The 288,358-nt window shown below is 39.7% G+C and overlaps 2 protein-coding genes and 1 long non-coding RNA gene across 6 annotated transcripts; 1 reads left to right on the forward strand and 2 right to left on the reverse strand.

Annotated features, from left to right (window-relative positions):
• Nucleotides 1-37,843: 37,843 nt before the first annotated feature.
• On the reverse strand, nucleotides 37,844-213,441 carry SHISA9 (shisa family member 9). 4 transcript variants are annotated; one of them, XM_033074415.2, is made up of 5 exons: nucleotides 213,366-213,441; nucleotides 211,638-212,237; nucleotides 204,423-204,550; nucleotides 58,769-58,924; nucleotides 37,844-40,506 (listed from the first exon to the last, which is right to left on the reverse strand). In XM_033074415.2, the coding sequence occupies exons 2-5, from the start codon at nucleotides 212,159-212,161 to the stop codon at nucleotides 40,139-40,141; spliced, it is 1,176 nt and encodes a 391-aa protein (XP_032930306.1). In that variant the 5' UTR covers nucleotides 212,162-212,237; nucleotides 213,366-213,441; the 3' UTR covers nucleotides 37,844-40,138. The 4 variants fall into 4 exon arrangements, with proteins under 4 accessions (XP_032930306.1, XP_032930305.1, XP_032930303.1 ...); XM_033074414.1 differs by lacking the exon at nucleotides 213,366-213,441 and adding an exon at nucleotides 213,132-213,231; XM_033074412.1 differs by lacking the exon at nucleotides 213,366-213,441 and adding an exon at nucleotides 212,679-212,815.
• An 18,603-nt stretch (nucleotides 213,442-232,044) lies between these two features.
• CPPED1 (calcineurin like phosphoesterase domain containing 1) lies at nucleotides 232,045-271,978 on the forward strand. Its single transcript, XM_033074330.1, has 4 exons — nucleotides 232,045-232,141; nucleotides 242,082-242,300; nucleotides 257,043-257,465; nucleotides 270,692-271,978. Exons 1-4 carry the CDS (start codon nucleotides 232,078-232,080, stop codon nucleotides 270,922-270,924), a joined length of 939 nt encoding a protein of 312 aa, XP_032930221.1. The 5' UTR covers nucleotides 232,045-232,077; the 3' UTR covers nucleotides 270,925-271,978.
• A 6,927-nt stretch (nucleotides 271,979-278,905) lies between these two features.
• Nucleotides 278,906-284,215, reverse strand: LOC117004030. Its single transcript, XR_004419575.1, has 3 exons — nucleotides 284,043-284,215; nucleotides 281,500-281,591; nucleotides 278,906-279,011 (listed from the first exon to the last, which is right to left on the reverse strand). It is a non-coding gene; the product is annotated as an uncharacterized LOC117004030 (long non-coding RNA).
• Nucleotides 284,216-288,358: the final 4,143 nt, after the last annotated feature.

Consider the following 288,358-nt stretch of genomic DNA (forward strand, 5'->3'; position numbering starts at 1 on the left):
AATTAATTTTCTTCCAGCTACAGGGAAGACTGCTTAAAAAGTGCTTTGCACAGTCCCAGGTGGGAAATGAGGAATCAGAAACTGGATGGAAATCAGTTCTTTGATGCAGCAGTGCTTACTCAGAGTTTTAGACATGGGGGGCTCAGTGCATTTCATTTATAGCTATTTGTGCTACAGAAGGTGATCTGAAACCTGTGTTTAGAAATCTGCTGTGAATCACAATTCCCAGCATCAACTTTCTCCTGAAATTTAAATTAATATATAATAAATTAATTTACTTGGGAATAAAAATGTCAAATGTTGGCATTTCTAATTAACAAGGTGTTTCAGTTTTTTAAAATTTAATTGTCCTATGTCTCTACCAAATAGCCTCTTAAAGCTGTAATGCTGTTCACTTGACACCTCACAAATAATAATTTTCACATGAAGACTTCTGTGTGGAAGACTTTTTAGATTATTTGAATGAATTAATGCATAAAATTTTATGCATTGCAGAGAAATAGGTGAAATTAATGTAGAGTACTAGAAGTCATCAACAAGGACTATGTAACTTTGGTTGTAACTCAAAGTTGATGTTGTTAGGCAATAACCTCCCTTCTGTTAATATTTTATGTAATTGGGTCAGCAAAAAAAGACTATCCTGTTTTATAGGAGCTCCCTATGTGAAAGCAATTTCCTGATTCCCTTTAGGGTAGAGAGGAGAAAGTAAGGCTCAATAGTAATAGAGTGACTTTCTGGCAGTTTGAACTTGCATGCAAGTTTAAAAAACAAACACAACCCCAAAGAACTCCATCAGGTGCATTCAAAAATCCTGTTTCCAAAATGAGGCATCATATTTTGCCAGAAGTTACATGCTAGGAAGGTTCAGTGTGTTTCTGAAGTTGAAAACAAATTCACATTCAGCCAGATGAACTTGGAGCAATTAAAAAAATAAAAAACTACCTAAACTAAAACCCCAAACCAAACCCACTTGTTTTCCTTTATAAATGTTTTTCTCTAAGTTCAGTGAACAGGACTTTGCTATAAGGAGGGCTCCTGTCTAATCACTGTTGCAGGCCCTCAAGGAGAACAGGAAAGTCTGGATGAAAATCAGATCTCACCTGTTTGGATGCCTGGAGTTTAGCCCTGGTTAGAGTGAGAGAAAAGAATTCCCCTTCTCAGGAAGGGGGTTCCTGGCTGAGAGTGTCCTCTGACAGACCCCCATCTCCAGCAGTTCAGTGAAGGGCACCTTTGCTTGGGGGCAAAAAGGATGTGAAACTGGGATTGTACATCGGTTATTAAGGTGTTCTGCATTGCATAAGCAGTGATACAACTGCTATTGTATTTCCTGTGTTTTTTTTAATCACTGAGAGAGGAGTTATGTCACAGATAACACAGATACTTGATGTGGGCTTGGCAGGAGGGAAGGGGTGGGGCAGTGGTGCTTGGTGTGCTTGGGTGGTGGTTGGTTGGTTTTTATAACCCTGATGTCCTGCTATTGTATTTTCTCCATTTTAAGGAGGTTGGCTAAGCTCAGTCTTAAATTCCTGAGCCAGAGATGCTCTGAGTTTCCCTGGGGATGTCTGACTTGCTCAGACTCTACCCTGTAAGCTTCAAGTATGTTGCACTTTTTCTTCTGTAACTACCTCCCTCATTCACATGCTTATCTAGTTCTGTTCCTAGGTTTTGGTTTATTTGAAATTAGGTTTAGCAGTAACTAAACCTCCATTTATCCCAGGAAATTGACTGCTAGCTTTAGGTTGCATATTGCAATGGACACACCAGCTAATTTTTTGCAGATTTTCCTTATTCTCAGGACCAAAGCTTGAGGTACCAGGCATTCTTCTGTTTACTTGGCATATGTGATGTGGGTACGTTTTTATTGCCCACATTCCACCTCTTCATTAGTCTCATTCTCTGTTTTCAACTAATTTAAAATGTCAGGATCTGCCACTTCTCTGCCAATTTAATGATGGCCTACACTGGCAAACACCCTGAATTGCACTAGAGTAGTTTCTGCAGGTGAAGAGGGCAGTGTCTCCTGAGGTTTCTTTTGGATGATGTCAGTTTTGGTGTTTGAATGCTGTGTATTAAAACTTTAGTTTCTAGCTGTCTTAACCCCTAAATCATTAATTGGGAAGGAAAGAGAAACCTGCCTGAATAATTTTTATTATTTTTATGATTGAGTTCACTCAGTAAACGTGATTTTTGTTAATTTTATAGAGCATACAGTTGTTTTGTCTGTTCCTGTTTCCTGGTGGAAGCTCATTTTGAGTTGTAACCCTGAGTGACAAACCAAACTGGGTTTTGCATGGACCTATAAACTGCTCCAAAACTTCTAGTGACCTGCCATGCTCAGAAGGAGAAATCAGTACATCTAAATTAGAAACTCCTTCAGCTTGGCATGTGATGTTTGCCATTTCTGCTTTCCAACTAGGCTATTTTCTTTTTTAGTGTATCATGATTGGAAAGTATTTTTATTGAATTGACTAAAAATACTTTCAACGTGTCTTATCAGACCTTTCTTTTCACTGCCTCTTATGTAGCCATGCACAACAGCACAAGGAATTGTACCTTGCTGGTAATGGGAGCCCCCATTATACTGCAGTGAAACCACTCCAGGTGTGCAGTAGTGGGAATTGAAGCACATTACAGACACACAGGGATTCTCACACTTGGGGAATCTGGGGTTTTTCCTGCTGAAAACCCATTGTTGTTGAGGCATTGCAGTACAAGGAGGGAAGCAAAGTCTCCTGTAACCTGCTGAATCTTGGTGTTAATGAATTGTGTACTCTTATTTTATAAGATTATGTTCAGATTTGCAGTTAGCCAGCTCTCAGCCAAAATCAAATTTTATCCTGGTCTCGTGTGGCAGCTTTGCAGCAGAGATCAGCTGTGGAACCTTGCTACCAACGCTGCATGCTGAGATCCTCCTTTCATGCAAATTATGACTTTTCTGTGAGCAAGTGATAAGCTTTTTCAAACATGGTAACCTAGCAAATAGAAAGCCTCTGTACCCACTTGAAGGAGTGGCTCCTTTTGTATGCTTCTTGCTGACCTTAATTTCCATGTGATTAAATTTTGATCTGTTAATGATTTTGCTCCGATGGGTGACAGAGAAATGAGGGACAAGCAGGATAAACTAGCACCTCATTGCTTGCAAATGAGCTAATTTGAAAAGTACATGAAATAGATTTCAAAATTCAGTTGAAGTGTCTTTCTCTTCCAGTTAAATTATGTTGTATTCTCCTTGTTATTATTTTGTATTAGGAAACAGATTCTCAAATGCAGCTTGACTGAAGTATGTAGCAAAAAATGACTGAAGAAACCCTAGAAAACTTGAGCCAACCTAATGTTTCCTCTGATGCATATTATATATTAAGTATCTAGAGAGCACTCTTAGTACTTCTTAAAGAACTAGTATTGGCAGAGATGTCAAAATCTCAAATTTCTGATCATCCTTTTATCCTCAGGTGTGTTCTCCCATAAAATAAAAATTCTAATGAAAAGGCGAACACTTATCTGAAAAATGCGAACTCTGGACATGTATGTGACAATGCTTCTAAAAAAAAACCCCAAAAAACCCCAGCCCCCAGAAGAAACAAACAAACCCCCAAGAAACCTCACAAAAAAATATTGAACACCTCCCAAAGATGTAATGAGCCTATGTGTCTATATCTAAACTCAGGGTAGACAATCTTACTCGGTTTTTGTGTTACAGCCTGGGTGTAGTTCTTGTGTATCCATCTTCACATACTTGCTGAGAGATAAATCCACCTGAGGAAGGGGCTTGGTTAAAAATTCCTTTTCCATGAGCAGAGTGTCAAAGTAGGGTGTCAGATTTAATAACCACTTTGTTGTAAATGCTGTAAGTAAAGGAATCATGGTGACTTTGATACAGAACATACCAAGGATTCTTTTTATTGTCATGCTGTTCTTTATACACTGTTTGACCCTTTGATGTTAGGAATGCACAAGGAGAAACATAAACAGTAACACTGGATGTTTTTCTCTTTGTGCTTGTAAATGCTTGTATGTCTGCAGTCTGTACCTGCCTCCTTTGCATGGTGGGACAAACAGCTCCTGCATCACGGGACCATCCCCGGTGTCACAGTGAGTGTGGCAGAATCCATCAGGGGGAAATGGCACAAGTAGTTACAGGTGAAGAGTCAGTGGTGGTGTTTTACCTGAAGTTTTGAACTAACATTAACAGAATTATCATGAGCTCAGAGCAGTTGCTCTTAGATGTAATTTCTGATTTCCAATCCATTGCCATCCATTATGGCTATGTGTAAAATTGCAGAGCAGTATAGGCTGTGAAGGGTCTCTGGCCTTAAAGCAGGACCCCTCACATGCAGCCTATAAACAGCTTCTGTGCCTCTGCATGGCACAGGCAGAGTTTGGCACTTACTTAAACCTAAAGAAAACACTTGGCCTCTGCAAATTTGCAGCTTCCCATAAACTACTTTTATGCCTGGTCTGGTCTAAAACTGTGTGGGATGAACATTCAGGCATTCGTGTGTATATTACTAGAATTACTCTGTATATTACTAGAATTACTTTTACCTCCAAGTTTGTATACAAACATCTTTTCAATTTAGGTGTGAATGCATCTCCAGCAAAATATAAATCCCTAAAGTTCATCCAACATGGACCAGAAGTATCAGGATAATCTCACTGCTCCTAATCAGATTTCAAATATGAAAACACGATGAGGCAGAATATGGAATCTTCCTGCATAGTAGAATATATTGTGTGATGAAACCGAAGAGGCTACTATGAATGTAGATTAGTTCCTGTACTTGCTCCAACAGAAATCAAAGCTTAGTATTTTGTATTTCCCATCTGCTTTTGAGCTGACTCTTTTAGCTCTAGTCAGGAGTCCATAATCTGGCAAGCATTATGTATTTTCATATATTTTTTCCTCCATGTGAAGCTGTGAGCTAAAATCAGAGATAACTTCAGTGAAATTTGCATGTACTTTAGCAGGCTCCCCAGTTCAAAGAAAAATGTGTTTGAACAGACCTTTGAAGCATCTTTGGCAGTTGCAGGTTATAATGTCGGAAGTATTTTGTATGTAAAAGGGTCGTCAACTGTGTGGATTTGAAAGCACACAAGAATTGTAATACTAACAGCAACCACAGCTAATTTTGTTCAGACAATCCTATATGTTTCAGGTGCATCATACCCTGGATGTTTTTCTCAGTGATCCCATGCACTAAAAGTGGCTCAAATCATCAGCCCAGCAGCGTGTGGTTGTAGCTGTGGTCAAACATAGGTGAGCCCAACAGGGTAGCATTTCCTCTGTTTCCCAATACATCTCAGAGGTGTGCTGAGTGAAATGAGAAAGCTGCCAGCAGGGAGGAGGATAACATAAGCCAGAAAAAGCCAGTCAGTACAGGGAAGGAAATGCAATGGATGGTCAGCTGAGCTTGTCTGGCTGTGCTGTGTGACTGCCAGCTCTGAGGTTTGTTTTACATCTTGCTCTTGGCAGCAACTTTGCTTCAGAAAGTTATTTTCACTTTGAATCACTTCAACTGTGTGACAAACTGCATCGTGGGGGACAAGAACAGTGGCTGGGGCAAAAGATGTCAGAGGGACGTGGCTGTTTCTTAGTGCTTTTGCCACTGGGGAGCATCTTGTGTCAGCACATCCTGTAAGAATGGCAATGCAAGCACTGAGTTCTTTGCAGCAGTTTAAACAATGCTTAATCTCTGTATAGACAACCTTACTCATTATTAAAGCAGTCTCAATTTGGTTTGATCTAAATTACAGTCAAGGTGAACCAAGACACATAAATTGAGTTATTTAAATTCTGAATTAAACCAACTAGATCATTTTATGCAATTTAATCAATGTCCTTCATATTCAGACACAAAGTAGTTAGCTTTTCTAAGATCTTCAAGTGATCTGCTGGAAATTTGAGTCTGAAAACTCCTGTGGGTTGCAGTATTTGAGGACTAGAAAGGCAATATCTATCTAAAATCATATTGGCTAAATTTAAATCGTTCAAATATTATCTTTACAGGTAAATCTCATCTTGAACAAGACATGCATGGATGTGTTGTGAGCTGACAGAAAGTGTTTTTATGCACCCAGAGAAAATGACCAGTAGAAGCTTTTGTGTCCACACCAAGTGCAAAGCTTTCTGATGAATTTTATCATAGTTTCGAGTGAATAGAATTCTGTTACCAAGGCTGAATATTTTTTGGCAATGCTTCAGGGCAAGGCTAAGAGATCAAGATAATGAAGTATAAAAATTAAAAATGTTTTGATTCTTTCATTTGAACTGAACTGAATTATACACTTCAGTTTTAGATTTAAAAGAAAGATCTGTCATTTAATTATATCCTCAAGAAATGGAGAGATCTCTTGGTTTTCAGAAGCAGGAGGGTTGCTATATTAAAAAATTGTTTTAAATGTATACCATTATATAGTTTCCCTTTGATATAGGGCTTTGATTTACCCAGATAGGCCTTCTGATTTTTTATAATGTAGCAAATTTTAAATTACTTCCAATATTGTCTGCTTGACCCTCGCCTCCTTCCCTTGCCTATTATATGTGGTAATCAGAAACTAATTGCCTCTGCATTGTCATAATTTCTTCTTTCTTTCCCCTTCTCCCCCTGAATGTATTCTAGCACTTGTAGGGCATGTACTTAACAAGGTGAAGGGGGAAAAATGGAATTAAGTCTATGATGCAAGGTTCCACAGGGGCTCTGCAGGAATTTGCCCATGCACTAAATTGATTTCTCTCCTCATGTTCCTCTTGCTTGAGAGAATCTTGCTAAGGTCTCAACAATGTCACTACAATGTCTGTCTTTGTTAGAAAACACCAAGGGAAGATAATTTATGTGAGACCATGGTAAATTATGGTAAAAACAACTTAAATGCTTTGACAAGTATTATTTTGAAGGATTCAAACCCAAGTTATTACTTGATTCTTTTACTGTGGCACCTTGTTTCCTGCTGGAGCGTTGGAGTAGGGCACGTGTGGGTAGTCAGTTACTATTGAAATCACTCCCAGTGCAGAGAAATCTCACTTAAATTGAACTACAAACTAGAAATATGTTTTTGAGTATCAGTCCCGAAGTGTCCTCACAATGTCCCTGTGAGTAATGAAATGTGTGGAGACACTGGGTTTTTTAAGCAAGGATTTGCTCAAACCAGTGACTAATAACTGAATCTTTGCAGACTGTTATCTCACAGCAGTCCTACTTCGCTTTATTTGGTGAAAATGTTTGCACTTTTCCCAAGTGAGAAATTTCTTTTGAAAAAGTATTTTCCAAAGCCCTTTGTTTTGAGAGGTTATCTGAACTGTAAGCTCAAATGGAAACCTTTCAGAAGCTTTTACACCTGCAGAATGTTTACATTACTGTATGGCAGGCTAGAGTTCATACCAGTTTTTCACACTAGAGTTCAGTCATTACAAGACCAAGAACAGAACAGATTTCTTCAGTGCTTACATGTTTTTTCATAGAAGGAATTACTTCATAAATTAAACAGCAAACCCACTATGTTCTGTGTAATCTTTTTTCTCTTTTTGGCTTGCTTCATCCATCTGATGTTGGAAATAAATTCAAAACGATTTTGAACTCTCCATATCGTAGCTCACTAAGCATCATTATACAGTCTTAATGGGCCCACACTGTGCAGCTGCCTGGCTGGTTTACAAAAGCCACCAGATCTCTTGCAAGGGCATCTCCTACCACAAGGTATGACCTGCTAACTGCTCAGACAGGGGTTTATTGGTTCTGGTTTCCTTACTTAGCAAACACTCTACAGTGAAGGTGTTAAACCATTGGTTTGTGTGGTTTTTCCAGCTCCATCCACAAGTGGAAATAAACAAAAGATAAATTAAACCATAAAGAGGGATATCAGGGTTTTTTTTTCCTAGACAAGAGAAAGCATTGAAAAGAGTGATTCATTTCGCAAGTCTTTGCAGAGTTCTGATTCCCAATAGTTGAGTTAAGATTTCCCACTGTGAGTGTTGCCTCCAAGTAATGCTGTTCATATGCTGCCTATGGTGTTCCTACCAGTGATATTTTCTTTTGACATGTGCAGTGTTCCCAAACACCCAGTGACTAAGACAACCAAGCACGACTTTGAGGGACATAAACACCTAAATCAGAGGATGCTGCAATTACAGTCCTTTTACAGCAGACAAATCTCCCTTCCTCTAACCTGGCAGTGGCTGATGAAGAGCCAGGAGTTAGATTTCAGTCCTTTCTTTTACACTTCCAGTAAATCTCAGTTCCTAATACCAAGTGGGTTTTTGTCTATATCAGCAAGTTTGGGTTTTTATCAAATATGGACACAGCTGACTTGAACAACCTCAAAACATTGAAAAGTGTTTCACTTTTTGATCATTATATTAGAATACTTGAATGTGCTGATCATTTTTCTATTGGGAACCATTTTCTTCCCACAGTAACGAAGCCTAGGAAGTTTTTTTCAATTCTCTTTATACCATCCTAACAGCTGAGAGAAAAGGAAGCTGTCACTAGGTGATAGACTTCTGCCAGACTCGACTGCCAGTTGAGTCTGTGATGTGCTTCTATCCATATTTTTTTCTGTGTGTTTTTACCTAACATTTCACAAGCGTTGTTGGAGTAAACGTTAGTGTCTGTGTTGAATCTGCAGTTACAATGCCAGATTACACCTGTGAGCTTTGAGGCAGTACAAATTAAATAAATACAGTCCTCCCTGCAGTCCAGTGTCTTGGATTATTTGCAAGTGTCCTCAGAACTGTTCAAGGATCATTCATTCCAGTGACAACCTGAGTTGCACCCCTCCATCCCCTCCAGATTTTATTTTTTTTACTGAAATAATTCAGTAGATAGGAACATGGACGCTCCCCACAGGACTTTGGTATTTTTCATTCTTTCAAATGATCATTGAAGTGAGTCTAAAAATTATTTTAACAGAGCAACCCTGGCATAAACCGGCAAATTTCTGTTTCTGCCATATGGCAATTAAAAATTGTTTGGCCAACCAGCTGCAGATCACCCAAGCCTATCGGATATTGATGGAGACATTCACAGAAAATATGGGTTAGCCATGTTATTCTGAGAACTTTAAGTGAAAATGCAGCAGAGGATTGGAAAAGGTGTCCCCATTAAACATTCGGGACCCATGAAATTATATGATGAATATCAGAGAATTTTTCTGAATTGGAGCTTAAAATGTCTTTTTTGAATGGTTTTATGATAATAATGAGAGTCTGTGCTGACATCTATAGTTAGATAATTGTTTTGAAGCCATAGTCTATCACTCCTACAATTTTCTCATTGATAGTCTGCTTTTCAAGTTGAGAGAGGAGAATTAGTGGATAATTTCTAAAACTATAACATATTACTATAAGAGTATTTTTTCTTATCTCATTTTCACTGTATGCAATAACCTTTTAATTAATTCTGTTCTAGTATTTTCAAAATACATCTTATAGATGATTCACAGCAGTACCATTTCTTTTTAACATGTAAATATCTTAAATGATATCACATAAACTTTTGAGCAACTTTCTGGTAGCTTTCTTGAGTGTTAATGCAGTGTTTGCGTGTAGGATGCGTGAGACATGCTGTGTTTCTCCTTTGAAATAGTTCACAAACGAAGTTCTGTGTGTATGTGATCTGTACTGCTGAAAAATATTTTAGAAGTTAATTTCCATTTTGTTACGCAGAAATAGAGGAAAGGCATTCCACCTGAATTTTGAAAGACTCATCATATTATTCTGGTATTTGTGAAATTTAGCCTTGTCCTTTTAACTCCTGTTTGCTGACCTTGGTAATGAATAGGTGAAAGAATTCAGAAACCATCCTCTAATACATGTAATGAAATAAAAAAAAGTTCAAGTTGGTGATGGTTCCTGAGAATCCTATGGGAAGTTCCAATGAACACAAAACTCAGAAGAAATGAGCAAACCTTCCAAATCCAGATATTTAAAATAAAATATTTGCTCATATCTGAAAATACTCAGAAAATGAAGAAAATCTTTTACAATAGGGATGTACATGTACAAAAAGGTATAAACAACTCACAGGGTGCTCTTGTCAAATGAGCAGGTCAAGGGAAGGAATGTGGTGCTCCATTAAATCCCATTGAACTGTCAGACATGCTGAAGTCAAAAAAGAAGAAAAATTAGTGGATTTAAGTCCTAAAAGCATCATGCAGGGGAAGTGTGAGGAAAAAGAAGGGTAATGCAATTTTAACCACTGTAATATATAACAATAATTAAGAACATAAAATAATGTCTATACTACGTAAAATTGAAGTAATTTTTTTTTATCTGGACCATCATTGTTACTTGCTGGTGTCAAAATAGATCTTTGAACATAAAATAAAGTTAAACCTTAATAAGAAAACGTATTTTAATATTTAAATAATTTCCATGTGCAGCTCAGATGTAGAGGAGAGCATTTTTTCTAGCACTGTCAGCATATTTGAAATAATTTGAGTAATCTTTCCTTGGGTGTATTTTGTCAGAAAAATTTGTTTGGTGTTCTGAAAACACCACTGATTTACAAAATTCCCTGAAGAAGCTGAGCTGAAGTACAGCATAATGATTAGGAGCTTATAGGCATTTCCAATATTAACTTGAAAAGACTGTGAGTAAAGCAGTGGAGGGTCACGTTTCCAAGAAGTGAGAATAGGGCTGATGAATGAAATCACCAATTCCAGGTAATATTCAGAGCTGGTGTAAGAAACTTCTAAATAGCAATTTTGTAGTGCCTCTGACTTCCTCATCCTCCTGCCACCAAAGAGCTTTCAATAGCCTTGGAATATGCTACAGGCACAGCAATTTCAATACTCTATACTTTAGCATACTTCCATATTTTAATACTGTATTTTCATATAAAAGTCCTTAAATAATAAGTAAATGTGATATCATGATGGATTATTACACTTTGCCATGACCTAAAATCTTCCATTTTCTGCTGGGCAAATAAAGCAAATTCTCCAACTTCCATCAGAACATGTGCATGAGTGCTGGCATATCTAATGTTTGACACATTTGTTATAAACAAAGTAGCAGATGTTACCTTACCCACGTATATTAGTTCATTAGAGAGCATATTTATTTCATTTTAATTTTTAATGTTAACTCTTATGTGTACTTGTATTGCTAGCAGAAAAGCCAGCATGGCTTTAAAGTTAATGCTTTTTGCTCCATGTTATTTTGCCTCAGAGATTTGTTTTTTTATTCTTTTATATAAGACAGCAGATTTTGCTTTTTCCTTAACTCGGAGCAAAATAGTGTCCTTAAATGTAATCTCCTTTTTGACTTGGTTTTGCTTAAACATATGGTTATGAAATGTGTTTGTATGTTACATATATATATTTCTATAAGGTGTGGAAGGAGGAGGAACAGGAAGTTTGGCCCAGGAAGCTGCACTAGATCCTCTCAAGGTCCCAGCCTGAATTATCCTGTGGTGTATTTGAGGTGCCTTACAGATCCTGGTGCCACAGGGAGGCTGAGTTAATGAGTCCCTTCTGCATCAAAGTTTGACTCAAGTCATCCATGAAATGGGTTCATGGGTCCTGGCCCGAAGGCACAGCTTTGATCCTGCAGCTCCTGTGCTGAGGCCTCATCCCCTGAGTTGTGTAAATGGCTCCAGCCCCCCATCCCCAGGGCAGTCCCACAGCCAGGTGGGAGCCGCTCCCTCCCCTTGCCCCGAGCTCTCTCTGAGCCTCAGGCTGCTCTGGAGCGCTGCACTGGGAGTGGGTGATGTCAGGACACCTCACCCTCAACTGCCTCGCACCTCAGAACAATTGCTTGGGTTTTAGGCTCACAAATTGTGGTTTCCACAATCTGCTGGAAGCAGTTGTACCTAGGAAATTGCTGCTTAAACAATGTGCCATTGAGAGCAGTGAACATTCAGTGATAGAAACTTCAATTCTAGTTGATGAGATCTAGTTATGACTTCTAAATTATGAGGTATCAGCTGTATTTTATCTTTGAAATATCTCTGTGGATCATCCATGTAAACTGTTATTGCTAGAAGAATCTATTAGGAACAAAGTAGTAAACAATAAAAAATTTACCAGAAGTTATTCCTTCAGTGGGTTAAAAAAAAAATAAACCAAACACTATTTTTAATTTGTACAATAAAACAGTCATTTTTTCTCCATAAAGTAAATAGTTATCAAACCATAATGGGTTCTGTTTCCTGAGCATTGCAGGTGAATATGGTTTGGCTGCAGTGATTGAAATCACAGCTTGTTTCCCATCTCTCTCCTGTGTGCTGTGGGTTGGGTTTGAAGGCACATGTGCATTTCTGATGGGTTTGTATTTTCTGATGATTCCCGAAAGTGATTCCAAAACTGAGATTGCAGACATGTTGTGAATATACCTGTCTATGTGAGCAGGGTGATCTTTTAGCTGGAGTTAAATGGAGTTAACTAGATAATGATCAGAACCTGTTTTCTTTGCTCAGGAGCAAGAAAACCGACCTGACACACAGAAGGAATTTTATTGTACTGCAGAGGGTTCAATTACTGTGGGAATCACTTGAATACATGTCTGTGTTTAGTTAAAAATGAAATCTTGATTAAAAGCAATCAGCAGAGAAACAAAACTGGAGTAAGCAGGGAATTGCAAAGTCGAGAGGGGATATAAATCTTCTCATAGCTCTTGCACCTGTAAATACACAAAATAGAACTCTTGCAACTCGTGTAGACAGGGACTTCAGAGGCTGATTATCATTATATATTGGGTACAACTGAGAAATTCAGGGGCTAGAGCTTTGTGGAATGGCAAACAAAGTTACCATGGAAATGAGTTTATACATCAGTTTAAAACAAAAAGATTTCATTATTTTAGGAGTGTAGCTGATTCTGCTCCAGGAGGTGCCCTTCTACATCAGCATCAGGAATGCAAAAGCCTTTGGTGTTTATTTATTCACTATTGATTGATTTGGACAGCTCTTAACCAAACTAGTCTATAACATGACAATATTTTATCATACTCTAAACTGAAATTGAAATTCAGCCAAAAAGTACTGCATGAAGAAACAGAGGAATGTCTGTACTTCTAACTTGAAATTGAAAACTGTTTTCTTTTATAGTTAGAGATGGAAATTCTGAGAAGCTTTGACTAAAATGAATAATATAAAGCTGCAGTTTTAATCTGTAGCCAGGGAACTACAAAAACCATAATTTTCAATCTATTCAATAGAATTTGTAGCAAAAAAAACTTACTCCCTTTCATTCTTCTTGTAAAACACAGAATGAAAAACCACCTTCTGCATACCTCTGAATAATAAAGACATCTAACAAGTTTTAGAACCTATCAGCAGTTCTTGTATGATAACTCTTAACTGCTTATTACCAATTTTTTCCCAGGAACAGACTGTGTTTTTTTCCCTCACTTCCTAATTTTGAAAACAGGCCTACAATTTTACATACCATTTTGCACTAGAGTGTATAATTCATCCTATTAATGTTCTCTCTTCATTCTTTTAATTACAGTTTTAAATTTTTATCTATATTCTAATTTCCATGGAATTAGACATGCTAATCCATCCTTTAATAATATGTTTACATTTTACTTCTTTCAGGATGGGAGTAAATTTAGGTGCACTTTAATTTATCTTTCAGTTCTGCATTTTCTGAAATCTGCATTGCAGATTGATATCTTTTTGAATAAATGCATAGATATGTACCTATATAGATATGTATCATAACACGCATACTGAGGATCAGTGAAACCTCAGCGTAGTTTTACAGCTCCTCAAGCATTATTTCTTTCAGAATTAATTATTGCTGCTGTCACTGCAGGGTAATAAAAAATCTAAATGGATGTCTTAAAAGCTATTGGTATTGTAGCTACTCCTGGAAATGCCAGAATGTACAGTAATTTCACGAATACAAGCCGCACCAATTTGACCAAAATTTTGGTGGAAACCCGGAAGTGCGGCTAATATTCCGGGGCGGCTAATCTATTAACAAAATTCTAAAAGCTGCCAACACGGAAGTGAGAGCCCGCGGCAGCCCCAAGCCAAGCTGGAGCCCGGCCGGCCCCGGCTGAGGTGGGAAAGCCTGGCAGAGGCGGGGCCAGCAGTGTGAGGGGCGGGCGGCTGAGCCTGAGCCAGCAGGGCGGGGCAGGGAGGGCGGCAGAGCCTGAGCCAGCAGGGCGGGGGAGCCCGGGAGAACTGGGGCTAGCAGTGCAGGGGAGCATGGCAGAAGCAGGAAGGCCGACGGGTGGGGCTGCCTGGCAGCGGGGGAAGCCCAGCAGAATTGGGGCCAGCAGCGTGGAGGAGCCTGGCGGTGCGGGGGCCTGCAGTGCCGGCCAGGGCGAGGAAACCCGGCGGCGGTGCAGATGGGAGGGGGCGGCCGGCGAGCCCGCCGGCGGGGCTAGGGAAGGCGGCGCGCCGCGGCCGGCGAGCCCGCCGGCGGGGCTAGGGAACGCGCCGCGGCCGGCGAACCCGGCGGCGGGGCTAGGGAACGCGGCGCGCCGCGGCCGGCGAGCCCGCCGGCGGGGCTAGGGAAGGCGGCGCGCCGCGGCTGGCGAGCCCGCCGGCGGGGCTAGGGAACGCGCCGCGGCCGGCGAGCCCGCCGGCGGAGCTAGGGAACGCGCCGCGGCCGGCGAACCCGGCGGCGGGGCTAGGGAAGGCGGCGCGCCGCGGCCGGCGAGCCCGCCGGCGGGGCTAGGGAAGGCGGCGCGCCGCGGCCGGCGAGCCCGCCGGCGGGGCTAGGGAAGGCGGCGCGCCGCGGCCGGCGAGCCCGGCGGCGGGGCTAGGGAAGGCGGCGCGCCGCGGCCGGCGAGCCCGCCGGCGGGGCTAGGGAAGGCGCCGTGGCCGGCGAACCCGGCGGCGGGGCTAGGGAACGCGGCGCGCCGCGGCCGGCGAGCCCGCCGGCAGGGCTAGGGAACGCGCCGCGGCCGGCGAACCCGGCGGCGGGGCTAGGGAAGGCGGCGCGCCGCGGCCGGCGAGCCCGCCGGCGGGGCTAGGGAAGGCGGCGCGCCGCGGCCGGCGAGCCCGCCGGCGGGGCTAGGGAAGGCGGCGCGCCGCGGCCGGCGAGCCCGCCGGCGGGGCTAGGGAAGGCGGCAGCGGGGCGGTGCTGACGGGAGAGGGGGGCCAGCGAGCCCGGCGGCAGCACCACCCGGCCAGCCCCGCCGAGCCGTGGCGCTGAGCTGGGCCACCCGGCCCCGTCGGCAACCATGAGCGGGCCGAGCCTGCCTGGCCCCGCCCCGAGCCAGTAAAGCCCACTATGCCGCGATCCTGTTACTAATTGGCCAATTTGTGAAAGCTGCGCACGGATTCTCGCGACGAACGAAAGTGCGGCTAATATTCGGGGTGCGGCTTATCTATTGACAAAGACAGCAACATTGTCGAGGCACCGGGGGTGCGGCTTATAATCCGTGCGGCTTGTATTCGTGAAACTACTGTATTCCCTTGCAGCAGGGAATTGAGTCTGGGATAGCTCCCTGTGCCAGTGGCATGGTCACCTGCCCAGAGTTTACCCATCCTGCAGGAATGTCTCTGACCAGCTCCTGAGCCCTGTTTTCGTGTACATTAATGCCCTGGGAGTGTTGCACCATGTTAACAAAGGGTAATTACTAATAGCTGCACCTAGAGAAACCTTCTGTTTTCCAGCAGTCTGAACTCCCCCCAGCATTAATCACTTTAATAGGAATTATGAAGCCATTATTAAACACATCCCTTAAAGAAACAGGACACAGGAGCTGCTGTAGAGGGTCAGACCTGATGTACGTGTGTCCCCTGTGGCCACAGCTGTCACCAATACTAGACACCTCTTGAGAGCCAATGGGTGTTCAGCTCTCAGGGTAATACTGCTTTCAGTCCTGAGAATGATTATTTTATATCTGGAAGTGTCAGGGTTTGTATCCAATTATTCTCTATTTAGTTGGCATGTCTCAGAAACAGAGACCGTATGTCAACTCCATGATTGTTTCAGTTAATGCTGGCTCCCAGGGGAGCTGTGCTGGTATGTTCTAGCTTTTTTTCATTGTTTGCTGCAGAAATACCACTATTGGAAGGTTTTAAAACCCCAATTCAGTGAAGTACTTAATCAAGTATCTTCTATATATGTGCAGTCACTCTCATTTGAGCCACGTTGCTCATAAGTATAACTTGCTGTACTGAAGCTAAAATGCTTTAAATCCCCTTTTGTGACAAGGCTGCTGTTTAGGATGCAGAGATCCTCTGAGCAATGTAGCTGCAGCAGTTTCTGGCACTGTGCCCCCTCTCCTGTGCCATGGGTTAACACGGCTGTGCCAGTGCTGACAGGGCAGGGCGTGTGTGCACATCTCGCCTCTCTCTGGTGACAGGCTGGCATCTCCTGTTAAGCTGTGCTTGTGAGTGACCTCTGTGGGAAGTCGAGGTTGACAGCTTGGGGCAGTAATGTCTTAGGCTGCAAAATTCCTCCAAGGATATGTCAGTACTTAGAGAACAGGGAAAGATGAGACTGATCAAAGAGCTGCAGACAGAGGGCTGTTGTGTAAGGAAGGCCTTTCTGTATTTTTCAGACCCTGCTTTTTGACACCCAGCACAGCAACAAGCATTTGCAGTTAGAATGTGCCTTGTACCTTTTGTTTGAGCTCAAGGAATTCTGCTAAATCTGGGCTCCAGGATCTAGCCCAACAAAGTGTGCCAGGACATCAGGTTGCTAGTTAATATGACTGAAGTGTGGGATTCAATTACTCCCTAAGAACTGCATTTTTAATTTCTTTTTTTAAGTTGCACTGGTGATCTGCAGTACCACTTTTAATTTGGACCTCTGGTTTCATACATTAATTTTCTACAGTTTGCATGCTTGTGCAGTAAGGAGCTTCTCCATGTTTTTCTTAATTTTGTTTGTAAAGAAAAAAATGTGGTAAGCATCGATAGAAGCCATCATTCTCTTCTTCAAAGGAGCAGGCAGCAAGATAATTCTCCACATTAAAGCAAAAGATGTAGTATTGCAGGTTATGAAAGATAATGAGTCATTATAAAATGCTGCAGGAGTTGAAGACTGCCCCTTTTCCTTGAAGTCTCACTAATTGTACTGGATCAGACCCTGGAGGCTGAAGTAAATAGATTGTCTTCATGATGGACAGATTCCTGTTGGACCCTGACACAAAGATCTGCTGAGCCACTGGTTTGGCAAAGTTCATTAATGAGGAGGTAAAATCTGAAGTATCTTTCAAAAAAATGAGTAAATAATAGAGAAATGCCACGACTGCTTATTCATAGAACAGTTGGGTAGGAAGGGACCTTAAAAATAATCTTGTTCCAACCCCTTCCAGCATTTCCTTCTGACACCTTCCCCTGGGGGTGAACTGTCCAGTGTTTCATTAGAGGTGTTATCCAGCCCCAACCCTGATCCCTGAGAAATGCTGCCTGTCCCTGCCCAGCACTTGGACAGTGAGCTGCTGTCCTCACTCTGAGTGAGGCCATCCAGCCACTTCCTCATCTAAGTGACCCCCACACCAAATCCATGTCTGCCCACTCCAGAGACAAAGCTGTCTTGGGGAACAGTGGCAAGTGCTTGGCACAATCCAGGTAGATGGCATCAGGTGCTGTTCCCTACCCACCAGTGCTGTAACCCCATTGTAGAAAACATGAGCATACCCATGAGCTGTCCCCATTCGTGTGGAAAGCACACAGGTGTGCTCTGTGTTTTTCCAGCAGTTTAGGAGTTGTGAGAGGCACAAGATTTTGATTACAGCATTATGGTCATACACACATCACCTCACACACTGTTGCACCTGCTTCCTGCCAGAAGCATGCTGTTTTCCAGGGGGACTGAGTAATATCTCAGACGATCTCATTTTGCTTTTAAAATTATTACCTAAATCTAGTTTCCTGTTCCTTCCTTATATTGTTCTGTCTTTGGTCGCATCTATATCTGGGGAAAAATGGAATAGGAAAGATAGGGATTTAATTAGTGATGATGGCCAGAGGGTATAGCTGTCATCCCCAGAATGAATGGCTGCTTCTCACTGGTAGCAGCAGAATAGCAAAATAGCATCACACAATTTATCTACCTGTTGTTATTATTATTGCACTGGGAATTCCCATGTGTGTTGATCACGTACTTACCAGGTGATTGATAGTCTGCTGCAGGAGTACTGAGCCTTTTCACAAATCTTTTCAGTTTTTTCCTTTGCAGCCCTTCCATTTTGTCACATCTTGTTTTCTCTGACTAGGGCTCTGGAGAGATCTGTCCGAGCCTCTGCAGATTAGTTTTGCCACTAATGCACAAGTCCCCTGTAAGTGATCTGTCCTTCCATTCTGACTAAACTGCTCCATTGTTTTCAGTGAACTAAAAATGAGCTCTGCTGCTATTTTCTCTTCAGTAGAGACGTACATTTCTAATTTCCTGTTAGAGAAGTTGTTTATTAAAAAATCTCTGTTCATTATTTGTGCTTATGAAGGTGGAGCACCTTCATATACAGAACATAATTAGCACTTGGAATTGTTTTGATCTAGTTCTCTCTAGGTAAACTCTTTACTAATAGAAGGTTTCTACTGGTGAGAAAGCTCTTTAAAGACTCCTGGAATCAAAGCCTAACTAAGTGTATGTCATTATTCAGCTGGGTTTTCAGTGCAGTGCAAATAATTTGAAATACCTTTCCCAAACACCAGTTTTTTTGCTGGTTTTGCTTGGGTTAATTTGGAGGAGGGGTAATTATGAAGTGCAAACTATTTCATAAAGAAATTAAATAACTGTGCTGGTTTTGCACATATGACGTTTACTGAGGGAGGAAGCACAGAACTTCTCCCTCAGTTTGAGGGCTTTATAGAAAAGTGACACGCTGAAAGGAATCCTCTTTTGGCTGCACATTAAGATAAGGAGAAGCAAATGGAAAATATCTGTCATTTGAGCAGCTGCAAACATCTTAGAAAATGTTCCTTGTGGAAATCTGTCATCTGTTTCTGCTATCTTGAGGTGGTTGTAGTAGCCACTCAGAGGCAGCTCTTTCCTTTGCTGCTCTGCCATTGTATCCTATTCCAGCTCTTCAGAAACCCCAGGGAACAGAACTCCATTCTCCATTATGGATCTGGACTGGCTTAGTGTCACCAAGAATGCAGATTAGGATGTGGTCACCTCCTGACAACGTCAGACAGTGTTTTGAAAACTGGTTACATATTTCATCTATTATTGGTAATTAAACAAATCTGATATAATGACCCCTTGAAAACCAGACTAGATTTTCATCTGCTGTGTTAGAAATCTTTACTTTTTCTCTAATGTTACATTTGTTTGTGGATTTTAAATATTTCCGCAGGTAAAACAAGTAGTTTCCACACAAAGTGCATAAATGTTATTTTTATATATATCCATATATACACGTTTATATACGTATAGACATATATATACACTTCATACTCCTGAGGTCATCTTCAAATTTCTTTTTACTAAAAATTTAATAAAATATACAACTATCAAATTTCTTTGAGTCTAGGCTGTTATTCTCCCATGTGTATTGCATTTTCCTCCAAGAGGAAGGCAAAACCAGGTATCTCTAGGGATAAACGTGTACCTCTGCCAATGGAACTTTCAAGCCCTTGAATTTGGAATTAAAAAGATCACCACCTGATATGGTTTCAATAAACAGTTTGCTGAACTATCTCTCTTTTCCTCATAACACAGAAAGTCTCCTGTAACATGCAAATTAGCAAATGCAATTGAAACAATAAAATGGTCTTTGAAATTAAAAGAGAGGAAGAATTATAATCCTTAACTGATCCATTATCACTCTCCCCCTTCTGTTTAAGCTTCTTTGCTGCAATAATCAAATCTACAGTTAGTTACTGATAAACACACATCATAGATTAATTCCATTATTTTCCTGCAGGCTTTAGAAGTACCTTTTCACCATGACAGACCTTGGCCAGTGATTGACAAGGGTTCTGATAGCTGTTTCACAGCTTTTGTGCATCTTAAGGGCTGAATTGCTGGAGGCAAAAGCTATGCAGAGAGAAAATCAAGTCTTATCAGTGCTTCCCAAATTCTTGTTTAGGTTTTTCCTCTTGAGCTTCTGCCTGCCTTTACTGATTTAGTTAAAGCCTCTCTGTCCTCAGGTTACATACCTGCTGACTTTAAATCTGTTGCCATTTATCCTTTATTAAAGCAACATTTGATGCCTGACGATTTGGCTAACAGCAATAGAACTACTGCCAAACTCCCATTCCATCAGAGATCCTCGGAAACAAGGATATTAGATTTTTATTTTTAATGAAAAATGATGAAATTTATCTTAATGGTTTAACTGTCCTGAAGCTCTTTAGAAGGTAATTAACTTAGATTGACTTGGATATTCTTATTTCTTCTTTCATTCATGTCAGTGTTGCTTTGCAAAAGAAACTGCTAGAAGAGCCACTTGACTCTCTTGTAATGGTGAAGTTAAGGAAGGTATGCAGTGGAACTGGCAATACCTTTAACCTTTAACTTGTTTCTCTTGCTCTGCATACCTTGCTTGGAAACTTAAATTCACATTGGTTTTCAAATACTGTCCAGGGGCTGACCATCTGTTAGAGTAGAAGGGGACCTGCAGCAAAATGAAGGAAATCATTACCAACCCTTGAGTTTCCTGACATTGGGGAAGATCCATTGTGCAGCCCGATTTGGGAAAGTTTGTCTCCTTCTGAATAAAAAAAAAGGTCTTTTAGCTATTATTATTTTAAAACAATGATGTGCAATACTTTTCATTAGTGCCCTCTAGCTAAACAGATTGTCTGTTTCCTTTACACAGTTGTCTGCTCTGCTTTGACTGAAATAGGATTTTTAGTCTTTTTTTAAGTCATAGGTTAGATTTTTCTAAGAGAAATGGACCTCTGCATAATAGATTTAAAGCTATTGATGAGACTTGCTTCTCTAAATTAACTCTTTCCAGGGCTGTAGAAGCACCCTACAGGCCCTTAGATGTCTGCAAGCCACGAGAGGAAAAGTTCTGGCCTAGGATCCTACAGGAGAATTTTAGGAACCAGCATGTCTCTGTCTCCATTTCTCTATGGCTTTCTTCAGCAGTTCTGTATAAGTGTTTCTTTTTCCTCTTTCTGTAACCTGCAACTTTAATTAAATTACCCTACAAAATGCACAAATTTTCATTTATTGACTGTGAAATGTTAGGATAACACATGAATAAATGGATGTAAAAGTCCCATAAAGAACAGTTAATCTTGTGTTCACTGCTTCATTTTAGCCTGATCCAACTGATCTTTTAAAAATACTCAGAGGACATCAAATGAAAGTAGCAGGAACTAGATGCAAAGGAGCTTATTCTTCATACAATACAAAATGGTAGAGAATGTCTGTCTGAGGGTATTGAGGGTTCTAAAACTTCACATGTTTAAAAGTGATTGGGAAATGTAAGGAGGGAAAAATAATCCAGTGGGGATCTTTTAATAGGAAGATGCCATAGCTGGCTCAGAAGAGCCTGAACTGCAAGCTGCTGGGAGCCAGGGGAGTACAAGTTCATGTTACCTGTTTTGTTTCTGTTCTCAGACATGGTCCTACTTCTGAGATTTGTACCCTTTATACAGACAAAATTCAGGGTGATCCTGTATTATGCTTATTTTCCTATTTAAGTGTTTTTTCCCCTTGACCCTGGCTTTCTGTTGGACTGCTTCTGGATTATCTCCTTGGTTAAACATTTGCCATCTATAATGCTTTAATAGGTTTTACTCTGGATGCATTCATTCAAACGTTAGTACTCTAGATGGCACAGGTGTTTCTGTTGAAATTTTTATGCCTGATTTGATTTAATCTTTTTAACAATGTTTGTCCAAGATTTAGCATTTGAGTGAATAAAATTAAAATTAACTTCAGCATTTGAAAACTAAGTTTGGGAATCCCATCTGCCATAAATTTTTTTTCAAGCACAGCAAGTTTTAAAAGCATTGAAATGCCAAAATTATGACTTTGCGCCATAAGATTGGTGTCAATTCCTTTTCTTTTATTGATCTCAGATGTTTCTAAGCTCCAATTGTAGCTGTATTTATACTTTTGGAAGATGACTTTATGCAACTAATCTGGTGTGATCAAAATTTTAAGATACAGAGTCTGAAGTACACTGAATAATTCCTGCAAATATTGATGTAAAAAGTCTTTGGCTTCCTTTTCCTCCACTATATTTGAGCATGTTGTGAAATAGGTATTCAGAATCTTCTAAATAAGCATTTTTGTCATTGCAGAAGGAGTTTTAAATAATAAAAAATATCACCTCAGCTGACATCTGTGTGAAGCAGATTGCCATACAAATTAACAGGGAAACAACTACAGCTGGAGTTAAAAAATTGGCAAAACACCATTTTAAGTTGAGCCCTTTATGTATTGTAGTGTAAATGAAAGCTTTTAGAATTCTTTGATTCTTCTGAAAGGTTTTCTTGTATTTCAGAAGGGTTGAAAGAAGGCTAGATGGCTATGAGCTGCTTTACTCTTTTTGAAATGAGTTCTCTGCTCAGGTACTAAGTGTGCCCATGGAAACAGGTCCAGATATTAATACTGTTGTGTCAGGAGCTGGAGTTAATTGTACATTTGTCAAGAAAAATCTATAGCCAAATGTTGCCTGGATATCAAAACAGAACATTCATGGGGAAATGCTGTTTAAGAATAATAGTTCAACTAAAGTTTTTTTTTAAATTTCAGATTCATCAGTCTCATTTAAGCAGAGACAGGAACATCTAATTTTATCATATGATAAACTTTCATTTTTAAATTTAGAAAATTAAAATACTTTAAAAAGTTTAAATGCCTGGATCAGAAATATTTCAAAATTATTTAAAAAGTTTTCTAACATATTGAATCATAAGCAAATATTTCATAAGCAAATGTTAAAGTTGTTTCTTAAAATTTGGATCCTACTCTGTCTGGTGGAGGTGGGAGAGTAGAGGGAAAGCTGTGTCCAGCTCAGCTAATCTCTAGAAATGTGGCTGCGAGGACTGACAAGGTTGCCCATATATCCATCAACTGCTGTGGGCCTGCCACTGCACATTCCTGTATGGTTTTCTGGGGATGGAGCAAGATCCTTCTGGCTCCTGCACCTTAGACTTTGCTGTTGTCTTTTGTTATTAACATTGTCCTAATGGCCATGTTGGACAGGCTGGATCAATCCAGGAATCCCAGCTCTGTCTGCTCCATGCAGAGATGCCTGTTTGGAAGCAGACAGTCCTTTTGTGGTTTGTTTTGGTTGGTGTTTGCTCCACCTGTTCTGCTGCTCTGTTGTCATGTTGAGGCTCCCATCACCCTTGGGTGCTGGAGCACAGGCTCTCCCCTCGTTCCAGGCTGCCTCAGGCTGTGTTTTCTGTGTCAGGGTCCCCCAAAAGTTCTGTCCTGGTTCCTGCCTGCCAGGCCAGTGGTGGATCAGTCCCAGTCTGACACGGGGCTGGAGTTCAGGTTGTTCACACCACATTTTGGTATTTTGCGTTTTCAGCAGCTGATATCTCCCAGGGTTTAGGCTGATCCTCTGGCTCTGGTTTTGGCACCATGGAATTGCACATTGAATGCTGTTGCTCACTTGGGTTTGCTCCAAGTCACGGCAGCACACTGACAATGGCAGATTAAATTGCCTTCTGTTCCTTGTTACAATTTTCAGTTAATAATCAACATGCTGAAGATGTGGCAGGCCTGGTTGATGCCTCTTAGCACCAGTGACCTCGGTATTAGATTTCCCTTGGCACAAAGGGATGTGGATTTGTGAGGGTTCTGCAATCGTTTATCATCCTAAAAATCACTATTTTTTTCTGATACAGTTTGATGCAATTTCAAGCCTCTATTTAAGAGAGGCTTAGGGTTCCACTGGCAATAACACTGGGTGTCAAGGCTGAGCCATGCTGGCAGAATGGAATTGGGAACCTCTTTCTTCCCTGCATTGTGCTCCGCTCTGGCTACTGTTATAAATATGCCGGTTTAATAATCATCCGTATTCATACACACAATAAAAGGAAGTGCATCTGACTTCATCATTTTAATTTTAGGGTTTTTTGTTTCTAGCTTCAGATGCTTCCTTTATCTTCACTTAGTCTCTTCATTTATATTCAGAGAAACCTCATTCAAATCCAGCAAGCAATTACACTGTGGTGTAACCATGAATAATATTGCTGTTTACACACACTTAAGATTGCCTATTCCTTGACAGGGAATGATATTATGTAGATTGATACTGCCTATTTTTTTAAAAAATTCTGTCTGACTTGCTATCCATCTTTTTTAGACATTTATGAAATATCTGTCTTCATTGCAACTTTCCATTAACTGGAGATCATGTTTTATCCGCTCATGTATTCTGCCACTGCTAACAAAGCTGGAGGTGCACGCAAGGTGCACAAAGTCACTTACAGAAAACTAAAGTATGGAGAGAAAATCATGAAGAGCTCATCTATAGATGAAGTGTGGAAGTGAAAATAGGTTTTTAAAGGCAACCGTTCATCCTTTTAAAAAGTAGAACCAATACTGAAATCAAGAGGAGTCTCATATCCAAAAGCTCACAAGATTCAGATGGCTCTAAGTCATTCTTAGGGGACTGTTAAAACAAGCTGTTTACCTTTATTATTAGTTACAGATGAAAAGCAAACATTTTTTTTTTTTTAATGACCTGAGTGAACATGATTTGATGACTTTCACTTGAGGGAGCTTCCTCCAGCAGTAGACTACAGGTTTTCTTTCAGTTCAGTAGCCATAAAACAATTTTAGAAAAATCTCATGCTGAAATGAAACTCCTTTCCTTACATATTTTTTAGTAATAAACTCCTTGCTATGCAGCAGTTTAACAGAGAATGAAGAGAATAATTAATGCTATAGTGACAATTTTCTCCATTAAAGAAGTAAAGTTTGCACTTCTAATATGAAAATGAATTTGTTTAGATTGAATTGCTACTACCAAAATTAAAAATTCATAAAAATTGAAAATTCTATAAAAACAGGAACAAAATGTTAACACATTATGAAAATCTGTCAAGATCCACTAAGGGATCCCAAGTCACTTTAAGTTGCTCAGACCTTTCAGTTGCTTGCTACCACTTGCTGCCAGTCACTGGTTTTGTTCCAAAAACTGGCACTAGCTATTGCTAGAGCTTGAAATAAAGTTCTTCACTTTGCTCTCTACTTTTGCAGTCAGAGACTTGCTTTCCCTTTTCTTGTTCAGTTAATTTTGTTTGGGGTTTTTTGTTGTTGTTTTGTTTTATCTTTTCAGACTGTTTAAGGAATGGCATTTTATTTTAAAAAAGGGAAAATACTTTTAAAATATTTTATAATAAATCTGCATCTGTCCTACAACTTGGTAACTTCATTTGCTTGGGAGATAGAGTGCATTGGAAAAGAGAAATGGCACATTACAAATGAAGAACTTAATCTGCCTGCTAGGATTTTCTACTATATGCTACTTTAGAAAATAAATATATACATTTATGTAAATTTATGTAAATAACTGATAGAACTAAAACAGCAACAGGTAATGTTTTGTTGTTAGGCTACAGAATAAAAGATCTTAGGTAATTCCTCCTTTTGTTGAGGTGGGAACTGTCACTGCAAGAGAAGAACCTTGCTGCAGAATTCAGTATTGGGCAGAACAGCTGGAGCAGAAGGAGCTCAGCAGTTGTGGTGTTGGGCTGGGTAGTGCAGCAGGTTCAGGTGTTTCCTTTGGACTTAGATGTCCCCACGGGTTCCATGGGGTGTTTGGGCCCTGTGCCATAAGATGCTCAGAGCAAGCTCAGCTGCCAGCCCTGGGCCCCCCAGGTGTGAGATCAGGTCAGACATGGCCAGAGCATCTCCAGTGCCCTGCTGGGCAGGGGCTGCCTGGGCAGGGCAGGGAGGCAGTGCCTGGCAGGATTGCATTCCTTAATGCTGCCTTGTTTGGAATTTAATCCCTCTGAAGGGATCCTACTCCTACCTGTGCTGAAGCTTTTGACTAGTTCCTTCTAGAATTCACAATGATTTTTAGACTATTGATCCAATTTATACTTCTAGCAGTTTGTTTCTCTTCAAGATTCAAACTTTTGTATACAAACTTTTCAAATTATGATTGCAAGTAATATTCAGCAAATATCACCAATTTCCCTGTGAAATAGCTGAATAATTGATTTACATTTACATTTATAAATACCAAATGACCTATAGTTTAATGAGATCAGTAAGCTATCTCTACATTGCAGACTGAATTGTAGGGGTGCTATTTATATTTTATATATAATTTTATTCAACCAGGTCCAGAATGTTTACAGAGTATGGCTGTCTGTGGAAGGTGATACTAGCACAAAATAAAAAGATATGTGGCATTTCTTTGGCACTGTCTGTCAAGGGAGAGGGATCCTTGCCAGGAAAAGTGAAAATAAAAATCCAGTTTAATGTTCTTTCAACACCTCACACTTTATTACTAAAGGCCATAATATGAGTTTACAAAAGACAATAATTCTCATACAAACAGAACTAGCAGGGTAACACAGTAGCAAAGCAAGTACTGCAAGCAGGTAGAAAATTAGTGCCACAAACTTATACAAAGTTCTGTACTAGATAATTACTTCTTGTTAGATGCACATTTGCAGTCACATTTGTGGTTTCTGTTATTTAGGCCAAAGTATTTTACATTCTAATAATAAAATACCTTGGAGGAAGCAATTCAGCCTAAGAGTAGATAACATTAAAATAATCACTGCTGCTGCTACTTTGAGTTTCCTAACGTGGTCTTCATTTCCTAATGGTGAACTCACTGAGGAAAGAATTAACATGCTTGGGGTTTTTCTGTTGCAAATGTGAGATCCTTGTAATTAAAATTTTAAACAGTTTTTCTACTTGATCAATAGCAGTGTGTAAGTATGGCTTTGGGCTATGCTCTTCACATGCACATCTGTATCGTTGATATAAATTCAACTTGCATTTGTTTTATAGTGCTTTTTCCATGTAGTGGGTTAATACCAATAACCTGGATTGCTGAGTTTTCTGACAGTGGAGAGAAGACTCTTTTGTGAGTGTCACTGACTTTCAGAAATGCCTCTGTGCAGCTGAGAGTCTGATATTGACAGCAGCCCACAGCTCCAAATCAGGTCAAAAAATTGAATTTTTACAGAATTAATCCCCAGGGGATTCCCCGCAGAGCACACGGACAACTAACAAATGCCATAGCAGGAGTTTTAAACATATTATTGACATGCACTCTTGTAGCAGTGCTTACAGAGGTAATTTTAAAGAATTTATTCATATGCCTTATAATCTTCTCATAGGAAAATAGAAATACTTTTTCATTCTGTCCTTTGTAGGGTGATGGCAACATTTCCTCAACTATAGTTTAGAGCTGTTTCCAAGTTACAGGCATAGCAGGGCATTACATTTCCTATTTTTTTCCTTATACTTTTTTCTTACCCCTGGAATCTTTCTCAGTGGAGTTTTGTAGATGAGTCCATCCTCTGTGCTGACTAAAAAATGAGTGATTATACTTAAAGTTATTCAGTTATGCTTAGAATCTACCTTTTGTTAGTGGGACTTGGGTTTGTGTAATTTCTGCATGCCAGAGCTATAGATTTTCATGTTTTTGACATTATTGCAGTCTGACTAATTTATTCTCAAATCCTCCTCTTTCCATAGTTTTCTTTTCTTTTTATTTTTTTTTCTCTAGGAAAGCCCACTGATTTAACTAATGAATCCAGCACTGATTTCTGAACAGCTGCTAATAATAAGAAAATTGTCTTGATGGTTATTCTCGACTATGGAGAATGAGCATGCAGGCAAGTTGTTGGGGGTTTTTTGTTGGGTTTTTTTCTACTTTCCAGGATGTTTGGCTTGTTTGGAGAGCTCTCATGTCAAATCCCTTTTATCTGTAATTACAAAGCATTATGATTTCATCTTGGTGCCAAGGGACAGCAAATGCCTGAAGGGAACAGTGAAAGCCCATTTATTTATCTTAAGGCCAACTTGTGGTCATGGTGATATCATTGCCTAAATTCTCAGTGAATTTATCTGTTTGGAGCTTTAACCCTGTGGGTGCATTGTAGGACTGCATAGAGTTTGTCTATTAGCTCTTCTGGGAATGTATTCCTTTCCTTACCTTTTCCCCATACATAGATGGGCTGGATTATTTGTTCCAGGAGACTGACAGTAAGATGACAGGTTATTTTATACAAATAACTGGTCTTTTAATCAGCACTCGTTTCCTTTTTAACTGAACTGATAGCACAGAAAATGAACTAATCATCCTAAATGAAAAGGAGGAAGGCCATTTTAGTCCAGGAAATGGAACCTGTGGTTTTTGGAAGCCCTGGCTTGCTTCTTGATTCAAAGCCTGTCCTACCTCCCTTTTCTATTCTTCTGCCCTTTCAAATGCTTTCATGGAATTCAGAGTCATGATTTATTCAGATTGTAGCTCTAAGCTGACTTGCAGAGGCAGGTTCTTTCCTTACCTCTGAGATCACGTCATCTGTGTGGGATGTTATATTGAAGATCAGGATTTTGACCTTTTAAAAACTGTGGCTGGCTGCCAGGGAAGGACATGCAATGAAAGAGCTACTGTTAAAGGTAAAAATGAAGTTGATATTGGTAATGTATAATAAGACAGTTGGAGTAGTTTGTGCTTCAGGATTCTTTGTTCCCAGACAGTCTGCAGCATGTCTGAATATATGTGCTTTTAGCTGCTGTGTAAATCTGTCTAGGCAACATTCTGCACTGATTTGCAATTGCAGTATAACAACACTGAATTTGGGGGAAACAGCAGATACCTTTATGCTTCTAATTACGGCTTTCATCTGCTGCTAACAGATAAAAGGATGTGAGAAAAAACTTTTTTTCCTAGGGAAAAAGACTTTCTGCCCCATCTTTGCTTTAGGCCTTGAAGAGAAAATAATAGGAGAGCTGTAGTGGCCTTTGACTGGTCCATCTTTCTTCAAGAAGGGTTCAAAAATAGCTAATCATTCTTGACAGAATCAGTTCAATGTTTCTTTAAAATCATTTAGCAATGGAAACCCCACAGCCTCTGTATATAATGCATTTCATTGCTTGTCATTCCACACCATTCAAAAGGGTTTTCTTTAATACTTGATTAAATTGTGCTACACCAACAAGAGGGTTTTTCCTTTCTCTGGTGGTGTACATTATTTTTTTCTTTTTGACAGCTCTTTGCATAGATATAATAATGTCATCTAAAACATGATTTATTGTCGCTTGCTGACTATAATTTTTCTTCTTAAAAAAGAATCCTCTGTGTTTTTTAAATATCAAGGGATCAGTGTCAGCCTCAATGTTTATATATGTCACTCCTTACCTGCACTGCCAGTGGTATAAGCAGAGAAGCTGAAAACTCTCAGAAAAACTCAGGCTGGAAGGGATCTTGAGTGGACATCTGGTCCAGCCATTAATGGGAAAGGGAGCCTAGATGATATGATCCAGCACCCTGTTCATCAAGGTCTTGAAAATCCAGTCATGGGAACTCTGCCACATCCCTGGCAAGGTTACTGCAGTGTTTAATTGTTCTCACTGTAAAAAAAAAAAAAAAAAAAAATTGTTTTTTACTGAGATGAAATCTCTCCCAATGCAACTTGCACCCAGCTGCACCTTGTCTTCTCCATGTGACTCCATGAAGTTCTTTATGAACCTTTCCTTCTCAGGGAAGGTTAGGATGAGACTAACTCTTTCCAAATTCTAGACATGAACAGTTTCATCTTCTTTTCAGTGACTCTGTTGCAAAATACATAATCTGTACATAATACCTCTCTTCAGTGATCTGTTCTGCAGGATAAACAACTGCAGTTTTTTCCATTGTTTTCCTCACAGTTTGTTTTGTTTGTTTTGCTTATTCATACTGATTATTTAAGTAATAACTGATTGTAATAAGCTTACTGATTTTTTTCTTCCCTGGTACTTTCCAGCTGACCCTTGTATCTCTGGAATAATGATGGCCAAGGCTTGGCACAATATTCTAGCTGAGGCTTTATTACATCTGAGCAGGGTGGGAAGATTGTGTGATTTTGCTATTTGACCTGTCTGGATTTCTTGACTCATAGGCAGCTTTTACAATGTTAGAATACCAAGCCATGTGTTTTGCAGTTCTACTGCCTGAACTGTTGTTCTGAAACTTGTTTGTCTGTGCTCTCATTCCTACCCATCATACAGAATTACAGTGTGTGTCTGTGATACTGTGCGATATCCTCAGTGCTCCATCTTGTTTAGTTCAAGCCCCCATGCTATGTGGTGAACACTTTTTGATTCCTGTATTGGTTTCCTTTTTTTTTAAACTGGCAGGAGTTACATGTAAATTTAATACTTCTCCTCACTGACTTAGACAATGAAACCCAAATGCGTTTTGATAGTCTGAAACAAATTTTTGAAGAATGTTGCCTGACTCCTTTGTGTGGTTTATTAGAAAGTTACTGATCATTATGTTCTTCCATTAGGGTCATATTTTACAGTAGGCTAATTTAACCCATACTTCCCTAATTTATTATGAGAATGCCACAAGCCAGAATAAGAAAACTTGATAAAGTATATGATATCTACTGCTACTTGCCATTTTTTGGATTGGAGACCTTACCATTAGAAATGAGACATCCACTTTTAAGATGTCACTGGGTGAACTCAGGGCAGAAATCTGCACCTCTATCAGGATGCTAAACAGAGAAATTTTCTCTGCTTACCAGCAAAGCCCCAGAATTGCCTTCCCTGCTAACATTCCAGTTAGTGTGAAGTTTTGGATGAGAGCCTTATGAAAAAGCTTTCTGGCAAATCTCCTGTTGCTGAAAGAAGACAAAAAGAGGTGAGAGCATACAGCTCCTCTCTATTACAACTTCAAGCATTACATACAGGGATGTGCACAGAGGAATTGGGATTCTGGGTGTATATGAGATAGTCTCCCAAGGGAAACAGGCATGTCATGCAGCTTGGGAGATTGTACAGCTTGAAAATGGTAGAAAACATGATATGGAATCATATGCTAGGAGATAAGATGCTTTTTATTCCCATCTGTGCTTCAGGGGTTGAATTGGCAGCAAATTCGAGAACCTTTACTAGGCAACAGAAAAGATCAAGAAATATAGTATATGTATGGCAAGGCTTTTGGCTGCACCAAGTGTATGTCCTAACTGGATAATAGAAGTAGGGGCTTAATGTAAAGTAGGCACTTACCAGATGTCTGGAGTTTTGAGGGTTTTTTAAGATTTCATGCTATATCTGTTTTTGCAGAGTCTTTATGGTCAGTAGTTTTTTGACCTCTAGTTAAAAGCCTTTCTCCAAGAAAAGCCCCAGCCACTATTATTTTTCTGGCATCTACTCTTGTGTAACATATGGATATGTCCCTCTGTGGAGGTTGTGTTGTCTGTCTCAGCTGCTATTCCACATTGATAAAAATACTGGTTCTCTTCCCACTTGTATATATTAACAGCTTGGGTGTAAGTGAACATATATGCCACAGGTTCTGGAGACTTATGATCTCCAAGGGAGAAAAAATACCTCTGTTTATTATGGTGTCTCTCATGTGTGCAGCTGACAAAGGGGAAATCAGCAGATGGTGTAAAACTTCTCTGGTTATTAGCAGGCAGTACTATCAGGTCTGTGTGTTGCTCCTTACTGCAGCCGAGTCACTTCTGAAGTTTTGTAACCTTTCTCTTGATCTAGTGGATTTTTTTTTTTTTTTTTTTTTTGCTAATCTGTTTTTCCCTCTACTTTGTTTGATGGCAAGAATATGCCCATTCTGACATTAACAAACCCAAAATTTACCAGCCAAACAGAATCAACCAGCCAATCCCCAGAGGCAGTACAGAGGAGAAAGGAAAAACATTACATCTTTTTGAAGTAATGTCCTCTGGCTGCTTAACTGTATCAGTGCAAGCTTACTTCTGCTGGTGTTGTAAGCTGCTCCCTGAGGAGTGTTCTGTGATGCTGACAGTGTTAACAGGAGGAGTTGCACACCAGGATGTCTTTTCATGTTTTTCCCTTTTTTTGTTTGTTCATTCCTTGTGTGTGTGTATATATATATATGGGATACAATACATATTCCTCCCATTGTCAGATTAAACAATTGAAAAGAGTTTTTAAGGCTGTTGATTACTGTAATATTTTACACAGAATAGCTATGCAATTTTGTAGCTCTCTTTTTCAGAAGTGACCCCATCCTCAAGGGTCACAGTTGAAGAGCGAACAAAGATAATAGAACATACTGGAAATCATTATTAGAAAGTTGACTTTCTCTTTCCCTGAAGTTGTTTAAATGCATTGGCTACACTTCAACCTCTGTAGTACTCTTGTATGAGAAAGTATTACTCCACAGTGGTGTGGCTGGAATATTCTAGATATGGGGAATGGGATTTGAGTTAGTGAAAAATTCGATATTTTCTCTTTACTGAAGTGTAGCATCTCCACTCTTCTGTTTACTCACAGTCTATAAAGACACAATCTCTTTTTAAAATATGTGTGTATTGTCTTCCTATTTTGAAAGGAAACATTTAAAATGGGAGAATAGATTTTATAGTGTAGGTAGGAACTTTTAAGAAAGTAAATTTTTATATTACCTGTCAACAAAGTACAGCCCTGAAGAATAACTGAACAGTGATCATCAGTAGATTTGGGGGTGATAGGGAAATTTCCTGCTAATACTCCTCCAATACTGCTGGCATTGGAGAATATTTCACCTAATAAAATCATCATTTAATAATAAAATGTATTGTACACAGTGAAGTAAGATCCTGTAGAGTACCAGTATTTATAGTGATGCTCTTTTTGTGTAGAAACATGAAAAACATCTTAGTAGATAAGCAGCTAAATATTAACCTAAAGTCAAAGAAGCTAAAGAGTGTAATGTGTGAAGAAGCTAGGCAGAAATTTATAAGGGAATTGTATTTGGGACTCAAAATTCAATGTATTTTTCTGCTTCTTGTAGAAAGTGATAAGATTTCTACCTGGGTTTAAACTCCATGCACACTTCAGTATCCCAGTGGCTGAACTAGCTGTCTTTCACAAGGGCTTTGAATGTGCACATTGAAGCCAAGCAACAGCCTGAGAGTGGAGTCTTCCCTACTCATTATGAGCTGTGTCAAAGGTACAAGACATCCAGGGAGATGAGATGGGATGAGATGCTGGCAGGGTAACTGTGGTTTGCTACAAGCAATGCTGCAGCCATTATTTTGTTGAACTGCAGTCTCAGCTGTAGCTCAGTCTAGATCTGTGCAATCCTGTGGTGTATCTGCAACATTTCCTTTTCTATACCATTTAGTTGATGTCAGCTTTAGAAAAATCACTTGTAGTGGAGTCTAAAGTTCTGCATATCAAAGAGTGAATGTGTGTTGTCTGTGGGTTTTGGTTTTCCATACACTGACAATCCTGCCACTAACTCAGCAGTGCGGGCTCGGGGCTTTGCTGTCACAGTCATGCTGTACAAAGTTGTGCCACTCGCTGTGTTCAACAGGGCACCTTTGTTATGAGCACTCTCAGCATTGTGCTTTTTAGATTCATCTTTTAGAACAGAAAAAAAAAAAAAGATAAAACCACAAAAACAAACCCATAAATCACTGTTAATAAAAACCAGAGCAGTTTGCTGTGCATAGGGAGACTTGTGCAGAGTCCTGTGCATCACAGCATACACATGCTGTCTCTGCCTTAATGAATCCTGTCAAGTTGCTCTCTATCATCCTTAGTATTATTCCCCAAGCAGTAATGGCAAAATACATTACAGCTCTAAAGGACACTTTTCATCCCTAAACTTTAGACTGTCTCTTCTTTAGAATGTCACATTCTTTACTATTTAATTTTCAAAAGCAGTAAAGTAAATTAGGACTATAGACCCCATCTTCAAAACTGAAATAAGGCCCCTAAAATGTAGCGAGGCAGTTAGATGGATTTTCCAAATCAGTGTTACCTTTTGATGGCATTGCAAACACAAATGGTTTAGGGAGTCAAGCTCCAAAGCTCAAGTGGTGTAAAATGTGTCTGTGCATGCAGGTGTGCTCAGGGCGGGGTTGTTCCCCAAGACTGCTACTTTGGCATGGAAGGTGAGAGCCCAGGTGAGGTGCTGTGTGTGAGGAGGGGCTCAAAAAGGCTGCAGGAGCTCCCTGGAGAGCATCAGTTGTGAAAATGCCACACAATTCTCCTGACCTCTTCAAAGGGGTGGTGGAAAGTAGCTGCCAACTTGCAAAGCCAGTACTGATCCACAGTAGTCCAGTCTACCTTTATGTTTTTTAACTGCGTGATTTTTTTTACTCCTAGTATATAAAGGAGTCAAAAGGCTGCCTCTGTGCTCAGTAGCCAGTGCAGTCTCCTGCAGGATGTGTATGAAAAACTCCTGCTGAATTGTAACTCTGCCTTGAAAAGAGGAAGAAAAGCAGCCATCCTTGAGCTCTCTTACCCCTATAAGGACAAAGCAAAGCCTAGCTTCTCTTCACCTGTGGCAGAGAAGGAAAAAAAAAAAGCACAGAATCATAGAATCATAAAATGGTTTGGGTTGGAAGGGACCTGAAGGATCGTCTAGTTCCAACTCCCTAAGTTTTTTGCAATGTTTCTGTTGCTTAAAGTAATAAAAAGTAGCAGGTAAAGCACCCTTTCCTCTGGGGATCAATTACTTCCAAGAATATATTCACTGAAATTGGACAAAGTCTCTCTAACAACTCCTGTGATCAAAATGTCAGTGTAAGCCCAAATCCCAGAGGGTGAACTTGAGGCCAACAGCTGCATGCAGCAAAAATGAAGTACTCTGCTCAGGGAGAGTCAGTGGTTTCACTGACACACCTTCTGCTGGGGAGGACTTATCAAATAATGCTGCCAGTGGCCACTGAAAGGCTTGTGATTGTTACTGGTTTTCAGTTCTTGTTTGTAGCTCAACCTCAGATTAAACAGCAGCAACACTACCTGACATTCTCTCTTGATTTGAAATTATCACTTTTGATAACATATTGTTCTCTCGGCCTTATTTAGTGTGAGGGATGCACACAAGACTTGGTGTGCAGGTTCAGAAGATGAGCTCTGCCAGCACATCAACCCCTACTAATGAGCAACAATGCCTCTTACCATGTAAATGCAGGAAAAGTTGCCAAGTGAAGGCAGCAAGATATGACTTAAATAGACAGGATGCAACTGTGTGTAGCAGTGTATTACAAAATGCATAGACAAAAACTGAATTCTAACTTTGAATTCTAGCTTTGCTAATAAAAAATAAAACTTTTCACTGAACCATAGCCTGGGGATGAAAAATTAGCTTCAAGTTCCCTGCAGAGAAAGAGATGTACAGAGCCTCTTCATGCATCCATGAAGGACCTGACTTAGTACAGCAGTGCTTCATGAACTTAGGTACAAATTGCATCTTTTCTGTTATGTGAAATGGGAGCAGCAGTAATAGGTGGGGGCTCTGAACTTATCCTCAGGTTAGTCTGAATCCAAAACTTCCCCTTCCTTGAATGGGTCCCTTAGATCTGAAGGCGAACACTGAAATTTAAGGGAGAACACCTTGCTGTTGAATAACACCATTGTCTTGTTAGGAGAGTGGCTGTTGGATGAAAATGGCTTTTCAGGGAGCATGGCCTGTTCAGGATTGTTTATTCGGCAGATTCTGACATAGGAAGAAATGCCTAGAACTAGGATCAGGCTGTCACAAAAGGCTGTCACTGGGGACAACCACATCTCTCTCATGCTTTACTAGCATGACAGGGCCTGCACAGCTGAATGAGGTGTGTCAAACTCTTCATAGTGTACCTTCTGCAGGAATGTTTGCTTCTTCCATAGTTGCATTTGTATGACAGCTGCTTTTGTGCAGATGTGGGGTATAACCAGTACCCTAATTCGGTCCTGGCTTTCATTAGTGCACCTGCATGGGGAGGAAAGGCCTGGTTTCATGCTAAAGTTACTGATTCAGTTGGCAGGTATGAGGACTCACCTAGCTTGCAGGCTTAGCAAAATTTGAGTCTGGAAATGTCTAAAGCATGGAGTATGAATTCCAAGATTGTTTCTACAGACACTTTTCAAAACAGAGCTGTATGACTTTCCCACTGATAAAAATAACAATGTTCACTTTTTGCTACTGTGGTACTCATCCTATGATCACATCTTCAGCAGCAGATGATATGAGATTATGTAGTTTAATACAATAATATTGCCTGTCACAACTGTTTTTAGCAAAATAAAATTATCTATGCCAAATAGAAAGATGATATAATTACAGTGAAGACTATATTTATCACTGGAAGTCCTTCATGTATTCAAGTATAGAGACCAGTATTAAATAAAGTGCTTAGGATTGTGTGCAAAAGGGATTTGTGGACTAGGGTTATTTATTTAGTACCCAAAATTCAATAACCATTCTATAAGAACAGAGCAAAGCATGAATCTTTTCCCAGATCCATTAAAATCTAAAGTTGTGAGTCATGAAGACACCTTGTAGTGTGAAATCTCATGAGACCTGATCCTCTATTTATATAAGCCATCACATCTTCAGTTTGTGTAAGCTAAGGATCATGCTCTAAAGATTTAGTCATGAGAGCATATGTTGCCAGGGTAAAGGGCTCTAAACCAGAAGCCTTTGGTCTTTCATACTCCTTAACTCTGTACAGGATCATCATCCTTTCTTGACAGTGCACTTTTCTGTTTGCAGTCAGTGCATCTGTGCTAAGATCAATAAACCTTATGGAAGAAACGCTGATGGGAGTCCAGTGCAGTTCTTGCTAGTGGTGTCAAAAGGGTCAGGCTGTCCTAAGAGGAGAAAAACGTGGAAACACAAAAACATGTTCCAGTGGTGTTTTTTTGGAGGTTTTCATGTACCTGGAAGAACACAAGCTATACTGAGACACTTCTACTAGCAAAGCAGTTGGCCCTTTTGCCTTCTGTGATTCCAGTCAGGAATTTACTGCTAGGAACATGTGCATAGATGGGCTGGTGTAGCAGAAATCTGTGTCTACTGCAGGTTAGGCCAGTGCTCCACTTGGCTGCTGGGCTTCCCAGATTGTAAGGCTGCTCAGAATTTTCCTGGTACTGACCAAACCCTGTATGTCTCTCCTAAGCCCTCTGGCAGAAAGGGATTGTTTCTGTAGTTATACCTGAGGCAGGGAAATGCTCCTCTAACAGAAAATGGACTTTTATGAGTTATTTCCTGGCACCCATAAAGGTGTAAATTGAAAATTAGATTTTTCTACTCTATAAAAAGGCTAACTCTGAATACTTTTGAATTGATGTTTTCCCTCTGATAATATGTCATGGCTTCCAAAGGCTCATAAACTGTCTAAAGAATTTGCACCAGGTCATGCAGTAAGTGGATTCTGAAGCTGGGTTTCCTGACTCCCTGTTTCTTCTTCTGAAATTTATTCATTATCATTTCAGCAAAGAAAGGAGAAGAAGCTACCCAAACTCTCTACCAAGGTTCTCTGAGCTTTACAAGCCATTAGCACTACTAAGGACTGTAAGGACTTTCTTTTCCAGCAGATTTGGTACACAGGTGTTGTGTACAGGATCTTCTCTAATGAATATATAAAATTTTTGAAGCAGAATACATCAGTGTTTCCCTTGCTCTCACTGGATAGCTGCAATCCTTGGATGTGTCTGAGGCTCATTGCAAAATTCCCAGGCATTCATGAAGAACAGCCTGTGTCCTTGGGCATGCTTATCTTTTTGTTGTTGTCCCTCAAAACATTAATTGACTGATCAAGTAGCACAAGGTGTGTGTGATGCCTGGAGGCTTACAGGACACGTGAAGCTTTGCAAGGCTGGCAATGCCTCTGTATCTTGTGTTGTATTGCATGTAACAGGGAGTCATAAAATCTCAAAATGGTTAGGCCTGGAAGGAGCCTCAAACATCACCCAGCTTCTCCGTAATGCAGATAACATGCAGTTGATTTCCAAAGAACCCCCTGCTCACACTGGCAGGGGCAAACCATCCTTTGTGCTGGTATGAACCCCACTGGCTGCTCCAAAAGCTCACTTCAGAAATTGGCCCAGTTATACAAGTTTAGGAATGAGCCACCAAGTTGGATTCACTTAGAATCAGTTTTATTGCCAGGTAAGAAATTCATAGTAATATAGTGAATACATATGTTTACAAATAAACATTCTTAAAAAACAAACAAACATTTTATTGTAGGAAGTATTATTGGTATCATAAACTCTGTAGTTAACAAGTATTAACACGGGTTTACTTTACAGAACATACAGTTACTAAAATATTTCCACATAAAATATGCTCAAGTTACACGAAACCTGTGTGAATTAGAGTGCAGCTGTAATGTGTATCTAAAGCATATGGATTAACAGCAACATTCCATAAAGGGTCAAATTAAGTCAGCCAGTTGTGAAGGCAATAAAGATTAAGGGAATAAAAGTAAAATAGTGGAGAGTCTGGGTTGTGTGCAAAGTATTTGTCTTGTGGGCTTTGTCCACTTCTGATAGTCTTAAAACATATGATCATAAAATTTAGCAGCACGCTTATGGAGAGATACCGGTGTTCTCAGGATGCAAATCAATCTTGATATAGCTAAAAAAAGGTATCTCCATTTAACCAGATTTCAAAATCTTAGCCCTTGCATCCTTGACTAAGCAGAAGCACTGACAGTCAGTTGAGTACAGTAAGAAATGCCACTTCCAATTCTTCGTACAACATAACAGTTCTCACTCCTCCCTGAATATTCTTCCAAAACTAATCTCCCGAAGAATTGACAGCTGGTGAGAATGCAACTGTAGTAGGACAGCTAGTTGGGACTTAGCCAAGTGACTTGTATTGGGGGAAGGGCAGGAATTTATTGAAGGACTGAATGCATTGCCTGCCATCCCATCCCAACTCTGTCTCTTTGTGGATGTGTCAAAGCCTTTACAGGCCCAGGACTGTGAGTTTGCTACCAGTCCCCAGTTCAGGAGTGATTTTACTCACACAAACAAGGCATCCTGCTCATCAGAACCCCAGTCAAGACTATGAGTCCAATTGTTTGTTTAGTTTAACCCCAGATCTCTGTTTGATGCTGGACCAGCCTCTTCCACCACACAGCCCACCAAGAGGGAACGCCACTAGAGAAAGCCAAACGATAGAGACAATATACCAGATAACATTTACTTGAACTACAGAGAACTACCATGGCTAAAAGCAAATACAAAATGAGAGACTGGAGGGGAAAGGTTGAAATTGGGTAAATGAAGGGGCTAACTAAAATAGTCTTGACTGTGCAACCATTGCATGGAGATGTAGTCCAGTTTCCTTTTGGAACAAACAGAGGAGGCTGAGCAGGGCAGAACCCTTGTCATCCTTAGCAAAACATGAGGAGCTACCTTAAAGGAACAGAGGGGTCACTTTGAAGAACAAGACTGTCATTGAACAATAGTAATACAGTAAAGGCACCACCCACGCTTAATTTCAGTCTGAAGCAGTTGAAGATAGGCAAAACATTTAGGTGAAGAAAAAATCCTGACAGTCTGCAAAGTGAGAATTGTTACCATCTGCCTGAAAACAGGAGGACTGAGAGGGAATATTCTGATGCCCTTTTCCCCCCAGCAGCTTTCTGTGCCATATGAAGTCTCTCTTCTTATTTTGGAGGTTCCCAAAAATTTCAAATCAAACGAAGTAAACTGAAATGAATTCTTCTGCTGTTACCATCCTGCAGAATTCTCTACCAGCCAGAAAGGTCCCATATGCACTAAATCATAACAGTCTTCATAAATTCCATGTGAAAGTGTCTTTGCCCCTTATTGTATATATATTTTTTTGCGTTCTCTATAGGATGACGTGAAAGTACAATAATAGATGTTGGGGATCATACCAAGATGTTTGCTCTCGGTTTTTCACAGATCTAGTGATTATTAATAAGTTTTATACAAAATTCCTCTCCGAAATAATATATTACAGTATATTGTTCTCTCTCTCTTCCTCTGTCTCAAGGCAGGAACATAGTGTATGTTTAAGCAGACATAAAGTTTCTCTAGATTGTGCTACTTCTCATCATGGATTTTAGTTTCAAGTAAAAAAATTTAGTCACAAGGGTTTGTGTTCCATTGTGAAATACAAATGGAGTTTATAATTCAACCTTCAGTGTGTATTGCTGAATGGTATTAACCCACTCTTCAGCCTACAGCTGGCTAGATACCAAGAGTGTCCAGGTGGAAGTTCTTTCCTTCTGTTTCCTCTTTTTTTTTTTGGTTTTTAAATTTTTTTTTCTGTTTTGTTTTGTTTGGGGTTTTTTTTTTTTTTTGCCTTTCAGTTGAGTGTTTGTGTTGTGAATACATTTGCGTGTGGTTTTTAAAGGATTTCATTAGAAAAAAGAAAAAAAAGAGAAAGAAAACGAACTCAAACAGTTACTTCTGTCTTGCTGTTGGTTATGAAGTATGGCTGTGGGCCCAAGTAGTGCTGGCTCCGGGTGGTCAGCGGGTCACTTAGCGTCGGGTCCCCCATGCCGTGCTTGCCCTTGTTGGTGAACGCTTGCCGCCTCAGGGACGGGTCGTTGGGGTCCCAGGTCTTGTAGTGGGAGTTGTAGCCCAGGGGGTGTGTGTGTATCTTGCCCATCCTGGATTTGCCGTTCTGCCTGGTGAGCCCGCTGTCGATGGTGTAGGCTCTCTCCTCGTCCAGGCGCACCGGGTGGAGGGGCAGGCTCCCCTTGGCTGCCAGCTCGGCCAGGTGCCGGCGCTTGGTGTAGAAGTCATCGTTGACTTTGTCAGCTATTTGGGGTCAAAATGGGGAGGGGACAAAAACAATCAGTTGGACAGAAGAAAAACTGTGAACAGTTTACAGTAGGTCTTGCACAGTTCCATCTGCAGACCAGAACATTTACAGGAAAATCAGTAAGAGAAATCCACGCCACCTCCCAGCCCTTATTTTTGCCCTGGAGCAATTTTGGTTGCCATTGTGCCATTCTTTCATACATGCACACAAAACCCTGTTGCCCTTGAAGAAAAGACTGCCCCTGCCCCAAATCACTCAGGTTGTACTGACATTTACATTATGGGGAGAAGTCCTATGAATCTCATCACTGTTCATGTCACATAGCAGGAAATTCGGGAAGGCTGCAGAAGTAAACAGACTTTCCTGGGAGTACTGCTGCATCTTGGGTTGCATTGCAGTGTGGGAGCACATCCCTTTAAATGCAAAGTGACTCATGGGTGTTAACCCAGCCAGCTGTAGGGTCTGGTGGGTGTGATGAGGTGGACCTGTTTGTGTTCAGTAATGCCTCAGGGCAATATTAAGAATGGGATCTGTTCTCCTCAATGGTTGGAAGTTCACTAATGCTTTATGGGGCTGCAAATACTTTGGGTTGTTGAAGGCTGGGTATTTACCCTGTGATTTTACAGACCGTGAAAATCCTAAATTGCAGGTTCTGACATAATTTTCTGGGGTCAGTGGCACTAATAAATAAATATAGCAACAGCCCTGCCAACAAATACTGCATTGCAGTTCTCAAATCAGGATTTTGCCCTCTGTGATTTCCTAGGCAAGTGTCTTCCAGTGCACGCTGAAGTTTGTTGATATTTGCTGGCATTCATTTGGGCTTGCTTGAAAGTATGAACCATGCTTAGGAAGCTAAGGGCGTTCTGCAGCAATTCAGCAACTCATTTCAATTTTGAGACTGAGGTTTGAGGGAAGCTTAACTGAATTACATTTTTTAAGATCTTTCCTTTTATGTAAAGAGTGTTTATTTACCCCCTTCAAAAATTTAGATGTTCATTTAAGATAGTGCCAAATACATAGATCAACTGGCACTGTGTTAATCAGCAGTGGTGTGCTTGGAATATATATTGTGTCAGCCTAGATTTGACTTTGCTGTGCCCTGGCTGGATCCATCCCTTTTCCTTGAAGCCATGCCATGTAAGGCTTCTCTGCAGAAGTCTGGTACGTGTAGCTGTCTGTACAGCTCAGCTCCTCTTGCCTTCATCATGTTTTTAATTCCCTACACTGTTTTTTGTGTAGCTTCCCAGTTTTGCTCTCACCCAAGTATTCCTAGGAGGCTATTGTTGCACTTTGAATTTTCTCCCTATCTCTAGTTCTGAGCTGGATCCATATGCAAGGCAGGGAGATTCCCAGGAGCATCATATTAATCTTCAAGATCAGGCTTCAGTTGTGCATCCTCCTTGTCCCAGCCCCTCAACAGGGAGGAATATTACCAAAGGCAGTTGCTATTTATTCTCATGACATTTTTTATATAAATGACTGTGCAACTGGACTCTGCTCTTAAATCCTTAGTTTTGTCATTAAAGAGGTATTTCCTCTCTAATGGACTGAAATTACTCCTTTCTGTGCTGTCAAATTAGTCTTTGTGTGTTTTACCCAACTCCATCTGTTTCCTTTTTCAGTCATTGAGTGAATGCTTTTCTATAGCATACAGGTGTCTTCTGCTTGAAAGAAATCACAGAATGTAGATAATGGCCTGCTCTCATTTCAGCCCAGGGTGAAGTTGTTATTGCTGATAGACCTGTCATGTGTTACAAAGGGAGTCTGTGAAGTTCTGCTTTGATTTTGGAGTGAGTTGTCTCATTTAGAGAGCTGTAATCTGAATAATCAAGAAGTTGTACCTATTTCTCCCTGAAAGAGCTGTTTCTAGTTCCACATGTGGCTTGTCCTTTTAATTTGTTAATATTCTCTGAATGTCACAGAACCATTATGAATAAAAACAGGGTGGAAATGCATTTGCATTACTATTATCTCATTAATCTGTTATCAATAATTGAAAAAAATTATTGCAGAAAAGGCACTGTGAATATTCACACAAGCCTTCATTTTGATAAATTTTTACATCAAAGGCACTGCAGGCCAGCTGTTGGGGGACCAAATTTCCATGTCGTATAACTGAGACCTTGGCTGTTTATGAAAAGTCACACTAGCGTATATAATTTAAATTCAGCACAGTTAATTATGTCCAGCTTTTAACAGATACATTTGTATGCCTGTTTCACATTTAAGTTAGCTTAATTTGCATACAAAAATTAACATTTTAGCTAATCTAACACAAGAATAGAGTAAATGTGTAATTTTTTAGTTTTAATTTTATCTTAGTTATGCTGCAGCAATTTGCCTTCTGTAGCCAAGATCTTTAATCAGCTGCAAGGTAAATAATGACTGCTCTTTCTAGAAATAGCAGTGGTGATGCAGCTATGTAAATAATGACCAAGAATTGCAGATATTTTTATTGCCTTGCTTTTCCTGCCATTTTTCTCTTTGAGGCCACAACAAGCTCAAGTTAGTTCCTCATTTCAAATTTTTTCACACTCACACCTTTTCCCACTGCAATGGTCTTGGGGTCTCTGACTTTTGTCAGACAATAGAAGTGCTACTGAGACCTCTAATCACACTGAGGATGATGTCCTACAAAGAGTAAATTGTGTCTCTTGTATTTAAAGAAGACCTTCACTGTTGAAACAGGGAGGAAGAAATCAGCCTCACAAGGACTGTGCCTCTGACGTGTCTGAAGTTGGTTTTGCTCTTGTTTATGCCACGTTATAATGTCAGATTTTCAACTCTTTGTTTCTTATGGAAAACTACACAAAAAGTGAACTGATTAATTCAGTAAATTTGGTTCCATTAGAGTTGCTTTAACCAGTATTGTCCATAGTCCCTTTCTAGGGACTTCTCATCTGTTCTCTGGAAACTGGGCTTGAGGAGAACAAGCCCGGAAGTGAACTGTAGCTTCTCATCAGCAAAGTCAGGCAGCAAGCTGGCACACAGCTGCCAAGTGGCTGATTTAGTGTTTCGTGTGGCAGTGTGGGAGAGCTGCTGGTTGTGTTTGTCCTGATCAAGGAACACTGCAGGCTTTTCCTGAGGACTTTCCCTGTGCCTTGGAGTTCAGTGCTGGCAATGAAAGGCAGCCCTGCACTGAATGTTTTAACCACCCTTAATCTTGTTTTCTTTCTGCTTGCACCTGCAGGTGTGCATATAGGCACAGGTAGCAAAAATGGGGGGGAGGAGATACCCTTGTATCAAATATGAGCAAAACCAGCAGTGATAAAACTGAATTATTCAGTTGTTCAAGAGGAATTCTGGCCATTCTCAGCACTGTACCTGTTCTTTCATGCAGGTTTCATAATAGCAGTGCCCTGTGTGAGTGGCCTGATGCTACTACAGTGCAGAAACAGGTTTTTTTACTTTTCATTTTCAAAGCAGAAAAGATTCAGAACAGTAATATTGAGCACAGTTTTGTAACAAATGTTTTACCAAGAAAAGTGTATTAATAGTATCCTGAAGCCAATTACTTTAAAAATCAACTGTGAATCTGAGGGAGTTTGTTTTTCTTCTTAAGCAGACCCTATAAATATTTTGGGGACTTTAAACATCCAAGGAGGTATTTTGGAGTTAGACGATGGATTTGTTATGTGACCTTAGGTAGATGACTCAACTTCCCTCTGCCTGGGTTTCACCTGCTGTAAAATGAGCTGTTAGCACATTGGAGGAGGTAGTTGTGTTAGGAAGTTGAATTGCTATTTGTAGAGTATTCTGAGATTTTGGATTAAAGGTGCTATACAAGTGCCTTTTGCAATTGGCCTCTCTATCATGACCAGTAAAAATATGATTTAAAGACATCACTGTTGTGTTTGAAAAAGGAGTAAAGAATCAGAATTGCAACATTGCCAAATAATAATAGAAGGGCTTTAATTCCAAGTGTTATTGTGTTCCTCCTTCTTGGTAGTAATTACAAAAATGTTCTCACTTTCAATATTCCTGTAAGGCTTTTATTTCTTAAGGTACTGCACCCATAAATTGAATTACTGTTTTACTGTTCATCTGGAAAAAAAAAGTTGAAATATGAGTCTTTTTTCTAACCTTAACCATGAGCCTGGCATGACATGGAAGTTTCACATCTTTCTTCATAATCCACAGTTGTGCAACAAAAGCATGGAAACCAGTAAGTCTCTTACCAAGTAAATACCATGCATGAAAATGTGTTTTCTTGAATATCAGTGGCAAAAATCCCTGTGGCTGCCAGAGGGCCAGAATTTCTGAGTGAGATTATTTAACTACAAGCTGTATTCGATAGGTGGCCATGAAGCTATGTAATGTTCTGTTCCACAGTGTAAGTAGTCTTCAATGTCACTGTGTAAGCACTTGTGACATAGAGTCATGTGGCCATGCCTTTTCACTGTGAATGCTTTCTTTTTTTTATTTTAAAATATTACAGGGGTTTTAACTCTTTGCCTTGCTGACAATGCTCTTATCTCTGTGGGTCCATAATATGGCTCTGAATGCTCACACCTCTTCTTACAGCTGTGGGAGAATGTAGAATCCTGAAAGACAATTCTGTGCTACAGTTTTTGTGAAAATAGGCACCTAGGAGTGGGAAGAAGCCTCTGAAGTGAGAGAAGAGAATCCACATAGGAGTGAGCCCTTATAAAAACCCTACAGACACTAAAAATACAAAACCAAAACCCCAAATCAAAACTTCTGTGTGACCTTACAGTCACAGTCAGAAGCTATAAAAATTTGTAGGGACCCTGTTTCTCATTAATGTTTACAGAATTGCTTGTTATCTGAACGTAGTTTAAGAACTACTTTGTGAAATGCAGAGCTTTATTCTAACCAAAAAGAATTTCAAATGAAGGGATAGAGATGCAGAAAGCAAGCCAGTGGAAAGGAGAGTGCTGAGGACAGGACAGCAATGGAATTGCTGTAGTGACACACCAGATTAGAGCTGAAATGAAGTGCCTGTTTGTGGGAAGTTTCTCTGTGAGGCTGTCCCTGTGTAATACGCAGCAGTTTGTAACAAGACTTTGCTTCCACAGCCATGAGCTTGCTGAGATGGTGGTGTCGTTACCTGAAGCTGTGGGAAACAAATATTTCTCTAAGTAATGGAAATGAAAACTCAAGGAAAGACAGAAGGGTAATGAATCCTGACTCAGAGACAACATGAGAATTTCGCTCAGGGAAATACTGGGCTGCTGCCTCTGGTGGTGCTGTTGATCCTTTCTGAATGTGTGATTATTCATTTACCTTTCCAAGCTAGCATCTAAGACAATATGTTCACAGCCTTCTGGGACATAAACCAGCTCTGTGTGAGAGCTCTTGCAGGATTTCATCTGAAAATCAAAGAGGTGTCATTTGTACACTAGCAAAATTTTATTCTTGAGTGAGGGGAAAACCTCAGACAGAGGTTGTATTAGCTGCCCCTAGGATGAATTGCATCCAATAAATTCACAGAAAAAATGTGTTCCATACAGTAGAATAAATAATGACCTGTGTTTTGAATTAAGGGGCTCACCAACAGTCATGGACCATAGCAAAATTCATTCTGCATAATTTGAAGTGGGTTGGGGAAGTTTCAGCTAGACAGGATTCAGTTGGTAGAATGGGGAATGGGCAGGATGATGTGAGAGGTGTATCTGTGGCCAAGAGGAGCCAGTGTGGTTATTTCATGGCTGGTCACTGCTCTCATCTCATAGGCACTGGGGTGGCTCTATAAAGTTGGGGCAATTTTAAACTATACTGACTTTCAAGAAAGAGCAAATGCCATTTAAAATAATTTTTGCAGCCCTCCTTCTCATTCTTGCATTGAGTTTTTAAAACTCAGCATTCAGCCTGTGGCCTGCATGGATTTGTGTCCTAAATATTTGGTTTTCTTCTAATACCATTTTGCCTTTATTCGAAACATTCTGGAAATGAAGACTATTTTATGTCTTTGGATTTTTTCCCTTGGTTTTTATTTCCTAATACTGGCAGAGGTAAAGAAAAACACATAATGCACAGAAACCCACATAAGTTTTGTAGAACCTATTTTTTATGGCTCAGTGTTGTTCCTCTCCTTTACCACTTCATCTATTTACTGATTTCTTAAAGTGATCTGGAGAGAGACCAAGCACGAAAAGACAAACCATATCAACCTTTTCTTCTCAGACATTGTTTGAAAAGAGCTTGTCCACCTCCAGACACAAGACTACATTTTGTTTTCCCAGTGAAATAAAATTATTTCAAGATATGAGACATGAAAAAAAGATAAATATGTAGGCCCAAATATTTCTTCTCTTCTTTTGATTATTTTCATGACAGTTTATGAAAGGCTGAGGAGGCCAGAATATTTCAAATAGGTTTTGAGACACATTAGGAATGGTTTAGGATAGGAATGGAATTAGACTGGGTAAGTGAAGGTTCCAGTCTCAGCAATGCTCTTTAACCCCCACAGCAAAGTCTGCTGCCTGGCTGGGAACACTGAGACAGATTTTGATGAACTCCTCAGGCATCAGACAGGATGTGTGGCTCACCAGAAGCAGGGCTGCCATTCCCTGGAACACAAGGGTAGCCACATGTCTGGGAGCAGAAGTGCCCCTCTTTGACAAGGTGCCAAAAAGCAGAGTGTGGGAAATGCAGGCACAGAGAGCTCTCAGGGCCTTGCACGAACAGAGATGGAGATGGGTACAGGGTTCGACCTCAGGCCTTGGAGAATCAGAGCATTAAAGTCAAATGGACATAAAACAAGAATATGAACTTGTTGTTTAAGTAGAAATATGTTTTAAGCAAACAGAAATATGTGTTATGTAAGCAAAGCAGTATGCTAAGTAAGATAGTAAAAGATTTTAAAGTTTAGAAATAGAACCTTTTAGAAAGTTAGAAGTTTAAGATGTATCATATGGGTTTGTCAAGTGTTAAATGTTTGGTGGAAAAATGATTCATTGTGGCAAATCCGTGGGAAGCAAAGCAGTTAATGACTGGTGTAAAAACACTAGCAAAGTTCATAAAGTATTTGATTGGCTAAAAAACTAACATAAGGCATTGTAACGAAGAATTAAGCAGCTTCTGATGTTATGGTGTTGAATGTAACACCTTTAATGTCTCACCCTTGTATAAGACTGATAATAAAGCAATAAACCATCTTTTACAACATCTCTCATAATATTAATATCCCAATAGCACAGCACTGCAAAGTCTGTTTTTCTTTCTCTTTTTTTCAAATGTTTATTTATTGTGTGAGTTTAGGCAGGTTTCTTCTTGGACATGTAAAACAGATTTTCCAGCTGGGCTTTGTATACTTGCCTGCATTGATTTACATAGTATTAAATTGCAATATTTATGATTCAATTTTGCAAAGTGCTGCAGTGATACTGTGATTTGGTTTTGATCAAAATACCCCAGACACACACACACATTCTGCCTAACCTAGGGACCAGTGGCATGCAGATGCTTGAATCTAACCAGTATAATAAAAATAAGGCTTTTTCTGACTAACCAGAATATAGGCTCTGTTAACCTAGAAACAAATGGTGCCTGATTCATGGTAAATTAACATTAGAATTGTAAATGTTTTTAGGAAACCTGAAATCTGTTGCATGCAGATAGACAAAGCTCACACTGCTTGGTTGTATCCTCAAGTGATTTAACATTTTAAATTCAAGCACCAACATGCTAAACTGCTGGTTAAATATCATGCAATGAATGATAAATTTTAGAAGGAAGAGCACCAATTCCATTCTTTATCCAAGGGATGAAATTTTAAAAGAAGTCCAAGAGAATTGTATATTAAAATCTCTGACTTTTCTTTGAAAATACAGCCAGTGGCTGTTCTATAACTATAAATCTGGTTTTTTTCTTTTTTTTTTTCTTAAACGCCTCTAAGCTTGTGGCTTTCATGGCATCTACAATGGCAAATGAGTATGAAAACTTCTACTGTGAAATATTTATTTAGTTTTATCTTATTTAAGCATATTTATCCATTTTTTACTGGAAATCTTATATATGGTATGAAAACTTGCCTTTTGAAATAGAAACTACCTAAGAAGTCATGCTGTCATGCTTAACTTCTGAATAAAGCATGACTGCAGCATAAACTGATTTAGGAAGGGAGGGTTTGGCTTGCTTTCTAAAAATGCTGTCCAAAGCCAAAGAGGTTAACACTTAGGAGATTTGCTTAAAAGGCTTCTTCCACTTCTTCCTCCAGTAATCTTGCTTGCTTTTTCACTGGGTGGTTTTTAATGCTTCTCAAGATAAATCTGATTGTGCCAGAAGTTTTGCAACGCTTCCATACATCAACAATAATATGAAATTGTTTGTAACCATTTTGGCTGGTGAGGACCTTCCGTTTGTTAAAGGGCAGAGCCTCCCCAGCACTGCTGGGCTGCTCCCTGTGCATCTGCAGGAGCAGAGTGCAGTGAGACCCCCGAGCCTGCTCCTGCAGCCTGGGCTTCCAGCCCTGCCAGGGCTGCCCTGCTCCTGGGGCTGCTCTGCCCTGCTCCTGGGGACTGCAATGCCCTGCCCTGCTCCTGGGGCTGCTCTGCTCTGCTCCTGGGGCTGCCCTGCCCTGCTCCTGGGGGCTGCAATGCCCTGCCCTGCCCTGCTCCTGGGGGCTGCAATGCCCTGCCCTGCCCTGCTCCTGGGGACTGCCCTGCCCTGCTCCTGGGGACTGCCCTGCCCTGCTCCTGGGGACTGCCCTGCCCTGCTCCTGGGGACTGCCCTGCCCTGCTCCTGGGGGCTGCAATGCCCTGCCCTGCTCCTGGGGGCTGCTCTGCCCTGCTCCTGGGGCTGCACTGCCCTGCTCCTGGGGCTGCACTGCCCTGCTCCTGGGGGCTGCTCTGCTCTGCTCCTGGGGCTGCACTGCCCTGCTCCTGGGGGCTGCACTGCCCTGCTCCTGGGGCTGCTCTGCCCTGCTCCTGGGGCTCCTCTGCTCTGCTCTGCTCCTGGGGGCTGCACTCAGAGGGGACGTGGGGCACAGCAGAACAGAATTCACCCTGCTCTGCATCTCAAAAACCTGTCTGGCTTTCCTTCAGGTGTCAATTTACCTTATCTAACATTGACTGAAAAAGCTCTGCTGTTCCTGACCACATTTATTTGTAATAACTGTTCTTAGCATGAACATAATTGAATTTTCTTTTCACATGTTGCTGTTGGCATTTTTCCGTGTACTCAATTTTGTTTTCAATTTTAATACTTTTGATTGATATTTTTGTTTCTTTTAGTAGACTGCTGGTTATAACTGTCTGAATCAGCTACAGATGAGCTGCAAATACCAGATGTGATGTCATAGAGAACCCAATTCAGAGGCTGAACATATACATAATTAAGATGTGGTTTTAGTGCTGAAATAAACTTGCCTTTTATGCCTTTCAATACTAGATTTACACAATTATTTCTCAAAATTAGAAAGGCCCGCAGATTTTTTGAATGGTACTGGTTAAATTAAAAAAAAAAGTCCCAGAGATGTAATAGTGGCTTTTTTGCCTAAATTATTTTTATTTGACCTGGTTTTTAACTGCTTTAATTTGAAAGGATTTTTAGTAATTGTTTTGGATTGAAGTTGATGTTTTCCAAAATAGTTCTGGCGTGAGTTCTTTCTATTAGAAAGCTATCTTTTTCTACTCTTTTCTCAGTAGAAAAGAAAACAAAAAAGAATGAAGTTATTTCATATACTTCTACATATTGAGTTCTGGATTTTTCTTCCCCTTTTCTTCTTTTCCTATCTCCTTCTTTTTAGACTCTATGGCATTTGTATCATTAAACTCCTGAGCATGATTGCCAGAATTTCCAAACCAGAGATGTGTGTCAAACTGAAAGGAATTTGTGTTCCCTGGCAATTCCCAAACTTGCCCTGTCAGAAGAAAATGAGTTTCTTCAGGTTTTCCTGCAGCTTGGGCCAAGTCCAAGCAGAGCAGAAGTGGTGCCTGCTCTGAGCAGAGCCCTGGTGTAAGGCAGAGCATCAGTGACTGACAGGCAGCCCAGGAAGAATTGGACATGCAGCTCCTGCCATGAATAGTTAATAGTGAACACCAGACTGCAGCCACAGAGGAGTGCACAGCTCCTCTCTCCCCTTTCCCCAGGAATTGCAATCATATCAATTGCTGGGGAAAATGAGCAGCAGCAATGCTGAGCTGCAGCTCTGCCTCTTCCCCCGTGGCAGGGCCCTGGCTGCTCTCCACAGTAGCACCTTCCATAGCCTAAAAAACTTTTCAAACCTTCCCATTATGAAAACTCCCTGTTGTACTTCATATTTTCCTTAGAATGGAACCAAATTATATCTTTGTGGTGATTTTTTTTTCTTTTTTTTTAATGCTGTAGTATCATAACTACTACATATAAGATTTTTTTTCAACTTATCTTTTCCCCTTATCTTCAAATAAGCTGTTAGGGAAGGGCTTTTGGAGAAATTAACTGTGCATTACAAATCATGCTACTGCTCTTCCTCCCTCCATGCCTCAAGCCCTTTGTTATTATAGTATGAATGGGTAGGAATAAGGTAATGGTCTCTGTGACTTTTATCTGTGCAATTTCTTAAAAACACATTCACTCTTCAGAGCCTCCTGTGCAGAACCAAAATAGCAGGCAGATAATAACTGCTTTATATGATATTGTTAATAAGGGATTCATTCCTATCAGTTGTCTTACTGTCTTTTCTGTTCATGGGTAATCCTGAAGAACATTGCAGTCTGCTTTTGACATTTATCCATGTACAAAGCTGAAAAGTCTTTAAACATGGTATCACATGTTGAACACAGATATGAAACTCTTCCTGCAAAAATATTGCCATGCATTATCCATAAAGATAATAGTCCAGAGGGAAAATGTTAAGAGCAAGCAGTGCAATGTGTGGGTTCCATGGTGGGAACTGTTAAAAGCCACACTTCAGATTAAATCTGCGTTTGAGTCGGGATCCCACAGTGTTGCTATTTATCTGCAAGTATTCAGAGTTGTTTTCATATCTTTAGGATCAATCTCCATGCTTAAATAATTGATAAATAAATTGCATTGTGGAATGAAAAGTATATTTATATTGCAAAATAAAACAGTTACAGAGAGGGATGTTTAGGAAGGGCTGCAAGTGAAAATGCTCACCATTGTCAGGCTTTGTCATCGCGTGAGCTGAGCCTTGTTTTTATTGGCTCACTTTTATTGCCTGAGCATAAAGATTCACTCATGTCTTCACATCACTTAATGTGTAAAAAAATCTCATGCATAATTCATCACCTTTTCATAGAAATAGGTTGGAATAACCCATGCTTGATTTAGATTTGCTTGTTTTCTTCCTGGGGCCTCCACTGATCTCAATGGATGGAAATAAACTTGGTTCCTGTAAGCTTGTTTCCTCTGAAAGCTCTGTCTTCAAGGCCAAGAGACAAGCAAAAGAGAGCAAAAGCCCCATTCCCTAGCAGTCAGCTGCATTTCTGGTACTCTTTGGTTTAGATCTCTCCATTATGTCTCATGAAAATGAGAAAATAACTTTTTGTTTCATTCTGATTCGTTATCTCACAATAAGGATTTTTAAAATCAATTTGTTTCCAGAGAACCTACCAATTTTCAGTGAAAGGGTGTGAGTTCTCTATGGTGCATAACTAATAGAATGTGGAGTGGGGCTTGTAAGTTGAACTTCTCTGAATGATTGGTGAAGATATCGTTTTCACTATTTTAATGTGCTGATAAAAAAGAGAGGCTGTTTCCCTGTGGTAGGGAGCATAGGTGCAAAGAATAGTCAATGTCAAGAACAAGAATTAGGATGCACAGATTCAAATGTGCTCTTTTGGCATGAGAAATAAATTAAGATTTAAGAAATTCCTACAAATATTCTTCAGCCATTACAAAACCAGGGAGTGGACCAAATTCACTAGGTGTGAGTCCAACCCACAGAACTAAAAGTTTAAACCTAAACTAAATACATCTCAAGGTCAGATCTCCTTTCTTTCCCAACTTCAGTGTGTTGCTAAAGTCTAAGAAATGAGCCAATACAGATGGCAGTGTTTGAGAAAATCCTATTTTGGTGCTAAAACTGTTTCTTGTAAAAGAAGGACTATTTGAAGTTTCCTTCCACCTGCCATGATGTCACTTCTGCCAAGACCAAGACATCCCCAAAGTTCACAAATCCATCTGTTTGCTAGGGGATGGAATGGACAGTGGCTGCTTGGAAGTCTGATTGCCTAGAGCACAATCCCCCATCCTTGGGAAGAATATCCTCCTGTAGGTTTTACAGTAAAATGTTTTTAAAAAGCAAAAAATAATGTCAGCAAAGCAGATGATTTAGCTCAAGATACTGAGGCTCTACACAAACACCATATTTATAATTAAAATATGAGTACTTCACTGGAAGAAGAAATGAGTGTTCTGGATGATGAAATGGGAAAATATTTTGATCAAGACTCTCCAAGCATTTTATATTTACCTATGACTGTGGGTATCAGAAGCCAACTGGATAAATAACAGAGAAAATAATTAAAATATTTAGTGGAAGCAAGAAAAGATCTTGTAATTTCATCTGCACGCACTGGGCAGGCTCTGAAATTTGCTGGGTCTCATCAGAAGATGTGAGTGAAATAAGTGATGCTCCATTCCTGTGGCTGGGGAAGGGGAAGGCTGAGGGAAGGTGCTGGCAGGGGGATTGGTAAAGCAAGGCTTGCCCCCGAGTGCTTGCTTGGCTTTTCTCTTGTGCCTGAAGTAGAAGCGAGGATGAAAACATGAAAGACTTCCCTAACAAATTGGCACTCAAAAGCTCAAAATTCTCCAGCCACACTGGGCTGAGTAAATAATAATAATAATAAAAAGATGCCCAACTTTTATGTCACATTTCCTTGAGCCAGATCTGTAGTTCCAGTGTTGAGTTGGGCAGATTGCCTAGTCCAGCTTTATTTATGACCCAGCACATACCTCTGGATATATGAAATCATCTGAGTCACCCTCTGGATATTACAAGTGTTGCTTTAATCTGTGCTTCCTTGTCAGTTTTTTGTGGTATTAAATCCAGTGAGATACTCCTATGTCCCAGATTTATTTTGATCCATCTTTGTGTAGCTGCTTATGGAAGTGGGAATTGAAAATTGCTTTTGTCTTTGAAAAGAAAGCACAATTCCTTTTTGAGCCTTCTAAAGAAACATGAATATTTACGACTCAGTGCAACAGTGTGGTTGGTATAGGAAAGTAAATTAATACAAACATATTGTGTCCAATAAATTTCTAGGTCTGCTTCTTCTAAAAGTGGACTGTATCAACGTGTGAATGCATGGGCAGGCATGTTGAGTGTTTCCATTTTTCCAATTACAGTGTTTCTTTCCAGGCCAGAGCACAATCAACTACAGGGAATGGCAGAGTCTCATGGTGAGAGACAGATCTTGCACCAGCACAGAGTTACAGTCATTTCTATGGAAATTGAAGGTCTGAAACTCAGGAGAAGGCAGCAACAAATTTCCCATCAGACAGAAGATGGTTCAAAGGTAACAGCCCAGAGCTAACCTTGGGGTGATCTTCCCTTTGGATCCTGCTCCGTGTGCAGAGGACACAGCACCAGGTCAGTTTGCTCATGTGCTTCACCTTTCTGGGGGAGTTGTTGCCTGGTGCCTTGGCACACTTGCAGCCCCGCTGCTTTCTTCAGGGACCTAACCAGGAGATATTTATTCTCTGAGTGTCATATTTACAGAATCTCACTTTGCAGTTTTGCAAGTGCAAGCAGAGCTGGATCACTGTCTAATGTTTCCCCTGGGATCAAAGAACTGTGCAGCTTCAGGAAATGCTGGGAGCTGTAGACTCAAGCTGTAGACTCAGAGATGTGATGGTGGGTCTGCTGCCAATTATATCCTCCTAGCTTCCCTATATCAAATCAATTAGATCTGATTTAATCCCACAAGAGACTAACAACTCCCAGCATCAGGGAAGGCTTTCTGGGTCTTTGTTTCAGGAAGGAATTCTGTCCTATTTTTGTTTCTTTTTTCCTTGACAATGTCCATTCAGTTCCTCAAATGTTTGTGTGTCTGTGTGAGTGAGAAAGGAAGAAGAAAATTTATGAAAAAAATAGATAATCATGTTAAATTATACAAATATTTGCATTCTCAGTTTTTACTTGCATGTCTGTGCACCTCTCTGGCAGCTGAATGATCATTTTTCCCATCCCCTGAGGATTTAGAAGTTGGGTTTGGGGGTATTTTTTCATTTCTGCAAGAAGGTCTAAAGATATTTAGTGACTTTGCTCTCCCTGAAACTCAGGAAAGAAAATTAACTGTTACTGAGCCAGGCTTGCAGAACAGTGTGACTGAATAAATAATAACTCAGAATAATGAGGCCAGTTTGAGCTCTTGGAAGCTCTTTAAAGAGTTGTTTCAAGCAACAGGATGGACTACAACTCTTACAGCTTAGCAGAGTGTAATTTGAGGTTGGATTGTTCATGTTTTCCAAATTAATGTCCAAATGATGTGCATAAAAATTTGTGATGAGCTACCTTTCCATGTCCTGGAACTTGAATTTCATGAAGGTGTTCAGCTACAAGATCTCCATCCACTTGTAGCTTTGGGCATGTCAGTATTGCTTAAGTGAGCAATAACCATTTAAGCATGGAGTAAAAACCTGGTTGATGAACTGGAAATAAGAATAATTTATGCAGAAAAAGCTCTTTCTGCACTTTTCACATAAATAATCAAATACTGTAAAAACGCAGAAGGAAACAGGATCATGTAGTCTCAGGTGATAAAAAAGTTGGAATTTCTAAACATTGGGTGTTTATTGGTACACAGCATTCTATGGCCACTTCTGCTGGGACTGGCCTTGGAGCTCGTGTCTTTTTTCTCAGACAGTCTCTCACATTCTGAGGTGGGAAAATTTAGCACTGTTGAAAACAGATTCTGTGGCTTGAAAATGGAAAAATAATGGGTGAACAGAGTGTACCTAACAATAAGTCAGATCAGTCACCAGGTAGGCTAGAGATGCTAGGAGGTAAATATCTATTTGTTCAGGAAATGTGCGTTCTCTACCTGATTTCCAAGTGGTCCTCTGCCTTCTGCTGATTTTTCCCTGGTGGTGTGTGTGCCAAGGAAGAAGGAGAGTAAAATTGTAGTGCTGTGAGGAAAACAGTAAGCACATCTCAACTCACCAGTACATTGCTGTACTCCAGGCACTCATCTGAGAATATAAAACAAAATATTCTGGAAGCTGCAACAAATAAAGGAATTCCTAACAAGAAATGAGGAAAACATTCTCTTCCATTGAGTGTAAAAGGGTTTGGTTTTGCACTTTGAGCTTGTTCAAGTAAAAATATTTAGTTTTTTAAGTAAAATACATCCCCAGCAGCCTTTTCAACTCTCTTCTCCCCTGTGGTGCTGAATCAGACACTGCAGAGCACACATCACACTGCACACACGCATGAACAGCCCAACGTCCAAGCCCACTCTGCTAAGCTCTGTCACTTGGAGTATGAGGTGGAGCTTTGAAGTTGCTTCCTGGGGATCAGGTTGCTCTCACTACCAAGGTTTGGGTCATTCTTACCCAGTAGCCCAATGCAAATTAACAGCAAGGGTACTGTTGTCTCTTGTTTTCACAAGTGCTTGAATCTTTACTGAAGTTAATGGAGAACCTGAACATGATCAAAACAGAGATTAACGTGACTCGCTACTTTTTCATAAACTGAATTTTCACAGCAGACAGTCACTGAGGAATGAGTAGCTCACTTCTAAAATTAGCCAATTTTTTAGGACATCTGTAGTTCAGAAGAAAGCAGCTGTGTAGAAGTTAATTTAATACTGCCTCTGGTAAAGCCTCACTTTTTCAGTTATCTAAACTTCTTACCACTTATGGCCACATTCTGATGAGGGATATTAAAGTACTATAGCTACAGTTGCTGCAAAACATTAGAAATGCTTCTTCCTCCGATCCCTTATTAAAGAAAAGGGTTAAGCACAGTGGACTGCATCCATACAATGGGACCATGCAGAGTAAGGGTTTAAATGAATAGGGTTTGCCTCAAATACACAGAGAAACACAGAACACATCCCTTTTGAGTTTCTCTTTGCAAATGCATGCAAAAGGGAATGGACTACAAACACTCACTAACCTGCTGTGGGACCCATAAATAGAAGTCTGAATGTTGGCAGGCAAAAAATGCCTTTTCCCTGTGACACGAGGTCAGGGTGAACTCAGTCTATGTCTGGTTATTCAAAGGATGTTGTCAGGTTAAATTTGTATTGGTGGGCTTGATGTTGGCCAGCTCCACTTCCCTGTCAGAGCTCTCCAAAAACCAACATGAACCCTGCAGTCTGGAGAGCTGGATGTCAGCGTGGATGTCAGTGTGGTCACAGACCCAGGTCTGTCTGGCATTCATGGAAAAACCTCTGTGTGACCTTGGGATGTACTCAGGAGGTTATCTTGGGAAGAATCAGGGCCTTGAGAGTCTGAAAATGGATGAAAACTCAGTGTATTTAGTTCTTGTTCCATAAGCCCAGACAGAAGGTGTGAATGTGTAACAGTTTCAAAACCTCTCTTGTTTTCTGCTGAGAAGTTTGATCACGGTGCAGCACTTTTGTACTTGTGAAAATTCACCTGCATCTAAAATTTGGCTAGTATGGTCTGAGACTAGTAGATCTGTGAGGGCAAAAAAGAGAGAAGGGATAGGAAAAATAGGAGAAAAGCATGAGAAGATGGTGCAATCCCCCTGGAAGATAATGTCCCTGAAAGTTATGTTTAATTTAGTTTAAGATTCTGAGAGGCGTTATACAACTTCTGGAGCTGAAGTGCACAATCTTTCAAGGTTGATTTAACGGTATGGTTATAATCTAGCTCCTTTAAAAACTTGTACTCAGACACACAAGAAATATCTAAGTTCTAATTTCATAATTTTTTGAAAGGTACATTCAGTGGCTCTTGGGCAGATGAGAGAAGTTTCTTAGAGTGTTTCATCTCTCATTTTGTTATGCTTAAATACCTTTCAGCTTTGATGATTGGCTCGACCTGAATTGACATCTGAAAGAGAAGCTCAGTATCAGTGCATAAATCTGTGATAATCACTACATCATTACACAGTAGCACCTTTTGAAGAATGAACTGCTTGGTATTCAAAATCCAGCAGAAAGCTATTAACCCTTGTTTTTATAAACTGATTTTAAATGCCACTTGTAAGATACAAAACCAACAAGCTGAAGTGAAAACTTGAGATTTCCATTTTGTTAGAGCTCTGGAATCCTGAAATGCAGATAAATGAATGTCCACTTGTGATGAAAATTTTTTCTGGCATGGTGAATACTTGATTCTCAAGTCAGAAAGCTCTCAGCTGTTCTGCTCTTTTTCTAGATATGCATTTCAGGAAATAGGGAGAGTGGCATTACTCTGAATTTATGGGGAAATAATGTTAGCATCCATTTGTGAAAGCTAAGCAAAGGTTAGAGGGAAAAGACCCCCCCTGTTCTTAATGTGTTATTGGCTAGAAGGGGCTTTCTGCCATTACAGGGTGTGCAGCAGTCTTTACAGGCCCTGAAAACTGTTATAAGCTTAGACATTCAATATGAAAATTATTTTTAATTTTTTACTCACTATTGTCCTTTTCCTTCCCCACAACTGTTTCTTTGAGGATGTTCTCTCATTTACTTAAAATAATCAGGCACAGAAATAAACTACCACTGGGACCTTTATTAGGAGTTTTATCATGCACTAATTGTTTGAAATCACAAGATCTCAGAACATTCTTCCAGTGACCTACTAATGTACATCTTGCAGGAAATGTGAAAACTTAGTTCAGAACTGTGTGACTGCCTTCTCTTTTTGGAACTATTTAGCAGGTGTCTAAATCATAAACTGATGTTTTTCTCTCTCATTTGTGTAGAAAGCTGTGGGAAATACACATCACAATGCATATGTAGGCATAGGAAATTTCAGCTTGGAAGGGACCCACAGGGTCCAGCTCCCTGCTCCTCTCAGGTTTGGGGCATAAAGAACTGGGGTTGAACCCTGTGTGTACAACACAGGTGAAACCTGCTGCAAAATGTCTTGGGGGGGCTTGGGATGGTTTTGTGTGCATGTATGAGCTCACATCATATCATCGCCAGTTCTTGCGTGTAGTTTTCTTATCTCTTAATTGCAGCCCTCATCTTAATTCTTGTTGCATTTTCAACTAACACGATATTCCATATTAAATTCTACCACGGGATATTCACTATGAAATGCTGTCATGAAATAGTCCAGATGAGCAAGACCTTGTTTTCAACTTAGAGGCAGAATGTCAGCTGCCAGCAGCAAGTGCAGCGTGCTGAGCTGCAGAAGTCGTGCGTGGCGCCGCTCACTTACCGACTGCCTTTAGAGACGCGTACTTGTTCAGTTCTTTGCCCGGGGGCTGCTGCTCATATGGGTTTGTGATCTGTCCCAGGCTGGGATATGAATGTTGATGTGCCATCTGAGGAAGGAGGGGAGATGTTGGCATGACATTATTCATCTGTGGTGGATCTGTATCAAAGAAAATCGACAAGCATTCCGTTAAAAATAAATTAGTCTTAATGTTTTCGTGTTGTTATTGAGTACAGATTAGACAGAGTATGCCTTGAGATTTAATGCAACAGAACAGTGTTTATTACAAAGTGGGAGTTTGAATACAGGAGACCTGTACTTCGAACTGTTAATGATATGATTAAAAGCTGACAAGTAATTATGGCAACACACAATAATTTTAGTATAAAAAGATCTTTGAACTAAAAAATAGGTTTTCAAAACAATTGAACACCGACAATACTGAGTTTTGTGCAGCATTAAGATAGAAAGCAAACATAGACTTTGTTCCAAGTTAGACTGAATACAGGGCAGTAGAGTGGTTCTCTGCAGTAAAAGAGCCAGACTCATTTAAATTGGCTCAGGCTGCTGCACATTCACAGTTACACTGCTTTTAAACCAGGAGCAGCTTCATTATTTGCATAGCACTATGATGTGTTCTGTAGACAAGCATCACAGTGTAAAATGTACTTTTTTGCCTCATGACTATCATTGTGTGATTTTTTTCAAAGCACACACTTCATTCTTATGTTTTCTCCTCTCACCTGGTGCTGGGTATTATAATACCATACCAAGATCATGTTTTCTGTAGCAGACATAGATAAAAACAGGAACTAATCACTGCTTATGTACAGCTTTATGCCACCACTCACCCTATATACCTTCTGAAATTGATTTGTTCCTTTGTAGTAGAGAATACAGCTCTGTATACTTTTCTTTCTAAGATAAAATTTATTTTTTGTTTCTAGATTTTAATTCCAGCCTCTAAAACATTTGATCATAACTGTATGCTGCACTCAATTCGCAAACCTAAATTTCAATGGATTTCAACATGGTCAGGGTATCTTTTTTGCTGAGTCTTCCTCTAAGCTATGTATTTTGAGATCTTTGGAGCGGATTGGCAATTCCAGAACCTTCTCATGGCTTCTGCAATCACAGACAAGCACATTTTTCTCCTGCAGTGAGACCATGGTGCTGTCTCGGTGACAGTACAGTAACTCCCACAGCATCAAGCACAGCGTAGAGACCATGTAGACAGAAAGCTGGTCAGTCATGGGAAAGGCAGTTTATTGTGATGGATGGATTGGACCATCCTCCAAGTGCCCACAGGATCTGGCAGGAGCCAAATATCCCTGCAGTTTGCCAGGATTTTAAGGGAATTGAGCCACCTGGCTTTCCACAGCTCATTAATAAGCAGGAGCTCTGAAGTCAGTTAACAGATTTACTGCTGGGAGAGAAAAAGAAATCAAAGGTGGTTTTTAACTTCTTCCCTGTCTCTGGTGCCTGGTGCAGTCTGCTGTTGTCACTGGGGCTGCCCCTGCCCATGCAGAGCTCTGTCCATCCCATACACCTGTGCCTAAGTTGGGAGGGGACCCTGAGGTAACAGGACAAAAATGGTACCAGTGCTATCATCTAATAAAAGGATGAGTCTTCTTGCTGTTACTGGTCCTTAATAAGACAGAATTGAAAATGAGAAACTTTTCTGTTTCAGAATTCCCCAAACTATTGGAGCACCTTTTGAATTTTTTTGATAGTTTACCTTGAAAGGATAAACTGGTGAAGTCAGCAATTTCCCAGAAACCATTGTTATTCTAAGGAATGGTTATTATGTAGTAAGTAAAAATTCTCAGTTCTAGTACTGGCATGTCTGAGGCAACTGAGTGACTCTTAGAGCAGGAGTTTCTGCAATCCTATACCATTCCCATTCCATCTCTAGAGTCAGCTGAGGAATGCCTCTTAATAGAATGGTTTGAACCAATGCATAGCTGACCACTCTTTCCCAGCCATCCATACCTTCCAAATATCTGTCTCCTGTGGCTGCATCTGTGCGTGCACTTTGAGCAGGAAAGGCAGCACAGCTGTATTTCAGTAAAGGGCAGCACTGAAGGTACCAGCATGGGTGGGACCTTCACTGTAAGGAAAGTGTGTGCCTTTTAACCCTACACTCATTTATTTTCCCTCTAAGTAGAGCTAAATCAGTACTTCATGGATGCTACTATTATGAAGTTCCCTTGTGGCAATTATTATTCAGTATGTCAAAATATCATGATTTCACTGTGTTAAAATTATTATGAGCACCACACTCACTGCTCAAATGACTTCCAGCCATGGAGACTTGAAAAAACAATATAAATAAGGTATAGCTAACTGGAACTAGTTTCTGTATGTGTTTCTTACTTAGAAGTATCAGTTTTATTCAGTCATCTCTTTAAACACAGTGGAGAAAGTTACCCCAGGAATGAACTAGGGAAGATGAATGAGGTGAACTTGGGCTTTGTCTGGGTGTTCAGTGAGAGACTCTTGTTGCTTCTCAGCTTCTGGGTTACTGATGGTGCTGGGGTTTGCTCCCCCGAGTGTTTACAAAGATGTAAAGAAATATGTTTTCAATTCTAGATCTTCTTTGACATGTCTCCTGTCTTGAACACTTCTAAGTTATGAATTTCAAGCAAATTAAAGACAGTCAATCTCACACTGCCACACTGGCTAACACAGTGCCCCTCACTCACAGCCAGATGCTTACACTAGGACATCCCATAGAAGACACAGCTCAAATTACTCATTCAGTTGGCCATTTGCACAAAGTGAATTAAGCAAAAGGCCACCTCTGGCAAAGTGCATTAGCCATATTGAAGTATGATTCCTATTCATAAAGAGGGTCCCATTGGAATGAACTCCTAGGACCTGCAAAAGAAATCTCAACTTGATACATACGTCTGTCTAAACCTGAATCAAACTAAACTTTAGTCTAACTGGCCACTGTTGGTGAATGTTGCGCATGTTCACAAGCTTACTGAAGTGTGTGATCTGATTCCTTACCTTTGGTTTTCTAGAAATACCTTTGGTTTTCTAGATATAAGTGAGCAAACAGGACACTTGTGTCATTTTCTCCCCATGTAGTTAACATGGCAGTGTGGGTAAGTAAATTCAGCTGTATTTGGGTGCTACTTAGGAAATGTTCATAAGCGAAGCAGCAGTGGTGCAATGTAAATCCTGCAGCAGTCTGGGCAATGGGCAGTGTCAGTCCAACCACTGCAGGAGCCCAGTAATTTATAACTAAAAAAGGGATTTGCCTTGGTAGTGTCGTCATACTTAACACTCCTTCAGTCTCAGCAATACTGAATAGGGATTCTCCCAAGAAATAAGGCATTTGTCTACAACTACTTCACAAGATGTTAGTGCAAAATCTGATATTTTAAATTCTTTTAAACCTGAATTTGGAAAAATAGTGTTGCATTTCAGACAGCAAATAACAATAATTTTGATTCTTTGAAAAATTTTGTGATACAAAGGATTGGTTTCAATTGGAAGAAGTTTTAACCAGAAAAATTCCTACAAGCTTTACCAGTGACCTCTTATACCAAGTGAAGTCCTGTATACTTACAAATCAAATATTCTGTGATTGGTGTTTGCAAATAGCAGCTTCACTGAATGGGGACACCAAAAGCTGTAGCTGTGCTCACAGATTATTTCTGGCAATGTGACACTGGTATTGTCCACCACAGTGTTCCATACTACCAGCTGCACTGTGCCTCTGCCAAGTTATGTATTTATTTTTAAAAAGCAGAGAGTATGAACATCACAAAGACTCAAAAAACTGTTTGAGCCACAGCTTCTAGCATGAATAATTAGACATGATTAGCAATGGTGACATTGTAAAAAACCTGCAATATTCCCAACCTATCTTATTTTCTGCTGAAGCGAGGAAATGCAATGCCAGCCTGCTCTCTAACCTTCCAAGACTTTGAGGGGTTATTGTGGATGAGGTTTTTGTGTTTGCTCTCTGTCTTCCTACTACTAGGCCTAAAGGAAGAGTTTGAAGTATGCTGGAGCCCACCACACATAAGCCAGATGTCTGATGGGCAGAAAATGAGACAGAGAGAAAAGAAAAATGAAAAAGTACTTTTTTATGCTGGAGTGTTTTTGATTGTAATTCCCTTAAAACTTCTAGGTATAGAAAAGCCGCTGGGAGAAACATGAAAAAAAAAATAACTGGAAGGAAGCTGCACCAAACCAATTTATAGCTAGAGAAAGTGGGGTTTATATCCTAACCACCAACAGTGAGCCTTTGGAAATGTCTGAGGCATTGGCTTCTGGTCACATTCCCAGTAGCTGACAAATATTGATCATTACCTTATCTCTTTATTACCTTGACCCATATCTCAGCAATTGAACTTACTACAGTTAACTGTTTACTGCATTTTTCAAATGAAAGTGCTTTTTGGCACCCCTCCCCTCTCTGATTGTGAATTTTGGAGTTAGTTTAGTGTGAATTATGTAGCCATAGTGTTATTGGTCACTGTAATTATTCTGCACTCTAAGATGGTGTTATGTCTGATTTATGCACTTCATTCAGGAACCAAACAATGGGCATGTCAGCAAGAATTAAATACAAATAAGAACTCAGTGTAAAACCAATCATAGTCACATGTATGAACAGGGTAAGACAAGGCAAAAGTCTCAAAGCTGAGTGATTTCTGTATTTTCTATAGCATACATTGTGTATTCACCTAGTTTGATTTATCGTTGTCAAGAAGCTGCCAGACCTATGGGAGACTCAGGGTTAGAGGAAGGGCTGTGAGGAGGCTGCTGCAATAATGAACTTGTTCACTGCTTCAGAGCCAAGAGCCTGCCATGGGCATCCCTTGAGCTCAGCCACTTCCCTCCTTCTTTTCAGCAACAGGAGAGTGAAACCTGCTCTGCAGCCTGGCCTGGGTATTCATTCCTTTCTGTACAATGAAGTCAATGATTCAGTGCTTGGGGACAGGGAAAATGAACAAACTCCATAGGCACAGAATGGAATCTATTAGGAAATGAGTGGTTACAGGCATCAGGAAAAGCACAAATGAGAAAGGCAATGCAGGAACAGAACAGGAGAGGGTGGGGAGAGGCCAGGAAAGCAGAATGAGATTTTGCTATAAAAGCCACCTGCAGACACCCATACAAAAGAAATGGGAACAAGACAGACAAAAGAAGTCTGGGACGTCAAAGGTGAAAAAAGAGAAAATTCAGAGCAAAATATAATAATAGCTGAGCATTTTCAGATACTCAGGAGAAAAAGATGCCCTGAACTAACTAAAGTTGAAAATAACAGCTATGAAAACAGGAGGGTGCTGGGTGATTAGAGAATATCAGTATAAAATTGCTCCCCTCCCATCCATAACTACACTGACACAAGAAGCATATTTGCCTTTTTTTTCTTGAATGTAATATACTGAATTATAAGACCAACTCATCCAGCATTGCGAATCTATACTCATGTTTCTACAAGCTTCACCAAGAGAAGCTGCAGGTGCTGTTTCTGAAAAATCCCACATATGATTAGACTGTAGGATTTCAACAACCTGACTATGGCTGTAAAGTAATTCCTTTCAGTATCATTCTGGGTACTAAGACTGTTGTCCATTCAGGACTCTGTTGGAGTAACACTCCTACCTTTGCCCTGTGTATTTGCTCTTTCCTCTCTGTAGGTTGTCCCACTGCAATTGAACTGACCCTCCCAGAGGCTTTGTGTTTGTGCATTTTCTTACACCTTTTTAACTTTGGTATTTTATGTCTTTGTAGGTATTGCAATACCATTGTCTTTATTTACATTCTTTACCCCTTCCTTCAGATTTACATTAAATATTGTGTTTTAAAGGATGTTCTTATTCACACCCAGCCCATACAAGGGTTTGTTCTGCAGAAGGTGATGCATCAAAACCAGAGTGCCATGCCCATGAGACAGTGCCCTGTTTATGCACTTACAGACAGCCCTGACGTGTGTGGTCCCTGCAGCTGAACACCACTCTCTGCCCACACTGAATGTGTGACAGGAGGCTGCAGGAGCCCCAGTGGTGCTGATATGCAAAACAGTCTGAGAGGTGTGTACTTACCCCTTACTCTAGGGATTATTCCCAGAAACAGCAAAACAAGTTAAAAATTTATAAACTTGAACCCTGTTTGTATTTGCTGTTGCAAATATCCCTTATTCTCCACACAGTTGAAAGATGGTATTTCAGCTCTTAACAAATTAATGGCATTCTGCTGCAACATTTTCCACAGTATAATACAAGTCCTAAACTGAAAAGCATTCCTCTCATCTAATCTTAATCTCTCTGCCTTGCAATTTAAGTGATTTTGTTTTTTTGCAAGAACAGATTCTTACAATCCAACTTCTTTATCATTCATTATTTTAAATGCTTTTTTACCACTTTTCAAATATTTGTCTCTTCTCTGAAAAATAATTTCACTCCTTTGAATCTCTCCAATCTTTGATCATTACTGCTGCCTTTTCTCAACACCTGTAGCTTTGCAATGCAATTTCTGGGATGAGGTTCTACCCTCAGTAACCCAAGAGCTGTGTTGTTCTGTATATAATGCTTTCATAAGTCATCCCTATATATCTTTGTCCCTTAAGATCTGCAGCCTGACCGCTGATTCTTTATATTTTATATTCACCTCCTGCACAATTAACCTCTTGCTGTGCTGCTGTCTCCCATGGTAAAGGCTGTGTGGTCCTTCACACACAGAAAACCTCAGTGGATCTCTGAGGATGAGCTTCCTCCCCCGAGCAGGAGATGCAGGAACACCTCCAGTTCCACTGTCAGAGTGGAGGCACTGAACTCCCTCTGCCCCATGGTGCTGGGGCTGTGCTGGCAGCACAGAGCACGGGCAGGTGAAGGACACAGACCCTGCTGAGATGGCTGACACCAGAGGAGAGACAGCATGGCAGCTCTTGGCACCTCAATCTTATCTGAGACACCCAAGAATGAGGGTATTGTGGGTGCACTCTTCATAAGGAAGAATTGTGGTAGGGAGATTCATGAGCTGATGTTCAGAGCCTTACATCTGGACATGGGAAAGAAGGTCAAGGAGCCAGGTCATAAAATCCATGATGCTCTGCCTTTAGTGCTTGTCTTAGGAGGAGCTGATTTTCCTCTGGCAGGAGAGATGAACTGCAGAGATGTATCAGTGAGCTGTGTAGTGACAGTGCTGCTGTTGCTCAAACAATGCCCTATGTCTGTTTCTAAATGTCAAAATTGCCAAGTTTCCTTCCAGTGCTGTGGAATTATCTGCTGCTGTCAAATGAAGGCAATGCTATCTACACACACTCAAAACCAGATGGCCTCTTCATTCGGACTGCTTTTATCTGAAGTGAAGATGAGGACAGCACTAATTTTACAATACAAATCCCCCCCAACCTTTTTAATTTTCTATCTACATCCTTCAGGCACTTACCTATGTGAAAGTCAGAGATTGTATTTCTTTTAATTATGATATAAGGAGTGGGTGAGTGGGTGGGAGTGGAGTTGAAGCATAAAAGAAGGCAAATCAATAACAGTGTGGCCAAAGAGGTGCAAGGCTCCACTGCAGTCTGTGTCCAACCAGGGAGGAACACTCACAGTTCCTTTTTCTAACTAAATGGGCTCCTCTCACTTTATGATTAAATCTATGGGAATTATAGATATATATATGAATCTTATGCCTGTGAGCTCTTTTGAACTCTTTGTGACAGGTTGCAAATGGGGAAAGAGACAACTGCATCTTTTTGTATCAGTTAAAATCAAGACCTGTAGACTGAAGCTTCCCACTGTCTTCTAGATGAAGTCTGTGATGCTGTGGGGTGCTGAATTCTCTGTGGTCACAGGCATTTAGGAGATGGGGCCTTCATGTTTCAGGTTTGGGTTCCTTGTTTCTGGTTAGGTTCCAAGTGTGTAGGAGCTGAGTTCTGTGAAATCAGTTGGCTGTTTTACTGGAGGAGGGTGGGAGTGGAATATCACTGGCCTTGTGACTAAACTGGCTGGAAGCCTCTCCTGCTTTTCATTTCCCCTGGGCTCCATGCTGTGCCATAACACTCACATCCTTGTAATATTTTCTGGGCTCCTGCTTTGCAAAAGGTCTGCAGTCTGGGGTTGGTTTTCCATGTAGACTTTTATTATGTGGCACGGGATCTCCTTTTATGAAGGTTATTTTTATGTCCTCTGGAGGTTTGCTTTTCCATCATAATTACTCACAGCCTGACAGACTTATAATCCTCTGATAGGATTTGTGACATTGTAATCTTCTCTACAGCTACCCATTGTGGCTTCACAAACAGAGGATTATAACCTCTAAGGAGGCAATAAGCAGATGAACTCTGGAGATACCAGGACCCTGCTTTCATATCAATTTCCAGTGCTTGAGTTGTGGGAGGCCAGGGCACAGGCAGTGCTGTGTTCTCACTCCTGCCCACGTTTCTGGTTTTCTTCATCTTCTTTTGCCTCCCGTAGCAGAGTTGAGAAATTAATTAAACCCACCAGTTATACACACTTCAAGCGCCGCAAATATCCTTAGCTACGCAAATTAAGAAAAGATAAATTCAGCAAATTTGACTTACACAACAGAATTTCTTTTCCCATAAGGTAGCAGTTGTTTTACAAATCAAACACTCCTGCAACTTTCCCCAGAAATACAGAGACTGCTAAGATGTAGCAGCCAGCTCAATTTGTTGCTTTGACTGCTTTGTCTTTCAATGAACTTACTTTGTTTATGGCAATTAGTATACTTTGACACAATGGGAATGTGCCTGTCATTATAATGTTATTCTAAATATTTGTATGCTTTGTTTATGGTTTTAACAGTAATGGTTTGAATACATTAAAAATTTCCTTGCTTCAGGCATACCACTAATTTGTCTATTACCTATCCATATACCATGTAGTAACAGTTTAGAAGGAAAAGACCAGACAGTAGGAAATTATAGAAGCCAACTTCATGCCTTTGTTATTTACTGATTTTTCTAAGCAGTAAGTTAGCAGTCCCTTGCCTGTAGCTTTTGGGTAAAAAATTCCCTGCAGGAGTCTCACACCATTCAAGGGCAAAAGCAAATAATAGTAAAATTTAAGGAATTTGTAAAATGGGGAGGAAGTTGCTTATTGTTGTTTCCATTCAGCCGGTAAAGGTGGAGGAAAATTTCTCTAGTGAATCATATCAGGTTAATGTGAGGCTTAAGAAATATTTTGCTTCAATATTTATCTCCTGAAGCATATCCCAGTGGCATTTTCTGCCCTGACATACCTGGCCCAGCAATGGAGATGAGTGTGCTTTCTACTTTCTGGCATAATCTAATTTATTCTTTTAAAGTCTCCCTGAAGAGGAAATTCCATCAGGGACTACAGTGAAGCTATAACATCCAGGTATGGATCTCTCCTTTCCCAACCCACACGTGCAGTCTTGTTAATGTCTGTAGTAAGCAATCAAAAGCTCATAGAAAAAAGACAGAAAGTCAGGGAAGAATTAGAGATCTGTTCTCAGGTAAATAATCATAATTTGTTATCTTTTTAAACATCAGAACAAAATTCATTGCTTATGAAGTAGGTTGCATGTTCTCCTGTTGCACAGACTCACAGGAAATACAAATGACTGGCTTTTCAAAGGTTGATGACTATTCCTTGTGCTGCAGCATTTTATGCATTTTGAAGTCTCAGCATCACAGAATGAGTGTTTTAATTCTCTCACATAGAATGATTAGAGGTTTCAAAAATCCAGCCTTTCTAAAGACATCTTTCTTGAGGTTTGGCATTTCATGTCTTCTCATATGTCTCCTATCTTGCAGGATGTCTACTTAATTATGCCCCCTAATATACGATTTCTTCTCTGGCATCAGCAGAGTTTTGTTGATCCATTTTTTGCCTTCAATCCCCTAAAGCCCAGAAATCCTTTTATGTCAGACTGCTCTTCACAATGATTGTTTTTAAACAACTTAATAGGAATGCACCCTGGTTTTTACTGCATGTTTCAGTTTTCTACAATCTTTTGAATTCCAACTCTGTCCTTCAAAATCTTTGAAACACCTTCCAGCTTGATGCTGCTCACAAATTTAATATGTCCCATTGTCCTCCTCATTACTGAAAATGTTGGAGGCAGAATAAATCACTACAGAACTCACTGCATCCTCCCATTAAAAATAGGAATCATTTGGGATTATTCTCTGGAAGCAGTTTTCAGACAATTTTGCACCAACCTTTTAGAAACAGCTTCTGAAAGCCTATTAAAAATCGGGATTTTTTTATATCTACAGCATTCTCCCGTCCAAAGAGCCTGTTACATTGACATGAAGGGGAATTGCTCAGGTTAAGCTCCATTTATTCCTGAGAAATATGCATTAGTGTTTATTCATAACCACGTCCATTTCTATTCCTTTCTCCCTTCCTTTCTCTTGTCCCTTAATTCATGAATTAAATGAATACTAAATTATTTTAATTGTATTCTTTTCTAAGGCTTGACAGCCCACCTTGTTTTTGAGTGTTTTACAGAATTTCATCCATTGGGTGAATTCTCAAAGATAATGATACATGGTGGGTCCAAGTCCTTTTTCCCAGTGTGCAGATGAATCCTTGTGGGCCATCAAATAGAAACAGAATATAATTTTTCCAGTCTTCCAAAAGGGACAATTTGAATCTTTAGATATTAACTTATAATAAATAAAAATAAATAAAATTTTAAAAAGTAGCATTTTGGAGCTCTATGTATGGTTATCTTTTAATCAACCCCAAACCCTATCTAAGCAGGTATTTATATGAGCCCCAGTAATTTGGATTGGCCCTTTATGTAGAATAATATCCTAACATTTAGCTGCCTAGTTATGATGTGTTCCACATTGTTATTGCAATAATTTCTGGAGTTGAATTACTTTCTATTTACATAATGTTGTTTTATTCAAATATATGCACAAGAGTTTCAGGGGAAAATAATTAGGCAAGACAGCATCAGACAAAATAACTTCTTTTGAGAAAGAAAATGAAGTCTTTGGTGGGGGAGTGGTGCATTCCTGAAGTCTCTCTGAGACTTAGCCCATCTCATTTGCTTCTGGCCACTGAGGTCAATCTTCACATCTAATACTGCAGGCAGAGCAGAGTGGGTATGTCCTGTGTGAGTGAATATAGAGCTGAGCAGTGTCCAGCTCCTGTTTGTGAAAGTAAATCACATCCAAGCCCGTGGTGATGGAATGCAGCTATTGAGGGCTCTTGAGGAGAGGTGTTTGACATCTGGTGTTCCTGACACTGCCCACAGATCCTGGCACTGCCCCTCAGATCCTGGTACTGTCCTACAGAGCCTGGCACTGCCCTGCAGAGCCTGGACTGTCCTACAGAACCTGGCAGTGCCCCCAGAGCAGCCCCAGCCCTGGCAGTGCAGTCTGCCCCTCTCCCTCCAGCCCAGGCAGTGCTGGGGGTGCAGGGGCTCAGCCCAGAGCTCCTGCTGGCAGCTCAGCACACACCAGCTCCCTGCTCCAACACTCATTTCCTCTCAAGTGTTTCCTGGTGCAGCCACTGATGACATTTCAGCAAGAGGTGAAATAACTGTTTCTTGCTTAGGTGTTTGAGACAAGAAGTTATAGAAAATGAAGAAACTGATTTTAAAATACACTTTTCTTTTTGCACCTAAAATTGTGGATTTCACAGTCTGTCCTCAGGGACAGGGGACAAATACCTGTCCATTTTCCCCCTTGGAATTACCACCCAGGTATTAACTAGGAGAGGGGACTTAATTTTTTTTTTATTTGAGTTTATATTGCAATTTTTAAAGGAAATTAATATAATATTTCAAGCTACCATTTAATTTTAATACTACAAATAATCTTAAGGATCATTCAAAAGTGTGACTTCAGCCCTCAGATTATTTGATTTTTCTCTATTGATGATGTACATACGCTTTTGAAGGAAGTGCCAAGTAGATAGGAGACTGAAGGAAAAGGAGGACAGAAAATCTTTCCATAATTAGGACACAGGCAATCCTGTATCAACAGGAACTTTATATTCCTATTTTACATTTCAATTATGATCCCATTTTATTTTGAACCTCCAGACTTAAAAGACAACTGTGAGACCTGCTGCCTCTCCCATAGTGTTATTTTAGGAACCTCTTATGTGTAATTTCTGTGATCAATAATGTCCCTGCACATATCCTGACGTGCAGCATAGAGATGGCCTAGTTCTATTTTTGCATTTTAATGGCCTTTTGCACAGTGACACCTCTACTCTTAAAGAACAATGATGAATATATGTCTCAATAAATGAGAAAACCTTACTGCTTTGGAGAAGCAAATTTCAGAGGCTTTTAAAAGACTTCCCTCACCTGAACATACATTGAACCTGTCTACCCAACTGCAATCTTTTTGCCAAAATGCAAATATTTTCTTCTAAACAGTCTTTACTGGAAACAGTTATTGAAAAACTGCAGTAGGCCAGGCACAAGTCTGTTCCTCTGGGAATGAGGTTTAATGGGCTACATGATCATGGGCACGTTGCACAGGCAAGAATAGGATTGAGCTGGCAGGAGGAGAAGGCTGGAAAAGCCTTCAGCTGTGCAGTGGTGGGATGAGGATGGATTAATCCTGTTAGGCTGAGCAGGTGAGCCTGTGGGCACTGCCCTGCTGTGAGCTGAGAGGTGCTGCAGGTGTCCTTTGTGGGGTGTGCAGAGCACTGCAGTGCTGCATGGACTGCAGCCAGGACAGCTCTGCTGGGTCAGTGTCCCAGGGGTGTGATCCTGCCTCGTGCTCCAGGACAGCTCTGCTGGGTCAGTGTCCCAAAGGTGAGGTCAGTGTCCCAGGGGTGTGATCCTGCCTCGTGCTCCAGGACAGCTCTGCTGGGTCAGTGTCCCTGTCCCAGGGGTGTGATCCTGCCTTGTGCTGCTCCAGGACAGCTCTGCTGGGTCAGTGTGCCTGTCCCAGGGGTGTGATCCTGCCTCGTGCTCCAGGACAGCTCTGCTGGGTCAGTGTCCCTGTCCCAGGGGTGTGATCCTGCCTTGTGCTCCAGGACAGCTCTGCTGGGTCAGTGTGCCTGTCCCAGGGGTGTGATCCTGCCTTGTGCTGCAGGACAGCACTGCTGGGTCAGTGTCCCAAAGGTGAGGTCAGTGTCCCAGGGGTGTGATCCTGCCTCGTGCTCCAGGACAGCTCTGCTGGGTCAGTGTCCCTGTCCCAGGGGTGTGATCCTGCCTTGTGCTCCCTTCTCTCTCATCCTGCCATGCCAGAGGGAGCCCTGACACCCTCAGTTCCTCCTGCCAGGGAATTCCAGTGGTGTCAGGTTTCTCTCAGAGCCTTTTGTTTTTGCTTTATGTCAGTTCTACACTGCCCTAAGTTAGACCTTTTCCTGTGTCTTCCTCCTCCCTAAGATGGTGCTGGGAATGACTGCTTGGCTGTGGGGCACCTTCAGCCATGCCTTCCCTGGAGTTGATGGCTGGCTGTGCTACACTGCCCTCCAAAACATCTGCATACAGGTGTCTGTGCTGTCTCAGGGATGCAGCAGTAGGATACACATCTCTAGGAGCAAAGTTAAGCCTGAGAACTGATCAAAACTTCACTCTAAATAATATAGTTTTCAAAATATCAGATTTACATTTTTATACTTCTGCCTCAGCTTACCAACTATACAATACTCAAGTTTGTATAGAAGTAGAGAAAAGAATGAAGAGAATAGTAAGAAAATAAAGGCCATAAAAGGAATAATTTACTAGCAGAGAGACTTCAGTAATGAGTACTTTTGATTCCAGAAAAAAAAGAAAATAAACTATACAACAAGGAGTTTATGGAAGCAACTTTCTTTGCTCTTGGTGGAACTGACACATTTTGAGAATGACAGAATCAGAGAAATGTAGAACATTTCTGAAGCTCTTGTCTGAAAGTGTTTTATGAACACCTACTTTAATGGAGTTAGGCCAATATTTATAAACTGAATTTCAGTAGTTCAGCACATCTTCAGTAGTGGTACCTCAGCACTGCTCAATTTACAAATGTGCTGCTGCTGAGTTAAATTCACAGTACCTTTTCCCTCCTCAGCCCAGTGCACTGCCTGTGATTATTTGCATTTTTCATGACCAGTGTGCCCTGCCTCACAAAGAAGCCCAGTACCCCAGTGAGCACATCTCATCCCATCCATCTCCTTGACTTCCTGACAAGACCAACTTATCAGTTTCTCTTTCATAGCTGTGTTTTATAACATCACTGAGATCAACAACCCTTTTCACAAAAACTACTGAATAAAAATGAGTTCTTAAATTAACTCTCAGTCCCTTGAAATGAACATGGGTTGCTTTTGCCCTGAAACCTTGAAGGTGGGGTGGTTGTTATCGTATGGCATTTCCCTGAACTGTCTTTTATTAAGCCACAGGAACTTATTTCCAATCTGGAGTATAACCACTCTCACTGCTGTCTGTATTAATGCAGTATTATTGTTCCTACATGAGGCAGTGTACTAAGGACTGAATTCACTGTCTTGGCGATTTTTCTTCCTTTATTTAGCTACAATCCAAACAGGAAGCTGATGTGTTACAGTCCTTTATCTCTCAGCAGGGTAAGTTGGATGGGTTTACAGAATGTGAGGAACCTTTCAAAACTGGACCTTTTCCCTCCTGATGAATTGATACTCAAACAGAAATACTGGGTGTTGGGTTTCAGTAATTTGTTACAATGCCACTACATCAAATTTAAGTTCCTCTAAGAACCATGATTAGCTGATACAAAATGATGAATGGGGACTGCTAATGATGCTAATTAACAGTGCTTTTGAACCCAAGTGCATCTTGGCAGGAGAATAACACCCAGGACAGATTTTGAGTGTCTGCCCAACAGTACCTGCCTGAAGTAAAATGTGTCAGAAGTCAGGCTGAATAGGGGACAGTTTATAGCCCTTTATAACACAACCTCTTCTGTCATGTCTGTCTCCTTATTAGCTGGACAGTTGTCACCCACTGGTTTTTCACAGTGCAGTTCTTCATCTCAAAAACTAAGTACAGGCCCAGAAGGAAAAGTAAGATTGATGCTTCTATTCTAAGGCATTTCTAGTTATAACCCATTACTTTGCATACATTATTTTTCATGGATTGCAGAATGCCTCTTTAGCTTTCTCAGAATGTCTTCCAAGAACAAGGCTTTGTGGACTCCTGCCAGGCACACACACGTGTGATTTGTATGCTGTCCTTTTATTGTTGGGAGCAAAACTGTCTTGGCAGCAGCTTTGCTACTCGTCCTGCTCTAGAACTCATAGAAGCCAAAGTCTCAACCTTCTCTGCCTTAATGTCAAATACAAGCAGGAGCTCAGGGCCCTGTTTTCTGGGAACTTGCACTTATGACTGGTTAAATTATGAGTTCCTGAAAATTGAAATTCAGGGCACAACCTTATCAACAGGGGCTTAGCATAGAGTCAGGTTTTCATCCTGGGACTGTTACCTGCCTGAAGGGCTTTTGCTTCTGGGCAAGAATCTTCCTGCTCAGCTGACTGAAGCAATGAACTCCTTCAATGTTACATAGATTATTAGGAACACTTTCCCATGCAGTCTTGTTTTTATTTATTTTTTCCTGATGTGCTAAGAATTTGCCAGGCAGAAAAAGGCACAGTCCATGCCCTAAGGGAAGCCTACTGGAAGCTCTAATATTTGCATGCCTGTGAACTTCCTCTGTGACCAAAGGCAATGTCCTTGTATTCATGTATTAATTCTGTCAGAACTATTGCTTCTCACAGCATGGTACTGTAAATAATTTCTGTTTACAATAATGGATCATTACTCAAACTCCCCACAGAAACTCAATATGCTATAAGTGGCTTTCCTTTTGTATTTATTATAATTTACCTCCAACATTAATCAACCTCAGGAAAATTCTCTTTTTTTATATATATTTACAGCCAGAAATACAGTGGTTAATAGTTCTTTTCCAGTATAATAAGAGATAAATCATATAGCAATCATTTAGTCTTCTCTTCTGTATCTATGGATTTTTAGACCATGTTTTAATCTTTTACATGGAATGTCTATGCCCTATTAAACAAAACTCATGTTTCACCCAGGGTGGTTCATGTGATGTGATCCCTTTGCTTGACTGGTAGAGTAACCTGCCTCTCTTTTCCATCTTTGCTAGGAGGAAACAGGTAGATGTTTATTTAAACAGGAGTCGTGGACTCAGAGTCCAGTCCCTCAATCCCCAACCCCACCACAGTGACTTTGTGTGCTCATGGTGAAGTCACCAAATACTTGCAGTGTTAACAGAACACCAAGGTTGGTCTTTGGAAATCCTTCACATACTTCTGCCAGCGGGGATGTTTTTGCATTTTCACTTAGAGAATTGTTATAACAGAAATAGTGTTTTTTGTATTTAAACTGGTCTGTACAGACTTTCTGGGAGTTTTTGTTTGTGCTCATTGCACTGGCCTGGAAGAACAGATTCCTCTGTGGTTAGAAAACTGAGGCAGCTTAGTAGGAATGGCTTCGTTTTCAACAGGAAAAAATGTTTGAAATGTGTATGGTGATATCCTACAGTCTTGTTTTACCAAATAGCTGGAAACAAAAATGAAGTCAGACAAAACATAACAATCAAGGCAATAACAATAATGTGTCCAAGAGACATGGATCTGCCATTCTATGCCAGTACATCCAGTGTGGGGTCTTGTCACATCCAGCACAATCCACACAAAATGTAATATGGTAGCCAGAAACTCAGATGCCTGTTATTAGAATTTGTGATCTTAATGCACAGAAAGCACACGAACAAGTAACCTCAGCAGCAAGATCTTTTTGATTAAATTCTGTATCTGGCAGAATCACTTATATCCACAGAGAACCACTCATGTTTTGTTATCTCCTCTAGTGCTTACAGGAATTTGCATCAAAAAGCCCCAAATAAATGGAAAAAACTTTGACATAGAGTTTGTCTTTAGCTAAACACCAGTAGTCCTTGCAGTTCAGAGTGAGGAACTGAGTGTAAAAAGTAGAGAGCATTACATACACAGACACAGGATCTGCTGTCAGAACAGCTTCTCTTCTGAACCCTCTACCTGATTTACGTTTGGGTTAACAAATGCTCAGCTGTCCTAATTTCTTTCAGAAAATTATAGGAGAAAAAGGATTATTTACTTATATGCTGTACGTATTTCATTGTTTGCTCTGGGTATTAACAATGCAATATTTTCATGTTCTACCAGAACATGGAAATTGGAAGTGTGTCCAGCTTCTCCCCATGTTTTTATAAGGTTTTGTTTAAATGTTTGCAACTCAGGTGTGTTTCCAAGCCGTAGCAAAATTCTGTGGTTGGCCTGCTATCACCATAAGCTGGAGAAGCTGTACCACTCTGAGACTTGTCCCACAGATGAACAGCGTCAGAATTCCTCCTTGTGTGTCAACAGTTGTTGCATTGATTGAAGTAGATTGTCAGATCTTTCTCCCTTCAGATTGGAGACAGACCCAGAAGGCAGATAAATATGTGCTTAACTGCCAATTATGAATCTGTTTGGCCTTGGAAGGACTAAAAAATGTAATAGGAATTTTCTGTCTCTCTGAAGTCCAATAAGAAAAGAAGAAAGATTTTTCTGTTTTCTTTTTTTTTTTTTTCCTCTTATGGGTGGATGAGCACCCTTTGCTTAGCTATTTCTTTTCACAAAATAATAGAGGCTCAAAGGGCATTTCTGTAATTTATTATACATGTATCAGTCCACTTGACTAGAGATTGGTGAAAGAACCTGACCTTTATCATGATAAAGGGAATATAAGTGAGGAACAATTTGGATGTTGTAGGCACTCTTTCTTGTAGGTGTACATAAGCATGTATTTGTTTTAGAGCGATAACTGTTGTCACTTCTGGCAAGGTTTCCTTATAGAATAATCCTTGTTCACACTTGATACTTGGACTTCCAACTGTGCATTTAAAACAAAGGCTTGAGAGATTTGCTTAGCTAAAGACAACTCTGCTCAAACGTGCCCAGGGGAGGGCAACAAAGCTGCCAAGGGCTGGGGAGAGTCCTGTGACAGGCAGATAAGGGCTCGGGGCGAGTGTGCTGTGGAGGAGACAAGAATGAGGGAGGGTCCCGAGGAGGGGCTGGAGAGAGAGATGCTGATCCCTTCTCCCTGGTACCCAGTGACAGCATGTGTGGGAATGGTTCTGCACTGCACCAGGAGAGTTTAGGCAGGTCATCAGGAAGTATTTCTTTACCAACAGGGTGGTGGCACGCTGGAACAAGCTCCTTAGAGGGGCATGTGGACAATGCCTTTAACCTGCTGTAACCTGGTCAGGCAGTGCAGTCATCACTGCACTTCCACCTGCAACAGCCTATATTCTGTTCTATTATTTTATGCCAAAAGTTGAGAAAGAGACAATTAAACAATTAAATTATGGTTTTTTCAGAAGTATTTTTCTTCTGTAAGTAAACTACGTGTTCTGTGCTTCAGGGTATTAAAATAAGAGGCTTTTCTGGGGAGCAAAGATGCAAACAGGTGCTATGGTTTGGAATGAGTGAGCTATTCTGCCAGCAGCAGGTTGCTGACTTTTGTTTCATTTTATACCAGTTTGCTTGGGGAGCCACATAGCTCAGCATCTGATGTTGTATTGTGTGTGAAACAATAACACAAACAATGTAAAAGGAGGGGGAAAAGCACTGTTTGCATTTTAAATCTGAACCTGTAAAATCCCAGCTCAGTGGCGGAGCAGGTTTGAGTGAGAAGAGTCTGTGCACTCGGGTATCTCAGCAGGACAGCTGTGTCTGGGACAGCCCAGCCCTGCTGCTTCCAAAGCCAAACCAGCCTGTTCCCAGCTGGACCAGGTACTGTACATAATCACCTTGTGCCTTTAGACACATCACTCATGAGGACCCCTAGACCAGTTGAGGGCAAGAGGGCACAAGAGCAGGCTTTAACCTGCATTATTTTATTTTCCACATGGGACCCATCTGATAAAAGTGCTTGAGCACAACATATTAAATAATTAAAGCCACCCCACACAATGCAACTCTGCAGGTGCCTTAGCCTTTTTCTAGCTAAGGACCACATATCCTCAGTGTGGTCCCTGATGGTGGAGCATTTTCATTGTATGGAGGGTTTGGAGAAAACCCCAGGTTCCAGCAATATGGTTTACAGGAACTGCTGTTTTCAGGATTCAGCCTTTTGCAGTTCAACCTTCAACCACGCAAGCTGATTATGTAGGGAAATAGCCAAGATTTGCATGAGGCACTGGAAAACATGTTATAAAATTTTAATATATCCTCCTCCAAATAGCTTTCGTTCATACCTATTTTTAGGGGGAATTCAACCAAGTGTTACCAGAGCCAATATCAACAGCACAGAACAATATAGCTGCACACAGCCACAAGAAACAGCACCTGTTAATAACCTAAATAATTCTATCACTCTTGTGTGCTATTGCTGTGATTGGTTCCAAGAACAGAATGGAGAGAGATGTGCTAAAGCTCAAAAGTTTGGGCAACTATTGTACAGCAGCAGCAGTTCCATGTGAGCCAGGACAGCTAACACTTGGAGCTGTGTAAGACTAAATGGCATAAGTGTGTTGATATATTTTAGCCAGTGATTGCATATGTGTCTGCTTCACAGAAAATTTCTATTTTTACAGTGGAATGTTATAATCATTGAAAGAATTTTTTAAAGCACAATTAAAACACCTTGTAGAATTAAAAATACTACTCTGGAAAGGAATTAAGGTAAAACAATGGTTGCTTGGGAAGGTCAGCTACCCTCTCAAGAAAAAGCCAGCTTGATTTGGGGTCTACATTTTTTTGGTTTTTTTGAAAGCACCAAGGCTAGCATAAAATATAATAAGTAAAATAGAATGAGTTAATAAAATGAAATAATTCAGAAGAACTATAATCTATGTTTTGTTAAATTATGAATTCACTTTTATTCCCCAAAACACTTGATGCTAAAAGACTCTGTGCAGAGACCTGAAGCCCTGTGGTAAAAGTTAAGACCCATGCCTTAACTCTAATGAGTCCTGAATGAATAGTTCTGATTTCAAAACAAGGTACAACTAGAACAGCTTCTTGAATGTCAACTAACTACAAGTATGATAACCCTCATAATAAGAAAAATTATTGAGTCTTAATTTTAGCTATATAAAATTATATCAAATTCAGTTGTAAGTTCATGTTTTCCTGTGGTGGTATCAGTACGAAGAAAAATAAGCAGAAATAAATGTCTATGGGCAATTAAATTATAATTGCTGCTGGCATTAATGACATTTATTATTCATGTGGTTTTTTTCCACACTCCTAAATAGGATAGAATTATGAGTATTTTTTGTTCTTTAAGAAGACTAAAATGAGGTCTAAAAATTTAAATTCTGTAAATTTGTGTAAATATAATGTTTTTCTCTTGTCCCAAGTCTTCAGAAACAGACTACTTCACAAGTCTCACAGAATGCTGTTGTTTATCTCTTGGTTGTTCTTAGTGTGAAATCCATTGGGCTCTAATCCCAGACACATGAAAACCTGTGGCATCAGCCTGCATCCCATCAATGGGCTGCTCTCAGAAGAGTGGATTTGCAAAGGAGCTTGATGGAGACAGGTATCCACTTTTGTGGAATCTGTGATTTGGAGCCTCAGCTAAAGCTGGTCAGAGGTGCTTTGCAGGGACAGCGCTGATTTGCACAGATCAAAGCAGGACCCAGGGCAGTGTGGTTTTAACCAAGGCTAATGAGGAGTGGCCATGGCTGGGAGGCTCTGTCTGGCTCTGTTCCCTGCCCAGCGCTCAGAGCTGCTCTCTGCTCCCTCAGCCTCTGCCACACATCTGAGCAGCTGCTGGGGAGATGGCTCCAGCTCCTGGCTGCTGGGAGGGCACCCATGTGGCACTGGGATTTTGGTTTCCTGCCTCAGCTCCTCAGGCCTTGGCTGTCCAGCTCCACAGCTGTGTCCGTGAGATACAGGACAGCCAGTGCCGGACTGGCCTTTTGCAAGGACTGCTAGAACACTTAGTTTTCATTCAAACCAAAACCAAATCAAGTTCTGAAATTTCAAAACCCTTTAAAACACAAAGCACAATCTGCTCTCCTTGCTTTATTGTTCTAGGTTGTACCTATAGTAGTGTTTTCCTGTGGCAATAAATTAAAAAAAAATAAAAGGAAGCATATTTGGTTGCTAATGAGCAATAATATGTATCTGGGATTTCTCTGTCCTGAGACTAGTACCTCTAAAACAAACCAAAGTGCAGAACATATTCTGGAAAATGCATAAGCAAAAAAAAAAAAAAAAAAAAATCATAACAGCAAAGTTGCAAAATCTCTTGAAAATCTAGTTACACTAGAAAAGCATTCTTCAGCAACCGACGTTTTAATAGGAAATAACTCAGTATTCTGCTGACCTTTACAAGTTTAGCCTTTATGTAGGAATGAACTGTTTGAAAAATGTCTCTAATTCAGTTGTCACAAACAGGCACCAGAATGTGCTTGATCTGTTTCATGAGCTGAGGCTTCATTTTGGCTTCTCACAAGCAGCGAGTTTGGTCTTTTGCTGTCTCCCATAGTTCTCAGCTGCCTGATCACATCTATTTCCTCACAAACAAAAGGCTGCTTGAAAAACTATGTATTGTGACTGAGATAATGAAGATGATAATGGAAAGTAATCTTGGCAATTATTGCAGCTTACACCCTGAAAAGCAGACCCTGTCTCATTCCCAGAAATCCCACAGTGCCAAGCTGGTGGGCGAAGGAGGAAGGATCCAGAATGCTGCTCACATGCACATTGCATAGATCCAGGATAGAGGGGTGCCTTTGATCCATGTGCTGATAACAGCAGTGCAGAGTGCTGCTGCACAGCCAAGGTATGAGACATAATGAGCAAACATTTATGACCCAGAGAGCTCAGTAACAACAGCAACCCAGACTCCAGCTGTAGCTGGTCATTATATAATGCCACTTGCTCCCCCATTTGGGCTCCTTTCGAATTAAATTGAACTCCTGCTTCATAGCAGCTAGCAGGACAAAATATATTAAATTATGACAGAGGAAGGAAACATGAGGAGTGACAGACTGTCTGATACTGTAAGCCCTCAGACCAGCCAGGCCTCCTCCAAGCAGAGAATGACAAAGATAAATATGAAAGAAACTAAATATTTCAAATCAAATTTTACTGAAAGCGTGTGAAAGGGCATGTAAGGACCCTGCTGTTGTTAGAAACAAATAATGACAATTATCAGCAGAAAAAGTGTCATGAGGAGTATTGTAAACTAGTAACTAACTTTCTGAACAGAACTGAATTTCTAGAACTAATTTTCTAGTTCTGTTTATTATCAGTTCTTTTCTAAAGAATGTTTATGTAGGTGAGAAAGTATAAAACTCCTGTTTCTGTATTTCCTTAAAGGCAAAGGCCATTAAACTTCATTACTTGTCTGGAGCTAATGTGGTGCTCTTTTTGTGGTGGCCACCCTGCAGTGGTTGTTTACAGCTGGACTTGCACATCCTGCAGGTATCTGCTCTGAAATGTGCTGTTCTGAAACCTGCTATTCTGAAACGTGCTGTTACACTCAGAGATGGGGCTAGCTGAGGCAGAGGAGAGCTGCTGCCTCCCAAATGCTGCACTTTGCAGGTGGATCAGTCAAAGCTCCTCTCTCCTCCTGTACCAAAGGCTGTGCACCAGGGGTGAGATTCCTTTTTGTGAATGGAGCAAACAGGTAGCATCTATGGCAAAGGGGCTTTATTTATACGTTGTTTATAAGTTCTCAGTATATTTTGCCTGGCATGCCCTAGGGCAGAGCAGCTTTTCCTCCCCAGGCCCACAGGAGCCCTGCTCAGACACTAACCTGCACCTTGCAGTGGCGGTTTGGATGGACGGCTGCACGTGAGCTCAGTCCTCAGGCTCAGGGCAGCCCGTGGGGTTTGTGCTGTGTTTTGCCAGAGCTCAGGGAGCAGAGAAGGGATTCCAGGTTCCCCCAGCCCTGGGCTGGTGGCTCCAGACCCAGCTGGGTCCCTGTGTGGCAGCACGAGCCCAGCGGTGCCGGGAGCGCCGTCGGAGGCTCGGAAGCGCTGGTGGCTGGCACAGAGCATTGGAAGGGTGATTCATTCTGCTGGGGAAAGTTGTTCCCTGCTGCAGAGGCTGAGTGGGAAGGGAGCCAGCTGGGCTCCTTCCTCAACTGGCGTGCACCAGAACATGAGTGTGAGTGATTTGGATGAGGTCACAGGCACAGTAACAAGTATTCTGCCTGTTGCGGTGAGGTTCTACCCAATTTCCTCCCTCCAGTTCTCTCTGGAAGGAATAATGAGAGGAGTGGAAGGACAGAAAGCCCTGCAGCACCACTGCCACAGCTTGGCACTGGTGTGGAGGGACCCCAGCAGGGTTTCTGCCTGGCCCTGCTGGCTCCTTCTCCTGGCCATGGCCCTGCCTGGCTGCCCAGCCCCAGTGGCTGCTGTGGTGAGGAGGCAAACGCAGCTTTTCCAGCTTTTCCAGGCCTGCTGGGGCACTGGGATGCCTATAAAGAGCAAAAGGCTCCTAAGTTTGTCAGAGATCATATGTTTTGTCCTTACAAATAGCTGATAGGAGGCAGGGAAGAATTGCATTTATTTGTCCCACATGCTGTATATTTAAAGAAGCATTGTATAAAGGCTGCTGAAAAATACCTTTTTATTTCTTTATTTTGTTTTAATTTAGTTTCTTTCTCCACTTAGCTGCAGGTTTTTATACCCGGAATTGAAAACATTCAGTTCTTAACAAAATGACCTTTATAAAAAACTATGAAACGGTCTAGGAGAATAAATCAAAGCCTCTCTAATTAATACCTCAGAGACATGTTTTTATTTAATGTTTTCTTAATGCTAGAGTACTGATATTATAGTGAAATACATTGAGTTCCCTGCAACTTTGAATTGACTGATGACAAAAAGGAAACATATTCTGTCACCTACAGTAATCATCCCACCTAAAATATAATTATTTTTCCATATCTACATAATGTGCAGGTAGACTGCATGTTCCCTAATTGTAGTGATGTTTATTACCAGTTGTTTAACAAGTTTATCATAACCAAGTTTTCATCTCAGATTCATCTTTCTGCCTAGGCCCTCCAAAAATATAGAGGAAAATTTAGGTATTACTACACCAAAGAAATTTTGGTATTTCCAGGAAGTTGTAGACTTAAATAAATAGCTCTTTCCTTTCAAACAAAATGAGAGAGCAGTTCTGTCTCTTTTTTGCATGTCCCTTTTTGATACAAATTGAAATAGTGTCCCAGGTCTCTCCTCAGTTCAGAGGTAGGAGTTTGATTGATTTGTTAGTAACTGTGCATAGAAAGCAAGGAGATGAATTACCCTTGGAAAAACAACTCAAGCTGCCAGCTCCAAGCTGTAGAGGAGCCGCCAGAGCAGAGGAGAATAGTCTTCCAAATGTTTTAGTAAAGAGAGCAGGAGAAAAAGATCAGTAGCTGATTAATCATGTTGCTGGTGTTTTCAGGGACATAGGCTAATAGAAAACCAAATGTTAGGAAAATATGTTTCAAGGAAGGCCAACAAAAAAATGAGAGGAATGCACTCACTGACAATGTTGTGTAGAGACTGAGAAGGGTGTAGGAAGGAAAGAAAAGCAAATGAGAGGACAACTCATGAAGGAGCAAATGAAAACCACACAAATAATATTTTTAAAGGTCATAACAACAAAAGAATAAAATGAACAAGAAAATTTAAAAATTACTTCCCTGAAATTGTTTTTGGTGAACAGCTATGGTAGGTGTTGGGAGTTGCTTGTAAATGACAAAATGGCAGAGTCATCTGTGTCCTCAAATCATTATGTGTAAATTGAATCAATACTGAAAATCTGCTCTAAAAATGGACTTGGACATAAGGTTCCATCTTTGACATTGCAATTTCCTAAGCCCTTACTTATCAGCTCACTTCTAGGGGCATTTCCTTCAGACTGGTCCTCCCTGTTGCAGAAATATGAACTTTTGAAGGCAGCAAAATATCACCAAATGAAGGCAGAAGTGACAGCTAAAGAGAGGAAGGAGACTTTCCCACTGCCACTGTCCAGCATCCCTTTGCAATTGGGATTCTGTGCCAGGGCAACAGCTGAAAAGCATTGCTGCTGTCTCTGCCAGAACAGTCCCAGTCTTCTTGGGAAGATTTAATGAACTTTGTGGTTTTAGTGAAGAACAGAAGGGATTTCTTTGTTGTCAGGATCATTTATTAATAATCGTAGCTGCTCCATTTTCTAAAATGTTCTGTAATTTCTCCAATACACCTTGTAAATTAACCTTAATATATGTGGTAGGAATCAGCTTACCCTAGTAATTGGTATTTAATAGCATACAATAGCTATAATTTACAAAGCTAACTTCTCAGCATAGTTTAACTCCTAATTAGCCCTCGGGAAGGACTAACCCTCTGACAGTTCTTTGTTTTGAAAAAGTGTGCTGTGAGAAAACACATCTGACTTTGGTTTTGCAGATTTCCATCAGGGTAAGTTACATCTATGAGAACATTCAGCAAATGGCAAATAGAAGGTGATAAACAGATTTTCACTTCAATCTACTGCGTTTATCATTTCCAAATTCACAAGTATAACTTTGATTTTTTTTTCCCCCTTTTATGCAATTTAAAAACATATCATTACTTAATTTTACTGTGTGGGCAGACTTGGACTAATGTGAATTAGAGGAGAAAACTGTCTCAGCATCTCTCTTTCTCTAAGATTGTTACAGTGCTCTAGACCAATTCTGTGGGGGGAACTCACATAAGACTGACTGATGATGATTATGATGGTGATACCAGAGCCTGAAAAAAGCTGTGATTTCAGAGACAGATTCCTTCAGGTGCCTTGGCCTCATCCTCAAAAAAGCTGCAAATCTGCTGGTACTTGATCTCCAGTTCCCAAAATCTCTCTTGATTGTTCTGGAATCTCTCTGGATGGTTTCCCAGGGTAACCTCCAAAGCCAGCTGGAGATCTCCAGGAGAGAGGCCATGCCCAGAGGGTTGAATCATTGGGGTGATACAGGAGCTGAAGAAATCATTCAAGCCATGTAGAGTTACCCATAATACTCATACTCAGAAGTTTCTTTCTAGACATTCTTAATTCAACTTATTTAACTCATTTAAACAGCTATTGTAAAGCCTTTGTTCCTCCTGACATTTTAGTTCTTACTAAAGAAACAGACATCATGTAATTACATCAGTGCTATTAATTATTATCACTTCTCCTGTGACTGCTGCCATTTTTGGGCAAGCTGCTTTAGCAACAGTGGCACATCAGAAGAGAAGGCACTTTGAATGAAGTGTATAGTGCACATGTCAAATTCAGCTTTCAGGTGTTACTGTCTTTTTCTTGTACTACCAAGCCAAAATGTTTCAATTTGTTTATGCATAAAATTATATTTACTATGCAAACCCACTTAACCAATAAGCAAAGTAATAACTGCTGTCATATTACTTAATAATATTACTTTATTTTTGTTTGCTTCTATTTCCAGCTCCTTTAGTTATCTTTCATGAGGTCATACATCTTCCAGATTAGTTCCCCTGTATTTCCATTATGGTGATTTTACTTGTAATCTTCCTCTCTTTCTCTGTTCCTCACTTTCCCCTCCCTTTCCTCTTTTCTTTGATTATTTTTCTGGGCACACTTTGTTAGCTGTGCACAACCATTCAATCTCTGAACTGTCTGTTCCATTTAGAAATATATAAATGGCAGCCTATCCACTTCTTCATGTCAGTGAGACTTTCTCTTTTTTTGCAATTACTCAGGAGTCTGAAATAAAGTTATCAGCCTCACACTATTATAATCATTCTCTGCCTACACCAGTTGTTACTTTGATACAGTTCTGTGTGAGTTAGGTTTTCCCCAGAAAGTATAAAGTCCTGATTTCTTCTACCAGCTCATTTCAAGGTTCAGGGGAACTGCCTCACCTTTAGAGAACACAGGGATACTTTTAAACATGAGATACATTTTCAAAATGGTACTTAGGAATTACACATCTCATTAGCAAATAAATGAGATTCATCAGCACAACTCACTTGCTCCTTGGAAAATATTCCTCCATAACACCTATAATTTGCTGAAGTTAAAAGAGGGCAAACAATGATAGCAAGCATATGGATGTGCCTGGAAGTCTTAACTGGCTTTAATCCTTCAATAAATGGTTTGAGTGCCCCATCATTGCTGCCACTGGACATGGAGTTGGCATCGATTCCTTGTCTTAGAGCAGAAATGAATTTTGGGGAAAAATATAATCTTCTGCCCTATACACACCTCTACCTAAAGCAACACAAAAAAGTTTGTCCTTTTTGTTTTTGCACTGCTTGGCCCACAGCAAAAGATTAGGAAAAGTTTGGGGCTCGAAGGAAATAGGAAGCTTGCTACTGCATAAAAACCAAAATTATTCCTGGAAATTATTCTAGGAAAGAAATGTTCTTCAACATTACAAAGGCTCTGTGAATAGTGCTCCCTCACAAAGCTGCTTTCTGTGCTCCTGCTGTTCAAAGCCATCAGGGCCAAATCCTTCCCATGAACCAGAGTGCAGGTTTGGTTTGCTGCACTCGTGGCTGGTTACATGTGAGCAATTTCCCTTTTCCCCAGCCCTCTCTCCTGACCCAGCACAGAGGGGGCTCAGCACACGGGCAGAGGCCCAGGGGATTTCAAATTCCCACATTCATTCTGCTGCTCTTCTTTTGGCACAGCTGGGTATCGGTTCCCCAGTAACAGCTTGAGCAGGTTCTTTGTCACTGCTGGGATCGGCTGTATCACCCGAGAGGAGTCGCTTATGCACATTGCTGTGAGTGTTAACTTGAGCACTGGAGTTTCTGAGCTGGTGGCGTCATAAAGGAAAAAATAGCAACCTTGAGTCTTGATACTATGTACAGAAATATTGCAGAATGACGAAAAAGATGTGCTCAGCGAGGAAGAGTGGGTATATGGGGGAGGTGTTCCATGACTTTTTCCATTGGGAAAGGCTCTTAGGCTCACAGCATTATACTTGTATGCATCTCTTGGTCTTAGCCAAACTGAAAAAATATATTCTCTGGAATTCTGTGAGTGTGTTCTAGCACAGTGTCCCTTCAGCTAAGATCAGTGGTTACAAAACTTGGTGTGTCAATGTGAGACCAACCGTTCCCCTCCCCATTAATACATGCTGTGTAAAACCCACATTTCATCTAAAATTTGAATTTATTGATAATTATTCTGATGATAGCAGAATACAATCTCTGAGTAGTCCATCTAAGGAGAGGTTTCATGTAGAATATTAAATCCTTGTAACTGCAAAGATAAGAGGGTTCTACATCTATGTGCAGCATCATAACCTGATAAAAAAATGCAGTTCTTGGTAAGATAACCCTGTTTTCTGCTGTTATTTGCAGCTTTGAAATGCTGCAAAAATAATAACATTTTGTAAAAGGTGGTTAATACCTATAAATGTATATATGTAATAAATACTTTATCTGTTATCTCTATTATTTCTGTATACCCTTCCCTCAGTGGTACATGCAGCCCTTACACTTCCTTGATAGGAGTTGATAGGTACAGGTACGTGTGATGTAGCAAGCCAAGAAAAATATCCAAAAGGGGAATTACAGCATCTCTAAAGGGACACAGTGAACTGAGGTTAACTTCACATCTGTGTATAAATTGACACACAGCAGAAGGGGCTTGGCATGTCTCTAAGTGAGTGGGACAGCTGTCTCAGAGGATAAATAAATGCCAAACAATTGCATGTGAAAGACACAGTCCAGAAACACTGAAACTTGCCCTATAACTGCTCTTTTATATCAGCACTTGACATTTTTTGGCCACAGTAAATATTGAAATTTATGTCATATCCTTATTAGAGACTTCTTAGAATTTCTTGAACACCTTCACAGGCAGCTGCACTGTCTGGATAACTGAGTGTCTCTCTCCCTTGGAATAACTCCCTCTCTTTTGCTTATCCTGTTATCTGAGTCATTATCTTTTAGGCATAGGATGGACTATGAGGGGACAGAGAATTTATATAAGAGTCCTGAAAAGGAAATTATCTTTTCAGCTTCCAACTTTGTTCAGCTTTTTTCTAACGAAGCATTTAATAAGATTCAACATTAGACAATATTTTACCTTCTCTTAAATAAAAAATCCCCTCTTGGCTGTGAGAAAAGGGAAGAGTGAGAAACTGCAGGTTATGTGTGTGCTTGTTCACAGACTGCAGAGGGGCAGGATGACGGCAACATGCTTAAACCAAACCAGACTTTAAAAGAGTACAATTGTTTGATTCTTCTTGGAACAGGCAGTTTATGAACTTGCTCGGGCATTTTTAAAATTCTTTCTTCTTCCATTGATTTTTCTTAAATTTGTTCTTTGTAATCTATTTATCTAATTTCCCTTTATGTCAAAATGGAGGTTCTGTGTCAGAAATACCTGGATTGTGACCATTCTCCTTTGTGTGACAATCTGTGGGCATGTCCCAGAGCTGGTCCACATGAGCTCTTTCAGAAAAGCTCTTTCCTTCTGAACCACATAGCTACTTCTGAAATGAAGCTTAATTGCTTACATCTGGCTGCTGTTTTATGTACTCAGATGGAAGGATGTGAAAACACTTGCTGCTTAAAAGCAAGAAATGCCCCCATGACTGACCTTTGCTCCTGGTGAATCTTTTCTGTTCCTACCAGGAGAGGAGAAAAGCGTGTTAGTTTTGCAAACTTCCCAGCCATTACTGCTGATCTCTAGAGAGGGTGAGGGAAGCAGTGAAGATGAAAGCACAGGGGACACAAAGTGCTGCAGCCACCAGTGGGTTGTGGCTCAGGTCCTCCCAGCTGGTGCCTTTCTCCTGCTTGGCAGCCTGTGAACTCCTCCAGAAGTGCAGCCACTTCAGCTCTGCTCCAATTCCTGCTTATAAGTGGCATACTACACTCAGGTATCTGCTATTCTAAAAAAGATGTTTTAATTTTTAAACCACTGCTAAATAATTCCTAAGAACTTAAGAAGTACTTGACCAGACCAGGAAATGGTGAGCCATCCCCACCTACTCTGCAACTGACTGGAAATTACCATAGCGGTACAGGTTGAGAGGAAAGCCCTTGCTATTCTTGCAAAATCTATTATTGAGAAACGTATATTTTGTATTGGAGAGGTGTATCTTAGTATTAAAGCACCCACAGTTGGGCACTGAGGATTAGTTCCCTGAGTTAGGGAAAGAGCTTTGTGGATTTTGCATTATTTTTAGAAGAATAGAAAAAGGAACTAGGAACACTCAAAAAATGATGTGCCAGTGTTCAGAGGCTGATTCTCAGTTTTGATCAGGCAGTAATTCTGTGGCAGAGGAATTTTTCTGCAGTGTGTTTGTGCTCCTCAGCTCTCCTTCAACTCCAGCATGGCTCTGCCACCTCTCCCTCCAAGTGTCCTGGAACCAATCCCTCAAGCTCTGAGCTCCTATGAGTAAAGATCCCACCCTGAACCACACAGTAATGTTTTGTTAGCTATTGGCACTTGCAATTTCCAGCAGAACTTAGTTTTTGACTTATATTCACGTTATCCTTTGGTGTATATAACTTAACTACAAATGTCCTCAAGTGCCTGGACTTTAACAAAGAAACAGTGATGAATGTAACAGCCTACAATTTGGTAGTTGTTTCTCAAATTATAAAGCAGTTTCCCTTCTTTACTGGACAAATGGATGGACAGGAGGGACAGTACTGTAAGAGCTAAAGCTTTTTTTTTTCTTTTTTCTTTTTTTTTTAGAATTTTTATGCTAGAGTGCTTGCAGAGTTTTATGCTTATGTGCTTGAATTAATGGCTTCATGGTATTTTATGACTGTCTCTCTTTTTATCAGTTGAGTTAAGAAAACCACAAAAACATCACATATAGGACTTTATGGGTGTCTCTTGTATATTGTTGTCATTTTTGCCATATATCTGTAGATAGATGTAGTGATTTTCCAGCTGAAAGAATCAACACTCTTCTACAGAGCCTAAGTGTGAAAAGTCTCTTTACCTTGTTAAGCATGTGCCCTCCCTAAGGGTGTGTTAGCAAAGGAGACCTTTGGAATTGTGCTCATGCTAATGTATAGTACATGCTTCAGATAAGACAGTAATATTTTCTCTTTTTTTCTCATTTTTAAAGAAAAGTAAAGAACAGCAAGGTATTGCAACTTGTTAGAGATACCCCAATTTCCCAATTTTTTAGGGTGTTTAGAAACTACCACAGATGAATAGTAAAAGAAGCTTAGATATAATGCTTTTTCCATTCTAAATTCCTTAATTTAAAAAAAAACAAAAAAACCCAACCAAACAAACAAAAAAACCCCATGAATTTATAATTAAGGAAGTACTGTGACACTTCTTAAGTGCTTTTAACAATTATTATTTCTTTTTTGAAAGACAAAATTTATTTCAGTGAAGAATTGCATCTAATTCTCACAGTTCTAGAGTAGTTTTACTGGCTGCATACATCCAAAGACATGAAACAGGCCAGAGTTCAAGGGCCTGATGCTGCAAGCAAATTTGTAATCCAAATTCTTGTTGCTTAGGGTACTTCCCATGCATGTCACTTTACCCCAATTAGGCCTTCTTCTATGAAATTGTATCAAAGGGAATCATTTCAGTGCTACTCTTTCCTGTGCTGCTCCAACCCAAGCAAGGCAAAGGAACAAACTCTCCTCAATATTACCAAGGAGCAGAAATTGCCTTCTTGGCCAAATCTGTTTTGTTCCATCCCAAAAGGGGTGTGTAAAGAGCAACTGGCCTGGTGTTCCATCCTAAAAGAACAAATCTCTGCTAGGGATCTCTAGGAGTTGGAAGTGGGGAGGCAGAACCCTCAGCTCTGCAAGGAAGGAAAAAACAACTGCTTCAGTAAACCTGTATTTACTATAGTGAGAAATATTAATCAGAATTAAATAAATACACCAAAAGCTACCATCCAATTAAAAATAACCCTCCCCTGTCACCAGTCTAGTGGATAATTATACAGTTAGAAATGTTGGAAATGTCATTACCAGAATTAAATTAGGGAAATTTCACTTAATAGAATAAGAGTGTCCCTGGTGATGGGAGGCTGGGAGTGTCTGGATGGGCAGGGAAATGCCCTGTCCGTGCCTCTGTGTCCCTCAAAGCTCTGCTGGGAGAGCCCCAAGGGCATTCCCAGGGTTACATCCCCAGACACTCTGCATGGCTTTACTCCAGGGCATACATTGTATTTGCTAGCATGGATGTCTTGTGAGAAATAGTGCACTGGCAGTCTACTAATCTGAGTCAAGTATTCTCTATATTTAGTAGGATAAATATAGCAATAAAGTCAACTGGGAAATCTTAAACCCTGCTGTGGAGAGCAGAGCCATTAAGAAGCAACAGAGCTGTGCATATAACATGGCAATACACTTACCTATAGGACCTTCATCCCATTTGCTCAGCTACCCAAATTTACAGTAGAGCCACAGTTCCTTCCCTTTGTTCATATTATCTTGTTATTGAAAATATGCCTTGACAAATCTGTTAGGCAGATTTGTTCATCCATAGGATGCTGGAGCACCTGGCCAGTGTCCCTGTGAGCATCTCCTGCTCCTGTGCCTCCATCACAGAAATGAGACTGAGAAGGGCTCTGGCTGAACACTTGGGATATTATTGATTTCCTTGATGGCAGAGGCAATCAGGATATTTGTGCAATGTATGCCTTTGACAAATAAGGGCCACAGGAGTGTTGAAGCTGCAGCAGCAGAGAGAGTCCATCTGCTTTACAAATTTCATACCACTGCTACAGAATGTGCACAGACTGCTCCCCAAATGCTGTTAGTTGCCAAGCACAGCTATCATAAGTGGTGGTGGAAAACTTATAATCAACATAAATTACCAAGGCCATATATTTGTTAAGCAATAGAAATAAATGGCACATTTTCTCAGATTTGTTTTTGATGCCCATTTGAGAAAGATGTTTACCTACTGGGCTATAACCTCCTCAATCTGAAACTTCTTCGCTGGAGGAACTGTATATTAATTTCCAAAGAGCTATGGTTTTCTGGAAAATGCATTAGATAATCAGTGTGTTCCTGAGAGAGGTCAGTGCATCTCAGCAAACAGAAACTCAGCACAGTGTAACAGTTCTAGTAGTGGTCCTCAGTCAGGAAAACTCGTTTAGCTTTCACAGAACTTATGAAACAAAATGTTCCAGTTTCACAACATTTTCTGAGAAAGCAAGTTTTTTCCTATATCTGTTCTGAGCAAATAATGAACTGATACATTTTCAGTTTCTTAGGCACTTCCTCCCATAGCAATGTTTATATATATATATATATCTGTGTTCTCTGCACTTGTTTATTCCCCCTGAGCTGTGTGTTAGGATTTACCATGTTGTCACAGCCCATGCAAGGACTGCAATTACCAGTTGTCCCTGGTTCATTTCTCAAATACTTGCATTTTGGCATAGTTGGAAGTTCTCACCTATTCATCTTTTCTATTATAATTCATCTCAGGATAAAGGAGGAAAAAAAATAGTAAAATTCTGTAGTATTTAGTATGTTTTCTTGCAATTCCAATTGCCACCAAAACCTATTTCAAATGCTCCCACTCTTTGCTGGTCTCTTATTTGTCCTGGCATAGTGCAGCTTATCAGCCACACAATTGCAAAGATGCAACAGTTTATGGTTCCACACAGTAAAACGAGTCAAGACATTCTAGGTTTGTTTGGGTTTTGGGGGTTTGGTTTTGTTTTGCTTTGCTTTGTTTTCTAAAGAGTAATAGTAGAGAGAGGAGAAAGTGATGAGGATGAGGGCAGGTCAGCTGTGCTTCTGAGGGCAAAATTATTTATGAAGTTCCATTCTTATCAGTTATAACCCTCCTCCTGTGCTCCACAGTCCAGACAATGCCATAAAGGCTGATACAGTGTCATACAATAATGGCACAACGAAATCCTGTATACTGATTGTAGAGTCACTCCTTCCTCAGAGCTCCCAACCAAGCACTTGCTGTTTGGTGCATATTTACACTCCAGAGATCCAGGGCTTAGGGGACCATCAGCTCTCTGTTAGGTTTCATCTCTGTGCTAAGCAGGTACCTTCTAGTGGCAGAAACTGAACCCACGCTTTATCAAGGAAGAGTCAGTGCAGTTGTACAGAAAATGAGACTGGGGATGGCAGACTAACTTTGGGCCTGGTTTTGGCCTCAGGAGAGCTCCAGTCAGAAGGTGACCACAAGAACCACACCTTCCAGCACTGCTTCCTGTCTTTCATTTCTGTTATTTTGTTATTTTCTCTCTCACTCTCTAGTATATGTAAATACTGCATGTTCCCAGGGGTGCTTTATGTACTGCATACCATCACAAGTCCTCACACAAAATACCTGCAGGACAGAGTCTATCATGCTGTCATTGATTTATTCAGCTTTGAGTCATTTCCCTCTTTAAAAACAGAATATTGCTTTATTTTTTTTTTTCTTTCACAGAGCTCTACTTAATTAGGTTATTTTTTGTGGTGAGAATCCTGCTATGATAAGGAAGACAGCAGCAAATCAGCCCAACCCCAGTGAGCTCTGTTCATCCTTATAATTGTGAACTGCTGATTTTCTTTAGCTTCTCTACTTTGCAGTGCTCTCTCTGGCAATCCCATCAAGCTTTGATTTAACTGCCAATGATTTTTTATTTGTTTCCTGGAAGAGTTTTGGGAGCTCTGGGTGCAGGTTATTGAGGACACTGAGCTTTATTGCTCAGAAAACACTGACACTGTCCTTTGATAACTTTCTTTTGTCTTCTGTCTAGTGAATCATATGACGCAAGCTCTCTTGGCAGACAAAATGCTGTCACAGGTGGACTTGCACTTAAATGCTGATAAAATGTCTGGGTTAGTGACTATGTTAGATTTTAAGCTGTTGCACTCAACAATAGGGGGTTCTGAAAGGGGACTCATCAATACCCCAGACTTTTAACAACAGTGCCAAATTTACTGCTGTGCATTTACTGTTCCATTCCTCAATCACCAAGAATGAAGAATCTCCCTCCCATTAGGCAGTCAAATGAAATGGCTGCATGGAAGGGATATTTATATTTCCTTGTGTTTTGTGCATCTAGAGTGCATTGCATCAAAGTGAATAAGGAGTGTGAGTAGAATGGTGCTAGAGAGATAATGAAGAGTCTTTAAGTCACTAAATGTGTTGGATTCATGACACCAACAAAAAGAAATGTTCCTATCTACCCTTATTGTTTTTATCTTTCTCTTTAGATCAATAAACTCACTCTAGTTGCTTTACTCTGCTTTGGACTGTACAATTGAATTATGTCCTGTGCTTTCCTCTGTCTCCCAATGCATAATGCAGAAGATTCTCTGGGTTATTACAGGAAATCCAACTTCATTTAATTCACAGGTGATTTGCATTGCCAGCACCCAGTCTCAGTGCCTTGCATCTGCATTCTTTTTATTCCTCTTTTTCAGAAGGCAGGGAGCTAATTTTTTACCTGAGTTGTGTGTACTGACCTACATCTTCCCTTACACAGAGAAGAGACTGTGGCTCTCCACTATTTAGTCTTCATCCTGCTTTGATTTTTTACTTTCTCTTGATCCTTTTTCAGGCCCTGTAAGTTTTTTAAGGTAACAATAGCACTCAGAGATACAGATCTGTTGTAAATGTCCATGTCTGTTGTTCTGAATTCTTGACTGAATTACTAAAGATACTTCATAGTTGGTTGTATTTGGAAAGGTGATGCTACAACATCCAATATTTTTGCCTTAGTTTTTTTATCAAATATGTGGTATCCAACTTGCAGTATGAATCAGAAGTTGTTGGGTTTTTTTATCCACTAGACCTCTCCGAACTGTAAACAAGATAGTTTTATCTGCCTCAATGGTTGCAGTAGTTTGTTGTGGCAGACTGGAGTCCACGTCACCGCAACTTCTGCAGTGCTAACTCCTGCAGGCAGGTTTGGGGGCTCGTTGCACTCAAACAGGCATCTGAAGCCTACTTATTCTGTTAGAAGGAATTTAGTTTCATGTTCACTGACAATTGCATTGGGCTTCAGTGTAAGGTCCAATTTAAGTTGAAACGGCTTCACCCTCACCCCATGTCACAAACTGGAGAATGAGGGATACAAGGAAAGCAAAAAAAGGAGATGTTTCCTTCTGTTTCCTCCATCTCTAGAAGGAAAGGTAGGCAGTCCCCAGCTATTGTTTCACCTCTCATTAGGAAAAGCATCCAAAGGGATCAGCTCCCACAGCTCTGACTGACACCAGCACACGGTTCCAGCACGGGGCAGGCACAGGCACAGCCAGGCTGTGCTCAGCAGTGCAGAGTCCCCACGGGAGCTGGGGGAGAACAGCTGCAGGGAGCCCTGCCTGGTTTTGCCAGGGTGGTTCCCTTTCCCCTGCCCTGGCCTGGCCCAGCACCTCCCATTCCAGAGCAGAGGCTGCTGCCCTGAGCCCAGCTCGTCCCTGGCCGAGGGAGCTGTGGCAGGGCTGTGCTGGCCCATGGTGTGGGGGTCTTCACCCCCGGTCCCCCTGCCAGCAGAACATCAGCCCAGGCTGGGCCATCCCAGCTCTGCATGTGCTGCCTGCTCTGGGGAGTGCTGCTGAGCAGGGGCTGCTAGGGCACATCTTCTGTCCTTGCCCTAAATCCTGTAAAGTCTGCCAGGACAGAACACATCTCACATACTGATCTGGCATTGTTTCGCACCCAGGGCTTGTTGTTTTACTGAGTGGTGGGACAATTTATCAACCTATGCTTAAAGTACCTTCTTCCCTGGAGACAGATATTTTAATTCTACTGATGAGAGCATTAACTTCTTTCACTAATACAAATGATCAAAATGTGTAACTGCTTGAGATATTTTATTTTGAGAAATGGTTAATGTGTGTGTAATGTTGCTAATTACCTTTGAAATTTCAGATGCATGTTTAATGGTCACAAAGAGGTTTGTTTACCTTAGTATAATTTAGATTCCGCACTAAAATACTGTGTTTCCACTCTGTTTAATTCTTTCAGTACTGCACTAAGGTTCCTATTTCCCACTTGCAGCCAGTCCAGTTCTGGCCCACAGAAAAACATAAATGCTGATGACATGATTACTATCCCGCGTGAAATGAAACTTCTGTGTAACTTGTTGGGAATTAGTAGTTGAGAAAAAAACAATATTTTTTTATTTCCTTACTTAATGCTTATGAAGCATTTTCTTGGCTCACTCAATAGTGGCCTCAGGAAAATGGTCTATGTAGAAATGATATTGAAAATATCAAAGCTGCTCATGCAATATAAAATTGTTAAATGAAAATGTTAAAATGTCCCAAATAAAAAATTTGGAGCACATCAGCTTGCAATACACCTATTTTTCCATACTGGGAAAGTTTCATGTGCTTTGTCCAGAAAACAGTGCCCTACATTTCTATTTATATTTTTCTGTCTCCTTCTCCCTTTTGTTCTAAGTAATATATTCCATACGAGATGAATTGAGCAACATACTCCTCAACGCTGAAATTTTTCTTCCTATGGTTAAAAAATAAGTATAGACTGGTATTCCACAAAAGTACACACTGAATCATTCTCATTAATTAAGGATTGCTTTTACATCCACTTCAAATTACTTTAATAATAGTCTTGAGATTATCTGTTTTGTTAAGCTGAAATATATGAGCAGCTGTGTTACTCCTACAGCTTTTGGCAAGTTGCAGGAACACAGCACCTATGTGCAGCATCAGGGTCCTGTGAGAGCAGACTCAATTGCTCTTCCATGCAGTTCTTTCACATACCTGGGGCCTGACTGCACAATTAATATTCACATTAGTATTTTTTTAATTGTTCCACTGTTACACTGTAAGCAAATATTTTGTGCATGTTGGTAAGACTAGCAGAGCTGGGTCCTTTGTGGTGTTTTGGTCACTGAAGAGCCTGAAGTTGGTGGTGATTAATACCACCATAATTAATACCAGCATGTGCCTAAACACCTTGCTGAACTGAAGCTGTGGCACAGATACCACCATAAAATCCTCCTGGGTACAGATAAGAGTCTGAATTCCAGCACAGCCTGCCTGATCTTTGGACAGTTTTTGTATTAGCAACAAAGAGCTGCTGATAACTGAGATAGGATCTGAGTCACTGCAATACAGCACTTTTTCATACTGAGAGCCATGGTGACACCAGTAACAGCAGAAATGCTGCTTGGGTGGCTGCTTCCCCCCATGTCCACAAAGAAAACACCTTTTTTTAGGATTGTCAACACACTGCTGGCAGTCACAGCACTACTCACTTTGACAAAGCCCTTTGTGCTGATGCTACAGTGTTTTCAAGAGCTGGTAGGGGCCTGATGTCTTCTTAAGATATTTTCCACATGCATCCCACTTGGAGTTCTGATCCAGCTCCTGGCTCCCAGCCACTTCTCCTGTCTGATATTAATCTTGGCAGTGACCAGCAGGTTAAGCTGCTGCAGCAGATCTCGCTTGACCAGCTCAGCCAGTGCCAGAGGCTGCCAAGGCTGAGGTGGCAGCACACAGACCACTGGGCTCTCTGGGGAATGGACTTTCACATGCTGGTTCTTTGAGGCCCACTTACAACCCTTTCATAAAGCTCTTTCTATATCTGAAGTTTATATAACACTCCCATCATAATTACTGAAACGTGCTCAGTTTCTATGGTGACGGGTGCTGCTGGAGAACTCTGAGGAAGATGAATTGAAGAACAAAAAGGCTCAGGAAGCTGAGAGCCCCAAGTTCACTGTGCAGAGCTAATTTGTCTGTGCAATCTTTAAATAATAGGATGAGAAACCTACAGGGAAAAAGTAAAACAGATGTAACAGAGGTCTCTTCTCGGACTAGCAAACTTAAACAATGTTCCTCCCATGTTCTTTTATTTCTTGAATGTTAAAAATAGTTACACAAGCTTAAGGAGGCAACAGAAAAGTTGCCAGCAGAACTGGAACCACTGAAAAGTGGTCTGAGTTTGAGATCAGGATTGACAAGTGGTAGTGGGAATATCTGTGGGATCACTGGACATACTGGGAAGACACAAAGTGGAACGAGAGGTGTGGGGTAGCACTAAGCAAAATGACATAGCCATAAGGCAGAAGAGGTCAAGCACCCTTGTACCAAGTCTATTTAACATTTAGTCTTCTGCTTTTCTCTTACTCGTCTTTTTGCCAGTATTTAACTGAATGAGTATCAAAGACAAAAAAAAAAGGCTCCTCAAGTAGCAGGGAAGTCCAAACCACTCTGTTTGTTATGAAAATGGAAGATTTTTTAAGCACGTAAAATAATTTCTTTGCACATTTTCCATGCCTTTGCAGTTGGTGCCAGCAGTCATTCCTACTTGCCATGGTTTGAGCAAAGTTTCAAATATTTCTTTCACTTTCTTTGCCTGGAATTGCTTTGTGTTTCCTGTAGCACTGCTGCTGTGATAGTCACTGTAGTGTTTGGGAGGCATTATGTGCTTGACTAACCTCCCACTATTTAGGTTCAACAAAATGCATTTCCTCAAGCTCTGTACAGCAAGACTCACAGCTCCTGTAACAAAGCAAGGGGAGGATGGGCTCGAGTTCATTGACCACAGCCCTGCAGATATAATTTCTGCACCAGCTCCTGACAGAACTCAGGAGGCAAATTGCAGCTTCACCGTGTCACTAAGCACAAACAGGGTAGTAAACTGATGGCTTAGCAAAATCCATTTCCCTGTCAAAGGTCAGCAGAGTTTGAAAGTGCATGTGTTTAGAGAATAGCAGCCTAATTGGTCTGTTTGATGCTTGTAACTCATTCACAGCTAAAAGTTGATTATGTCCGTCTTTTGTGGGGAAAAGAGAAGAAAAACGTTAGGATTTGGAATAAGCATGGGGCTAGGAAAAGAAAAGCTCATGCATTTTGCTTCTAGTTTTCATACAGTATTCATTTGAAAACATAAGGCTGAATGCTGTCTGAACCTCAGATATGGATTGGAAGAAAAGGAAAAAAGAATAAGTATTCTTGCCCAGTAGTTCAAGAGATATATAAGCAGACAAAGATTTGCTGGATTTATTGCTGATATTAGTTCCTCTGTGGCAGACAGGAAGAGGGAGAAGGGTTTCTTGGCACTTTTCTTGTCCATGCACTTCTCTATATGCACCACTTGAATATGTTAGAGGCATTTTGTTGACAAAGGGAACAAATGGTTGAGACATGAAGAAGGAAAGCCAGGAGAAATGCCTCCTGTTTTTTTCACTGCTCTGATAGCAGCTTGGTCCCAGTCTGAGCTTAAGGACTCATTTTTCTCTGTGGCTGGTGTTCATGTGTGCTGGAAAGCAGCTCGACCAGTACATCCCACAGAATTTCCTGAAGGGTTGAAGTGGATGGGGTGCTCATTGGGTTAAATGTAATTTCTCTAACTGCTTTTTCATTATTGTATTTCTTCAGTTTAAATGTTCAGGACAAGATTTAGCAATTGTACCTTGTTTCAGAGTTCCCTATTTTATTGGAGGCTGCCAGCCCTTAAACATGTCTGTAATATAGCAGAGATGGGACCAGGAGATTAATAAAGTTTTAAAATCCCTTCCTAAGAATTTTGTAAACTCTAATATGAAGTGACTCGGTAATTACTAGAAATCTCAGAGAGACAACTGTTCAGATGGGAGAGTTTTTAATAAACCTATTCACTTTGTAAGTGAAGTGGAGTGAGCAAAACTCTCAGGAGTTTCATTGATCCTTGTCTTTTTTAAATGGTGTCATAGCCTTCATGTTTGGTTCATTTAATGTTTTGTTTTAAAAAGATGCTGACTCTAAATATGATCCTGACAGGGAAACCAAAGTGTTTGAAGACTCACCTAAACAGAGAGTTACACTTAGCAAGTGTTCCTAGTTAAGAGAAAAATCACTATTTCTAACTAATCCCTTCTGGAGAGAGGCATTGACTAGTGAAAGATTGTCACTGTAGGAATACTGGAGTAAGCAGAAAACATCAAGCCTACCAGAATTTCAATATTTGTATAGAACTGTATAGAATTCAGTGCCTTTAGACTTCAGCCAGTGTGTTCCTCCAGGAGGGACAGGGCACTGCAGTCATACAATGCCCATTATAGACTGCGTTGTTAATTCTGGAAATTGCTTACAGTCACATTCCTGTCTTCTGCTCTGTGATACATCTTCCTGCTCATTTTTACTCTCCTAAAAACATATTCTGGTTGTGACTTAAGCTGATTAAAATTCTTTTTCAAAGGGACTAAAACTCTGAAATGAAAATGCTTATAAGTAATTGCTTTTTGTGTAATTGAAAAAAAAAAAAACCAAGATCGGTGTAGGTTTTGTACACTTTTAAAATGAATTAAGACTTTAAAAATGCAAATGATTTCCTTGAGATGCACTCATGAAAATGTTATTCATGTGGCAATTGGATAAGTCTGAGATACACTGTTTGTTTTCTCAGCTTTGTGACTTCTGTATTCCATTCCCCAGTCACAGAGCAGTTTCTCAGCTGTAGTCACCTGGTTGGAGGTGGAGGAAAAGAGGTGGGCTTTTTTTTTTTGTCTCTGAGTTTATACTCATTGCTTACCTTTTCAATTGGTGGGGCTTCATTCAGGAGTGTGTAGACTGAGACATCACATTGTCTGAACTACTTAGTATGAGTCACCATTTGTAAACTGTTTCTTGAACTGAGCATAAACAGTAAGTTACACAGAATAAATAACTATTTTTAGATTGCTGTAAGCCCTTTGAAAGTCTTCATTCTACTGAGGTAACATTCTCTTGTAAATGGATATATTCAGAGCACAGTTCTGATACTACTGTCATTTAACAGCAACTCAAACAGTCAGAGTACTCACATTGCTGTGGAAGGCAAATGTCAAAGGTGCTTATGAGCTGCTGTCTTCAGGATGTGATTGTGGAGCAGTGGTTGAACATGCAGGACACACAGGTCTGGCTTGGTGTGTAAAGTCAGCTCAGATAAGTGAATTCCTAAGCTGACAGTATCCCTGTTACACCAGCCCTTCCAAGGCAAGAGGAAGGAAGCCAAACAGCTCCATTAGGACTGAGCCATTCTCCTCCTTTTTCCCTGTTCTGTTGAGCAACTGTGATATTTGTTGTGACCAGGGCGTTGTGGGGTTGTGCATCTGATGTTTATTCAGCTGTGGCATTTCTCACACATCAGAACCTGGAGTTACTGCCTGCCATGTGCTGCTGTTCCACACCAGCTCCAAGCAGTGTGGCTGTGCCAAAGGCAGCCGTGCCTGGGAGCAGCTGGGAGCTGCACATGGTACAAGGAGAGATCCTCACATGGTACAAGGAGAGATCCTCACATGGTACAAGGAGAGATCCTCCCATGGTGCAAGGAGAGATCCTCACATGGCACAAAGGAGAGGTCCTCACATGGTACAGAGATCCTCCCATGGTGCAAGGAGAGATCCTCCCATGGCACAGAGGTCCTCAGTGAGGGTTCTGTGGCCACGCTGCCCCCACAGCTGCTAACTGCAGGCACCATCTCTGTTATTACAGGTTTCCTGCCTTGCCTCCAGCTCCTTCCCTAAAAACACCAAGGTCTTGTAAGCCTTTGTCTACCTGCCAGGTTCATGAAGGTGTGGCAGCCACTGTAAGATGTCTAAAGTTAGAGATGCATATGTTCAGGAAATTAATTCCACTCAGATGTCATAGCTGAGGAGCAGTTGTAGCTCTGACCTTCTAGTTTTCCTGTAAAGGAATCCGTTTCACAAGTCACACCTTGAGCCTTTTTTCTCCTATTGCAGAGTTTCATCCTTCTGTTCCTCTCTGACAAAATGCAAAATCTGGTGCACCCACTCTGTTGTTCAGGAAGCACCACAGGCCTGGCTTCAAAATCTGCAAATTCCTGCAAATCTGTGACAGATGCAGTGACTTACATGGATTTTAAAAGCAGTTATTCCTCTCTGTTTCACACTTTACAAAGTACAGCTGGACCAGCATGTGGAGTTTGAGGCTCCCCAGTACACAAGAGATGTTGCCAGTGAATGCAGTGGGGGCCACCAGAGCACAGGGACTCTGGGACCCTGCAGGTGTGCTCTGGGCTCCTTCAGATTCAGGGCTCTAAGAGGAGCCACCCTGATGATGGAGAGAAGGTGAAGACTCTTCAGGGGAGAAAAAGACCAATGTGAGATATTCTGGGTATGAAAAAATCACTGTGAGTGATGTAGTGTAGGAGGATTTCCAGAGAAATTGTGGAATCTCCATCACTGGAGGTAGCTCAGAATTTGACTGGACAAGGTCTTGAGCAATGGGATTCAAGTTCACCCTGCTTTGAGCACAGGGTTTGAGCTCTCAAGGTCATTCTAACCTGAATTGCTCTGTAATTCTGATCACTGACCTGAATAAGAAAAGGCCTGTGAGCACACTTCCTCTTTTTTATCAAATCTGAGCCCCAAGCCCAATTCAATACACCTTCAGGATCTATCAGAACTGACTGCAGTACTGTTTTGACTATAAATTGCAATCATTCCTTGACTGAGTTTCCCAGGTAAATCACTGCAGAACTCAAGCTTTTAGAGCTCCAAGTTGTCAGTGTTATTCAAATAAGAACCCTCTGCTCCAGCTCACTTGGGAAATTAAGTGACTGTGATGTGTATTGGTCCAATAAATCTATTGTAATTCCTTCAGAGATTCTCAGAGGGGCGTTATGTCATGTAGTCCCTTCATGTGTGATCTTTGAACTCAAAATTTTGGGATGAATCAGTAATACAAACATCAGGACTTGCATTTAGTGGGCTTCACACTTTTAGTGCAGCTGCTGTCTTTCCATGGGTGTTTGCTATGCTTTTTGCCATGTTTCCATGAAGATTTAATGAATGTTTGTGTTTCATGCAGTTTAGTCCTGTCTTGTTCATGAGGCAGTTCAACAAAAACACTTCTGTTTCAGTTAAAATCCTAAAGAGCAAAAATGCTTCGTGTAATTGTTGAAGTGCAGCATTTCCCCATTACAGTGACCTTGCACTGTTCCTATCCCAAGTGTTAGAAACTGTAGTTTCAAATCAAACTCAATTCAAATTTTATAAAGGTTGTTGTTCATTTCCTTGGTGGATATTGTCAAGGAACATTCCTACTTGTTTTCTTACTCTGTTGTTTTAACCCTATCAGGGCAAAATCTTTATTTTGCCCCATTGTTCTTATTAAAAGAAATATTTTAACAAGTACCTTTGATAATATTTAACTTTAAGGAAAACTTACATAACCTCTTAAAAGCTCTAATCTTGAAGTCACAATTGTGAGGGTCATTTTTCAAGTTACATAAATAGTATGAGGCCATAATTTCACAGTGCATAGGATGAGTTGGCCACATTATTTATATGCAGTAATGTCCAATCAGTGGTTTTCTCCATTGTACCCAATTTGACATAAACCCAGAAAATCTGATCATTTTTCTATAATATTAGATTTTAAAATAAAACACCACTTGAGAAATGCAAAAGGAAATCTATACAAATGCCACTATTATTCAAGTATATGAGTCCTGACAACACCTCTCTTTTTTCTTCAAAAGAAACAGCAGTAAGTAACTGAGATCTGTCAAATGCTTTTGCATGGTTCATTAGCTATATTGCCTCCACATTTTTACATTTTTAAAACATTTTAAGTGTAGTCACTCAGATTTTGAAAAATAGAGCTTTGCTTCTCATTTTAAAATGTGTCATTCACAAAGGAAAAATTGAATCCTGAGATTTCTGATCAGACTTGAGTTTTTCACAGAGATGTTGGAAATAATTTATTTGTCCTTTACTCGGACAAATCCATGAATAATCACTCTCTGGGAAAAATGCCATCATTTCAGCCGTTCATCATTCCATGGCAACATTTTGATCTGGTCCCAGAAAAAGCTTCTTTTTTTCAGTAGAAGACATTCAAGAGAGCAATACCAGCTAGTCTTCAAAGGACATAAATATCCATGTCCTGTGATGGCCAGCTTAATTCCAAAGTCGCCAGGACCAGCTCAGACAGTTTTGGTTTAACTTCAGCTGTCATCATTCCATCATTCCACATACAACAAACTCTGCTGATATTTTTCCATTATGAGTTTCAGTGGCATGGCCAACTCAGCTCATGCTGCAGAAATTATTAAGGCTCTTTAAGTGGTACAAGAGTATTTTGAAATAAATCTTGTGCCACCACTTGCTGTAGCTTAACAAGCAATAATATTAAGTCCTGTAGAAGTCTTACAGGATAAATACAGTAAATTATGAAAATAAAATCTTATAGCACGATAGCAACAGAAATCGATCACATCACTAACTTCCCAGAGCAGATTATCCCCACATATGGTATTTCAAGCATTTTCCTTTTAAAATTAACTGGTAATTTCAAGTCACACTTTATGTGCCTTATTTCATGCCCATTCTGTGATTCTGGGAATTTGGGGTATGGGCTTCAAGTTTTGGCTGAACCAGCCTTGAAGTTATGTGCAGCTCATCAGCTCAGGGGCTCTTCTGTCCAAGCTTTATGGTGGGGAGGAGGTTGTTTATTTGACTAGGAGACAGAGGACAAAGGAGTTTTGATCACATGTTGGTCATTAAGCTCAAGAAGGTGATGTGGTCACTGTACTGAAAGACACTGAACTTCCCTAAAGTATTTTTCTCCTATGCCAATTTCTGAAATAAATCCACTTCTCTTTCCTACCCTCTGAATCTCAAATAGAATGCTCCAGTGTAGAATATGGAAGTAACACATTTGCTCTTTCTTGGATGTCTTCCAGCTCTAAGGAAAGAAAAGGAGCTGATCAGCTCCTCTGGCTTGGGAAATGCTGGGTTCAATATTTTAATTATTTATTTGTTGCACAGAAATCACTGTGCTACAGTTATTGTAATGTTTTGATTTCTTGCTTCTAAACTCCTACAGTACATCAGCATCTTCTCAAAGCTCTGCTCTATCCTGGAGAGTCTCTGACACAGAGCAGTGCAGAGTCTTTGAGAAATCTTCTGGAAAACAAAGCTGAAATCTTGATGAATTCTGAATTGGCAGGAACTGACAATTCCCAGCTGCTTTCCTGTTATTACCAATGCACTCTTACAGAACACCAGAATATATTATTAAAGGTAAAGGCTTCATCTGTTTATTTTGTGTGATGGTTTAGTAGGTGATCCAGAGATGTCCTATAGAAGTAAGGAAATTATGGGGAAGAATGTCTTGCCATGTGCAGCTGTGATTTAGGAATGAGATTACATCTACTGTGTGCACCTGAGCTAAACCTCCTCATGCTCAGTTTAATGTTCAGTTAGAAAATAAATTGGCATAATTGGAATATTACCCTATTTTTCCCAAACACGGGTGGTCTTGCTGTTCTTGGCAGAACTGCTGCCTCTTTCAACTCTTGCCTCTCCTTTCATCTCTCATGCTGTTCCATAATCAGGGCTCACAAAATTAAGAAATTATAGAAAAATGGAAAAATCTCATTCGTGACACATGATAAGTTTTTGCTGACCTTTACTGCCTTTTTTTTTTTTTTTTTCCTTTTGGCTGTTGGGAAAAAAGAAATCAGGGTATAGTCTTCATCCCAGAGTCTTTAGCAGCTGCACAGTGCAGCTCATCTGCAATACCAAAATGTGTTTTTGAATTCAACCTGAACCCAAGAAACAATATGAGTTGAAAAAAATCAGTAGTAGGAAAGTTTTCAATGTCACTATAAACATTTGTTTCCACAAAGATCTGGTCCTCTTCTGTTCTTGGTTCCTAAGTTTTCCTAATGCAGACTAAAGGGTCTTTTGAGGGGAAGCACTTTGTCCTGTTTTGCAACCTGCCTACTTTTTCCTCAATGAGTCCTTGGTATCTGGTTAGTTTATTTGAAAGTCTGGATAAAAGCTGAGCTGTTTGGAAAGCCTGGATCCTGATTTGAAGAAAAGCATCTCAAGAGATTTTGTTTCTTCCAGCCAGAGGAAGTTAATGTCAAGCTTTACCCAGATAAACAATCTTCCAGTATTAATGTTTTCCTGACTAGGACTTCTTTGGACAGCTGTAATATTTGTAGCAGTTCTTTTAAATCATCACTTCTGTCAATTTGAAAATGCCATGATATAAAGTTTACAACCTTTTTTTTACAGTGCCACCCATTGTAAATGCTGCTGCACTAAGGAGTTAGTTAATATGGTATTATATTATAGGTTATTTCTTGTGACAGTGGAAGTAGAATAACATCATAGCTGGAATATGTCATGATGGCTTGAAATTTCTACGCAGCTTGTCATTGTGATGCAATTTGCATCCAACTTTTAACAAAAATGTTAAAGCATTTTTGTACTGCTTGATTTCAACGCAGAATTCTCAGGAATGCAGTGCTTTGTGCCTTCTAGATAAGCTAAAATAAAAGAATAAAGAATTATGTTGTGTGAGATGGTCACCAGGGGAGGTGAGTTTTGCCTTCCTGGGGTTTGGCACATGTTCCAGTAACACCAAAGAACTTTGCAAAATGAACTGTGATACTTCAGAGGAGCATGGTGCTTTCACAATTGCTGTTTGTCTATCTCAGACTATCTGTGCCTCTTGCTGTCACCTGAAAGACTCTGTGTATTTGATGAAATGGGTTTCATGTGTAACATTATATAATTGCCAGCCTCTGTGACTGTACAAGACATCTTGGCACAGTGGCTTTCTAAATGATTGGTAGTAAATGGAAAGCTGTAATTGAAATTAATGGAAAGTTTGCTGCTTTCAGGAGGATTTTGCCTAATAGTAATGAACACTATACAGAGTATTGTTTGCATTTTAAACTTGCTGCCTACAAGAGTTCTCAGTATGGGTTATACAGGCCCTGAAAACAGTCCAAATGCTTTTAAACTGCATGGAAACAAGAGATATGAAGTGCTTGTTCCATTTTCTCTCTTTGTCTCAACTCACCTAAATGCACAAGCCCTGTTCCACAGACCCTTGTCATTCATGTGAAACTAAAAAGCTCTGTCAACATGGAAATGCTCCAGACTGTCAATTCCCTTAACTAATCCAATTTCTACAGACAAAGCATCTGCTGTGCTTTTAGCAAGTGCTGCATTTGCTGATAGGAATGGAGAAAGATATTGGTGGGATCAGGACTGTGATCTTCTGTAGGAATCAGAACTCTACTTGCAAATAACTAGTAAAAGTAAAAATCAAATAACAGGTGGTTCTGTTATGGAAAAGCCTTTGGAGATACTCAGTGAGAGTCTGTGTTACAGTTACAAGGAATGTATTTATCAATATATATCAAGGAAGTTATAATGAGAACTTGGCCTGAAAACCTAATGGTGATACTGATGGATCCCATGGGATAATCTTCCTTCAATGGAAAGATCCTTCAACCCTTCCATGAGCAGCTATCACTCCACATACTGCTTTCAATCTTTTACTCATTCCCATTGTAATGAATAGAGCTTCTGCACCATTGGTTTCAAAACCCTTTATGCAGCAGGAAGAACATATATTCATAGTAAAAAAGACACTGTAGTAAGGAAAATTGGTTATTTGTGTTTTACACATGACTCAGCAGAGCCCGTATTTTGTAACTGTTCAAAGCTGCTTGGCAATTAATCCTCCTCCCAGTAAAGTCTTGGCCTCAGGCACCTTGCCATATGTTTGAGGTGGGAATGGTGCAATGGGAAACCTACAGCTCTCTACAAAGATGAAATAAAGCGGGAGTTGCAGTGCCATGATGCAGATTACAATCACTAATTGACTTTATTGTCATTTTAAATTAATTTTGTGTTATGTAGCCTAATCCCAGGAACCTAACTTTGCTGCACTAACCAATGTCAAGAAAGAATAATAAGTTATCCACTCAGGGATAAAGTGTCTGTACTAAAATGTTTTCTGTTGTCTATTGTGTGGAGCAGAGAGAGGCATCAAGCTGAGCAGGAGAGGTACCTGCCCATCTGTCTTGTCTTCAATTAAAATATCCAGATTTCTTCTTTCCATTTGAGTGATGTCCTTTCCATCCTCTCCTAATCCTGCATGGTCAGTTGGTCCTTCCCAACATGGTGCCAGAGGTGCTGTCCTGCCCCTGCTGCCCTTTAGCACAAGTTCCCACCCCTGGCTGTGGCAGCAGAGCCTCACAGTGGGCTCCAGCATGGATTGTTTCCAACAAAGGCTGACTGGAATCCAGAAGACAAATGACTGCCCTAGTATTTCAGCCTTCTGCAGAATGCAGATACCACCTGGTGCTGCTCACTCTTTTGCATCAGCAATTATTTGCTTTGGTCTGGCATGCCCTTGTCTTCTCACTGTGGCTGTAGCATCCCTGATAAGAGCAACAGGCACCAGGGACAGATTTTTAAAAGTATCAAAGTGCCCAGAGAAGCAGAAAATCACACTACATGTCAGGCTTTGTATTGAGGTACTAATTATCTTTAAAAATCTCAACTCCAAAGCTTCAGTTTCTGAAATTTCATTTATATTAGAATTCCAGCTCTCTTCCAGAAGAAACTCATCTAAAGAGGAGTGAGGAAGAGAAGGGATCAGTTGCACAGATGTTTGGGTCTTACTTACACAAAGAGATTACAAGTGTTACAGAAAGTATATCCTAAAGATTAAAAATATAAATAGGAAAAACCCCTCCAAAATGTATACTTAAAAAAAATATTATTTTAAATTGATCTAGTGCCATTCTTTGGATTTTTTTGAGATCTAACTAATTTTTTGAAACCTTGGCTTTGCTCTTAAATAAATACCATGGCTCAGTCATTACCCTCCTGCTGAGGTATACACAGACAGGGGAAGAATTTAGCACAAAGTAGCAGCTTCATGTCTGAGTATCTCCATTTTTGGCAGCTTGCATCTCATTCTATTATTCAAGCATGGGGCAAGATTTAAATGTAGAATGTTGGGGGTTTATTTTAGTTTGTTTAATTATTAGCTTAGAACCAAAAATAGTGCAAGTCCTCATTTACTTTAACACTAAGGGTCCTATTCATAGAATCCAAGCCACAACCATGAGAGAATTGCATAACTTAGGAACATAATAACTGTAATTACTGGAACAGCAAAGGTCACTGGGTCCATCACCATTATTTCTCAATTTCCCTTTTACTTTTATCCTTTTGTGCATATAGTCCTACTTTATCCATTCCTTTTCTGAACATCTTCTCTTGTTATAAGCATGAGTGGACTTGTCCCTGAATAAAGCAGGACACCAACTTTTCCTGAATGTCTTCTTTTTCTTTTTATCATAAATGTTGTAACTTTCCAGTGCTTCCTTCTGCTTCAGATTTTTGTTTGAATTTTTAATCAGTAGGGATCCACTGAGAGTGGTGGCATTCCTGTGGCCAGCTGTCCTCAAAGCCATGTCCATGGAATCCTTCCACTGTGGAAAAGCATTTACTCACCTTGCTCTTCAGAACATTAATCTGGCTAATAAAAAATGGCTGTATTTGCACTCAACCCTTACTTGTTCATGGCTATATACCATGGCTATATATGGAGGGGTTATATGTTATCCCTCTACCTTAAATCTGGTTTATTTTGGGGTCGTGGATCTTTCACCACATCCTGGAGCTTGACAGCTGCTTCCACACAAGAAAAAAGCCTTGTCTCTAATATAAGGTCCTGTTCTGACACAGCCCTGTCTGCAGTATTTCCAGCACACTAAGGCAGGTTATCCATGACACAGGTTTGATTTGCTCCCACAAAAGACATTACCAAGACAGTTCAGAATTATCTTCTGTACAACGGGAGATTTTGAAATATTTGTCTATTTAGGTCAAAAGCAGTGCTACCAAATCAGGGCAAAACTGAGTAGGAGGGTGTTTGGTTTGCAGCCTCATTTATCTGAGTGCTGCACTCTGCTCAATGAAGTTTCTAAACTTGCCTGAGTGAGGGTTCCCTTCCATCAGATTAGGCACTGAGGCTGAGGGCATTAAATAACTTCTACTGAACCATAGCAGGGACCTGCATCTGCCACAAATCAAACATAAATCTTTTAAATCCCATATCAGCAAAGCCAGTCATGCCTCAGAAAAAGTCAAATTTCTTGGTATTCAGGATTCCTCAGAATTTGAAGGGGACTAGTTTTGGGAGATGTCTACTTATATTTTAAAAATTAATGTCTTCCCAACACATTTTATCACAGCATAGAAACAATATGACTGACTGGCAAAGTGACATTAATCTAGGATGAAGTGTCAAAACAGGGCTTTCTCTCAAACCAGGAACCTCTTAGTGGTAAGCAAACTTACCAGAACAAGGCTAGGAGAAAAGCAGGTCAAATTAGTTTTACTTATGCTCCAACTTGGATTAGAACTTTGGTAATAATGCCATGTCATCTTTCTCAGTAGTTTGGTTTATCTGGCAAACTCCCCACACAAATGCATTTTCTTTTACCCACGTTTGGAATGTAAATTTTTCATTTGACCTGAAGGGGGTTTTGGAATATTTTCATACTTGTCTTTTCAAAGAGCTTTCTGACTGATGCAAGTTTTCATTTCTCCTGTGGGGTTTTGGAGGGGGGAGTCATGTACTTTCAACCCTGCCTGGGAATTATTGTATCAGGAGCCCACATGCAGTGGCATAGCGTGGCATGGTCATGATGGACCTGCCTTACACCCAGGTTTTACTCCCACATGGAAAAGTGCTGGGAAGCAAAACCTAGCTGGAAAAGTGCTGGGAAGCTGTGCCATGAAGATTTAGCTTCAGCTGATCCAGCACTGAGAGAGACTGGTGAGAAAGCTCAGCAGCTCAGACACCATTCAGTAAATATTGGGGCAAGTTCCCCAATGTCCTGCTCAGCAAAGATCAGGGGACCTAGAGTGAGTTTAAGGAAGCAGCTACACAGAAGTGGTGGAAGTAAAGTCAGTCTTTTCCTGAGTTTATAGCTTAGCAGCAGTCAGGGATCCTAAAACCTCTGTCTCTAATTGAGTTTAAAAGTGCTTGCTTTGACCTGTAAACCCCTCAGTAAATTAGAACTAACATTTTTCTCTTACTGTCATGCCTTACCTGAGAAGAGATGTTCTGAGTACAACCTCTCTGTGAATAAAAGTCCATAAATGTTTTATATCTAAATGAATAATAAAAATAAGAATAATATTTGAGGACATGAGAGATTAGTCAAAAGTGATTTAAAATACATACGCGCATTTTAATGTAAATTAGTACGAGCTATTATGACTCTCTGGATAGACTATTATGTCACTGGCTAGATAAACTGCTCTCCTTCAGGTCTCCACAGTGAAATCAGAAGTGTGGAATGAAGTAGAAAGTCCATGGAAGGCAAAGCCCCTTCACTGTGGTCAGTGAATCTCTGTGGGCAGTTGAAGGAGAAGGGAATGCAGGGGAACATAGACTTAGGGCTCTCTTCTTGGTGGAAGCCAAACTTGGTGTTTTGAGGGAAAGGAAAAAGGTTTTTGAATTGTGCAAGTTACAGATCAAGCCTCTTAATAATTAAATTCTCAGCAGTTGGTGCCTGCACATTCTGTGACTCCCTTTACATGAGATACTTCACTTTCCAAGTAATAATATACTGAGAATTGAATACTTATAATAAAATAATTGAGTTTTTAATTGAACCCATTAATCTTTATTGCAAATTCCAGAAATAAGAGGGTTTTCAAAGTACATTACACACAGTACAGTACAAAGTCACAATGTTTTCTTCAAAATTCAGGCTAAAATCTGTATACATATACAGTCATATTTTCAAGACTGTGGGACTCTTACATGGAGATGTGTAACACCTCTGCAAGCAGGAGCTTGGCTTGATGCAGTGTTATAAATTATCAAGTCTCTCTGCAAGGGATTTTCTTGCCCCACTGGGGTGTGCTGACTAAAGAAAGTTGTAGCTGAGTACTTGCAAAAGCCAAAAAGAGAAAAATTATATGAAGAAGTAAAAAAAGCCCAACCCTGTTCTAAAGGAGCTTGATTTCTGTCGAAAGGAATTAATTCCCTTTGAAAGGTACTCCCTTCATTGCTAATTAATTCACATGCACCTAATGTGTGATTTCAATTTAAAGAGCTAATCCCCTTGTGTGAGTTCAAAGAGGAGTTTTAAAAAATGGAACATTTCAAATGCCTATGAAAATGGAAAGAAAATTTAAAGGGGTTAAGACTTAGAGAAACCTCTTTTTTCCCCAGAAGTACTTCTAGAAAAGATTTGTATGAATGGGTGTGTAGGCATGTTTATGTAATACATATTATAAATACATATATATGACAAGAACTGAATGAGCTGATCTATGATAATCAAGACATTAATGATGATTGCTTCATATTTAGCCTTACAAAGACTTTGAATAGATCTTAAAAAAAAAAAAATCTTTAACTGGAAAACACAGCCATAATGTGAACTTTAAAACTTTTATACATGGAATTCCTGTGGTGCTCCAGCATGCTCAGGGAATTTCCTACAGAGAGATTTGGATGGACTTTCTGCAGAACTCTGCCACTGAGGAAGGAAGTGCAGCAGCCAAGGACAGATCTGCACTTAGCTGGGAGAGCTAAATGCAGAAAAACAGTTTCATCTGTATACAAAGCACTTTCATTTCAAATGTTGATCTTTGAAGAATAATTTTTTTTCACTTTTTTTTTTTTTAAATTTTGAAAACTTCAAAGAACAGAATGAGCTAGAAAAGTCAATTTCAATAAACAAACATTTTTTAATGGAAATTTTAGGGGCTTTTTTGTATCAAGTGACACAAAACTTATATTTCTTAATTTGAAAATGTTTAGAAAAATCAGATGACAGTAGCCACCCAACTATTTTTGGAAAGCTGCATATCTTTTAAGAAAATGTTATAAATCCTCACTAACCTATTGCATACTGCAGCGCTTAAATATATTTATTTTCTACTCTATTATTTATTACTTTTGTCCTTCCTTACACTCTCATGCCAGCTTCATTTATCTTTAGTCATGATAACTGGAGATGGTGGCAAGGAGTATTTGTTTGAGGACAAACACTTTTGGAAAATAACAAAACCAACTCCTGACCTTCAGCTGAGAAGAGGCACTGTGAGAATAATACTGTGAGGAAAAAAAATCCCAAAGAATTAACAAGACTCCCCAACAAGAGCCTAGAGCAAGTCTTGGGATGAGAATCCAAGCAATGGGTTTATTTGCCAACTTCAAGCTTTAAAAGTTGAGAATTTCTGGCTGCCTCTGTTTTGTCCCCCAATCAGACAAGCTCTCAGTCTATAGATCTTGAGGTCTTGATGTTTGTTAGACAGTTTTTATCCTTTATGAATACTCCTTATGTAACTAAAAAAAAAAAAAAAATCACCCCAAAAAACCCACCAAAAATTTCATCCCTCGCTGTAGGCAACAATCTGATTTTTGCTGGTTGGCAAGCAGCTGCATCTGAGCTCCATGTATGCAGGGAGCCTCCAAACATCCACTTATTACACTGCTGTCCTCACGAAGTGTTGAAAGAGGATACAATAATAGGTCAGGACAGAGAGAATATCAGAAAATCCCAAACAGATTTTTCATGTAGTTTATTGGAATCAAATATATCCTGGGGCAGTGAGAAAGAAAGGAGTTTTCAGTCCAAAATAGAACTTCTAAGATTTTTTTCATCCTTTTCATAAAGCATCCGAAGGTCTGAGGAAAAGTAGGGGAAAGGAGGATGAAGTAGGAAAATACCTTGAGGGATTAATGTTCGTGTCTCAAATAACACTTTCATATTTTGCAGCTTTCAAGCTTTCTGGTTTGTTTTCTCTTTTTCTCTTTTTGTTCTGGGAATAGCAGATTTGTTTGCCATAGTGCAGTGTTTGGTGCATTGGGTGGATGCTCCCAAGTGCTGAGCCAAGGACAAAGTCACAGCTCTGGACCCTCTGCCCATAGGGCTGGGCACTGGGAGCTGCTGCTCCTCCTGTGCCTCCTGTCCCCAGCACCCCCAGACCTTCCCAGCATCCCAGACCTTCCTTCCCAGCACCCCAGACCTTCCCAGCACAGCCCCAGGAGCCCTGGCTGCACTGCAAGGCTTCACCTGGGTCCCTGCTGGGTCCCTGCTCCAGCCCAGTGCTCTGCCCAGCCTCAGGCAGCCTCACTTCACATTATTGCTCTGAAAGGGTTTCCATGAACTACACAGAACAAGTGTCTGCTGGGGCCTTGTTAATATTATTTGGGTTTCTGTGCAGCAGCAAAGGGTTCAACTGATTTTTAAACAGGCTTCAACTTTGTTTGAGTTGATGAGGTGTTCTGGTTTTTTGTGATCCTGTAGTGAGATGTCACATGGATTCCTTGTGTCCTTATCCTCTCTCTTTTGTAATAGAGATGAATAATTTTTCATGGACATCTTGATGTTTATTTCTGTGCTCTTTATCATATCTTATGTTCAACTTCAGTAATTTATAATCATAATGGTAGCTAAAAATCAGTCTGTACCCCAAGTGTTCACATGACATTTTCTATTTTCTACATATAAACCTTCACTAACACGTGCAAATCAAGACTCTAGACATAAGTGCCTATTATCATAAAGAAAATTGATGCATGTTTCATTCCACTAGTGACTAAATACAGGGCAAAGATTGAAGATGCATAATTTTGGACCATTAAGTTCAAAAAATATCACGTGTTTTATTTTTAACCGCTTCTGATTTTTTTTTTCAACTAATTGCTCCTGCTCTGATTCATATCCCTGCAGAGCTGTGTGTGTTTGTAGCTCAGCTCTGGCTTCACAAAGTGAGCAGTCAGCAATCAGCAATTAGTCAAAGTCTGAGAAGCTTGCTCAGGATTTCTGCTACAACCATCACTTGGGGCTGCACACAAGGCTGTGACTAAATGTCTTTCTTGGAAATACTTCTTAGAAGCATGAGGCTGAAAACATTCTCCTGGTTCATAATAATTGGTTGTCTATTGGTGAAAGGCAAGAACAATTTAGGAATAAATATCAAGCTGGTTTAGGCATAATAGAGATGCACTGACTGTGACCAGCAAGTATAGGACACAGTCCTGTAAGCTTACCTTATAAATGTTTATAACACCATCCTCACTTTGAAAATTATCACTCAATAGGACATTTTTTGCTTCAGAAAAGGCTGCAGGCAAAGATCTTAATAGATTATTAAGGTTGAAAAACCAAGCATGAAGAAAATGAAGAAGAGCCCTTTATCTAGTTAGCTCATTGAAGTCATTATAAGATAATATTTAATCACACAAACACATTGTGTTTTCTGTGTTTTCCTGGTGCTAACAATTCATTCAGTTTTTCAGGTGAGGGTGTGTAATACATCTGCTAATTCAATAGAACAGACTCTGAGAGTGCAGAAAGGAAACTTTTAACTCATTCAGTGCTGTGTTGTCCCCATAAGCCTGAGGTTAACCAATCTGAATGCTCGGAGAGAAGCAAATTCTTTTTTTTTCTCTTGCTCCTGAGGAATCTCATGACACAGGTTCTTTTCACCCTTCTTGTGTCATACATAATGCTTGAGAAGTGCAGCAGGCTGCTGAAGGCTGGCAGGGAAATGGGTGGGAGAAGTCTGAGGGTGCCTGTGGGGAGGGTGAGGCTGGCACTGCAGGCTGTGGCAGAGGCTTTGGCACAGACTGCACAGATCAGCTGTGCTGATGCCTGGGGAAATGTGGCTGAGAAATACCCGTGGGGCTGGGACATTTGACATAAGCCAGGGTTCCTCCTAAAGCACAGTAATATCTGTCCCCCATACTGGACTTCCCTTAGGATAAAAGCAGTTTTTCCTGTCTCTCTTTCTTAGAAATGGATGAATATATTTCTTCAGTGGGAATTTTAAATTCTACAGGAGTTGTTATGACTCTAATGTGAATTAGAGAACTGGCTCGACTTATACCAGATTTGTGTATCAGTCTGAATCAACAAAAGTCAAAAAAGTAATGAGGGATTAAAATCAAAGTTGAACAGGAAGGAATTAAAGACATGGGAACATCCCAGTGCATAGTAAGGTTTTTTGTTTCCCTTTTCTCTCCATAGGGCTGTTTTTTCTATCCTGTCTAAAGGAAATGCCACATTTTAGGTATGACAATTGTGTAAAATAATCTCATTAATTTTGGGGTTTGTAGAGAAGTCACATTCCCTTCCCTCACTACATTCAGCAATCACCTTTAGGATAAGGATAAAGTTAAACAAACATAGGTCTATAAGAGCTGGGAAAAGTGTGCCCCAGGATACCCAGTCACACTCTCACTTCCTCATAAAGCACATGGGACCTCAAATGCTCCTGTCTAAGATGTGAAAAGATAAATGGGGGATTAATGCCTACAAATGTATCAATTATTTGGGTTGAGTTTATACAAATCAGTAAATCTTTTTGTGAATGATTATTGTCTAAAGCAATATTACTGAGAACAAATAAGCATTGCTTGTATATAAGAGATTTAAAAATCAATGTCTATGATAAATGTTTATGATAAATGATATTATTTTTCTTTTATCACATCTGACAATATAATACAGTAATGCCAGCGTGACTCAGGCATTGCAATGATTCAGCAAGCATAGAAAGTCAAAAAGTAGACATAGCTGACTTGAAAATTGGAGACACTGAGCAGAGATAATAATTTGACTGCATAAAACATAAAGCAATTCCAGTGAAACTGTTATGCATTGTGTACATTTACAAAAATTGCATACAGGTTGACCAAAAATAATATTCCAGGGTCTGATATTGCAGTCACTGAGATATCTGCTGTAACTTTAATGCAAGTAAGACTTGACTCTAGCTTCTTATTATATTCTGAATGTTGAATACTATGAACAGCTACAACTGATATATCTCAAGAATTCAGACATCTACAAGCACAAGCTTATAGAAATCCACAGGATGAAAATGGAGATTTTTGCACAGAAAATCCTTTCTGCTTGCCACTGGGTGACATCAGGAGTGGCTGCCTTTCAGACAGTCAGCTGATGGTCAGTCCAACTGTGCCTCTTAACCTTCCTCAGAACAAATCCTGCCCAAAGACTTTCATATTTCAGCTTTGGAAAATGCAGTCAGATTTGCAGAGCAAATGCTCCCAAACACAGGGGACCACTTAGGGAGTAATAAAATAACAAGGCATGGCCTTATTAAAGGGGGCCAGCCAAGGAGAGAAATGTAAAAGTCCCTGAGGCTGAGGATGGGATTGACAGGAGGAGGAGGAAGCAATAAAAAAGAACTAAATGGAGAGAGACAGACTGAAATTAAATGGCAATTACTGAAAACATATCATCCATGTCCTGCAAATGATGTTCTCTGTGATCCAAGTGCCTGGAAAGATCTAAATATCCATTTGCCACCATTGGGCAAATTTAAATGCTGAGCATTTACACTTCTGACTCCTCCAAATAGTTTGGAACAGTGCAGGTGAGATCTTCAGCAAGTGTAACTCATTTTTGCTCCACTGGCAAAGGAGCATTGGATGTATGAAGTCACCAAAGCTGAAACTGTTTGCATTAACTGAAATTCTGGTCCTGTAAATCAAAATTTATGTAAGTCATAGCTTTTTTGTTTGTTTGTTGTTTTTGTTTTTTATGGTTTGGGGGGGGGGTGTTTGTTTGGTTTTGTTATTTTATTTGTTTGTTTATTTTTTACTTTCCAATGTCTTCTTTTATCTGATCTTTATTTAGCTTTATAAGACAGTGTTTAACTGTGGGTGATGTTGAAGCTTAAGTGGTAGGCAGTGTCCTAAAAGCCTCTGCTGGCTGTTGCACAGCCTCGTAGCTCAATGATTTCAGACGTTCTGGGTTTCATCTCTGACTAGCAGGGACAATGATGTGCCTATGATGAAAGGACACTCTGCCATCTAAGTTTCTAGCTTCAGATTTTTAGGCCTGTGTATCTGACTTTTCCAAGTTCTGGTTCTGTCATGGACTCAAGTCTGCAGGGACTTATCTGAGCTATCAGTTTGAAAATGTTGGCATCGTTTTTTATTGTGTGAGCATTTAGTGCCTTTTGCTCTTGTCTGGACTAAAATACCATAAAAATACAGCATTTGTTTTATTGTTTCCTTTCAGGCTGCCAATTCTATTCTTAGCTGTAGCCTAAAGTATTATGACAGACAAAACAAGTGTTCCATAGATGCTGGCTGTCCTCTAAAAGATACTCTTATCTGGGCAAGAAATTATCTGTATTCATTTTAGCAGGGGCATTTTTCCTATTTCAGTGCTAGAACAAGGTATTATCCCTGTCTATGTTGGTGTTTTCCCCCTTTTAGAACTCATGTTTCACACCTTTTTCTTTATTTATCAAGGGATCCCACCTGGGAAAACCTTAAAATGTTCCAACATGTATCACATAATTTCTATGCTGTATCCTTGTCTCACCAGCCAGCACTGATGTTCTTAATGCATCAGCTCCCAACCTCTCCTGTTCCAGTGACATCAGCCTGATAACTCATCTGTTATGTTTTCAAACACAAATCTTCATGCTTAACATGAGCATCCTATCAGCCTTCACAGACCCAATTGTTGCCTGCCTTCACATCCCTTCCTAAAGCCATTTTCCCCTATGATGACAGAAAATTTTGAGTGATTATGCAGCTGTTATGCTTTGACCTCTCCTTTTCTTTTTACCAAATATTGTCTCACTGTGGTATTTGACTCCCCATTTATTTCCTGAATCCATCTGTTGCCTCTTTCTTCTGCCTGGGTGATATTCCCTGTGACAGCTCCTGACCACGATTATGTAGGTGCTACAGGAATACAATGTAGACATCAACAACAACAACATTCTTATCTCTCTTTCTTGATAGAAGCAGTTTCATCAAAAAACATGCCTTTTTAGTTACTCTGTCTTAAGAGGGAAAGGATTAGAAACTGTAAAACCAGCAGGCTAAAGCAGCCCAAACATAAAACTTCAGTGCTTTGCACAAACAGACAGAAACACCAGGTTTGGAAAGTTCCCCAGTTCAACATAACATATTCACCAGCTACTTGTGTATTCATAGCTACCAGTGAGGTATAGACAGAAACTGTTGATGTAAACTGGGTTCTGTTTTAAAGGTTTCCTGAAGTTTGTTCTGCCTCTTCCCCCACAGTTACTATGACTGAAGGAGTGGGATGAGCAAGGACTGTCAGGTGCCCTCTGCAAGGGATGTAAAGCCCACTGCAGAGGAATTACTGGGGCTTGGGCTTTCAGCAAGCCCCTGTCAGGCAGGGTGATGTCCCTCATGTCCTGAGAGCTGACAGTGACTTTGCTGACCAGGATGAGCAGATGGAACATGTTTGTGCACAGACTTACCATAGTAGCTTGGGATAAATCTGTGCACAAATCCCTAGGATTGCTCCTTGAGACATCGACTTTCTCTGTATCTGCACAGGGCAGGGGGCAGTTTCCATCTCAATGTGACTGGCACTCCTTCACCAATCCATGTGAAATCTAAAGGATAAGGGGCTTTTCATCCTACTGGTGTTTATTTACAAAAGAGAGAAAAGATGTATTTAATGAAATGCAAAACATGATGCACCTCCAAGTACATCTCCTGCCTAAAGAGGGAGATAACAAGAGTGAAATCAGCTCAGGCTTCCACATTTATCAGAGCATGACTAGATACAGTTCATGGCTCAAAGTATTTGTGCCAGATGCTGCAGATGCTGCCCTGATCTAAGCAAATGCAGAAAAGGGAAGCACAGGGCTCTGCAGAGCTGTATCCCTGTCCCTTGGGCAGGAGCACATCCCACACTGGCTCCCAAGAACACAAATCGTTATCCTTATCTGAGAGCCAGAGGGAGGAGTGTGGCCAGCCTGTGTATGCCCCAGGGGTACCTGGCAGTTTGTAGCCATTAGGTAACTTCAGAGCCTCTGTCAGGACGTAGCCGAAGCCTTTGTTAACAGGATGCCCTAATTTTCTTCTTTTGCTATGCAAAATCTGCTGTATTTTCTAATTGACAAAAGCACTTAATGAAGTTTGGTACTTTGTACTATACACTAATTTCTTTTTTGCATATGCAGCCACTTCAAAGGTCTTTTCTGAACTTCAAAGGCTACCTTTTGAAGTCTCTTAAATTGTGAGCTGGCTAAAAGGATTTACATCCTCCATTCAAGGAGTGTTTAAGTAAATTCCACTGGAAAACATTTTTTGTATTTCACCAGTGTCCCCCACCAAGAATGAAAGATCCCTCACTGCAGGGCACTTGCAGCTTGGAGGGTCCCAGCCCAAACCATTCAATCATTCGGTGATATTTGCTATAAAAAAGATTCCTGTACTGCTCTTTAACATAGAAGTATGTTTTTAAAAGCTAGCTATTAACATATGAATAGTAAATATTTACAAAAATACTCTATAAAACAAGGATCCGAATGAAAGAGGGACTCAGCCCCCTTCTGATACTGAGAATGTTATTTTCTTAATTCCACTGAAATTTAGGATCATGCAAACAAAAGTTTGCTACTGCCAGTGAAGCCCTTCAGTGTCTTGGCAACCTGGCAGTAATTATAACTTGAAGTTTCTCTCAACATCCTTTGAGAGGCACTCTGTAATCCATAGGCCACAGGGACAGTGTGGATATGCCTTTTCTTCTTCCACTATGGTCCTCCACAGCCACGGGAAGAAAGAAGCAATGATTTCTCAGAAGAAAAAATCTTTCTCTCTTTGGTTACATGGATTTTCTATTCTGGATTGGCAGAATAGGACAAAAGATCAATAAGACAATAAGGACTCCTATATCTGGGAATCTAGTTCAAGTTAATCAATCTCAAAGCAACAATGAGAGCTCAGGAAGAGGGCAGTGTTCTCAAGCATTTCCAACTAGTTTGTTTTCACTAGTTTAACTCTAATTTTTGCCACTGTGTAAACTGTGAAAAGTAGTCAGGGCATATAATAGTTAACATTTTCTGAAACTGCATCTCTCTAAATCTCACTATTTGGTGAATTTCATCTATCTTCCTGGAATCCTGGTTATAAACTTGGTTGGAGTTTTTTTTCTTTAAGAGAGTTTTGCATCAAAATCCAAAGATCTCCAAAATCAAGTTAGCTTTGACAAGAAAACAAAGTAGGAGAGGGAAGGAGTCCCGCAAATTATAAAGAATGTACTTTGAAAAGAAAGAGTTCATTAATTAATTTCATAATTTTAAGTTTTGTATTAATTGTTCAAAGCTCCATCTTCTCTATTTGAAGACATGTCAATGGCAGTGGTGTGCAGTATTCACATGCCCAGCTATATGCAGCCATATGATAGTTATATGACAGTTAAATATCAAGTTAAGTTTTTTAAACCAATACCTCAGTAGATACTTAGTACTGACTGACAAAATATCTGAGGATTTCTTCCTAACTTGTCCTCAGCACTGTTTCTTCTCCATCTTATAAGACCCCCCACTCTCTCTGTCTCATTAAGAATTCCTGGGTTCTGCCTTGCAGTTCTGCCTTGCCATTCCCTTTTACTTTGGCTGAACTCTGCCAGAGCATGTTTACCCCTTCTCATTTTCACTTAAGTTAATAAATACCTGAGACTTCATGTCTCTAAGCTTTCTTTTCTGCTGGGTCTATATTTAGCAATGAAAGTAGAAGGTATCTTTGATTTCCAAATCACACCTTTGCAGTCACAAGAGGACAGAAATAGTGTTTTTCTGAAGTCCTGTCCCAGCTCCACAGCTATTGGTTGGCCTGACCCCACTCCCTCCAGATGCCAATGCTGAAGCTCTCTTCATAGTGTAGAAATAACTTAGGCACCCTGAATAAAAATGATACAACTTTCAAAGAGGCTGAGTGCAGCTCCTGTTTGATTCCCTGGGATTCATAAATTGCAATTAGGCCACTCACACAGAAGGATCCTTGGATGTGAACACATTGTATTTTTCTAGGTTAGACTATTTTGGCCTATTGTTTATTTCATAACCAAGGCTGATCTACTTTTTACATGCACTAAAGGAAGTAGGTTTCTTCCAGTCCCCTTAAACTTGTTGTTTCTGAAATATTACCAGTGTTCAATCTCAGCTGTAAATAATGACACTCATCTTTAGGTAGACCATAGCTTAATTGGTAAAATTGCTTAATTGTCTTACACACTGTGTTCTCTGCTGAGTTATTTAGAGCACTTTCTATACAAAATGAATTATTCAAAACACAATCTGTGCTCTTGACTTGCAAACTTCACACATATTACAGAGACTCCTCTGGATTTTTTTTCTTTCTATGTTCCAGCACCTACATCTCTTAATACTTTTATTACTTGAAAAAAAAGTTTGGTTAAGAATTTCTTCACCCTTACGAGCAGCTAAGGTAAAACATATCAGCAGAAGGACAGAAGTACAAGTACACTTTAAGATGACAAAACTCCCTCTGCTGTCCTTTCCAAGTCATTGAACAATAACAACAACAGCTTTGCTCACCTCTCTGCCTTTCTGCTGGTCTTCAGCACCCAAAAACAACCTCTGTAAGTAAAAGAACAGAAGCAAAGGCCCATAAGCTTTGTGGAACCTTGCTCTACCTGGCACATTGCTAGGAAACACTGTGTTGCAATAAGCTCCCATTTCCCATTGACAGAAGGAAATGGCAGGTGGGGACATTCCTCATTCCTTCCGGGAGTGGTCGTGGATGGCACCAAGCTGCTCTCACAGCCATGGTTGCTGTGTGCTCCTCAGGAGGATGAGCACTGCTGTTTTCAGCTGCAAATGGCAAGAATGAAGATTCCTGGACTTTCTGCCATACCTGTTCTCCCTTAAAAGCATAAATGAGATACTATTACAAAGTAATAATAATTACATGGAAAGCTAATTAATTATTTAAGACCTTAATTAATCAGGAAGCAACATGATGTTCTATCAGCAAATGCCAGGAAACAAGTGAAATCCCTGGGACTGGAAGTTCCCAGATTAATGCCTTGCTCAGCAGTGTCTGCATTGCACCACTCTTCTCTTCTCCTGTTGCATAACAGCCCACAGCTGTCCCACTGTGATCTGCTCCAGCTCTTCTCAATCTCAATCCAGGAGATTCTTCTTTGTCACCTCCCCTCACTGGCAACCCCAGTGCTCACTTCCCCAAGGTACAGATTACCAGGTTTGGGAACTGCTGGTGCTTGGGATATTCTTAGGTACCTGCTACCTTTGATATTGTGCTCTGTTTGTGTGCATTCCAGTTTTATGAGTTTCTCCTGTTTCAGTCTTCAATTAATAAGAAATGGTAACAGATCTGTCTTTACTCCTCAAGGTGTATAGAAGCTGGCCTCAGAAATAATCTCCTCAGGTCTGAATTTCAGCACTCCCCAAGTGCTGGCTTGCTCCAGTGACCATGGATCTAGCATTGTTTTGAAATATTTTATCTAAATATATCTGTCCTGAAGTCCTGGTTAGAAACGTAGAAGTTTTCCATGTTATAACAGATGGAGAATAGGAAGAACAGTCATCGAGTTAGTGCTAAAGAAAAGTTTTGCTTTAGTCTGAGCTTCAGGAGAGACTTAAAATACTGACATGTTCCCAGCTGATTTGACAATCTCAACTATGTTTCCTTCTATCAGAACCTTAAAGCTGTCATTTATATTTTAACAAGTGCTTAAGATGTTATATGATTAAACTGTGAACAATAATTCACCTTCAGCTGCATTCAGTTTCTCTCCCATAACAAGACTTTCATAAATCATTTCTAATGAAGTAAATAAATCTCTCAGTTCCCACTATGCACCATTATTAAATTGCAATCCTTCCTTAAAAATAAAGATCAATGCTTTTAGTAACTGCGAACAACCAGGACTGCCATCCTTTAAAATATTATCTCCTGCTATAGAATTTTAAGTAGAGAAATGTATTTACTTTTAGGAATTTGAAAATTAATCAAGTGGCAGAAGTGGCACACATGGAAGCTGGCAGTGGAGTGGAGCTCTGTTTTACACTTCTAGGGACCATCTCCAATTGCCTATGGAGAGAAATATGATGTAGCTTCATACTGAAATATGGAGGTGCTGATGATATACAACCCAGTGCTGAGAGCCCTTCTGTGCCCTTGGGAATCTTTTGCATTAGTTTGTCAGTTAATTCTTGTACAGTAAATGCTTGCACAAGTTCACTTTCTTGTGCTTACTGCCCACAGAATCCTCCAGCCCCCTCAGTAAACCTTGCATGGAATCAGGTCCTTCTGGTGTCTTCTTTGTATGACAAATGACACTTTTTCATTTTTGTTTATGTGGAATGAAACAGCCATCCTAAGAAGATGCCATTGAATTTACTTTTTGTAAATGTTTATAATACTACAGGTCTGAATTTTTCTGGAAGTATAAGGTTTAGGATTTTTAGTTTTTTCTTCTTTAACTGTGTCTTACAAGCAGCCCTCACAACACCCACTAGAACCTGCACTCAGGACCCTTTCAGCAGCAGCACCTGAAATACCACCATTTCATTGTTCATCATTTGACTTCCACTTCTTCAAGGAGTAATACAGCCAAGCTAAACCGACTGGCAAACATATTTCTTTTTCTGTTACCAAAAGAAATAATTTGGGGATTCCATTTCAATTTGTTTAATGTTTACAATGTAACAAATAGAGTTAAAGAGAGTTTTGCTGCAACAAGAATCAATAGTGCCTAAGAGGAACGTTGCAGGTAATGATCCACACTATAAATTTAGTTCAGATCTCTACAGATATTACAGTTATACCTTTGTGAAGCTGAAAATGCAAACAGCTTCTTTGTCACAGCCTAACTGAATAGAAAGAGCTTTCCACCAAAAATTTTCAGCATACAGTTCCTGTTGTATGTACTTTCATTTGTATGGTGCAGCTGTACGTGGCACATGCTGTTATCATCTACTATACAGATAACTCTATGGAAAGACCTGGAAATGTGACAAAAAAATCTTATCTTGTAGTTGGTTAAGCTTGCCAAAAATTGCCATGTTGTGAGTATGCTTTTCTTTCCTGACGAAAAGAAAATTCATGTCATTGCAGTTGTGGTAAGCACAGAAATAGCCTAAGGTAAATAAATACACAGAGCAGTTTTACTCAGAATCTTCCACAAAATAGCAATAGCATGACTCCCTTGTAGTTAACACAAAACCTCTCTGACAACTCCACTGCTCAATAATTTAACACCCTCTGTAGCAGGTGATGTAGTCCTGTGCCATTTCTTCATCACAGATTATATAGGTTTAATCATTTCCACTCAATAACCAAAAGAAACCACATGTGAAATTACTGACCACCACTTCCTGGTGACATTACTGAAGCAATTTTTTTACCTGTTTACCATGTCAAATGCTTGAGAACAGTGCACGCTCCCTACATCCACTTAAGCACTTAACAGAGTGTTCAGGTATTGATTTTGAACTGTCTTTTAAACCACTCAGAATAATTTATATGAGCACTGGGGCATCTGTGAGTTATCCAAATGGACATTGATCATACATAATGACCTTGCTTCCACAAGAATCATTCTCTTTATTCCTTTCCTTCCATTTTTCTCTTTGGTTGTCTAGCCAACTTATAGTATATTACATTAAGATTCAGTCCCCTAGCACCACATGTCTTAAATATTTTTTTCTTAATAAAAGAAAAGAAATTATATTCCACACACTTGTCCAGAGTTCTGTATTAACTTCATGACACATTTATTTCTCATTCAAACCGATGTAAATGAGAACACAAGAGTTTTTCTTTATAAAGGATCATTCCCTATGAATATATAAACTGCCCAGTGAGCCTCACTAAGCATGAGATCAGACTGCTGGCAAGAGAAAAGCTATCATACTCAGCCCATCCGAAAAAATCTAAGAATGTTTCATCTTTTGAGGTGAACATCATTGCTTCTTAGAGTATCCTGCACCTGCTCTGCATTGTGAAACAGTTTCTTCAAAACTCAGGAATGGTTCCAAAAAGTTTCTCTATATTGTGTCAGCTTCCAGAAGGTGTGTCTGGCTGAAGCTGGTCCTAAATGTGTGGCACCATCAATCTGGCAGCAGCCTGTGCCTCGGGGGTTCCTGGGTGTGCAGGGGGCTCTGCCCCTGCGAGTCCTGCTCCTCCACCCTTGTCACCCTTCACCCTCTGTGCTCCCTCCTTATTTTATACCGCCACAAATAAATACTTATTGGCAAGAAAGCAGATTTGCCTTACAAAAAGGGTCACAAAGCCATTAAGTGGCCATGCCCATGCAATTTAAGCAGCAGCCCAGTGTGAAACCTTTAACACAACCTCATCTTGTGATGTGCAGCCCTGTTGCTGGCTGGAGAGTTCTGTCCATTCTCACTAAAGAGCACCTTGTTTAGCAGAAGTGCTGCAGTTGTTCTGATTCACAGAGGGGACTCACAAGCTGCCTTTTTCCACGAGTCAGGTTTTACTGGGCAGTTGTGAGGTTTTTTGGTTAGTTAAATCCACACTTAGTTGAAGAGTCAAAGTGTTGATTTACTTTAATACAATTGGCACCTGAGAATTTCAGCTACAAAATTACAGTCCCCTCTTAGAAATCTGCCCTCCCCAATGGTCATTGAACATGATTGTACTTACGTCTTTTCCTGCTGTTATTCAAAGGTGAAGAAATACACAGAAAGATTTAAAAAGATGTTCTACAATTTAATACAGGAGTGTAAGTTAAAATCATGTCTAGACAGAAGCACATAAACAAAATTAAGCCAAATTAATTTACTGCATTATTTATACATTTATTTTAAGTGTACCTTTCTAGGATATTCTCAACAGAAATGAATTATCTTTAAGTAAATTTCATTTCACTTTACTTAAAATAAAACTTTATTTCTAAATTACAGTATCCACATGAACTGCAGGCTATATGGAAGATACTTTAAAATTACACTCTTCAATTAATTCTGGTTTGCTTTCCTGCTTATCTTTCCCCATGTAGACATGGCATCAGTGCTGCCAGAACAGCACCCGGCGGGGCTGACCTTGGCAGTGTGATGTAAAACCTCTCTGCACAGCCTCTTGCCTGCACTCCCTGTTCCCTTCACCTCTGCTGAATCACACTGATGTACTTTCTAACAGGAGCTGATAGGGATCATTTATAACTGGGACTGGTTTTATACACATTACACTATAAGATAGGTACATTTATTAAAAAGAGAAAAAAAGTGGGTTTTTTGTTGTTTTTGGAGGTTTTGTTGTTGTATTTTTTATTTTTCATTTACTATTCAGTCTTCTATGGAACTGTAATTTTTTGGTAGGTGGATTTCTAGATAGATAGCCATCCTAGCCTGAGTGATCCAGAACTGTCTGTCTTCCTATGTATTGTGATGTAGTTTGTTTCTTAAAATTAAATCATCTTTTAATTTTAAGAATATTTAGAAAATATCTAAAGGTTGCTACATTTATGAGAAAAGAGGTCATAAAAATAGTTATTAATTCAAATTGTGAGAACAGCAGTAAAGAACCCAAGGGATGGAGAAGCAAACCATACTTGGATATCAAAAGGAGAATTTCTGCCCTCACTAGAGGTTAGGGAGAGCACTTCCACTCCAACAGATTCCAGTGGAAAGAGAGAACACATCTCTTCTCCTGTGAGTGCAGCAGGAGTGCCAAGGCAGGAGTGCCAAGGCAGGGGCCAGCCCAGGGCACTTTCTCTTTCTCTTGCAGACTGTGCACGAGTTTGTGAGAGCATGCAGGACAAAAGCCTTGTGCAATGCTGAAGGGTGCACTGGCCATGCAGCGCTGGCAGGCTTGGCCACACCTCTGCTGCTCTGCCCAGCTGTGCTAGACATGGTTGTAATCCATGTAAGTCTGAGTGAGCAGGGGAACACAGAAGGCAACAGGATATGAAAACTGGCAAGGAAGTAATGGCTGGTTTGGTATCTTTGGCTTTGCTTTATTTTGGTTTCTAAAACATTATGTTTCGTATAACATATTTTGTACTTTGCTCTTCTGTGCTATCTTTCATCCAAGGGATCTCAGAGCACTTTACTCACATTATTAATTAGACTCCAAAACAACCCTGGAGGTAATTAAGTATTTATTATTGTACAGATACATGAACTGAAATAGTGAAATACATTAAAGGCCCCTTGGACTGCTCCATTAACAGAAAATGTCTTTTAAATAGTTGTAAATTGGATTATTAAGAATGTTAATGCTTCCTTATTCTTGATGCTGGCTTGTTCAGTGAATGTTTCCAACCTTACACTGTGAACAGGCAGTGCAGAACCTGTTCTGGTTTAACTTCATGCATGGACATCTGCACTGAGCCTTTTGGATAGGAAACCCAGCATTGCTCCCAACACCATTTACATCAACAGCTCCCTACAAAAAGCGTGGAACTCACACATTTAATCACTGTCATGATTTCCCTCTGAATCTGCACTTCCTATTTACAGTGCACACTTCCAAGAGGAGGGAGAACAAGTGTCCCTCTCCTGATCTGTGTACTCTGAGTTGCTGAAGGTGACTTAGGCACAGTTGATTAATTCAGCATTGCAATGAAGTAGAAACCAAGTGTCTGTTAATTTGTCTCAGAGTATGGGTGATAAAAAAATATTTCCATTTGAAAAATGCTCATTTCTTCTGTTTTTATTTTCTGCTCTTTCCTTTAGCTTTAATTGCTGAAAATGTGCCAATGTTCCACTCTAGATACCTCTGTTCTTCATTTAGTTTGTCCCTACATGTATTTGTCAAGGATAGTTAAAACTTTGGGGGTTGGTGGTTTTTTATTTCATTCTCTCTCTATTTCTCACTGTTTCCCCAGCAAGTTTGAAGCAAGAGAGGAAATAATATTGCTGTTTTAAACAAAACATAAAAATACTATGCTAGAAATTTTATTTGCAGTCTTCTCCTGCCCTGACCTAGAACTCCTTGCTGTTAGGGACAGCAGGAATTTCTTCCTGCTTCTCACTCACAGCTTAACTGAATCCATACTTTCCCAAAGCTCCCAAAGCAGGTGTAGAAAATTGCTTTTTCAGCATAAAGAAGGTAAAATAGAAGTCTGATGATAACAACTTTCCTAAGAAACATTTGCAGTATGAAAAAGGGACTGGTTTGCCTGGTGATTCACCAATGATACTTCTACCTTCTCTACTGTGGACAATAATTGAGCAATATTTCAAAAAAGTATTTTTTCCTAATCAGACAATTAGATTAGTTGATGGAAACTTGGACTACGCATTTCAAATTAAGAAAGTAAATCCAGGTGCAGAACTTCCTTTTTTTTTTTTTAATTAGTAGGCACATTTCCCTCACCAACTGAGGCTCAGGTTCAAAATCCCCACATCTTCAGAGAGAGATCTCTGAGTGTCAGCTCAGCCTAACCCAGCGTGACTCTGTTAGTGTGGCACTGTGCAAAGGTGTATAATTCTGTCTGCTTTTGTGCAGAATTGTGAGCCACAGCTCCTGCTAGTCCCAGGGCTTGTGTGGTCAATACTGATTCAAGACCTTTGTGCCACAGACATCCCTTGGGGTATCTTTCCATACAGAGAATTTGTGGTGTCAGATGCTGTTTAGAAGTGCATGTAATTGCTCTTTGCTTTCCTGTGTACACTGATGATGTCAGGGCTGGATTTTATAGTTAATCAAGGTACCTTCTGCAGCAATTGCAGTAGTAAAATAAAAAAATATAAGCAGTGTTTGTTGCCAACTGGTGTTCTCCCTCACCAAGCAGGCTATGAACTTAAAATACATAGAGCTTAAATGTGAAAGACATTCTGTACAAACTTCAAGGTTGATTTGAATTTTGGGCATAAACCACCTTAGAGTTTCTGTATCACATTGTGCTATTTTAGCTTTTATTAAGTATGGAGTCAGTAAGAAACATGTATACAGCTGATGCACAAACTAGAAGATTTTTGTCACTGTTTATTTTGTCCTGACATCAAGTTACTGATGTTCAGTTCAGTTTAGGATAAAATATCCTTGTATTGATCCAAGTGTATCTATAAGAGAGCTCCAGCTTTTAACTGCAAGTGTTGCCTGTGACCAAATCCTTAGACATTAACTTAGACATTTATCTATCACAAATATTCTATGGCATTGAAATGAAACCATCTTTCTCATCACTGCATTACCATGGCAGGAAAATGAAAATAAGATAGGACAGGACTTTCTTGATTATCAAATCCTTTTGTTTACTTTCTAGTGAAACTATGGGATGAATGGTCACATTTGCTTTGAAGCCAATTGCTTTCCTTACTCATAGATAAATTATTTTGGCAACTCACTCCTTCAATGATTAGAAACCTATTATTTGCAACCTCTGTGTATGCAAAGCCAGTTGGTACCATTTGTACTTGCACCAGTTTTGTTCTTTAGCCCAAACAGCATTTCTTCTTGAGGTTTCCTTCCAATACTTCCATGCAAACAGCAGCTTTGTCTCTTGTTCAGCTGTCCTCTTGCTTGGGCTGCCACACCAGCTCCTCTTAAATATTATTCTGTAAAGGAGATTTTTATTTTCCTTGACCTCTCTCATAGTCCTCCTCCTCATTGCTGCACTTTATATTGATGTATCTTTCTTGCTCATGAGCAGAGCTGTGTCAGAAGTAACCAAAAAACCCTTTAGTGCCTTGGGCCACAGCATGAATACATCATATGTCATTAATAGCTCCCAGATCTCAGCAGAACTTTATGTAAGTCCCCAGGTACTGGCACTCTATTTAATACTGGCAGAATCTGGCTGATTCTTGTAATTTCAAACCTGAAGATCACGCTTCTTGCATGATACTACCCTCTCCCATATGGCATCAATTTCTCACCTTTTGTCATCTGCAGATTCAATTAGCACCCATAAACTTTTTATATTTTTGTAACAAGAAGATCAAATAAAGTCAGCCTTCACCTGGGTTCTTGAGGAACTGCCCATGTAAAGTCCCTGCAGCCCAATAGCTGCTTTCAGGGTGACCAGCAGCTCTTATCCACTCTGCATTTCTAACATATCCTGACTTGTCCATCTTAAATAGAAATTGCAAATACAGAAAGTTTGGTTTGCCCTGCTGAAGTCCAGTTTCCTTTTTCTAAAGCGCGAATTATCCTTTCTTAGAAATGTTCATTGAATTTAGCAGACAAATTTGAAAACATTTTTCATAGTTTTATTTTTCCCTTACCAAACTGAAAAAGAGACAAATCATGTTTATAACTTGCAAAAGAAACAGCTGTCCTGTGTTCCTCCATAACATCAATGACGACTTTGCCTTAAAATGCGTCATGCCACTAATTAGTTTTTAGTGCACACCACTCTTGGAAGAGTGAGTAACTGCTTTCATGGGCACAGTAGAAGCTCATGGCTTATGTACCCTAAATTAGTGTAAATCGTGGTTCTAGGAGATGTGTCACATCTCTGATCCTTTACAAGCTGTTCCTGGATTGTCCTTTGGGATCACTGCTGCTGAATTACACCCCCATGCTCAGCACCAGTAAGCACTGGGTTAAACTAACACCATCTAGCCTGGATAGCACTTGGAAACAGTCAGGCATTAGTCCATGATGGCTCCATTTGCTAGCAATCATGTTGCTCCATGGTTCAGAGGCCATTCCATCCTGGATGGTTTTCTCTGACTCCTCTGCTCCCCACAGTGTAGCCAGGAGCTGCTGAGTGCTGCCAGCTCTGGCTCCAGGGATCAGTCCTCAGACCTCATTTATTCAGCAGAAGCAGATCAAGTGCTTGCTGTGCAAGTTCCCTTAAGACCTGGGAACATAATTACTGTTTAATATGTCTTTTGCATTCAAAGTGCCTAAACAGCTCTTGAGATTGTGCTCTTATTGTATGATTCCAGGTGTGTATTATGTGCCCACTCTGCTGTGAGGGCACACGAGGGCTCAAGGCCATTCCTAAGAATTTGTCCATGGAGAACTGAACAGAACAGGGCAGGATCAGTATCCACAGTGCCTGTTTGGTGGAGGATAGAGAAAAATACTATAGCAGCTGTGCTGGGGAGCCCCCTCAGAGAAAACCAGTTGGTGACTTCAGAAAGGAAGCTGGGCATGAATTACCATGAGGGTGGAGTGGGTGCTCAGGGACCTGGTCCCAGCTCAAGGAGGGACCAAGGCATCCTGACAGTGCAGAGGGGACAGTGCCTGCACCATTTCCCACACACATGTCCCACACATTGAAAACTCTGTAATCTCTAATTCAATGCAAACAAACCAGCTTGGTGTTTTGGAATCTGATCGGATTCCATTACAGCTTTCAGATCTTGAAAAAAATCTAAAATATAATCCTTTGGGAGCTACTTTGTTTTTTGTCCACTGCCAGCTACCTATATTTTCTGCACTGGGTATTTCCTCTAAGGAATACAAGGAGACATTTATTTCTGAAAAGCAAACAGGACTGTGATAATTTATTTTAAATTTCAGACTAAAGCATTTGTTTCCTTGTAAACAGGTATTTTAAATCTATGGACACCAAAACTGTTACTGTCGCTTTCAATTAGAAATAATAAGGTTAAAGAAGCAACCTCAATGAAACTATACAGCTAAGAAAAGAAATTAGTTTTAACTAAGTAAGAATTAAAAGTCTAAATGCTGCATTAAATGCTTAAAGTGTACAGTGAGAATCCCCAATACACATTATGATTTTCATTTAATGTCTGAGTTCCTCTGTGTGAAATGCCAGTTACTTATGTAAAGCTGAGGTTTAAAAAGTGTCTGGTGGCCATAGTTTTGAGGTAGAGGGTCAAAGTCTATTACTGAGAGAATAATTAAGGGTCTGGTCCCCAGCTTGGCCAGTTTGATGCAATTTCTCTGAGTTTAATGAAGCTTGAATGATTTACATGAGCTGATAGGTTGCCTTCAGCTCCATGCTTTTAGTGAGAAAAATAACTCCTTGCCCTTTAAAAGTATAACTGCAATTATTTGCTAAGGACTGTTTCATAGCCATTTAGGAAATATTCCATAATGAGGGGAAAATCCACAAAGAAACTTAGTGATATAAAACACCAGGACACCAAGCAAGAGGGAATGATGACAGAGATAAAGATGAAGATCTGCTCAATTTGTAGGGATTCTGTAGGATGCACATTCTGTGCACTTGCTTATGAAGAGTTGAGTAACAGGGTGCAAAATGTGCAGGACTCCTGCTAATTCCATGTGCTCCTTATCTGAGAGGATTGAGTGTCACTGTGCTACTGAAATGTACAGTGTTCATATCAACTAAATGCAGATAATGTCTGTGTACCACTTGTCCAATATCAATGGAATAAACAATGTCACATAGAAAGATCAACAGCTCCTAAGACATGGCTGATCCAACTCACTGCACTGTGTTATTTCAGGTACCACACTACTTACCATTTCCTTTGCTGAAAAATTCTGGAGCTGTTAATAATGTATGGGATTATCATAAATCCACCAACAGGTAGTATCTGTGAGAGATGCTGAATTAAATGAAAAGTAGGATAATTCAGATATCAGCATGTATTAGGAAAGGATTTAAAGGAACAAACTGTCTCAGTGTTTTCCACTGCTCTTTAAAGGGTGGTGAGGTTTGAGGTCAGGAAGAAGCATTCAAAGTTCAGGAGCTGCTCTTCCTTAACAATGATAGTCAAACTTAGATGAGTAAGTGATGGTATTCTATGAGAACAGATGGATGGTTTTGTGGTTTTGTGATCAAAACATCAGACCCTTTCTTTTCTGTCTTTGCTGTACACTTAATGGGAACAGACTATTCGCTTAATGTTCCTATATCCAGATTTCCCAGAACTAATTTGCAAATAACATTTGCTTGAAAGCACTTGTTTCTTTAGAAAGTGGAAACTATCACAGGCTTGTTTAATATATTAAATATGTATATATTGATATATTCAGCACACTCAAATGTAATTCAAGTATGTGCTGTAGATGGGCATGACAAACACCAGCCTGCTGTGAGGAGCTGAGTTGGTGCCCAAGCTGGCACCCAGGCTGGAGAGCACCTGAGCTATTTACAGTGCAGCACAAAGCAGCCAGAACTGCTATTTCAATTCAGACAAGGGAGTATTAATCCTTAGCAGGAGCATTTATCTACCACAAAGGTCCTTTTCCTCTCCTGCACACTGCAAACACATCACTCAGAAGAAAGCTTTGTCATGGTCCTCGTTTCCCTGGTGCTTCTGAGCAGACCTGGGCTGAGGCACAGTCCAGTGTACTCTGGAGGAAGCAGGAACCCTGATGTCTCAACATACACAAGTTTACCTGAATCCAAATTTTCTGCAGATCAGTTTTTATCTAAACTAAAACTCCAGGAATTTAGAGCACAGTCAAAGATAGCTGAATAACCAAGCAAAGCTGTGAACTTTTAAACAGATTTGTTTCCACATGTTATTTGTTTCAGTCCTAGCAGAATAACATGTCTCTGTAAGAAAGAACTGGGTGCTATTTTGGCTAATGCATTTTCAGTAGAAACAGCATGTTATGTTTAAAGCAACTTTTTTCTTCTAGAGTCTGGATCAAGTTAAAAAACCTAACAGACATATCATAGTCTGAATTTAAAGCACAGAAAGATAGAAAACCAGCTTGTAACTGAAATTATGAGACCATAGAAACAATTCACACACAGCTCCCCAATACTGATTTTCAGGAAACACTGATAATTGAGATTTACTTGGATGGAGCAATTCTTTGGCTTATACATGGGGTGCAAATAATGCTTTTCTCAAACTGCAAACATGTAATTTATAACACTGCAATATTTTCATGCAGAGTCTCAAAGTGAAGAAAAAGCACACATGTGCTATTGTTTTGGGAAATTACAGACTGGGAATAGGATAATCTGATCCAGTTGAAATACAGGAGCATTTCTATAAGCACTGTTCCAAGTGAGATGGTTGGGGACTGAGAACTTCTGAGGTTGTCAAAGAATGTGTTTAATCATTTCCTTTATACATTTCTCTTCAAAGAAGTATTTTTTATTTATTAGGTAGAGCAAGATAAAGGCAGGACTGTGGCCTGTGGGCTTCAGTCAGTGGGGTCAGGCCAGCCCTCAAGCAGATGACAGAGCATCTCTGTGGAAACCATGGTGATCAATATCCCTGTACTTCCAAACATCTTAAAAAATGCTCCAAATTTTTGTTAGGCTTCACAAAACCTGATGGAACTGGGCTCTACCCTCTGATCAATATCCCTGTACTTCCAAACATCTTGAAAAAATGCTCCAACTTTTTGTTAGGCTTCACAAAACCTGATGGGACCCGGGCTCTGCCCTCTGGGCTTCCAACTAGCAATATATGAAATTCACAGGTCTGGAGGATTTATTTGAGGGATGAAATACCAAATTCTCATCCACCAAACAAGGACAAAATAAGACCCAATGCACAAACTGAGGAATCACTAAGAAATTCAGCCAGTATTATGAGTATTGCAGATTCTGATATTAGAGATAATGTATCTTAATATCTAAAGCATTTCAATTCTGTCTCCATGAGAAGATCAAACAAGCCAACAGAATCCATGAATAACAGGAGGATGTTATTGCTTTCAAAAGTCTTGTAGCCCATTATTGAAAATATTCAGGGCATTTTAGTTACTCAGGTCCACTCTATAGGAAATCACTGATTAAATGTGAGAATCCTGTGTTTCTGGTGATGGCAAGGAGAAGGAAAATACCTGAGTAATGGTTGCAAAAATGCTTTTAAAATATAATGCTCCAGTTTCCTGTAATGACAGTTTAATAGCCTCTGGCTGATGCAATAAAAATCATTCTCACAGACTTACACCAAAACATCACACATAAACAGACACCCCACTGCCTATTGCAGAAAGCAGTGTCTTCCTAGGAAAGAAAAGGACTAAAAAGTTATAAAATAGCAGCACTTAAATACCAATGCTCTTGTCATTCTTTCCATTTTTTCTTAATTCCTTGAATGTGAGTCTCAGCTTGGCACAATGCTCTTCACAGTACCAGGTAATATGTTGATCTATGACTGATTGCAGACCAGTAGCAATTCTTCCTCCTCCCAGATGCAAAGCAGACTTACAGTTTCTCAGGACAAATTTCAGCTTCAAAAATAATGGTCTCTTCTCTTCAGCTTGTGTGACTGGTAGGAATTCTGCTGGAACAAACTGCTCCCATAAATTATGGGGGTTTTATGTAACATATCCAAGAAATACAGTTTTGTGGACAATTTTGATCACTCAGGCTTGTCCTCCTGTTTTAGAGTCCTCATGGAGTTTTTTTCTCAGACTTAACATTTTTTTACAAGAATGACCTTTTATATTAAGTTTCAGAACTTTATTCCTTTAATTTCCCAAAGCTCCAACTTCCCTTCCTCTATACAGATACTTATCATTGCCAGATGTTTTAAATACCAGAATGTTGCTTAATTTGAAGAGGCAAATTTTTCAGCAGCACCAGGGGCAGCTCTCACTGAGGCTGCTGTCAGGTCAGTGCAGGTGCTTTTTGTTACCATGTTAACTGAATCCAGCTCTCATCCTCATCTACACCATGTGAGTCAGCCTGGTCAGGCCTGCTGGTTCCAGCTGGGTCACTCAAGATGGTCATTCTGTCAAATGCTTCACTGGAAAGGTTCTGGTGTGCTTAAACCCTATCTTTGCCTATGTATTCCTTTAAAATATAATCAGCTTTTAGAGTTTTCATCAACGAACCTCTGTATGCACTGTCTTAATTACAGACCTCTTCTCTTCCTTTTTTTGGTTCATTTGAATGCAAATCCTGTTCCTGCTGCTGAACAATTGAAATGTCCACAGCCCTCACTTCCTCACATCAGGGTTCAGATTTCAGGAATCAAAAGAAAAGAGCTGTGCCAAGCCTGAAGAAAATGATACTGCTTAAAATGCTTTTGAATTGCAATACTGTGCATGCTAATATGATGATAATAGTACTGTGCAGCAATTAGGAAATCTATTATGTGTGTATGTTGTGCCCTACTACATACAAAAAGGTGTCAGCTATTAACTGAATACTGTTTTCATTTATAGAAACAATCTTCTGGGTGCTGAAATAATCTCCAAATACATTGAAAGAAAAAACTGTATTCGTAACTATTCTTATTAAGCTCTCCAAAGGAGCACTTCTGATAAAGACAGTGCTGGCAACAGATCTGCTTCAGGTGGAACTAGGTCAGTAAGAAATTATAAGTCAATAGTTTGAAATAATTGAATAGTTCAAATCAGAAGACAATAATTGAAAGGTTCAGCCTTCTGAATCTATGCACTCTAAGAGTGTCTACGTGACTATGAAATGACAAAGCCTATTACAGTGGAGATCCTCCTTTCTGAAGGATATGACAACAGAAATTATACCCTTTGAAAGAGAGAGAGATTTGGAAGGTACTTTCTGGATGGGTGTCAGTATACACAGATGACTAAGCTCCCTGTCCTTAGGCATGCCTCACACCCCAAGAGATTTATACTGGTATTTACTGGAGAGGTAGTGCATGTTAGTTTTGATTAAGCCTGGTTTTTCCCCATTTTAGAGGAGCTTGGTATCCTTTGGGTTCCTGGGCAAGTTGTTAATTCATGTATCAGGAAGGAAGTTGAAAAGAATGCTAATGGTGTTTGGTTTTTCTTGGTTTATCCTTGTGATTTGTGGATGTGCATCTGGTCTAACCCTCTTGTGCCTCTGTGCTATGCCATGTGTGGTTTGTTCCACCTTAACTGGATTCCAGAAGGAAAATCACTAGTGAGCCAAAGTGGAAAACAGTCCTTGTGCTTTACAACCAGCATTTAACCTGATGCTTTAATCCTCTAAGGGTTACATGGTTGCATTTGTTCCAGCAATGTCAGTGAGAGTCCTTGTATAGAGTGAGGTGATTTCCACATGGGACCCTAAAATGGAAGAAAGCCTCACCCAAAGGCTGTCACATCCCCATGAAGAAGAAGCCTCCTATCCTGCATGTTTGTTTAATTAAAAGTATAGAAATTGATGATTTTCTCAGAAGCCTGCTGACAATTAGGAATATGGACAAGACAGAAATGGTGAAGTAGGGAACTTCCTGATTTCTGTCATTAACAACTCACAATCATGTACTGTGTCTCCTCTACACTTCAGTGGCATCCTTGCCTTTGTGCTAGATTGGTTCTGGACAGCCAGGATCAAAATGTTTAAATAGTTTGTATGGGGGACTGCCAGAGCTTTGTAAACATGCCAGGCCAAATCCTTCTGTATTTTGATCACTAACAGTCAACAAATGACTAGAACAGATGAACTCATGCAGTAAATGTCTTGGACATTGATACTGTTAACACAGATAAGAGTGTTCAAAACTCAAATCTTTTAAGCTAAAATAAAATATGTTACCAGGCTTATATACAACGTTTGTTTCCCATAATAAATGAGACTAAAGTCCTTTTCCATAAAAAGCATTACTTCCTCAAACTTAAAAATATCCAATTATAATAGTGGGAAAATAACATGTGCTGCTAGCATATTGTGATTATATTCAATTAAAGCTTTTTTCTCCACTTTCCAGACCATAGTAAAAAGAAAAATTGTTCTATTTTTGTCAGCACTGCATACAGAACAGTCAAAGTGAATTAGTTTTCACTGATTTTCACAGTAATCTGTAAACAAGATTTATTAAAGTAATTAAATGAGGATTTCATAATAAGTAAGGCATTTAACTCAGAATTTGGAATTGTTAAAAGCATTAATATACTTAGAATTGATTCATCTTTAGATTATGTAAGACTTGCAGATATTGCTGTTTCCTAATGGAATTGTAATCAATTATGAACTATGAGATTCATGCTCATTTTTGTAAAGTGTACATTTGAGAGAAGACCTTGCCACTGGGAGAAAAGGGATTGTATAAAGTCAGCCCTGGGGAATGCCACACACAGAGCTTGCTGGAGGCCTGACCCACCACCCACCACAGGAAAATCATCCAGGGCTGTCTGAGGAATTGGGCTATGGACATTTCCTTCTTTACATTTCTTGTCCTTCCCTTCCACCACACAAATTTTCCCTCCACAATAACCTGTTATAATATGCTAATTGCCTCAAAGATTCAGCTCCCAGTCTTCCCAGCTTCCCATTCCCCCGTGGATCTCAGTGCAGAGCAGTGACCCAAAAGCTGGAGGCTGCTGCTGTCCAGGCTCCACCAAGCCCTGCCAGCTGCTGCTCTCTCCAGCCTCCCAAGGCTGCTGGGGCTGGATGGGCTCTCACAACTGCCTGGCTGTTGCTCAGCCACTGCTGCTGTGGGTGCATCTCAAGAGATGCAACTCAGGAAGTCACCTTCTGTCTTTTGTCAGCCCCTTGTCTGGTTATTGTTCATTGGAACTCCAGCCAGCTCCTTTTAGCAGTCTCTTCTAACCTGGTGTGTCAGCACCAGATGTGTGGCTAATTCTAAGAGATTTTTGATGTTTTCATGGGAAAAAACGAGTGTTTCTCTAGTAAAAACATGCATTTTTCTTCCTTTTCCATGCCTGAGTGGGTTCTTTGTTTGTAAAATACAATTCTTTACAAGGGAGGTATTGTACTCATGGCATTGGGAAGTTCTGAGAACTGCTTAGACAAATGTTGCTCTATGTTAATTAATCTATCACTTCTATGAGTTTCTTACTATTGTTTCAAAACCTCTGCATGAACAGGAAAACAGATCATTATTTCACCAGAAGAAGAGTGTTCACTTCAGGTCTTCTCATTTGAACACTGGAAAATTTCCATTCTATCTATTGCTCAGCTGCTGTGGCAGAATTCCCTGCAGGGGTTACATCCCAAGAGGAGTCATTCCTCACCAAGAGGCAAATGAGAGACCCCAACACTCACCCCTTCTTTCAGTCCAGGAGGCTGCTGAATGCCATGCAAGAACAGCCAGGCTGTGCCTGCAGGATGTCCCTGGGTTCCCAAAGCAGTGCTCACTTTGTCCCAGCCCAGGGCAGCCCTGTGGCCGTGCTCCAGCTGCCAGCCTGGGGCAGTCTGACCTCACACCTCTGCTGTGCTCAGGCAGGGTTTGGCTGCATCCCTTCCTGACAGCCTGGTGCAAGACACTCCATTGCCACAACTGTTCTTTGATCAGTGGGAGGTTGATTTAGTCTGGTTTTCTTGGGGGTTTTATCCTTTCCTTTGATCTACCATGTCATTCACTGCTAAGCAGATCTGTCGAATATCAGCTGGAATAAATATTGACTGGAGACTGTGAGTCCTCTGAAAAAACCCTATTGCTCAGAGAGTGATGTAATGGGCATAAAAATTAAGGTGATTGTTGGTAATTCTCTGTACAGCATTCAAATGTGGGAGCACCTTGCTTAGTAATTTTGTGTGATTTTTTTCCTTTGAGCAGTATTTGCATAAAGTTATCTTTCTACCTTTCTCCAACCATCCTATCCTTCTATATCCTTCTTCAACCCCTCATTTCCTGCTGTTTCAATTTCAAGATTGTCAGTAATTAAAATATCTGCTACATTTATACAGATTTTAGGCAAATTGAAAATAAATTTTTAGAAGGAGAAAGTCAGAAGTCCTTCACATTTATGTGACGGACATGCAAGTAGAGAATAACATCAGCAAATTTCTACTAATTAAGTAATAGCTGAAACTGTTCTATCAGCAATGATTTTATTCAGCAAGTATTTTATTCATCATTCAGTCTCCATTGGCAAAGGACAGGGAAAGCTGCAGAGTTCTTTTTAAAATAAATTTTAAATATATGGAGCAGAAATGTTGAAAGGAACTCAGAGCCACATGGAGCAATTGCTTCCAGCAGAAAAAAATACTGGCTACTTTATTGCTCATTCTTTCACAGATTGTCTTTTAACTGCAGTTGAAAGAATGGGACCTGTAATACTATACATATATATATATATATATATATATATATATATATGTAAAATAATGTTGTCATTGTTTCAAGTTGATTTTTATTTTACTGAGCTACTGCCTCTGATCTTTGCCTGGAGACCTGGGTGGGATAGACCTGACTAGGACAGTAACATAGCTGTTCCTCCTGTAGCATCCAGACTTCATAGCTGTGCATAATATGGTGTGTACACATATCAGAATTGCTAAATGTATTTTATTTCTATTTTTTCCATTACTGTTCACAGAAATGTAAAATGTAACACAGTATTTTCCACTACTGTATCAACACAAGGGATTTTAACTCCATTCCTGTGACCAATGGGTTTGGAGTTATTCTGTCTTAGTTTATATAATGGTGAGACTGATTGTGTTTCCATAAGAAGAAGATATTAAGTAGTCAAACCTTTGTACAAATAAGTGTGTTTGATGTATTTGAATGCCAGTATGATTGATATGTACTTTTAGTGGCATGAATATGTTCTGTCATCCCTTTCAGTTCCCTCTGATCTGCCAGCTGGTAACATTCCCCCTAGGGTGGGTCCTGATAGGAACTGGCCCACAGGGCTTCAGAGTGCTGCCTGAAGTCTTACCTCATTCACTGGTCACTGGCAATGTTTATTTATTTCACTTACTTTTACTATTTTTTTCCCAAGAGAAATGGAAAATATTTTGTTTATTTCTAGGAGGTTTATAGTACATAACTGAAAGAGAAGTAGGTAACTTATGATGGTAAGGAAATTAGGAAGGTGGAGAAAGGAGGTAAATTCTGTCTGTTGTAATTCTCTTTGTCCTCTTGAGACCCACAGCAAAACCCACTGGTACCTGCACAAGTAACCCCAGCTGCTTCCCTGGGCTCTGGTCTTGTGCCAGGTCTAGAAAAGCGCAGCCTGGGACGGCTGGGCTGAGGCTATGGACAGATACAGCTGCAGGCAGCTCCTCCTGGAGCTGGGTGAAGGCAGGACCTGTTTCAGCCTCAGTGTGCAGAAGTAACACATGAGCACTTTATCAGTGCAGTAGCAATAGAATATTGTGGGTTTCATGCAAAGATTGCATTCCTGATTACCCAGGAAGCCAATTTCTCCCAAAATTCAGACCATTTTAAGGCAATACGTTGTGGTGTATATAGGAAAGCTTTTTCTCCCCTAATGTTCACATTTGCATGTTTATTAGCCCTGACCTCAAAATCTGAATTTTCTTTCCATAGGCTGTACTTGTATGCATTATTAACTAAAAATTTCCCTGCTCACTCTCACAAATTCTATTAGAAAATAGTAGCTGTGGTTTCTGAAGTAGTTTTGTTGCTACCATTGTAACATACCAGCAGAAATTAATGCAAAATACCAACACATGCATCACAGGTTAAAATCGGGATTGGTTTCAAAGCAATCACTTCAGACATCCAGCGTGAATGTTTCACAAAAGACTCCAGTTCCCAATCAGAGTTTTAAAGATTCCATCCCTCTCTGTTGTCTAGGGAAAGAGTCCATACCTTCAGCCAAGCTGGGGATTGGAATCTGCAGTGGTTTTAAATTGTAAACCACAAGGATTAGCTTTCCTTCAAGTGACTTAGAATGTCTGCTTCTCTAGAAATGTTACAACACATAAAATTCTTAATTTGTTAGCCCTGCAATAAAAAAATCATTTTTTGAGTGAAGACAAGGTCTGTGAAGCCAAGTCATTCTTCTCTGTAATGACACTCATATAACTGTTTTTAGAGCATACTAAAATTATGAGAACACAAGCCTCTACCCATTTTCCATTCATGTTTCCATTATCATCAAAATATGAACATATCTGAACTTAGGGGAATATTTTTATTGCCATGCATGGTATTGGTTTTATTTTCCTGTGGTTGCTATTCTCAGATAGGGTTCTGAGCATATATTGCTACAAAATACTAATATGAGGATCTAAAAAATGTCCAGAGATGTACCCAGTTTTGTGCAGTGTTATGTAAAATTTAGAGGATCTGAGTTGCAGCCCACTACTCCTGAGAAATGTGTATTTGGTGGTATTTTAGGTCCCTTCCCTGATCCTAAAGTGGAAAAATGATTTGTGGGGGTGGGAGGAAAAATAAAAAAATTTGGATCAACTACCAGAATTTGAAGACTGGAACAGAGTGTTGGCTTAAGCTCACTTCAAGTGTGGGGCTACCGTGCTGGTCAATCACTTTATCTAGCAGGATTCATTCTTCCAGAATTAGAAGTGGCATTCTGGTACCAGAAATTGCACTGCTCCTTCAGAAACAGAGCATGTGTGGGTTCGGCTCCTGTCAATGACAATTTTTAGCATTCCCATAGTGTGGTGTCCTAGAAATACTGCTGAGAGACAGACAGACAGAGTGAGTGAGGTTAGCACAGGCGCTGGTACAATACTGAGTCACATGAGTGCATTTATTTCCCTGTTGACTGCCAAAGGCAGTGCAAGGGTTTGAGGCTGGACAACTGCAATATTGCTCTAAGGACTGTGCTGGCTTGTCAAACCAAAATACAAGGTATAAAAAGAACAAGCCTCCAACTTTAGAACACAGATACAATGGTAGTGCTGGACTTTATCGATGAGGAATTCATTTGACCCTTATTTCATACTGGATTATATTAAACTCACACTGGACATAAACTGTTCAGTGTTGATTCCTCTAAAATTGATTAATGATCTGTCTTGCAAGTTCCACAAATAGGGGTAGTCTTTTTGTGTGTTTTGGAAACAACCTAGGGAGCAGTTTGAATTCAAAGTGGAAATTACAAGATTATTGAGAAAATCCCAGAAATTTCACTGGGGAGGTGCTTGCAAGAATTAAAATAGTTAAATATTATGATGCTTCTCCAACAGCATGCAGCTGTGCCAGGACTCAGGGTGGGTTTAGTGGAGTTGGCTGTAAGGCTGGCAAAATCCTGTTTGATAATAACTTGCAATGATTTAAGGGAATATTTTTATAAGTCTTAGTTAAATTTAGATCATCTAAAGTTATCTAAATTTAGATGAATTGAATAGTTAATGACTATCCAATTTACTCTGGAACACCTGTAAAAAACACTGTTTATTGTTGTCAGACAATGCAAATTCTTATTAGAATCAATCTGTTTGGGTAAGAAGGAAAAATTGTATAATTATTTTTTTTAATTTTAGGAAGTGGCAGTTGAGATATTCTCTCTAAGGGCAGCCCTCATTATCCACCTCCTTTGCAGAAGTTATCTTACCTTTCTCTGCTCAAAAGTATTTCTAATTTGTTGTTTTTACTTATCCTGATACCAGAAGAAGCATTGTCAGAGCAATTAGGAGTCCCAAGCCATTTTGAAGGCTCATTGCATTTGATTTTGTCATGTCTTCCCCAAGAGTCTGCCATCCAGTGACACTTTACTATCCCCTAAAACTTAGTGGAAGCAATGGAACTGCTCACAGAGAAACCTCAGGGCAAAGAAAGCATCACATGACCTCAATGCAGCTGTTTGATAAGATGATATTTCTTGAAGATTCCAAATATTTAGTGCATTGTACCAAAATGTACAAAAGCACAGCTAAACTGCACTTCTGGAGGTGATCTCAGGGGGAGCGTTGCTGCCTTGCAGATTAATCCCGATGAGTCCTGCAGAAGTGGCAGAGCATGAGGCACAGCCTTTTTGTTTGCCAGGGCTGCTGCAGTGCAACCTACGCTCTAGTATTGCTTTTTGATACGCTCTTCAACACGCTTCTGCTCACTTGCCCGATTCTGGAAGCAGCATCCCATTGTAATCCTTTCAAGCACTACTACAGAAACGGGCAAGGCTTTCAACACAGAAACCTGCACCGAGTCTGAATCATCACAACACTTGTGAGCAATTCATCTCCCCGTACCTCCTGCTCCCCGCGGTCAGGACTCTCCTGCTCCTGCAAAATAAATCCACTAGCAAGTAACTCACTTCAAAAGAAGCACCCAGTAAATTTTCAATTAAACTTCTCACCCATTGCAAGTGCAGAGCCCCCCGCTCCGCCCCCCAAGCGGGATCGAACCCCCCAGCGCCGCGTCCCCACGGCAACCGCGCAGAGCGCATCCATGGAAACCAGGGGGCCGGGAAACAGTGCCACTCTCCCACTTGAGAAAATACTTTAAAATTGCTAAAACACGGGCAGGGGGGAAGCAAAAAAGGCAATATTGAAAGCCATTGCCATTTGTGCCAAACAGCGCTGGAGAGGGATGGTGCAGAGATAATGGTTCTGTCTCCACTGTTTGGTTTGTCAGGTTCTGTGTTTATTATTTTCTTTCGCTTGTACGACAGGATAAAAATAGGACACGTATCTAACGCATGTGTCGAAATTATGAGTACAAAAGTGTGCATGTACGTCACAGTGAGACTAGATAGTGCACCCATAAATACTGGTGTATAACATGCCTGGTCTCATGCTTTCCATTTAGCCTGAGCAGTTGACAGAAGTGAATGCATAAGATAGTGGTTTCTTTCTTTATATATATTGTTTCTCGTTTCTGCCTGTTTCTGCATCTGTTTGAATGCATGTCTCTATGTGCTTATTTCACTGGTCTGCTTGAAAGAGGTTATTGATTTAAAACAACAGTATAGTAACCTTAAAATATGATTTGCATATTGCAGTAGGGGACATATTTATATTCCATTTTGCTATTATTATTATCATTATTATTATTATTATTTCCACAAGGCTATTCCTTGTATTCTTGTCCTTGTATAGGAGCTGTTCTTCCCCAACAGAGGAAAAAGGGAAATTAAAGAGTCCATTGCTCAGGGCAGAAAGGAAGGCTTTCATAGACAGTGGATTAGTAAGGATCTGGTGAGGAAGAACTTCCTCCCACTGAGGGTGGCAGAGATGCCCAGGGAGGTTGTGGAGTGTCCCTCTCTGGAGATATTCCAAACCCACCTGGACATGTTCCTGTATCACCTGCTCCAGGTAGCCCTGCCTTGGCACGGGGTTGGACTGGATGATCTCCAGAGGACCCTTACAATCCCAACAATTCCATGATTCTATGATTCTAGGACCTTGAATGAACTAAGGAGTATCACATTCATGGCTCCTCCAGAAGGACTGAGGGCATTGATGAAAAATAGGGTCTGTTGAGCAAAACAGAGGGAGATGTCCTTTCATCTGCTGTCATCTGTGCCAAGATTTCTCTTCCCAAGGAGTAGGACACATGGTCAGTTTGACAAAGATACGTTGCCAAGTATGTGTTGGAGGGATTATGTAGGAAGTTGGAAATGGAAAACAAAAATTACAGACTATTTAAATCCCAACCTGTGACTGAATTCCACCTGTGAGCACAAAGACATAATTTGCAGGTGGTTTGTAAAGGAGAGCCAGTTTTACTCTGCACCACCATGCAAATCTGCAGCTGACTGGGAGCTGCAGGAGCCCTCCAGCAGCCATGGGACAAACCCTCCTTCAGCCTGCTGGGACTGCTGAACTCTGCTGCTGGATAGAAGGTTCCCTTTCAAAAGTGACTTATTTTAAAAGTTTGGGGAAATAAAAAATCAATGCTGTCATTCCTGAGAATCATGGCCATAAATAAAATACGTCAACTCACACTTTGGAAGATCTCTTCAGTTTTTATTCTCCTGTAGAGAATAGAAGTGTCCTTGGTTTAATACTTCAAATACAGCTGCATGTAGCTGGGAAGGGGCTGTTACAGCTTATACATATTTCATAAAGAAATACAAAGTCCTGAACTTTTGAAAACTTCCTACTCTCCTAAGCATAGTTTTTTTCTACACAACCATTGTTGTCCCTATCTTTCCTCTTTTTTTATAAATTTATTCATCTGTGGTTTTTTTCTTCTTGTTAGCTGGCATTTATATGTTCAAATGGAATTTGAAAATTATTTTCCTTCTTCTTTCAAAACACACAATCCAATTTTCTATTGTTTTTACTATAACATTGTAGAAATTGACTTATTTAGACCAAACATAGATTGTACATAATCAGAAAGAGTAGCAGATAATCACATAACAGGGTATTTGGATCTGAAAATATTACTCAACAATGCACAGCTCTAAGCCAGATTTCCTTAACTTTTTTATTTTTTAATCAGAATTGGAGTAGATTTGGGTGAAGTAGGACAATTGAGGGAAGTGCTATTGATATCCTTCCTATTGTGGTCTCTCTGTATGTTATCAGATACTACTCTTGACTTTGGTTTGACAGGAAACTCCTTTATTCCTCAAAAGTTTTATACTCCATTTTTATACTAAATGTTCAAAAGAGTTTATTTGGATATGTGCAAGATTTTAACAAATAATTGCTATAGACATCTACTATAGGTAATGTCTTTCACTCACTATGCAGAAATTATCACTAATTATCACTCCATTATCACCAGTAAACAGACAGAAGATAATAGCTTGTCTAAAACTGGGCATGTCCTGGCAATATTTTCAAATACATTTGGTGTGTTAATGTATGTTAATGGTATATGGACATATTCTGAAAGCTAAAAGGAGTTGTAACTCTCATTTTCACATTTGGCACTCTCGTTTTTGTCAGAAGAATTCTGTTATTAAATGCAATGTTTCATATTTGTCTGGTAGTAGAATCTGAACTGATCTCTTACAACCTCATCCTATGCCCTCATCTCTTAGAACTGCTCCACACAATTCTCCCTGATTCCAGCAGAAGGAAGGTGAAAGGCCATGGGGTGACATTATAGAAATATAATTTCCCAGATTCCAAATGCTGAATAGCAAGTCAAATCCAAAGCTCTGCCCAAGCAAAGAAGCACTTCTTGTACGTGGGAGAGCCAGTGACCTGCAGCAGCAGAGCTGCACTCCCTGTGGCTGGAGCTGTGGCAGGGACTGTCTTTGGATGGATGGTTGCACTTGTGTGATGACTTTATTGCATCTGCACAGAGTCAGTACTGCAAGTAAAACAATCCTTACCTCCAAAATGATAGTTTTCTTCTTTCAGCTATTAACTTTTGGGCACATTTTTGTCTCGTGTCACTGGACTGCAGTAACAGTGCAATCCCTGTCACTCTCAGACTGGAACCAGAGCTGAGCATCCAGGAGTGTTTACACCTGCTTGTAAGCCTTTGGTGGATATTTAACCTTACTGTGCAGCACCACTTATTAACAGCAATTGGTGTTTGGGTTTTACCTTCACAGGAGGTATATCACATACAGTCATTAAATGAGTGCCTGCTTTTGAACTAAATGATTCGTAAGTATTGAAAGTGAATGTAACCAGTGATTTGATTTATTTTTTTCTTCAATTCAACTATTATAGACCAGGCAACCTTAGAAATTTTATCAGCAAAGTGCTATAGTTTTAGGTTGGTATTCTAAGTCTGTTTAGCACCTTTCTCCCTTTTCCAAAGCACTGTTTACATTTGAAATGCTGGTTTCAAAACTCGATGAAACCTTTTGAAACCTGAGTAAATTCTAGAAATATATATGCAATGTGATAGATCATAAAGTAGATAACAATGTATTACAGGTGTGTATATATGATTTTAGTTTGATAGAGGATGCCACCATGCATCATCCACAAATACTGTACAAATCTCCAGAATGCTGCTGGAGCTTTTGAAGCTCCTGATTCTGACACTGAATGGCTGTGGGTTCTGCAGGGCTTTTCCTCCCCTACTTGGACATTTTGAGCTGGCTGACTCTTGTGACAATGTGGAGCCAAGACTTAGTGCTGGTGAAAGGAAGGGAATCAATGCAATCCTTTTGTTCTGGTCTATGCAAAATCCCAGGTGAAGGTACCCTGTGCAAGAACTGCTGCCTTCTGCTGCTGCCCTGCTCACATGGATGGACAGCTGAGTCCATAACCTTAGAAGAGGCACTTCCTTGGAAACTCAGGGAATTAATTCTTTCCAATAGCACTGCTTGGCACACATTAGCATGCACATAACAAGCAAGCAATTGCACAGCCTTCTTCAGACTATAGCTGTATCCAGCTCTGCAAAAATTGTTTTGAGCTTTGTTTCCCCTTCCCCAGCTGGACTCAGACTGGTGTTACCACCAGTAACCATTCCATTTTAGCTAGGGATATGCTCAGGATTTGTTTCTGGGGTTAGTGAGAGAGCATTCCTGTATCTGCTTAAAATGCTTGTTTAAAAGAGATGTTAATTAAAGTTTATCTTCTCTGGTGGGAGCCATTCAGCTATATCCTAGACAAAGCAGCAGTATGGACATGCTGCAGGTATGTCAGAGGTTTAAGTGCTCTAAAGTTCTTGGAGAAATTCCAGAGCACAAGCCTATGTTGTCTGTTTAAGATGAGCCCCAGAGTTTTCTCAGACTTAAAAGCTAAGCAGACAGTGAACCTTCAAGTTCAGACTCAAGGGAAATCTTGAGCATGCCAAGAGAACAAGGGAGCCACCAGCAGTGCCTGGGCAAAGTGCCCACAGGTTTGCTTCCAGATGTCAGTAAGAAAGTCAAATGGGCAGGAGGCAGAGCCTCCAGAGCCTGCTATTTTCAGAGCAGCACAGACCTAGCTGAAGTGCAGCCCAGGCCCCCAGGCTCCTACTTTGCTGGGAGAAGCATCTATGATGCTATACCTCAGTAATTTGTCAGAGCTCTGCCTTTTGCAGCAGCAAAATAGTGCTCAAAGCATCTCACATGGCTCTGTGCAAACATTCCTCCAGCACATAGTTTACAAATGGGCAACTGAGATCGCAAAAACTGTGTAAATTTTAATTTGTAATTTCTCATTCAGCTTACTACAAAGATGGACTACAGATAATGATGACAATTTAAGTGTAAGGCGTTTTCATTTGGCTCAACCATTTCTCTCTGTAAAGGAATAGGTTTACAAATGATACAGTGGCTGCTAAAATGTTTGTGACATCTGTGCTTTAAGTAAGTATTGCAAACATCTGAGACAGTAGACTCTACTTCTTTGGGGTAGTTTTTCATGTGTCTAAAATTCACATACAAGTGAAGGTGGCTCTGTGGTACATAACTGCAACAAGTGCTTTTAAGTACGTTATAAAATCTCACCATGGCAACATCTTTCTGCTCATCATATTTATAGTAAGAAAAAGAAAACAAGCAAAAATAATATTAACCCTGAAACCTTTCTGAAATACAGAGATTGAAAGAGTAACCTAAGTTGGGGGGAGGGGTTTGTAGCTTTCTGTAAAAATCCTTGAACATGTTACCAGGGAAATAGTAATTTAAGGTAGCCATTTAACCTCAGCTTTGTATGAAATTATCAAATACCTAGTTTTTCTGTAGGTCACTGTGACCCAATATAACTGGATTTTAGTAGAAGAAAACTAGAAAAGACATGGCATATTTGCTTACTTCTAGAACCTAACCACAGTGGGTGTGACACAGAAACCCAGGCATAGTCACAGAAAGATATTCCAGTTTGGAAATTACTCCTTCTGCAAGGTGACACCTTCCTGTCACCCTGTGCTCTTGCATGACAAACCTGGCTCAGCAGGGATAGACACTCTTCTCACAGGGGCTTTACATGCCTCCAAGGAGTTGCAATGTGTTCTCCATTCCCTTGCTACCTCCTTCTGCAGTTTTTCTGAAGGCTTGGAATTGTCTGGGTAATTTGGGAGGGATAATTGTAAGAGTGTGTCAGAGTGCCTGCACTAGAGGATGGCACTTTAAGTGCTCCTCTTGGTATCATCTAGTGGGGTATAGTTGAAGAGCTCTTCCAGATAGCATGATTCAATAACATCAATTATCTCTGTTCTAGAATTTCTCCATCCCTTTCCTGTAGTCTCCACAGCCCTGTTATAGGAATATTTTATTTGAGCAGTGTGAAAGAGAGGGTGTGTAGGCTTAGTGAAAGGCTTGCTAAATGCAACTGCAGTGTCTTAGGCCATCATTCCTCAGGTAAAAAGTGAAAATAGACAGATTGTCAGGGAATTTGTCACCTACAAATTCCTTGTAACTGTGGATAAATCTGTGGATGGTCTGAACATCTGAACAAACCATACCACTTCAACACTCCAGTACAGATATAGGGTCTAGAGTTTAACCACCTACTTCAGGAATTATTGGATTTATATCTTATCTCCTCTAGTTCATTCCCATTCATCTAACTTTTTTAGAACAAGTTCTTTGTTTATATTCAATAAAAATAGGGAAGGAAACTAAGGGAAATATAAAGAGATTCTGAATTAAACCCAAAAAAATCCAACTATTTTTAATCCTTCATGAATTTTTCATTACTACTTCCCACAAAACACCTCCTGCCTTCTCCAAATGTTCTAACGAGTGCTGCCATTCTTGGTAGATAAAAGCAGTATAAAATTATTAAGCAAAATTCCTTCTTTATTTATTTTTCAAACAACAGCTATGTAGTGACTTTCCATCCAGTGTCTGCTGCAGTGGGAATAGGTTCTTTAACCATGAGGAAAGTAAAAGCAGTCAGTACTGCTTACAAATCTCAACAGGAGCTTGAGCACAGACAAACTCTGAGAGGCCCTTTACTTGTTTCCATGAGAATTAGAGCATAGAAAGTTCACTCTCAATCATTTCTTTCTTTTTATAGAGGAAAAGTGGCCCTAATACTAAGGCAAGCACTCATTCTTTATATCTTTTCTAGCCATGGCACCCTGAGTAAATTGGAGCAGGGGAGAGTGTGGAGAAGAGGCTGCAATGGTGCTATTGCTGAGAGAATAGAAGAGGCTGAGAGAAAAAGCCAACCTAAAATCTAGCAGAGATTGAATTTATTAAATTCATGTTGTTTAGAAATGATTGAAAAACTTGTCAAAGTTTTTCTTCCAAAGATGTTTTCCCATGTAAAATCAGGTGCTCTCACAGATTTTATCTTGTCTTGGTTTTACAGAGGTAGATTTTCAGCAGTTCCCCAGAAGACTTTCCAGAATAGAACAAACAGTAAACTCTTGAGGCCATCTTTGAATTCTGTATATTTAGTATTGTTATATTGACCCTAGAACAACTGTGGACTATTTAAATCTAGTAAATTTGTATAATACACATGATGGCAATACACCTTGGAACAAATTGTTATCTACTTGCACAGACATCCATATGTGATTCTCTAAGCTGCCTTAGGCAGGAAGGGGATGGACAGGCATGTGTTTTAGGTTGAGTCCTGTGCTGGAGGTGCCCAGTGTGAGAGCTGACATGGCATGCAGGTATCCCACCACACAGGGCACCTGGGTTGCACTGACCCTTTATCACATATTCTCTGGCTGCTGTGCTGCATCTAAACCTTTCTCCTACTTCGGGTTTAAAGGCACAAGACACAGCCAGTGGTGACCCAGTCATCTGTGCCCATCATACAGGCCCTGGCAAAAGAAAGAGGCAGCCTTCATTGCTTGTGAGCATGAGGCAGGGACCTCAGGGTTTATTTTGGAAATAATGAGTAACACTCATCAAATCAGTTGCTGTGGGGGCGTAACAACCTCGATCAGAGATCAAAACAGACTGTATTAGGCATTGAGCAGACATGGCCTTCCTCAAGGAACACCAGGTGTAAAATGACACCCATCTTTAATACTTGCTATAATTGCTTTGCTCTTAGTTCAGGGCCCTGCTATACCTGAAATTAAGTCCTTGTTAAGTACAGGTTGCCCTTGACTACTAAACCCAGGAACCTCCAGCTGCCTAATGCCATGGCTTGGAGAACAGTGACTATAAAAAATGTTTTTGTTCTGGGTATCTTCTAGGCCTATAGAAAAAGTGCACACTTTGCCACTGGGGTGCTCAGAGTGTTCAGCTAAGCTTAATTGTTTGCTTAAGCAGCCTTCATAGCCATGGGAGCCAACAGAGCTATAAATTGGCAGGGCTGGCCAATGCAGTTGAACAGCAAAAAGACTTTCAAAGAGACAGTTTTGCTCCCAAGTGCTTATTGTCAGCTCTTTGAGTTAAACAGATTTTAACAACCCAAACAAAAACCCCACAGGGGAGCTTTTTACAAACAGAAAACAAAGGATCCCTGCTCCAGCTACATCAAAGCTTGCTGGCCGCTCTAACCTCTGGTGGCAGATTGTTTCATCCAAGGCCCCTAACTCAATGCTGATGTCACTTTTCCCACCCACCAATGAACCACTTCTTGGAGTTTCCTGATCTAGCTTTCAGCTGACTTCAGGCAAGAAACAGCATTGCTGCAGGCAAAGCTACAACCATTGCCATTACCATGCCGTGCTTACCCCCGAGAAAGGTGTCTCAGAACACTGTGCTGTCATGAAGTTTGAAAGCCTTATGTGCCTCAGGATTTGTTTATGTTGAAGCCCTCCCATTCAGGAAATTTCCCTTCCTATACCAGCGATGTTCTCTTGTGCAGGCTGAGAGAACTGAGAGGCAGAGCTGGACTGGTGATAAGGTGATAAAAATTATTTTATTCTTTTTTTCAATTCCATTTTTATCACCCAACCCAATGTAAATAAAGGATAATAATAAGAGATCCTAACTGATACAAAGTTCATGGTAGTGAAATTCCAAGCACATTTAGGAGACAGCATCATTACTTTGCATTTTGAGTGGGGGTTTTAATGTGCTTTTGTTCAAAATACAACAAAATTTAACACTGCAGTTAAAAAGGGGATGTTCTTGTAGCTCTGGATAATTAATGACAGAGTAGGATGCAGCCGCCTCTGAATAAGAGACAGAACCATCCCATGGCTGCTCCTCTTTGACATGACATGAGTATGTGCTGCAGTGGTAAATCCACACCTAATGGAAAAAAAATACACTGGTTGCTAAAAACCCAAGAAAATAATATTTGTGCACAGTGAAGGAATGAAATATGTGGTTGTGCATGGAATGTTGAGATTTAATTTGTATGGAACCAACTCAAAGTTATGAATCATCAGAACCCACAACATTACAGACCATCCAAAAGTTACAATTTTTGCTTTCAAGCTGTGCTCTTTTAGCCAAAGAAATTAATGAAAACTGAATTATTAATTTCTCAAATCTTTGTTGCACTGTATAAATTGGAGAGGGAGCACTGAAAAGGAGAAAATTGCAAGATGGATCCCAACACAATATAACAATCTCAGATTCACTGGAGTCATCCTGATGCCTATATTGTCACTTCAGCTTCCCTGCTCACTTTAATTACCCAAGTAGTCCCATCATGATGACATCTACTTCCAAGCACATTGTGTTGCCTCCTCCTACTCTGCAGATCCTCTCCTTGCTGCTGGAGTGCTGTGTTCAGCTCAGCACAGCACAGGCTTGCAGCTCTGGGTGGATCCAGCTTTGACAGTAAATACAAAGGCACAAAAAGCTGGGCCGTGGAGTGCAGTGGTGTCCCAGTCCTGCACTGTGCTGGGAGTACATGAGAATAGTCTGTAATACTTCACTGTTGTTAAAAAAATCTTTAAAGCCCAAGTTACTTTGCATATATCCGTTTTTGGATTCTGAACTCAAATCCTCTGAAGGGACATTAAATTTAGAAATTTGTGGGGGGTAAAGGGGGGGTTCAAAGCGCTTTCAGGTGATCAACACCTGAATTTTACTCTTAAAGCAATATTATCTGTTCCTCTAACCTCAGAGTCTGTACTTTTGTCCTCAAGAACAGACAGCAGGGGCACTAGGAAGTGCTAGGACTATGTCACTGTTCTCAAGATCAGCACTTGCATTTGTTTCCCCCCGACTCCTCTCTTTGCTGGATCTCTGTGGTTAATTCCACTTCTTTCAGGCCAGCAGGTGTCTTTAGATTATAACAGACTGATAGGAGGAGGTAAGGAGAAAGAAATATTCATCCTGTAACATCCCTAATCAATGGAACAAGTGGATCAGCTGAGCAGGAGGAAACATAAGTAAGGAAGAAGTTTGTAGGTAAATAATGCAATGGGATTTGAAAATGAAGATGATCAATCTGGATTGAGTGAAGGATTGGAAAAATGAATATGGAAAACCTATTTTGGGGTATCAACATTAGATTAAATAACTGGGTCACTGACTAAGCCCTGGCCTGATGTTAGGTGGGGGAACAAGATGTGGAAAATTACTGGACATTACATGAGAAAGTGCCAAACATGATTGATAAGAAAGTGAGAAAATGACTAAAGTTGCAGATAGCACCATGCAGGAGGGCTGGGTTTCACAGGTGGTGAAGGGGGAGTTTTGTGAGAAATGGAACAGAAGGCCCAACTTCACAGATAATCAAGGAAGTGTTCTGCAGACCTTTGGGGGAGTAACATCTTACAAGGCACCAAGGTAACTGCATCACTAAGACCACAACAAACACAGGTAATGGTATCAGAACTCACAGATTTTGGATGCATGTAGCAAAAGTGGGAGCAGTGGAGAAAGAATTGATTAGGTGAGTGTTGTAGAGGAGACCAGGGCAGAGGAAGTAGGTGGTAAAAAGACTGGGAAATGAAAAAGGGACATTAAGGACCAGCACCATCTGGGATAGCCCTGCACTTTAGCACTGGATCAAGACAACAAACCAACCCTTCCCTCTGATCATCTCACACAACCAAATCCTGCTTCTGCACCCCTGGGAGCCAGCAAGGTGTGTGTTTTCCTGGGCTGCCATGGGGCCACTCCACACCACGTGGCAGTGCCCAGTCCATGTTCTCCAGCATCCACAGCTGCCCATCACTCCCTGAGAGAAGGCACTGACCAAACTAGAAAGTACTTCTACAAAATCATCACTGACTTCAACAAAATTCACTAAAACCTGTTGACAGCAACAAAAGGTTTTTGCAAAGGAGGATTGGGTTTTTTCCATAGAAGAAACATGTGAACATTTAGAATTCTTTCCCACAGACAGGACTGTGCCCTTGCTGCCCACAAGTTATATAAGTGTTGTCATGAATAAAAATAATGATAACCATTCATGAAAATTCTTAAAAGCCCCCACAAAAGAAAATTGTTTCACACAACTGTTAAAAGGGACCTATGGGGCTGGTAAAAACCAATCAAATTTTTCACTAGACTCACTGTTCTCTGGTTCTCTTACTTGTATGGCCTTTTCAGACAATATTTTGGTACTTTTAATAAACCAGACAGCTGTGAAGACCTCATCCCTTTCTTTGGTGTTCTCATCTCTGCACCTCAGTAATTCGTAAGTCAAATGAATGATTGTGTAATCCTGAATAGTGGTACAGACTTAAAAATATCATCTAGGATCATCCTGCTTTTCATTGTGTCTGTGTAGGCTGCAGAATTCTGCCTTTGACATTGTATGTAAAAGATTTATTTCTGTCATCAACTGAAGCACACCATACATACAAATTCCTCTTGAAACTTCCCATGGTTGGTTAGATTTTTAACAATATTTCAGACTACGACTATAAAGTGCCTGACATATCAACCAGATACTTATTGTCTTTAATGAAAAATTATTTTTCATGCTGTCATGCTAAACTTGAAGGTTCAGATTCCAGCTGTCTCTGAGTACCACTTTTTCTCTCATAAAGAATCTGGTGAAATCAAATATTCACTTCTCAGGAGGGGGCAGAGATGAGCGAACACAAGTGCAAACATTCATTTTTTCTGCTACATCAAGCCCTCTTTAATTATGTGGGAATTGACAGTTGTCATAATTCCGAACAGGAGTTTTTAGTGTGTAAATGACAAAAAAGTGCAAACCTCCCATGGTGGTGATTGCTGGGTCACAGGGACAGGGTGCAGGCAATTGTGCAGCCTCCTCAGGCACAAGGAGCTCACAGAGCCCCCAGCCAGCCAGCAGGGCAGGAGGGCACTGGCAGCTGGACCAGGGCCAGGCTGCCTGGGGAGCTGTGCTAAGTGTGTTTCTGGTGTCCCAAAATTTAACAGAAGCAATGGAACATAAATCCTGCTCCCATCCCCAGCATTCCCCGCCCCTCCAATGCATTTGGCAGTGATAGCCTGGCTTTCTGTAGGCTCATTTCTAAAATTTTGCCCTTACCATTACTAGGCACTAAGCATAAATTTCAGAGGGATTTTAAATATTAAAAAATATTCCTGTAGGTTATTTGACTATGTCTTCTTTCCTGTTCTTTTTGCAATAAAGAATGAGTTGCTTTGACTTTGGTGAGAAAAATTTAGGTCTGGTTCAGAGTTTCACTGCATACAGTTTGTGTTCCTGAAAGCTTTGCTTTAAGGTCCTGTCCCAGTGTCCTCTTATCTGTTGGAGTAGAAGATGAGCAAAAAAATGTGTCGTATAGGATACCTGTAAACCTTCACATGCCACTGTTGTTGAAAACACACCTTTTACTGGCTAGTAGAGTGTTTGCAAGTACAGATGAAGTGTTCTGCAGCTGGAAAAGGGGAAATACCAGTGTTGCTATGAGAAGTATTTGAGAGACTTTCACCACACTATTGTTGTGGAAATGCATGTCAAAATCTTGAATTCAAAACAGGGAACGTGCAGAGAGGGCATTCCCAAAAGAACAGGCACACTGTTCAAGTTCTTGATGGTTCTTGAACAGTCAAGACTCTGTAACAGTTTCAGCTCCACAAAAGAAAGCTGAGAGTTGGTACAATTATTCTTAGAAAATATACCACAAAGGAAAGAGCACAGAGGAAGTAGAGACAGCACTAAAGCAGTTTTGGCAACAGATAGATTAGAGGCAGTTTCCTACTTTGCAGAGCAGGTTGGTTGTGGAACAAGCTCACAGTAGCGTCAGACACATTTCAATGGACATGAGAAGCGCCAAAGGTCCAGCACCATGTGAGCACTTTCTCATCCCATTTGTTTCAGCCTCAGCTTTCTGTAAAAACATGCTGACTCCATGGTTTCAGCTGAGTTTTAACCCCAGCAAAATTTCAAATATCTTGTATTCTCAGTTGTGAAGTTCATTAATTTTAAATCTCCTTGAAGTGAATAGAAGCGAAAATTCTTTGCTGTCTGAATGGCAAGTACTGGATCAGAAGGGCATGTTCCATCTTTTAGAAAGAAGAAAACTTTGTGAGGTTGAAGCTTCAAAAGTTGGCACTAGAAAATCTGATTTTTGGAAAGATAACAGGAGAGAGTGTTCACATTTTAATAATTTAGGCTTATAGCCAAGCTCAAAACTTGTGAAAATAAAGGAACATAACAAAATATGGGACAAAGGTGCAGTGGTTTCACAACCATAATTTTATACAAAGCCTGTTCAATTATGTTAATGAAAATAGGAATTTCCTTAGGAAATAGGAATAGATGTTTTCCATCACGTTCTTTGTCAGTGATCAAGATACGCACTGAGTGAAATGTGTGATTACAGACCACTTAAGATATGTATTTCACTTCAGAGAAAAACACAGATAATTATATAGTGAGCTCAGTATTGTGTCTAAGAAATGTGTTATTCCTAATGAGACCATGTCTTGTTCCAGCAGAGACACTCTCGTAGTTTCATTACAGAAAAACCTTCTGAGTGTTAGTTATGAGAGCATATTAATGAAATATGAGTCACAAATTAAAGAAAAATTGAAGGGCTGGGACATACAACAAACCCTTCTGATGTCAATACCTGTTCTGCTGAGGTATTGAATATACTGCCACAACTATGTGTGGAAATGCTTCAAAGTTTGAAAAATCATCATTTAAATTTGGAAATGCTGAAATTTAAGAATATCTGCATAGCTGTATTTGTATCCCTTCACAGAGAGCTCCTCAGCACCTTCTGCCACACTTCCTATGCTGTGTGTGGCACCAGCCTTGTTTGTTCCTCACTGTTCAAACCATCTCAGAAGAGTAATAGTCCCTGCATAGACTTTTGTGTCTCATTTATCACTGCTGTCTCTGAGGGCTTCACAATGACTAATTAATTTAACTTCACAAAGTCTTGTGAGATAAGGGATGGCATTTGAGGTACACAGAGATGAAGGTCACAAGTATCCTTTAATGTGGAGGTGCTGCTGAGATACTCTGAACAGGGAGCTTTAAATAATGTATCTTTTAATGTTCAAATTACAAAATATTCATCTGAGTTGCAATAAGCATTTCTGTCAATCAGAACTTAAACTCAGGACAGACACCCAGAAAATAAATGAATGGCAATGAAAAGTTTGGTTAAAGAGCCCCACTTAATGAGAGGAGGACAGGAAATTTTTGACAGGTGCAGAGTTATAAAATGTGATTTTTCTGAGGCAGCATTTAATATTGTGGATCTGTTTTCTTTTCCACTAACTCCTCTGCCTCATTTTCAAAGACCACCACTTCCAAATTCAAGAACCATCCATTTCTTTGAGCAGAAAATCAAGCAAAAGCAGCAGGAGGCCTACATCAATGGTCAAGGAGTTCCTGATGAATACAATCATAAAGGAGAGGCATTCAAGAAATGAAAGCAGATACAGCTGACCCAAGAAAATTCTGTCCAGGCTTGCAGGGCTGGGGTTAGAGAAGGCAAAACTCACCTAGAGCTCAACCTGATGAGCTACATGAAGCGTAACCAGAAAGGCTTCTACAAGTACATCAGCATAGAACAGGAGAAAGCACAGTACCAGCACTGAATGGGACTGGGGCCCTGGTGAAAAAAGGACATGGCAAAACCTGTTGTGTTCAATAACCTTTGTCTCTTGCCTTTACTGCCGAGACCTTCCCTCAGGATCCTATTCTGAGACCACAGGGAGCACTGGGAGCAAGGCTCCCCCTTGGTGGGAGAAGGGCAGGTTAGGGAGCACTGAAACGAACAGGATGTGCATGAGCACAGGGGACAGGGGACAGGGGACAGGGGACAGGGGACAGGACAGGCTGTGCCCACGAGTGCCAAGGGAGCACAGAGGGCACTGCAAGGCACTGCCTGCCAGCCTGGAAACACTCTGGTGGGCAGGAGAGCTTCCCAGCCACTGAGACCTTGCTCTCTTCAAGCAGGATGATCTAGAGCACTAAGGCAAGTAAGGCTCACTGCAATCCATGGAAAGGTATTGCAGCAAGTCCTCCTAGAAACCACTCCCAAGGCTTGCCCTATCCCTCCAAGAACTTGCTTCCATGGGTTCTGCTTCCTTATCCAGTTCTACTCTATTTCTGCCAGCTCACTTTTCAGGACTCCAAATTAAAGTCCTTCACTTTAACACAGACTTCACTGGTCAGTATAACACCTTCCTCCATACTCCTCTGGGCTGCCTTTCCCCTTCCCAGTAATGTCTCCCAAATTCGTTCTGTTCCCTTGAGTTCCCACAATTCCCCATCCCCACTGGCACTTCCTGTGCCTTTTTCCCACCTTTTTGCTGAGCTAGACTCTGTCTAAAGCCTTCTCTAGCCAAAAATAGGTCTCCTGAAGTAGAGTAGGAAAAACAACTCACGTGGTTGAAGTTTCTCAGTGTTTGCAATTGCGAACACAGTCACAAAGCAAAATTAGACAACCCTAACAAGAAATAAACCCACTAGCTCACCAATAGCATCTCTTCAAAAATGTTCAGGAGTTCTAAATGTTGTCCCAAGCAGCTGATGCCCACCATAGCACAAGACAGCACGTGTACTGACCATCCAATAAAGCATCTGATTTAAGAAGTGGGAATTGTTCCAGACAATACATGAAGATAGTTATAGTTAAAGAATATTTTAAGTATTCAAAGGCTCTAATTATAATAAGCATCATTAAGCTTCTCTAATTCTAATGTCCAAGATAGCAACAACCAAAATGTACAAACAAATATTGCTCCAAAATTAACAACGTAATTCTGCCTGCAGAAACACACAAATCCCACTGATGGCAGTGCATTGTTCCTAGAGTCCATTATTTGGGGCTCATGTCTGCAACCATAAGTTGCATTAACAGTCTATTTGTGTGAAGAAAATTAACTCTAAAGAGTATAAATTGCTCTATTAAGATTTTTATAAAGTATTTGTGAGAGCAATAAATGAGTTCAAGAATAGTCAGAAATCCTCAATACATTTTTTAAAGAAGACAGTAAATTTATAATAAATTATAGTAAATTATTTCCATCATACTGTTTACTCATATACACATATATTATGTAAATAATAAATGTTGTGTTAGGGGCGAAATAAGATTTTTAGAATGTTGTTTAGTGGCTGGCAAGGATGAAGTCAACTGAAATGTATTTTGGACCAGATGATATATCCTGTTTGAAGGCTTTCTAAAGCAACCTTATAAATTTAGACCAAAAGCCTGGATTTATTTTATGCACTCTAGACTTCACTTTGGCTTCTGATCACAAGGAAACTGGTGTAAATCCATAATATCTCCTTTGAAAGCAACTAAGGTTTTCAGAGCCCATGCTCCTAAATCCAAGAGAAGAATTTAACCCAAGGGCCCAAAGCCAGCTTTATTGAGCAGAAGACATTTGGTCTGGCTGCAGGGGGGACAGGCTGTGGCAGCTGGCCAGCTTTTCTCCCCAAGAAGTGATGTCAGACTAGTCAGTGGATCCCTTTGGGCATCAGACATCATGGCAAAAGCCAGGCTCTCTTCTGAATGGGAGCTGCTAGAGCAAGCCAGCTGGCATCTGCTTCAGAAAGCTCAGGGGATATGGCCACCACCTAAAAGTGCCTTCCTGGTTACTGGCCTCTTGTCTCAGGACTGCTGTGACTCGCTCCCAATCCTCATTCCTTTTGCAACATAATGTAATTTAATTTATGACCACAGAAAATGAAACAAGAAAGGGAAAAGATAAAAAATATTATGCTAAATACAAGCAGTCGTATACTTGAACATGTAAACATCAAACAATTCCCTGGATATGTAATTACAGGCAGCTTCAAAGAGGGAAAGGCACATTTTTTTGCAAATACATCATATTTTGAATATGCTACTTTTGCCTGAAGGATAGTCTGGTTTTCTAGAGGAGCACAGCAAACTGCATTTAAAGGGATCATCAACCAGAGTTTGTGGCTAATCACTCGTTGATCCCAGGAGATATACAGAGGCATAACATGGAAAAGAAAATTAAAATACAAAAGCCAGTGTTGCACATCTCCAGCATGCTCCTCTTTCCTTCCCAAGAAACTGAAGGATGATGTACCAACCCACACGTTGGGGTGGGAGGTAACAGGAGGAGCCCTCCTCTGATACATTCTCCCTTCACAGCTCGATGAAATTAGAATTGGAAATGACATCAGGAGGAAATACGTCTGCTCCTACTCTGTGGCGTCTGGTGCCAGAGAGCGAGCCAGCAGGGCTGTGCTGGGAGGCTGAGGTAACAGCACCAGCTGTGAACAAATGTCCCCAACAGGTTCCCACCCTGTCACTGCTGCTGTCCCCTCTCCTGGGAACTGCACTGGGCTGCTGAAAACTTCTCCTCCTTCAGCCACTGCTCTCAATCAGATCCCCAATCAGATCTCTCCCATCTGGAGAGATGTTCATGGCCTCCATGAAGCCCCATGTCTCCCTCCACACATTTGGAATCCCCTGCCAAAGGAGTCCGTGGTCTTTCCTGCCAGGGTGTTTTCAGAGTGCCCACTGCTGCCACCAAACCCCAGAGCACTGTGGAGTGGCCTCTCCCCAGGCAAGCTCCAGTCTGCCAGCAGGAAATTCTCTTTCAAACCCCCACCATTGCCTCCTGCGGATGGTTTTAGTCCTTTACCCTGGGAAGGGAGGGGCTCTGTGTGCGGTGGTGCTGTGGCCTACACATCAGTTTGTCAAATCTTTATCACATCCTCACAAGCAGAGCCTGCCTGGCTGCCAGAGCTCTGGGGGAGGAACAGCAGGGACACAGCTCTTCTCTTGTCCCAGTTTGCTGCCTTGGGCAACGCCGGCTTCGGCTGAAGAACCACCTAAAAGCAAACTCTGATGAAAAGCTTCCTGAATAGATATCCAGGCATCTTCTTAATCATTTTCTAAAACATTTTTCACCTCAAATAAAAGAGCACAAAAAATTCCATTCTGACTAAGATCTGGAATGTTTGAGTTGTGTGCACTTTCGACCAGCTTTCATTTTGTGAAGTATGCCAGCCTGCTTGTGAGGAAGAGCAGATCCTTCCTCTCTTGGTATTCTTTGTACCAGCTAAAAGGATATCTTGGCCAAAATATGTCAAGGTCAGGTTCTAGAAGATTCTTTGAGGAAAGAACATTTTTACAATTTCAATTCAGAAATTAAGGTATTTCTAATTTATTTTTTCTAGACATTTTCTAGACAAGGAGAGAAAAAAGCCAGTAAGGATACAATAAAAAAATCTGGAAGAACAAGGTTGAGCCAAGACCAACTCATGAGTTCCAGTGTTCATGTTTGGACAACACAAGAAGAGTCAGAAACAAGAATCTAAGGCTTTCTCTGTGAGTAATTTAAACTCATGTTTCAATCTCCCTTGTCTGTGCCAGATAATTTTACCTCTGGCAAGTTGTTTCTGGTGTCCTAATTCCTAAACAGGCATTTATTATCTCCAGGCCTCTAAAATGATGTTTGTTTCAGAGTGTGGGGTTCCATGTGCCTGCATTTGATTTGTCTGATACTTGAAAGCAAAGGGACTAATGTAAAACCAGCAAAATTATTTTCTTAGAATTGGGAAGAAAAAGAGTAAAACTTCACTGCTAACATATGAGGAATACTTCCTCAGTCATTTTTACTTTTAAAAGTTAGCAGCTGGAGTTTGTCAGTGATTAAATCCTTGGCATAACATAGCACTTATCTCTTTTGAATATTTGTTTCCATTAGACTGACCTTCATTTTTCTTTCCTCTTTTTTTTCTGGGCAATAGTAGAGCAAACATCAGTATTTTACATTTCAGATAAGGGGATCAGGTTATTTTTTATTATTACCCCAAGACATTTGTTGTGCAGAGGACCTAAGGGTAAGTTTTATAGCAGATAAAATTAGTAACTACAAATAAACTGCATGCTTGAAAGGCAGAAAACTCTAGAGGTAATGAATGAAAAAAAAAAAATGTTATAAGAGAGAATCCACTGCTAGCCATATCAAGAATTCATTCTGTTGAAATATAGATTTTATTTTTTTTAAATTAGCATTAATTAATGCAGCAGTTGGATAAAATCTGTGTTCTGGTTTACAAATACATTGCCATATAAACAGAAAAACATATGCTAAAGAAATGTAACACAGGTAAACAGAATACTTACAGTGGCACATACACACAGATTTCTTCGTTCAATATGCCTAAATTTGATGTGGTTTTCAAATAATATTTGCTATTTATCTACCTTTTTTGTTGATTGGGGGATTGGTTATTTCCCAGTAGTTAAATGCCAACAGTCATTAGATGATTCATGAGTTGGAAAATAGTGTCTTCTTTCCTTCTACCACACGGTGTTTGGCTGACAGAGTCCCTTCTATCCACATGTAATGGATAAATATTTCAAAGCAATGGTGTTGCTCCCAGGTTTTCCAGCCTTTCTTTAGGCAGAAGAGTGAACATGGAAGGGGCAGGATCCAAACCCCCGTGGTTATCACAGGGACTCCCAAAGCCCCAGCCCCAGCGAGGGGAGAGCACAGGCTGAGCTGGGGAGGCAGAAATGCCCTGGCTCACCTGTGGCTCAGGGACACTGAGAAAGGGCACAGCACATCCTCCCTCAGTGCCAGACACCTCTCCTGTCTGCCTCTTCTGGCAGGGTGGAGGGGGAAGGACCCTGAGCATGAGGGGGAGAAGCAGCAGACTGTGAGAGCTCCTCAAAGACACAAGCTAGGCAAGGAAAGGGTTTCTTGACCCCATCCCTTCTTCTGTCCCACAGGTAAAACAAGTCTGTTTCTTTACCAATGCAGACTAACACCAAACAATTCTGTAATAAAATTCTGATTAACAATTCTGTATACCAAGAAAACAGTGATTCATTCATGTGACTAAAAGATGAGTTGATCTTGTCCACATTCTCTACACTCGTGCTTTATTGCATTTAATGAATAGCACTCCCTGGTTCTTACAAAATCTGCAAGAGGTGAGATATATACACTCATTGTTGTGCTAAAGATGCAAAGCAGCAGAGTAGGGAAAAGTGTAAGGGATCTGTTCCTTGTCTTTTTGCAAACAAATCCAATGTAATGCAGCAATGTAGGGAACTGCCTTTCAGAACAACTGCAGCCTCCTGCTTTACTAATTCTTCTTCCAGTGGAACTGGATTTGAAAAGAGTTTTTCAGCAAGAGCTGCCTCAGAAGGAGTGGTTCTTCAGTCAGATTAAACATGGAAACTTGTTCAGTTATTCCTACCATAAACCAGTTTTCCTTGGCCTGTACATCCTTTGAACCAATTAAACTTTAATCCAAGCAACACAGGAACTAAAACTAAAAACATTTTTCCCTTTTTGTTTTTATTCTTAAAGGAAAAATCACCAAAAAAAATTAAAATACAACATATGCCTGCAGACATCAATCTAGAGATTATTTGAAATTTCTAGAAATAATAATTGCGTGTTTTAATCATAAATTCTTAGTTTCCAAATACCCCCATTACTCAGAACACGGGTATGGAGCCTTTGGTGATTGAAAAATGTTCTTTGAATAAAGACTCTAAAAATCAGATAAAAGAGCCCAAACACCTTGGATATTACCTTATTTCTACACTGCAGTTTTTTTTCATATGGCTTTTATATGGCTTTTATACTGCTTGTTTATCCTGTTGTATCTCAGTTTTGTGACTCTACTCACTTCCAGTATCTCTCAAATCTCAATAAAATGAGAGGAAGCCAAATGCTATTTTGATTTAATTACTGCCTATAGACTTCATAGTCCTCTCATTCCAGGGGTTTTGGCTGAGTCTAGTTCAAAGCCATGGCTCCAGGTGAATTGTGGGGGAGGGTGAGGAGGGCACTTTTTGCAGGTCTGGGTGCAGGGCCCCCTCAGGCTGCAGCAGTTTAGGGAAGCTCAAAGTCAGAGATGCTCTCATCAAAATTTACCTCTGGTGGGGTATTTTCTTATTTTGCATTTGTTTTTACTTTAGTAGTTTTTTACTGCAACATCTGTGCCAAAACACTATCCTTCTATCTAAGTGGATTGTGAATTTGATACCTATATTTAATTCTGGAAAGTCTAAACAACTATAACACTTCTTGTACTGGTTGTTTGAGATTTATAAGACACTGGAAAAAGTCTTATTAACATAAGCACTATAACTGTGCTCTTAATGTACAGAAAACCAGTTTGAGGAATGCCTGGTATCAGGATTTGCTCAAGACTGCTGGTGTGGTGTCTGGGAAAGATGCATACAGCAAAAAAGTGAAACTTTAAAATGGGGAGAGGAGACAAGAAAGGGACACTTCTGAAACCAAAGAAATACAGTAAAGTAGGTGCAGTCTGGAGTATGCTGTTGCAGGAATTAAAAGTGTGCATATGGTTAAGTCTAGTTCTAAGTATAGTTATTATGACGAGTGCAGAGAACTCTCAGGAATTAAAACTCCAATAAAAATTCAGAACCTCCAATGTCAATATCTTGCTTGATGAAACACAAAACAGTGATTAAAGTATGATTGATAACATGCAACTTCAAAAGTCTGTTTCCTGAAGATGGTAAAAGCAGTGAACACCCAGTCAATGGCATTACTTCCTATAGCAGCTGTGGTATTGATTTCCAGCCATCAGTCAAAGTGCTGAAAGCAAAGCCAAAGCATCTGTTACCATTATTCTTCCTGAACCTCTCTATCATAGTTAGTCTGTCAACTCCAGGGTACACTCCAAAGTTGCATATTTTAATATACACTCTTTAATTATTAAGCTGTACAAATAGCTTTATTTTCTAAGTAATTTTTGTTTTCTTTAATTGTGAGACATCTAATCAGCAGGTGTCTCCAGCTCATCTCTTTTTCACCAGCCCACTGAAGGTATAAATTAACTCCTGGGTGAAATTTAAGGAAATGCAAGAAAGAATTTTACTTTTGGTTTATTTTGGTTTTCTTCCAGAACAAAGTTACCTTCTATAAACAAAAGAATTCTTGATAAAGGACCCTTTGTGTTTTTATTTTGGTAAATGTGGAGGATGCCTAAGTTAGCAATTAAATCCATAAGGATTCTGTGCTGGATAAATGTGCTTCTCCAAAGAAATGTAATGAGACAACTTGTGTATAGTAGAGTCAGCTGTAGATGGAATTCCTTTCAGGAGCCTTGATTAATATGCCACTGGATCCTGGAAAGATTAATGAACTGTGAAGGATATGTGGACACTGTCTCTTCAAAGAAAGAGTGTGAACAATTTAAATAAACATAACATTTAGATGGTCTGCTTTATGAGGATCTGATTGACTTTTTCTGCCTTTATAAAGCCTATGGGATTTTTAACTTGTTTTATAAGTGGTTTTGGAGCATGCAGTTTGTAGGCAGTAGTTATGCTGGTCAAAGCCAACAACAAGCTATTATTTCAGCAAGCAATTAAAACTTCTGCCACATGAGCTGAAAAGATTTGTAACAACTACCAGGTATTAGTGAAACATTTTAAGGGTACTCTGAAAAGATGAATTTATTGTAATATGATTTCTCTAAGAGCTGCTACATAACAGGAGTAAATCAGAAGGGTAAATGAAAAGAAAACCCTGAAGTTTAAAAGAAATTTTCAAAAAGGTCTGGGTTCAGCAGTAGATTTTCTGTTACATAACAATCATAAAGAAAATTCTGATGTCTATCAATGAATTGTAGGTCTAATACCAAGTTTGTTTTTCAAGTGCAATTTTTGGCCATGTCTTTTTGCCATTGGAATCTTCCACAGTATGATCTTGAGTAACTACAGTCAAAATACCATTGGCAACCACAGAGAATTAATTAAGTTTATTCAATAATTAGGAATTGCATTGTTTCCAATGGTCATGACAAAATATTACAGCCTACTGAGTTTAAAGTAGTGCAAATATTCATGTGCTACTGGTTAGAAATATTTTTAACTTTTTTAAACAAAATTTTCTTTCTGTTGCTTTTGCATTTGCTGTACTGCCTTACCCCTCTCTGTAGGCCTGCTTTACATTTTGAATTATGTGGGCTATACAAGACTAAAACATAACAAGGAGCCTGGAGACTAAAGTGATGTTTCTATGACCAATTACATTAAATTGAGCAATAAGCAGAAATTTCTCATCTCTGTAATAATTATTCATTGTTCTACGTGAGCTGGCCAGGTTTAGCTGTCACTGGAAAAGCTTTCATACCTGAAAAAGCAGCACATGCATATATGGTTCTATCTATTACCTTTTATTGGAGCTTTGGTAGAAAGCTTATCAGGTCAGGCATTGAGGATGCTGAGTTACTTGCCTGCTCTGAGCTGGTGGCTGGGGGTCTCACACAGATATATTTACTATCATAGCATGGGAAAACCAGTCCACAAGCTTTCCTCCCTAAAATCTCCAGAAAAAAATTTGGTCCATGGATCTAATTAATCCAGCTCATTGCCAAAGTTGTAGAGTAAACTCCTGGGCAAATCGAATTTCTACCAGTTTTGAGAGATTCAATCATTCCTGAGTGAGGCAATCAAATATCACAAACAGCTGAAGGGGAGAGAGCCCCCTGGAACCAGGAAGAAAGCTTTTCCATGTTCATCAGAGCTTAAATCTCCAGCAATCAATTCAGTATGGCTACAGTCATTTTAGACTTTTCAGTACTTTTAAAATTATTATATTTTAGCTGCATATGATGATCATCAATCACAAAGCACAGGGCACAAGAGAGAAGTTTATGGTTACCAGGCACAAGATCATAACCAAAGGCCTTTAGATTAAAAACGAAATACATTTGTAAATTCTCTTCCCTGACAAGCATCAACATATAATCATGGAGCCAGTGACACAATATTTTGAAAGTCTGAGGGAACACTTGTCCTGAATTATTCTCTATATTTAAAGGCTGGCTCTCTAGGTAGTGGTGTCAATTCATAGAGCAAATACTTCCTCTGGTCGGAAAACTGAAAGGAGGAAAGCTGGGCTTTATCAAGCTTTGAACAGTGTGGGACTTTCTTTCCTAGGATATTTTGACAGATTTTTTTTTCTTTTTAAAATATTTGCTAACTTTGTAAAAATCCTGACATTAAAGAGATCCCAGGTGTCAAATTAGAAATATTTCTTTGCACGGTTTCAGGTGAGTTTGTCGGAACCTCCCTTTTTCCTCAGGCTGGTGGAAACCCTGAGCCAGTTTTTTGTGGTCGTCTCGAACATATTTAGTGAAATAGCATCTGTGTCACTTAGTCATTTGTATGAGCAGTGCCTGATGGTTCAGAGGTGGATAAAACCTGGGGAATTACTGCACTTGATGCAAACCCACCAGACTTAACTTTTCACTCCATTTGTTCTGTGTATTAATATGTATTAATTGTCACATGAAGCCATCAGTGAAAGTTTGGCACTTGGAAAAACAAAGGTAAAATTCTTGCTGGCTTCAGCAGAGCTGGGTTTTCATGCAAAATGAGTAGAAATCCAATCCAGTGGTGATGGTGGTACCCTAAGGGACTGCCCTGGAATAGTGTGAAGAACTCCAAATGGTTCTGTCTAAAAAAAAAAAACAGCTTTCTCTCTCTGTCTGTCCCACAGTATGTTCTTTGTTATCATCTGTGAATCACCAAACATCCTTTGTGACGTTTATATGGCATAGTTATAAATAACTCTAACACTTGCACGTTAAACAGAAGGTGATTTACAAAGTGCTGCTCAATCTGACAGCTGTTACTACAGCACAGTCAGAGTAGATTACTTGCAAGTTTATTTTAATTATAGATAGGTCTACACTGAAATACTACAGTCACCTATCCTGTACCAGGACTGCAAAATAGTGGCAAATAATAGAATTAATTCTGTTTTCTTGTGTAAAAGATAGAGCCTTCACAAAGGTAACTAGTGTTGAAACATCAAATTGTCACCTGGCTCTTCTTAGCAGAGTTCTGATCAATCACATTCACATACAGAATCAGTTAGACTTCTCAGAATGTTCAGACTATTCAGTAAAAATGCATTTTAAAAATGATGAAACAAATTTCAACCTTCGCAAGGCAAAATTTGCCCTTCAGTCTAGAACCACTGACTGTACAAAAATACTTATCCCAGCAAATTTTTCTTTGAGGAAAAACTGTCATCAGTAATGAGAACAGTTCTGCATTTGTCCTATTGGAAACAAAGGATGAAATGCATCAAAACTGTAAATTGTATAGAGCCCTTAAATCACCTACTTAATTCAAAATAAGAACATTATGTGATATGGATCATAACTCTCACCATCAATAGTGACAGTTATAAGACCAAGTTTTGAACAGTCTGAATTCTGGTCTCTAGAACTTCCTTACTTACTGTAAATACTGGAACTTCTGTAGCAGTCAGAAAAAGTTACATTGTTCTTTCATGAATATGTAATTTGTAATAACCTATCAGAATAATAGGCACTTCAAAAATAGTAATGAAAGACAACTTTAGTATCTGCACTGTAATACTTGTACTCTGTGTTTCGTAAAATAGGTCACAGACTGAGAATCTCTGGTTCAATACTAAATGGTAAACCTTGGCAGAAAGTGCTTTGCTTCTCTGAGGGGATGTGACCTCCTCACTGAAAATTACTCAAGAGTAGTTTCAGATACTATTTTCAGTGACTCTGTATTTGGACAAATTTTGTCATGAAGTGATTCTTACGATTGAATAGCACAGCAAGGTTACACGTGTGTTCTGGATTCAAACTTCAAGCTCCAGTGAGTTCTCTGCAGTAGCCTAACTTGTACATGTGAATGTAGAAATTTGTATCAGTCTCTCCATATTCCTATGGCCCACCAGGGCTGACTTGTTAATCCTATGCCCTCTGCTGCTTTGTAGGAATGGTCATTATAAATCACTTTCTGCCCCAGTGTAGATACAGATGGAATCAATTAATTAATGCTTGCCTGCTCTGAGAATTACCATCAATGCAATATAGCTGAGCAACACTAATCTCTAGTAACCATCTGGAACCATTAACACAAACTGTATCTTGCTGCCCAGAGGACTCAAAAGTTTTGGAAGCCCTTCAGGCTGGTGGCCTCCCTGAGCTGCCCACAGTCACAACCAGCTGGTTGTGACAAAAAAGCCAGGAACAAGCATTGGATCTTCAGCAGAACTTATGCTACTTTTTCCTTTCATGAAGAACTAAATGGGATTTTCTGATGTAATGTAACTGCCAAACTTAGATTTTGGTGAAAACAATTTGATTGAAGGAAGTAGGAACTTCCAGGATCAGCAGATGAAACAAAGAGCATGCTAAAAGCCTAGGCATGATCCTGGGTGGTCCAACAAAATGTTGAAGGTGCAAAAGCTTGGGATTTTCACTCTAGATTTGCCTAATAAAAGATACAGTTTAGTATTACATGCTCTGACAAACCTCTGGGGTTCTTGAGATCAAAACTGGATTTCATACAACAGACAAATCCTGCTGGATCCAGATATCTCCAAATGAAAGGAATGCACACCAAGACAAATCTGCTCAGAAAGACAATTTTAATGCACTGTTTTAAGGGTTTACTGCTCACTGCAGAGAGCTGTAACTCTTTAGGTTTAGAAATGCAGCTGTTTGCAGTAAGGTAGCAATAGGCTCTGGATCAGGTTTGACTGTCACCTCTGTTTATGTTGCCTTTAAATTGATCTTTCTATGTTTAGAAGTTCAAAGAAAAATTTTGCAGATACTAACAGGCAGGCAGGAGAGGGAGAAAGTATTTAATTTCAAGATCTGATTGGAGTTTCAGCTACTTTTTTCACTCTTATTCTACATGATACAAGGCTATCATATTTCAGGCTTTCCTTCACGTTAAAGGATGACATCTATTAACTGGAGCGACACAATGCAGGCATTTGCATGCCAGGGATTAATTTAGTCCTGGTCAAACCTTGTGAAATGCTGAGCACCAAAAGCCAATGGAAAGAGGATGGTTGACATTTTCAGGCCTACTCCCTGTATATTTTCCTAAGCAATTCCTTCCTTCTTTTCATGTTAACTCAGTGGTATATTTCACTCTTAATTGAAGGAAATTCTTTGCTATGTTTAAAAAAAAAAGGCAAGAAGAAAAAAATAGACTGTATCTACTGGTTTATCTATTGGCCTTTATGTGTTTGTTTGTGTTATGGATTTTTTTTTCTTAAGAACTATCTTGGCCCAAGTATGGTAGCTTGAAAATTTACTGACATTTTTTCTTTCAGCAAGTTGAACTCAGAATTTGGAGCTGTATCCAAGTACAGGTGTTTCCAAGCACTTTATAAAAGAATATTTAACTCTCTTTGGCACTCAAGAAATGTAGAGGTAATTTTTGTCTTTTTAAATACATAACAGTAATGGACTGTTTGCTCATAATTACAGTGACAAGGTCATCAGAATCTGAAAGGAAATAATATACTGCCTCTGCTCTGCTGTCTCCACACTTCTAACTTATTTCAAATTTAGAATGTTCTATATAATTCTGTGAGAAACCTCTACATGCCTCTGAAAAAAATCCAAAAAGATCTTTAAGCCTCGTAAGACCTTGAACTGCTTGCAAATCTAATGCTGTATTGGATTATCTCTTTTTTCTCCCTTTTGCTGATTGGAAAGAACCATTTGTTCCTGAATGCCAAGGACAGTTCTACAAAATTGGCTGAACAAATGAACCAATAACCCCAACCCGCATAAGAAAAGAATACAGAGAAAAATGGTTCTCTGGCCATGTATACAGAGAGGCAGGGAGAGGAAAAAAGATTATGTTTTTCCTTGGATATTGTCTCTGACATTTTCAAGTAACTGATCCTTAAAGAGAAAAAGCAAAAAGTGTTGCCTTGAAAATAAAATAAAAGGTATTTAAATGCCAAATCCTAGTCACGAAACCTTAGTGCTTTGGAGGCTGGAGGCTGACCTTGAGAGAGGCCGTGCTGCATCACCAGGGTGGGAGGAGGGAAGGGCTGGGGCAAGATTGGGAGGCACCCTCAGTGCTGTGGTCTCCCTGTCTTGTCCTGAGCCCCAGAGGGCAGTGGGAGCCACAAAACCTTCTGGTGCTGGTAGGATAATCTACCTGCACCAGCTGCTCCCAAACAGGACCTGTGCTGGCCCTGGCTCTCGTTAATTTGGACCCCTGGGTGTGCACGCCCTGAGACACTGTTAAACACAAAATTTCCACACGAAATTATGAAGAGATTTAAATTTACTTGGGATAATGTTAGGCTAGTATAGTTATACTTTGTTGTGGAAATCTGCTTGGACTTCCTTTCTGCTTAACTGTGAATCCTCTGTCCAGAGTGGTCACAGCTTGCACAGACCTGCCTTGGGCAGCAGCACCAAGCCTCATGTCTGTTGTGGCTTGGGGGACAGCACAGGGCACACTCTGCACCCACCATCCCACTCTGGCTGGGATGTGAGGATATTGAACTTTGTGGGTGTGGGTTTGGCCATCCCATTGACCTCAAGGCAGAAAATTATTCTCATTTCATTCTGTTTACTGGTAGAGTTGTAGGCTTAAGGGTTTTGTCTATGCTGAAAATTTTTGCTGACCTATTTGGCAGCTCACCTGCATTATTCTGCCTCACTTTCTCAGCCACTGCAAACCACAGTGAAATCCTGTATGTCAGTTCCTGGTCCACACTATCCTTTAGAAACCTGAACATTGAGCTCTCTTTGTGCAAAATTCTGCTGCACATTGAGAACAGTCACTCTGTGGGACAAGCAGGGTGGTGCTCCCTGTTCCACTGGTGTGCCAGAAGAGCACAAAGAGCACCACAACATATTTGGGGCATAGCTTCAAGTCTTGTAATCCTAGAGAGGAAGGACTGAAACGTGCATTCGGTGCCCAAGGGAAATGACAGTGAAAAGGGTTTCATTCCTGAACTTAGAGGAAAACATCAGCTGCAAGTCTAAGAGCTAAGGTGTGGACAATATCTTCCTTGTGCATCAGGTTCCCCATTTGAATCAGAATCTGCTGCAGGGCTGAGATTTCTGGATATGGTTTCATGGTGTCAATAAGAAAAGGGAATCCAGGATGAGAGAAGTAAAAAACCCCAAATAATATTTCTGGAATGGTCCAGTGTGATCACATAGAAAATCTGGATTCTAAGTGTGGTTTACATATGGTTTATTTATGGCTATTTATGGTTGAAGTATGGTTGCTCCATATTTTGTTAAGAGTCATTATATGCATTCATAAATCTGTCACAAATTGATTCTCCTTAATTTAATTTTTCAATTAAATTATTATGCTATTTACCACTGCAAGAAGCAAGAGGAATATATTATATTTTAAAATTCAATTTTAAAAAGCAGTCAAGTGCTTAGCTCTGAAGTTTCATGCTTTTATTTTGGAGGAGTACTATTTTGGTTGTTTTAATTTAATTGACAAATTCCAGAACTATCCTAAAATGACATAAAACTATCTTCATTTCTTGACATAAATGCAGGGGAAAAATTAACTTCCAGCCAGTGTATTGATTCTTTGGTCTGAAAACAACAGATTAATATTTCAGATTATTTTGTTTACATTATAATTAAGACTGATACACTAATCAGTCTGCTTCAGATCCTCTTCTAAAGTGTCTCATAAATCCTGCTTACTTTCCTTTCCTAGTACTGATAGGAAAAATAATTACATTTACAAAGCAATCTATCTGAATCCACCACTCAAGACACATTTAATAAAAGACAAAAAAACTATGGGCAGGAACACCACTTTCTTTATCATCTGTTAGGTTCTTGTTTCCTCCTGGAAAAGCACAAAGTGCAATGCCCAAAGGTTAGATGAAATATAGCTTTTACCAGATGATCCAGCCTGTGAACCAAATTACCCTCTAATTAGCTTTGTTTGACAAGCTGTAGTTTCTCCTCCCTAATTAATGCCAAACATCAAGTGAGGCAAGAGTTGAGACTCCCCAGAGTTGTGGGATCCTCATGTCCTTTGCAATGAGCAAACTCCTGTGGGGTAACTACAGTGTGAGCAGAGCCCAAAGGGCTCCATAAATTCAAAGCCATCAATGCTCCAGCCAGGGAAATCACTGAGAATCACCAGGTATGGCTGATTACAACCATTTAGCAGAGGCTGCCTGTGACTTTGAAACATTTACCTCAAAATAGCCTTATCAGACAAGACACTGGCTGAAAGCCACAGGGAGCTCACTGAATATATTTTACTAACACAATTAAATACTTGTGAATTTTACAGTGTGTCAAATATATGCACCCTACACTGGAAACATGCCTCCTCCAATTTTTCCTTTGCAGGAAATTTCTGTCACAAAACATTTTATTCAGCATTTAAAGTATTGTACAGAGGTTTTTTTTCACTACAAGAAAATCTGTTGAACTTGAATATATTTCTGGCACCTTTAATGTCCGTATAATATCGTATAGACCATTTACATTTCCCATTTTGTTATTCAAACTATCCTTTAAAATAGAAGGTTTTTATTTGTTCTGAAGAATTCAGGTCATCTAGCTAATAGATACTTTTCCAGCATGGAAAGCAGAATTCCTGTGGTTTTGCATAAGGGCTGTAGAAGTGACCATGGAATGGGATGGCTAACAGGACACCAAGGCACCACTTTTCCTCCTGCACTCTCTCATCTCTGGAGCTCTGTTTACAGCACATTTTTCACACAGAATTCTTTCATTCAGTTGATCCACTTGTAAATTTTAAAAATCTTTTGCCCCGCTGCAGCCACTTTGGAAATGGCAATAACTGGTTTTGTCTCTGTTGTCGGGTGTGACGCATATGTAGTGTTCAGCCTTGTTCCTGATGAAAAAGTGATAAATTCTTACATCTATGGTGTGTAAGCTCTGTTTGTCACAGTTTTTCCTGCACTGCCTTAATCGTAACTTCAATTGTGTAAAAACAACAGAGCTGTTATTCTGAACACTGTAGGGAGTCTTGATTTTTTCATGAGGCCACAGGAAGAATAACTTTCTATTTTAAATAAAATATGTAGACATTTCTTTAAGTATAAGGATTTTACTATTTGCATATTTGAAGAACATGAAGGATCACTTAGGCATCCATACTGTAGTGAAATAAATAAACACTTTGTGTTTCTGGCATAGGAGAGAGGTTCATTTGAAAAAGAACTTCTTGGCACTTTCTTAGACAAATAGCACTAAAAAATTTCCAGATGTCAAAAGCATGAAAAGTGAAGGTAAATAATTACACTTAAACTACATCATGATGTTTGGTTTTGTTGCTTTACATTTAAAATAACCAATAACATGCAATTATCCAAAGCTATCTAGTGGGATGTTGAGTATAATTCTTGAAGAGGAGTCTCCTTGTTATGAAGGCAACCTGAGTTTTCAGTAGGAATGAAAAGTATTCTTATACCACTGGGCATGTAATTTTTAAAATGCTGGGAGACTCGATGGCTCCACTACTTGAACTCCATCTATACACAAATATCCTTCTGGCAATTCACCCAGTGAGGTTCCTAGAGATATTGATATCAGGCAAATATTATGTAAGAAAAAGAGGGATTTATTCTATCATCTTACATTTTCAGATCTCTGGAAGTCAGGTGGGAAGTCAAGTCTACAGTATGTCCAAGTCATGCTGAAAGGAACACAGGTGCAAGCACAGAGCAGTGAATTGCACCGTGACTTTAACAGATCTTAAAGGCATCAGATCTGCCAAGCACAATGTCTACCCTTGCCCTGAGGTTTCCCAGAGAACTCCCTGCATTCCTGTAGTGGAATGCATCAGTCAGAGAGAGCTGGGGTACAGGTGCCCCTCGGTTCTTCACCATTTTATGCAGTGAATGAGTAAGTGAAACTTCACTATGAAAGTGTAAAAAACTCCAAAGTCAAAAAATATTAAGACAGCAAATCAAACTATGCAAGTAAAATGAGTATAGCAAATAAATATGTTAATTGTTTGGGATTTTTTCCCATCTAAAAGTTACAAATGTACAGCACCGATTTTTCAAGAGATTCCCTTCCCTTTGGTTTATCATTTGTGACAGTAATAACCAACCTTATCTCCTCACACATGGTTGAGAATATCAGGTGAATATAAATCAAAACCTCCCTGCAAGGCCTGAGTTCCAGAGAAGTTCACGTTCAGCTTTGATCTCAAACCCTGGAGATAAAGCTCACCTCCACAGAGGATTATTTTTGGTCTGAGTTTACAGAGAACTATTCACATTGCGTAGAACACGTACAGCAGATATCTAGGCAAAAAGAGAGACTCCAGATTTCAAGAAGTCCAAATATCAGTACTGGCATAGTATCAGATAGTGAATTAAATTGGAATCATCCTGAAAGGTTTAATAGAAATACTTGAGCACCAGCAAGTGTTCAGTACAGAAGCAGTGAGACTTGTCCTGCAGGATGTGAGTATTGCAAGCTCTTGGACATGTGTTGCTGTCTGGCAATTGGAGTTTCAGATATTCCAGCTGCTAAGAATTATTTAGGAAAAAAGTAATCTTCATATCATTGCCTTCCATTCTAGAGTTATAGGAAGCTACTGAATATTCAATGTAAATGAATCAGAAGACTGGATGATTTGGTTTATTAAATAAAATTAATGGTCAGCTGACATATAATTAATCAATTATTTTATTTTAGTCTATTTCAATTTTGAAATGCCAACTCCTGAAAGCAGGCTTTAGGAAATTATTTGTTGACTATTGTCTGTTGATAGAACTGAAATGAAATGAGGCCAGAACAATTCTACAAAAGAAGGTTTTCTGTGTAAAGTGGAATTCTCACAGCCAACAGTTGCTGACAGCCATTCTGAACACTCCAATGTGCACAGCCTCAGGTTCCAGGTCAGGTTAAAACTGCATTAGGCTCATTTGGGGTTTAGTGGTCTGTTTGTTTGTTGTTTAGGGGGTTTTGCCTAGCCAGGGGCAGTGGGAGCTGGCATCACTGAGGAATGGATCATCCCTGACTTGTGCAACAGGAGGGTTCTGTGTCAGCACTGGCTGCACAGGATGGATCCCCAGTGCCCCAGGAGGAACATCAGGAGCTCCTCAGGGTGTGCCCAGCACCACTGCAGGTCTCTCACCTCCTTGGGACTGCCTTGGGCTGGCAGATGGTTCTGCTGGAGTGACAGAAGGCAGCTTAGGGGGCACTGCTGCAGCTGGCACAAACCCCCCAGCCTTGCCTTCAGGAAGGGGGGAGTCCAAAAAGCCCACAGCTACCTGTCCTCAGCTGTCCTTAACCACAGAGAGGGAAGATCTGCACCATATTCCTTTAAAGAGCCATTTCCACTACCATGCCAGGTTTGTATTCAAAATGCATTTCACTTTAGATTAAGTGGTACAGACTTTAATGATTTACTTCAAAAGAGTTTGCAGAATATAAACATTAATGCATTAATTAATAGAAATCATAATACAATGCAAATACAATTAGTTTAAAGCCAATCTATGTTTAATGACATAGCAGTTATCAAAGCTCAATTACTCTAATTAGAATTTTATTCACTGAGGCACATTTCATTCGTAAGTGTTTGCTCAGCACTTTACAGAATGAGTCCCAAAGACAAACAGTGATTTAGGTTGAGTTTTTTTACTGAGTTTCCTATTTTAATATTCTCACAAAAGAAATGAGATGTTATTTATCTGCCTTTGAATAAAGTACTCAATAATTTTTGCACACTGGTAGCAAAATACCTCCATTATAACAGTGAAATTAACTGACTCATGGTTATCTTGTATATGTGATAAAATGCTGCTTCTGTCTCTCTTCAGTTAGGGAGATGTTTCTTGCTACAAACTTGTCTGTAGCTTTTTTATATGCTCAAACTCACTAACTAAAGTACGATCAACTTACTAGAAATTTATTCTGTGTCAGATTTAATTTTTTCCTTTTTACTGAATGCAAGTGAAACAGTAACAGCTTAACTTATTGCAATAAAATCATTATTTTCTTCATCTTGGTAAAGTTACAGCTTATAAGGGGATTGGTTCTTTCTCAGATGAGGTTCTCAACCATGTAGAGAAAGGGAGGACAGTGGATGTTGTATAATTTATTTTCCAGCAAGGCCTTTGACCCAGTCAGTCATGGTGTCCTTAAAATCAAATTTTTGAGATGACAGAGGGATGGGCGAAAAACTGGCTGCAATGCTACAACCAAAATGCTGTGACCAATGGTGGGGTCCCTCAGGGATTTGCAGTGGGATCAATGTCATTCCACATCTTCAGCAGTGGGCAGGAGAAGGGGATGGAGTGCCCTGTCAGCAAGGATGTGCATGGCCCCAAATTGGGAGCAGCACTGAACACACTGGAGAAAGGAGCTGGCCTTCAGATACCTGGACAGGCTGAGAAATGGGTTGAGCAGAACCTCATTAAATTCAGCAAGAGCAAATAGGATATCTTTTCTCCAAAGGGATCTCATGCAGCAGTGCAAGCTGCAGGTGCTGCTCTGCAGGAAAGTGTTAAATATTGCATCAGGGTTCCCACCAAAGTTAGAGAATTTCTGTCCACTGAGGTGCCCAAGAGAGCTGGGCATGGCTCTTTGCAACCTGATCTATTTAGACTTGTTTTGAGCAAAGGATCAAACCAGGCATCCTCTAAAGATCCCTTCCACAATAAATTTTGGTACTATGACTGTATTGATTGTTGTATCGGGCATTTTCTATGCATGAAGACTTTGAAGAATGCAGCATTTTAGAAGTTTCTTTCAGTTTAGGTAATTATTATGTGCAGATCTATAGTATGGCTACTACAATGACATTTTATTTCTTTTTTTTTTCTGTGAGTTAGAAAACTTTTCCCACTCTGAGCAAGGACCATTTAACTGACTTTATCTCCAGGGTAGTGGCACAAACATTTTTATAACTTCTCTAATTTTTTGCTAAAATACTGACCAGTGCTTTTGTGCACCTTCTATGCAATAAAAAGGCAAAATAACATTAACTGCATGATAAATATGTGAAAGAAATATGAAAAGGCTCTAAAAGCCACAGCTCTTAAAAATGGTCTTCTCATTTTAAAGAATAGCTGTATCAATTGAAAGACTCTCCTTTAAAATAATAAGTAATGAAATCCTGAAATAACAGTTCACAGCAAAGGTTGGTGCTATGACCCTCCAGGTGTTATTCTGCACCACCACATAGAAATCTTCTTCAAACAAGTGACCTCTAGCAATTTGTTCACTACTCTCCTTTCATCTCTGGTAATTTTTGATCCCCACTTGCAGTGGTTTTTGAAACTCACCTGTGAATATTCTAAATTGATACCAAGCAACCTTTTAATACAGCCAACATCCACTTCCCTTCTGGGTGCTGTGCAAATATGATCTGCTCATCCAGGTGTATTTTCAGCCCAGCCTGGTAAGGTTTGGGTCTTTTGCTCACAGAAGAATAGCAGATTTAAATATAATGCCAACTGGCAGCCAAAAGTCCTAGGAAGTGGTTCTGGCAGCCAGGGATTACTGAGTCACAGGGATGTTCTGGCCTCATACCTGCTTTCCCAAAAATGCCATCTCCAGCTGCAGGAGCACAGAGCCACAAACCAAGGGAACAGACCTGAAACTGTGCCCACAAAAATCCACATATTCAAGGGAAAATAATGAAAGCGGTCAAATTAGTGTACCTTGAAAAAGAGAGCTGACTAATAGGATTACAAGCTCAGCATTACTAGAAAGCATAAAGTCAGTTATAAAAATTTTAGGAACTGAAGTCAACCATTCTAACTTTTTCCTATAAGCTATTAAATCATTTATTAATTTTACGCAGCAGCTCTGCAAAATTGTTGAATAACAATCAGTGGTTTTGCTCTGCTCAGCTACCTAATGGGCCTGAATTGGAATTTTTACTGGTATTATGGGCATTTTCTGCAACAAGGAAAGCCTGTGAAAAATGGAGAATTGAAAATATGTCTTACAATGACTTTAAGAACACTGCAAAAGATAGAATTTTGTATTCACAGGACAGGCACATAATGTTACATCACATCTAAAAGATAACAGAGAATCTATTAGCAGTAATAACAGAAGTGTCTTACTTTTAAATATACATCTACTTTCAATGTGCACTTTTCACACTGTGAAAAATCTTTTCTAAAATGCATGTTTTGACCACGGATTGGTAACTTTTCTGAAAGTTAAGACCATCTATTGAAGTCTAAGTAGGATTATTTTCATATAAATTTATCTGTGTGTGTACACATACTAAAATACAGTATTTAGTGATTTTAATATATTTTGGACAGCTGATGACAATAGTATCAAATAGCCACATATCATATTAAAGAATATTATAATATTCAAGAACTTTTCTTGAGAGAAGCTGATATAATTCTTTTATACTAATGTGAGAGGAAATTATACCTGACTACATTTCATGGTCATTGAATATATTCCTGTTTCTACTCTTATTGTCACTGTTGGTGCCAAAAGACCTTAATTGCAGGCAGCTTTTTTGACAGCAAATGCTGCATATCTGCAGTTTTGGTTTTGTCTAGGTGATGCATGTTGTAGCCTGATAGTGCAGAACAAAGGGGACTTTCAGTTCTCTCGGTCTTTAAATTGGTCTGAACCCTGGCCTAAATCATGAATGGCTTATTGGGGTTTCTCCATTCATCCAATGGCTGTATTTAATGCTCTGCTATTAATCTTCTCAATTAATTAATATCTTTACTAAATTTGCTATTAGAAAAATATCTTGGAAAGATCCTCTGTCACAAGTATGTTCCTCTGTAATAATGGCCATGGTATAGACTAAGATTAAAAGTTACCAACACTCCTAAAAATGTCATTAGAAAGGCTTTTCTGACAGGGAAAAGGGAAAAAAAATAAAAGAGGAAAAAGCAACCTACTGTTTTTTGTTTAGAAAACAGCAGTGCAAATCATTATACAGGAAAGACTGAATATCTGCTTTCCACAGTGTGGTCATTGAGATTCTCAGTTCCTTCCATGATTGCCTGATTGCCTGCAAGGCTGAAAGACAAAAATAATCCAAAAGATCAAGTGTGCATCTTCCAAAATAAAGGGAAGTAAGGCTAACAGTTCTCTTTATGCATGGGCTCCACAGCAAGGGCACTATTTCCTTCTTTTCAGTGTGTTCTGTGAAAGCTGCTGATGGACAAAGTGTTGTCACTCTGGAGTGTGCAGCCCTTGCAGTCCCTCCTCAGGCCTGCATCACTATTGCTGGTGCTCTGCTGGCCATAAATAAAAGGTCATTGGCCGTGAAAGAAACATCACTTTGTTTTCCACTCAGTCTTTTATGCCTTTTGGATTGAAACCTTATTTCTATTGACCACTGTTGGGGTAATTGTTCATGTTTTTTCAGTTACAAAAACAGGGTTATTTACGGGGTTTATAGCACTGCTTTTCCCAAACCTGCCTTGCAGAGCTCCTAGGAGACTCAACAAAACCACTGCATGGTAAACAATTTATGCATATGCTGGGAGTTATTTCTATTGAAAGGTTTCTAAGCCAATATCAGAAAATTAAGGGAGAAAAAAACTACAGGCATCACATTTCTCTTGTTTGTCCCTTGTTTTGTTGACGAAAGAAACTATTTTATTCAAGGCATAGAATGAAAACAGTTATTTTAAATCCCTGTGAGGGCAAGCAAACATGTTGTTTCATTTGGCTATGTCCATCAATCAAGTACTTATAAAACACCAGTTCACATTACTAAAACAATGAAGAGATTAAATTTTTAATAGGTGTATTAGGCTGACAAAACAGAAAAGATGATTGTAAAATGAACTGTTTAAATTAGAACCTTTGATTATCTCTTCTAGGAGGAATTACTTGCTTAGTCTATTATGTCTTGAAGAACATACTTGAAGAACATGAGATTAATGTACAATTTCTTTATTCCTATGCAACTTTTGTTGGTATATTGAAATATGTGAATGGATTTGCTGTGGGTTAATTCTGAGCTATTGAGAAATCAGTAAGAAAGGAAATCAGAGGTCCTTAAAGAAATTAAGAGTCCTTTAGAAAATAGCCATTACTTTAGGGGTGCCTCAAATATATTAGCAAGCTTATTTCTCTCCTATGTCAAACTCAGAAGGACACTAATTTGTTGAAAACAAAGCATGTGTCTACAGAAGAAATATGAGCTGCCTGCAGCTAACAGGGGAGGGATGCCAACAAAAAAGCTGGTTCATGGCCCCAGGCTGTAGCCTGCTGCCCCAGTGGTCCTCCAGCCCCACTTTGGGAAGCCACACTGACTCTGAGGGGAACAGATCTGGCTCAGATTCAGACATGGCAGGATTGCAGTTATTTTTAAAGTCATTACAGTCTGACTCTGAAGGGAGCAGTGATGAGATTTCAGTGGGGGAAGGAGGAGGGTGACACTCCTAAATAGGGAGGCAGGAAAAGGCAAATGGTGCCAGGGCTTGAAATGGGCACACTCTGAGTGGTGCCACTGCTGAAAGTGCAGTGTGCTGATGCTACAGCCATGAAGAACAGGATACAATTTGCCCAAATCACAGGCTTCCTGGCATGTACCTGAGGCATAGGGGCCCTGGAGCTCTTAAGAAAAATGAGTGAGGCACACATAATTTTAATATTTTTGCCAAGTTTCTGTGTATTAAGGGATGGTGCATTGTGTCAGAGGAGCTACTGTGGATTGTAGTACTCACAGGGCTGGAGAGGAGAGTGTAGCGTAGGCAGGCATGGGAATCAGGAGACAGTGGGAAAGGCTGGAGTTTCTCCTGTCCAAAAAGCAATGGGACTGCAGGAGGTACAAGAGGGCAGCTTTGGGGGAGCTGTCAGAGACCCAAGGCACCCCACACTGCTGCAGGCTCGTGGCAGGATGATAGAAACAGGTGACTGCAAAGCCTTGTGATCCAGAGTAAAAGTGGAAAGACACAGTGGCTGCAGCAGGCTGATAGTAATGTCACAGATGTAGTAAACTGTAGCCATAAAATTGCTCAGAAGTACAATATGTATGGCCATAAACTGATTACTTGATGTTCCCACTTCTGTAATTACCCTGCTATATAAAGTTGGTATTAAAATATATTGCATTCAAAATATTTTTAAACCCTGTGATCATTGATTAAATGCAATTATTTGCTCTTTTTAATTCAAACAATACATTATACAATACAGTACATTTTAAGTATATGTTGGAATAACAGACTATCTTTGTTGTATTTATTTGTGTTTACAAAATCAAGGTTGATATAGACTCAAAACACACTTTGTATTGTTACTGAAACAGCAGCATTTCTGTTGCTGTGTGTGTTACTGACTTGTTTAGTTCCCTGATGAAATTGTGTTTAAAGATGTCAAAACTGTGGAAGTTCCAGTAGCTCTCCAAAACTAGGAAAAAGGTTTCCAATATACTGAAATAGAAAATAATGAATACCATTCTCCTAAAGTTCACCATCAAAACAAAGAGCTAAAAGGACCATGAGCCATATGCCACCTAGATCAGCCCTTATGCTTTACATTTCCAAACATTACGTGATGTGCATGAAACTGCTGTTTAGGCCTTCAACAGGCATAGAATTGAACACAATCCATGTCAGGAAATTAAGTAATAATAATTAGCACATTTCCTAGGTGGGGGCAACCCAGACAAGGAGGTCATTCCTCCAGGGAATGGAGAGAATATAAAGAAATTTGTGGCTACATGATATAAAGGTAACAAAAATTGCTTTGCACTATGTGGCTAGTGTATAATTTTGGATAGTTGCCCAAAATTGGCACTGGCTGCAGTCCATTATTTTAAAATTTGAAGCAACATTGTGGGATTGCAAATTTATTTGATATTGAATTCAGACAGCAGGGCAGAAGTGAAAATAAAAACTAGGAGCCATAGAAATTGCAAATAAAAAATAAGTTACACCTATCAAGAGATCCTATCTAGAGCTTTTCCTGTGAATTCACTGTACACTCATCCTGTGCCCTGAAAAATCAAAAAAATCATTTCACCAGATATTTAGAAAGTATGTGGAATGTACATTGCATTTTCACACGATAAGAAAGTGTATTTACACTGACAAGATCACAGGCATTGGAGGAAAGAAAATAGAAGAGATCAGAAAATGTAATGTTAATTTTTTCCATTATTGAGGAGTTGTTTAATTTTGTATTTTTTTCACTGTAACTAAGTGGAATGGAAGAGGGAAGGATTAACATTGTCGTTTGAAGAGAGCCTTTTATTATTTTTGCATAGAAAAGACTACTGCTTGTGTTACCCTTTATACCAAGAGTGTTAGTAAAACTGGAAAACAGAAAATGGAAGCTGTTACGACGAGCACAGGCTCTTATGAAACTGTAAAATACTCATTGAATTGCACATCAGATACACCTGGGTCTTGTAAACTAAAATACTTCAAAACTAGTTTCATCATAAAGACAAAATCTGTTATTTAAATAACAGATTAAATAGCCCTCTGAAGAAGTCCATCTAGTGCCCAAACCAAACATCAGCCATCTTGTTCTTTGGTAACCTGAAGGGAAGTTTCTGATACTGGCATAAGACTTAGTCTATGTGATAACTTTTGATGGTTTTAGATAATGATCTTTTCCACAGCTGACATCCAGCACTACGACTGAAACCCTCACAAAATTCCATCTCATTAAGATGGCACAGTTTTGGCAGGGGTCACTTCCAGAAGCTTGTATCAACTTATTATCCACAAGCTATGTAAAAGTAAACTTTATGACTTGCAAAAACAAGAAAAGAAAAAGTAATCCAGAAGTAGTCCTATATATTCATTCCTTTCCAAACATTTGATTTGTTCCCATGAGAGTGTGCTTTACTTTGCTCATCTTCCATTAATCTGTATTTAGCTTGGTAAATAAATGAATGGTATAGATTCCCCATTTCTAAATGTCAGAGACTAGGTAGATTTTAAATCATTTTCTATACAAAAAAGGCCACATGAATTTGAAATTTTGACATAATTGACAGCATCAGACTGAGCTATTGAATAAAATTTTTTTTCACACATGTGCACTAATAGCTTCAAGCAACAGTGAACAATTCTTTACAGATTTAGTGATTTTGTTATTGGCCTTGTGATAGAAGACTAACCTAAGGGGCCTGGGTGTTTGAGAGACATTTTTCATTGACAAGGATAGATGATATGTTACCACTAGGCATTTTCAGTATTTGGCTTCATGAAGATTCTCATCTCAAAAATGTTAGTTTTGTCATTGGTATTTTTAAGTGAACTTGTTGTGGAAGATTGTTCACTAAAGCGCTGTAAACAGTTTTGTTTCTCCATAAAAGTAGTATTAGGTCTGGTTACTAGAATTTCAAATGATATATATTTTAATGTCATCATATACCATAACACCCTCCTGAAATAAACAGGTCACTTTCTATCTGTAAAGTTATTCAAGTACCCAAGGAAGACATCAGACTACAGCTCTCTGTCTGTACCTGTATCAGAAGAGACATTAAGCAGAAATGCAACCTTGTTCCCAGCCTGCACCATAACCTTTCAGGTGTGAAAGGATGCTTTTGAGAGCTCCAGCAATTACTTTGTGCCCAAGAAGGTTGGTGAAAGTACCTGTAAAAGCAGGACAGGGAGATTGCAGAACAAAAGGATTGACCAGGGGCAGGGCTTTAGAAATCACTGCTTGCATTCTGCCTTTCTCCCTGGAAGCTCTCCACAGTACCAAGTGAGTTATGACAGTGATGTGGGCAAAAAGTAGATATTGTATTAGTTCCCTTTATGTAGAAAGCTGAAAATTATCTGACTCAAGACAGCTGCCTTTACTGCCTGGACTTAATAGATTCCCTGATCAGGCAAAAAGCTGCAAAGAAAATGAGATTCAGTAACTCGCAGTGGTGCAAGGAGATGTCAGTGGCATATAAGGGATGTGCACAGATAATGTTTTTATGGCACTGACTGTCTCAGGCTTGATCAAAAGCTGCTAATCTTAATACACCTCTTTTCCTTGACTTCAATGAGCTTTGGATTGGGCCCTTTGAGAGCAGATATAAGCTAAAAATATTGCAGCACCAAGACCATGCAAAGTCAATAGAGAAATATGATCAAATTTATCATTATAATACTCAGTAGTTTGTAAACTCATTAACATTTGTTTTACCTGTGACCTATAAATTCAGGAAAGCTCAGGAGAATTGCCACTCTGAGAAATGTTGATGGCAAAGGTATTTTGGGGGAAGTATGATGAAGCCATGTGACATAGTTTAATTGTAGTTGTTATGGAATGCAAACAACAAGTCACTCTGCATCTAAACAATTAGATAGATTCCACAGAATGGGGTTCAGGTTTTTGAAATTCCATAGGAAAGTGGCAGTCAGGTTAGCAAATTAAAACACATGCCATAGAGTAGGGACCATTTATAGGGTCAATAATCCATTAACAAAAGGGTCAGTGATATTAGAATGTCCCCCATTCCAACAATGTTGTTTCAAACCTGCAAGTCCTGAGGATGAAAAGTATAAATTCTAGGCTAGATTAGTAATATCACATGCACACAGGGATCTCTTGTAGGCACTAAAAAGAATATTGGAGGATTAAAAAAAATGATATAACAAGCATGAAGCTATTTACAGATTGAATAGAGAATTGTGAAACTTTTGTTGCAGCAGAAGGCATTGGAAAGTCAGCAGCCATTTTCTCATGAGAAAGACTGCTTGATATACAGTGCTTGAAACATTTTTACAGGAAAAGAATCTTTCCACTAAGAATTTTTTTTTAACTTATGGTTTTACCAGTATGTCAAGATTTTTTTTTTTAAAGGCATTAAAGACTGTTGATAGCTTTTTTTTTTCCTTTTTTTTTTTTTGGTTGAATTGCCTATCCCTATCCTGTGTATGCAATATTTACAGTTCCTTGTCATTAACAACCACCCATAAGTAAAGGAAAAGCTGAAGAGACTTTTGTATTTTCACAATGTGCTTTACAGCAGCCTCAAGGTTATTCCATTCTGGCTCCTAGAGTTAAAGCACTCCCTGGGATTGCTGTTCCAAACACAGTGTCCTTGATGCCCTGTTCTTTGTAACAAGCTGCAATCCCAGGTGCTCACTACAGTTCCTACAAAGGGTGGCACAGCTCTAGCTATTTAAGGGAACTGCTGGCTAGCTGCACCTGAGTTCCTGGCCCTTCTTACCCCAAGCCATGCAGGAATGGGCCTGACAATCTTTTCCATAGTTTGGATACCATGCACTATCAAAAACCTGTCCATATCCTGGTCAAGAGCAATATTACAGAGCAAAATAAAACTGCCAGTCTCCTGCTGGTTGAATATAGAGTTGTGAGAGCCTCATGTAAGTGCTTTGCTGCACTGGATATGTCAACATGGTTTGGTTTTTGAAGTACATTTTTGTAGGCAAAATCCAAATATAAGGCACCCCAAATTAAGGCCAACAAAAAGTATGCCATACCACACTATCACAGACTCACTGTTTGTGTTATGCTATATATATGCAACATTTTCTGTAGAATTACCAGCATTAAGGAATCATTTCAACATTTAAAAAATTCATTGCTTCTGTGATCCAACCTGTATAACATTTATTCTCTGTCTTCCAGGAGTCAGAATAACTGCTGAAAACTCTAGAACATTATTTTATTCTCAAGAGACAAAGTATTAATCTGATATCAAATTGGCAAATGCTTTTAGGAAAACCTCAGAGTTTAGGAATATCAGAATAGATCTCTGAGAATAATTTGACAAAGGCATGTGAGCTGGTCAGTCATAAACAGATGTTCAGGAAATCAATGTTATCCTGAATCTCACAGACATATATGCAATAGGAATATATTTGTTGTGTGCATACATTTACCTACAAAAAAAGAAATAGAGAAAAATAAAATAGCTTTGAAAATGTAGCCATGTCTCTCTTAATTCAGGTCTTGGCTTCACTGCTGAAACTTTCCAATGTGCAGCTGGGGGAAGGGAGAAACAGGAATTTCTGATGTACACATTTGTCCAGTAGGAACTAGATGGAACTGCCAGCTTATTACACATGGACCATTGAACACCAAGCAAACACTACTCTCTCCCTCCTGCACATTTGCAGTTTCTGTGGATTTCCTCATATAGTTACTTATCCTATTAGCTTAAGGGAAAAGCTCTAATTGCATTCACATGAAAGCAAAATCTTCAGTATATGCTCTTCCCATTAGTATTCTCCTTTTTCCTATTATCACTTAGGGTTTAACAGAACTCTCAGGATTATAAGAATATTTCACACTTTGAGTTCGTATTATTATATGATACCAAAGGAAGCAAAGAAAAAATTAAACAAGTATATATATAAAAAAAAAAAGTCACTGAAGTCTGACTCCTAGTACAGAAACACAGCAGCAGTTTGGCTTCACAGCACACATGCCTATTATAGGAGCTGCTGGGTAAAATTACAGGACTTGGATATTACAGCGATTATCTGGACAGATCACAGATCCAATGGAACTAATTTCTCCTTTAAATCTATGAAGCTACCCAGTCCATGCCACTAGGAGGTGGTCAGAGATAGAGGCTCTGTGTGAACACATTGCCATGGATCACAGCTCTACCCATTCACTTTTCCCTTTCCTTTTCCCCTGGTAAGGGAATTTAGCACTGAGACTGCTTTAGCCTAAAGCCCATTGTAACCACAGAGAGAAGAGAAAGCACCAGGACTCCACCTTCCTCAAGAGCCCAGGGACTCTGTCAGCCTGCCACAGGACATTTCCCCCAAGTAACAACTCCACCTGAACTGCTGTCCATCAGTAAAGATAACATGCTTCTGTTTAAAAAACATCTATTTTCTTCAGTAAGACTGAGTGTATTAATAAATTAAACATTTGCTAATAAACACTCATCCCTGTTTTAGCAAGTCTGACTGCTTAAGAGAACAGGTTACTGACACTATAAAGAAACTGGGAAACTCGTTTCTTTCCAGATTACTTAATGCTCAAAGGATTGGAAAGCTAGTGACACACAGTTTAGGCTGCAGTTTTACCAACCGGCCACTGTTATACTCTCTATGACTGTATTTAAACTGGGGATCCCCAAGCACCACATCCTATTTCATCATCCAGTCTCTTAAGGCTTTTTTTTCCTACAGCAGTAAGGCAATGCCTACATCCATTGTCAATGCCTACATCCATTTCAGTAGTAGGAGTTTTTTCATACAATCAGATTCATACCTGATTTTTGAACCACCAATACTAACTAAGCTGATTTCTTCAGAGAATTGCATAAAATTAATAAATTAGCCTTGATAATAATTTTACATTTTTAAAATATTATAACATTCTTATTTGAAGTTTATGGATATTTGAAAACTTAAGATTCTCCCATTCTCACCCTAAAAGGAGCTCCATTTAGTACCAATTCCTAATTTTTTTGAAGTGTTTATTTTAATAACTCTGTTAACCTGGAGTTGCAAGGAAACTGGAAAGTGTTCTCTAGTCAGCAGCCATTATTGTGGCAGACTGCCAGGATGTTTGTGACCTCTAGAAATCCTTAAGATTTTGATCAGCATTTCCTTATCCCCAATACTCTCTTGTTTCTGTTTTAAATTACATCTCAGCATCTCCAGGGTAAGTGATGATGTTAATGTGAGTGATACAACAGATTGTTACAAGCATCCTTGGATTATGAGATGGGAATATCTTAACTTTCTACACAATGATAGTGTTTATTATATTACAGTTCTGAAATCATTATAGTATTATGCTGAAACAAATTACACTGCTGCACGTCAAGCATATTTTTAAGATACAGTGAATGGAATTCAAAGACTATCAAAGACAAGGAAAGACAATACCTGACTGTCCCCGGTTTTGTATCAGGGTGAGAATGCTATTGTAACCTTCACATTATGTTGCACTAATTCCTAAAATCAGAAGTACAAATTTCTTGACTTTTCTGTGCCTGTAGAGTCAATAGTTACCATAATTTTAAAGCATTGTAAATAATGGGTGAAAAATCATGCTGCTGCTGCTAAGATACATTTTTTTGCTTCAAAATGTGCAATGAGTTCATCCAGGGCCTCTTGTGATTGTAGCTGCAGAATATAACAGAAAATTTATCTCTCAGAAGGCACTTTTTGTTCATATATTCATAAAAAGGTTCTTTCCCCACTAACACTTTAAGGCAAGTTGATAGCAAGACTAGGATTGCTTCCATAGCTGAGGACAAATCCTCCATTGTCAATGCTGCACTGAGAATACAACATGCTATGTGTGCTCCATACTGCACAGCCCATGTGGGGATATAGATCAATGTATGTAAACTGCAGCAGCTTAAACACACTTGGTGTGTAAGAGGCCTAAATTCAGAAATTTGAAGTGGAATGCCATGTTCCATTGTAGAACATATATAGACTGCAGGTATCCTGAAGTGATAACAACATTAAAGTATGTAAGAAAACACAATTTTTTGTTTTAAACCCCCCATATTTGTTATTCTAAGTCAAGTAGCACAACTTCAAGCTTTTAAAAATTCATAACGCTTTTTCAGCAAGAGTTGGTGTTGAAGCTGAGACAAACATATGCTGTCTTTTCCCATATCACCTTTACACATCCTTATGCTGCAATGACATTTTAATAGGAAGTTGTTTTCTTCCATGGATTTGTAAGTGTTTGCATTGATTCTTAAATTAATGGTGACCTCTAAACAAGTGTGATTTTTTCTGCAAATTACAGAACATTATATAAATTTATATAAAGGTGATCACTTCCCCCAATGTCAGGTATTAACTATTTCATTTCATCTCTTCTGTCAGGATTTCTCTAGAATACTTGCCTTGTCACCAAAACTGTGGCATATCTTCATTACAACTGTCAGGCACAGAAAGGCAGAATCACAAACACGAAGGCAAGAAAAGCTTTGATGGGCAAGAAAGAGACTGGGAGAGAGAATGCTGAAACAAACAGTGGTATCACCCACAAAATACTCTGTGGGGTATGGAGCATGAGACTTTGCCTGGCCTGCTGGCTCAGTCATTAAGTTATTATTACATTGGATATATGATGACACTGGTTTTCAGGCTTATTTTTGCCAACTCATTTTCTGATATTATTGAACTGTGGCTTAAAAAGAAAAATATAATATAGTTATTATTCTAACCTCTACTGAACGAGTTAAGTGGATACAGGGTCAAAATCCAGTCCAGGTAATTTTACCCATGTGGATAATGAGTGTTCTGCAGACACAGTTCTCTGCTCTGAAAATCCAGTAGGCTCCGCTCTGCTTCAGGTGTACCACACTACCTAGCTCTGAAATTCCGAAACCTTTTTTAAAAAACAATCTCTGGAACATCTTAAATAGAATTGACTCTCTCTGCGTGCCTTCTGACATCTTCTTTATGAAACATGGCTGTTCATTGTCATCTTCCTTTGACAGCTTCTCTCATCTCGTATGTTCAATACATCCACTATGAGCAATTTACCTTTTCATCTGGCATTTCTTTATGTTAAGGCTATGCTGATCCTCATTGGTGAATTGGATCTGCCAGGCTTGCTGATATTGGATCCTGCAGTTTGCCAAGCCTCATTTGCTCTGACTGCTGGTGATAGCAGTGCACACCACTTCAGGCAGCAGTGGCAGCAGCAATCTATGCAAGCCAGTTGTAGGTATCTGAACATAGATATGATAATGCTGTAATGCTGCTGGACCACAGCCAGCTCTGCTCTGGCTTCTGCAACACTGTTCCACAATATGAAGCATAAAGATAATCTGATGCTCAGAGGTATTCAGCTTGCAGGCAGGCAGACTGGAAAAAAGCTCAGGTTTGCTTAAATGGCTCTACTCCAGCTGTGAGGCCTCATCATTTCTTACATGGAGGGGGTGTCAGGAACTGTTTCAACATAAGAACAATGTACATGTTTTAGTCCTGTGCACGATGTAAAAAAGCTCTCCACATCTTCATGAGGGGATAGCTGGTGAGAATGACAGCTAGGAGCTTTCACTGACAGCAAACCCACAGGACAGAGAAAGCTGCTCACAGTTATCTCCCACAGGTCAAGTCTGGGGAAATCCATGGCTGCAAGTTACCATGAGAACAGTTCGAAATAATTCTTCAGATTATGAAGTATTTATCACGACCTCCTGACTGCCAGGATTCAGTCATGCATGTGATGTTGGACTATGACATGCATATGTTCCAGTTTTAATTTACTGGGGTGATAATTTAGATTAAATTATTCCTGTTCAGTTAATTCCTTCCAAAGCTGACAAGACTTGACAGGATCTATATGAGAAGAGTTTTCTTTTACCAGCTCATGGTCACTAACTTGCAGGGTGCATTGATCTCAAACTCTGAACAAGCCACAGGTATATGGGGGAAGTTAATCCATTTCTACATACAGAGATTTCCCATGGGGAAATATGCACTTAGGACTTTGCCATTTGTAATTTACTAGTTAGCCTCAGGTTGCTTTACACCTTTGCATCCTTGAAGCTGTGCAGTACCTCCTTTCCCAAGAGTGTCACAAGTCTTAAAAGGAGGATTAATGCAGCTTCTGAACTCCACTAACTATTGTGAGGATTTTCCACTTGGAAGCTTCTAGCACACACTTAATATCATGTAAAGTAGAAATAAGAATAATTAGCAGCTAATAAACCATCTGCCAAGTTTTGAGTTTGTGTTTTCCTCCATGATCTGACCTTCTGACATATTCTGACTTCTTCCAGACTTTTCTGGACAATTTAAGCACTACAAAGCAGGAAGACATGTCCCTGAGAAGTAAGTTCTTTGATCCATACAGAAAAGAATGTACCATAGATTATTCTATCCTTCTTTTCTTGTTTTCCTGGCATTCCCAGACTTTGATGACTAGATCTCACTGTTTGATGATTACAGACTCTCAGAGCAGCATCTCGATACTTATGTGATTTATGGATCCAAACTTTGTGCTAACAATGCCCTGCAGCATTTTATTGCGCTCACTAAATAACTTGAGGTTTATTGTTCTTAAAAGAGAACAAGGGTAATGTAATTTTTATTTTGTCTAGCTGTCTGTTACTCCCTCTAGTAGCTTTTAACTCCTTTGCCCTTTTTGGTGTTATTGAGATCTCAAGGATGAGATGTTTCTTCAGCTGTTAGGAAAACAAATGGCTGAATGGAGACAAAAGGCTGAAGCACAATCTTTATAGTTGTTTGTTTGGCTTCTTCTGCTTGATGATCAGTCAGGATATGTATCCCAGGATGGGCAAGTCTGAAAAATTCAGTGATTATTCTCTGGCCAAACAAAATCAAGGAACACAGGAGGAACCCGAGGTACTGTATGTGAGTTATTGAGATGCACAGGGACTGAGGGGAGAGGCACAATTCTCTCCCCTCCTGATGAACACACACGAGAGGTGGTAAAGAGGCAAAGAAAACTTTAGTGTTATTCCAGTGGACAATTTCTGCAGAGTAAAGCACTAAGTAACAGAGACCAGATTTTCATGGACCACTTGTCTTCCTTTCTAAAAATGTTTGGGTGATTTTGATGCTTATAAAATCTGAAAATCTTTCCTTATGCATAGGGCAGATAGGTGATTCACACTTTGCAGCATAGCTCTAGTCCTGTGTCTCTGGTTCCAGAAACATCTTCATCTATCTCCCTATGTTTGTAGAAATGATGGAAAAGGTGTCACCTAGGAAATAAAGTGTAGCTTGCAAATAAATATTTCAAAGCAGATTTTCACAAGGAAATGTTAATGGCTCTAAAATGGGAGACTATGACAATACAAGATCATCATATTATGAAGTGTGTCATTTGTATGTGTTTGAAAGGAACCCTGCAGCACTGCTGTTCCTTACTGTAATTTTCTTACTCTGAGAGGAAATAAACCTAATACATTTGCATAAAGTTATTTAGACCTCGTTATGAGAGGCACAGGATCACAGTCAGAAAAAATAAGTCAGCAAATTATTAGATTAGTGCATAAAATTATTAATATAATGAACAAATTGTAGAAAGAGCTTAACTGTATCAGTTGTATTTTATGTGCTTATCCTCTATCTCTGCTAAAATTTGGACATTTTCAAAGAAGCATAAACAATTTTATTTTTAATATTTTTAAAGATTCAGAATTTTCTGGTACTTGTTACTGGTTTTGCTACATTTTTTATCCAGACTTAGTGCCTGGTCTCTTTATCACCGTAATAACACCTTTGCATGGTTAAGGTAAAATTTGAGTTTGCTGACTTTGATGCAAAAACCTTTAGACACAGGATTAATCCCAGAAACATAGTGAAGAGAAGGCTTTATAAGTGAATTTTGTCATTATAGGTCTTAAAGAGATCTTTATTCAAGTTAAACATTTAGGAAAAATCCTCTGCAAATATCTTATCACTTCTGATTTTCTGTGGATTCTTGAAGATCTTTTCTGAGGTTAATTGCTTCTGAGAGAAATTATTCCTTTTCACAGACCTCTTTTCTTAAGTGGAGACCCTTTAGCAAGGAAGAAAAACAAGAATCCAAGAAAAATAAGTTAAAATTGTGGGAAAGAGGTTATTAATCATTAATGTAAAGAATTTTGATTCAAAAATCCTTATAGGAGTTCATTTAACTAAGTAAAGCATTTTATGGCAATTTCATTACAGAGCTATGACTAGAAACTTGAAACTGCTCTAACCAAAGTGGTGGCCAGGTTTGTTTTTCACAAATGATAAGGAATGTTTCCTCATAAAATCAATGGCTGTTCAGAAATTAACTTGAAATTTTAACAAGAATATGCATTGCTATAGAAGGAATGTAGTTTTCCAACCTTAGAGCTTTGAAAAAATGAGAAATAGTTTAAACCACTGTTATAAATGCAAATTACATTCTTTAAACTAGAGTTAGTCATTTGATGAGGTAGAGAAAAAAACACATTTCTTTTTTGGAAGCTTTTTATAAAATACCATCTGATTTTTTTTAACACAAGAATTCACCTATTAATTTGCTTCTGAAGGTATAAGCACATTGTTCCAAACCCCCACTGCAGAGCAGCAGAACCAGTTCTTGGCCCATTGCAAACGTGTTCACTTGGACCCCTCAATACTTGGAGGGGACTCTGTGAAACAAATCCACGGTGCTCACACATTCCAGAAAAAATTCCTACCATTTACATAAGGGAAAGCTGCCACCTGTGATTCTGTTTTGTGGCAGGGTTCAGTGGTTGGGGATTCAGTATTAGCACAAACTCTCCAAGGGGCTGTTGTGCCCACGGGGGTGACAACAGTTGTTCACCCACAGCAGCTGTGCTGCCAAAGGGCACGAGCATGACAGGGGAGCTCAAGAAGTTCCCCTGCCCCTGTGTGCCAAGGGCATGGTCTTTTTTCCTCATTTGCAGATGCACAAATTTCCCTAAAATTAGAATAAAAATGGAAAGCATATCTAACTGAAAACTCCTTTTAGCCTCCTGGCTTCTCAAAACACTTCGCAGGTGGGTCCATTCCAGGTTGGTAAATTATTTGGTAGTTTTCACCACACTTTTCCTAACTAGCTTCTATTGCCCTTGGCAGTAAATATTTTTTTCTTTTCCAACACGGAACTGTTTAAGCTGCACCCTTTTTTCTGGGTTTTTTTCCCTTTGTTTTGGGGGTTTTTTTTGTGTTTGGGTTTTGGTTTTTTGTTTGGGTTTTTTTTTGTGCAAAGCTGTAAGATAAACTTCCTACATACCCCTTTATCTCTCTCCTTACTCCAGATTAACAACAAAAACACAATTCTCCTCAATAAAGTACATATATATTAAGTCCTAAGTGAATTGTAGTGCTCTTGGGTGAAATCCTTGAGCCATTAAAGAGGATGAGAGCTTTACTAGGACTTTTGACCTAACAGATTCTCATCTAATTGGCACAACCTGGCCATTGCTCTAAGCACTGCCAAAGTCCTGGTTTTGTTGCAAGGCTCAGAGACTGTTTCTACCCCCACATCAGTCACACCCACAACCAGTCTGTACTCCAGGGCTGGAATCGCTGCTTTGCAGTGCCCTGCTGATAAATGCTGGCAGGCATTGACTGCACTTTCTGTGTTGTGGCATTCTTTGCTGTGCTGGCCAGAATGGCTGACTGCAGGCTTCCTGAAACAATCCATCCAGCATCATCAAACGAGGCTTCTAGGCACAGAGGAGCAGCTCCTTACAGCCAGCACAAGGGACAGCAATAGGAGGCACAAGGTTCAGATGTGGAGAACATGGTGAGAGAAAGTAATAGAGCAGTTCAAAAGCCATCAGATTAGCCCTTGAAGAGTAAGAGTCTACAAGGCTGGGTTTTTTCTCTTGGCTGGTGCTGTGGAGTGTAAAGGGTGAACTAACACAATGAAAACAAACTTTTCAGGGTAAAAACAGCTCTGCTTTTGAGAGTTTATTGTGGACACTTCCAGCTTAACATGTGATAACTCAAATTATGTCCAAACTTTGTTATGTACATACTCTTTTGTATATATATGCTCATGGCATAAATATAGATAAAGATAGATGGTATAGATAGCTATTTATCAAATGTGCATTTCCTCTAATTGACAAGGAGTAAATGGTAAACAGCAATTGGATTATTTTGGATTATATTGCAAATTCATTACAGATTCAGAAGTATAGTTATAGCCTTAAGCTTGGATGAACAGACATGTTGCTTAAATGTATGAGCTAAAACCAAAATTATGTTACTGAAGGAATCTTAAAAGCTATTTATATGTGATAACTAAAAATTCAAGATTAAATTCAATTCTGCGTTGTAATCATCTGGGAATGATTATCAATGCAGTTTTTTAGCATGGTTCCAGAGATTTTTTTCCCAACGATTTTTTTCCATTATAAAAATCAACAAAAAAGTTAGTTCATAAATATTCAACACACTCATTTCTCTTCTTGACTTTATCTTATGATAATAAAACTGGAATCAGAGCCAATATGTACATTTCAAGGAGATTTATAGTGTAAAGAAGAGAACATAGAACAAAGTACTGAAAATCATTTATGATTGAAACTGTAGATTGAAGTTGGTGCAAGTCTCTCCCTGAGTAGCATCTCACAATTGCCTCATAATATTGGGATTTGTATTCATAAGCTTTTTAATGTATGCAGCCAACCTCTTCTTCCTTATTGTGTAACCACTGCACTGATTCTGCTTGGGAAAGTTGGGATGACTGATTGAAAAATTAGGAAGGAATTGATTCTACAAAATGTTAAATTTCCGATGAGAGCATTTTAATATCTAAAATATAGTATCAAAGTTTTGCTCAGACAAAATGATAAAAAGTTATCTCTATAGCTGTGAATATACCAGTCTAATGCTTGCACCTACCTATGCAGACAGAACTGATCTATTTGTGAATTTACGTTTTTGTTGTTTTTGTTACAAATCTATGAATTTGAGACAAAATATGAGGGTGGGAGTTCAAGGATTTAGAGAGATGATTAAGCTCTAAGTCAGCAGTTAAAAACAATATTGTTTTGGCATGAAAAAGGCAAGCATAGTTTGCGTGTTTGCCTTTCAGTGAGGTGACTCTTACCATATTAAAAATAAGGTGTATCAGTCTCTATCCTCCTTCATTTTGATGAGCACAAATCTGGCAGAATATAATCATAAATAAGGTCGTGTTGATGGTTTGTTGGGGTTTTTTTTAAAACATGATTCCTACTAGTTTGGCAGTGTTTTCTGTACAAGTTTTTGACATCAAGAATCCCAGTGACATGAAAGATTACAACAGGAATGAAGCACTGATGATTGATATTGCTGACAGTTGTGGTTAGTAGTGGGAATATTTGGCCCTGGAAGTTATTCAGCAATGAAAATACTGTTATTTGCCTGTCCAATGACAAATTATAATTTTATATATTAAATTCAGTAGTATATAATAGGAATAGCACCTCATTAATCAATTTTTTTAAGTAAAATTTAGATTGCAAAGTGAAATCACAAGGGAAGCACATCACTGTTTCCAAAGATATTGAACTTTTCCTTTTGTAGATGGTAAATACATCCCTGCACCATGGGCAACATTTCAAAGTACAACTCTGCACCCCAATGACAGCAAAATGAGTCTCATCCTTCAGAGGTGTTATTGAAGTCTGCTGGTGTGTGACTCAAAGCTGCTATATAATAGTCTAGTACAGCAATGCTCTCTTCTGTCATACCAATTCCGCCTGTTAACTGCAGTACAAAATGCAAAAATATTTTCTTAATATTTTTATTGCCATAATGTTAATTCTTGCACTAAAGGATAATGTCAGTGACTATTTCTTCCAAACACATTTTACATTGATGAATATGTTTATTAAGATATGTCAAATTATTTCTCTAAGTTAAAAGTTGAATAGAAGTAAATGATAGAATGCAAGGCAATAATCAAATCTCATTGTTCTTATTGTACAATAAATGAAGAAAGAGCAAAAACTTCACTGTACAGTTCTAATGGAAATCCTTGTATGTAGCAGAGCTTATGCAGACCTACCCCATACAACTCAAACCTTAAATTGCATGTAGGATCCATAACAGCCTCATAGAGTTTCCAATAAAATCTAACAAGAAATATTTTAGAGGAAAGAAGAGACCTACTGAACACAGGGAGTGATATGAAGTTCACAGTTTGATTTGGTTACAAACCCAATTCCTCAGTCCTGTTCATGCAAAATGTTATATTTACTCTTGCTTTTGCTTTCCATTTTTTTCATTTGCCAGATTAAGCAAACAGGATGATTCCAAAGGCATGGAATTAACTGCTTGGTCAGAGCAATGCCAGAGTTCTGACATAGTACACTTCATGAAGATTGGTGTAGTTTTAAATAAATAGATATTGTCTGTGATATACAGAAACATTTTCAATATCATCCTGTTTTTTAAAAAATACAGAAACATTTTCAATATCATCCTGTTTTTTTTAAAAAAAAAATAATCCATGGAATCTACCAACAGTCAATGACAAATGAGATATTTTATTTGTTTTACTTTTTGTCTTTCCTAAACAATCCCAGAATCTCTCATTCTCAGGTTGTAATTAAATTCCTTGAAAATATTCACTGGTGTTTCAAGAAGTTTCATCAGAGTGTCTTCTCACAAATCAGCATCATGCATCTGAATTAAAATCTGAATGTAAATTGGAAACATTTTATATTAATGACTATGAGGCTAAACACACATTCAGAACTGATTAAACATTACTGTTTTCCAGTGACTGAGTTGCAAGATAAATGGCTTTTCAGACTCTATATTTATATGTGAAATTTGGTTTCCAGAATGGAAGCTCTGGATATCTGGAATGCATTGTATTTATATTAACAAAAATTCTATCACTAATTTGCTAATGCTTTGAAACTGTACTTGTAGCAAGATTTCAGTTTAAGTCAGTAAGTAGAAATTAATTTAAATGTTTAAAAAAGTCTCAAGGTAGCTGTGACAAAGCAGCTTGAAGCTTCTAACCTCAAACAGAACTTATATTTAAATATACAAGATTTCTTTTGACATGGCTGATGATAGTAGTGTGGGCTTTTACTTGGATGATTAGTTTTTAAAATGCATAATTTAAATGTGGACTTTGTCCTCTTAACTGTATTTTACAATCAGAATGCCATAAGCAGCTCTCTCCTAGGGTTAACTGAAAGCTAAACTTGTGTTTAGCTCAGGAATTTAATCTAAATTATCAGATTATTTAGTGTTAAGGTGTTTCCTCTATAGAAACCCCGTAAAATTAATTTTTGCACACTTGCAGCAAAGAATAAGGCTTTAAATGTAAGCAAGTTCCCAGTACTGCTGACTACAGCCCCCTCTGTCAGCACTGTAGACTCCTGTGCACTAAGGACATCCTCCAGTTAAGCTGACCAGTTTATTCTGCCTCATTCTTCACTGTCTTGGAGCACTCCATCAGCAATACTTCTTCACTCCTCCTGTCAATCTGCTCAAACTATCTTTTTCTTGGCTGAAAACATATTAGTGTTGTCCATCTTTCTACTCACAGAACATGGCCCTGTCTACACAGCTCAACTTCTCAGTCTCTTGTCCTTTTAAGTGAGCAGATTAACAGCCAATTAAAGTTTATGAAGGAAATAGTGCAATTCATCTCCATGAACAAAGCCAGGCCTAAAAAAGCATTTCACTGTAATCAAACAAGCCAGACACCAAAGAAACCCAACAGTGTTATTGGCTCAGTGCTTTGCATTTTGCAGAAAGGGGTTTGGTGGAGCTGCAAGGCCCTGCCACCAGGAGCACAAGGTTACAGCAATGCTCCACATCCTCAACAACCACTGCCAACAGCTGGCCAGGTTACTGTGTAAGCAAATCACTTCTCATCTTTGATATGCTCCAGGAGTTTTACATTTGGAACAACAGGACTTCTCTTTACTGAAGTTTCTTAGTAAGCCTCCCTGCTTATTTCCAATGACCAATGGTAGGAATTACATTCAGGCAATGCAAGACAATGAATCATCTGATTTAAACGTATTACGTATGTAACATAATTAATTTGCCAAAGGCAACAACAGAAAAAGCTTATTCATTAGCGATGAAAGACTGAAAAATATTCTTGTGAATTCTATTTTCACAGTGTCAAACTAGTGACAGTTCCTGCCACTGGAAAACACAGGCTGAGTTTCTATGTGCAGAAATGGGAAGAACAGGGATATGCAATACAGAATTTTATTCTAATGTAAAAAGACTTCAAAAAATATCATCCTATTTAAATGCCTACTGCCTCAACCCAGAAATAAAGAAAAAACAGAAGTTAACTTATCATAAGCCATCAGTTATAGAGATGGCATAGCTTTGTTTTCAGCATTAGCATTTGTTGTTAGTAAGTATCCAGGACAACTGACAATCAAATGCAGCAGCAAACACAATGCTGAATATATTTTTTAAAAGGTCATTTTAATCACATGTGCTTCAAATCTTTAGACACTATTAAAACTGGCCATTTGAAACAGTGCAACATTTCTTTGAATCATGTGTTTAAAATCCACTTTTTTAAAATTTAATTCAAAACAGAGAAATAATTCATACATGTCAAACTAACTAAAAGCATTTTTCATCTTAAAAAACTCCTAAATCTATAATTGGCTTCCTTTTAAAATCACCTTTGTCATGGAAGCCTGCATAAATTGTTTAAATTTACTAGTGCAAGGCTGTTCTTGGGAAAGAGTAATAGAGCTTTTACTGATCATTAGGAAAAGTGACTGAATTGCACCAACCAAAGCATTTTTTCACTCTGCTATTATAGATCATGAATCAGAAATAATAGCAGTAATCACGTTTCAGAAATGAGGATGTAGCTATGAAGCCTCCTAACTCTCACTCCATCAGTGTTATAATCCCAACAAGTTAAATAAATCCCTTACTTCTAACACAGTAAGTAGAAAAAAAAAAGAGAAAAAATCCCAAAACAAGAAGAGAAAAGAGTACCTTGAATACTGCTGATTTCTTAGGATTCCTTAAAATCACAGATGAACACGACAACTCAAATTCTGCAGAAAAGTTTGCTTTTGGTTTGATGTTTTTAACATAACTTTTTTACTTTCTTTTATTTAACATCTCATGGTAGGAGACTTGAATGCTACACTTCTTGATAGATAGCTGCTGCTTGTTTACAAAGCACCACCACATTCTAATGTGTATGAATGAAGGGGGTGACAGAAAAGCAGTCCTAAGGAAAGCACAGTAGTGGAAGAAAATTATGACAACCACTAAGGACAAAATAGCTTTTACAAAAAATCTGGATTCACGTGAGCAAAGAAAAACCTGTGTTTTTTGGGAACCTCCAAAATGTCTGTTCTTTCTTGAATATCAAAATAGAAGAGACAAGAAACTGAGTAAACTGCAAGACTCTGAACAGAGCTTTTGGCCTTCCACTGGCCTGCAGTTCTGGCAAATAGCTGCAGACATCAGAGAAAATCCCTGTCCTCTGGACAAACAGTCCAGAAGCAGAAATACACTCATTTTCCGTGTCAGAGACCATGTGAAGTTTGTCATTTTGACAAAGGAGCTTCCCTTCACAAAACACTTCCAGAACATGTTGGCAACATCACCAGATTGTTTTCAAGAGGACAGAAAGAGCAAATGAACATTCAAATTAGAACATTTTTAATAATGTTTGGCCTTCAACAGCTTGTCTGAAAGACACAATATGGAAAAGATATGTAATGACTAAGAAATTCCTCCTGTCCTATTCACATTTATAGATCAATGTGAAAAGTACATCAGCATCAAATATTTAAGTCTCATTATGAGATGGCAAGTAGATAGAAAGTGGTAACTTAGAAAACTTTAAAAATATGTATTAAAGTTTATGATGCAATAATTTTACACTTTTCATTTTCTGTGTATAAGTACAAAAACTGGAATAGAGTTTTTATGAAAGCTGTGATTCACTCTGGTTTATTTGCATATTTAAAAGTACCCCAAAAAGCCTGTCACTTTTCCAGCACTGGTAGTAGGTAATGCTTCACTGCCAAAGTTTCTACCTGTAATATCCACTCTTGCAGTGTTTCAGAACCTCACTATAAAATTCTGATTTGCTAAGATAATGACCTTGGAAAATTTGTCTTAATAATTTTGTCTTTATATAAAGATCTTTTCCACATTTTCAAACAGATTTCAATCATTTGTGATGTTCTGGCTAATTCTAATAGGTCATTTAATCAAGTTTCATGTGAGTTTATGAGAATGAAATGGCAACAAATACAGAAGAACAATCCACTTGTTATGAAGAAAATATATGCAATACTGGTTATAGAAAGCCTTGAGTAATTTCCCCACTTGAAGCTTTGCACTTAACAATCTAAAACTATTGAGTTAATGCATAAAGCTGATTAAAGACTGAAACAATTACCATCAGAGCTGCTGGCTTCTGAGGTTTCCTTCTGTAGCAGGAATGCCTGAGATGTATAAGAAGCATTGTTGGGACTGCCCCTATAGATGACCCAAAGGATTAGGACAGCTCCCAAGTAGCAGTAGTGCTTTTGTGTTGTAAACTGCAGTGGTGCAAATGCTGCTTCACATATAATTCTTCCCTCTGTGCCAGAGGGCCATATTCTGAGACAGAGGTGGTATGGCTGTCTGGGGTCAGCATAAATTAACATCCTATTAAATGTGTATTTTTTTCTTTCTTGATGCAATACCTGTGTGGCCTGAGCTGCATTTATATGCAAGAGTTCCTAGAAGCAAGGCTTAAATCTGAATTCAAATCTGAGAAACAATGAGTTTAAAGGTTTGCTGTGTTATGTTGTATATTGTAGTATATACAAAGAGTTTTAAGCAAAATACCTCAGTGTGATCATTACAAAAATCTAGATAAAATCAATGCAGCAAGAACCTCTTAACTTTCCACCTCCTTCATTAACTGGGATTCTGAATAAACACTTCACATGTGAGACAAAATAATAGACCCAAACTTCATTACTATTTGGTACCATTCCTGCAAACATTGTCATGGGAAGGATCAGACATCAGGAGGAGCTTTGCTCAGACAAAGCATCTCAGTGCAAAGAGATGCAGTGCACATTCCCACTTCCTTAACCCTTCAGAAGTCAAGCTGCAGGGTGTTAGAGCACCTCTGACTGAGGGAGCAGCCTAGGTTCCCCTCCAGAAGTGGTGTTTTCACACAGGAGAGTGTGTGAGCTTCCCTCTCTGCACTGCCCATCTGCAGAGTCCCAGGTGGAAGCTCTGTGCTGGAGAGCAGGGCAGACAGATGAGGTGTCACATGATGAGGTGTCACATCTCTCTGTATGTGGCAGCTTTATTCGGGGGCACAGCTTTGATTCCCTCCCTTTTCTCTGTAAAGGGATGCATAGGGAATGGCCATCAGCCTTTCTCACAAAGCAGGCACCAGCAGCACAGGCAGCACGTGGAGCTGCTCTTTCTCCCATTCCCTTTACACCCTTCCACCAAAAAAAGCACCAATAACTCCACAATGCAGTCCAAATAAAACTCCAAACATAAGCAAACTTTCTTTGTATAGTTAAGGAAAAGATGAGTACATATACTTCAAATGTTTCAAAATGCAAATACCAATGCAGGAGAAGTATATATTTGCAGTAAAATGCACATCTACACTGATCTACAGCACAGAATATAGCCACCCACTGCCTAACAATCTAAACTTTCTTGAATTACACCTTTTTATTTTATAAATATATTGAACCTGATTTGGTGTATATATATATATACATATATATATATTTTTAAGATATGGCTGAATATAAGTTACATAAATAAGTATTCCAATTAAATTTGCAGTGGCATTGTCTATCACAAGAGGAATATGTATCTGAGCATGAGAAAGATCTGTACTGTGCTCTAATACAGAGTGGGAAAATAAGTTGCCTAGGACTTCAGAACCACTTGAAATGTCACCATATCTCACCTGAAGCTCCAAGGTGTACTTTTTTCTTGCCTTCAATAACATAAACATGTAATAACAGATACAGAATAAAAATATTATGTAAAAATTAAAATAATATTCTCTTATCTTTCCTTTGAGAAAATTAAAACCATCCTGCATTGTAACCCCAGACAACTACATACAACTTGATGCTATCCAGGGAAGTGTTTAATTATTATACTAGTGGATATGATCTAACAGCCTAATGAGACCACTTTGCTACTGGATGTTACAGCTCTATGAAACATATTGTTAAATTCAGCTGTAACCACAACAATTTCTATTTTGGTAAAACAAAACACAGAATAAGGCAAAGGCTGATGAGCTGAGCAAAACCAATAGGTTGAAGATACAAAGATACAAAACCAATATTAGTCAACCAAGAAAACTAATTAAAATTAAATATTTAAAACTAACTAAAAAACAAACTAATTCTCCTGTTCAAAATTTACTTCTCCCACTGTTGCACTAGTCTGCACTAGGAAACTAAATTTTTCTGATTCCGAGAAAATGACTATTTCTAATTTGCAAGAACCCACGTACTGCTGATCCTCAATTGACATTCAGTGATATTAGTTTCAAAATGATCTTTTCAGTGCCAGCATTCCAGGTATTGATAAAGGTAAAATGCAACTTACGTAAGTTATTTGGAGGAGGTCTTGTCTCCATGTTTTCATAATGCTGCACATGTACTACAATGTTTAGATCTCTTTCCATATGATCTGTTGTACAAGGACCTTGAGGTCGCATAACATCAGCAAGAGCCCTGAAAACCAAACAAACCCAGAATGAATCTGCAAAATCTGTAAGGCATTAACAATATGTTCCAAGATCTATTTCAGTTTGTGATGCAGTCAGTCATAATGTCTGCTGGAGCAACCAGCTCCCTTCACAGTAAATGCAGCGAAGTAAATTCATTGTCAGACTTCACACCTAAGGCTCTTTTTAGGCTGTCTTACTGTGCTAGAAGTAAAACACAGAAATACATTAAGTTCTTTAGGTATCTTGGCTTTGGAGGAACATAATTTAAGCTCCTTGAGCCTTGCAGAGTTCTGACACTGCATGTGCTCAGTACCATTATTGCCATCCTGGTTAAACTGAGCACCTCAGCACTTAGCCAATGGCTACACCTTTCACAAACTGCTTATCTTCACACCTAGATTACTCTTTTCAAAATAAATTCTCAGACGTGCATTTGCAATTAGTATACACAACACAGTGGTCTTCACAGTTCTCATTCAAAAATGTCACTCAAGTTGAAAAGTCATCTAACTACCATGCAGAAATCCAGTAAGCAGGGATCTAAGGATTTCTTATTCAGATGGGGAGATCAAAAAGGTCTTTTTCTAACTTCTGTGAGTGTCCTAGTCTTTAACATAGAGCAGAGCTTGCACAGGAACACTCCCTGCTCCTTTGAAGGCAGTTCGGAAACAGGATGAAAGCTTTGTGCTAGCAAAGAGGGAGTAAGCAAAAGGTTCCTCAGTTAGGCCAAGCCCAGCCTGGTGCTGGCTGTGGGCTTGCCCTGCAGAGCTGCAGGCAGTCTGAGAAACTCCTCCTGCTCTGGGCACTGTAAGGACCAGTTCCACTGCCCCGTGTCCTGCTGAGCACAAGCCCATCCTTAGGCACGCACATAAGCACACACACCTGCATGAGCCTGTGGAGCCGGAGTTACTGACCAAGTTTTATGCTCTGAAAGTCCCAGCATGGCAACATCTAACTGTGTCTGTGTCTGTGCTATTTTGCCAGAGTTCCACAGGAGCAGGATTAGCCCTTAGCTATGTGCCAGAGCTACCTGCTGAACTGCTGTGCACTAGGAAATAATTGGCCCACCTGCAGAAGCTGTTGCCTTAGGAAAGGAAAGCTATAGTATGTGTTACCACTGTCTTCAGGGTTCAGTGCAAATCTTTTCTTTTCAGGTCAGTGTATAATGGACCATTATTTACCTCCTTTTTGTTTTATTGTTTTTAATTGTTAGACCTCTTGAGCAACTTTTAAGGGTGCGCACAAATTTTCTGGGCACTATGCCCAGTTTATGTTAATTTTCTGCAAAATTATATACAGTGTCCCAGACACTGCATCAAGAAATACTAGCTCATAAACTAATAAACAATTTTTTTAAAAAAAAAGCACATTCCTTGGTGAAAGCCATGGCAAGTGCCCTCTAGCTCCTCCACTTCTGTGATATTATGATTTCTCAATCAAGCAGCACTATACTTTTTAATATTTAAAAGTAGGTAGCTTTGTTTAAGTTACAGAGAGAAATTCTGAGCTGGATTTTGCTTTTAGATTGCTGGAACATGTTTGGGTACACAGCTGAACAATACTGATATTTTCTTGTGTTTATGGCTAACATTGTTATTAAAATATTAGTTACAGTTGTGATCAACATGTTAGAGAATACTCTGTTGATCCTGGAAAAGGTCAGAAGACAGTAACCATATGATTAATGGTCTCAGAGTAATGCTCCCATTTGAAGCAGTGCTTATACAGCAGAAATAGCAGAGCTGGCCTACATAGCAGAATAATAAAAATTCAACAGAATAGATCTCACAAAGACATGTAGAAATTATGCAAAAGGAAAGCATTATATTGCAAAAACAATTTAAAATAAGTGAGGACCAAAACCATTAATATCTTGTCAATTTATGCAAATATGTCTCTACACAGAGGAAATTATTGACATCAATATTAATTCTAATTCAAGAGGCATCTGGACACACTTTTGGGAAGGGAAAAAAAGTAAATTAAAGTTCCTAACTCAGGTATGGGAGTTAAAACTGTGAGATCTAAGTATTTCCCAATTCTGTGAGAGTGGGTTTTCAGAAATCCTTTCCTCATTGCTCTTAATCTGATGGTAAATACTGTTTTCTCTAGACTTTAAATAATACCCTGTATGATGGCAGATGAACTACTGCCTGTCTATGAAACTGCTACATTTTCTACTAATTTAGGGTGGCTTTTTTCAAATTATTTTCAAGGAATTCCCTCGTCTGCATTAAGAAAAGATGAACTACTCACCATCAAGTTCTGTTTTTAAAAACACAGCACCTATACTGTGTTAGCCAAAGTTGTACAATCTTCTCAGGCAGAACAGCTCACAAAACTGAGAGCATGTCCTTATTCCCCACTGATGTCAGAGAGAGTTAAAAATGTGTAGCAGCTTCAGTATCACTGAAGTACAAAGGAAATGCTGTACCTGCATTTTGTTCTTTTAGGGATTTGCCCATATAATGAAATGGATAAAGGAAGGCTTGTTCCCTAGTACATGACAAAATCCTTGAACAGATGTTTGCTTTGAAAAATTCCACATAGGCCAGGAGACTTTTAAAATACCTTCATGCATTTATCTCACCTAAATATAGTCATAGATTTTGTTCATTATCTGAAGAAATTTTTATAGTCAGTCCCAGTAAAAAGTTAAACTTATACTGAGGGTCTTTACCTACAGTATGATATACTGGATGATTTTTTAAGAAAATGCAAAGTGCAAGATAACTAATCAGGGAGCAGTATGATGAAGACCTGTGCAGTGATATTGATTGTAGTATTACAAAAGTGGAGAAGTGTTACCTACAGAGGAGTTCATGGTCCAGAACTATCCAAGTACCACAAAATTTCAGCATTTCTCTTGCCATAAGATTTTTCTTTTTGGATATGTAATACTGGTTTGGGGTGTTGTGAAGTATGTGGAGCCAGGCATTGTACCCATACCTTATGGATACAAACTGAAAGAAGTTGAAACACAGGTTATTTCATGAAAGGTCACTTGTCATATTTTGCCTCCAAAACTGAGTCAAAACCCATAAGAGAAATAATTTCACACATAGGATTCAGGATTTTGGCAAGTCAGGCTATTTTTGGTCTGAACTACATGTCTTTTAAATGATCAATAAAAGACTTCACTCCTGAGCTCAGCACTGGGCACTTTCTTCCCTGTGAAGGAAGACAGAAGAGCTCAGATGGTTCACAACATTTGGAGGACTTCTAACACACTGTCAGAATAACTGTTTAAAAAAACAGGAGTTACAGCATAAGAGCATGATTGTAAACATTGTCCTTTCAGTTCTTGGTTTGTTTGCACATTCTCCACAAGGATTAAGGAAGGTGCAAAGGCACAGTTATATTTACAGAATAATCTCCTCCATGCAACAGAGGTAAAGCTTTTTCATTTTCTATTCATTTTTGAGAGAAAATTCTCCACTTGACCTGATGGAGCCTGGCAGGCCCATTGGTGTAGTCTCAAGAAGCAAGAACGTGCTGCCCTCGTATGCCTAACGAAGCTCCTGGTCTGCTTCAGCAGGCAGATCAAATCTGTGTCCTCTCAGGCACAACACTGCCACATTCCCTCCCTCTGCCATAGCTCCCTCCTACACCATCTGATTTCCTTATTCTCCTCAAAAATAGGAGAAAAAGGAGAGCAAAGGAAGAGCTACTCTGGGTACTACCATTACTGATTAGTCTTGGACACTGTAGCTGAAGGGAATACTCATCTCCTTTTACAATCAGAGAAAAAATTTTAAACTGAAGAGAAACAAAACATGCAAGATCTAAAATTAAATATACAATGCAGAGTTAATTCTGTACTCCCCTCTCTACATTCATCTCCCAGATTTACAGTTCTGTGCCAACAGAAAGAAAACGTCAACAGTGCCATAGCTGGCCTGTTTCCTCAATATGAAAGGAACAAACTCTCTGAAAAATGACAAGCCTTGAGTTTTTTTCTAAAGGGACTTGCTCAATAGAGACTTTTTCCTATATATGTTTTTCACTAATTAAATACATTTCCACAATGCTTTTATCATTGTCAAATATTTCAGGAAAATTCAGGGAAGTTAATGGAGTGTTCTTGGTTTGTTTTGGTATAGTAGTAAACAAAATTTAATGAAAGGCAGCTGTATGGAAACTATGCTCAGTTAATAAAGAAAGTTTTCTTTATTAACATTGTACCACTCTTACACACAGCAGTGTCTTACTTCAACAGCAGATCTACTGGCTGCAAGATGAAGCAATGCAAGGAATTTAAGTGTGGCACAGTTTTGCTTCCTATTTAGAAGTCAATGTTCTTATTCCCACGTGTCAGGTCTCTGTTCATATTTTGAAATATTTTTAGTAAATTGAAAATGGAAATGTATCATTTACACCAGTTGTATGTACTCAGTTGTTAATTTTTCTTAAAAAATCAGCCCCCCATTAAAAAAGAAGCAGTTTCCATTATGCATTGTCTTTTTTGACAAGCAGTGCTAACTCTTTCCTAGGTGAATTCGTTCACAGAAATGAGGGGGATTCAAATGTTTCATGTAGCCATTGGCTAGGCAAGGGAAAGGAGACAATCTTAGCTAAGAAAGTAGATGACAAATCATTGTCTGTGTGTTTCTTGCTGCCAGCTAAAATGGAGTAACACTTAGTACTTTTGCTTTGGCCTACCTCACACTCCCAATGTATTAAACTTCTGCTTATTAACAAGGTTCAATACAAAAAAAAACAACATAGGAGGTGTTCTGTTTTGTTTTGTTTTTCTGATACTGTAGTGATAAATGTTACAAAAGAAGGTGACTATGAACAGCCTATATATTATATCAGTTGTTGGTACTATTAACTGTTTGAACAGATAAAGTATTTTTTAAGAATTGCAGTCTTTTTTCAGAACATTAGTAGTGTAAAATGAGCTATAATGGAATATTTTAGTTAAACACTCAGTCGAGGACTAAGAGGTTACTTCAATTCTTCACTCAATGAATATATTTATAGATTGCCAAAGGGATTTACAAATCTAATTCCTTTTCAAATTAATGTTAAACCCATCCCACAACTGGAATAAGAGAGAACTTTAAAAAAAAAGAAAAGCTATAGATCTTCTTTTTCAGAACATGACTAGCTATTATGTGTACTGAGTGGGTGACTGTTTTTCCATGTGATCATGACTTTCCAAGTTTCTATATAATCCTGCCTTGAACAGTTTCATGTACAAGATCACAGACGCTGTTAAATAATCAAGGTAACAGACGACCTTTGCTAAGACCCACTTCAGAAACCTAATCTTTATGCATACATGACTCAAGGATATCAGAATGATTTTCCAATCCCCTGTAATTCTACTTCCATAAACTGAGACAGAATATCCTTTCATAATACTTCACACCTGTACTTTAGATAGCAAATATTTCGACTCACAGAAGCAGGACCTATTTAAGCCATAATTTGCAGGGATGGCTTATAGCTTCTCCACTCTGTTCTGGGCTTTGTGACTGTTACGAGCCCTCTTTTGCCTGCACAAAGACACTACAGAGAGACACTGAAGCAAGGGAGAGCTTTTTGCGAACAAGCTCTTTAGATTAAAATTTTAAAAACAAATTGGGACCTATGTATTGTTTTTCTCAATTTATATTCAAAATGTCTAAAGGATTATCATACCTTCCTCAACAAAACCCATCTCTGCAGAAGTATCACTGACACACGCTGTTGACTGAAATTTCTGCAATGTGCTTTTTTCCTCAGTAGTAAAGCATATCCATATCAGCCAGTTTATAAATAGTAAATAATAGCTCATGGACTGGTGATGCATTTTCAGGAGTAATTCTGTGACTTTCTCTGTTCATTTCAGATTAAGCAGTTAATCAAAAAGTCATGCAGAAACTTTAGTAAAAAGGAGGCTCCAGATGTTGAGTTGATCTCTTGGACTGTCTTTCAAAGGATGACTCTTCATCTAAGCCTTAAAGAGTGTGAGCTACATCATTAGCAGTCAGGGCAAGAGGAAGTTTTCTGCCACACTGCATGTCCAGTAGAAGGTATCCTTTCATTGCATTTCAACACTAAAGTTGCCCAATATGCTGGGATCTATTTAGACTGTTTAATGGATATGTTTGCCTTTTTTAATGCCTTTCTCCCATCTGCTTTACTTTCATGTGCCTGGGATTAGCATAAAGAATCAGACAGGCTGCAAACTTGACAAATGTGTTATGCCTTGATTTTGAACTGCTGTGACAATCTGGGTTTGGAATTTGCTGCTAAAGACACTGGGCTCTGTCCTGAGTTGCCCACCTACCTATCCACCACTAGGCAGCCAGGATCTGGAGTAGATGGTACACAGCATGCCTAACTCTAGGTGGGGGAGGTTCTCTTTGATATAACTCAGCCATTACACTGTGGAGACAGAGTTAGAACACACACATACATGGATGAGGCAAGACTTTCATATTCCATTTTTTACCTCTCAACAGTAACTGAAAAAATGTTAAGAAATTCTACAATAGCTTTTCCTTTTTATGTCTTCCTCTTCCCTTCCACCCTGACTCATTTTCACAGCTTAGAAATTTTACAAATAGCTCACACACTTGCAAGGGCTGGGGGAGTAGGGAAGGTCCTGCCAAAACCACTTTGCAGCTGGAGAGGGAGGGTGAGATGGTATTTGTTTACATCCTTCTGTTGAGAAGTAAAAACATTTTTCAATCTTTGAAACTGTCGGAAGAGGGAATGCATCAGGCTTTCTATAATTCAGTGTTGCTGGTTTCAGAATTTTTTTTTGTTTTTCTATTTATGCACAGTATATCTGGGAACACTTGCTGGATCTTGTTAGGGAGAGGGTCAGGCACTGCAGATAAAAATGGACTACTGTCTGTGCAGATTCCACAATTATCCCTAGTCTTCCTCAATATGCATGTTCTGTGATAACCCAGGCTGGGGGCACCTCAGGAGCTCTGCTCAGCAAAGTTGGTCTCTCTCAGTCGCCTTGCAGGGGAATACAGCCTGCCTGGCAGGAGTTGTCTGGCAGGGACACATGGGCTCCTGTGTCCTCTCTAGGGGCTGGGCAGGAGGCAGGGGGGACAGGGACCCTGCTGCCTGGCACTCTGCCTTACCTGGACATGTGCTCCCGCTGGGGTCTGTGCGCCTTCTCCAGCCCTAGTTTGGTGAAGATCCCCACCAGTACCATGACTGCTACAACCCCACAGATGATGTAGACAATAAGGTTGGTTTTATCCCGGGTAGGGTCATGCAGAGGGTCGTCTATGCGGGAAGGAGGCTTCCCAGTGTTCATCCACAACGGCGTCTCATAGTTTGTGCAGGTGCTTTGATCCAGCCTTGTCTTCTTGAACTTGCAGCAAAACCTGAAGCCACAAGTGCCACAGCAGAAGATGAACTCTCCCGAGCTGCAGTTAAAGGGGGGGTCCCACTGCCCCATCACGTCAAAGTAGCCCCTGCAGAAGTCTGGGGTGGGAGGTGGCTCGGAGGGGTCTATCTGTTCCCCGAGGCTGGAGTGGTTTCCTCCCGAGAGCACCACAAAGCTCCCCAGCTGCTGGCCAGCTTTCTCCTGAGCCCGACACACCAGCGTGAGAAGGTCCGCCACCAAGTAGCCGAAGAGCAGCCGAATAAAGCCTTCCATTCTGCCTCCCAGCCCCGGCTCAGCGATGCTGCTGCCGCCGCCGCTCGAGCTGCTGGATGCTGCGCTGCGCCAGGAGCTGAACATAAAGGGGCTCCGTCAGGGGCCGGGCGCCCGCTCAGCCCGCGCTCGCCTCCAGCACCACGGACAGCCCCGAACGGGCCGGGCAGGGTCCGCAGCCCCCGGCAGGGTCCGCAGCCCGGCCCCGCTCCGCTCCGCTCCGGAGCAGCGAGCGCGCGGCACTTGTGGAACGGAGTGCGCGTGAGAGGGAGCGCGGGAGGAGGAGGAGGAGGACGAGGAGGAGGAGGAGGACGAGGAGGAGGAGGAAGAGGAGGACCGAGGGGTGGAGGTGGCGGCGGCGTGTGCGGGGCACCGCGCCGGGCTGGCGAGAGGGGCGTGGAGGGGCCGCCAAGCGGGAGGGCTGAGGAGAGCGCGCTGCAGGGGCGGGAGGAGGAGAGAGGGCGAGCGAGGAGCCTCCCCGCGCAGCCTGGTGCCAGCGTGGGGCGCCGGGGGCACCCACCTTCCGCTCCCCTGCGGAGCCCGGCGCGGTCTCTCGCAAAACTCCCTCAGACACCCGCGGTGCCCGCCTCGCCCCGCCCGGGGCCGGGCTGCCAGGGCAGGGTGCGGGAGGCTGGACGGACCCGCCGCGGCATCCAGCGCCGGGGAAGGAAGGATGCGCCGTGGCGGGCGGGCGAGCGCGGGGCCAGCGCGGAGAGCCCAGCCCGTCCTGTGAGGCGGCCGCGGGAAGCTGCGTGCCAAAGACGGGGCTGCCCGCCCGCCTGTCCCCTCCGGCAGCCCCGCTGAGGGGCCGGCGACTTCTCCCTTCCTCCCTTCCCTCTCCCTCTCTCCCTCTCTCTACCTCTCTCTCTTCCTCCCTTCCAGCCTTTTTGTGGGGCTCTCCCTCCTCGCATCAGCCCCGCCGCAGAGCCGACCCCCGCCTCGCCCCCCTCACCCGCTCCCCGCCATCCCTTACATAAGAGACTTCCCGCCCCGGCGGGCGCTCCCCACAGGTGCGTCTCCAAAAGCGCGGGAGCGCCTCCTCGCCCCTGCCTCCCTCAGCCCGCGCCGAGCGGGGAACGGGCAGCCGGGCCGGGCTGCGCTGGGCGAGCCGGGGGCAGCTCCGCGGCAGGAAAGCTCCTCTGCCGATAAGTAGAGCGCTCCTTCTCCCGGGAACTCCTCTCCGAGCGCTCTCCGGGGACGCACTCACCTGCGAGGCAAGGGCAGGTGCGGCGGGCGGAGCGGCGTCCATGGGCCGCACCTCTGCCAGGGCCGGGCGGGAGCGGGCGCTGCCCCGGCCCCGGCGTGCCCAGCACAGGTACAGGGGCTCGCAGTGCGTGCTGCCGAGCAGGGCTTTGTCTGCTAAACATGAGCTGCTCCTACACATCATTTATTTAAAAATCTCCTTATAATGTCAGTCAGTTGGCTCCAGAGGACACGGTGAGGCAGCGGGTTGTTTGCGAGATACAGAATTGAAATAACTTCCCCCCAAACAGAGAACTGACTCTGGGAAAGACTTTTTAGTGATTCACTCTTCATCCCTGTTACTTAACTCTCTCATCTCTGTCATTTGGTTCAGCAGTAACCTGTGCAAGTAGCAATAATATTATCCTGAATACTATGCTGCCACCAAATGTAGGAAATAAGCCCACTAAGGCATGATTTAACAGTGTGGGCTGGTGCCGCTTCCCTTCTCCTCGGGGCACGGCTGGGAGCGCCTTGCCGGGCCCTGGGGGCTGCTCCTGGCTCTGGGGAAGGCTGTTGTGCTGGGGCTCTGCCATGCCATCCTGCCCTCCCTCTCCCTCCGCATCCCTGGCGCTCTTCAGGAACTTGGGCCAAGTCCGTGTGCAGTTGTTACGCGGTAAATAAACAGAAAGGTGAGGCAGAGGACAAAGCAGACGTTTGGAATCGGAGAGGGCTGTAGTTAGCTAATTGCAATCCTCTGCCTTCTCTTAAAAATAGACTCTAAGTACAGTGATGATTCCACCGCACAGTTTGACAGTAAGCCTGGCATCTTTGTTCAGGAGGTAGGTTAGAAAGCCCCTTTATTTCTCAGCACAGAAAAACAATCAGCCCCAGCCAAAAAACAGCCTTTCTGGGTTTTAATATTTAATTCTTAAAACCTCCACCTCATCAACATCCCCTTTCAAGTCTCCTCTGAAATCATATCATTCCTCCCTTGTGCATACTTCTCTCTGCTATTATTTATTATTTAACACTTTGTGATGCAGTTTGTGCTGAAAATACCGCACAAAATGAATCTTTTCCATACTTATTATTACATCTAGAGACATTTAAGGTCCAGTCTGTCAAGCACTTAAGATTATGCAAGTTTCCCTGTTGATCTGATGGCTAAAAAGCTGCTTAAATATTTTGCATGATTAGTGCTATACATGTGTGGAAATAATAACATCTAAAACCGATTTATTTTATGGGTTATTAATCCTGACTAAATATGGTACAAGTTTCTTGTTTTGCTGAGTTCCTAGGGTTTTCCTTAAGAATTCCCCTACAAAAAAGAAGCCCGAAGGATTTAGGCTAGCACCTAACATCTGTGGGATTCAGGTCCATGAGATCAGAACTCAACCCTAAGTGGCATGTGCTTGGGAGAAAACAGGAGGGTGATCAAACCTCCTTGAAAAAAAAAACATTTTCCATAGCACCAGGAGATTTTGGATCAGACTCATGGAACCCAGAACCCATAAATCATGCTATCCTTAATTAATGGTAAGTTACTTCAATTGTTATGCTCTCTCTGCCAGTTAGTTGTATTAGTAGTGAAGTTATTTTAGCTGTCCTGTGTCTTAGAATTCCAATAGCAAACTGGAGTTGTTCTAGACTGGGGCACAAATCCTTTTTACTAGACCTGTGTCAGTGCGCTCCAATGGCTTCATAGCATTATATTTCTAAGAACACCTGCATGACCAAAATATAAACCCATTAGTTACAATAACAGAAATAAAACTAGTGAGAGAAGTATTACACACAGTACTGAGACACGTTTTGGGTCATTGTGTGATTTTATTGTGTGATAAAGTTAGTCAATAAATGTCTCATTTATTTCAGTTCTGCTAACAAGTTGAGAAACATGAAAGATTTCCCCATTCCACACCATCATCTTCCACTTTCAAGACTTCAAGAATTTCAAGACTTCAAGAATTTCAAGACTTCTCTTTTTGACATTGCTTTAAGGCAAGTAATAATTACCTACTCTTCTACAGATTTATCCCATAAGGAATGTTCTTTGCCTCTGAAATAACTAAGAGGATGAATGGTTCAACCTGAACCTACAGAGTTCTCTTTACTCAAGTGAATATCCATTTAAGTGGAATTCTTATTTTAGACACCAGTTGTATACAAAATTCTTGTTATATTTCCCCCCAATTTGTTTGACTTGTTTTCACCAAGATGATGTGAAGCAATGGCAATGCTTGTGGTTCAGCTTTTACCTACAAAATAGGCCTTACCTTTTCTGGTAAATTCAGTAGCAACGTATACTCTTGTCACATGTAAGCTGCATATACTCTGTTTATTGACTTCTGTGTGGAATTGTACACAACTGATTCTTGCAGGGTTTTTAATGTAAATAAGAGAGTTTGAAAAAGATTAAAATTAGGGAAGTCGGTGAGTTGACCTGAATGTTGAGGTGGTAGCAAATGTGAAGAGTACAGAACAACTAGACCATGTGTATAGCTGCTGAGGGCAGCCACAACAGGACCAGGCCAGCCAGGGAGTCCATGGTGTAATATATATATAGAGAGACAGGAATGATGGAGCTGCCTCAAAACAAAGAACTTTTAATGTAAGCGTAACAAACATAGAATCCACACGGTACAAGGGACAACCTCCACAGACCTGGGATCCCAGACAGCACAGAGGTATAGATGGGATGGAGGGTGCAGGATCCAGTCAATAATGAGGAGAAGGAACAGAACCATAGATGTAGCTGGCAATTAGCCAACCATACATCAAAACCAAGAACAACACCCCATTTGTAACAAACTGGTTAACATGTGAGTTCCCATGAGACAACTCTTCTCTCTGTTCTCTCACCACGATGTCAAAGGATGTCCTGGCTCCTAGCTAGGTGTCTCCTAGCTAGGATTTGAAGCTGAAGCTCTCTGCATCTGCAGGTGAAGCCAGCTCCCTGTCCACCCCAATTTCCACACCCATGGAGCACTTGCAATTCTGTGTTTTATTTTTGTTGATAATAACAATGTCAATGCAACCTTTGAGTCTTTCCCTGGGACTGATTACCTGACAGAGAAAATACTCCTTTGCTGAGCACTGAGTCAATGGAGCTTTTAGCAATCATTAATTCCCATGAAATGCCCTATAGCTCAATCATTATTATTAACAGACATTGCAGAGCTGTGAATATCTGTCAGGGAAAAAAAAGGCAGCTAGACAGGCCTGATCTCAGGCAATATTGATGTGAAAGGTATTTTGTGATAAGAAATGTCATGTGGAAACTGGAATGAAGCAGTCAACGTCTGTTTCCTTGGTAGTCATTTCATGCTGCAGTGGGGTGTCTGGAGGTAGATACAAAATGTTTTGTGGCTGGACAACAGAAATAATGATTCTTCTGTTCCAGACCAAGTGGCAGCAGTCTTGCAATCACTCTTTAAAGGAACAGTTAGTTGAGTGTGGAAGATGTCTGATGGGCAGCACCAGGGAAGCTTAGACCTGGAAGAAGTGTCTTAGCAGACATGAGTTAAAGAATTCTTTCAAGAAAGAGTTAAAGAAGTGTGTTTTACCAAGGAGGTTACAAGTGACATAATGTTTATAGATACTGAAGAATGTCCTATGATTCACAAATACTGTAAACACTCTGAATCACACAACCCAGAAGTTTGTTTTGAACAGCTCTACGTTCATGAATTCATGTAGATCAGACAGCCCATTTGCTTCCATCAAATTCTGTCACTCCACAATGAGCAGTGTCCTTCCCCAGTGGTATTAGTCTTGCTAGGTGGTTAAAATGCATTTGGTTTCATAAGCCTTTGCTCTTTTTACCAATAACTGCAATCATTAGTGTATCAGTACAGCAATGTGTGAAATCCCAACCTGCATTGTGTTGACACTAAATATACTTCTGCTTTTAAAAATAGGGAGCACACACCTTCTAACTAACTCTTCCATTTTCATTAAAAAAGATGCACATACAGACCAGGACAGAAGCAGCTTGTTCTTATAATTTCATGGATGCATAGCAATTTTGACAGGAACATCTCACAAACATTGAGCATTTCTTTGTTATTGTCATCAGATCTCAAAAAATACACTTTGCATGTAGAAAAGGGATCACTATCAAGAGATTTTCACCACCAATAAGCCAAGAGGTGCTGCATGAATAAAAAAAACATGAGAGATTTGGTTTTATGGCTTACTGAAGAGGAATATAATTTATTGCAATTTATAATGTATAAATTACCTTCATAACCTAACATTTATCTCTTCAGTTTCCTTGTAAAACCTAAACTGTAGTAATGGCATGGGTTGGATTTGAGGCAAGCAGTAACATCAACCACATTCAGAGTGGACTTCATGAAATCACAAGAGTTCTTGTAGCTTCAGCTTAATTCAAAGTTCATTCAGAAAAAATCAGATAAATGTAGAAGGTAAATAGAGCACTTGCAAATAAATACACAAGAGGAAATACATGTATAGTGCAAAATATCTTCAGTGTACAGCAGTGGGGAAAAAATGCCAACATGTCTAAAGCAGCTTCCAGCAGCATAGCTGAAAAATGAGCTGTGCCCTCAGGTTTGCCTGTTGCACAGCTACTCCTCTGATCCTGAACAAGGAAAGCTGACAGCCAGTTTCTCTCTGGCAAAACTGATGTTACTTTTGAATTGTAGCAGTATTGCAAGTACTTGTGAACAAGGTACGTTTCTGCTTGTTATAAATTAGACAGACATGGAATTTAGATGTGGAATGATTGACCAGGTGTTAGAGGCTTACTGCAGCTGACAAAGAAGGCTCTGCAGATCACTGCAAACCTGTGCCAACAAAATCTTTATCTTGTTAACAAAAAAAAAAAAAAAAGAAAGAAAAAAGTGAAAAAAAAAAGCTACATGGGATCAAAAAAATTGGAACTGCTTTTGTATCTTTCCAACTGAAAAGCAAACCACCTTTGTTCCCATGAGCTCAATTTTTCAAGGCAGAAAGGAAGTCTTTCTAAACAGGCCTAAAATAGCATTAAAAATTGTCAAGGTTAAAGTGAGTATAATAGGCTGTATACTGTGCCTGAGTATAGAGGAGCTGTGCTTAGATATAGAACAGGACACATAGGAGAGAAAATTTTCTGATCCTCTGCTGTTTGACTCTGGCATATGTTAGACCAGCTGAGCAGCTGATCCAACCAACACCTCCTCAGCAACTGAGATAAAGAGGTAGACAAGTTTAGTCTACAATGTGCATTCTTCAGGCCTGGAACATCTACGGATGGAAGGCAGAACAAGAAGTCAAATCAATGAGTCAGTCAAAGTCTGCCAGTTTCAGCACTAATAACCCTCAAGGGCTATAGAAGTGAGCTGTAAACCTCAGAAGTGAAGAACTTGCTGTTCACAGAAATGTGAAGTTGCTGTATTACTTAACTAACAAAATATTTTAGCCACCATATATTTTGCATGTCTTCCAAAATGTTCTGTCAAGCAACCAAAATCAAAAAATAATACTGAAAATTAGACCTTTTTAGCGTGCTTCCCTGATAATAAGCTTTAATGATGTCTCCCTGTATCACTGTCACAACATGCCCATCAGCAGCTTGATGTATTTTGAGTCTTACATATAGTATTAATATATAGATGCAGGAACTTTCAGATTTATGAATAAGAAAATTTCTCTTGACAGTTCCAATTTTAAAGGATGCTAACTGTTAAAAAGATGCTCAGGGTTTTAAAATGCTAAGTCACGAGACAGATTAAATAAGTGGCACAAAGTAATAATGGTCAGAGTTCTGTGATACCTTTTTAATTCTATGACACAGTTATCAGTGTCAGGTGATGTTGTCACCAGTCGCTGTCAGATTTACTTATGTGACTGTAGGTCTGGCCAAGAGGGTCAGATGTGGTTGCCAAAGGTTAAACATCCATGGACCAATTCAGTATCTACTAAATCCAACAACTGTCTTCTCACTAATTTAAAATGGAAACTATACTGCACTGAGTGATTTTTCTCAATAGATGCTGAATAATCACAGCTTACATGAAACCACCAGATGTCTGAGTGGTCAGTACATCTGAAAACCAGGTCACATATTTGAAAGCCCAATAATGAATTCAGAAATTAAATTTAGGCCCATATGTTGGAAAGCTGTCGACGTGCACAAATACACACACAGGTTCCAGACCACGCTTTTAGGCAGATGGTAGCAACTGTCCCTTCTTGACTCCACTTGACAGCCAACTGGAAAGAGCAGTGCTAAAGCTGGCTCCAAAGGGATTTGCTTCTCTGTCCTTTAGCATGATAGTCAGTGAGAAGAAATAACTTATCAACCAGCTATATTGACAGATGGGTCAAAAACCCAGGAAGAGTTCAAGGTGAAAGAGTAAATGCCATTCCTTATGTTTTCTTTCTAGACAGCATTCTGATAATGCTAGCAGCATTCATCGTTGATATTTCTGAGCACAGCACAACTCTGTTACACCTACATAAATGCAATATCTGTCTAGAACATCTGTCTAGGTACTCTGTTATACTATCTTGAATGAAAAGGCATCAATCTAATTTCCTCGCTCTTTGCATAAAGTCAATATTACACTGAAAATGTAATGCGTAGAGTAAATAAGCAGAATGTGTAGCACAACATTTTTAATAATTTTTGGTGGTTTTATAACATGTATTTGCCTAGAGGTTTTTTTTATTATTGTGAAAGTGCAGTGATCCCACAGCTGGATAAATAATAGGACAAATAAAAGGATTTTAACTGCAATATGAAATGCACATAAGGGAGTCTTAAGAAGTGCTGCAAAGAGATGCTGACAGCAGATTCTTGTGGTATCTTTTTGTTGTAGTGTTTCCTTAAATCAGCAGATAATCTCTACCCTGCTAAATATAATTTAATATTAATAACATATTTAGGATATCTGTTCCCTAATATATATATTTTGGAGATTACTGCAGAGTACAATACAGTTACACACAGTTTTATCACAAAACACTGGTACCTGAGAGTAGTTTCAGAATGGATTATTTAATCTGTAATCGATACAGGCAAGTAACTCAGGAGTAAAATGTAAAGAAGCTGTAAAAGGAAATATGGAAATTATATATATATGTATATACTTATATATATAGTTACATATATAAATATATATATGCACACAGACACATCTATAGGGCCAGTTGTAATGGAATACTTGGTAAGAGGACAACTCTCAATTTTCTTGGGTGTGTGTAGGAATTAGTCTGTCATTCATTCCTACACACCTGACAGAAAGCTGGCCTTTTGAAAGACAATTTTGTAATTTCTATACACTTTGAACCCTTAAATAGGATAGTTTAACAAATTCTCCCTGTGAATTTAGAGATTGATCTACTTAAAAAAAAGAAAAAAACAAAATTTAAAAGGAAGTTGCTTGTAATTTCTATGCAAACTAGAACAGTTGACATGAGCCTTGATACTACAATTAACAGAGATAATTTGGATGGCTGAACAATAGGATCACTTTGCTACATAAACAATGAAAATATTTCAACACATAAAATGACCACAAGTGAAAAAGAGCAGATATCTCATAATACCCAATTATCTCACTTGTTTCTGTCATAATGTTTAGCTCAAGTTAACAAAAAAAAAAATTTAAATACTAAAACACTTGCACAGCAAGATCAGAAATAGATCCTCCATGTAAAGCCTCAGTCTGGGTCCAGTTTTCAATCTTTGTGTCTCATTACACAGGATGTTTTTAATATTAGGTCTGTTGTCTATCAATAATTAATTATTGATAGCTGTATGCAGAGTCCTGACTCATTATTATTAACAGAAATATTACCATTAAATTCAACTGAATGAAGATTTCAGAACAAGATTTTATATGTTTATTCTCATTGAGATGTTCTTTACAGGACATAATATTCTATTTGTTTCAATGGGGTAATTTTGTAATGCTACTGTTCTTCATAATGAAAGCAAACACAAAATCTAACATTAAAGGCTACAGAAAAAAAAACATACAGGAGAAGTAAAAGACAAAAATACAAAGGTCACAGTCTGACACTTATTATGTGAGGAAATGTAGAAATACTTAAGGAAATAATATTTCCACATACAATACAGCTTTAAGCTCCAGCACATCTGCTGTGCATTCCTGAAAATGTGTTCAGCCAGCTCTCAGGTGTCTCTGTGCATCAATCCATGGAAGCCCAAGGGAGGCACGTTCTGCTGGCACAGGGATAAGGAGAGCTCTCTGGCACACACGCTCAGGAAGCTGCCGCACTACTGGGGAAACCAAGAAAAATCAGCAGGGTATTCAACCACTCTTCTTTCCACCTCCCTGCCTCTGTCCATCCTGAGCATCTTCTCTGTGCCCTGTGTAAGAGGATGAGGGCTCCTTCTCGCTCCCTTCATGACCTTTCACTAACTCCAACTGGAATTTTCTGGGCAAGAGAGGAGTAATCTCCATACCATGTAAAGATACAATTTTCTTGGCAACTGACACAGCTGTGGAGTTGATTCCCTGAGGAATCTCAGCTGCTTAAGAATAAAATGTAAAATCCTTTATTTCCCCCTGCTTTTTCAATAATAATAACTATAGCAACAACAACAAAGCCATCCCTCCTAGGACTCAAGGAGAAACTACAGATCCTTTACTGTGGTTACACTTAGAACTTGTAAAGGTGTTTTGATACCATGGTGATGAACACAGCATAAATGCCAAGATAGACGATGGATCCAGCTGGCACCTCTCCCTCCTCCCCCACACATCATCCACAACAAGTTTAGGATTTTGTCCTAAAAATCTGTTGAGTCCTGTTGGTCTTTATGAATTTACTTGCAGAAATCACAAAATGCTCTCTTCACTTTGATTTAGTCTAGACTGTATGAGAGAGATATGATTTTTTTCAGAAATGACACCCATATGATATACCATTCTCTTGGAAAAAAAGCCTCCTCTTAAACCCTAGCTGATAAATAAATGTGAATTCTCCTTCTTGGAAAAAACATTATATGCCTCTCTACTCAGTCAATTTAGGAAAGTTTCACCCACAATGGTATTATTATATTTGTTCAGGTGAGATTTATTCTTCAGAAGCTCAGACAGAAAGTCCTCAAGTTAACTTCTACCTTGTACTTTTTCTGTTTACATTGGATTTATTTAAGGATGAGGGGGTTTGATTTTTTATATACAAGATGAGATAAATACTTGCTAGACTAAGTTATGTAAGAACCTAGAAATATTACAATTCTCTTTTCTTACAGGGAAAGTGTGAAAAATAATAGCAGTCTCACTGATTCACTAAATCTTTCTCAAGATATTTACTAAGTTTTAAATAGTAAACACTGCTATTTTAAATTTACCATTTATTCCAGTTGCACTGTACAAGAATGCCATTGTGCTTGACACTACTTTGTGTCCTTGCTGGCAGCTTCATTATAAGTCAAAGGCTAAAGAACTGTTGTTGCTAGGAAAGCAGGCATTTATAAACCAAGGTTTATAAATCTGTTCTTGCATGTATTAAAATAAAACATTAAACATTTTTCACTGAGAAATTTACTTTGAAAGCACTTTAGCTACTGAAATATTTTATCTGTTCACATACCCGGATGCTTCCAAATCAGTTACATTTCAAAAGGTGAAGCACTAGGTACTGGGAGAATATTAGTAGATTAAATTCTAATGGATCTAATGAGACCAGGGCTCCTTTCAGCCAGGGTGAATTTCACTCTGTATTTGCTTGTTGCAGAAATTTGATTAACCAAGGTTTATCCAGAAGCAAATCAGTGCTGAAGTGTGAAAAACAGAGCTTTGAGATTACTATCATAGCCCTATGCTGACTTTTTTTATTCACAGTCCAATTAAGCAAACCTGGCAAAAAGTGTAATAGTAAGTATTCTCTGCTGGTTGGTAGTAAAGAATTGATCCATCTTTTTTTAATAGAAATGAGGAGCTGAAGGAGAAAAAGAGAGTGTAACACCAGAGCTTCACAGATTTCTTCTGGCTCTGGAGGCCAAGAGAAAAGACCAGAAATTCTAGTACAAGCCTGCTTATAATACAATTATTTCTGGCTGACAGCAAGGAAACAGATGCTTCTTCAGGTCAGAGCTGCCCAACCTGTTCCTAGCCAAGCTTTCCATCCTTTTTCACAGTGGCTGGACTTTTATTGTGGCACATCAAGGGCATGAACAGCCTACATGCATTTCTCTCAATCCCGTAAAATGCATGGTTTAACTGTTGTTAAACAACAGTTTAACAATACTGGCTTACAAAACAGCACCTGCACAGGAAAGAAATTTAATGTTAAACAGTCTGTTCAGCCCCAAAAAAATTTGTTGGAGAAAGCTTAGGGCAAGCAGAAGTTACAGTTTACTATAGTTAACCTGAAAATAAATATCTAAATCAACTGGTTTTCAGTTAAGTTTGACCTTCTCTGGAGACAAATTAGTCTTGGAGGTTTTTAGAGAAGCAAATGGAATATTTTCTTTCCCACCTGCCTGTTCCAGCAAGGAATGCAATGATCTCCTCCAGATAAGCTTGGAAGTACAATAACGAAGGCGCTTTTGCTAGAAGTTCAGCACTGGCAAATTCTCACCAGTTCAGAATTGTTTAATACGTCTTGCAGAAATTACCATAGGTAAGAATAGATTAGATTAGAATTGCTTGAGAACTGATGAGTTTAAAAGGAACTGTCATAAATGTTGTAGTGAAATGCAGCTTGTTGATACAGTATTGCATCACAATTTGTATGTCAAATAGGCAGAGTAAGACCTTCACAGATTGAATCCAATTCATCACAGTTTTTATATATTGTGTACATATTTTTGTGTATATACATTATATATATATATATATATATACACACTTTTTCCCCAAAGTCAGTTGCTCTGTTCCAAATATCTGATTTTAAAATGTTTTTCCATAGTGCTTGCCTTGGAGAATAAACTGAAGTGCAGATTCAGATACATTATTATATTCTTCTTTGCATGCTGAATTCTTAAGACGTTTAGAAATATTGTGAAACTGCAAAAAAAGGCACAGTCAATTAATTCCTTCATTTGAATAATTAACCATTTTAAATACTCCCTCCATACCTTATGTTCAGTTCTAGATATATTATTAATAGTAGCTTGTACTGTGTGCTGCAGGAGACTGTTAGGCACATGATTCCTAGAACCTGGGGAGGAGAACATTTCCTGACACTATGAATTTACCTACCCAATGACAAAGTTGTCTTGTTCTAATTCAAACATGTTTCACACTGCAGTAATTACTCCATATTTATTTTAATGAAAAATTCAGCACAGTTAATTTTTTTTAAATTATGATGGTTGATGAATCCATCCAATTGCATTCAACAAAAATGCTAATCACACTTCACTATTTTTGAGCTGTTTCTGGTTTACCACTCATTCCAGTAACAAAAAAGTGTCTATAAAGTGTCCACAGTTTAAGTTCATGACCACAGGTTTGTGGCCAGACTCTGTGTTGTCAGGTGGGAGGTGTCAGGATGTCGTGGCTGAGAGGGTTTGTTACATCTCTGTGGTGAGGACATCCCAACAGGCAAACAGCCTCCCCTGTCCCTACTCAGTGGATTGGCATTGTGCCATTTGCTCACTCTCAGGCCACTCTGGGAGAGTTTGCAATGGCCACCACGCTTTTTGAATGAGACTGACTTGCTTCATAGCAGGAAGGTCTTAGTTCTATCTGATTTTAAAGCCAGAGTCTCCAAAGCAGAGGTGAGTGGCACTGTTCATTTTGCAAGGACACAGTTTATTTGCCACAGAGTACATTTGGAAGGGTTGGCTGTAGCATCTTCTCATTTGTATCCTACTGTTTACATAGCCTTCTGCAATTCCTTACTGTGTATTCCTGCAACCAACTGGCAAACATCAAAATGATCTTTATGGGTTCCAAGTCATCTGCAGAAGAGGCACTTGAGTAAATTTCTATATTTTGCCTGATGTCCAGGGCACATATCTTTATTGTGATCATCCTTCAGCAAATATAGGAATGGATCAGTAAGACCAAACAATATTTCTGTGAATAAAAATTTACTTCTCCCTTGTTTCAAAACCAGAAGAAATTCGAAGAGTGGGAAAGCCACTTTTCTAGTGTCAATTAGTCTGGATTTTTATGCTTAGACATTGGAATCTGTTACACTTGTAACAGAGATTTGAAAAGTACTGGAGCATTAAAAATTTGAAAGAACACTCTGGGAATACAGACAGTGTTTGCTGTCATTGACTTAGTTGTTATGAATAAGTACAACTGGAAGGAATCTGAAAAAAGTCATTCCAAACACAGGGAAGGAGGCTGGTAGTTGAAGTGTAGGGTAGTACAAAACAGGTGGATTACATCTGCCTTGTAGGGCATGCAGTCTTGTCCTCATCTATTATTAATTTTAAAAGCAGAAGCTTTGTGGTGCATGTTATGTCTTCACTCATAAATCAGCCTCTGTGTGCCTCTACCTGTGACCAAATTTTCCGTTATCTCTCTTCACCCAAGGCCTGTAAAACACCTACAGATCTTTAGACCAGGAATCTGAGGGAAGTGGAAAATGTAATTTATTGCTGAGATAATACTGTTGAAAAATGGATCCTTCTGGTTATCTAATACAATCATTAAAGGGAAAAGAAAGGTCCTTGAAATTCTGAGAAACAAAAGCGCTAAACACAGCTGAAAGAGAGTCCACACTGAAACCTAAAAAAAAATCAAGTGCTATTTAATTTTCAAATCACATTTCCTACAAATTAAAATAAGAGGTTTGTAATAGCGATAATTACCTATTCAGCATCCTTCATCAGTCTCTGAACTCATTTTCTTCAGTCATTACTTGAATAAAAAACAAACTTAAATGGGTCATTTATGGTTAAATTAATCTGTGCTTTTCCCAGAGTACCTCCTTTGTTCACCTCCAGCTTTAATTACTGAAAAACATTTTGTTTTATAGAAATCTGTGGCAAAATAGATGCATCCTTCATAGTCATCCTATTTTAGGAAGTTCAGTGACTGCTATATTAGTGACATCACAGATGGTAAAGTCGTTTTTAAGATCTACTTCACATGCAAAACCTGGCACACAATATGAGTGAATACTAATGTGTAGAAGAGTTCTATGAAAAATTTAGGGGATGATAAATCATTCTTCAAAGCAGCAAAGATTCTCTGAACCACTGATGCAATTTCTTAGGCTGTTTTTTGAGGGGAGAGTAGTGGCAGAATGGGACTCAGGAAGGCAAATCAGCAAAAGGAGTGATCTGCCTGATTGATGTACATCTACCTTTTCCACTTGAGAAAACCTAACTGGAACTTTGTCCACCTAGAGGACATTTCTGTGGTGTCAAACTTCACTCTGTAGCAGAAGCTGCATCTTTGCAAAGTGTTATGACAATAGGTTCTCTTTCACAGTTTTTTTGTAGTCACTCTTTTTTTCTTCTCAGACTCATCTGATGTCACTGTTTCTTTATATCCAGTTTGTTATATCCTGTCAGATGGTGATGTACATGTGCTTCTGAGAAATATATTTGGGTAAATTTAGATGAACAAAAAAAATTCCCTTTTTCTGAAAATTTCTTTATAGAAGGAAAAAAAATGAGGCATCCGTTTTTTCAAAACACCCCAATTGCTTGTATATCACCTGTAATTTACAAATGAGTGTTTTTAATCTGAAAAAAAATTATGCTTTGAGCAAGGAAACAAAGAAATTCATCCAGTACATTTGCAACACATTTTGGATTAACCAATGCCGTTGTTGTATGCTTAATAGAAAAATATCAGAGTGCTCTGATTGTTTATTGAATTGTAATACTTGAAAGATTGCTGCTTCTTTGATATTTTTTGGCAGAAATAGCAACAGTGGTTAATGATCACCAGGGGTTTTATTTTTTTTCTAATAAAATGTCATTTATCAGCAAAGAAAGAGAAAGGACTCTCAAGAGTCATGCAAACAGATACATAAACTAAATACTAATTTTTCTTCCAGTTTCCTGGTTTTGCTTGTACATTAATGGAAAATCTATTTGTTTAAAATAAGAGAAGTCCAACAAGTCCAAATTTGAGACCAAGTTGTGATAGAAAACGTTTTAAACCTAGATTTTCTTCTTACACCAAGTCAAATAGTATATACCTGAAACCTGTAGTAGTCTAAAAACACAGAGATATGTATGTGGTTATATATAATAAATAATTTCTTCAAATCTATTTATATTCCTAATTCCCTCCCACTTGTGACTGGACAGGTCTTGATGAGCAGCAGGAATCATAAATTTTAGATAGTGGGCAAATGCTGCCCAATTCTGACAGCAAAAAATCTAGAGAACAAAAGAAAGTTCCTAGACAGTTCAGGATGAGGTGGCAGTCAGTCACAAATACTCTGCATAACTTTGGAAATTGGTACTTCAATTAAAACCTTGATTTTTTTTTCACTCAGCTCCAGCTCTGCTGGACTCCTATGCCATTTTTATGTGTCCAGCAGTTTCAATACAAACTCATGACCCAAATATCCATGACTTTTCAGGAGTAGACCTGAATGTGTAAAAGATATAAACCAGATCAAATAATTCCTCCTAGTCTGGCTTTCTCATTCATCGTGTCTTTACTAGTCAGGATTTCCAAATTTGCTGGTAGCCCAGGTCTCAATCACTCAATGAAAGGTACAAATTCTCAGTGTACCTGAAATGAAATCTCAGGACAGGGAATTCTGAAATCAGAGGCATTCTGATAAAGTAGAACTCTTGACTATTTGGGAGCAGAGAAAATCAACAAGACATCTTGAAAAATGAGCAGTAGCTCCAGAAAGAACCTGTATCTGTGTCAGAAATTGGAATTCAGTGGGCAAAACAAATTGAGTTAAATAGTGTGTTTAACTCGTTACGTCAACTTTTATATCTCTCATAGTTACAGTGATTCAAGGAATATATTACAGGTTTCTTGAACAAATGGAGCCTGCCCACACTAAATGAGTCAGATAAAAATCAATTACATTGTGGATTTTTAGCTGTGGAAATAATCAATGTCATCATTGTTCCCTTCCTAGCAACAAAATATTGGTCCTGGTCAACCAATCCCTTCTAAGCTGGTTTGTGCAAAACATTTTTAATATTTTTGATATTATTTTGTGGGCCCTTTGAAAATGGAAGGCCATTTGGTTCGGTATCAAGGCCAAATATTAACAGAGCCTTTTTTTTTAACGTTGCTAGCACTCTTCAGTGCAGTAAGTAATTTTTAGTGTAGTAATTCATTTTTGTTTGTATTGAACATCAGACCTTATGTTTTATCATATTCTGTAATGTTTTAGGTACAGATTGCTACATTTACTTGTAATGGCATAGCCATCCTGGAGTCTCAGCAATGGAGCAGGACATAGGAGTTTACTCATAAGAGATACTATTATAAGTTTTCAGAATTTACTGATTTTTATCCATTAGCTTTTCTCAGGGAAGGAGAGGAACTGTATCCTATGCCAAACCTTCCAAAATGTTGCATCTGCTATGAATGCTGTCCTGTTCAAGGACTTACATGAAGAAGAGATTCTTTAAAAAACAGACAATACAGAGTATGCACTATTTATTTTTAGCATGAGTCAATCCATATTCTTTCAAAACAAATGTAATTATGTGTGATCCTTTTACTATCATCAGGTTTTATCCATTTCCATTATTTCCTCTAACTTATCCCTCAAGGATTCATACATATCAGCAGGCACTGAAAACAGATGTTGATATTGCTGTGTGTGTTGTTTACACCTCCAACTTTCATTGGATTCCCTGAATTCCAGATGGCACATAGTCATTTTATTCTATATATAAGATTAAAATAGTTTCGTTTCAAATCTGCATATCTGTCTGTGCTTTGTAATTTTAATTCCAATGTCTAGACCAACCTTGTTATGTCCTTTTCACATTTTGTACTCTTCCAGTTTTGCTCTTTGTCATCTTGTCATTTGCTGAGAATCAAAAAAAGATTCCCCTTCTTCGACCACTGCCTTGACTATTTTGCTCTTTATTTTAATTTCTCAATAGAGATAGTAAATTTTAGAATAATTTACTTTGTTTTATTTACTTGTTTTATATTATTTATCTAGGTCTCTCAAGATGCATACAGTCTTACTTTAAACTGCAGTAAAAAATAAGGTAGCATGTCTGTTACTGTATTTTTCAGAACTTCCAAGAATTGTAAGTGTTGGCAGCATGATCTAAAGCACACTCAAGTAAGTCTTACAAGATCTGGACTCCACAGATCTGCACTATTCTATTCACAGTCCTTACCAAGCTAAACCTTAGGGAAGAATTTTATTTTCAATGACTACATTTCCCACTTTTAATCTCTTCTTTTCAATGTACTGCATACCCTCCCAGAACGGTACCTTTCCTTCTGTATGTTCACACTAACTTTATAAAATTAGTAAAACTCTCAATTTATACTCTATAAATAAGAGGAGACACGTGCCACTGTAAATTATTTATTCAGTGCCATTACATTCATGACACTTTGTAGAACAAATCAAGTCCTATGACAAAATTCTGATGCTTTATCTAGGCCCCATCTGGAATGAGTCCATGAAAATCTATAATTAAACTGACATAGATCAGTAGTAACTTTAAATGACTTAGTCATAGTAAAATGAGTTTAGCTGTATAACATTTGGTCCAGGAGCTTGCTTGGCTTCAAAAATGCATACTTCAAATTTGGCAGAGTAAAGGAGGCAGGAGAGAGCTGAAATCCCTCTCCTGCACACACAGTCCTGATTCTCAGTTCTCATGTTTATAAGCAAATGTTCCTTCATTTCTGCAGTTGAAAACACTTCTGCACTCAGGCTGTAAAATCACAAGAAAAAGCATTTAAATTACAAAATTAAAATTTCTCGTGGCCTCCTCACTACTGTAAGTAATGCTCAAGGTGATCTAAGATGAAAGGATTCCATGTGAGGAGGAGGCACCATAGGCAGGCTGCACACTCACAATCATCATCACCTAGAAAGAGCTGAGCATCCTGAGGCTCATCCACACCCGTCCTGCAAAGACCTCAAACACAGTACTGACAACAGAGCTTTGTAGAGAAGAGCACCTTGTACATGTCTAGAAGAAAAGAGCTGGGAAATTACAGACTTAGATAAATCTAGAGGATCTTACAATCCCCATCTCTGCCAGGTGTGATTCAATCTTTCAGACATGCATAACTTGACAAGAAACACGGTTGCCTTTAGCAACACATCCAGGTTAAGTAAGACAAAGGTAATTCAGGTGCTGATCACAATATAATCCTTGTGCTCCAGAACCACACTATGCTGCCTTGCCAAAACAACCTACAGTTTTTGGCCTGATCTTGATGTTATTTCACTTGCAAAATTAATCTTGAGTTTAGCTGAAGTCATGCAGCAGTCATATATTCTGGTTTATAGCTGCTCAGCCCTATTAAGCAGATGAGAAGAAAATGGAAAAGAAACAGAAAAGGTAAAAAATTTCTTTGCATGACTGAGCCATCCGCTCTTATATTAGCATAAGCAGTTCTACTATGAGACTGTGATTGTCTCTCTCTGTGATGGTGTTGGGACATTTAGATAGGCTGCACCTGAGACTTAAAAATGCACATTAGTTTTTATTTGCTTAATATACCACATGCTGCCTCATAAAGAGAGGAATTGACAAAAACTACTTAATAAAAAAGACTTCCCCTAGCGCTTTCCATCTAATGATCATCAAGCAGTTTACAAGTAGGACTGAAGAAGCTGTTTTTACTTGTGGATAATAATACCCACATTTTACAGATGGAAAAGCCATCTAGCCATAGGAACGCATTTTAGTTGACAACATTAACCTTAGCAGCACATTGCTGCAAATTTCACACGATGAATAGAGGCACTCAGAACTCTGCATGATGCACCACACAGAATAATGGGGTCCCAGCTGTTCATCTGGGAAACTGCAACCGCATTCTTGTTCCTTTATGGCTGGGTCAAAAAGGGATCTAGGTCAGAAGAGATGAAGAAAGCATTGCCTTGTAAGGGTCACCCATATATTTCAGTCATTACCTCAGTGTGTAGCTGGGTTCTGACAGACAGGAGCTGCGTGGGGGCTGCTCCGTGCCCGCCGCAGTGCCACAGCCACGGGCCGGGCAGCGCAGCGCAGGCCGAGCTGGGGCACCGACAGCAGCGACACACTGGGCCTTTACTCTATTGCATAACTTTTTCAGAAAGTAATTGCTGGTGATACCTAAGTTCGGGAGCACTTTTAAACACTGAGGAAACCTGACGAGAAGAACAAACCATGAAGGAACAAAGGAACGGGGTTACTTCAGTTCGCAGTTAGGAACAAGCTGAAAATGATGTAATCCATTAGTTTATTATAAGTCATTTAAAAGCCAGCGCACCTCCGAGGCACGTTCCGCCCGAAGCCGCCCCCCGCACATGGCGATGCCGGCAGCCGCCCCACAGCACCCGCCGCTGCCAGGGCTATCCAGGCGCTCCCCAGAGCCGCCCGAGCAGCGCTCCCCGCAGTACCCGCCGCTGCCAGGGCTATCCAGGCTCTCCCCAGAGCCGCCCGAGCAGCGCTCCCCGCAGCACCCGCCGCTGCCAGGGCTATCCAGGCTCTCCCCAGTGCCGCCCTCACTGCAGCCCCGGAGCCTCAGCGCGGCCGCGGCGCGCGGGCCCGCGGGGCCTCCCGGGGTCGCAGCCCGCGCCAGGCGCCGCCCCCGGCGGAGGCGGTGCCGCCCCCACGGCGGCCGGGCCCGGCGGTGGCAGCGCCCGTGCGGGCCGGGGCGATGGCGGCGGCGGCGGACGCGTTCCTGAGAGCCCGCGGCAGGACTCTGACCGCCTTCCGCCCAGGTACGGGGAGCGCCGGCCGAGCCGCGCCATCGCCTGCGGGCCCTTTGCCGCCGGGCGGGAGGGGCGTGCGGAGGGAGGCCCCGGGCTTCCCCGGCGGCGCGGGAGGAGCTGCCGCCGGGGAGAGGGAGGCGTGGAGCGCCGGGCCCTGAGCCGTCTGCCGGCGAGCCCGTGGCGGGGAGCGGGGACACGGGGGACACCGGACGGCTGTGGCCGCCCCGCTGCCCCCGCTGTGCCGGGGCGCGCCCGGAGCTGTCCGAGTTCATCCCCACGCTCCGGTTCCCGTGAAGATACCAGCAATGTCCAGCGCTGGATTAGTTTTAAAATGCTTGTCCGCGCTGCTGAACCGGATCTCCACAGCCTGTGAAACTGTTGGTGCCAGCACGGTGCTGTCCTGTGTTTGTACTGTAGGGGTGACCTGACAGGTTACCTCTGGGTCACTGCTGGCTCAAACGAAAGACAGCCGTAGGGTGGTTCGCAGCTTGGCAAGATTCTGCTTTCCCTGGGGTGCTCAGTCTGGCTCAGGGTTGGGGTCTGCAGCGCAGGTGCTCCCCTGGCCCTTCCCCGCCGTGCAGAAGCAGCGCTGCGAGCCCTGGGCTGCAGCCAGCCAAGGCATCCGTGCTTGCACACCTGCCAGCTGGGCACGGAAACCAGGCCGAGCCAGAGGTGGCAGCCACCTGTGACTGCTGGTTCTTGCTTGTGGCTGGACACAGAGGAGCGCATTGAACATCTCAGTGCACGCACCTGTTTGTAAAATTCTCCCAAGCATAGAGGTTCTACAGTGTGCCGGGGTTTTTCAGGGACACAGCTGTATAAGGAATCATTTCCTATGGCCACACATCCTATTTCCCTGTATTTATGAATTTCAAATTGTATTGGTTTGGTGAGGTCAGCAAGGCTGTTCCATCCCAACAATTTTGTGATTCTTTTCTTGGGTTGCACTGGAAATATTTGGCTTTGCTTGTTGCCAAATAAAGAAAAATCACCAACTCAGAGCATGTGAAGTATATGTATACAGCCATTCTGGCAACCTATTAATTGCAGATGGTCTGGTTGGTTTGGAACAGAATGCCTAACATTTGCTGAGGGGACAGATGGCAGACAAACCATCTAGTTAAATCAACTGTATAGTGAAATTTTGACAAAAGCAGTGTTCAACAGCAGTGTAAAAATTTCTGCATAAAAACTGTATCTAACTCCTTGAAAATTTCTTTAAACATGGAAGAAAATTGTTTGGGAATCTGTTTTCCAGGGATGCTTCTTTCTCCTGAGGTGTCCTTGTTTGGAATTCTTTAAGACTTTTCTTACCAGTTGGTTGTTTTTGATCTTGTTCAAAAATTGCTAGGCTATCATAGTCCAGCTACCGTCTTTGGATGCAATATTTTTTGTAAATAATTTACTTGCATCTTTCTTAAGAGGCTAAAGTTCAACGTTTTAATAACTAAATGATTAGGAAAAATGAGAACTTGGATCTCTTGGCTGTTAAAACTGTTAAAAATTTTCATGAAGTGTAATACTAAAATCAGTTACCTCTGTTTTGTCGCTTTCCTCAGTCTTAAGGTTCCACTCCTGTTAAACGTGTATCCACATGAAGCCTTTACTGCCCCTGCTAAGGCTTGGCACAATGTTTCCTTTTAAAATTTGAAAGCCACTATTGAGAGCTAATTTTCCTTTTTTTCTTCCTATCCTTTCTGTAAACTTCTTCCCTGTAATTTGTTCGGTCTGCCTTTGCATAACACGAAGGTTATACCTGTAACCTGCTCTAATCTGTCCTTGGTGTGGGACATGAATGAGGAGCTTGAGGTGAGGAGCTTGAGGTGAAGGATTGAAGTTATCCATATAATCAATGAGGCACAGTAGTAAACAGTGTATAAATACCCTACCTTATTGGCAAGAGACCTTTGTATGGTTTGGCTTTACTTTCTAAAAGAAATTGTCTCTTTTCTACCCATGTGAAATTTTGCTTCAGCTCTCTACTCCTTCTATTAGTATTTGAGTGAAAAGACAAGACCATATGTTTGGGTAAGTGCTGTCTGTACCATTTCTCTCCAGAATTCAGGGGGTTATTTTGGTTTGGTTTGATTTTGGGGGTTTTTTGGGGTTTTTGGTCCCAGGTATGTCAGTAGCATGCTGTGCAAAGAATTTCTGTGAAAGTGGTGGAACACTTTTTTCAAGTAACTAAACAAGTGATAGTCCTGTCATTTTAGCTGTTTGAGAAGTGTCTGTTTGAACCTGTCTTTTGCTAGTTTTAGTTGATGGTTCCAAAACCTTTATGTGGAACATGCAAATAACCAGTATTGCATCCTCACAGTCTCAGTTCCACATGTGATTTTGTGTTCCTCTGTCATGCCTCCCTCACCAATCTTTTACATATTCTCAAAGTTTATTCAGTTCCTTCTCATATTTTTAATTTACTCTGTTCTCTATTCCTTTCCAATCTCTGGTTTTTTTGCCATTTTTGAATGTTGAGGTTCCTTCTTGTAGTACTTGGTAAAACTCATATGAAGTTGGTGGTGTTTTTCCCATGTGAACTGTACTGCTCTTTTTTGCATGAAGTTCATCTTTTTTGAACTGTCACTGCATAGGAAGTCTCTCCTTATCTCTTCACAACCAGGCCTGATTCTCATGCTGCCAAATTGCTTGATTTTAGCAAATTCTACTTCCTCACTGTTCAGTTGCTGTGACGGATTGTTTTGAGTTTGTTGAACAGTGTATAGGTCCCAGTACAGATCCAGGTGGGATCTGGGAGTCTAGTTCATTTCTGTTTTTCTTACTAGTTTTCTGTGCATTCAAGGACTTCATTTCATATTTCCAGACAGTTTGGCTTCCTTAAGAGTCTGGTGAGTAGCTGTTAGATGCCTCTTGGAGATGGGATCAAATGGATCTCCCTTGTCCCTGTAAAAGCTGTTGATTACTCTTTCTGAAGAATCAGTAAACACCAGAGCTCCTGTCTTGGTTAGTGTTGATTAGTCTTGGTTAGTGTTTCCATCAGTTGTCTGTACAGATGTCAGTTTTGCAGTCAGTTGTTACCAGATTGCTCAGAAAACCTCTTTAAATGTAGATGTAATAGTGGCCACCTCCCTGTTCCTTTGGTCCAAGTACAGTTTTAAGGATAACTCCCCAGAAGTTCACTAGTTTTCACTTTTGAGGAGTTCTATGGATGCCACCTAACCTCAGTGGTTTGTTAGTGCCTATGTCTATTTGTTGAATCATCTACTGGCATGTTGATTTGATACAGATATGATGTGCTATGTGTCAGGAGGAATTATCACATTAGATCTTCACAAGTTCCCTCACAACACATGTGAATATAAAAATGTACCCTGTTTTTCTTCTTTTCAGCCTTTATTTTTGAGTGCATCTTGCGTGTCTGGAACATCTGTTAACCTTAGTGAGTGTCTGGCCAGCTATCTGCTCCTAATTTCCCTACAAAGTGCTTTATTAGTTCTCAGATTTATGCTGTTTCCAGTTCTTCCCTTTTTTTAGCTTGGCTTCTTGGATTTTAGTATCTAACCTTCCAGTCTATAAAATCTTTCCTGGTTTTTTTTGTTTTTTTTTTTTTATTTGAATGCTTTAGCTTTTCAAAGGATGCTGTCCTGCTTTTAGTAGCCTCCCTATGGCTGTTACTTAGGTAGTTTAGACAGTCTGAATTCTTTTTGGTCTTTCTCAAGTCCTTAGTAAATGCTGTGCATATGGTCTGAGCCTCTGGGATAGTGTCTTTGAATAGTTTCCATGCTGCCTTCAAGGATTTTTGCACTTTTTAAAGGCATCATAATTATATATAATTTGCCTTCCTTTGAAATTAAATACAACCACAGTTGATTTCTTGCTTTCAGAAGAGTGTTGGATCTTGGCACATTATGATTACTGTTCTAGAGCTCTTCAACAGTAATATTTTTGAGCACTGATCAGAACTGCATTCCAGTTTGCATATTCCATTCCCAGTACTGTCTCCAACTCTCATATGGATTAGGGAAATTTTTACGTGGGTTTTGAGAAACTTTCTGTGACTTCACCTTGTCATTATGCAAGCCACCCCCCTTCACACCTACAGTTCTGGGCTGTAAAGTTTTTGTAATGAGTTTACATGTTAAATTTGGGGGTGGGCATAAGGCATGACTAGAATGTAGCTTCTGTAGCCCTTAGTACAAATAAACTGTGTCTGAGGGGACATTTTTTACCTTGATAGTTATCTAAGAAGTTTAAAAGTATGTATTTTGATAACAGTAGCACTGTCTCATTTATATGAGAAACCGTATTCTATCATTTAGTGTTTCTACTGAGAGTATTTTTATAGTACATAATTTCTAGAATAATTACTGTTTAAAAGATTTTATTTTCTCTCTGAAAATGTATTTTAATACCTATTTTGAAGGTTCTTTTTTTTCCCCCAGTACTTAAAATTGCATAATTCATGTCAGGTTGCCTTGGTCGTTCAGCAGAACCTTCAGTAGTCATATCTTTGGTAGACTCCCAGGTACACATGGAAAAGAAACAGCTGAAAGACATGCACATTTCTTTAGACTGAGATATTTTGTATTTGGACATACAAAAATGATGAGTTTTCTAAGCTGTATCTGTTGATAATATTTTTAATATATAACAAGGAATTATTAAGAATGCAGAGCAATTCCTTTATCGGTTTTCCAGCTATTTCAGGACTGAGAGTAATGGGAACAAATTGTTGCTGTTTGTGTTGTCTGTGGTGTATACATACTCACTTCACTTAAGAGATTCCATTTTCCTTCCTGCGTAGAGCTTCTTTGGAAAACCAAGGTTGTGTTTCCTTTTCAATTTTACCTGGAAAAAACTCAAAGGCACGCTTTGTAGGCTGAGACAACTCAGGGCAGGGAACCATGTTCCTATTGCTGCTGTAATCTGATTTTCAGAGAAGTGGTATTGATTCTCCTGTCAAACCCAACGTGACAATGAGGGCATTTTTGTATTTACTACTGCCCATGATGGACTGAGCAGGCACTGGAGATGTGTCCACATCCAAACTGCTCTGACACAGCAGTGTCTAAAGAGAGCTTATGGACAGGAGTAACTTTCCATAACTAATTTGTTTCCATTAAATTCTGCAGAGTGTAGAGGAAGAACACCAATATACTGTTGAACCCAACCAATGTACTTATAAAAAATCCCACCAGGGAAATACTGGAAATCCCACCAGTACTGTGTGCCTGTCAGAGGCCAGTGGTTTCTGTGAGCAATCTCAACAGATGTGTTTGTGATCCTTGAAGACAAGGAGACAAAAGAGAAACAAAACCAGGGGAAAGGGGAAGAAATGAAGGCACAGAGATTAGCTATTGTCCTTTAGAAGTTGGGATATTCAACTGAAATCCCACCTAAGTCCTTGAAGTGTCTTTTTGCCTGTGATTACAATACATGTCTGAGGTTTTCTCTGGTGAGTTGCTGCTGACTTCTTCGCTCCTTCACAGAATTAATCCTTAGATAAAATTAGAAGCTGGCACTGTTTTTCAGCCAATGCTACTAAAAATACATTGCATTGATCCTCTATCTGTACCTTGGCATGCATGAGAGCAGAAAAGGAGTAGCAAGTTACTGAAACTGAGGCATAACAACGTGTTCAGAAGTTGGACTTCTGTGGCAGTCAGCTGTGCTTTTAAGGAGGTCTGGAACCAAAACTGATTTGAAATAGGAGTTTTCTGTTGCTTGGTGTGTAAGAGCAGCTCCACAGACATAGTTTGTCCTTCAGAAATGGAAACCGTATATACATCAGTTATTGGAGAAGTCTGTCAACTTTGTTCTGGATTTGTGTTTTCTTACTGTTATGGTAAATTCTGAAAGTTGCAAACAGCTTCAATGTCTATAGGGATGAAGATCCAATTTTCAGGCATTCTCAGCTTCATTCAATTTTGTGATGGAAGGGAGAAGACAGAAAAAATTATTAATTTAATCCTAATCTTCTATTGCTCTACCTAGCATGCACTTTGTCTAATACAACAGCATAGCTCATCTAAAGGCGTGAAAATTCAATCTCCTAGTGAGAAGGATGCCTTTATTGTTGTTCCCACAGAAGTCATTTGCTGCATTTGAAGGGATGATAACTATTGTACCTGTTGTTTAATTGAAACCTTTGGAGGTAGCAGCTGGGACTTGGATCAGGACTAGAGGATTGCTGCAGAAGCAGCTCTTGGCCCTCCCAGCCCTTGCACCCCGTGGTGTTTGTTAGTTCCCCCTGCCAGGCTCGGGCAGAGCCCAGCATGGGAGCAGAATGATCTCCTGGGGCACTGTTCTCGAGATCCAGTGCAAAGACCAGGGAGAGTTCGAACAGGGGCTTGTGGGGCCTGACTTACCGGGCAGACAAGGCTCATTTGCTTACCCACAGGACTTCTTCTGTGGGTGCCAACAGCAGCTGGTGAGGGAGAAAAGGAGGGTGTAGAATAATGATCTGAACAGGGTCCATTGATAAAGCATTTCATTGTAAGGCAGAAGACTTCTGGATCCATCTGTGCTAGTAGAAGATGCTTTTCCCAACAGTTTCTCTTCATCACCCTCTTAACATGTTGGTTGGTTGGAAGAGCGCTTATGCAGACCTAGTCCTGAGGGTTTCACCAGAATTAGTGAAATTGCACTATTAGCAACACCTGAAAATTCAGCTGGACTGGTGTCATGGCTTGCACAGATGAGGAAAAACTTGCAAAAACAACTCCGAAGACAGACCAGTGAGGGCACTCAAGAGTTACCTCCTGGATGAGTTGAATTCAGAGCAGGCTTAAGATTGGTGCCAGGTGCAAGTTCGAACCAGTGGTGTTGTACTTATACAACTCTCATCATGATATTCTGGTTTTGGATTTATAGCACTTTGCAGTAATTAAAGCACATTCCTGATTTTAAGGAAAAAGTTAAGTTGTAAGTTGAAACTGTGTCCTTACATTATTTTGTTCCCATATGCTTTTGTTTCATGGGAAACAAAAGCAGTGAGTAACAAATGATAAGTAATAAGTTAATGGAATTTTTTTAAGTACTAGGGTTATATGTTTCTAGTGTTTCTGGTTGGAGTGGTCAAATAACAAGACAAATGTAGAACTTGCAGTTATTTTTATAACTATTGATGAGTTATTGACCACCACAGAAATAGCTATTGACTGAATTATTTGACTAAGACCAGTTAATTAAACTAACATTTTAAGTAAATGTTATTTATGTAGCCCTGATTCCTGGCTCTCTTCTGATATCCCTGCTTCACTTTCTTCATTTTCTCTTCTTCTTTCCTAGAGGAGAATATAGCATATACCTTTGCATAATTTTCAGTTCCTTTCTTTTTTCACCTCCTATCTCCTTCCTTTTCTCCCCACTCTTCACCACCTCCACCCCTGCATCTTCTGTTTCTCCTTTCTTCTGCCGTTTCTTGATTCTGTCTGTGTACTGAACTTCTCTTTTGAAATTCATCTTATCAGTCTCTCTCTTTGCCTCACATGACCATCACTCACCCACTCAAACCAGAGCATCTGTGCACAGTATTAGAAACATTCAGGTACTTAAAACCTAGAGAGTTTCTGTGTTGGCATGAATATAAGTCAGGAAAATAAAATATCCCTGAAATACATATTAGAATAACCCCTAGTCTGGCTTTCCCACCTACTCCCTTGACAGTGCATTCTGTTTGCCTGACCTGTGTATGTTCAAGTGTTCTGTCTGAAGCTCCCTGGGACCTGGGCCAGCCCTGCTGCTGTGCCAACCAGCCAGGACTGCTCCAGGTGCTCCAGCTGCCTGTGGCCACCACACACCATTGCTGGAGCTCTGAAAGGGTAACACAGTCTGTCCATACTTGAAACACAGTCTTTAAAAACAAATGCTTGCTCTTTTTTTTTAAGTAGTCTCTGTAAAAATAAATAAATCTAACATATTTTACTTAGGCTACTGTGGTAAAAATACTGGCTTCAGATTAAATAATACAAAACAAGTAAGCTTTGCTCAGCATTGATTTATCAGTACTGTCTATCAAGTTCCTGGAAAAGGGACAGGTATCAGTAGTCCTGCCATATTGTTCAAAGGTTTGATCTTTTCTCCCATTTAAGGAATAAATTGTGCCACTCCTCCAAACCAAGTTCCTGTTTCAGACATTCCCTTTTTTCATTTTTGTTTTGTACAGGTTGTAAAGGGTTTCTGATGCAAGCTTCCTTAACTGATTTTTTTCCACCTATAAAAACTATAAGTTGATTTATCTGCACAAACAGTGCCTTTACTGCATCATATAAGCTGCCTTTATGGCAGTTGTATTTTTCCATGTAAGTCATAAAATAAAAACCTAAATTACTTTGTGCCATTCAGTTGTTTCCATAGGGCTTCTACTGCAACCTCATGGATAGATTTCACTTCTCTGAACAGTTGTGTAACTTGGAGAGAATTTTATTTCAGAATTAAAAGTCAGTGAGTAGCTAGAAGTTTCTGTCTATAAAATACATGATTATTATTAAGAGTAAGTCAGTGCTGGTATATAAATAATTTTGTTTAGTAATGAAATGTTAGTTTAACCAAAGTGCAGAAGCTTTCATTTGGCAAAATGATCCGATACCATAGCAACAGATGACAATTACAAGCAGCTTCCGGGAGCTGCCTGCATTCCTCATCCCTCACTCCAGCCTATCCATGGTGCAAGATGAATTCTGAGCTCTGTTTTTTAACCTTGCTTGAAAGAACCACACTCCCCTTCTTGCAAAGTGTGAAGCTTCACTTCTGGAGCTGGTGGAAGAGAATCAAAAGTACATCCATGTGTTGGACATGCTATTCCTTGACTGTTACTAGATGACCAGTTTAGCTCAAAATGAATTTCAGATCGGACTGACAAGATATGAGAGTATATTGATGGATTATATTTTAATTTTAAATAATTTGTATCTTTTCTTTTTTGATTCAACTACAGATGGATGTAGTCAGTGAGTTTTTAACAGTTTAAATGCTGTTTAAAAATCTCCAATAATAGTAAATGTATTAAACCAAATAGAGCTGTCAAAACTAAAATATTCAGGTTGCAGATGAATGCATATAGACAGCTGGAGAAACCACAGTGTGCTTGTGTTTATACTTCAATTCCAGCTTGAGACATAAGTGTAGGAAACAGCCTAGCCATTTTTGCTTTAAATTTGTAGCCAGCTGTTGTTTTATTTGCCCAGTGTTAAGATTTTTTCTTCCAAATGGACTTGTAGTCATATATGTCACCCTTTGTTTGCTGTACTTGGTATTACAATACTGGAGAAGGTAAAATGAAAAATGGTACCAGTATGGATTCTGTGCTGCCCTCTGCCTACACTGACTGTGTCAATGGAAATTTGTCTCTGAATTTTCACCTTTTTGTCATAGGTCTTAGGGGCAGTTGTGGCAGCAGTAAATTTGGATTTTCATTGTTGTTGATTATATGTTGCTGGGTTTAATGTTTGCCGACCTTGATCCTGTTGTGTGGCTTCAGTTCTGACTCCAAAGAATGTGCTACATCCAACTTTTCTCTAAAACTATGAGAACAAAAAGCATCTAACTCCTTAATAATTTAAGGGAAAGTGTACTGGAACCATAAAATGCGAAACTTGTGTATGTTTTAACTTGTTAATTAAAGAAGCAATAATTGGAATCTTAAAAGAGTCAACAGAAATCTCACGTTACATGCTTGTGCTGTGCTGTAGTCTTGTAATTTCCAGCACTATTTGCTGAATTCTTCACATACTTCTCCTCTAATCAGTCTGTAATTACTGTGTGGTGTAATTAGATTAATATACTTTCATTTATTACAACTACACATTAGAGGAAAATTTTGTACTCCTGCCCTTATATTTGTCCTGTATGAATGAGTACAGAATTCTGTACTTGCATTAAAGCAGTGTCAACCTACTGAGGTGAAGAACAATCAGTTTAATGATGCGTGGAAGCTTTCATTTTCTTTTAAGTGTCTCTACTGTGTTTTTTTCCTCTTTTTTCTTCTTAGATGCTGAGTACCAGTGGAAGGGGCCCTTCTACTTCATCCAGGGAGCAGATCCTCAGTTTGGACTGATGAAATCTTGGGCACATGGAGACACTGAGAATGGAGATGATGAATGGGGAGAAGAAATTAAATTAACAGAGCAAGCAGTACAGGCCATTAACAAACTAAACCCTAAACCCAAGTTTTTTGTACTATGTGGAGACCTTGTCCATGGAATGCCAGGTAAGGCAATTAAAAGTGCAGAATGGAGGTAGTGACTCCATTTTTTAATTTATATATTTCATGTTGGCAATAAGGCTAATTTGCTTGACTTCAAAATAGTCTCCTGTAAGTATCATTAGTATTAGTTCCTGTTTTGGGAAAAAAAAAACACCCTGTGATTTGTAGATGATTCTTGAGGTATTATTCTGATTTCTTCATCTGACTTCCTGTAGCATTCATCTTAAAGCTGTACTTTGATTAATTAATTGCTTTCTTTTCAGTAGGAATTTTTCTTTGAAATAAAATTCTTTCTCCTAAACAAATTGCTTTGAGATGACAGAGGGGCTCTAGCCACTAGGGAAAACTAATGCCAGGAAAATAGTATAAACTAGATATGGCTTTCTGAGTACCTAAAGTCAGTATGGCTCAGAGAATTCTCTAGATTTCTAGTGCTTAATAAATGCAAATATTTAAGTTTTTAAAATGCTAAAGGTCAGTGGCTTCAAGCTCTAGCAACTCTGTCCTGTGGCTGTGGGACTCTGAGCTCAGTGGCTTTCTTTGTACACTGAGAGGAGGAACAAGAAACCATCCAGAAAGGTGAGTTGCAAGAAAGAGAAGTACGTTTCTTAGAAGTGAAATTAGAAGTGGTGTTACGTGCTGAGAAGTGGTCTGGAAAGCAGATCTAAGCACAGTGTCCCACATTTGTTAGCCCTGATAAGCAGCAGAGCTGCAGACAGCCCTGGCTCTGTCACTGCCAGCACCACAATCCACCCAGAGAGCCTGTAAACATCCTGTGCCTTGTGCTCCTCTCTGCTTCACGTTCCACCTGCACCTGAGGAGCTGCCTCCCAGCCCTTGCTCACACAGCAGGGCTTCAGGCACATTGGAGACCTTTCACTAATTCCTTCAGTGTCCCACAATGTTAATTTTAAGACTTTAGCTGTCAAATTGATTGGCAGTATTTATAGGCTTTCTTTTGATCAGAACACAGCTTTGCTGAAAGAGTGGGAAAGTGTAAAAACCAACAGATTTAAACTTGATTGAATCTACTGTGTAACACCTCAGTAGCTTGATCATAAAATATGCCATGATGCAGTTTTATTGGCTTATGTGCTTCCATTAATTTTGGAATCATCTTCCTATAGCAGAGTTTTAATTAATGTTTTGATTAGGACTTCTAATTTTTGTAGGTATTCCAAATATTTTGGTTTCAGTATCCCTTGGAAGAACAAGAAAAGTCAGGACAAAAAATGAATGTTACATATCCTATTGAAAAGGATCTTTCCCTCAAAAAATTTAAATAATCCAGGAGGCTAAGTTAGTTTCTTTTTAAGTGTGAATTAGAGTGTCAGCAATCTTCTGACTTCCCCAGGGTACTGAATGGCTGGATACAGTAAGTCGTGTGTGTGGTGCTTCTTGTATTTGGTTGGGTTTTTTTTTCCTAGCAATGGTTCTCTGTAGTCATTATTGTCCATCTTGCCAGTGTATGCCTCAGACTTGGTAATGTTTTAAATACAAAGCTGTCAGGGCTTTGTGAAACATTAGCATTATTCATTTTGCTAACAGATGTGAAAGAAGCTGAGTGGATTGTACTGGTGAGATCACCTACATTGTGTGATGGATGTGCTGTGCCTTGTATAAATATTTGAAACTGCCTCGTGCAATGTCCAAGAAATTGCAAGAAAGAGCAGTTCATTACTCAGTAAACTTAAGGGTCTTTTCCAGGCTAAATGATTCAATGATTCTATGATTACCTCATTTGAGCCACCATATTTTAACTTCTCTAATAATTTCTTAGTGATTGAAATTATGTTAATAGTTTTCAGGCCCGTGTTATCATGTAGTTATATAAAGTGGTTAAGGAAATGCACTATTAAAAGGAATTGTAGAATATTCAGCTGGAACAATTACTTCATTATTGCCTCTGTGTTTATACAAATGGCTTGCTCTGCCATGTTTTGATAAACATACAAGTACAATTTAGTTATTAAGTTGTACATAAAAGTACAATTTTACAGCCCTTTGTCTTTCTGCCTAAACTGATGACAGAGATAACAGTGACTTGCTCTGTGGTGCAGATACCTGTGGATTAGCAGTCTTGGACTAGTTGCCTAAAGGACAGGGAGATTGGACAGCTTTTTAATCAATTCCTGTCAGTACAAAACGGGTGGGCAGCACAGATTTTCCTCTCTTCTCACATTTTATCATGGAGTACTAGGGGTAAAGTTTTTGATGCACTGTTTTAAAGCATGCCACTTAGCTGATCCCATGTTGAAGCCTTTTGCAGAGGAACTCCAAGAAATCTCAGAATTCCAGCAGCTAGAAGTGATGAGCAGAATCCTGATCAGCTGGGAAGCAATCAGGCACAGCACTTGGAATCCATTACAGATGTCATTAGAGCAACGAAGTAATCACATCTTGGTATTTAGCTGCTGATTAAAAGTAGTTTGTACTCTGAATATTATTTCCAGAAGTTTTTTCTTGATTACATAATCAAGAATAGGATATCTATTCTTGGTAACACTAATATTGTGGTACAATCACATCAAGAATTTTAAGCAATACCTTATAGTGCAACTATGTCACTGAATATAATTTCTATGAACTCAGTGCTTACACTTGGGTATGCCATGACAGGAAGGACTTCCTTCTAAAGGCATTTGTGTGCATTAAATATAATATAATTTAGTATGACAAAAATGGTAATCTGTATAATATTGTTGATCAGATTATGTGTTTATTTGACTATATTTTTCTAAAACTCTGGAAATTTATTTCTAAAAGTGTTACTGTTCTCTGAGTACCTTGCACTGCCTCACACAGCAGTGGGCTGTATTTTTTTTATTATTTTATTGCTAAAGTAGCAGTGGGAGCTTTTGCTGCCCTCTGCTAGTTGCAGCCCTCAGAGCACTTTTCTGACAGCAGCCCTGCATACCTAGGTCAGTATTCTTCAAGTATGTCTTTGGTTCCAGCTCTTTTTTATGTCCTTTTTTCATTGATTCTCCAGCATGAGTTCCTCATTTAGCCAGATCATTCTCCTTAGAGCCTACATTTTCTCTCTTCCCCCTGCTTTCCCTAAGTATGCAGAAGGACCACTGTTGTGTTTGTAGGAGCTTATCTTTGAAGACTTGCCAGCCCTCTCAAACTCTTGCTTTCAGAGCAGCCACACACAGGATCCTGTAGCTGATTCCTGAATAAGCCAATGTGCTGTCCTGAAGCCCCAGATGTGCTTTCTGCCTTTCCTGCTCCCCTCGAGGTCTTGAAACCACCTTGGAGGCTGCTGCAGCCAAGGCTGCCAGGAGTAACACGTCCCCCAGCATGCTGTGTTTGTGAGCACTGGGACCAGGAGAGCGGGCCTGGCTGGCCTGTCTGTGTCAAGGGATTGTCCAGGCTGCCTCCTGGGTTCCAGATCTCCTGGATTGCTCTCAGCAGGTGTTAGGGAGGTTAGTATCCCATAAGAGCCAGGGTGGTCTAGAGGCTTTTTCAAGTTGCTCATAGGAGAGTTAATCCATTCTTCTGCCCTTTTTGGGTGGTCTGTGGCAAAATGCCAACTTTTAGTGGCTGAGCTCTTCCCTGATACTGATTCAAGTTCAGTGAGGCTGGTGTCTGTTCCATAGAATAGTGCCCTCCAAACATGGGGCAAACTCCATCTTCCTTCTTGCCTGTCCTTCCTGTTCCAGTTTAACATGAACATTGTGCTTCCTTCTCTGTCCCATACCTCAAGTGTAGATTGGTGTCCAGGAAACAGCATCAGCATTTCAACACCTTTTGTTACAGCAGCAGAGAATTCAGCTGTTGGCAGCCAAGGTCACCCTGCTGAAGCCACTGAGAAACACTGACTGTGAAGCTGAGAATCCAGCAACTATTTTTAAGTGGCCGAATTCCTTCAGAGGAAATTGTTTAGCTGCATTTTTTAAATGATGCTACTGCTATCAGTAACTTGATAGTTCTAGCCAGGAAAGTTATTTATGTAATGTATTTAGTCCAGGTGTTCAATTTTTTTTCATGAATTGTTCTGGCTACATGGGTAAAAGAACGAGAAGCAAGTCTCTGCAAACTTAGCTCTGACTGTAATAAAATGTAACTGTTTAGAGACTAAATGAAATGAGACTTGTCTAATAATGTGTATAATCACAAAAAACCTGATAGAACTTGATTAAGCTTGATCTGTTAGCAGTGTGATAATGGATCAGTGAGCAAGTAATGTTTATGCTTGTAGTTTTAAATTCATTCGTGTATATATGTTAATTACGAGAAATCAAAATCACTGGAAATTACTATTATGGCACTTGAAATACACTGTGAACACTTGTACTAATTCTTTTAGTTAATGCAAAGATATAATAATCTCTAATATACATTCCCTACCCAGGTCATGCAGTACTCTGCAATCTCATATCAACCTTTTCTGTCAATTAAGCCCAAGTAGTGACATTTTTCTATTTTTTTTCTGCTTGTTTTATATTATTAAATTGTTTAATTAAGGGTTTTCAAATTGTTACACCATATGTGCTTTTATAAATGTATCTTTTCTAAGTGGAACAAGCTGAAACATCTGATTGTTTCAATCAACTTTACAGAGCTGCAGTCATATTAATAATGTTCTCTTACTGCTCCTTGGTGTCTGTGTCTCTCACTCTCTTTATTGGGCCATACTTGGATTGTAAGATCTTCCAGGACTGTGTCTGTTACATATTTTCATGTTTTTGCTGTGCCATCTAACGTGTGTTTCAGGCTGTGAACCCAGGCATGTGTTGCTACTGTGAATAGTTTAAACAGGAGGTGACATAAAAGGCCCTGACAATAGACAAGCTGAAAACAGAGATGCCCAAACTCTACACAGCTCATTGCTGATGTGTTTGTGGTCATTGAGGCACTGCAGCCTTGAGAGCTGCCAGAAGATTACTTCATGTACAGTAATTTCACGATTATAAGCCGCACTGAGTATAAGCCACACTTCTGGGTTTCAGCAACTTTTTGGTTTTTGTCCATATATAAGCCGCACCTGATTATAAACCTCATGTTACAATACAGAGTGTGATAAAAGGTATCCTATCACCATCTCTTGAGGGTGGGGACAGTGATCCTTATCTCAACGGCAGATAATCTGCTAATGGGCCATCCATTGAAACCAGGCAGGGCATTGTTCTTTATCTTTTCACAACCCATCCTTCCTCCAGCCAGTCATTTTCTGCTCATGGCCATTGAGTCCCACTGTGGGACTGATAAAATTACTGCATCCCATTGGGAGTGGCTCCAGCCAGGGGGAAGAGCCCAACATTTCTTACCAAGATAAAAACAGAGGTTTTGGGACACTAAGGGAGCCCCTTTCTCCACTGGACTCCAGAGGAAAACCGGATTTCTCCACATCACCACTGGAGCTTCAGAGGGAAACTGCACCTTGTACAGGAGCACTGCTCCAACTGAGCCACATCTGTCACTGCAGGAGGATGCAGCCACCATGGAATGGGACTGCTGCCAACACCCTGCCTGACTGATGGGGTGTCAGATTGTACTCTGACTTTGTCAGGGTTTGGAGTTTGTTTCTTTGTAGTACTGTATTTCTATTTTGATTTCCCTAGAAAAGAACTGTTATTCCTAATTTCCGTATTTTTGCCTGAAAGCCCCTTGATTTCCAAATTATAATAATTTGGAGAGAGGGGGTTTACATTCTTCATTTCAAAGAGAAGTTCCTGCCTTTCTTAGCAGACACCTGTCCTCCAAACTAAAACAGCAGCTTTTTGTTCTTTGTCCATATATAAACCACACCTGATTATAAGCCGCACTTTGGGTTTGGACCAAAATTTTAGTCAAAATGGTGCGGCTTATAATCGTGAAATTACTGTAATAGGGTAAAAAACAGCCAGGCAGCCAGCTGGGCAAGGCCCCAGAGCTGCAGCAGCTTGTGCTGGTGAAAGGTACAGACTTACCTTTGACATCTGGCATCCTGTAAAAAGCAGCCATGCATTTGGGAAAGAATTGTCACTGACAGAATCGCTGTGGGACTGTGGGAGCTGCACGTGCTCTCCGTGTCCCAGTGTCCTTCCTCTGTCTCTCCCTGCTTTCTCTCCTTCCAGCCTCGAGGTCCCCTGCCTGCAGCCAGGATGTGTGGCTGTCCTGCTGCAGCTTCCAGGGGCTCCAGCTCTTCTGGGACGTTCTCTGGTGCCAGCCAGCTCCCCCTGCCTGCATGCTGTGCTGTGTGTATCTCTGTGTGTGTGCATCACCAGTTTGCGTTTTCCCCCAGGAATTCGCATGTTCCACTAACGCTCTTAACTCCTCCATAAAGCCTCAATAAGGCACATCAGCTCAGTTCAGCTAATTACAGTTTTGGGCAACAGTATGTTCTTTATGTGAAAAACAAAACTGCTGGCTGCATATCTCCTCAAAATTGTATTCCTTAACCTGTCTCCCATGCAGTGTTTCTTCATATAATAAAATGGGCAACGATCGCAACAAGATTTTAAAAACAGGTGCCAAATGTTGGGATTCTGAGTTCATATTTAGACAGCAATTAAGTGACAGTTTTGCAAATCAGTGCTTCTCCATTTGACTTCTGCTTGACAATTTGATGATCAGAATATGAGATGAGATGGGCATACTGGCTTTTATACAGTTATTCCCTCTTATGAGCTGTGACACATCCGCAGAGGAGAGTGAAGTTATTTACATTCAGAATGGACAAGCTGCAGAGCTGAGGAACATGAGAGCTGATGGTTCTGGTGGCCAGACAGCGGGGTGGCTTCATTTCTGTTTATAATCACTGTAGCATTTGAAGGCGTCCTCTCTCCTGGGAGAATCACAACTGGATTAGCATGAGCTTCGTTCTCATGTCCAAGTTGGATGTGCAACTGCCATGTTACAAAATATTTTTTTCTTGTTTCAGTTAAATATGAAGTGACTCCCTACAAAAGTGTAGTTTATATAGACAATAAATTTTGAGACACAGACTGCAGCGTATAATTGCAAACAGAGTAACTAAAAAAAACTCTTTAATTTGCCTAATTTTCTGAACTAGGGAAAGCACACACCATAGCAAATGTTCCTAGTCAAAGCACTATTGTTTGAAACCGATTTGTGAATGTTCTGAATTCTCTTACTTAAAAAACCATCTTGGGCTGGTCAGGAAAGGTCAATGCATACTTGGTTTGTGTAAGAGCTGAAGCTGGTACGTCCCAGGAAATCCTACCTGTCTTTTGGTCCAGAACCCACTAGAAGGGAACGTTGAGGAAATGTTCTGTTTGACTGCACTTGATAAAGTCCACAGTCGTTTGCCCACGTGTGTTCTTCCTTGTTGGGAAGCACTGCCCAGCCGTGTGCTGTGCAGGGCTGTGGGTTTGCAGCCAGCTGAGCTGTCCTTGGCACAGCGGGCGCTGCACTCGTGCTTTATTGCGTCACGCGGGACCGGCGTGGTCACACTGCAGGGACCGAGCTGCTGGGAGCTGGGGATCTGCTGTGCTGGGTTTTGCACACAGGATGAGATAGGAATGTAATGCTGAAATCTACATGCAAATGCACAAGCTGCCATTTATACATTTGTGAACTGAATAAATTACAGAGAAATGTCAGGTCCAATTCAAGTTCTTAATGCTATATACAGTGATCTGGTAAGGCATTCCACAAAGGAAAAAAATCTGTGAACTGCTTTTAATACTGATTTTAAACTACCATTAAATAACCAATTTTGCTGAAATGAAGTATCATTAATTTAAAAAAAAAGATTGCCCAGATAAAATTAGGCTGCACTGCTAGTGCTTAAGTGAGGCATGTATGTAAGGAGATATTTTGTCAAGTTTTAATTTTAACTAAAAATATAATACTTCTCAAAAAAATCCCTTTCTCTTCTAGAAGGCAAGAGCATGAATGCTGATGTTTGATTTGTCCTTATAATGGGCATCTGAGCAGGTTAAAAAAATAGTGTCTTAAGATATGATTCCACCTTTAAAAATGGCTGTAAGTATTTCACCTTTATATGCTTTTTTTTGCCATTTGAACTGGCTGTTTGGTTGACTAACAAAGCAGGTTTGTGTATTTTTTTAACTCCCAGCAGCCATGGCACAGCTGGGGAGGAGGCAGCTGTATTCCAGTGTCACTTGCAGTTTCAGCAAAATTGTCAGCTAAATCCCAATTCCTGAATCTTTGTCAGTGGAGAATTGTAATAGAGCATGAAGTAGAAAAGACACATATCAACTTTTTAGGTGCAAAGCAGAAGCAGAGGCTTTAAAATGTTTATACTGAATCAGGGTATAGGTAAAGCTTGTATTTGTTTGAGTGCAAGGTAACATTTCTATTAATATATCACTGCCTGATCAATAGGGGCAGTGTTTAGGTGTGACCTAATTTCCTGACCACAAGGTAGCTTAATCTAAATAAACTCACTGCATCTATTTCTTCTGCTGTTGTAGCCTAAGTCTGATGTGCTTGGTAGGATGGTATCCAAACCAAAATGATTCTTGGCTATTTTCTTCTCCAAGCTCTCACACCAATGTTAATTAATAATAGCTAAGAATTTGGGTAAGCAGCACATTATTTGTTAAATATCTAATAATAACTGTTTAAAGAAATGCCACTGTGGTTGCATAAATAAACATTTTGTAGTAATTATCTGATTCTAGTAAAACCTAATGGAGCGTTCAAAGCCTCAAACAGCTTACTGTGAAATTAAATTTGCTCTAATCGGCCCAGAGCAGGGAAGCATCAGAGATCTCCACATATGTCTGACAGGCTCATATTGCAGAGAAACCACTGGGCTGTCAGGAGCAAATGTTTCTTCTTCAGCATCTATATATTTATTTGTGTTTTAGACCACGTTCTCTAGTCTAGTCTACAGTTGAATTTAGAAATCCAATTGGCAGTTCGATGTCTCTAAATATTAAAACCTTGGAGATGTAATTAGTTACACAATTTTCTCAGATCTTATATTTTATGATACAAGTACTAGAGACAGTACTAAAAATCTAGTACAAGTATTAGATCTTTGTATGAAGTTTTTTTAAATTAAGTTTGGTTTTGGTACTGTAGCTTTGAGGGTTTTTTCCTGTTTGTGATGATTTCATCAGAAGCACAAACCTAAAGGCAGTGGTGGCCTGTGCTTGCTGTGACAGCTCTGCGTTGCTGGGAGATGAGTAAGGATAAGAGCAGAGTTGAGCTTAAGTGAAGGATAATACCTATTTTCACAGCAGAACATGGAGCAGTAAATGCCATGAATTAGGTTGTTAAGTGGGCACCTGTGTGGCTGCACTCAGAAAAATGTCAGCATTTTTAGTCATTATATTTAATGTCATGCACTGGAACCAGGAGCAGTTGATCCCCTAATAGGCTTCCTTGTTCAGTTGGGGATTTTGTCATTGCTTTAATGTAGTAATTGTTCATTATTAGCTTAAACTAGAGTTAAAATTTCTTCTTGTTTTAATGCCCAAAGTTATATAATAAAATTAATTTGTGTTTTCATGTAGGGAAAATTTTGTGTGATCACTTTTTGAGTCTCAGAACAGATTATTACTTGTTTCGAATGTACTGAAAAAGTCACTTACAGCTGTAGACAAATGAGTGTTCCAGATTCTGCTTTTCATTGGAACTAATGAAATGAGGTGTTTTGTAAGTTAGACTGAGTAGTCAGTCAGTTTGTTCAGGAGTGAATATAGTCATATTTATATTATTTTTAACTGCATAATTTTTTGTTCATCATAAAATTGTCTTCAGGCTGTTTGAAGATTAGAAATACGTATGTCTAAAGAAGAGAGAGGAGACATTTTAGCTATTACAACACAGACTAAAGCAAAAAAACCTATTTCAGAACATGACCGTAATGGGTTTATTGAAATGGCTCCGCTTATTCTTGCATGTAATAATTTGGAATGACGCAGTGTGTTGCATTCGTTCATTACAGCTGACACCAGAGGGGAAGCTTTTAAGTTTAAAGCAAGAAACAATGAAGAGCACCAGTAAGACTGAACTGGGTGGCCAGAGAGGTCTTTCCTTTCTGTGCAGTGCCCTGTCCATTATCACATTTTGTCCTGGGACAAAAAAGAGTGTGAGGACCATAGTGTTGCATTCCTCTCATGGCCCATGAGAGAATCACTGCTTTTGTGGGATGATCAATTGTGAACAGATGAGTAGAGGGAAGAGTCTGGCCCTGGCAGTCAGGAGTCACCCACATTGATGAGATGGGGAAGGGCAGGAGAGAAGGCAGCACAGGGAGGAACAGTGTCAGAGTTCTGGGGTGGGGAAGCTCCATCTGCATCAGTGCTGTGAAGGGGATGCTGTGGGTTGGTGTTTTGAGAAGTGGCAAGATTAGATCTCAGATTTTTGTTTATGTTCGTGCATAGCAATCAGATGCAATTGCAGAAGGAGCCTGGCAGGTACAATGTGGTGTTGATGATACCATTGAGTTTGGACCTGTGAAGTCCAAGTGACAGGGGCACCAGTGGGGCTGTCCCTGGGGATGGGTCAGTAGACAGGGATGATGTAGGAACTTGCTTGTAGCCCTCTTACTCTGAAGCCAACAGCCAGGTATCCAAGACAAGAGCAGAGATGAAAGGCAGTCCTGGTTTGACAGGAGGACGCTGCTTTCCCACAGAGATGGAGGTAGCAGTTACATTTCCTCCAGTGCAGCTAAAAAAAAGAGTGTGTTTGAGTATAGCCTTGGACTGCCCTCCTCCCTAGAAATTTAGGGAATAGTGCTAGGAGAGGTCCTCTCAGTGGAGGAGTAGGGCAACTGCAGACAGTGTGAAAACACATGAAACAGGACAAATGTCTCAAGAGCAGGAAGTGCTCAAAATAGTTAGACTCTGATTTAAGCAACCATGATGCACTGTAAGGCCCAGGAAAATATACAAATCTACCTGTTGTTGTTTTGTAACAGTCAGGTGATTGTTTTCAACAATAATTAGTTGTCTTTTGATGTCAGAGTATTTCTGGTATCATAAATTACAGAAGGAATGGGCCCAGTGTTTTCTAAATCTGGTTTTCGTCAGTGGTGTTTTGACATTTTCTATTTGCTTTTACCAAATGTAGGTACTATTTCTATTTGATATTTTGTATAATATTTTTGTCTGCAATGTAGCTCTTTCTTGTTCTTTGATAGTCAGTCTCTTGGGTTAAATGTTAAACAGATTGCAGTTGTCATATCAGGGCCTTTCAAGAGTGTTGCTGGCGTAAAACTTAATTTTTCTTTTTTTTCTTCTTCAAACTGAAAATTTGTGCTTCCCATTGAAAAACAATGTGTTTGCAACTCCTCTAAGGAGTGTCCTTTGGGACACTTAAGATACATTAAAATACTGAGACCGAGTAATGAGAAATCCAGGAAATTATTGTGCCACATTTTTGCATATTGTTAAATTATTTGAAGATGCCTGAGCTAAAGGCTTCTTCTGTCTTGGGGGAAGTACTTAGACTTCTCCTAACACCAAGCCAGGAATGCCTGGGGGTACCACTCCTAATGCCATCATAATCCCATCCCCCTTTCCCTGTCCTGGTTCATATCAGTAGAAAAACTGGTGCTATTGTTAATTAATTGATAATTTTTCATTTGAATACTTCTGGAGGAAAAGATACAGTGTTGGTGGAGGTTAGTGTATGGGAAGGATTGTGTTATACAAAAATTGCCATCAGCACTGTAGATACAGCTTGGGGGAAACAATGCTTTAAGTTGTTTTTAATAGCTGGTGCCTTACAAAAACTAAACTCAACCCGATCTTAGCGTGGTGCACCCTTCTGTGGTATACCAAAGGAAACTGTAACTAAGGATTAGTAGATAAAGGATTATTTCTTTGGCAGAATTATCTATAATTCTGCTGACTGAAGACAGCTCCAGCAAAAATGCTGTAGAAGTACTGCCTTGCAATCCAAGGCAGACAGGGATACACAACAAAAAACAACAGGCACGGTGACATTGCACCTTCATGCTCCTGTTCACATCACTCAGCTTTCAAAAATTATAGACTGGGAAACTGTGGAAAATTGCATACAACTGCACCAGCAACAGTTCTCACTTTCATGTTTTTCATAAAAGCCAAGCTGCCCTTTATGGGCTATTAATTTGTGAAGCCATTTATCTCAGGGCAAGACTTTATTTACACAGTGTAACATAAAGACAGAAAATTGTGGCCCGGGATTTAAAAATGTCACTGCACATGATGCCAGGATAAACATCAGAGAAATTTATTTCGGTTGCATCTACCCTGGCACTCACAAATAATTTTTTTTGCATTGCCTTCTGGCACTGTATTATTTCCCTATTCACCTACAACAAAGTTCCCTCTAAGCCAAAGAAATACACGTCCATCAAACAGAAATGTTCTTCATAAAAATTGGAATAATTAGATATTATAGCTCTGTGCCTGAGAGAGATTAAAAGGATATTTTTTTATGCTGTGGCAGGGACCACTTTAATTTTCTAGTGGCTTCCTCTTTACCACTGTCTTGGTCTTCTTTACCTGTTACCTCAGATGTAAAGTCAGGGGGAGGTGCCTCAGGAGCACTCCTGTGGCACACATTGTGTGTTGTGGTCGTGCAGCTCAGGGCCAGTGGCACATCCAAGCCCTTCCTCTCCAGCACTGCACCAAGGGATCCTGAGACATGCCTCCACTTTTTCCCACTTTTATCTCTGTGGGATTCTCTTCTTTTGAAGTTGTTTTGACCTTCTGCCAATAAAAGGTCAAGCCAAGATGCAGTTGTTCTAAGCCAATCTCTCCATAGTAGGATTTCCTAGGCTCTTGGGCAGAGACCTTGTTTTCCATTTTGAGCAATCTGTTTTCTGCAATAAACACTGAGTATGTTTCTCTGTTGCTATAGAAATAATATTTCATTAAATGAGGGAATCAGTGCCCTGCTGTCGACAAATCTAATCTAAGTGTTAGTCTCTAGAGCTTGAATTTCACCGCTGGGAAGAGGTATACATAATTCTGCAAATTATTTCTGTAACTTTTGCATAAATGTCTTTATACTTTGCAACTGTTAGCTAAATTTCCCAAAGTGATAGCATGGAGTTTAACATGGTGTAATGTGTTTACATGGATCTGAACAGAGCCTTCCCCCCTTGCATTTCCCCACCCTCCTCCCTCATACATTTTCATATTTAGAGCTTGAAATTTCCGACTCTTTCCATAGGAAAATGGGAAGTGGCAGTAAAAGCAGCACTCTCAGCCAGGTTCCTTACCCCATGGACAGCAACATGCCAGGTTTATTTGAATTTTTTGTATTATTTTTTAAAATTCTGAGTCTCCAAGTAATAACATATAGATGTTATTTGCCCTGGTTTTTTCTGGGATTAACAAGAACAGCCTAAACTGACCATTAATATACCCCAAAAAGTTATCTGCTCTCCACTACTTTCTAGAGTCCCATGAGTATCATATGCCCACTATTTGTCAAGTTACTCAAAGATTTTCTTACAATAGCTTTCTACCTCTGCAGCAGTAAAACCCAGGAGAGTTGTGGATTTTGACTTAATGCAGCTCATGTCAATGTCCTTACATTTAACCATAGTTTAGACCTAATATGTTTTTTTTCTCTCAGTATTTTTCTAGAGCTGTAGGATTCTGGTAACAGCAATAAGATGGTACTAAAGCCTGTAACTGTAGGGTATGTAAAACAAAATATTTGTTAATAAGGGTCGGTGTTTGTCAACATATTCATCAAAGTATTTTGAAGAAATTATAAAAGCTTCTTTTATCTCATAGTTGCAATACAGGAACCCATGTATGCATTTTATGTATAAGGCATGTGTATAGTTAGGAAAGTAAAACACAGTTTAAAAGTACATGATGATCAATTGGCATAGACCTGTGTGCAAGTGTATGTTAGAAACCTGAATTCAGAGTTCTTGTAAAAATCCTGTTACAGCTTTTGGTTAAAAAATTGATTTGTTATTTGTGCAATGGTCCCATGCTAGATGAGTGTTAGATATTGCAGGACAAAACCAATTTATACATGTTCATTTAATTCATTAATAATAATCATATCAATGGCCTCTAGTTAAAGATTAGTCTTGAGAAAACATAGGAAAACATCTGTAATCATTAAAAGAAAATAACTACCCTTTAAAAACTTTCTTTCTAAATTTTTCAGTGACTGTAAATCAATCTGTCAATAAGATAAATCTTCTTAGGCAGGGACAAGTTCCTGACATCCAGAAGAGTACCTGTATGGATATGCATGTTAATATAAAGGCAGAGATGCAGGGAAAACTAGCAAAGTACACAACTACATTTTTTTTAATTTAATGTCATGGTTATCATTAAAAGATACTCATCATATAAATAAGTTACCACAAGACACTGATTAAATTTTTGCTGTTAAAATAGCTCATGTAATGAATAAAGAAAAACAAACCTCAAACCCAACAACCCTTAATTTTGCTGCATAGTGATAAAATATAAGCCAGAAGTTGACCTGGTTTTTACCCTTCTGCTGTTACACCAAGGCTGCTGCATTTTTTCCCCACATCATCAGTCTGTAGATGAAAAGAATCAGCTGGAGCTCCTGGAGCAAAGCAGTGACCATGGCATCACCTGCTGCTGTGCTCTCTGCTGAGTCCAGTCCAGAGTCTGCCTTCAGGCACTGAAAATGGCTGAGGCCTTGGTAAGGGAGGGACAGGCTGGGTGGATGTACAGGGATAAATGGAGATGTTTTCAGGATCACATCTAATACACAATATTTTCTTACTTTGCACAGTTCCATAAACAAAAACTGACTATGAAGGTAAAGAAAAACAAACCCATAAACACTCAAATGTTTTGTTTTGTTGGTTTTTTTTTTCCTTTAGGAACCCGATGGAAAAAAAAACAAGAGCAAGATTTAAAGGATGTTCTGAAAAACACTGACCAGGACATACCACTGGTATTCGTCAGTGGGAACCATGATATTGGCAATACTCCAACAAAAGAAGCCATAGATGATTATTGCAACAACTGGGGAGATGACTACTTCAGCTTTTGGGTTGGAGGCGTTTTCTTTCTTGTGTTGAATTCTCAGCTATACTGTGATTCTTCCAAGTGCCCTGAGTTAAGGCAAGCCCAGGATGCCTGGCTCGATGATCAGCTGGCTGCTGCTGCAAACCAGAAATGCAAGCATATAATTGTATTTCAGCACATCCCTCTGTTTCTGAGCAAACCTGATGAAGACAATGATTATTTTAACTTGGATAAATCGGTTCGTCAGGAGATAATGGAAAAGTTTCATAAAGCAGGTATTTTCTCAGACTTACTTACTCTTGAATTTTTGTTTCAAATTGTTAATGGCTTTGCTGCCAGACAAAATACATTTAACTGAAATGGTACTGTTTCCAAGGAATTTTTGAATACAGCTTATAAGCCTCATTGTTTCCTGTAGATCAAAATTATCAACTGAATCTACTCACCTGTAAAAAGTAACAAACAAAATTTAAAACTTTGAGTGAAAAGTAAAAGGCTAAACATGAAAAGTTCCTTAACATAAATAGCAAGGGTTCCATTTTGCAAGTACTGACAGATACAAGACAACCTAAGTTTTTCCTGCCTACAGAGGGGAAGATCAGGTATTGCCATAGGAGAAAAATACAGAATTTATGTTTTACATAAAACATGGAAACAGAATTCACAATTACCTTGGAGGTTGCTTTCTCCCACACTGAACCAATTTTAAACCAAGAGTGTAATGCACCCCAGATTTATTCAGTGTTAAAACAAGTCTTGCTCTGCTAAAATCAATCCTTTGCACATCCGTTTCTAATAGGGGCCGTGTCTGGGATGAAGGGCAGGTGGAGCATGTGCTACATGAGTAATTGTACCCAATCCCTCAGCTTTGTGTGATGCCACTTGAGCACCATGGAGACAGACACAGTACACAGCTACTCCTCCATGCTGTTCCCATTGTTTTCTGGTAATTGCCTTCATGTTCCTGGAGTGTGCCAGTTCCTCAAAATTTCCTGCCACCCTGCCATCGCTGCATCAGAATGTCATTTTCTCTGTATCTATAAGACAGCACATTATTTGGATTACTGAACAATGCAAATTTTTTATGATCTTGTTCCTAATTTACCATCTAATTGTTAAGCCTGGCCTCATCCAACTCAGCCTAATTTCCAAGCTCTCAATCTCCTACTGTTTCCAATCAGTGGGGCCAAAATTCACAGCTATCTGAGGGCTCTCCAGGGCACTGATATATTTGCAGATTCAAGATTTACAAGTGGGGCTTTTTTCCCCATAAGGAGACACGCTGAGAACATCTCACATTTTTTTTCATGTTTGTGTCAGTGTTAATATAGTGGGAAGTGTTGCTCTTGAAGAGCTGGGCAGCTGTGACTGCCTGTGTACCATGGACTGCAGCACATCCTAGTTCATGGGTGCATCCCAGGAACTGGCATTAATGTGGGAACCAGAGCAGTTCTGTTCTAGGATTTTTTGTCATCCAATTGGTTTACTAACATTTGACAACACTCAATACTGGGAAAAAATTCCTTGAGAGATAAAAGAAACATTATCATTGTGTCATTGTTATATTGTCATGTTTCTTAGAAGGGTGTCCCAGAGGCTTAACCAGAAGTTGCTAAGGCTTCAAATGATGGGGGAAAGGAATGGAATGGGAAGTGAGCAAAGCAACTCTAGAGAAGAAACTCCCAAACTCCTTTCTGTGCCACTTTTCTGTTCCCTCCATCATTTCTTCTTGTGCCCCTCATTCCCATCTCTTCTAAGTTGCTTGGTTCCTCAATGAGTGTGTTTATACACTGATCTGTGGCATGCTTGTTACTAGACACTGAGTCAATAGGTAACATTTGCAAGTCAATAATCAAACATTTTGCTAATGAAATGAATACAGAGAACAGGCAGCTCAGTAACTCAGACTGCTGAGAAAAATGAACTGAATCAAAAGTTGGCTCAGAGTTACCTTAGTAACGGGTGCATTCTGTTTCCATTTTATTATTCCATCTCAGAGCAGCCTTTGTGAGACCACAGAGGTCTCAGCGGGTTGCAGAGAGGCTGTTGGCATGGGGGGGTAGAGGCACAAAGATGCAAGGACACCACTTGCTTTCTGAACCTCTGCTTTGCCAAAGAATAATCAAGTTTAGCACATCATTATACATGAAATTGGTTTTCACCCAGTTCATTTCATACATTCTTGGAGGATTAAAACACAGAATATTGCTAATGAAATCCCAACATACTTTGTTTTTATTTTTAATTTGGAAATTTGGTATAACTATTTATTCTGGAAAGAGAAAGTCAGTCTGCATTTCTAGGAGACCACCAGGCTGCCACTATTCTTCTCCCCAACCTGGCACCAGTCCTTCCTTCCTTCCTTCCTTCCTTCCTTCCTTCCTTCCTTCCTTCCTTCCTTCCTTCCTTCCTTCCTTCCTTCCTTCCTTCCTTCTTTCCTTCCTTCCTTCCTTTCCTTCCTTCCTTTCCTTCCTTCCTTTCTCTTGCTGTTTCAGTGCTTGTAACCATGTTTGTTGTGTCATTATGTCAGTGACATGCATGGTTTAGGGTGTTTGGCCATCATGTTTCAGTTGTTTATAACCCAGGATCAAACTTGGAATTACCCCAGTTCTCATGTTTATACTTTTTTAGAAGTGTCAAACATGGAGTCATGGCTCAGCAGGTTAGAGAGAGTACAGGAAAATAATTCAGGTCCTTCTGAGAACAGAGAAATTCATGTGGATTGTGTAGGAAATACTCAGATACCTAAAGTATGTCATACTGGTCATATGGTCACATGCTCGCAGGTGCTTTAAACTGAGGTATGCAACTTCAGAAAATTCTTATTTTAATTCCAAAGCCCAGCTCTTCTGTAGTTATTCTCTTCTGATCACTTCCATGTTACATAATGGTTTTGGTGTAAGTATCTGCTCATTACAAGCAGAGATAAAAGACTAGCTGTAGAGGCTACATCTGGTATGAAATACTGAATTACATTTCTCACATTAGAAGTGTCCTTAACAGTTGGGCTAATTAAAGATAAAATCATGTCCTTATGATAAATATTTATAATTGAAAATCTGGCACTTGTAAATATGTATTACTACTGTGCAAAGTTAAACCATACTTATAAGCTGCATATGTAAGAAATCCTGCTAGACCATGGGTTTTTAAACGCATTATAACAGCTATTGTCCTTGAAAATGTGAAAACCAACTTAATTGGAGAACAGAGTTTAGCATTTAAGTAGAGATGTCTTTCTGAAGGTGTATCAGTTTAACTTCTGCAAGTTAAGCCTAAGTTGTCAAAGCTCTGTCTCTTCTACATGCAGATGTTAAGTACAGAAAAAACCCATGTGCAAGAAGTGTGAAAGAGCTGACCTGACGTTCTTGTCTGTAAGATCTGCTGGAGTCACTCGACTCTGCTGCATGAAATGCATATTCAGCTTTTAAGAATTTTACAGTGCTGATATAAATAGGTTTCCTCATAGCACTGTAAGGAAAATAAAGAAGTAGTAATGGTCTAGCCAAAAATCTGGTCTGCAAGTCATGTGTGTTTGATAAACATAAGCAGAAAATTAAGTTTTCAAATTAGGCAGTTTATGTAACAGAAGACCTACTTTTTCTTACATATCTCATTCCAGTAAAATTTTCTTAGGACATTAAATGTTTTTTTTTTTCTATGACCTGAAAAGTAGGGGAATTTTTGGTGATCTATAAACAATCTTTTAAAGACTTTCTGTCCTTAGAACCATCACTGACACATTGAGCATTACTTATATCAGTTAATACAATATGGTAATAAATGTTTCTTAACGGCACAAATCAACTAAAGCATTTAAATGAATGTCTGAACTTATTTAGGAGCTCTGTTGAATAAAACCTAAATTGGTAGATGGTTTTTCACCAATAGGGTTGAAAAAAGATCTTGTTTCAGAGTCAGATTAAGAATATAGATGGTCTATATAGCTGAGAGATGATGCATCCTAGAGAAAGCAACTAGACCAGAAATAGAAATATACAGAAGGAAATTCCCTACAGTCTTCAGCTTCTTTTAATTAAAAAGTTTTAAATTCATCCAAATGTCTTCAAAGCAATTTTTCAGATATGGTTAGAAGTACTTAATATGCACATGGGGCAAAAATAACAACCTAAGTTCATTAAATGGTGCATTTTTTCATTTTATTTGTGACTGGAGGTGCTGTAACTTCTAACACCTTTACTCATTAAAAGAGTGTGATATATCTACATTCTCCTCTTAGAAATGTTGTGACAGGAGAGCAGTGTTAAAGGAAGAAGAAGCTCTCAGAACATCCACAGCTGAGATATATTTGAGCACAAAATTAAAGCATGGAGTGTTGAAAGCTGTTGTTTCTAAAATTTACCAGACAACATATGCTATGTTTCATTATTTTCTTTGTTGTGTAATCAGACTTGACAGGGGAGTAATATTTTCATCTTCCTGCCATTGAGACCTTGATTTTGGCAAAGCCCATACATTGAGTGAGTAATCTCAGTGCTTATGTGTCAGTATTTAAGATAATTTAAATACTCTTAACTTCAGTGATTTAGAGCAACCTCTTTCAAGGTTGTAATTATGCACTTACAGCCCAGGTAGAATGACCACATAGACACGGATTTTTTTTTTTTTTTTTTTTTTTTTTTTAAATCAGTAGCAAGTACAAAATATGTATCATCTGTAAGGAAATTAAGTAATACCTGTTCTCAGATAAGTTTTTGAAATCAGTTTTATCCACTGGGCTAAAGCTACTCCTTGATCCTTAGAGCACACAGCAGTCCAGGACTTTCTGAGGTTTGTGTCAGCTCTCTGAGAAAGCACCAAATGGAAAAAAGGTAACAAAACCAGGAAGTAAATTCCACTGAAAGGTCACAAGAAGCATTCACAAAAATGAATTTGAAGGCCAGAGTGACCTTCTAGAGACAGGACCTCTGAAGGCTTATTTAGACCAGTGCTGTAATTAGGTGATCTGGAATCACCCTCTGGCTGTGCCTGTTGCTTCTCCTCTGATCATATAGGAAAAACAAGTGACACTAAAATCCTTTTCTATATAGCTCTATTTAGTATTGTCTTACAGAAAGAAGCTTTTGACATAAATACACTTTTCAAAATAATATTTTGTCTCCTACTTATACAGACTCACTGACCACCAGCCACACCAAACTCCTGATTCTTTAGGGTACAAAGCAAATTTAAGGCAGAGGTTTCCTGCACATTTGCAGGAAAATGTTTGCAAACAAGAATCCATGGGATATTTTTATTGAGATGCTTATAGAGCTGTGCAATGTAAATTCTAATTACTCAGTTCTCCTTTTTTCATATAGCTCTTGTGAGGAGGAAGGATAACAGAGAGCTTTAAAGTGGCTACACAGAATAATTCTGTATGTTACTGAGGGCTGACCAAAGAGCTCGTGAAAGGGAAGATGTTGATCCTCAGTACTCACCTGTTTCCTTCTACTGGGGCTGGGAAATTGTTGGGGCTTTTTTTGATAACAGGGTGTGAGAACTGCCTGAGCTCTGAGCAGTTAACAGTGCTGTGACTGATGCTTTCACATCTTTGTTTGCTGCTGTAACACCTGCTTGGCAGATGAGGCAATGCAACACTCTGAAATTGCAGTGAGATAAAATCAATTCTATTCCACTGAAGAGATTTTGTTTTCAAAGACTTCTAAATATTATCATTCCTTGTGTAGCACTGGAGTCTTGAAAAGATGAGGTACACCACATGCCCAGGGGGAGAAAAAAAGTTGCAACGAAAATGCCTATGGTTAATGTGGCTCTTGTAGGGAAGCTGAAAGAACATCATTTTGGAGTGCAAAATTGTTGAGAGAACAGGTATTACTCTTGAACCAACCACATTGTTCAGCACTTCAGACAGCAGCTCTACTCTGCAAGTGAAAGGAAGAAAGAAAAGCCAGTTTATGCCTGATACTCCAGGGAAAATGTTCAAGATCAATTTATCCATATGACTTAAATGGTTGTATTTGCCAGAAATACTGCCTTTTGTGAAATACCTATGTACTCTTACCTGTGTGGGGGTGTACACACACATCTCAAAGTAGCACTCCCTGGGCCTGGACACTTACTTGGTTCTCCTCTCTTTGAAAACTATGACTGGGTACAAGAGTGTTAATAACATTTAAATCCTCCAATACAATTTAATGGCTTTACAGAACTCCTTCTCCACCTGTTGCTTCCACTTTGGCTTTACTGGTGCTCCTCTCTACCTCCTGCACTTTTGGGGACAAATGTATCTAGGATCAGCTTTTTTAGTCTGTCCTCGTTCTTCAGTTCTTGACTGAGAAAGAGATTTGTGTGGTGACTCAGGGATTTTTGGATAAACATAACTCTATTTAAAATCTAATTTTATCATTAAACTTGAACAGTAATGGCACCAGAATGAGGGTCTCAGTAGCCCTGTCTCCTGCTGCTTCTACTCCCCAAACTCTTGTGAAGGGCACAGGATAGAAAGTGCATAATGGTATTTCTTTCCAGGTCTCTTCCCACCTCCAAGAATTTTTGTTTCAAGGACTTACTGTGTCATATTAGTTTTATTAACATAATGCAATTTAATGATTCCTCTCTAAATTTGTTCAGTTGATTTGTGAAAACTGCCAGCTTTCACAATGGTCTGCAGGAGGGAATTTTATATTTCACAGCTCTGTGAAGAAATGTCTCCTTTTGTTTGCTTTGAACTTCGCCTGCAGTCGGGGGAGAGCCATGAACCTGTACATGAAATGCAGTGAGCATTGGTTCATATCTGCAGTTACTGTAAAAAAAGTTCATTAATCAGCACTTAAAAGGTGAAAATTTGAACCATGTGATAAATTTCATTGTTCAGTCAGAACCATCTTATTTTCCCAAAATTCTCTACAGAGAGCATGGGAAGAGAGGCAAGGTCTGTACTGTACCCATTACATATTTATTATGTCATTCATATTGCACTAATTTAGCCTTCTCCTTCTTTTACAGTCTCATTTGCTTTTGCTGAGAAAAGCATTTATTTAATTGAAGGCTCAGTCTAAATAAAGCATGCTACTGATTGCCTATGCTGATTATTCCAGGCATTCTCCTCCTAATTTGGAAAATCTGCTTGCTTTTCTTTGGTTTATTTTTATGTTGGTAATTTTTTTCCTATATTTTTACTCTGTCCATAGTGATGGGTTGAGCAGTTTGATTTCCAGCTAAGGCGAGGTCAGTCACATTTTGGACACAGCAAACCTGTCTCAAAAATGGAGTTTGTACATTTGGAACTAAAGTTGGAAAACAGCTGCTTCTGAATTCAGGGGGTTTTGGAATCAAGCTGCAGAAGTGATTGTAATTACAGAAATTGGAGTCAGACACCCCTGGAATTTAAACTAGTTCAGGTCTAAATTACAAGCCAGTATTATCTGATTATGTGAGAAAAATTGTTCCCAGGTGCATGTTTCTTTGGGGTTTTTTTTATATTTCAAGGTAAACGTGGGTCCATCCTGTGTCATTTGCAACTCAGTTTCCCTAGAGGCTGAGGCTTGGTCTGTATTTCTAGAATTAAACTACAAAGCTGTAAATTTTTCAAGAAGTTAAGAAAAGAGGTGTTACCTGTTTCACAAAATCATATTGTTACATGGTTACAGAATACACCTGATTGTTTAATAAAGCAGAGAGATTATTTGGCTAGCATTTCTTGTTTAAAATGGAGACATTAACATGATTTAACTATTCCTAAAATAGAAAGGCTGGTCAAAACACTGAATAGAAAAGATGTAGCTGCTTGTTGGGCCACACAGAGAAGGCAGGCCAGAGTTGCCTTTCTTTCCTGCCCAAGTGGAGTTGAAAACATGCCCAGTCTTCCATGTCTTTATATTTTTCTAAGCCACAGAAGACAGCAGTAGAGTCCCAAGTAAGGGAACTGGGGAGTCTGGGAATTACAGGACTGCAGCTGCACAATAAGCTAAGACAGGGATGTTATCACTCCCAGGGGAATTGTCCATAAGACACAGCTAAATGCCTTTGTTCTTTTACAATGCCATTGCATCAAAATCATGCTGACCCTTTTCCCTGGTGTCACAGAAGGATTTTTCTGAGTGATAAATGATAATTTGTAGGAGTCTGTTGCACTTTCAAAAATCTGTAAAATAACCTCAGCTTCTCCTGCTAACAGACAAACTGCCTCCTGCACGATACTCAGCTGTGGTTTCCTTTTGTGTAATGAAGTATTTTCTCACCTGGTTCTTGTCAGAAATAAAATCAACAGTGTGCTTACAATACTGGGATAGCTAAAGTTTTCTTCTCATTTTCTTCAGTATCTCCAGGGTTGAAAAAGGTGGTGAATCTTTCAGTTAGGACTTGGTTTCTTTCAGAACATTCTTCTGCTTTGGGTTGCTTGGGAGCTCCTAAGGGCTGTAAGATGGCCACAGTTACAGAGAATAATCTATAAAATCAGAGCTGCTGCAGCCTGTGAGGATGTGATGGATGTACATAGGCAGCTGCTTCTGAGCCTGCTTGGATCTCTTGGAGCCTCCTGATCCTTTTCTGTGTCAGCCTTTTCTGTGCAGCGTCCAGAGCAGCTCTCAGACACTTGTGTAGATGCCTTTTCCTGTTAGGCCAGTGAGGCAGTGGAACAGTACCTGTTACACCCTCTGTGTAAGAAAAGCACCTTTCAATACATTGTGCTGGTGTGGGTCACAAAGCCTCAAAAGAAAACCAACAGAAAAAGTGAAGATGGGAAATGCTGATAAAAATTGTCCAACTTCCCAAAGCTGTTACAGTGAGGAAGATGCAAATCAACAAGAGCTTGGTGAAGCTCTACTACTTATTTGGTGAGGTGGCTTTAGAACAGACACAGGAAACAAATGAGAGGGGAGGAAAATCATCAGAAGCACTTTTGAATTTCCTTCTGAAAAATGTCTGCAGTAGAAACCATGTGTCAAGTGTTCATAATGTGGTTTTGACTTGGAAAAAGGTATCCAAATTCAAATATGAGCTTAGTTTGAAATTTTATTAAATTTGAGTTCTGCTGTAAAGATTCTGTCTATGAAACAGGTAGCATCAAAGGCTGAACTGCATGTGCTGGTAATTCCTCTCCCCAGGACTCCTCTCTCGCCTTGCCACAGCCACTGTGTGGCCTTACAGCCCCAAGGACCATAATGCAGTCTGTGAATTAGCATAAAACCAAAGTGTTTATATGCTTGTTTCATGGTTGAGCTGATGAAAAGTCTAAGGCTTATCAACATATTTAAGTATTACATCTCATCACATGGCTCTTGGACAATCCTTGTTTGGGTTTGTTGTTACATCATGAATTATTTTTGCTAAGTAGGCTGCTCTGGGCTCAAGTTCCAAAATAGGTATTTCATTCTTTAGTAGGGATGCATTATTCTGAAGAGGAAAAGAGTTATCATCAGATCTTTGGAAAAGGAAAATCTTTTTGTCTTTCCAATTCAGCTTTTTCAGATCAGAACTAAAAAGGATTTTTTGTGCTTGATCAGAAAATGATGGTAAATTGTATGGCAGGAGAACAGCTTTGGTTTACTAAAATCAGAAGCAATTCCTGTATCTAAACCTTCTTTTACAAAGATACTGAGGGGTTTTTTTCGCATATTGACTGATTCATAAAACCATGTTTGGCAGGAGCATGAAGCTCACTGGGTTTAGGTATTTTCATGACCCAAGCACAGTTCTAGCACAGACAGAACAAGACCCAGTGCCCAGCACTGGGTGGAGCCTGCCCTGTATCTCTGGCTTCCAGTCCTGTTCTGGTCAAAAATTGATTTGGCAGTTCAGACCTTTTTTCCTTAGCAGATACTCTGTAATCTGTGTCAATGTTGTTGTGCAGTCCAACATCAGATGATGATGATGATGATCACAGATACAGGATGTGTGAATTGTTTTGCTTTTCTTTAGTGTAACTGTCTGCACAGTTTTTTACTTTATTCTGATTCTAATCCATTTTTTCTTTAATGAATAATCCATTAGATATTAATAGTGTCTTGCAGTAATGAATCCAGCTTTTTTTAGTAAATGGATACTGTGAAACCTCCAGTCACATTTAAATTCAAGTAACTGTGTATTTCATAAAAAATGAAATAATGAATGCTTGTGAAGGTGCTGTTCTTTGGGTATTTATTTACACAGGAGTTTTTTAGTACTTCATACAGCTTTTATATCAATGCTGCTTCCAGCTGCTGTTTAAGAACCCAGTGATAAAAAACAAATCAGTACTCTACCTTTTTTTCTTCTGTTGTAGTGGGAAGGGACTGTGTGTTTTAGTGCATAGCTGGATGCATTTGACTGACCTGGGGATACATTAAGGTGGGCTATGAAAATGAGATCTGCCACGACCCTGTTCTTTCCTCTCAGAGTTTGTTGGGGTTTTGGTAGCAACTTGACATTATTATTTCAGAAAAACGTCTGAAATTAATAAATTAAATTTGAGTGCCCACATCTCTAAGATTCTTTTTATGTTAAAGATCAAAAGCAAGAGCAAAGTAAATTGTCTGCTTGTCATCTTGGTATTCCTGCAGTGATTGGTTCAGCTTTCCTCCTTGTGCTAACTCACACAGTGGGTGCAGTACAGCTGAGTGGACAGAAAAGGGCTCCTGCAGCCAAACCCCATCAGTGAGCCTGCTGTCAGTGCCCAGCAGTGCCCTGTTTGTTCCCTTGTTCAAGGTGTAACATCCTGTAACCCAGCAATAACTAGAGTTAATACTAGCACTAAAGAATATCTGAAAACTGAAGTCTGGGCAAAATTTTTTATTCATGTCTGTCTCAGATAGGTTTCTCAAAATCTTTCGTTGAACTATCAGGTAAGTGAAACATTTTTTCTTTAGCATAACTACAGTTCCTTTATGACTTTTGTATCCATTGTCCTTCTAATTCCACTTAGTCAGGTTTGGTTAACATATATGATGACACAAAGTCTTGGCTTCTTTTCCTCTTTTATATCAAAATGTTAAATTCTCTGGATGGTGGGAAGATGATACTTTAGGACACAGATTCTTCCACTAAAAAGAGAGAACTTAATTCCCTTCCAAAGTACTTATTTCTATTACTAAAAGTGTGTCACATGGGTTTGCACCTCTCTACGGGTTTATGATTCTTACTTGTTCTTAATTTTTTCATGGCCTAAAGTAGTTCTGCTTACCCACAGAAAAAGTGGAAAATACTGAAAAGGCCTTGTTACCTTGTTCCAGTAGCAGCATGACTGACTTTTGTATTCCACCACTGCCTTTGAGGGACTCTGAGTTTCTCCAAAGATGTAAAAACACTTCACCAGTTTTGCTGGGTTTGTGCAGCTGAGTCAAAGCAAGCTCCCCAAGCTGTGCTGCAGTCGTACTCCCAGGTATGCCTCCTGCAGCAGCAGGACAATCAGCCCTGAGACACCAAAACAGGGCAACACACAAGTTGGAGCTGACAAAGCCCTTGTACCATTGCTCAGTGACAAGGTGGCTTCATTCTCTGTTTTCTACCTTGACTCATTTGCTGTTTGAGAAGGGCTTAGATTTGAAATATGAAAGCCCATGTAGCTCTTACCACAGCAGAATAATTTATATTTTGCTTTCTGAGATGCTTAATTTTTAACTATACTTTGAGCCAAGTTTATATATTTTATATCAGTCTTCAGATCACTCACTCCCATAAAAGCAAAGGATTGATGTTAGCCAGCTGTCTTAAGATGGGTTCACCTGCTTCCCTTTTCACTTTTTCTCTGTGAAAGAGGTCTAAATCTACTGCAGGAGAAAATGTGGGAGGTTTTTTCTGGCTAGAGAAACATGGACTTCCATGTGAAGTTGTAGCATGTTGCTCATTATAACTCTCTGGCATTAAATTGTCACTGCTGTTTTCCAGGATTTCTGCTGTCTGAAGGCAAAATCAGTTGTTGCTAGATTTTTATTTTTTAAATGTCATTTAAGGTTATAGTGTCTCACAAATTCCCCTCTCTGGCTTGCCAGTAAAATTTTCAGTATTTTTAGCCATCTGGTCCAGGAATCTTTCTATTTCACAAGAGTATAAAGTAGCATTAGATGCAGCTGATTCAGGAAGCTGTAAGAGTCTGGACGAAAGGTCCAAGGACTAGACAAAACATGACAAAACATAATCCCAAATCCTATTTATAAAATTACCTATTTAAACTAACTCCAGGTTTCCACTCAAAATAAAGCATGCACTACCTTAAATTAGCAAGAAAACTGATAAATATTTTTTTACTAAACTCTGAATGCTGTTCAGTGTGGTGCTCAGCTGTACCTATGGCCAGAGCATGGAAAGGCTAAATGGCAAAGGAGGGTGGAATAAGCTGTGAATGAAAAGCTTTGTCTAGGGCAGAACATTCTCTCTTGGGGAGGAAGCTGCATTCTCAACTCTCCTGTGAGGTTTGCCAAATTTGACAGGAAAGAAAAGTACTTAGCAACAAGATGACTTTTTTCTTTTCTTTTTAAACTCAGACTCAAGGAGGTTTAATAATTTTGTAGTAATAAAAACATTTTGTTAAAATTTATCAGCTATGAGGAGGGGAACTATTTGGCAGCATGAATCTGACTTGTAAAGACAATCAAAAAGGCCATTCAGAGTAACGAGGACAGCTTCTACCCGTTTGTTTGTTTTTGCAAAGACAGCCGAAACAAAAAGTAGAAATTACTGGTTTGGAGGTGAGGATGTCACAATTCATTTAATTTCAAATTGATTCAAAATTGCTGTAAAAACTCCATATTTTTTACTCCAATAAAATCCAAAATATAAGTAATCTATTAAAGGGGAAAAAAATGGAAACAGAACAGCCTTAAGTCATTAAAAATAGAGAAGGAATCAAAGTCAATCTGCTTTGTTTGTCCTCATACCTGATAAATGTTCATTCATGTCATTCCAAGCCTGACTCTTGTGGGTGTCCACCTTTCCTTTCCTGGATGCTCCTCTTTCTTCCCCTCTTCTTAAAACTCACAACCTTTTCTGCTTTATTAGATATCTTCGATGTATCTTTATTCCATCTGTGATACCCTCGATGTCTTGTGAAATGATTACAACTCATTCTCATGTATGTTTTTTGCTTGTCTTGCCCCTTTTATTTTTTTGAGATCACTGGCCTTGGGTGTACAGGTTTAAGCTACCCTTAGGAAATTTTCTTCACACTAATTGACAAATACAGCTCTGCTCTCTTAGCCTTTCAAGCTGTGTTTCAGTCCCATCGTTCTCTAGGCAGGTATCTCATCTTAATCAGCTGCTTCTGGACTGTACCTTCTTTCTAGGCAAAGGAGTGGGGAGACAACAAACACACCTTGCACTGGGCATAAAGAACTCAGAGCCCAGTAACCCTAAATACAGCTGGTGGAGCACAATAAAGTTTATTTATTTATTGCTATTAGAATTATTTACTACTGTTTACTAATGGTTTGTTTAAAATGCAAGTTTGGGTAAATAGTTTAGTTTTAACTTTATGCTTGATGAGTCATTCAAGAATGAAGGTAAATGTGACACTTGTAATGTGCTAACTAAATAAATACATGCTTTTTTTTTTTTTTCCTAATAGGCATTACAGCTGTATTTTCTGGGCATTACCATAGGAATGCTGGAGGGTCCTACAAAGGCCTGGAAATGGTGGTGTCATCAGCCATAGGATGTCAGCTGGGACAGGATCCACACGGCCTTCGAGTGGTGGTTGTGACAGAGGAGAAGGTGGTGCACAGATACTACAGCTTAACTGAGCTGGGCAGCCACGGCATAGACAAGGAGCTGCTGGATATGCTTGCTAAGCAAAAGTAGGCTGTGCCAAAAGATGTTTTTCCATATTAGATAAATATAAACAGTTTCATAAAGTTTCCCCAAGCAGAAGTACAGATCTCTGACTGCAGTGTCCCAGAACAGCTCTCAGTTTGTTGTTGTCCTAAATAACGAGGAAGTTGTTGACAGCGTTTTCTTTTTGAAAATGAGACCTATGAGGAATATGGGAGAAGAGCAGAGCTAATATGGTAACTTGTCATAAGGTAACTTGAAGAGTACAGTTCTGAGAATTTTCACTTTGCTCCTAGATAATACTTCCTTATTACAGAGAAACTGGTGTCTGTATAACCCTTTAACTTGAGAGGGTATTTCAAAATCAATAAATTTAGTAATTTCTGTTGCCTCCTGGACAATGAATGGGGCACATTTTTACAGAAACAAATCTCAAAATATTTGAAATCCTCAGACTTCTGCTGACTTGAGCAGCTTTTGGACCATAGCCTGTTACCTTGGTGTCATATTTTCTCCCATTTCTCACACTTTATTTTCTTAGTTCTTCAGAGCCAGGAGCAATAGGAGAGCAGACACATTCTGGTTTGCAGTCACAGCTTGGGTTTCTGTTATATCTGTTATAAAGTTTTATATAATGTTATATAGTTTTATAGTTTCCATTATATAGTTTTATAATGAAAAGTCTGTAAATGAGGCTGATATAAATGTCACTGACAGAAACTAAAGGTGAAACAACTATTTCCATTTTGAAATTTCACTGCCATTCAATTAGCATATATCCTGGCTCTAGCTACAGAAGCTGGAATAATTGCATGGGGAGAATAATTCTGTACAGAATATTCTAATCAGAAGTCACTTTGTTGATTCCTAGACAAGCAGAGAGCTTTGATTTCCAAATGCAATGTAGAGTGCTTACAGTACAGAATACTACAGAATATTGAAAACCGTAAAAAGTATGTTTTCTTCACTGCAATAAGTCTTTAAAAACAAATTTATAAAATAGTTTACATGCTGCAATCCATCTCTTTTTTTAATAAGTGTATCTATTTTGTTGCAAATAAAGTCTTCATGTAATTAACTCGTACCTGTTGGGGTTTTGAGTGTCTGGTTGAACACAGTGCAATCCATACCATGGGTTATCTGGAACTGGAGCTGGTGCAGCTTTGGCACCTGAAGAGGGAGGAACACAGTGAGCATCATTAATGCATTCTCTCATGTTTTATGTATGTACTCACACACAACAGTGTTCCCTAGAGGGTATTACAGGTATTTAAATATGGTGAGAGGTATGAAATGCTGTGCTGAAGAGTCAGTTTAATTACATTTTAGTCACAACAGTTTATCAAGGAGTCTCCTTCAAGCCTGATTTGTGGAACTGCTGAGACTGTAAAATCACCTCTGTAGCATTGCCTTGCAGCAGTAAGTGGCTGTACCTGCAGCTGGACACGGCCACCTGGGGACTGCAGCCCCATGGCAGCAGCTTGAGCAGAGGTAATGTTGGATTCAGAGAGAAAGGAAGTGATTTTACTTTTATTCTCCAGCTGCCTTTGCTTAGCTGAATGTTTTCACAGTCTCATTTTCAGTAAAATATGGAAAATGAGAGAACATTTTATAGCTATATAATACAATCATGGGAAGGATATTTAACCATAGTTTGTGGCTGGACATTCCTGTATGTAGTAAAAAGTCACAAAAATATGCTGAGAATGTGGGGGTTTTTTACCAGAATAAGTGACAAATTGTGTTTCCTCACTTTTCTCAGTGTAATTAGCTAATGTAGAATTAATACTGATGTTTTAACTAATTTGAAATGGCAGAGGTCCTTGATGTCACTATGCCTCATCTTGTTTATGTCAAGAAAAATAAAATATGTTAAATTATGAAACAATTCACCCATGGATAAGTTAATTATAATTTAAAACAACATCTTTTGATGTTGAGGACATTATTTTGGTACCTCCAGCAGGGTTGTTAATTATAACTCTCTGTCAGTGTCAGCATATGACTGCCTTTAAAGCAAGATGTCACTAACAGTTTAAAGTGCTGATGAAACGAGAGCAAGGGAGTCCTCGTGTTGCTGGGGGCTCAAGAGGCTGGGCAGAGATTAAAAAACATTAAGTGACCACAGTTCATTTTGGTTTCTCTTAGGCTGCTAAAAGGATGAGATAAACCTCGATGACTCTTATTAAATGGGGGAAATTCACATTAGAACACCAGAGCAACCTGTGAAGGTAACCAAATACTACATAATTAAGTACAGTCTGAGGGGGACACCTATGAACATGAGGCAAAGGACTGAAAGCAAAGTCTTTGAGAGAAATCCTGGTTTTCCAGCTTCATTATAAACAACAAATTTAAGAACACACTATTTCTGAACCTTTCCAAAAAGTCATTAAGATATGTGTACACTCTGTTTGCCTACTGCTTGCCTTTAGTGCATTTGGGTCCAGCATCTCATCTTGCAGGTTTTAATAGGGGTAATATTTTTATAGGGCTACAGTATTCAGCTCCTGGAGATTAGAGACAGAAATTAAATACTTGATGTCCCATTAAAACTTAATCACGTTTTATACTGGCAGAAGTAAAGTCTCCCCTGCCACCCCTATTTGCAGACAGCCTGTGCCATGGTCACTGCTCAATGATTCCTTTCTTACCTCAGCTCAGCAGCTTGGTGCCTAGTGTCTGGTTTTTCCAGACATTATCCTCAGATAGCTGCTTTTATTCTGCTATGAGACAAATAATTGAAGACACATCTAACGTAAGCAAATGAAACAGCAGCAGTAAAACCTAAACATTTCACTGCTTAGAAGGGCTCAGCTCCCCCTGTGTGTCATGGCACAAGTGTGTGTGTGTCACTGCAGGCTCATACTCATCGTGTCACTGCTTCATGCTGGGAAAAAGCTGCTTCTCTTCATGCCCTCCCTGAGCCTTTCTGTGCAGACTCCAGCTGAACACAGCAACATCCTTTGGAGCAAGGGCAACCTTCACACACCCAGCAGTTCCCAGAGTGCCTGCCAAGCAAACCCTGGCATTACCTGGCACTTCAGGATACCAGGGAGTAAAGCTGATTGGCATCAGAAAACTGTAACCAGAGAATTTCCATTTCACTAATACTCCGCAGTTGCCAGGAGTGTCCCTACTGACATAGGAGATATCACATATGGAAGTGCAGAGCCAGGTGGTTTAGGCTGCAGGCACTGTGCTTGTGGACACTTCATTGGAAAATGCTTCCTAAATAAAGTGCAAAAACAAAACACATAATAGAGAAAAAGCATTAGACCAGCATATTAAACTAGCTCCCAGCCTAAATGAAATACAACTGTGCAGCAGCAGATACAGAAGGGGCATCCTCAGGAAAACTCCAGCACTCACAGAATTAAGGCAACACAGACACTTCAAAAGCTTTTCAAGCAATATGGAAAACATGGCCATCACTTCTCTTCAGGAAAAAAAAAAAAAAACTAAAAAACTTCAAAACCACAAACCTCAGCTCAGCCATTACTTTTTTTTTAATTGACATTTTTATTTGTTTCTCTAGAAGTAATTTTTCTCCATTAGCACTTTGTCAAATGCAGATAGTTTAGTACATTTCTACTAATAAATGCCTTTTATTTTTTTTTCCTCTAGGAGACCCATTAAAGCCTCATCCTATTTAAATTTATAATGTTGTTATGTCACTTTCACTTTTGGGCAGCCAGAAATTGAAACATCCATCGTCTAAATATATCCTTATCTTTCTCAAACATTGCTTAGAAAGGTCTAGCATTGTTAAAAAACACTATTTGGCCTTTTAAATTAACTGGTAATGGCATTATCTGTATTCAAATCTTTCTCACCTTCCATATAAAAGAAGATACAGCAATACAGAAGGATAGCTCATACTGCTCTAACAAACCCAAGATCCACAGCCCTACACAAGGCAACCTACCTGTCCAGGGATTTCCTGAATTGTGTCACCAGCACTCCAGGTAGGACACCAGTGGACTGTATTTGGATACAAGTGAGACAGAGATAAAACTACCACAGCAGAATGTGGTTTTTGCAGTGCCCTGCAAGTACTGAAGCTGAGGCTGCTAAAAGAACACAGCACAAAGACAATTAATCTTCTGTCCCTTTTTTACAAAGCCTGAGCTGAACTTTAGTCTCACCCTTTTATTAATTGTAAGTCTTGCTCTGTCTCAGCCAATGAGGAGAAGGTAGGGCTACCTTACTTTGCTTCAACTGTGTAAAAGCTGCTTTCCTACTCTGGCCAACCAGAGACTGCAGCTGGCCACAGGTAAGTGCAGCAGGAGATTCATCCTGTCCTGCAACTGGTGCAGAAGTCAGAGGGACTGAAGAGGCCCCTACTGTGCTAATCCATGGGATTCACTTCCCAGGATTCCTAAAGTAACTCAGTGCAGTTAGCTTGGGGCAGAAGGCAAGAGTTCAGGGCCTGAGCTGTCACCCCATGAAATCAGAAGATGAAGACATGGGTGAGAAATGAAGCAGAAGTGGGAAACAACCCACCATGACATACTGGCTGCTCTCCTTGGCTGAAGCTGGCACCATCCTCTCCTGACATTCTCGAGGACTAGGGGCCACTCCTGCAGTGTTTACTCCTTTGCCTGTGCAGATACTCACAGCAATTCAACATCAATACATTTTCACTGTTACCAAAACCATAAATACCAACTGTGTATAATATTGTTAATATTACACATTTTGTGTCCCATAGAGGAAGGTTCCCCAGCTGTCCTGGTGGCCACTGTATTCACACCAGGCAGAGGATCCTGCAGAGATCCCATGGTACCTTTTTCAGTGTGCACATATTCCAGTAAAAGGCCTGGCTGATTCACAGCATTCCTGCTCTGGCTCACTAGGTAATAGCTACAACCTTCCACAAAGGTCTTCCCAACCTATTTAATTGTTGGAGCAATTGGAGATATAACTGGAGAGAAGTGATGTAGCACATGAGCTTTGTAGAACAGTATTGTCACCTCAACCCCAGCCTCAGTCCTTTTTGGAAATATTTAGAATGTTTTTTGGCATATTTAGGAATATGATGACTGCAAAATGGTGTAATATTAATGATTCAAATTTATTTCATTTTACTACACTCCCATACAGAAGATGAAGTGTTTATTACCAAAAATAAACTCCAGCAATAACTGGGATTGCTGCACTCATTTAGTGCATTTTAGCATATTTTGTTGAGACTGCAGATTTCTACATTGTTCTTTAAAGTGTTCTACAATACAATACCATCAAAATCAGGACAAAAGAAGAGGCTCTATCATTCATGAAAAACACTGTTTTTTATCAGTACACTGCCTCAACACAATAATGATTACAGCTTCAATCACTTTTCCAAGAAAGCAAGGTAAAAGAGAAAGAAGAAATACCAGAGGATTCTGTCTTTTCACTGTGACCCAATTTGAGAGCTGAGACAGACCAATTACTGTTCAGAGAACAGCATTCCTTTTTACTGAGCAACAACTTAACCAAGACAATAAATTCATGCATATTTAAAAATCATTTCATTTAAAAACATAGATGCTGCCCATCTTCCCAATCAAAAGACTTTTCATATCCCCTTTGTTTGGTACACAGCCATGACAGGATAAATGTAAAGAAATATTTTGTAATTTTTTTTCTGAGGCTTGTTTTCCATAAAATTTTGTTTGCTGTGGGTGCAAGAGAAGGTAGTGTTTTATATGTGGGTCATTCAAAATTAATTCTACATTTTACAGCCTGCACTTTTTATATAAATTAGTTTGTAGTAAAATCAGAGTTTAAGAAAAACTAACAGTTGGACAAAAATAGAGAAACATGGATTTATATCAAGGGGTGAGTCTAAATAATCCAAAGAGCGACAGGACTATGTTAAAATTCACCTTGCAATAAGCTTTTTATGGAAAGAACTTGTACCAATATATTTGTTTCACTGGTTTTTTTTTTAAATCTATGCACTAGGCCATGTAGAAGTTTCCTATTTTTCTTCTAGAAAAGTAGCTCACAGATTATTTCTAAGCCCTCTATTATCAATGCAGATATCTAACAACTTGCCTTATCCTAAAAAACAAAGCAATGCTCATTTATTTCTCATTAAAGATGCATTATAACACTAATCAGCTAAAGGTATTTTACTTGAAGCTTCTGAAGTTTATTTTTAAGTCTTCAACATGTTAATTGCTTTGCTTTGCCCTTGGCTTCCCAGAAATTAAATGCAAACAGAAAACTTCCTGTGGAAGTAAAACCCATGAAATTTCTGTACTCTTACACAACACTACAGGAGTGAAAAATTAAGCATGTACATTTATTGCTTACTATTTCCACTTGATCTCTCCTTCCTCACTCCCCCCTCTTTCTTTAAAGCAGCAAAGTAAATAATTGTTCACCTTGTTGACTTCAATGATTAGTTGTAACTGCTGAACTTCAGGACATTTCCTACCTCTGAGTGTGCTTCTACTCCCACCTGTGCTCCTATACTGCACACCCTGGGGAGAAAATCCAGTTGCACAGATTATAGGGGCCAGAGAGGTGCCTTCCCTTGTTAGGGCAGCCTGGCTAATCAAGGTCTCTGAGCCTTGAACAGAAATTTGCAGTAATGTATAATTGTCATCCAGTTCAGTGCAGAGAAGGGCATTAAGTTACTCAAGGTTCTTTTTATTTCCTTACACATACTCATTAGTAAAAGTCTCAATGTTGTTTTATGATTTGCAAATGTAGAAAGGGGATTTGTTACAGAATTCAATTATGTGCCCTCTCCACTGAAGGCAAACTATCCCTGAATGAACCTGCTGCAGCTCCTGAGTTTCAGGTAAGGAACGTTGGCACTGCAGACTCTGGGATCTGTCACCCAGGAGCATTGTTTCAGTGCTTCCCACAGTTCTAGGAGGCAAAAGCCACTTAACTTTGGGACAGTGAGAAATCTCAGTTACAGGAGGACCTGCTGATTAGCATTCTCAGTTTTAATTAAATCTGGTGTAGCTACTGCCCTTGGGGACTGAAACGTAGTGAAGATATTGTTTGAAATTAGGACATAGCCTGGCAGAGGCTGAGCAGAAAAACTGTAGGTGGCTGTAAACCGGGCAACATAGTTAACACACACTCCGAGATCTGACAGGCTCAGGCTCCAGCTCTACAACCAAATCTCCCTTAACCATGGCCACAGGAGTTGACCTCTTCATTTTTAAGTAAAGTTCCAGCCAGTATTGGAATTAGTTGTGTCCTTTAGTGTGAGAAAGTGTTTAACCCAAGCATTTCTTTGCAGTAAAATTGTCTATTAACAGTGGAATGATTCCTCATTTCTCCTGGGGAGATAATCCTTTTATTATTACTGATGACTTCTCTCATTCTTCTCTGGCTGTTGTCACTCACTGTCTCAAAGACGAGCAAAGCTCAGAGCTTCAGGCACACATTCAGTCCAAGCCCACATCTCCCAAGTATGCTCTAAATTCTTTCCACTCAGCACACTTGTGTTTTTTACTATTTCAACTACCACTACACAAAGGATATTTAATTATTCCTCCCATGAACTCTGAATGAATGACATCTTAAGTAAGGTCTGTTAATGAGACAGAGATCAAACTGATACTTGATGGCACCACTCAGAATTTTTCAGCATAATATTAAAAAATGATCCAGTAGTAGTATTAATACTTCCAACACACTACAGACTAACTGGTGAATATTATGCCTATTACAAAATAAGAAACATGAAGGGAAATATTTGGCAAATCTGATCAATTTTTAATTTTAATGAATTTTTAATTTAATATATTTTAAGATAAATAAATCACTTCTTACCCTGAAAAATATAGAATATAATTAGGCTGTATCCTGATGGTTCTAGAAGTGTCATTAAGCATACAAATCCTTAGTGTAATAATTAATAATAAGGTTTATATCTTACCTTTTGAACTTACAGTTTGCAATTTTCTTTTGAAGTTCTTTATATACATTAAATAAGTAGAACACAAATTGCTGCAATATACTTATATTGTATAAGGATATATCTTATTTTCCTGTTTCTGGGGTATCTCAATACAGTTTTGTAGCTTCGTTCTAAAGAGATATTTATCTCTTTTTCTTCTTTATATCAATGATAGAAATTGCATCTCCATTGCAAGAAGTTTCTGTATTAGAGAACAAGAAATGTATTTGTAGAACATTTAAGCAAAATATTTCCAAATGTTATTCATTTTAAAAAGTCCAAAACTCGAGGGTTTTCAATTATTATGCTGAAAGCATGGATGAATGCAATTACATCTTTCTTATTCTGACCCATCAGCCCATCTGGGGCTGTAGACATGAGCTTTCTTCTCTGCAGGAAAATACTGCAGTGGCCTCATACAAGACCATAGGAAACACTTCACCTAAAGAAATTGTAACAACTCATTTTTAAAAAAAAATCTTTGTTTGCCAGGTAAGGGGTGAAAAAAGGCTTCCTTGTGAAATCTCTCAGTTAACAAGAACAGTCAAGCTAAAACAAAAACAACTTAGAAACTGCATTCTTCAACATAATAAAACCCTTGCAAATATAGAGCACATCCATCAGTACCATTTATTTCTCAGCTGGGGAACTCACAGTACCTCTTCTTCAACATTTATGCTCATCTTTGACTCATTACTTTAATACTACCAGAAAACTAAATTATGTCCAGTGGTTTCACTGCAGAAACGGCCTCCAACTGTGCACAGGGTTTCTTATGGGGTGAGGCACTGAAGCATCACAGAGGGAACAGGATAAGGAGTTTCCAGGAGGCTCTTGTGAATTCATACACTAATTATCACAAATTCAATACAATTATTTTAACTTAACACCTAGGACCAGAAATAGACAGGGAGATTGTCCAGCTGGCTACCCACATTCAGAGGCTTAATAAAGAAGCAAGAAGAAAAAAAAAGGATAGACAGGTAGGTTTTTTCTTCCTCAAACAGAGCTTTCCTTGACTGAGCTCTGCCTGAAAACTGGTACCATGACAGCAACTAATGTACTACTGAATATGTGCATTACACATTTTATCACCTCAGCCCTGAACAGGTAATATTTCAGTGTTGAATACTGAATAAGACATGTGACTAATGCATTTTAATGTATTAAAAGTCCTGATAAAAATAACTATTTAGCAAAGAAAGCTTTTTAGTAAAAAAGCCTTATGTGTTTGAATAGTCTTACAGCCTTTGCAAAGTAGAACCAAATTTCACTCAAATTAAGACTCAAAAAGCCTTCAGAAACATTATTCAAAAACATTTTGATGTGCTGGAATTGTTAGACCCTTTCTAAGTGACATCAAAGGAGAAGGAAATTCAAATCTTCATAATCCTCCAAAATACCCTAATTTCATTACTTGACCTGGTATCAAACTATTTGGAAGGGCTGTATTCACAAATGTCAGCCTGTCATCATCTCTGCTCCTGGACATTAAACTTCATCAGGCACATTGTAAAAGTAGTGAAGGTACTGGGAAATGTATTACTCAATATTTAGCCCCAAAAACATGTGGAGGTAATTGTATTCCCTTACCCTGCTTCTGAATTGGAACTTTACTGCTTTGAACTAAGGCCAATCAAATGCTTGAACATATTTATGTATATAGGTCTAATTAGTGAATTAAATTGTTGAACCTTCTCTAAAAGCTCTTGTGCTTACTCTAAAGGAATTAGAGTAAGAGAGAACTAGTCAGCATTTCAAATCCTCTGAAGTGCTGGTGTCTTTTTCATTAAAGGCCACTGAAAAGAGAATCTACATATAAGGTTTGATATAAATGTGTAAATTAGAAGTTTACATTTGGTTACAAAGTGTCTTTGAATGCTGAACAAGTTTGGAAATTTCTGATTAGCTGTCAATGATCTTATGAGATGTTATGTTCAGAAAATGCATAATTAGAACTCCCCCTCATCTTTACACATAACTGCACTGAGTGTTGACAAAGAGAAACACCCAGTGAGGGATGCTTCCAGCTGCTGTTACACTCATCACATGCCTTTGACTTCACTCTCAGCAGCAGTTTTCCACTTTCTGCTGGATGATGTTTTTTGAAGACAAACTGGGAGAAAGCAAGCAAAATACTACTTTGAGATATGAAAAACAGTACAGATCCCCTACTGCCTTCTGCTGCGGAGAATTTATCTGTTGGGGTGACAGGCTGAACTGAAAGACAAAGGAGCCCCTGCCCTTGAGAAAAGTTGGCAGAAGGCAGAGCTGAAGGCAGCTGATCAAGCATATTGATCAACTGGCTGGATTGTTAAGTGTTGATCATGCTCCTGATGGCACTGCCATCTTCTCTGTCTGAAGAGCAGTGGAGATTTCTTTTGAAAATGTGTGCACATGGAGGGAGAAAACATGAAAAAAAAGGCCTTTTCATATGTGTGTTCAACACATGCACTTTTCTTAACCATACCAGAGTGTGCTTTAAGGCACAGCCAACCTCTTCAGCATTGCCCTGCAGCCCAACACACTCCAGGGACACCTCATTCAGCCACCATGATCTTTGCAGACAGACCCAGCTGAAAGCCTTCACACCATTATTGATTAAAATTGGCAAAGAGCTACAAATTATAAAAATCTTTATGAAGTTCTTTCCAAAATTTGTCTAAAGAAACGTTGATCTGATAATTCACCTCTAGCAGACAGCAGTTTTCAGTCAACAATTCCTTTTCTTTCCATGCCAGGTGGTATAATACAACTAAAGAAATCTGAGTGATCGAGCAAGCTGAAAAAGAAAATAAAGCATTTGTTCAAAAGACTGAAACCCACAGTTAAAATAAGGCACAGATTTTAAAAGCAGCAGGAAGCATTAACATTTCTATATTACAGAGTACATCTCAGTCATACAAGAGGAATTGCACAAGCTTTTCCACCATTGTGGTGAAAAATAGGTTTTCTTAAATAGAATGGAAGAATTTGTAGCCTGACATTTATTTCTGTGCCAACAGCAAATGTACTCTCAGTCTCCCCAAATTCCATCCATCTGAAGGCTGAAGAGAGAAAATAGGGCAGCACCTCTGGAGGACAGTGTGTATGTGGTTTCAGAAAGGACAGCAGAACCATTTGGTTGGTCCAGAACATTTACAATAAATGTTTTTCAAGCTCTGTGTCTGTTGTAGCATTTCTCAAACACACAAACAGAGTACTCTCACGTTTAGTCCTCTACATCAGTTACCTAGTAGCAGATTTGGGGATGATCAGTGCCAGAAGAGGGGTGCCTGCCCTAGGGAGATTTGCCAGGTATTTTTATAATTATTTTTTTAAATTTTGGTGACAAATGCTTGATTTTTTTCATGCTGTCCCAGTCAATAACAGACCAGGTTTTCAAAGTCAACTAAGCACCAGACATCCCTCCTAATCTCTGTGATTCTATCCCATTTAAGTTCTTCAGTCGAAGCAGGGAAAAGTCCTGGCAAACAATGAGGATGTTATGGAACATGGAAGACTGAGCTACTGAACTCCACATCCTGACACAGCTGCCAGCCTAAGCCAGGCTTGGAAAGGTCTGGCAGCCTCAGTGCTCCACTGAAAGGAGCAAGAGAGCTGCACAGGCTCAGAATCATGGCTTTCAGATGGTCAGGAACTGCAATAACCACGTTGTGCAGTGGAGCAAAAGAACAGAATCAAAGTGAGTAACTGCAAGTTATTTTGTCTGCTGATTACACTTACTTAAGTCCTACAATGTAGGATCTGCACTTATTTAAGATTGGTTATTTTCACTTTGCAAGGAGAGAAGAAAACAGATCTGCATAAGAAAGGTGACACTTCTGAAAATAAATGCTGGCTTAGAGACTTAAATATTTCAAAAATATTTATACATTTCTGCTTTCAAATGTTTAGACAATGGGGTTTTCATCTGAATAGAAACTGACCTGTGGTGTCACTGAATTCAGTGAGAATTACAGCCAAGAACTCGGGGAAAAGTAATTTTGACAACCATCCATTTAGGATGAACCCAACCATTGCCCTCCAAATAGCTTTCTCCTTTGTATATACAAGAACTGTGAGCATATAGGGCTATCAGAAATGAATATTGAAAAAAGAAGCAGCCTAAGGGGTGCAATAAGAAACATTAATCTGGAATTAATTCTGATCCAACTTAAAGAGGGCTTATGATCATAACTAAATTACAGAATTACTGGGAGTTTTTACTACTTTGGATTCTGGAAAAATGAGGCTAGAATATTATTTCAGGGCCCTGTTTTGGTATTATTTCAGTGATTTGAACTATTCCTAATTTTAACTAATCACAATTTCTCTTGGCTTTTTGAACATTAAAATTAAACTGAGTTACTCTCTTTGTCATAAAAATTATATGTAACATAAAGGCAGTCAAATTAACTTGCTTCAGACACACTGATAAATTTGTTAGATTCTTCCTGCACATGCCAGATCATCATCTGACTAGTTATGCTTCTACACTGTGCCTCATTGACTGTGATACCTCTTTCATGATGATCAATGAACACTTTTCTCTTTTTTAAATAAAAATTAAATATATGTTATTTTTAGAGTCAGATCAAGTTTTCAACCTAACAGTGATTGTAAATACAGTAAGCAAGAGCATAATCCTATATATTAAAGTTTCTGTGCAGCACATTAAATCCTGGTATCCTGTGGAGACATAATCACATTAGAGCTCTTAAGTATATGTAATACTTCTACTTCATGACATGCTGGAAAAAAGAAGAAACTTTAGATCATTGAAATAATTTCATATTCATATACCACCTCTAAATTATGTCACATGACAGCAGGTTACACTGTCCTTAACATTGCTGTTTGGTAGCATATTCATAGGCATGCAAGTCTCAAGTAAGTAGAGCCACTTCATTTCACTGAATTTCAACAGAAACAAACAAAAAGAAATCCTAAGACTTTCAGGCTCCAAGATGTGCACTCCAATCCAGAATAAGTGATCCTAAAACTCTGATTCCAGACTTGCACACTCTGGTGACAAGTCCTCCTGTAAGCAAGGATTGTAATGGACATCAACGCCCAAGGGAAGGGTTTAGCAAAGCCCAACAGCAAGTTGAGCAGAAGTGCCCAGGACTGTCTTTCATAGTCAAGGAGTGAAAAAGCAGATGAACATCAATAATGTGCTTTTTTAAACAGAGGATGGCCTGGGAATACCCTGAGAAGGCTAAAGGAACCAAGGAATGAAAGCACAACTTACCAGAGGTGTTGGGAACTGTATCAAGGAGCACGGCCTGTGTGTCTCCTCTCTGGGCCTCCATGAACTGCTCTGCCACAGCAAAGAGTTCTCATACACCAGTGTGCAAGTGCAGAAGTATTCTGGAGGCAACAAAACATTTCTGCAATATCCCTACTTGTGAATATTGTTGTCTGCAAAGACTAAAAAAAGTATTTCCCTTTGTTTCATACATACACACTTGTCGTACATACAGACACCCTTGTTAATATATCAGGCATTGAAACAGAGAAAATTGTATTTTGAAAGGGACCTCTGGATGGCATCTACCAGACCCTGCTCAGAGCATGCACTTAAGCTGAAATAAACACATAACCTCTTCTTCACTTGACAATCAGCATAAAATATTTATGAAAAATAAAATCTTACTTTGGCACCCTCTAATTGCAGTTCCACTTACTGTTCCATTTTTATTAAAGAAAATCCAGTGATATTAGAAGTTCAGTGACCTGGTTGCACAGTCTGGGTAGCCATGCTATTTTGCAAGCATTTTCTTGCTAGTCTTTAAGTTGGCAAACTGGAACATAATGTCCCACAAACAGCACATGTCCCAACATCTACAGCTACCTGGAATTTTACTCCAAAAATTCCATTCCACTTGAAACAGAGATTGAAGTCCTTTGTAGCAAATGAGGACAAGGTTATTTTGTAAGAATCTACTTGCTAGAAAGTTATTTTTATTCATATCATTAAAGCCTGTCCTTCTTACTTGTTCAAAGAGAACGCCAATCTGATCTACCGATCACAGCTTTTGAATATCTGTGGTTCTCAACTTCCAGAATGCATGAATCCATGCATTAAAAAGAGATGTGTTTTTGTATTTCATCTTCTAGAAGCCTTATATGGTAGACATACAAAATTTGCTTGCCAATTCTTTTTGTCAAGACGAGGGAGAAAGTAATTTATATCTATTAAGTTCCTATGACTAGAACAACACCCCGCTAAGAGTACACCTTAAGCAAACCTGAAGAAATTCTTACTTGCTTTCTTCTCTAATCAATCTTGAAGAAACAAAAAATATGCATGCTATAAGATAAACTAGAGAGCTCTAGGCATTTTTTCTTATTTATTTGTTTGTTTGTTTCATGTAATCTACAAAGTCACATGTAGGGTACCACTAAAACTCCCTAACATCAACCTGAATTTCAGTTTTTACACACCACATGGACAACACAACAGTCTGAAAACAGAGATGTCACATTTGTCCTGACCTCTGAAAATCAGTTCACTGCAAACTGGTGACTGAAGCACCCAGATCCTTTGACAGGCCTCTCCCAGTATTGGCAAGTTGAAATCTGTAGCAAATCTCTCCGTTCTGCCTCCATTTGCCTCATGTAAACTTCAGCTGACATCAGAAAAACCTCAGTTATGATATATTAATTACTCTTTCCCTCATTTCTCTGTCCTGGATTTCACAAGATTTCTTAAGTCAGTGCCCTTGCCACAGGCAGTGCACATCCAGCACCATTGCAGAATTATTACAAGCCAAGGATTTCTGTCCAAAGGCTCTAATCACCTTAAGACCACAAGCTGCAGGGAGCAACTGTCAAGGTTATGTTGAATAATTCACAGTACACCAGATTCTGATGATTATATGATATTGATGTTAAATCTGATTCCACCTGCACTAATGTGCTTATCAACATGCTTTATCTGTCTCCATGCTTTCTGGAGACAGAAACTACTTTTTTTAAGATTCTGTTGGGTTAATGCTGGCTTTATTTTTCTCTCCTCAATAATTCTCTTTTGAGAATAGAAATATAAACAATATCTGGAACACATATGTATTACTAGTTTGCAAGGCTATCTTAGGGAGTAGATTGGAAGAAGGATAATCTATACAAATTTTATGGACCTTCATTGAATGTTTCCATATTTCATCCATGTATGACTTCAGATACTCTCACAAATAAAAGAACACTGTGTAGAAATGGAGGCAAAAATGTAATTTGTGTTATGGTAGGAGCTATCAAATCTGGAGGGAATTTTTTGAGGAGGCTTCCCTGGAAGAAGCTATTTGAAAAAGCAGCATTTGGGAAGGCATCAAATCAGCAATTGTCAAAGCAATAAGATTCCATATAAGGCACCAGCCAAAAAACATCCCTTGCCACTTATAACATTGGTTTATTCACAGTCCTGCTCTTCATTGGCATAATATAATGAATATGCAAATTTAGTCATTGTTAATGACACCAGTTATTTCCCAGTTTTGCTTTAAAACCCAATGGGAAAGAGTTACTGCTATATATGTATTTGTTGTTTAGCAGGCCCATAAGACCTACCAGAAGATTACAAATATTCTGATTTTCCTGATTTCTTCATCTGGTTATGAATTTTTCTCCTCATAAATGAATACCAGACCAGTGTCATGGGACTCTCAACATAAGCACAGCAACAGCAGCAAAAATCAGGATCTACTTCTCTTCTGCAAGACTCCCTGAGGAACTATATCTGATGACTCAGACACTTTACTACTTGTTTATAGTGTTTGTATGCACAGAGCTGTGGGAAATGATAAAAGCTGGTACCTGCGGGTAAAGGAATAAGAAAATAGAAAGATGACTGATCAAAGCAAATGTTTCTGCCTGCCTGATTATAAAAGGAAAATAAATGAAAAAACCCAAAGTTCTAGGTCACTTATAGCAATACTTATCAAGAGTGACTGGCTGGATGTTCATCAAATGGCAAAGCAGTCTGCACAAAGACTGAGCACGAGGCTCTATCACTTTTCACATGTGCTCCTAGGTCAGATCCTGTTCACCCCATCTGCAGCAGCCAAGACCATCCCATAACAGATGCAGGTGATCCCTTTCCAGCCCAAAGGAGGAAAAGGTCAACAGGAAGCCTGTAGGAAGCACAACAATCCTAAAGGAATTATTCTCTTCCTACCCTCACACCAAGGGTAGCTGCTATAGCCAAACCCTGTTACATATCAGTGATGCTTTTCAGAAAAATTCAACAGTTGGGATTCAATAAACAGTGAAGCCATTTCACCCATGAGAATTCACTTAGCAGAGGGGGACTGCATGCAGATGCTTAAGATAAACACAGGGACAGTACAGCATAAGATTCAAAATTCAACACAATGCCATGAGAAAAGAGATTTCAACAGCACAAACAGAAAACAAATACCACAGGGATGCTACTGTGCAGTCACCCAACATGATTCTCTGTGCATTTTTACTGTTATTGGTGTTATGATCAACACCAGAACTCCCAAGGAATGGACAGAGAGAGGAGTGACCAACAGTGGAACATTATTGCCTCTCTTCTGCACTGCAGGGATTCATTATCCCCAGGTGGTGGGTGTAAGCAACCAGATTAATTTAGCATACTCACCACAGAGCATGTACTGAAGTTGCATAAAAGAAATTTATCTTGTAGGAATATTCTCCCAGTACACTTTCGCCACAAAGATGTGACAAGATGCAAAGTCTGAAAGGTCCATCATATACAGTATGCAGTTTGGAAAGTCTAACACAATCCTCACAGAATAACCAGACCAACTCAGATTTCTGTAAGCCAGCAAGTACAGAGGAAAAGCCTATCAAAAGGCAATTCTTGCAATTTGCAAGAAAACACTAAGTTTATTGAGGATGAGATTCTTTTTTAAAAAAAACCAGTAATACCCAAGTAAGTCTTACATAACCTCACAAAGCATTTAAAGAATATGGAAATAATATCAAGAACACTTCATTTCCCAGACCCTACAGCACCCTGAGAACAGGAACTGAGACAGCCTGTCTTATAGTATTAAACATATCAACACTTTGGTATTACCAATGGCTCTGTGAAGTGGATGGAAACAATTCACAGTGTAACTGCCACACAGATGAATAAGGAAATCAAATTTGATATCTTAGCAAACTACAGGACAGAACAAGACAATTCACTGCTGTCATAAGGAAAGCTTACGATGAAATGGAGATCTATTTCTTTTCATCCCTAGTATGCAGTCTCCAAAAACATCACTCAGACAACAACTTTCAATGAAGATCTATAATGATAAACAGTTTTTGCATATAGCAAAACCATAAATCCCTTTTCTGTTTTTCTTAAATGTCTTAATGCTAATTGTGACATAGATGTAGTATTTGCATTCCTTCTGGGGCTGTATATTTTCTGTTTATATGCAAATCTGAAATAAAAGATTGGAGAAGTCACTAAGTTTAGTCTAAATTTGAATCCAGTATGTGTCATAAAAAGCAAGGCAGCTGGAAAGGCAAAGGAATAGGAGGTAATAGATTCTACAGTACATTCATATGGACAAGAAGGGGATT

Source organism: Catharus ustulatus, chromosome 16 (assembly GCF_009819885.2).
Source record: "Catharus ustulatus isolate bCatUst1 chromosome 16, bCatUst1.pri.v2, whole genome shotgun sequence".
Lineage (NCBI taxonomy): Eukaryota > Metazoa > Chordata > Aves > Passeriformes > Turdidae > Catharus > Catharus ustulatus.

Bases quoted from the DNA above. Each gene is read 5' to 3' on its own strand.
- SHISA9 (XM_033074411.2), bottom strand. From the start codon at position 212,245: ATGTTCAGCTCCTGGCGCAGCGCAGCATCCAGCAGCTCGAGCGGCGGC. The intron at 204,551-211,637 runs GTAAGGCAGAGT...TTTGGTTTTCAG, and splicing joins CAGCGGGAGCACATGTCCAG to GGCTCTTGCTGATGTTATGC. The intron at 58,925-204,422 runs GTAAGTTGCATT...TCTTTGATACAG, and splicing joins ACCTCCTCCAAATAACTTAC to ATCCACCACAGATGAATAAT.
- CPPED1 (XM_033074330.1), top strand. From the start codon at position 232,078: ATGGCGGCGGCGGCGGACGCGTTCCTGAGAGCCCGCGGCAGGACTCTG. The intron at 242,301-257,042 runs GTAAGGCAATTA...TTTTTCCTTTAG, and splicing joins CCTTGTCCATGGAATGCCAG to GAACCCGATGGAAAAAAAAA. The intron at 257,466-270,691 runs GTATTTTCTCAG...TTTTCCTAATAG, and splicing joins GGAAAAGTTTCATAAAGCAG to GCATTACAGCTGTATTTTCT.